At 42.4% G+C, this 288358-nt stretch overlaps 1 protein-coding gene across 4 annotated transcripts; it reads left to right on the top strand.

The window, feature by feature from the left end:
• The first annotated feature begins 142374 nt into the window (after positions 1-142374).
• LOC124605623 lies at positions 142375-276802 on the top strand. Of its 4 annotated transcripts, none has more exons than XM_047137435.1 (6): positions 142375-142528; positions 216978-217111; positions 244016-244235; positions 250976-251157; positions 269727-269775; positions 276296-276802. In XM_047137435.1, the coding sequence occupies exons 1-6, from the start codon at positions 142438-142440 to the stop codon at positions 276556-276558; spliced, it is 939 nt and encodes a 312-aa protein (XP_046993391.1). In that variant the 5' UTR covers positions 142375-142437; the 3' UTR covers positions 276559-276802. The 4 variants fall into 4 exon arrangements, with proteins under 4 accessions (XP_046993391.1, XP_046993390.1, XP_046993393.1 ...); XM_047137434.1 differs by having other exon boundaries at positions 269727-269898; positions 276296-276800; XM_047137437.1 differs by lacking the exon at positions 269727-269775 and having other exon boundaries at positions 276296-276425.
• Positions 276803-288358: the final 11556 nt, after the last annotated feature.

Here is a 288358-nt window from a genome sequence, read left to right as displayed (position 1 = left end):
ATAATTTTTTCATAACGTGGGGCCACAGTCATAATATATTTCTTTAAAGTCAGTGCAGCCATTAGACTGTTTTTTATTTGCAGTGTTACATTTACACGATCATGATTTCGGCTTTACAATGCCATTATTAAGTGTTTCAATGTTATACAGTGCCTAAGATGGCATATTGTCGTATTTAATGAACAACTGAAGGACACATCATGGAAAATTACTGGTGGAAAGCACGGAAGCAGGGTGTCGAGCAATACCTGAAAAAATCCAAACCTTTCAGAATGATTGGTGTGGATATTCTTGGATCCTCTGCACATATACGTGCAGGGAACTGATACATTTTGACTATAATTGATAACTTTTCACGGTATTTATCTATGACTGCTATGCCAAATCAGAAAGTGGAGACAGTAGCTCAGATAATGGATAACCACTTGGTCTTCAAGTTTGGAACACCAGCAATTATGCTTGCTGATCAGGGTACTAATTTTATGTCTGAGCTAATGAAACAGTTAGGTCGACTTTTACGGATACGGAAGTTCCGGATTGGTGTGTTGTATCTGCAACCAAATAGGTGGAGACAGTGCGTAGGTAGAACCAAAAGGACACTTTTATTATGTGAATTGTCACTACAGTGACTCAGATGCTCCAAAATCATATGTGACAGTAGCTAATAACTCAAACATCCATCAGAATACAGGGTTATCAATGTGTGAGGTTGCTTATGGACAGAAGATACCTTACTCTTTTGAACATTGTAGAACACCCCCCACCTACATGAAGCTGTGTCAGCTGTACGTAATTTTGTTAAAAGATTGAGGGACATGTGGTACCAGGTTCAGAAAGTAAATACAAAAATTATAGAGTGGTAAGATGGCGCACAAAAAGTGAAGGCCAAGCTGCTCATGTACCACATCTGACAGAGGGTAATGTTGTCCAACCCCTAGCTCCGAAAAGAATGACAAAGACATTCATTACATATTACTAGGTGGCTAGTTTGAAAGGGGGGAGGGGAGCTGTAGAGAAGGAAGATAAGACCTGGAGAAATGAACGACTTACCCCACACTTACTCCAACTTACCTGCATGCCTAAGATCACGAGGTAGGTCATTTACAGTATGTACAGTGATGATAGTAGAAACTTCCCGTTTTTAGTTTGGTGTAGTAGGAAACATCAATATTATGTAGTGCAATATATTGACTATTCTGTGAAGTATGTACCTGTCGTAGTAACAGTGGTTTGTGTAGAAGTACTTTTATTTCTAAAACAGTCTTTTAAAGGAAAGTAGGTTGACAATGAGGTGCCTGGCTGTAACTGTAGATTAGCACTTACAAGCAAAGGGGCAGCAGAGACTGCCTGAGAAAGGAGTAACGCCAGACAGGAAGACCCACACACTACTTTCCACCTTGGAATTGCTTCAATAGCTGGACCAAGCGAGTCACAGTATATACTATAAAATTGATACATGAAGTGCCAGGCTCGTGCGAGCCCAGCCTGTTCCACATGGAGAACCCCATGTATGAGTGTCCCAGGAAGTGGTTATGAGATTATCTGAATACTTCTTGGCTCTTCTCGGTGGCACACCTGATAATTATCACCTGCATATGCTGTGAACAGGGACGTTTAAGTAACTCGCAAGGTCAGAGCTTCAAGGACAAGGTCTAATAATCAGTGGCATCCATTGTGACATATCTGGTCCCCCTCTTCGGCTACCTGCCGCTATTCTATATGCACATTAGTAAACACCACCTATTCAGTATACTACCTACCTGACCTTCCTCTGGGAATTCTCCCTAGAGGAAACCTTGTAATGGATCTGGGTTGAAATATGGCATCCCGGCTATTACAACCTGATACACCCAAACACTACCCAGAGCCATCCACTATCACTCCCTCAAGTGCAGAGTCTCATAGATCCTATCCCTACCGACTTTCAGCCTGCAGGCCAATACCAGTAGTGTTGGTCCCCATAATTCAAGTGTTGAAAGTTGCAAGTGAACTCGTGTAAATAGTGTAAGCCAAAGAACTCTGTAGACTATGTCTGAAAAGAGGCTGACTAGTTTCAGGTTCAACAACAGCAAAGAATTGGGAGGACCAAATTCTTCTAAGAGGGAAAGAGTGTAACAATATGAGTCAAAGCAAGGGCTCTTCGCTAAAATCATACTAGACCAGTAGTGTTGACCCCCACGAGGAAATAGTTTAATTGCTGAAACGTTGCAAGTGCACATGTGAACTCCTGTAAATAGTGTGGGCCAAAGAACTCTGTAGACTGTATCTGAAAAGAAGCTGACTAGTTTAATGGTTCAACCACAGTAAAGAATTGGGAAGACCAAATTCTTCTAAGAGGGAAAAAGTATAAAAATCTAAGGCAAGGCAAGGGCTCTTTGCTACAATAATATGACTTTTCAAACCTGCTATCACAACATTACTCTACATGGCCTGCCTAGGACCTGCAGCAGTACAGTCTGGTCAAAGACCAACGAAGCTATCGTAACATGGGATGCAGCAGCAGTATTGTGACAAGTGAGCACGTGACACCTGTAGTGACCAATCAACAAGAACACTGCTCTGATGCATATAAATACTAGCTGCCCTATGGGCTGTGTATCTAATTGGTGAGTCATTGAATCTTGATCCAGTGTAACATGGGCTTCTGACATGGGGCTGCCATTACACACCCATCATCCTGACAGGACTCTCAAGCCACAGCACCAGTGGGTCAACGGTCAAACTGAGGTTCTCCCAGCCACCGAAGTACTGGGCATCTGCCAACACTAGATGAAGTTAGTCATATGTCAACAGAAGGGTTCACACTCCAGATGTCTATTCTTTCGTCACCCACCACAACTGGGCAGGTCCTCCAGTCACTTTGCCACCAGAGAAGCCTGGTGACTATGACACAGTGCAGACACCACTGGCCTGGAATGCACCTGATGTGCACATGAATATACAGTAGCAAACTATTTGGACATAAATAAAGGATGCACCAGTTGTCTGGGGTGGAGTCTTTCACTAGATCAAAATGTCCTCGGTCCCGGGTTCGAACCTTATCGATGCTTAACTATTGAACACAAATAATCAGAAATGGTAGCCGAAGACTTCCGGCACAAGGAGTCACCCTCATTCTGCAACGACCATGTCAAAGAGGGCGGAGGCGAGGGCAGAGTTGAGAGGACTCTCTTGCCCTTGGGCTGGGAAACTGCCCCAAAAAGGCGGAAGAATTAGCAATGATCAACCGTATGAGGGTGCAGAAGGCAGTGGAAATCAATGCACAAAAGACATGTCATGTGTATCCACAGGACATGCGACCTATAACTGAAAAAGTGTCATGATGATCTCTCCATTGACTAAAGCTTCTGGACTAGAGCCCTATTCAGATCTCTGGGAAAGGACTGCGAAGGAGGAGGTGCTCATGAGAAAAAGATCGAATAACGGAAGGAAAGCGTTCTACGAGTTGGGGGCGAGGAATGTCAGAAACTTAAACGCGGTAGGGAAGCTAGAAAATCTGAAAAGGGAAATGCATAGGCTCAATCTAGGTATAATGAGGGCCAGTGAAGTAAAATGGAAAGAAGACACGGATTTCTGGTCAAATGAATATAGGGTAATATCAACAGCAGCAAAAAATGGTATAATGGGAGTAAAATTCGTTATGAATAGGAAGGTACGGCAGAGAGTGAGTTATGAGAACAGTTCAGTAATAGGCTTATTCTCATCAGAATCGACAGCAAGCCAACGCCGACAATAACAGTTCAGATACACATGTCGACGTCGCAAACTGAAGATGAAGGGTCAGACAAAGTACATCAGGATACTGAATGAGTAATTCAGTACCTAAAGAGAGATGAAAACCTAATACTCATGGGACATTGGAATGCGGTTGTATGAGTGAAAGAAAGGGTTACGGACTTGGTAGTAGGAATGAGAAAGGGGGAAGACTAACTGAGGTCTGCAATGGATTTAAGATAATAATAGCAATTACTATTTTCAAGAATCACAAGAGGAGGAGGTAGGAGGGCCGGGAGATACAGGAAGATTTCAGTTAGATTTCGTCATGGTCAGGCATATATTCCGAAATTAGATAGTGGACTGTAAGGTGTACCCAGGAGCAGGTATTCGCTCAGATCATAATTCAGTAATAATGAAGAGTAGGCTGAAGTTTAAGGCCGGCCGAAGTGGCCGTGCGGTTAAAGGCGCTGCAGTCTGGAACCGCAAGACCGCTACGGTCGCAGGTTCGAATCCTGCCTCGGGCATGGATGTTTGTGATGTCCTTAGGTTAGTTAGGTTTAACTAGTTCTAAGTTCTAGGGGACTAATGACCTCAGCAGTTGAGTCCCATAGTGCTCAGAGCCATTTTGAAGTTTAAGAGAGGAAAAACAATGTGCAAAGAAGTGGGGTACGGAAATACTGAGGAATGAAGAGATATGCTTGAAGTTCCCTGAGGCTATAGATGTGTGATAATGAATAGCTCAGTGGGCGTTTCAGTTGAAGAGGAATGAACGTCTCTAAAATGGGCAATCACTGAAGCTAAAAAGAAAAGCATAGGTACAAGGAAGGTAACTGCGAAGAACCATGCACAACAGAAAAAAAATACTTCAGATCATTGATGGAAGAAAGAAGTACAGAAATGTTCAGGAAAGTTCAGAAATACAAAGGAATAAAGAATGAAATAAATAAGAAGTGCAGAGAAGCTAAGGCGAAATGGCCTCTTGAAAAATGTGAAGAAATAAAAAAGGAAATGATTGTCAGAAGGACTGACTCAGTATATCGGAAAGTCAAAAACAACCTTCGGTGAAATTAAAAGTAAGGGCTCAAACATTAAGAGGATAATGGGAATTTCAGTGTTAAATGCAGTGTAGAGGAGGGAGAGGATAGTTGGAAAGAGTACATTGAAGGTTTCTATGACGGGAGGGCTTAGCTGATGAGGTAATAGAAGAAACCGGAGTCGAAAGGGAGGAGATAGATGATCCAGTATTAGAGTCAGAATTTAAAAGAGCTTGCCGTACTTAAGATCAAATAAAGCAGAATGGATAGCTAACATTCCATCTGAATTTCTAGAATAATTGGGGGAAATGTCAACAAAACTACCATTCATGTAAATGTTTGAATGTTGAGATGATGACATACCGTCTGAATTTCGGAAAAACTTCATCCACACGATTCAGAAGATAGCAAGAGCCGGCAAGGGCGAGAATTATCGCTCAATCAGCTTAACAGGTCATGCATTAAAGATGCTGACAAGAATAATGTACAGAAGAATGGAAAATATAATTGAGGATATGTTAGATGACGATCAGTTTGGATTTGGGAAAGATAAAGGCATCAGTGAGACAGTTCTGACGTTGCCGTGATAATGGAAGCAAGACTAAAGAAAAATCAAGACACGTTCATAGGATGACCTGGAAAAAGCGTACGGAAATCTAAAACGGTGCAAAATGTTCGAAGTTCTGAGAAAAATAGAGGTAAACTATAGGGAAAGGCAGGCAATATATAATATGTACAAGAACCAACAGGCATCAACAAGACTAGAAGACCAAGAACGAAGTGCTCGGATGTATGTATGTAATATAAGCATGTAGTCTTTCGCCCCTACTGTTCAATCGATACATCGAAGAAGCGATGACGGAAAAAAAGAAAGTTTCACGAGTGTAATTAAAATTCAGTGTCAAAGGATATCAGTGATAGGATACGCTGATGACATTGCTATTCTCAGTGAAAGTGAAGAAGAATTACAGGATATACTGAATGGAATGAACAGTCTAATCAGTACAGAATATGGATTTAGAGTAAAATGAAGAAAGAGGAAAGCAATGGAAAGTAGCAGAAATGAGAACAGCGAGAAACTTAACATCAGAATTGGGTATCACGAAGTCAGGGTATTCTGATAGCAAGGCAAGAAAATAACTCATGACGGACGGAGGAAGGAGCACACAAAAATTAGACTAGCACAAGGAAAAAGGCATTTCCGGCCAAGAGAAGTCTATTAGTATCAAACATAGGCCTTATTTTGAAGATCAAATTTCTGAGACTATACGTTTGGAACACATCATTTTATGGTAGTGAAACATGGATTGTTGGAAAACCGGAACAGAGGAGAATCGAAGCGTTTAAGATGTGACGCTACAGAAGAATGAAAGGAAAGTGAACTCATAAGATATGGATATTCTTCGCAGAGTCGCCGAAGGAAGGAACATATGGAAAACAATGACAAAAAGACGGGACATGATGATACGACACGTGTTAAGACGTCAGGGAATAAGTTCCATGGTACTAGAGGGAGCTGTAAAGGGTAAAAACTGTGGAGGAACACTGAGATTGAGTTTGGAATACATCCAACAAATAACTGAGGACGTATGTTGCAAGTGCTGATCTAAGATGAAAAGGTTGGCACATAAGAGTAATTCGAGAAGGGCCGCGACAGACCACAGAAGACTGATATCTTAAAAAAAAAAAAAAAATCAACTGTTTTCGAGCTACCTGTGACTTATCCTGCCCATACAATTCCACCAGAGAACACCCACACCGCGAAAATGTGAATGGTATCGCAATCAGCAACTTACTTTGTGCAAAGGACTAAGAAAATACAAATTCCAGTTTCCTAGTAATATCACCAGTATCCTTTTATCAAAAAATGGAACTATTTATTCTTGCAAATATCGTTATCTGCCCATATGAGTATTTGTTTCCATGAGGTAATGCTGTATCATAGCTTGGACTGTGTGTCACAAATCTTAGTGCCAGTGAACGTTTCTGGAGGATTTTCACAAACAGGATCAAATCATGGTACGTGCAGTTGGGGAACAGCCTGGTTAAAGAGCGATATTATACCTTTAGGGATGAACTTGACGGGATAGGTGTATCAGTATCACAAACAAGTGTGAGTTTTGTGGAGATGCTACAGCACCAAGACCAGTCCCACATTAACATTGCTTCCAGGTGTACATGGCAGACGATCCCGGGTTCGAGTCCCGGTCGGGGCGCATATTTTCAGCTGTCCCCAACGAGGTACATCAACAACACATGTAGGCAGCTGAGGGTTTCAATTAATTATCATTTAAGAGTTACGTTTGATTGTAGCAGATTTCTCTTGACCAGGAACGCCGTTTTTGCCAGTGTTAATGTGCTTTTCTACGTCCTTGTTCCGTCCATCATTGGTTATTTTGCTGCCTAGGTCTACTTCGTGACCACCAATTTTGATGTTGACTTTCTCGCTCTTCTGCGCCTTTCTACCTTTGTCTTTTCTCTGTTTTCTCTCAACCCATATTCTATACGCATTAGACTGTCCATACAATTAGTGGCCTAAGTAATGCAGAATTAGTGCTATGCTATTCACGAGGGACGTTCAGTTAGTAGTGCAATACATTATTTTCATAGGCCAATTCCGGTTGCAAAAATACAGTGTTTGTTATGGGACATGCGGAATATTCCCCCTCCAGCACCTGAAGTTCCGATAGGTGGCGGCGCTATACGTAGCCTTTAAAATGGCGGCTCTAACGGAGGTGCGTTCCAAAAAGAGAGCTGCCATTGAATTTCTTTTGGCGGAAAACCAAAGCATCGCAGATATTCATATGCACTTACACAGTGTCTACGGAAACCTGGCAGTAAACGTGGATAAGTATTCATTCACTTGATAGAGAGCTTTGTATACAGCGGGTGAAGTGCTGATTGACTGGTAATCACAAGGCGAGTATAAGTTTCCCTACATAGTGGTAGAGCGGAATTTGCAAATTGGTGTACTTTTGCAGCTAAATCGTTTTCCTGAATTATGTTTTATTATGACCTGTTACCAGTCACTGTGTTCTTATTATGTACCTACATAATCTCTTAAGCATCAGATGTATTAGGAGTTATGTAATACGGTGCTGGCTACATAGTATGTACATCAACTGCCGATAAAATAATATGAAATAAACCTCATTCCGTACGTTATGCGCCGGCTGATGTTAGATGCCTGAGAATTCAAGGAATATCTCCTGACTCTTAACATAACAGACTTCTATCACGATTGACGAATGTTACCGATCATGTGTTCTGGAGAAACATCAGTTGGCCGCCGCGTCGAGTGAAGCGTGCAAATTGCATAGGATCAAATTTAATTTTTTTTACCTCGTAAGAAACGCTTTTGAGTGCTGATACAAAGTCCCCACGAACTTCCTTCAACTTTATTTTAATATGTGACGCAGTTCACCGTATCAATTTCTACGAAATAGTAACATTGTCAACTTGAGGCGGCTATAGAAAAAGACTACAAGTTGTGTCTCCTTTAAATTCTGAACAAGACCGCAACAAGTATCTCTGATACCAACAGCTATTTCCCTTCAAAAAAATTTCCCACTATTTCGTAAAAATCGATTCCCCCCCCGACACACACACACACACACACACACACAAAAGAAGGATACAGAATCGAAATTTTCAGGCATTTCTATTGACTCTTCCTTTCAATGCAACTCCTAAGAGTTACAACTCCCTGTTAAAAAGCTCTATTAAACACTACCGGTTAGTGTCTGCCAAAAGGTAAAATTGTAGAAACGTGACAGCGATCTGGAAGACAACTGAATCATATCATTAACTCAGAAATACAGTTTCATTTCAAATATTGGTAGTAATTCCCCAGCCTATTACGTAAGTGTATTTTTAGTTTCTTCTTGTCAGTATTAATGTGTTATTGTCAAATATGTTTAGGTGACGGTAGGGTAACAAAAAAGTGGTTTATGTTAGCAACTCCACGTTATGGTTTTGTCAGGCTGTACTCTTGTCATGGATGCACTCAAAAATTTGTAACAAGCGGTATATTAAACTGGAAAGTCTTACCGACCTCGTTGGAAAGCATTAACACCAGAAGGACAGTACCGGTCAATCTGACAGGTGAGCGTTGTTTAACATTTAATAAACAGTCTACGTTTTAATTTATAGGCCTTGCATTTCACGACTTTTACTGTGCTTTGGTGGTTTAGACAGAAGTCTATTACAAAAACTGAACAAATTACAAACATTTTTACCTCAAAGGACCGCAGCCGGTCACTCTGACCAGTGAGATATTTTTTTACGTTTCATGTATAAAGTGCAACAATGGATTTTTCTTCAGCTTACTTTCCTTTATTTTATTGTTGTGATCTCAGAGTGGACATACTTAAGTATGTTTTCGTTTAGATGAAGAATTACTGAATTATGTGAACAGTGTACCAGAGGAAGATTCTGAAGGAGAAGGTATTTTTGAATGTGATGAGCTGGATGATAAAGATGACAAAAATTATGAAGGTGACACGGAATATCAGCCCCATGAAACAGAACAAGGCGAATCACCAGAGTCAGTAGATGAATATTCAGAATAGGTACGACGACATGCCAATGACCCAGTTCTTACATATTCGATTCCAGTGGCACCACAAATTTCTACTCGCACCCGAGGAAAAAAAAAAAAAAAAAACCGGAAAAAATCGCATCCATCTTGGATGTGCAGAGACTCAGTCGACGGAACAGTGAGGACTCTAATTGCATCAGGGTACGCACCTGGAAGATTAGCGCGTCATATCGTGTTGGCAGAAACTTCTGTACCAACGTGTAACGCTAAGAAACTTATAGTCGCAGGCAGTTGCTTGAGCGTACGGTGAGAGTTTATAGACAGAACAATCTTTACAGAAATTAGAGCCCGAGAACTTATCTAGGATGACATATGGGTACTTTATATTGCCCAGTTAGAAGCTGCCATAGCTTTAATGTATGCACGTGGAGTGTATGGATGAAAGAATTTCCCTCTGAAATTTCTGTGATCTCAAGTGTGGGAGCCGGCACTATGGTATTTTTAAGATTTGTTGACAAGCATACTCGTGATGGAAGACTGATAGCTTCGCTGCAGCCACAACTGTTGTGACCCAGGGTTGGCAGGAAAGAACTAACGATCAAGTATGAAGACACTTTATTTATCTATATCGCCTTCTTGGCATACACTAATTTCCAAACGCAAGAACAACAAGAAGCACAATAATTCTTGTGGTGGCAAAAGCCAGATAAGAATACAAGATAATGAAAAGAAATAATAACGAAAATACTACTCAACACAATTACAAAGTGGCGTTACACCCAGCAAAATACAACTTTCTACTGAAGGCTACAGCGAGTGTCTAATAGGCTTGAGCCAGCGTAGGTATTGGCCGGAGCTGTCAATGGTGTAGATACACACTGCCAGTCTGCTGGCGTGCTTATAACACCGATTCGGTGAAGTGCTACACGGAGTCACATTAGTTCCAATTGGTTGATCTCTATCACATGGCTTTTCACGAACTAGTGCCGTGTTTATGCGGAAAGTCTGTTGATGTGATTCTTGAGTTTCTCCCGGCGTATTTGATAATCAAAATATCCACGGGTGTACTGCCGGTCTACAGTGTCCAACGGGCACAATATTTCGGCGATCATACATGGCGCCATCATCAGGTGAACTGACGGACTGAGCTCCTGTGAACGTGCCGGCACGGAGATCCGTACGCTATGGCTGCTCAGGAGGAACTGAGTTCGGGCGCGGCGGCGGCCGATTTAAATACCCTCCGCCCGCGGCGCGCTCACTCCGCCGTCCGCGCCCCGCGCCACGGTCGCGCGGTGGAACAGATTGCGACGGCGTCTGAGGTGACGTCGATGTGATGGCTCTGTCCGCCGTGGTCGTCACAACTACACGTTTGCTCGATTTACTCTTGATTAACCCAATCGCTGGTTCCCAAGCCTTACTAAGATTATAGCCACAGTCATGGTTTATGAGGTCGTCATTGGTGCGAATTTCGATGGCCTCTCTAACAACGCTGTCTCAGTATCTCGACGTCTGTACCAGAATCCTCGTGCGTTCATACTCCATAGCATGATTTTCCGACAAACAATGTTCAGCGACCGCTACTTGCTCGGATACATCAGTCGAGTGTGCCTCTGGTGTTCACGGCATCTATCCTCGACGGTACGCATCGTCTGACCAATATACGACTTGCCACATTGACACGGAATCTGGTACACGCCGACCTTTCTCAAACCGAGGTCATCTTTGGCGCTCCCCACCAGTGCACGAGTTTTATTCGGAGGACAAAACACAGTTCCGACCCGGTGTTTCTTCAAAATGCGGGCGATTTTCCCCGTGAGTGCGCCTGTATATGGAATAAACGCAGTGCCTACCTCCTCCCTCGTGATTTCATCCATCTCCACAGGTTGTGCTGTAGTGGTTGGGCGGAGAGCACGTTGAATCTGCCACTCTGAGTACCCGTTTTTTCGAAATACAGTTCTCAGATGTTCCAATTCCTGGGGTAGACTCTCTGCGTCAGAGATAGTGCGCGCCCTATGTACTAGAGTTTTAAGTACCCCATTCCTCTGTGAAGGGTGGTGGCAGCTGTCTGCGTGCAAATACAGATCAGTGTGCACCATGTGGCCAGATTACGAACGTGTCGTCCACGTAACGGAAAAAGCAAGTAGGTTTCCATTCGGATGACGACAGGGCTTCCTCCTCGAAGTTCTCCATGTACAAATTCGCTACCACCGGTGAGAGTGGGCTACCCATGGCGACTCCCTCCGTTTGTTCGTAGTATTCTCCATTAAAAAGAAAATACGTGGAAGTCAAGACATGCCTAAAAAGTTCAGTGGTCTTCTCGTCAAACTTCTGACTAATCAATTCTAGTGACTCTCGCAGGGATACCCTCGTGAACAAGGAAACGACGTCAAAACTCACCATGATATCTGACTCATCCAACCTGAAGCTATCAAGGCGTTTAACAAAATCCACGGAATTACGGATGTGATGAAGGCATTTACCCACATAAGGACCGTAGTAGACCGTCAGTACATCCGTGGAAATTTTGAAGTCTGTTGATGTTTACATCCTCTGGCGATATTTTGATCTGAGCTCTTGAAGGGAGGTCGGCAGCCCACCTTGCTTGTCTGTTGTGCGGGACCTCTAATTGATAAGGGGCCGCTACGACAACACTAATGTGGAATTCATTTGTACCTAATTGTATCCAGAACTATAAACCAGGTGCATCTATAACTGTACATGAGCAGCTCTACATGCAAAGCTCGGTGCCACGTTATACAATACATGAGTAATAAACCAGGCAAATTTGGCTCTAAGTTCTGGCTTGCAGCAGAGCCAGTGGTAGATATATGATGAATCGATTTTCTTACGTGGCTAAACAAAGTGAAAGAGCCACTAACACACCTGTTGCAGAGTGTGCTGTTACACATCTCATGCAACCTTACACTTCAGAAGGAAGAAATATAACATGACAATTTCTTCACAGCCATACATCTTGCAGAGCAGCTGGAGTGGGAGAACACAACCATTGTGGGTACACTCAAGAAAACCCGAAGAGAAGTTCCGCTATCAGCGAAGTCTGCTGGTGGATCTTTGTATGATAATATTTTATACAAATCTGGTAACACAACAACTGCTTCCTATCAGGGGAAGACCAAGAAAAATGTTCTTCTGCTGAGCACAATGTAGCAATCATTTGCAGTGGACAAACACACACAGAAGAAACTCCCTGAAACTGTGAGCTTTTACAATTCCACCAAGTTTGGAGCTGATGTTTTGGACCAGATGTCTCGTCTGTACACTGCCAAGTTTGGTTGCCATAGATGGCCTGTGAGCATGTTTTTCAGTGTCCTAGACCTTTGTGGAATCGACGACTGGATCCTTTACAGAGAGACAACAGGAGAGAAGTTAGCTGGCGAGTGTTTCATTTCAAATTGGGAGAACTCTCCTCTGTGCACGTACAGTCAAGGAAAGTACTTGTTCATACATTTACTGTGACCACTGAAATACGTATGGTACCGGTAAGGAAGACGTGCCAGATAGGAGTATGTGAAAGTTCGAACAAAACCAAAAATCTGTGTGTGCAGTGCAAGAAATTCATATCTGGTACATTTGATGGAAGTGTTCAATAAATATGTGCATAGTTTTTTGACAAAGATGGTTGCTTTGATTGAAAAGATGTTATAGAGAAAAAGAAAGTTATTTAATTTTTATTTCTAGAGCAATTTTTGTCCATTGTTCTTTATTTTTCGTACTAAACATATATTTATGACCTGTTTGGGGTTTTGACAGAGCACAAGTCAAACAGATAAAACATATTATTGTTTAATTAAATGTTCATTTGCATTTGTAAGTATAGTTTAAATTGCTTTTGTATTTACAATGCATTCCCTGCTTTGACTTTTTTATTTAGTTAAATATACTTTCTATAGAAATTTTTAAGCATAACGCATTTGTACGATAAGCATAGTACACTACTGGCCTATAAAGACACCGTACTGTAGTAGCTTAAGAAGTAAAACTGCAAACAAAGAAGAAAAACTTCACAGGTCAAAATGATCGATAGCGGTCCTTCTAGGTAGTTCGCTAATGCCGGTCGTCCAAGTGTTAAGCAAACTGGAACTGAATCTGATTGTGCTATATTCGCCGTCTGTGTCGAATGTCCTTAGAAACTTTAACAAGGTACTAGTCTGAAAAGAACAAAATGGTTGAGAACGAAAAGACGGACAGCTACTTTTGTTGTTCTGTTTTATCTTTCTTGCGCTGGCATCAAATATCCCGTTTCAGTGGAAGCTACAGAGCGATTTGATTTCTGTGAATTCTTGCTGTCCTTGACTTGCACTAGCCTGCGTTGTAGGTGTTTAAACAGAAGACTGAGCTCCACTCACACGAGGATAAACAGCTCACTGGCGAACAATTTGCTCTTCTGTCGATGTCGGTACCCGTCTTGGCGCCGTAATCGAGGGCCTTACTCTGTCTGCCACGGGAATTTATGTCGGCAGAGTCAGCGTTACGCTTCGTTATAATTTTAAGTATTTCCAATATTTATTCTTGCGCTTATAAAAGACACATTTACTGTGCACTATAATTCATAATTTTAGTTTAGAATTGTGAGCAAGTGGCATTGCCAGACAATCCACACAACTTTCCCATTGTTGCGTTCTTCAGCACTGCAGTTTTTCGTTAGAAGAATCTTTATAGCGAACAAATGAACTACATGGCACAGCAGCCAGTGTACTTCAAGTGTTTATCTGAAACTATTTTGATCAGAATATAACATCTGTTGATAACTGCACTATCCGATCAAATGTATCCGGACTCGCTGTGTAATAATCATCTTCTGTTGCAATTCTACTTATGTCCGTGCGTGGAATTCCGCCTTATGGACGACACGTTTTCGGATTTGTTTTACCCAGACATATTTCAGCACTTTTTGTGCTATCTTCAGTGGGTTATTTTATTTTCTTACTTACATGGAGCTATTGGATATTTACGTTGGTTGTTGACTGGCGGCGAAAACTCTGCCCATGTTTGAACATTCGTAGAAAGGGCAATGTCAGACGACCGTAAGTTACAGAAATCAGCGTATTCATCTCGCCAAAACATATGGGAAAACACTACAACATCAAAGCCATGACAAGTTGTAGACAGTGTAGTAGATTAGCTACCAACACAAATACCCAATAGCTTCATGTAAGTAAGAAAATAAAGGAACCCACTGAAGATAGGACAACAAGTGCTGAAACATGTCTGGGTAAAACGAAACTGAAAAGGTGTCTTGCATAAGGTGGAATTCCGCGTCCTACCCTGTGTAATGAGGAATTGACCACAAGGTGTCACGAGATGTGGACCTACCAGTATAAAAGGAGGCTGGAAGTATAGTGTTGTGGGCAGAGAACAAAAAAATGGCTCTGAGCACTATTGGACTTAACAACTGTGATCATCAGTCCCCTAGAACTTAGAACTACTTAAATCTAAGTAACCTACGAACATCACACACATCCATGCCCGAGGCAGGATTCGAACCTGCGACCGTAGCGGTCACGCGGTTCCAGACTGAAGCGCCTACAACCGCTCGGCCACACCGCCCGGCTAAAGCAGTAACAGCAGAATTGTTCGGTTAGGAGAACTCAGTGACTTCGAACATAGATTAGTTATTAGCTGTCACCTGAGTAGCAGATACTTCAAGGATAATTCAGCCCTTCTAAAGCTGCACAATTTACTATATTATTTTATTGGTTAGTCAGTTACACATATTCATTATGTGTGCTTTTATTTTAATTATTGGTTTTAGTTTGTTTAGCTTAGTTCCTCATTTCCTTTTATCTTTACTCTCCTGAAAATCTGGAAAATATAAATGTTTCGTTTTAAATACCATAGGAGAGCAAGAGATGTATTCCGCAGCGGCGAACTCTAGGAAATTCCTCATCGTTATCCGATGCACCTGAAATCTCTAAAACCTTTATTCGCTACGCATATCGTTCGGCACATCTGTGTGCTATGTTGTTTGATGGGTCTGGATTATAAGTGTAACAACTTAGTTTATTAAAATTTATTTATTTTATTAAAGTTTATTTACTCGGAGATAATCTCTCGACGAATTCTGACGGTGGAAAATGCAGGTTCGCACTATCGTTCCAAACTTCAGCTCCGAACGATCTACGTCTCGTAATATCTGTACCGTGATAGTTAACTAATTTCGGTATGGAGGTATACGCACCTTGAATACTTGAAGTTAGTTACTGGATTTTATTTTGTATAAAAAACAATTTGAACATTTACTAAACTACTGGCTATTAAAATTGCTACACCAAGAAGAAATGCAGATGATAAACGGGTATTCATTGGTCAAATATATTATACTAGAACTGACATGTGATTACATTTTCACGCAATTTGGGTGCATAGATCCTGAGAAATCAGTACCCAGAACAACCACCTCTGGCCGTAATAACGGCCTTGATACGCCTGGGCATTGAGTCAAACAGAGCTTGGATGGCGTATACAGGTACAGCTGCCCACGCGGCTTCAACACGATACCATAGTTCATCAGGAGTAGTGACTGCCGTATTTTGACGAGCCAGTTGCTCGGCCACCATTGACCAGACATTTTCAATTGGTGAGAGATCTGGAGAATGTGCTGACCAGGGCAGCAGTGGAACATTTTCTGTATCCAGAAAGGCCCGTACAGGACCTGCAACATGCGGTCGTGCATTATCCTGCTGAAATGTAGGGTTTCGCAGGGATCGAATGAAGGGTAGAGCCGTTAAAGCCACGCTGATAAGACGCGAACTGTTCGTGCAGATGGTTGTTGTCTTGCAAACGTCCCCATCTGTTGACTCAGGGATCGAGACGGGGCTGCACGATCCGTTACAGCCATGCGGATAAGATGCCTGTCATCTCGACTGCTAGTGATACGAGGCCGTTGGGATCCAGCAGGGCGTTCCGTATTACCCTCCTGAACCCACCGATTTCATATTCTGCTAACAGTCATTGGATCTCGACCAACGCGAGCAGCAATGTCGCGATACGATAAACCGCAATCGCGATAGGCTACAATCCGACCTTTATCAAAGTCGGAAAGGAGATGGTACGCATTTCTCCTCCTTACACGAGGCATCACACCAACGTTTCACCAGGCAACGCCGGTCAACTGCTGTTTGTGTATGAGAAATCGGTTGGAAACTTTCCTCATGTCAGCACGTTGTAGGTGCCGCCACCGGCGCCAACCTTGTGTAAATGCTCTGAAAAGCTGATCAATTGCATATCACCTCATCTTCTTCCTGTCGGTTAAATTTCGCATCTGTAGCATGTCATCTTCGTGGTGTAGCAATTTTAATGGCCAGTAGTGTATATACCGTGATGATGTCTCACAGCAATACAATCTCTCTCCTCCTCTCACACGTCCGACCTCTCTATTTCCTTCACAAAGAGACTATATAACAAATCTTTGGTTTGGTAAGCCACAGAGATGCGTTCGTAGCACGGAACGTCCGATCCTCGCAATCGGTATATGCCGTTCACCACAATATCAATTCATCGCACCCAAATTACAGTTTTGCTTACATTGTTACACCATACCAAGTCGACTGTTGGTGATGTGGCTGGCAATCACGCTAGTTCGAAAGTGCTACCAGCCGTCCAGTTAGCACTATGAACGTGTGTACGAGTGTAGGGAGTTAAGAAAACGGGTGTACAATGCCGAGCAGCGACCCACACTTTTGTGTAGTCACTGCTAAGCGACACTTGCGATGATGTAAAGAGCAACGCCACTGGACGGTGGATAACTGTAAACGAGTGATTTGGGGTGATGTGTCATACTATACATGTGGTAATCCGACGGAAAGGTTTGGGCTCGGCTAAGGCCTGGAGAACCTTACCTGCCATCATGTGTAGTGCTAATAGTGAACTAGGGAGGACGTGGTGTTACACTATGGGGCTCGCTTTTTTTGTGTAGTCTCCCTATTGCGCTTAAGAAAACGTTAAATACGAAGGAAATGAACATATTTTAAAGCGTTATGCAGTGCTTACAGTAGAGGAACAGTTCGGAGACGATGACTGAATCAGCATGACAGTACACCCTCTCAAAGCAGCATTCGCGAGACAGTGGTTTGTGGACAATAACATTCCTGAAATGGACTGCTCTGCCCAGAGTCCCGACCTGAACCCAATGGAACATCTTTGGAATGATTTAGAACGTCGAATTCGTACCAGACCTCAGGGTCCAACATCACTATCTTCTCTGGTTTCAGCTCTCGAGGAAGAATGGGCTGTCATTCCTCCACAGACATGCAGACACCTCACTGAAAGTGGCCCCACAGGTGTTCGGATATTTTTGGTCAGATAGTGTATATCTCAGCGCACACGTCGTTTATACAGTATGAATCACCTGAAGCTTGCATCCCGAACATTTTTGAAATCGGAGGCGCCATTTGCACAGAAATTTAGCACCGGAGGAGGTACGAAGGCAGCACTGGAGGAAGTGGCTGACTCGGTCAGTGCCCTACAAGTTTTACAAGAAATACTTCCAGCTTTACAGCAGGTCCAAAACCAAGGCATGGAGAGGTTTTTTGCTGCATACCTGGACACGACGGGACAAGGAGGGATGACACAGCTCACAAAACAGCCAAATAACCTTGTGCAAATGGAGTATTTAGGCGTGCCGTCGCGCATCATCCCATTATCTCATTGTATTACAGAAGAGCCATGAGTCAGTGAAACAACGTATGGTTGGAAGTGACAAACAACAAACTGTCGTCAATGAAATCGACAACCTAGACATGGCACGCATCATACCAACCATACTGATGGAATAAAGTGATGCTCACCAGGAGCTATACTGTCCATTAACGTACAGTTTGCTTCCCTGGCAAGATACACCAATATGTGAAGCTTGTAGTATACCACTTTCAATTCAGCATATTTAAACTACATGAGTTTTATGTGGTGACATTAGAGCAAGCATCAGTTTGGCTGGAGGCTGTTCTCTATTCTCAGCTGACAATAAGAACAGTGTAACACATCTTCTGTGAAATGACAGGCCTAGTCCCTAAAGTGTTTGGGAGAGGAGTCCAGTGAGTTCTGGATGAATAGCTCGAACAGGCAGTTTAGCATTTTTATATACAAATTTTAAAAGTCATAGTTTAGTGTATCATAAGGGCGCTTTTTTTACAATTGATGGGTGGATTTCAATACGTTATAAAAAGCTTAGCTTGTGGAGGTAGACTATGTAACCCCTCCATGACATTTGCGTGCAATGACCCAGAAAAGACGTCAGTCACTGTGCTTTTGAGCGCCCCAAATCCAACATCATCGTCACCAGAAATGAAGTGTATGCATTGGTCTGCAGTTACAGCACACATAGACAATGTAATAATCACTACTACGTATATTTCTTTTAGAAAGTCACATTTTCGCAATGGAACAATGGCTACTGAAATCAACAAAATGAAACTGGCATAAATTAGAATTTCAATAGTGCTTTTTTATTTTTTTAGTACAAATAGCCCACAAGCAATCGCAGTTTGAAAACTGTAAATAGCGGCAGTTGTCTGCGCCATGTGTCAGCACTAAATTAAGGGAAAAAGTGAAGTAACAAATGTTCTTGAATACAAAACAGAGAATTGTTTTCAAAGGTGGTTTTAAAATTGCTGACTGCCAGTGCTCAACACAAACATGCAGTTTGCCATGCAGGTATTGATGCACACTTCCTAGCACTGCATCAGAAATATCCCACTTACAACTAGTTTCAGATCGTGAGTTCTCCATAATGATCCTTCTTCTTTTGTATAAAGGTATCAATTACCAAAAAAGATAGCTCTTCATCATACCATAGTTCACTGAAAGTAGAATTATACTTTCGACGCATCAACTCTTTGTGTCATCATTGTCATCATAATCTTCTGCGCGGGTTATGCTTTGTCTGTTACGTCTACCTATAGTCGATGTCCTTCCACCTGGTTTTGGGTCACCCTGTGTTACTCATACGGGTGTTCATCGACGCGCAAGTCGCCGAAGTGGCGTCAAGTCGAAAGACTTGTACCCGGCGAACGGTCTACCCGACGGGAGGCCCTCGTCACACGATTAAAAAAAAAAAAAAAATGGGGGTGCTATGGCGATGGGAATATAGAGCCTCTCGCACTCAAATGTCAAGGACAACTGCCAGTTGTGTACGCAGCCTAGCTGACCACGCTCTGACGGAGTACTGGTTATAAAACAATAACATCTGGTGCAGATTAAACGCTGGACCACCCATCAATGCAATCGCAGGTCCAAAGTTTGGTTCTAGGAAATCTCACAGTTTGCCACAGATTCTCCTTCCCCCAAATACAATTTCCATTAACCCTCACTTGCTACAGATACCCATGTTTTAATAATAATAACAATAAAAAATATAAAATATTTTAATATAGTTACTAGTGCGAGAAGCGTTAAGTATCTGCGGCCCGACGACTTGACTTTTTTAGCGGGTCACGAATAAAATGTAGAGAACAATTTTAAGTAGGTGAATTATCATTACTTTCGTAAACTTACGCGATACAAGCAGCGCACGGCAGGAATGTTGTGTAGAGACTTCGTGTTACGTGTTCCATATAGAATTGGCGTTTGGAGTGGCATTTCTTGGTAATGATGGGAGCGCATCGTGACGTAAGTAGTACGTTTAATGACAATGAGTGCTAGTCATAGGTGTATGTGTGAGTGTGAGTGAGTGATTCAATATATATCGGAGACTGACTGAAGTGACGCAGATAAAAGTAAACACACATCATGTACTTACGTAGGTCGTGCTACAGTAAATATCTTGAGATAATTAGTACACACTTCATGCATTGTTCAAACTCATTGCGGCAATCCTTCGTCGTGGACTCTTTATGGGAGACTTCTTCGTGACGCCACGTAAAGACTCTTATCCATACCTACGAGATTTTTTTGCTGTGCATTTGCTCTCAGACGATTACAGAGAAACTATTGGTTAAAAATATTTGATTATTTCAAATTGTCTCACATAAATAAAAATGATGAGATACTGCCGATTGGTCGAAGACTTTGCGATGAACTAAGAGTGTGAATTGTGATTGCAAATGTGAGGGAAGCAGAAATTGGCATTCGAAATGCGTCTCTCAACGATCTGTAGAAGTATTTCGAAAGCTTCTTTACTCACCCGCAAGAAATTTCTGAATCTCATTCAAAAAGACCGTGCGCCTGATCTTTAAAAGCCCTAAATCTCTTTCTAGGCAGTGGAGAGATTCGTATTTGAAAGTGTGCGAACAACTAATAATATATTTTACCGCACCACACAGAGAACCGTGTTCGCATCCATGGTTGACGTAAGGAAAGCAGACAACAGAGAGTTGAGTCATATGCTGCACTGCTGTAAAACATTCTTTATATAAACGAAGCAAAGCTGCAGCGCAGGCTGCATTTTACTTTATGTAAAAATATTGGAAACCACAGGTTTTTGATTCCATGTTTTTTTTTTCTCTATGCAGTTCTGAAACGGTTGCGATCAGTTCGATGTCACTTAGGTGACTTGCATGTCCCTAAGCAGTTTTACAGACTTGAAAAGGAGAACTACAGTGCAACGTGGAATCCGAGCTACATTTCGTTTATAGCGAATCATCATATCATTGAGAGGTGCATGCTAGGTTAAAAAGGCAGAGTGGAAAGAAATGACCCAATCATGATTCGACCCTACAACCTTTCGTTTCCTAGCCAGACACTTTAATTTTTTTTTCTTATGGAGAAGGGCGTGCTGTTCGAGGGCTTGTATCTCTTTCTCAGCTTTTGTGTTTTAAAAAAAATGGCTCTCAGCACTATGGGACTTAACTTTTAAGGTCATCAGTCCCTTAGAACTTAGAACTACTTAAACCTAACTAACCTAAGGACATCACCCACATCCATGCCGGAGGGCAGGGTTCGAACCTGCGACCATAGCGGTCGCGCGGTTCCAGATTGTAGCTCCTAGAACCGCTCGGTCACCCCGGCCGGCTGTTGTGTTTTACATTTTATTTTTAATTACATTTATTTTGCATGCAATTCAGTACACATTTCATTTTGATAATACAACTGAGTCTTTAATTTTGATATTACAATTTGTATTAATCATTCTGATATTGTTACATTGAGATTGTTCTTTTTAATAAGCTATGCGTTTTCTATAATCATAGTAAAATAATAGTACTTAATGATCGTGTTGATTCTAATGTGATATACATTTTCTTTAATTCAAATGTAATAACGTCACGCAATACATAAAATGTTAGTGTGGACACGAGGGAGAGCGATAGAAGCGGAGTAGGTTGGGGTAACCTTATGCTTAGTTGATGGTGAGTGATACAGATTGAAGTTATTGAAGTGTAGAGTCTTAATTGCAGTTTACAATTTCTGTTTCCAATGTGCGGTTTCTTGGAGCTAGTTGTAGCTCCTTGAGAGGTTCACGGTCGTGTGTTGATTATGGTGGTGGTGGTGGTGGTGGTGGTGGTGGTGTGTGTGTGTGTGTGTGTGTGTGTGTGTGTGTGTGTGTGTGTTTCAATTATCTGCTCTCTCGTCTGGATGAGGTGGAGTTGTGGAGTTAGCTGTGGGTGGTTCCTAGGTCTGGGTAAATTTTGGCAGTGTTGTGGGCTGTTGTACTGGAAGGGGCGATGTATTTGAATTTTGGTTTTCGTTGGTTTCTATGGTTGGTGTAGCTTTAATTCTAGACGACCACACCAAATGCTAATTTCAGTACACTTTCTGCATTCTCATGATACTGCATGCACTTTTCGGTAGAGTGCAGTGGTGTCATTTTCACACCTTAACTTTGATTCATCATAATTCAGACAGTTTGTTTCAAATATATGTAAATTATAAGCAAAAACTTTCCTCAAGAATCTGTGTCTATTAGTCAAAACCAGAACAAAATTCCTACAGCAGTTCTTGAAATTAGCCTGCACATACAGACGGAAGGGAGGAGTCAACTTAATTTTATATGTGTAGAGAGATGATCATTTGTGTAGACCATTGCTTAGTACATCGCTTCAACGAAAGAAATATATAGGTCGAAAAGCCTTCATCCGAGAAACTGTAATTTACATATGCCATGTAGCTAAGTGGAGCTAACAGGTGACAGCTTGGAGCCCCACCACCAGACTTACCTGCAATGGGATGGTCCCCCATTCAGGTATATGTCAAGTTTGATAGTACAATTATACTATGTAATTATGATTATGTAGTCAAAACCATCCCTGTAGCTCAATGGCCGGTACGGTGGCTCAGCGTGTTCGGTCAGAGGGTCTTCTGTCATCTCTAATAAGAAAGCTCAGACAGTGATGGAATCAACGATGAACTTGAAGGGGTGTCATGTGACGTCCGCCCAGACCAAAGACCGAGAACATTGACAATCAAAATGAAATAAAAATAAAATAAAAGATTAGTGTCGCTGCCTTCATGTGGAGGTCTGCAACTGGATCCGCTAAGCCCGTGAAGTCAAATGAGAAACCGTTTGAATGAAGACGCAGTATTATCAGTAGAATTCATCCAGTGGCAACAATGGCTGGAGAGATTTTCTGTTGCAGTCGGCTCGTCGGATCCGGCCTAAAGCCTCATCCGTGTGACATTTACTTTTCACTTTGACGTAATCGCGTCAGTGGAATAGGACAAGAGTATTTCACACTTCTGGGGAAGTAGCAACTGAAATCGCTCTCATCTACGCTCATACCTACAGACAGAGGGGCCGAGAGATATTCGCCCTGCGGCAAGGCGCAAGCAGTGCGCGCAGAGGTCATCCGACGTAGCTGCTCTTCCTCGCGGCGAGTTCTGATCCGGCCTGCTGGTTTACCTCTGGCGGGTAACGGCGACATATGTAGACATCCGTAAATACACAGGGTTTGTTGGCGCCCTAAAGCCGTTCGCGCGTCCTAAATCTGTCCGCAACGGCATAAATACACCTAACTGGAAATCAAATTAAACATGCGAACCCGGCCGATAACTCTCCGGCGCGCGATCTGTCTGTTTCCCCGGCGCGCCGCGGGGCTCTGTAAACTACTCGCAGACAACGCCCTCGCGCCGGCCGCAGCTGCGGAGCCCAGGGGCACTCCACACACACACACACACACACACACACACACACACACAAACCACAGGCGCGGCTTGTCGTCTGCACGCGATGATTCGCTTGGCTGGCGTAAGACAAACTGCACACGAATCTACTCGATTACGAATCCGAAAGCAGCCAGTGAAAGTGGAGTGCAGCATCCGTTGAATGGAATGAACAGTCTGACGAGCACGCACTATGGATTTAGAGAAAATGTCAACTGATGCAAAATCTCGGAAATCCTGAGAAAAACAGGCGTGAGCTTTATCAAAAGACAGGTAATAAACAGGAAGTGACGGGTGTAAGTGCAGATGTTTCTATTGGTGAGAGATGACCCCAGTGTAATTAATAACAGTACCTCAGTATTTATGTCATTTGCAGAGTAATAGTTATAGCTACTACAAGTCGTATGTTTTTAGGTTGGTCAGTACTTCCAAGTACATGTGGCAGGAGTAAGGCATTACTGTTTAGTTTGCACTGGGTAGCAGGTCAGGTACTGGAATGTAGACGCAAGAACGCAAAACGGTTAATCTATTCTGACCGGTGCAGTCCGTTCAGTGATGAATTTCCGACAGTGCAGAAAACATCAGGTGGTAAATTATGTGACGTTTTTGCGGGAAGACTGTTAGAAGCAGAGAAGAAACAACCAACATACTGATGTGTGTACATATTAAGGTACCGCATACAGAAATATTTACACTTATACCCGTTACACCGTGTACTATTATGTATGAAAATGAAGAGGAATAACAATAGCAACGGAAGATCAACTCCGAAGTGCTCGGATTGAAAACTCTGTAAGATACGGGTGTACTGTTGAGTAGTATGTACATCGGAGAAGTAATGGCGCAAATAAAATAAAGGTTGAAGGATGTGATTAAAATTCAGGGTGGAAGAATATAAGTGATATGATATCCTGATGACATTGTTATCTGCGGTGAAATGAAACGAGTGCACAGTGCGCATTGAGAGTAAATCGAGGAAAGAGGAAAGTAATAAGGAGTACCAGAAATGAGACTAGCAATAAATTACACATCAAAATTTATGACCGACCACGAAGTAGACGTAGTTAAGCAATTCTGCTAGCTTGGAAGCTGTGGTATCGATAGCTACGATGCCACGGCGTAGGTGCAAGTTCTTAGGTTGGCACTACGACTACGACACCGACGACAGCGCCCTCTAGCCGGCGCTGTGCAGCTCTACGAGTGTCGCTCCAGATTCAGCCTATTTGATTCCGAGCCGACGACCAAGCAACTTAGCTTCTACTTCATAAGGGCTAGTAGCCATTACAGACTTGGTTACTTCAGTGATAGTTTGTCAAACTACTAGTAGCTGTTAGCGTTGATACCTGTACGGCTTTGCATCTACGTGTTAATCTCAGCCAAATGTGCCGGTTTTAGCTTAAATTGTGCGTGGAATCCAGCTCTCTCCGTTGTCAAAAAGAGAGAGACAGAATTAATATGCTTCACCCTTCAGTAATTTTCACCATCGATAACTTTTGACGTCGGGACCTTTGGTTGTATTGGCGCTAGTGTTTACTCTGAGTGTGTGTGTGTGTGTGTGTGTGTGTGTGTGTGTGTGTGAGAGAGAGAGAGAGAGAGAGAGAGAGAGAGAGAGAGAGAGAGAGAGAGAGAGAGATCTTTCCAGGATTGTTCTGAAAACAGACGTTGTAAATTCCGTTGCACCGCGCTTTCTTGTTGCAGTTTTGACTTACGACTGACAGGGCGGTCACCTGTCGAAAAATCGGCGGTTGTCGACGACGTTACCCGTCTACATTCTCGCAAGTTATTTGAAAATTTAACTGGGTTTAAATCATTTCTGTGACTCGTTGTGCCTCTCGCCAGTAAATAAGGCTGTTGCATATCTTTGTGTATCCAGTACTGTGTAACGAGCATTCCACGAGACTCAAGGTAACGTTTCGTTACTGCCGGAGACATCTCGTTACTCACGTTTTGTTCCCCGCCCGTCTCGGACCAAGTCGGAAACTTTGATATTCCTCCAATTCGTTATCCTCTGCTGACTCGGAGTAACGGAAACGTTTCATTACTCTCGCGTGCCTTTTTTCCCCGCAAGTCTACACTAGGTACTTTTCGTATTCCTTCAATTTCTTATTCGTGCCGAGCAAGTCATAACTGAAAAGGAGTACCGAATGAATTTTGTCACGTGCCACGTTTTCTTTCCCGCATTTAGTTCGTGTCCGACTCGACCGAGGCCGGCATTGTACATAATCCTCCAATTAATTCGTTCCACGCGCTAAGTCTTCCGCCGTCCGGCAAATCACTTGCTCTTTCGACAACCCCCGGCGTTACACGTGGTTGTTAACAGGGCCACGACAAGTGGTTCCAAAACAGCTGCTGCCGCCACGCAACAGGAGGTCGCCTTACTGCAGAATATTGCCTGGTCTGGCTACGTACATCTTATCTACATCCATATTCAGCAAGCCACCTGATGGTGTGTGGCGGAGGGTACTTTGAGTACCTCTGTCGGTTCTCCCTTCTATTCCAGTCTCGTATTGTTCGTGGAAAGAAAGACAGTCGGTATGCGTCTGTGTGGGATATAATCTCTCTGATTTTATCCTCATGGTCTCTTCGCGAGATATACGTAGGAGGGAGCAATATACTGCTTGACTCCTCGGTGAAGGTATGTTCTCGAAACTTCAACAAAAGCCCGTACCGAGCTACTGAACGTCTCTCCTGCAGAGTCTTCCACTGGAGGAAGATTACTTTCAAATGGCTCTGAGCACTATGCTACTTAACTTCTGAGGTCATCAGTCGCCTAGAACTTAGAACTAATTAAACCTAACTAACCTAAGGACATCACATACATCCATGCCCGAGGCAGGATTCGAACCTGCGACCGTAGCGGTCGCTTGGCTCCAGACTGCAGCGCCTAGAACCGCACGGCCACTCCGGCCGGCTTCGCGATTACTAATGATCATGTAACGAAGCGCGCCGCTCTGTTTTGGATCTTCTCTATCTCTTCCATCAACTCTATCTGGTACGGATCCCATACTGGTGAGCAATATTCAAGCAGTGGGCGAACAAGTGTACTGTAACCAACTTCCTTTGTTTTCGGATTCCATTTCCTTAGGATTCTTCCACTGAATCTCAGTCTGGCATCTGCTTTATCAACTTTGTATAATCATTCCATTTTAAATCACTCCTAATGCCCACTACCAGATAATTTATGGAATTAACTGCTTCCAGTTGCTGACCTGCTGTATTGTAGCTAAATGATAAAGGATCTTTCTTACTATGTATTCGCAGCACATTACACTTGTCTACATTGAGATTCAATTGCCATTGCCTGCATCATGCGTCAATTCGTTGCAGATCCTCCTGCATTTCAGTACAATTTTCCATTGTTACAACCTCTCGATATACCACAGCATAATCCTCAAAAAGCCTCTGTGAACTTCCGATGTTATCCACAAGGTCTTGTATGTATATTGTGAATAGCAACGGTCCTACGACACTCCCCCCCTGCGGCACACCTGACATCACTCTTACTTCGGAAGACTTGTCCCCATTGAGAATGACATGCTGCGTTCTGTTATCTAGGAACTCGTCAATCGTGATGACTGGGTGTTGTGTGATGTCCTTAGGTTAGTTAGGTTTAGGTAGTTCTAAGTTCTATGGGACTGATGACCATAGATGTTAAGTCCCATAGTGCTCAGAGCCATTTTGAACTCTTCAATCCAATCACACAATTGGTCTGATAGTCTATATGCTCTTACTTTGTTTATTAAACGACTGTGGGGAACTGTATCGAACGCCTTGCGGAAGTCAAGAAACACGGCATCTACATGGGAACCCGTGCCTATGGCCCTCTGAGTCTCGTGGACGAATAGCGCGAGCAGGGTTTCACACGATCGTCTTTTTCGAAACCCATGCTGATTCCTACAGAGTAGATTTCTAGACTCCAGAAAAGTCATTATACTCGAACATAATACGTGTTCCAAAATTCTACAACTGATCGACGTTAGAGATACAGGTCTGTAGTTGTGCACATCTGTTCCACGTCCCTTCTTGAAAACGGGGATGACCTGTGCCCTTTTCCAATCCTTTGGAACGCTACGCTCTTCTAGAGACCTACGGTACACCGCTGCATGAAGGGGGGCAAGTTTCTTCTCGTACTCTATGTAAAATCGAAGTGGTATCCCATCACATCCAGCGGCCTTTCCTCTTTTGAGCAGTTTTAATTGTTTTTCTATCCCTCTGTCATCTATTTCGATATCTACCATTTTGTCATCTGTGCGACAATCTAGAGAAGGAACTCCAGTGCAGTCTTCCTCTGTGAAACAGTTTTGGAAAAAGACATTTAGTATTTCGGCCTTTAGTCTGTCATCCTCCGTTTCAGTACCATTTTGGTCTCCGTTTCAGTACCATTTTGGTCATAGAGTGTCTGGACGTTTTGTTTTGATCCACCTACCGCTTTGACATAAGACCAAAATTTCTTATGATTTTCTGCCAAGTCAGTACATAGAACTTTACTTTCGTATTCAACGTAAGGCAACGGAATGGCGATTCAGTTGGGAATTGTTTTTATATGACGAGTTCAACTTTTGCATCTTCATCTGTTACCAATAACGTATTTTCATTTTTATATCAAAGAGAAAAATACGTTCCGAAAAAGAGATCCAATTCAAATGACACTTTGAGGGGCAAAGTTGTACCCACAACTACAAAAAAGTATTTACGTGTAATAGCTACATTAAGAATGATATTATGAAACAAAGGCAACAGTAATGATAACGTTAATGTCAATGATAATGTCATGACGGGTGATGTGATCACATGACAGCAAGGTCTTAGGTATTCGTACTATGGTTTTCATACGAGCGTGTATATAATTCACATTGTATTAAAACTTGAACTACAAATAAAAAGGTAAATAAGCCAATAAAATATGCGCACACACACACACACACACACACACACACACACACACACACACCATTTTCATAGAAAAAGTTACAGTAAAAAGGGAAAAAGCAGGGGAAAGAACTGTAATAACATGGCAGATATCTGCAGCTGGCCGATCGCTGCAATAAAAGGGATGATCCAGCCACTCTGCAATATGTACACTAAAATATCCACCTGAAAGCTTTGGTCGGATTCCAGACACTTCACCTAAAGTAAAAGGACAGACCTCTACCCATATTTGCTTCTGCAAGTTTGACCATAAATTCTAGTCAAGGCTGCATGCCTCGCTGTTGTAATTGATCAAGAACGGCAACTGTGCAGTGTCGTCAGTACGTTGCAAGTGTCAATTGTAGTGAGGACAGTGTTATGTGAACTGAGTTCATTATCTCGGGACTAAGTGGATTCGAACTGGGTAAACTGTTGGTGCTTGTATGGTGGATGCTTCAGCAACTAAGGTAGCCGAAGTGTTTGGTGTTTCAATAGGCACCGTATCGAAGGCTTATAACGTCTACAGGAAAAGGGAAAAACGTTATCCAAGTAACAACGCGGACGATAGTTTGTGTTGAGTGCTCGTGACAGACGGTAGTTGAAGAGGATTGATGAGAGAAATAAGTGGGCGACAGCTGAAAAGTCACTCCTAACGCGGCTGGTCCCGGCGGAGGTTCGAGTCCTCCCTCGGGCATGGGTGTGTGTGTTTGTCCTTAGGATAATTTAGGTTAAATAGTGTGTAGGCTTAGGGACTGATGACCTTAGCAGTTAAGTCCCATAAGATTTCACACACATTTGAATATTTTTGAACACTCCTAACGGTTTCAGCACCAAAACAGCACGAAGGAAGCTCAACAAGTAGGGAAACGCAGAGAGACCTGGAATTCCAAAACAACTCATCACTCACCAAATACTCGTAACTGTGAAAAGTGCTGCCAAAAGAAAGTTGTTTTGTCAGATGAGCCTTTTTTCACACTACCTGCAATTACTGGCTGAGTTTACGTCCCAAGAGTGAAACACGGCTGGGATTCGGTAACGATTTGGGTAGCCATATCGTGGTATCCCATGGTTGCTGTGCAAGGTCGCATTACTGCTGAAGGATTATGTGACCATTTTAGCTGATCAGGTCCATCCCATAATATATAGTTTGTTCCCAACGGTGATACTGTGTTTCAAGACGAAATGGCCCCGTTCACAGAGCTCGTATCCTCCAGGACTCGTTTTGTGAACACCATGATGAATTGCCACATCTCTCCTGATCGCCACAGTCATGAGATCTAAATATTACTGTGCCTTTGTGATCTGCTTTGGAGAGAAGAGTGACTGACCGCTATCCACCTCCATCATTGTTACCTGAACTTGCTACTATTTTGCAAGAAGAATGGTTTAAGATTCTCTTGAAAACCATACAGGATCCGTGTTTATCTATTCCAAGACAACTGTAAGTTGTTTTGAATCCCAAACGTTAAAAAAAAAAAAAGAAAAAAAAGTTCAAATGGCTCTGAGCACTATGGGACTTCACTTCTGAGGTCATCAGTCCCCTAGAACTTAGAACTACTTAAACCTACCTAACCTAAGGACATCACCAACATATATGCCTGAGGCAGTATACGAACCTGCGACCGTAGCGGTCGCGCTGTTCCAGACTGTAGCGCCTAGAACCGCTCGGCCACTTCGGCCGGCCCCAACCGTTTTCCTAGACCCGTAATAGGCATGATAATGTCCTGTGTTTTAGATGTTTCCATATTTTTCTCCACGTCCTGTATGTTATGTTTGCTAATTTTGCACTGTCTTAAAATACATGCACGAGAACGAAAACCTACGACGCGCAGTATACTGTGAGGTCGTTTATCACATTTGTTCGTAATCTTTTATTCGGATCGTACATACTGAAATGTATTACCAGGCGGTTATAATTAAACTTTGGTACTTGAGCCAGTGCAGACGGAAAACTATTTATCGTATGGGTACCCAACTTTATAGGAATGATGTTCAGACTGTGCGCTGCGAGATTTGTGTTGTTAGTAGTGTGTCATGACTTGCCGTTGGGCGCCGGTTCTGGTGCGGCGACATAGGGTTGAAACACAACCATCAACGCACATTATAGTTGCACACACAGTCAATAGAAGTACGAACAAGGTGAGCAGGGCTTCACTCGTAAAGCTGCTATGAGCAGTGCTGCTGCTCTTCGCGAGTATCGAGGCTTTAAAGGAATACAGAGGTTCTCTTTTCGCACAACGGTTGAAGAACATGATTCGTAATTTCTAATTAACTCGCGATCTTGGAATTGCTTCTGGGAGAGGCCGACGGCCAATTGCGATCTTCCAGCCGTGCCCGAGCTACCTCACGTCTGCCGAACATTCCGTGGTCCACTTGAGACGTTTTGGGCAGTAGTGGAGCGCTCTTTAGTGTAGTCCCAGGCTGTCGTGGATACAGATGATCGTCACATTGAGCAACGTCTGTAACTTGGAACGTAAATCCGTGTTACGGCGCAGATCGGGCTCCACGTTGTTTCTCTCTCTTTCCAAAGGCTAAGGAAGCCATCTGTAGGCCCTGTCCGAAGCCACCGGAAGCAGCTGCCATTGCCTACGAAGCGTTCCTGAACAGTCTCGGTTAGGAAGCAAATCGTCACATCTTTAGTAAGGATGCACTGTTACATACAAAGCGAAGGAGGGTAACTCCGAAAAGATGCGACGGTGTGTTTTAGAAATAATTACTTTCACATAAGTGTCCTGCAGGCGGCTGTTCAAAGAATTAGGCATACTAACTTCTACTTCTCAGTATATTTATTCTTTAATGGATTTGTTTTTATATAATACACCTCTTATTCGAAACACTAATAAACTGGCCGAGTGCGAGTACGATTCGCGTACTGGGGGTTCCGCACAAAGTACGAGGATTGACTGAAAAGTAATGCCTCTGCCTTCGCAACTCTTTCAACAGTTGGTAGCATCGGTATGCCGCAGGTACTGGCTTAAACCGTAGCCTCTTCTTTACTAGTGTTACTTAAACATCAATAAACCATCGATTAATCGATAGCATCTGCACTATCGTCACTATCGGTTGTCTGGTTTAACTATCGGTAGTTATATCGTATATGACGTAATTCTTCTTTAATAGACTTGAAAAATTGTCCGTGGCGTGTGGAGTGCAGAGGGAAAATAGATTGCATGGTGGTATTTAGTCAATGTAGAATATTGTGGCGCCTCAGCCAGTCTATACTGTTTGTAAACGTATGTAGTTAACAGACTGGCCTCTGGGGGGTGGAGGGGGGGGGGGTGGGGGGGGGATGTGTGAGCGTGAATTTTCTTATTTGTCTTCCAGTGATGACAAACCATGATGACAAACCACTGTCGTGCGCATTTCGTACCGGTCAGATGCTTATGGTAAAAATTACACAAGTAAATAACGGGATTCATGAATGTGCATTATGCAGATGGTCACCTTTAAATGTGTGAACATACTTTCTTGTAGCAAGGAATAAAAATGCAAATAAGACTGTTGTAATACAACGGAGTTAGTAGAGGAAAAAATGACATTTCGAGGATTTGTTAAGGGTTTGTGATTGTACTGCATAATGCATTTTAAAATAATATGATTATTATCGTTATTAAGTAAACGCACCCGCTATTGTCCTCTTCTGTCGACTTCTTCCGAGACGGCTTCAGAAAACTTGTTCATCGTTGGCAGAAATTTATCCAACCGGCTGGTGATTATGTGCAAAAGTGAATACTGGTAATTAAAGATCACATTCTAAGGATTATTTCTGTGTTTGATTTATTAAAATATTCCCATCCAAACTCAATTAACGAAGATGGAGGCATTACTTTTCATTTAGCCCTCCTATATACACAATTCATCCTTTCCGGGAAACGGGAATCTCGACCATCGTTGCCTGTTATCGAAAGAAACGTGGAGGTGTACAAAGAATTAAGATCTAATGCCAAAAGAATATGCAAGAAAAAGCAATGGCTGATATCAAAGCTTAAAGAGATAAAAGAAATTATATGATGCCATGGGAAAGATGAGAAAAAGTTTCCAACTCAAACAAAATGCATGCAAAAACGGAAACGGTGAGATAATAAGAGATAAACAAGAAACATTGCAGAGGTAAGCAGTATACTTTGAAGATATGCTCAACAAAAACTCAGATCAGGCTCCGAGAGGTACACAGGAACATGAAGAGAACACAGAGGCAAGAGACCCTGAAAGGGATGATGCACAAAATCCAACAATGCTGAAAGTGGAAACAGTTTCAATAAACTAAAAAATAACCGTGCACCTCGCGAAGATGGGATCGCTGAGCTTATAAAATCAGGAGGGGCAACCTGCAAGAATGAAATATTTAAACTAATAAAGAACATATGGGTAAATGAAAGCAAGCCGGAAGAGTAGATTACTGGAATAATATGCCTAAGATCTAAGATAGGAGAAAAGCTCAACTGTGAAAACTATAGAGGCATAACCCTACTAAATACAGTATATAAGACGTTCTCTGGAGTGCTGAACGAAAGAATAAAGAAGTGCGCGTGGAAGATACTCCGAGAATACCAATGTGGATTCCGGCCAAACAGAGGTACATCTGACCAGTTGGTTGTTAGACAAATAATGGAACAATTTTATGAATATGATATAGATCTCCATTTCCTGTTCGTTGACTTTAAACAAGCTTTCGATAGTATTTATAGACCAGCATTGTGTTGGGCATCTGTGATAAACTGAGAAAGTTAATCGAGCTAACAATGAAGGGTACAAAAGTAAAAGTGAATAACAGAATGATCAGGCAGTTTGACTTTGAGGATGGAGTGAAACAGGGTGATGGCCTATCTGCAGTCCTGTTTAAAAGGTAAGTAGTTAAGAGCAATAATTATGAAGTCCAACCAGATATGCGCATTTGCAGATGATATTGCCATCGTGACAAGGCTTAAAGAAATATATGGACAAATGGATACAGAAGCAACAAGAATTGGATTTTCTGTAAATGAAAGCAGGACAGAATATACGGTTATGCTCCATTCTGAAGCTAGAAGAACACCGCAGGACCTGAAGATCTTTGATAAATGCTTCAAAGCTGTTTGATGCTTACATTATTGTGTGTCCTCCTAACCAATGATAATGGTATGAGACAGTGTATCGGAGGAAGGATACAAGCAGGAAACAAAGCCTGTTATGTAAACCTAAAAATACTCAAGAATTCTCTAATTACAAGAGCAACTAAATCGAGAGTATACTGTTCCCTTGTGCGACCTGTTGCTGCGTATGGATCAGAAACGTGGACAGTGACAGAAGCAGACAATAATAGCCTAAGGGAATTTGAAAGGAAAATCTAACAAAAAATCTAAGCGCCCTTGAGAGAGGCAGAAGGTTGGAGAGTGAGATACAACCGTGAAATACAAGAACGTATACAAGAGAAAGATATAGTGAAATTTATCAAATCTCAAAGAATACGTTGGTTAGGACATATAGAGAGTATGACGGAAGACAGGATGCCCAAACGAATAATGATGCCAGACTGTATTCCACCAGAAGGAAGGGCAGACCAACAGCTAGATGGATGGACAATGTGCTGGCTGACCTTGCCAAGATGGGGATCCGTGGATGGAAGAAAAAAGCTGAGAACAGGGAGATATGGAGGAAGATGTTGAGGAAGCCAGGGCCCACCAAGGGCTGTAATGTCGAATAAGAAGTTCTACTTCTCAATATATTTATTCTTTAATAACATTGTTTTTAAATAATATGCCCCTTATTCGAAAAACTAAAAAAAACTGTCCACCTGCGAGTAAGACTCGCGTACTGAGAGTTCCGTACAAAGTATATACACAATACATCGATTCCGGGAATCGGGAATCTCGACCATCGTTGCCTGTTATCGAAACTGATACTGGTAAGGTATCAGTCCGCGGGATTTCAAGATTTTCGACGATGTTTTGATTTCAGTAACATAAATATGACGAAGTCATGCAGGAGGTAGGCGACTATTCTTACAATAACCAGTAGTTCAGGCTGACTAGGTCACAATGGTAAAAGTCAAAAGCAGGCAAGAAATTACACTATTGCTCATATGACGTGTTTCGGAATTTGTCCATCGTGATATGTACGGGAGCGATTACTGCACGTAAATATGGCATTTCAAGTTGTATGTGAAACAAACTTTCGCAGACTATCGTTCCTGGCTATATGATGATGGATAAATTCCGAAATGCGTCATATGAGCAATAAAGTCATTCCTTGCCTGAATTTTGACTTTTACCATTACGACCCAGTGAACCTGAGAACTGGACTTTTGATTGTTTTAATTACAAGTTTGACATCGGATAACAAATGATGTAATATGAATACAATTTTAGGATTTTCTTCCTTTACTTGTACTCTGAAATCTTCCTTCTCGGCAAATTTCATAATTCTAGGTCAGTGGGAAATACACTATATGTTTTGATGAGTGAGTTTGCGAGTATAAAAATATGTGACATAAATGGCCCTACCTTTTGATTGCATTGACTTAGAAGCTAACGTTTATTATATCGCCAAGGGGTCTTAGACCTTAGTATGTGACTTAAATTTCCGCTTAAGTCTACCCTTTCCTGAGAAAAAGGGATCTCACAGACGGACAGACGGACGGACGGACAGACAAACAGTCTGATAACAATTGTCAATTTTTTTTTTGTTTGATATAATTACAAATTTACAGTTTTCGGATTTTCTCTTTGCACTATGAAACTTTGCTTCTCGAAAAATTTCATGATTTTAGGCCAATGGGAAGTACCCCACAGGTTTTAATGAGTGAGTTTGCGAGTATCAAAATACGTTACCTAAACGGCCGTATCTTTTGTCTGCATTGAGATAGAAGCTTACAGTTATTACACCGCCAAGGGCCTAGAGACCTTAGTGGATGAGGTAAATTTTAACCTGATACGTGTACCCATTTAGTGGTCAGTGCGAAAAAACTGTTCGAGCGTCGTACCTGAGGACAAGAAACCTCTGGTGACTCCAAAGGGGTTGATGGCACAGGTACAGCCGTGAAAAGTATACGGCTTTCGATATTGGAAAAAGTTTGTCAGAACATTTTCAGATATAATGCTACTGAAATATTCTGATGTCAGTCTCCATCTGAGAAACAATACCGCCAAGCTGCAGTTACTAATGCATAATCAGTTCTCTTCGCCAAGGCTTACCATTATACTGAAATATGCCTAATGCCCAATCAAGATATTTAGAGAATCGCCCGTGACAATTTGAAATCCTGCTGAATTTTGTTTCATATTGTCTTGTCCTTCGTGTATATTACGTGAAGGAATTTCGTTTATTTATGTGCATAATGTAAAAAAAAAGTTTTGTTCCAAACATTTCTTTACAGATTGTTACTGAAATTATTTTATATTATAATAATGAGTTGTATAAACAAAACGCACTATGTGAAAATGTAAGCTAAAAAACAAAAGATTATGAATATAAGCGTAAAATAACTAAAACATAAAACAAATATAAGTAAAATAAATAATTAGAATAGTAATGAATGATTAGATAGGTATGTTGGAAATACTCAGACGGCACATTGTGTACCGCTGATTTTTTACCAATGGTATTTGAGGGTCCGGCTTTATTACACAGGGATATATGTGGCTTGAAAGGTTCTTTAATTTATATTTCAACAAATGTTTTCATTTTTCACAATTAATTAATTTGGCAAATTATTGGGAAAAATTTCAAATTATTGATTACAAAGTTTTTCAAGATCATTAATTACATATCAACTTTTATAGAAAAAAACATTTTTTACAGATCATCGTTTCGAAGATATTTCCTCTAAACCTCAAATACCAAATTACCTTTCGGGGCGTCTTTTACCCATTAAAAGTGTTTCAGGGCACAAACGAAAAGATACGTAGTACACTTGCACCCTAGGCTTTCCCGGCGTAATAGGTCTTGAAAGTCTCTTCGGGTTTGCTGCCGAATACTAAAATCAACTCGATTCAATACTTCGGCGATCCAATTGTTCGCCATCTTTAGGACAACGCTGCTTCTGCTGCTGAGTCCCGCTGAGAACAGGTTAGTGTTCATCACGAACGTGGTTTTGCAGCCAGTGCAAGGTTTACAAATGCGGAGTTGGCAGATGCCCATTTGATGTATGGATTAGCACGGGTCAATAGCCGTGGCGCGGTACGTTTGTATCGAGACAGATTTCCAGAACGAAGGTGTCCCGACAGGAAGACGTTCGAAGCAATTGATCTGCGTCTTAGGGAGCACGGAACATTCCAGCCTATGACTCGCGACTGGGGAAGATCTAGAACGACGAGGACACCTGCAATGGACGAGGCAATTCTTCGTGCAGTTGACGATAACCCTAATGTCAGCGTCAGAGAAGTTGCTGCTGTACAAGGCAACGTTGACCACGTCACTGTATGGAGAGTGCTACGGGAGAATCAGTTGTTTCCGTACCATGTACAGCGTGTGCAGGCACTATCAGTAGCTGATTGGCCTCCACGGGTACACTTCTGCGAATGGTTCATCCAAAAATGTGTCAATCCTCGTTTCAGTGCAAATGTTCTCTTTACGGATGAGGCTTCATTCCAACGTGATCAAATTGTAAATTTTCACAATCAACACTTTGTGGGCTGACGAGACTCCGCACGCAATTGTGCAATCACGTCATCAACACAGATTTTCTGTGAACGTTTGGGCAGGCATTGTTGGTGATGTCTTGATTGGGCCCCATGTTCTTCCACCTACGCTCTATGGAGCACGTTATCATATTTTCATACGGGATACTCTACCCGTGCTGCTAGAACATGCGTCTTTACAAGGACGACACAACATGTGGTTCATGCACGATGGAGCTCCTGCACATTTCAGTCGAAGTGTTCGTACGCTTCTCAATAACAGATTCGGTGACCGATGGATTGGTAGAGGCGGACCAATTTCATGGCCTCCACGCTCTCCTGACCTCAACCCTCTTGACTTTCATTTATGGAGGCATTTGAAAGCTCTTGTCTACGCAACCCTGGTACCAAATGTAGAGACTCTTCGTGCTCGTATTGTGGACGGCTGTGATACAATACGCCATTCTCCAGGGCTGCATCAGCGCATCAGGGATTCCATGCGACGGAGGGTGGATGCATGTATCCTCGCTAACGGAAGGCATTTTGAACATTTTCTGTAACAAAGTGTTTGAAGTCACGCTGGTACGTTCTGTTGCTGTGTGTTTCCATTCCATGATTAATGTGATTTGAAGAGAAGTAATAAAATGAGCTCTAACATGGAAAGCAAGCGTTTCTGGACACATGTTCACATAAGATATTTTCTTTCTTTGGTGTGAGGAATGTTTCCTGAATGTTTGGCGGTACCTTTTTGTAACACCCTGTATATTAGACGAGTATGCAGGACACAACAGATGTTTTGTTTCATAGTGACCCAAAACGACACCACTATTCGGCTCTGTGAAAGACGATTTGGGTCTTAGGAAACCTGGTATATACAAAATTCCGTGTCAATGTGGGAAGGCTTACATTGGCCTTTTGATTCGCACAGTTCGTGACAGGTGCGTGGAATATCGCCGTCATACGAGGCTACAACAGCCGGAAAAGTCGGCGGTAGCAGAACATTGCTTAAACGAGGGACACGGTATGAAATTTGACGAAATTGTGATAGTTGCCAACACTTCCGGTTTTTGGAACAGTGTTTATAAAGAGAGAATTGAAATTGGGTTGGCGGATAACGTCATTAATAGAGACAATGCATTGTAAACGGCGCATGCGCCGCCCATCACAGTTGCTGCCCTCCAAGACTGGCCAGGTGGCGCCACCCTTAGTAGAAAACCGGCGGCAACGATGTATCGCACTCACAGACGATTTTCGAACACTCGGGCTGGCCGCAACGAATAACGTTCTGTTTTGATGCGGGATAGTACAGGGTTGCACGTCCTGCTGAGAGGAAACCCATTGTCTCTATTAATGACGTTATCCGCCAACCCAGTTTCAATTGTCTCTTTATAAACACTCTTCCAAAAACCGGAAGTGTTGGCAACTATCACAGTTTCGTCAAATTTCATACCGTGTCCCTCTTTTAAGCAATGTTCTGCTACCGCCGACTTTTCCGGCTGTTGTAGCCTCGTATGACGGCGATGTTCCGCGCACCTGTCACGAACTGTGCGAATCAAAAGGCCGATGTAAGCCTTCCCACACTGACACGGAATTTTGTATATACCAGGCTACCTAAGCCCCAAATCGTCTTTCACAGAGCCGAGTAGTGTAGTCGTTGTATCTGTTGTGTCCTGCATACTCGTCTAATATAGGAGGCCTAGGAAACCTGCTTTCTCGAATCGCTAGACAACAATTCAGGCAAATCGTATTAATGACGTTTATTACAGAAAGATAAGAGACAATAATTAACTTCGGAAATTTACAATGGTGTGTCGCAAGCAATTTGCGATAGTCAAATAACAAGTCTCTTCAGTGTATACAACTAATACAAGTGAAACAGTATAGTTCATAAGTCGCTACTGTAGAGCTCGTAGATCGTCTAGACTTCAATTGGGCTGCGGCCAGGCGGAGCGGCGCTTATGTTCTCTACGCCTAGAGGCCGCTGCTGACTCGGTGTCGTCCTAGAGGAGTGGGTCAGCGTACTATTGACTGACGTCGTCTCACAGCCCTCTCTGCTCTAACGTCCTTGAACGACGTTCCGGCACTTAACATTACGCCAAAAAGCTATCAACATATTCAAAGTTTTTTGGAAAGCCACGACCTGATAAGTATGAATCCATGAAACAAAGTAGAAACCCAAAGAAATCCCTCACGAGAAAGTTTCCTGTAAATGCATCTATCACTAGCACAAGTTGCAAAACACATGATGACGGAACGACTAAAACTGTTTGCCGATGGTAACTTCAAAGAATATACTGGGAAGTTATAATAGAATTTTTTCTATTTAACACATTATGACACAGAAACTAATTACCGTTTGAGTACCAAACTTGTTAGCATTAATGTCCGGAGTATGGGGTGCATTATTTCCATGCGTCACAGCGGCACCATCGATTTCCAACTATGGCCAGCAGGTGTGATCAGTCATCGTGATTCATAGTTTCACACACCTGACCAGTCGCAGTGCACTTGCTGACGTGTCAACATGAGCTTGGACAAAAGGAGCAGGGCATTATTGGTGAAACTCTATTACCAAAACAGTAATGCTGCAGCTCCACTTCGAGAATATCACCAGCTGAAAGGATTACGGTAGGGTCCTCTTTCTCCACCTGTTGTGTGGAGCATGATGAAGTTCGAATCAACTGGTGAACTGGGCGTCGCTTCGGGAAGAGGCCAGCGACCGGTTACACCACAGATGGATGATGAAATCGCTGTTGCTAAGGCAGACAAAGCTGTGCGCAATTCCCTATCGTCAGGCAGTGCGCGTGCTGTGTCACGACAATTGAACATTCCGTGGTCTACTATCCAGAATATGCTTCGAACCAGTCTCAAATGGTATCCGTAGAAGACCCATTACGTACAACAGCTTGCACCACAGGACGTGTTGACTTCGCTCCCCACTTTCTCGCAAGGATGACCCTAGACCTTCCACTTGACAGACCAAGCTCATTTTTCTCTGACGGATGAGGTGAACACACAGAATTGGCGAGTGTGGAGGTCTTCACCTCGAGTCAGTGTGCATGCAGTTCCTCTGTAAGTTGTGGCTTCACGGCAACATTCATCATTTGCCCATTCTTTTTTGAGCGGGCTGGCGCTCAGGGACCAAAGACGTGCAATGTGACTGGCCACCGTTACATGGTTCAAATGGCTCTGAGCACTATGCGACTTAACTTCTGAGGTCATCAGTCGCCTAGAACTTAGAACTAATTAAACCTAACTAACCTAAGGACATCACACACATCCATGCCCGAGGCGGGATTCGAACCTGCGACCGTAGCGGTCACGCGGTTCCAGACTGAAGCGCCTAGAACCGAACGGCCACACCGGCCGGCGCCACCGTTACTGCGATATGCTTCGTCAGCATGTCACACCCGCCCTACAGTAGAGAAACGCATTGAATTCAATGGTTTTCATGGAAGATGGAGCCCCACTGCACCTATCTCGTGTTCACCCGCTTCCTCGAAACACATTTGGAAACGATCGAATTAGCCGCTGATCGTTTTCAAATGTTTGGTCGGCACGATTACTTGACCTCTCTCTGTGTGATTTCTGCTCGCAGGGCTACCTGAAGGACGGTGTTTACCAGGGGAACATTCACACATGTGCTGATGAGAAGCGCAGCATATCAAGAGAGGTAGCCAGCATACCTACGGGCATGCTTCGTTCTGCTGTGCAGAATGCGATCCTGCGCTTTCAGACTCTTTTGGACTTTGCAGGGCACCATATCGAGTCCTTTTTGTAGCAGTAATAGTACCGATATGTAATGGTATGATCTACATAGCAGAACATTAAAAGTGTTTTAACTGAATTCAAAATGGCTCTGAGCAGTATGGGACTTAACATCTGAGGTCATCAGTCCCCTAGAAATGAGAACTACTTAAACCTAACTAACCTAAGGACATCACACACATCCATGCCCGAGGCAGGATTCGAACCTGCGACCGTAGCGATCGCGCAGTTCCTGACTGAAGTGCCTAGAACCTTAACTGAATTGATTCTGTATTATTTCTCTTCCCCATATCCTTGACATCAATGCTACTAGGTTTAGTACTTGTACAGTAATTAGTTTCCATGTTATAACGTGTTAAATAGGGAAAATTTAATTACGACCACCCGGTAAGATACACTCCTGGAAATGGAAAAAAGAACACATTGACACCGGTGTGTCAGACCCACCATACTTGCTCCAGACACTGCGAGAGGGCTGTACAAGCAATGATCACACGCACGGCACAGCGGACACACCAGGAACCGCGGTGTTGGCCGTCGAATGGCGCTAGCTGCGCAGCATTTGTGCACCGCCGCCGTCAGTGTCAGCCAGTTTGCCGTGGCATACGGAGCTCCATCGCAGTCTTTAACACTGGTAGCATGCCGCGACAGCGTGGACGTGAACCGTATGTGCAGTTGACGGACTTTGAGCGAGGGCGTATAGTGGGCATGCGGGAGGCCGGGTGGACGTACCGCCGAATTGCTCAACACGTGGGGCGTGAGGCCTCCACAGTACATCGATGTTGTCGCCAGTGGTCGGCGGAAGGTGCACGTGCCCGTCGACCTGGGACCGGACCGCAGCGACGCACGGATGCACGCCAAGACCGTAGGATCCTACGCAGTGCCGTAGGGGACCGCACCGCCACTTCCCAGCAAATTAGGGACACTGTTGCTCCTGGGGTATCGGCGAGGACCATTCGCAACCGTCTCCATGAAGCTGGGCTACGGTCCCGCACACCGTTAGGCCGTCTTCCGCTCACGCCCCAACATCGTGCAGCAAGCCTCCAGTGGTGTCGCGACAGGCGTGAATGGAGGGACGAATGGAGACGTGTCGTCTTCAGCGATGAGAGTCGCTTCTGCCTTGGTGCCAATGATGGTCGTATGCGTGTTTGGCGCCGTGCAGGTGAGCGCCACAATCAGGACTGCATACGACCGAGGCACACAGGGCCAACACCCGGCTTCATGGTGTGGGGAGCGATCTCCTACACTGGCCGTACACCACTGGTGATCGTCGAGGGGACACTGAATAGTGCACGGTACATCCAAACCGTCATCGAACCCATCGTTCTACCATTCCTAGACCGGCAAGGGAACTTGCTGTTCCAACAGGACAATGCACGTCCGCATGTATCCCGTGCCACCCAACGTGCTCTAGAAGGTGTAAGTCAACTACCCTGGCCAGCAAGATCTCCGGATCTGTCCCCCATTGAGCATGTTTGGGACTGGATGAAGCGTCGTCTCACGCGGTCTGCACGTCCAGCACGAACGCTGGTCCAACTGAGGCGCCAGGTGGAAATGGCATGGCAAGCCGTTCCACAGGACTACATCCAGCATCTCTACGATCATATCCATGGGAGAATAGCAGCCTGCATTGCTGCGAAAGATTAATATACACTGTACTAGTGCCGACATTGTGCATGCTCTGTTGCCTGTGTCTATGTGCCTGTGGTTCTGTCAGTGTGATCATGTGATGTATCTGACCCCAGGAATGTCTCAATAAAGTTTCCCCTTCCTGGGACAATGAATTCACGGTGTTCTTATTTCAATTTCCAGGCGTGTAGAAGCTGAAAATTACTTGTGTCCTAAGAAAGCCGATTTGCTTGGAATGTATCAGACTTTCATAAAGTTCAGCTGTGTGGAAAGTAGAATACAGTGGTGTGATCGTAGTGTTACAGATACGCGAGAAAGCTAGAAAGTTTTTCGGTGTTCTCTGGCGCTGAATTAGTCTATTGGTCTCTGGAGTACGTCACAAATTCTCTTGTTGATTCGTGATGTCAGCTTAGACTTTCAGATAGCGGAAGAATTGGTAACCGTTTGCATGAAACAGAAACTGGAAGTGACACTTTCATGGAAGTGCAAAAAATTTTACGATACTATAACCTCCAATGGAATCAGCTCCGAGATGTCACAGTTTGTGGAGAAAGAAACGGCTGGAGTGAGGAACTGTCTGGTGAGTCAGGTCAGGTTTGAGTCGCAAGATTTGCATATTTCGGATGCTCCCTTGAAACATTGCATCATACGTCAGCAAGCACCTTGCGGGAAAGACTCAGATATTACTTGTGTATTCGGGGGTTCGCACTCAGTCACCGTCAGCTCTAAGCTTTTCTTGAAGAAATTGATTCTGAGTTCTGTGACTTGCCTTATCACTTAGCAGTAAGATTGCTTAGCCGCGATAAAGACGAGTTTGGCTCTTACAAGCTCTAAAACGAAATAGATATTTTTCTCACGAAAAAAGATAGAACTGATCCACAGCTGTCATGACTTTCCTCGATATCAAAGATGTCATTTTTGGTCGACATCACATCCCATATGAATGAACTGACCTTGAAACTTCAGGAAGAGGATAACCTCGTCTGTGATCTCTACAGAATGATCAAAGGATTTCGAAGAAAGCTGTCATTGTTTGAAGCACAATTGGAAGGAGAAAACTTCTCATTTTCGATATTTCAAAGAGTTTTTGTGCTACAATACCTGAAGATGTTAATCTTGATTTTCCGAAAAAAAAATTCATGACTTAAAGAAGCATTTTTTGGAGAGAATTTGAAATGTTGACGGAACTGAGAGTGATGTTCTTCTTTTCCAGAATCTATTTAATTGTAACGTTGATGATGTGCCAATTCGGCTGTTAGACCTCACTTAGAGAGGGAAGTGCAGAGAAGGAGAACTTCTCGAATTTTACCGCTGCTTTTGTGACAATGAGTTTCCGAAACCGAAGAAATTTGCCACTGGTATGGCATGAATGTTACGCCTGCGAGAAAAAATTCTCCCAAAATTAAGTTCGTGAAGCCAGCAATTTGAGCGAGATTGACTGACGAACATTTGAAAGTAATTCTCTTGATCCGATGCAGCAATGAAAAGTCAAACATTGATGATGTCTTGAAAGGCAACGCCAGTTTCACAAATCTCATTAATGCCTCTTGCAGCTTAGTTTGTCAGATTCGGACACGTGGCTATTTTAAGCTAACGTCGCATTCTTTAAAGGCTTCTTTAGTAAATAAATGTGTTTGTTGCCATTTTTTGCATTGCATACCACTCACCCATGAGTAACACGGATTTTTGAGCCTAGTTTTTCATATTTTTCCCAGAACTTTGGTTCTGCCTTGCAAGTATTGAACGGAATGATGATATGGCCCGTGCTCATTAGTTTGTCAGTTATTCGGCCCGCTGTGAAAAAAGTTTGCTGACCTTTATGCTAAGACATGGAATAACTTTCATGGCACTCGGCGGAATTGGAGAAGGTGAAAAATGGATATATCCAACGAGTATTTCGGATGTTGAGTGCAAGGCTACTCTGAGATGAGGTTTGCACAGGAGAGGAATTTGCTGCGTGCCGCATCAAACCAATCATTAGACTGATGACAGAAAAATTACAGTCATCCAACTCTTACAAGTTAATTCGTGTTAAATATTGAGGATATTAAAGGGCATCAGATACTGATGACGGCGCCGAGTGTTGCATCACCTACTAAAGATCTCTCAGACTCGGCCGCACACCTGTCGATTCTATATAAATAAATGAAAATGTGACATGAACACATGGGTGTACCTGAACAGCCAAAGAATGACAATTTTTTCTGCTTGAAACAACATTTATTCAAATAATGGGATTGCAAGATATACTGCAACACACGCATTCTTAGTTTTTCAGAATCATGCACCTTGCCACAGGGGCACGCCCGGGTTCCCGGGTTCGTTTCCCGGCGGGGTCAGGGATTTTCTCTGCCTCGTGATGACTGGGTGCTGTGTGATGTCCTTAGGTTAGTTAGGTTTAAGTAGTTCTAAGTTCCAGGGGACTGATGACCTTAGATGTTAAGTCCCATAGTGCTCAGAGCCATTTTTTTGAAAACGGCCAAGTCGAAAATATTATTAAAAATAAAGGCTATAGAAAATGAATAACATTATTTCTTTAAAACGTGTACCGTTTAAAATTAAATGAAATACCAATTCCTTTGTGGGTGCAACATTTTTCGACAGCTTTTACAGAGTAACCGCCGCTAGCGACGTTCCAGAAGCGTTATCTTCTCAAACAGATATCAGTTATTATACTCAGGGGATCACACTTCTCAATGGTCTGAAACACATGCATAAAAGCAATTGCAATAAATGTCTTAAAATAGAATAAGCAGTTAAAACATTTTACACTCTAAAATAAAGGAACACTTTGCAAAAAGACATTGAAACATTTTCGGGGAGCTGTAACAGATCTTATTTCAGAGGGCTCTCATTCAACAAAAATTTCAAATTAAATAAACAAAATTTGCCCAAATGCGAGAGGTAAAAAGAAAAAAAACCTCAAAAGCACCTAGAGTGAAATGAATCACAGGTTTGCCAAAATCTCTCTAAAAAGATACTGCTAATCTAACCAGGAGCAAAACTAACAAATATTTTACCTTTTTAAAACAAAATATTTTTAAGAAATTAGCAAGAATAAAGAATCCTGATACATAAAATTTTTAAAACCCTTCACCAATAACAATCAAAACGTGCAATCAAAATGCTTAACGGTACTCAGCCAAAATCAAGTACTGAAGAGATCGGTGAACTGTGACAACATACGGATCTCTAACGTTCCGTAACACCATCAAAGTATTAAACAAAGTTAATCAGTGGGGTGCATTAATAGCGGAAGCAGGTCGAGTTTTGCATAGTAAACTGTAAAGTTCGCCGTTTAGTGGTTTGCTTTCTTCCTTCTTTTCACACTACGAAAATCCGCAAGCAATACGGCCGGATTCGGCCAATTTAGCAAATGACGCATGCGTTACTTGGTGCGCCTGTTGACCTTCAGATAATCCAGACAGCACACTCAACAGTGCGTAAACAGCTCGTTATCTCGACGGAAAACTAACTGGCCCATCAAGCGTAACACTTTTACAGCAATGCCCGATTTAGACGCAAGACGTAACTTAAAACTCCACTATACTTCCGAGTGACACCACCAACATACAATGTAAATGATGTCATCGAGCTTCCTTCCAAGTTATCACTGTGCCTACAATGTGGCATCAACTCCACATGCGAACAGCTCGCCCGCTGTCCCACAAGACACTTAACACTTTCATTCGCTGGGGGTGACAAGAGCTGGTCAGCGTACGGCGCTTAGTAGCTTCATAGCACGCATGACTCCGCTGCCGCCTAGCGAGATGCCGAAGTAAGCGTTGGCTAGGATATCGTTTAAATATCTGTGCGTAACGTTGCAAAGCGATATGAAATGGACTGATCATGTGAGGATTGTGGTAGGGAAGAGAAATGGTCGACTCCGTTTTATTGGGAGAATTTTGAGAAAGTATGGTTCATCTATAAAGGAGACCGCATAAGACGCTAGTGCGATCTATTCTTGTGAGAAAATATAGAGATCCGGCATCTGAAGCTGACTGCAGAACGATTCTACTGCCACCAACTTACATTTTGCGTAAGAACTATAGGTATAAGATACAAGAAATTAGCGCTCATAGCCGGCCGCGGTGGTCTAGCGGTTCTAGGCCCCCAGTCCGGAACCGCACGACTGCTACGGTCGCAGCTTCGAATCCTTTCTCGGGCATGGATGTGTGTGATGGCCTTAGGTTAGTTACGTTTGAGTAGTTCTAAGTTCTAGGGGACTGATGACCACAGATGTTAAGTTCCATAGTGCTCAGAGCCATTTGAAGCATTTTTTAGCGCTCATACGGAGGCCTATGGATAGTTGTTTTTCCGTGACCTTTCTGATGCTGAGAAATGAGAAGGAGCGATCTGTCTTACTTGGTAAAAACTTTCTAATGCCAAGATCGCACAAATATTTCTTTGTTTACAAACAACTTGTTTCGACAGAGTTTGCTGTCATCTTCAGGTCTGGAACATAGTGCATATACAGTACATGGAATATATCTCATATCATGAACACGACGTAATATTTGAAATAAAAGTTTTAGTTAGGCATTACAAGGAACGGAAATGTAACTGTACATTTACACACCTTCAAAAGTTTATGTTTTAAAATTTATTCATTTTGAGTTGGACCTAACGCGAAGTTGTCATGTAGATAAAATGTAGTACAACATAAAGATTGGTGATGAATAAAAAAATTAAAATCAAGAAGCACCTTGTGCACATGGCCATGTCCGGGTGCCTGCACGTCTGTCGCGTTTGTGGCATGCACCCTTCAGAAAAACACCGAAGTAAACTGTACCAGATTAAATACCTAAACTTACCTATCACGCAAGCAGTAATGACAAAGTGTGAAGGGGATTGTGAGAATTAAGAAAATGTTTCAGTTACATGCATAGTACAGTTTTCTAATTATTACTATGATTAAAATCCACTCGCAAAAGAAAGTAATTTTAAATCAAAAGAGGGATAATTTACGCTCTGATCTACTGGTGAGGATTTAAGAGCCATTTAGTGGCTGTAACACATTGCATACGTGTTATCTTTGGAATACTACCTTCCAGTCGTACCACATACGCCGTCTAAGATGGATCTCCAGTGATTAGAACAAGTTCAGCTAACGTTAATAGATGTAGTATGTGTATTTCATTTTATACTGTGTTTTTGTGACTTAAGAAATAGCTGTGAGAGCCAAGTATATGGGCATGAGCATGTACATAAGGTGCTACTTGATTTTAAATATTGTATTTATAACAATCCTTTACATTAACGTGCTACATTTTATCTACATGAGAACTTGGCGTAAAGTCCAACTCAAAATGAAGACATTTTATAACATCAATTTTTAAAGGTATATACATGTACAGTTCCATTTCCGTTTCTCGTAATGCCTAACAAAAATTTTTGTTTCAAATTTAACGCCAAAATCATGATATGAGATATATCCCAAATATATGTGCTATGTTAGAGAACTGAATATAACGGCAAAGTCTGTCGAAACAGGATGTTTGTAAATAAAGAAATATTGATGCGATCTTTGCCTTAGAAAGTTTTTACCAGGTCACTTTTCCCTCGATCTATTTGCATATGGAACAGGAAAGGATATGACAAATAGTGCTACAGGGCGCTCTCCGCCACGCACCGTACAGTGGCGTGCAGAGTAGATAGCAGACCAGCTCACAGTTACCCCCATCAGCCACAGTGCAGATTATCTTCCTGTATCGCGAAAGTGTTACATCATGAAGTACCAGTCCAATATTTACGAAACTTGAAGATATTCATCACACAATGGATATTAAATTTCATTCCATTTGGAAGTGATCACCACCACCACCACCACCACCAGTACGACGCGTGACCCCACAGGTATCAATACACTCTTGTATTCGTTGTGAGATGGAAGCAAACAACCTCTGATTATCATCTTCATGAATTTCTTGGCATGCCTGAAACACATGTTGTGTCAGTTCATGAAGACTGTTGCCTGGAGGCTAATATGAAAGTATACATCTTCCCATCTCTTCCCAGATTTCTTATAACTGCCGTCTCGTTACTATACAAGTTGTAAATAGCCTTTCGCGCCCTGAATTTAACCTTGCTACCTTAAGAATTCCAGTCACAGGTAGATGCCGTGTTTCTTGACTTCCGCAAGACGTTCGATACAGTTCCCCACAGTAGTTTAATGAACAAAGTAAGAGCATATGGACCATCAGACCAATTGTGTGATTGGATTGAAGAGTTCCTAGATAAAAGAACGCAGCATGTCATTCTCAATGGAGAGAAGTCTTCCGAAGTAAGAGTGATTTCAGGTGTGCCGCAGGGGAGTGTCGTAGGACCGTTGCTATTCACAATATACATAAATGACCTTGTGGATAACATCGGAAGTTCACTGAGGCTTTTTGTGGATGATGGTGGTATATCGAGAGGTTGTAACATTGGAAAATTGTACTGAAATGCAGGGGGATCTGCGGCGAACTGACGCATGGTGCAGGGAATGGCAATTGAATCTCAATGTAGACAAGTGTAATGTGCTGCGAACACATAGAAAAATAGATCCCTTATCATTTAGCTACAATATAGCAGGTCAGCAACTGGAAGCAGTTACTTCCATAAATTATCTGGGAGTACGGATTAGGAGTGATTTAAAATGGAATGATCATATAAAGTTAATCGTTGGTAAAGCAGATGCCAGACTGAGATCCGTTGGAAGAATCCTAAGGAAATGCAATCCGAAAACAAAGGAAGTAGGCTACAGTACGCTTGTTCGGCCACTGCTTGAATATTGCTCAGCAGTGTGGGATCCGTACCAGATAGGATTGATAGAAGAGATAGAGAAGATTCAACGGAGAGCAGCGCGCTTCGTTACAGGATCAGTTAGTAATCGCGAAAGCGTTACGGAGATGACAGATAAACTCCAGTGGAAGACTCTGCAGGAGAGACGCTCAGTAGCTCGGTACGGGCTTTTGTTGAAGTTTCGAGAACATACCTTCACCGAAGAGTCAAGGAGTATATTGCTCCCTCCTACGTATATCTCGCGAAGAGACCATGAGGATAAAATCAGAGAGATGAGAGCCCTGTAAGCATACCGACAATCCTTCTTTCCACGAACAATACGAGACTGGAATAGAAGAGAGAACCGATAGAGGTACTCAAGGTACCCTCCGCCACACACCGTCAGGTATGGATGTAGATATCATAGTATTCCAGTCCACATTCTCAAAATCAGGGGACCGGGCAGACCACTGAAGGTTCCGCTCATTTCTCGAGAAGTCTTTTAGTGTGAACCGCAGTCTAGGGTCTTCTATTATTCTGCTGGAATATGCCACTTAGTACTCTGATCATGAAGCAACAGGGTATTCCATTCCTCCCAAATACAGGTTGGTTAAAATTAAAGATACAGTTTCACAATAATCATAACCACTGTTCGGAATAACGTCAGTTTGGACACAATATTATCGAAGAAGAGGGAAACGTTATGGAAACAAAAAAATTAACGAAAATTTTACCACTAGATGGCGTTGCAAGCGGGAGGATATGCAAAATGAAAGACACGGCCGCTCCTCACTTTGCGTCTCAGTTTCCGTTGGCGTGAGTGACTCAATCCAGAATCGCGCGCTGCTGATAAAGCTACACTGAAGCGTCAAAGAAACTGGTTTAGGCATGCTTATTCTAATACAGAGATATGTGAACAAGCAGAATACGGCGCTGCGGTCGGCAACGCCTATGTATCTGGAGTAGCTGTTAGATCCGTTATTGCTGCTACAATGGCAGGTTACCAAGATTTAGATGAGTTTGGACTGGTGTTATAGTCGGTGCGCGAGCGATGCGACACAGCATATCCGATTTTCCCGTACGACCATTTCACGAGTGCTCAGTGAAAATCAGGACTCCGGTAAAACACCAAATCTCCAACATCACTGAGGCCGGAAAAAGATCCTGCAAGAACGGGATCAACGACGACTGAAGAGAATCATTCAGCGTGACAGAAGTGCAGCCCTCCCACAGATTACTACAGATTTCTATGCTGGGCCACAACAAGTGTTAACATGCGAACTATTCAACGTAACATCATCGATATGGGCTTTTGGAGCCGAAGGGCCACTGGCGTACCCTTGATGCTTTACGCTTCGCCTCGGCCCGTCAACACAGACATTGGGCTGTTGATGACTGGAAACATGTTGCCTGGTCGGACGAGTCTCGTTTCAAATTGTATCGATTGGATTGGCGTGTATGGGTATGGAGACAACCTCATGAATCCACAGACCATGGATGTCAGCAGGGAACTTTTCAAGCTGGTGGAGGCTCTGTAATGGTGTAGGGCGTATGCAGTTGGATTTATACTGAATCGCTGATACGTCTAGAGACGACTCTGACGGGTGACACGCACGTAAGCATCCGGTCTGATCACCTGCATACATTCGTGTCCATTGTGCATTTAGAAGGTCTTGGGCAATTCCAACAAGACAACGTGACACCCCACATGCCCAAAATTGCTACACAGTGGCTCCAGGAAGACTCTTCTGAGTTTAAACACTTCCGCTGGCTACCAGGCTCCCCAGACATGAACATTATTGACCATATCTGTGATGATGCCTTTTAATGTGTTGTTCAGAATAGATCTCCACCTCCTCGTACTCGTTACGGATTTGTGGACAGCCTGCAGGATTTATGTTGTCAGTTTCCTCCAGAGCTATTTCAGATATTAGTCGAATTCAATCCACGTCGAGTTGCGGCACTTCTGCGTGCTCGCAGGGGCCCTATACGATATTTTCTTTGGCTCTTCAGTGTATTTTCAATAACGAAGACTGTGCTCCAGTAGCCCTGCAGAAGTTCCGAACATTCAAGGGTATGAAATAAAGCGTTGGTCCGATGTCTCGTAGCGTCAGAGAAAACGGTTATGAAATTCGAGAAGACGGTTTCTATTGGAGCACAATGTGGCAGAGGGAGGAAAACAGCTAATCCGACATCAGGGGAATGTGTAGCCACAGGACTGCAGGAGGTGTCGAGCAAACACACAGTGCACGGGGAATTCCTCGAATCTTGAAGTGCCTGTCGCATGGTGCATAAAATTCTACGAAACACCATACATCGCCATCCATACAAAATCAACCACGTTCAGCAGCTGCTTCTTGCTGACCTGCCATCAAAGCAGACGTTCTATCTGGAATTTCTTGTTCGCATGGAAGTTGACGGACGAAGCTCAGTTACATTTCTAAGGATTTATCAATAATCAGAGTTGCAGAATATGGGCAACGGAAAATCCGCAGCACATCAACCTGTAACACTTCATTCTGCAAAGATAACTCGTGTGAGTTGATGGCATCGTTTATCGTAGGTCCGTATTTTTTCGAGGAGGTGAGTTCTGCGAAATTTTTATCCGAACCGTCACAGGTAAACACTATGTCTTTGGACACCAACGTCATTCCAACCCTTCAACAGCGTGGGTGTGTGGGTAGGATCATTATTATGCAAGATCATGGTCCTCCACAGGTTGTACAGCCAGTGCAGCGCCTACTGCAGTCATTTCGGAAATGGCTAGAATTACAAACCGGCATTTCTCTGCAGTCTCGCCGTCCAGATTACCTGATCTTAATCCGTGTGACGAACGTAGCTGAATTAAAGGCACGCATTGAGGAACGCGTCCTGAAAGTGACCCCTGAGACACTACAATCTCTTGTGGCACATGCTGCTTCTCGTTTTTAACTCGTGGTAGAAAAAGGTGCAGAGCACATTGAACATGTCTTGCTCCAGTCACACAACAGAAACCGATGTTTTGCGCTTTTTATGCGGGTTTTCGTCCCAGGACTGAGACCGATGGCTTTTTGCCTTTTACACGGAAAATTAAAAATCAATGTCGTTTTGCTTTTTATGCTGTTTTTGGTCTCAGGATAATAAAAAACCGCTTTTTGCTCTGACAAGGGGAGGCCGCCAATTGTGAAATTCAGATTCGATTAATACTGCGCATAATAAAGGCTCATGGCCAGAGGTGTAATGTGGCAAAGCACCAAGATGCACTTCTCAGCCGTTGTCGAGAAAATCGACAGTTAAAAGAAACCGTTGCGGTGACATACTCTCTACGATTAACAGTTTTCTACAGCGTCGTGGCGCAGCGGTAAGCGCCTTTTAGTGGCATAATTTCTGTAACTCTTTTGGTTTACATAAGATTTCCCCCTTCTTCGACAATATTCTGTTCAAATTTGACGTAATTCTGAGCAGCAGTTTTGTTTTTACAGCGTTTTGAAACTTGACCTTTAAACGCTCGCGAGTTCAGGGTGAGTCTAATTAGACTCCCATCAGTAAGTCCTGTTGTCACATCCAACAGCTTCTATCGCCATGATTCCAGAACTTGGAAGGTATGGATCTCAAGAATCGCTGTTCACCAGGTCATCGAAGGACAATTAGCATCGATCTAACAGCCACAAAGAGAATTGAGGCTCTATGCTAAACACCACAGAATGTCAATCAGTGTTGCGGATGATTCTAGCCCGATTCAATTCAGGTCTCTGTCTTCTGTGATATGGTGTGAGTAGTATTCCATAGATGAGGACTCGAGATCCCAGCACAGGTTCCAATAGTCTGTTCCCGACAGTTCGCGGAGACACTCCGCCGTTAACTGTCCATATGTCAGGTATTATCACCCGTCTGTTCGTCAGAGCCTCTCGATCAGTCCTACGATCTTCCGCTGCTTGTCCACCTGGAAGCACCCGTGCCTACTCTTCATGCCACACACTGTTTTGTCAGTCCATCTCGCTGCCAGTTCTGCAGTCATAGCACTGCATACAACTGTGCGATCTGTCGGTATGATCTTCCATGCCGTTACTTCGACCTCTCTCAGTGTCCAAAAGATAGCGATAAGCAGGACATACAGATCGTGTGAGCATGCTGTGCTGATACCTTCACCTGAAAAGTGCCACTGAGACACACCTATGACTTAACACTTTCCGTTTCCATCACTGTACAAGGATCGATCAAAAAGTTACCGTTCGGAGATAGTGCACTCCAAAATTGTCATACCAGTCAGGCAAAATGCCATGTGCAATGAATCAATCAACCTACTGAGGCACCAGGTTGAAGATACCCGTTTGGCAAAACACCGTGTATTTCTGCGTGAAGAAGTCCGTACTACTTGCTGCATATCCTAGTCTGACAGGATTCGTCGATCCTTCAAGGTCTTTAAGGGACCGAATGCATGAGAATTACATACACTATGTGAACAAAAGTATCCGAAAACATGCGTTTTTCATATTAGGTGCATTGTGCTGCCACCTACTGCCATGCACCCCATATCAGAGACCTCAGAAGTCAGACATCATTAGAGAGCAAATGGGGCGCTCCGCGGAACTCACGGACTTCGGACGTGGTCAGGTGATTGGGTGTCACTTGTGTCATACGGCTGTACGCGAGATTTCCACTCTCCTAAACATCTCTAGGGCCACTGTTTCCGATGTGATAGTCAAGTGGAAACGTGATGGGACACGTACAGCACAAAATCGTACAGGCTGACCTCGTCTGTTGACTGACAGACGGCAGACAGTTGAAAAGGGTCGTAAAGTGTAAAAACGATGCCTCGTTTGGTGTAAGCAGCGTAAACATTGGACGAATGAACAGTGGAAAAAAGTTGTGTGGAGTGACAAATCACGGTACACAAAGTGGCGACCCGATGGCAGGATGTGGATATGGCGAATGCCCGGTGAATGTCGTCTGCCAGCGTGTGTGTTGTCAACAGTAAAATTCGGAGGCGGTGCTGTTGCGGTGTAGTCGTGTTTTTGATGGAGGGGGCTTGCACCCTTTGTTGTTTTACTTGGCACTATCACAGCACAGGCCTACATTGATGTTTTAAGCACCGCTGTGTAAGAGCAATTCGGGGATGGCGATTGCATCTTTCAACACGATCGAGCACCTGTTCATAATGCACGGCCTGTGGCGGTTACACGGCAATAACATCCCTGTAATAGACTGGCCTGCACAGAGTCCTGACCTGAACATGTCTCCTCAGTGCAGCACTCCGTGAAGAATCGACTGCCGTTGACCTGATTGAACGTATGCCTGAAAGAGTGGAAGCTCTCGTCAAGGCTAAGGGTAGGCCAACACCATATTGAATTCCAGCATTACCGATGAAGAGCGTCACGAACTTCTAAGTCATTTTCAGCTAGGTGTCCAGATAATTTTGATCACATAGTGTAAGAGGGCGGGGGTGGGGGAAATCAGGACTATAGGGCGGGTGCTCGAGTGTCTCGCACTCGATAATTTTTTTTGTTTATGTTACTTACAGTCTTGGACAATATTTTGAATGATGCTGCCGCCATTTGGTTCTAATAACTTTTATTGTTATACAATCCAGATTTCGCCCTTACGCCATTTTCAAATACAAAAACTTATTCATATGTCAAAAGATGACAGGCTGCTATAAAATGTAAGTCCTTGTCAGAAAAAACATATCTGGTCTTATAGTACAGATCCACATTAGTAAAAGTGAAAACATATCTAAAATTTCTAAATAAGTTACAGGCTTTAATTTCTGCACCCTACAGCACAGCTGTTATATGAAACGGCTAACCAATATATAGGTATGGGCCACACTATTGTTCCGAGCCGGGTAGTTGAATGGTTAGCGCATTGGACTCACATTCGGGAGTACAACGGTTCAAACTGGCGTCCGGTCATCATGACTTTGGTATTCCGTGATTTTCCAAAATCGTTAAAGGCAAATACCGGAATACACTAACCCCCCCCCCCCCCCACCCTGACACACACTACCATGTCTGGATAACAGCGCAGCTGTTATGTGAAACTGCTAACCAATAAACAATTATGCAACACGTTATTGTGGCTGAACAACAGATACGATAGTGTGGCGCATATCTGTTTATTGGTTAGCAGTGATTGATAACAGCTGTGCTGTAGGGTGCAGAAATGAAGGTCTACAATTTATTTTAGATCTGGTTTATGAACAAATATGCTTTTCTGACAAGGACTTATGTTTTATATCAGTTTGATGTCTTTTGACATATTTAAGTATTTGTACTTTAAAATGGCCTAAAGACAAAATCTGGGTTGTATAACAATAAAATAAATATTATTAGAATCAGATGATGGCAGCATCATTCAAAAAAATCTCCCACTTGAGTTCTGTAACGGAACGGACAAGCTTTCCTATACACACTTCATTCTCCGATGGAGTGCTACCAGTGTTTGTCCTTCGGCAGCCAAGGAAATAAAAGCAACACGTTGGTCCCGTTTGAACGCATTTCGAAATAACGTTGACATAATTCACGTTTCCGCATTTACCGTACATTCGTCGGAAAGACACGAATGCTACACTAATCCCTTACCACATGTCGGTGCTTATATACCGACATGAGCGTCGCACTACTTTGCATATACGTTGCAGCAACGCACTCAAACGGAAACTTTTGCCTCGCCACTTATATTTTCTTTTGTGCCCTTGTATTCTCTACAGATTATTGTTCCTTAATTACTAACAGAAAAAACTTAAATCTACAGAAAATCGCCCTTTAAGTATATTTATTTATTTATTTATTTCATTAACAGTATATAGTAACCCACCGCCTTGAAATGTAAGGTGGGTCGGATGCTTCTGAATCTAACAGCAAAGACTTCTCATTGTTACAATCTTATTGATATACAGTTGTTAATGCTTTTTTAAAATAATATAAAGAACATAATATATTTAAGTATAACCAGAGAATACAGAAAGTGAAAGATTTTTTGCTGATTGTCAGTAATGGCACATCTCACTAATAAATATTAGAATTTTACGTGCGACATACGGTGATCAAAACTGCTACTGTTTTAAAATTTTGTGATGCAATGGAAATTATTTAGGCGTGTTGGTAGAGAAATGATAAAAAGATTACAAAACCAGGAGTGCCATCAAAAATTGAGGGAGAAATTAGCTGTAAGTAATATGTAAAACGAGTGCAGTAATTCCGAAAAAGCAACAAAGTAGCGTTAGATAGTTACAGGATTTACTAGCTCTAAGACAACGGTAGTGGCGTTACTACTGCAGCTGAGCGGCCGGTGTAGATGGCTAACATGTAGAATACCCAGGATCGATTCCCGCTACTGCCAGTGATTTTTTCCCTAGGTTGGGAGTGCACGCAGCATCGTGATGCCAACTGAGGAACTACTTGACCGAGTAGTAGCGGCCTCACGGCCTGGAAAATATGCAAAACGGCCGGGAGAGTGGTGTGCTGACCACTTGCACCTCCATACTGCCTCTGCATGACGCCACAAGACTGAGGATGACACGGCGGCCGGCAGACGTACCTTAGACGTTCACGGCGTGGTGAGGAGCTCTTTTTTTTAGTGGCACTTCCAGTTAAAATTGCTGTAAACTTCCAGCTACATACGTTGCATAACAGGCAGTGCACAAAGGGTGTTCGTTCTCATAGTTCTTTTCATTTGCCGGCCGGTGTAGCCGAGCGGTTCTAGGCGCTTCAGTCTGGAACCGCGCGACCGCTACGGTCGCAGGTTCGAATCCTGCCTCGGGCATGGGTGTGTGTGATGTCCTTAGGTTAGTTAGGTTTAAGTAGTTCTAAGTCTAGGGGACTTATGACCTCAGATGTTAAGTCCCATAGTGCTCAGAGCCATTTGAACCATTTTTGCGTAGTATGTGGTCTCTCAACATCTACATCTGTACCTTACAAACCACTGTTAAGAGCAAGCCAAAGGGTACTTTCCACTGTACCAAGTAATAGGTTCAAAGAAAACTTAACTCTTATATCAAACACGTACCAACTCAAACAATTGTAGCTGGTGGTGACTTCAATTTACCTTCGATATATTGACGTAAATGCATGTTTAACTACGGAGGTACACATTAAACATCATCCAAAATTGTGTTACACGCATTCTCTGACAATTATTTGGAGCAATTAGTTCATGAGCCCACTCGAATAGCAAACGGTTGTAAAAACACACTTAACCTTTTAGCAACAAATAATACTGAGCTAATAACGGCCACCCAAATGGATAAATGGATTAGTGAACTCAGGTTTGTCGTAGCGAGACTGAATATCGTAACTTCAAAATCCTTCAAAAATAATAGAAAAATATATTTTGCAGATAAAAATTCGCTTGACGTCATCCTAAAGGACAATCTCCACTCCGTCCAAATCGACAATGTAAATGTAGACGGACGTGGATTGAATTCAAACAAATTGATAGATTTATACTACGACGGAGCTGATCCTCCATGGTACACGAAATAGCTCAGAACACTGTTGCAGAAGCAACAAAAAAAGCATACCAAATTTAAGCGACAGCAATATCCCCAAGACTGGACATCTTTTACAGAAGCTCGAAATTTGACGCGAACTTTGTCTCGATTCTTGGCAGAAAATCCAAAGAGATTATCTCGTATGTAAAGTATGCTAGCGGCAAGACACAACGCCGTCTCTGCGCTATAGCAACGGAAATACACTCCTGGAAATTGAAATAAGAACACCGTGAATTCATTGTCCCAGGAAGGGGAAACTTTATTGACACATTCCTGGGGTCAGATACATCACATGATCACACTGACAGAACCACAGGCACATAGACACAGGCAACAGAGCATGCACAATGTCGGCACTAGTACAGTGTATATCCACCTTTCGCAGCAATGCAGGCTGCTATTCTCCCATGGAGACGATCGTAGAGATGCTGGAAGTAGTCCTGTGGAACGGCTTGCCATGCCATTTCCACCTGGCGCCTCAGTTGGACCAGCGTTCGTGCTGGACGTGCAGACCGCGTGAGACGACGCTTCATCCAGTCCCAAACATGCTCAATGGGAGACAGATCCGGAGATCTTGCTGGCCAGGGTAGTTGACTTATACCTTCTAGAGCACGTTGGGTGGCACGGGATACATGCGGACGTGCATTGTCCTGTTGGAACAGCAAGTTCCCTTGCCGGTCTAGGAATGGTAGAACGATGGGTTCGATGACGGTTTGGATGTACCGTGCACTATTCAGTGTCCCCTCGACGATCACCAGTGGTGTACGGCCAGTGTAGGAGATCACTCCCCACACCATGATGCCGGGTGTTGGCCCTGTGTGCCTCGGTCGTATGCAGTCCTGATTGTGGCGCTCACCTGCACGGCGCCAAACACGCATACGACCATCATTGGCACCAAGGCAGAAGCGCCATTCGTCCCTCCATTCACGCCTGTCGCGACACCACTGGAGGCTGGCTGCACGATGTTGGGGCGTGAGCGGAAGACGGCCTAACGGTGTGCGGGACCGTAGCCCAGCTTCATGGAGATGGTTGCGAATGGTCCTCGCCGATACCCCAGGAGCAACAGTGTCCCTAATTTGCTGGGAAGTGGCGGTGCGGTCCCCTACGGCACTGCGTAGGATCCTACGGTCTTGGCGTGCATCCGTGCGTCGCTGCGGTCCGGTCCCAGGTCGACGGGCACGTGCACCTTCCGCCGACCACTGGCGACAACATCGATGTACTGTGGAGACCTCACGCCCCACGTGTTGAGCAATTCGGCGGTACGTCCACCCGGCCTCCCGCATGCCCACTATACGCCCTCGCTCAAAGTCCGTCAACTGCACATACGGTTCACGTCCACGCTGTCGCGGCATGCTACCAGTGTTAAAGACTGCGATGGAGCTCCGTATGCCACGGCAAACTGGCTGACGCTGACGGCGGCGGTGCACAAATGCTGCGCAGCTAGCGCCATTCGACGGCCAACACCGCGGTTCCTGGTGTGTCCGCTGTGCCGTGCGTGTGATCATTGCTTGTACAGCCCTCTCGCAGTGTCCGGAGCAAGTATGGTGGGTCTGACACACCGGTGTCAATGTGTTCTTTTTTCCATTTCCAGGAGTGTACTATCGATGACAGTGCTGCTAAAGCCTTCCGAAATTCCTTCACCAAAGAAGACTAAATGAATATTTCAGAATTCTAATCAAGAAGAGCTACCAGCATGAGTTAACATTGAAATAGATATCCTCGTAGTAGTGAAGCAACTTAATTCACTTAATAAAAGCGAGTCTTCCAGTCCAGACTGTAACGAGTTAGGTTCCTTCCAGACTATGCTGATGCAGTACCTCTACACTTATAAAACACGACTGCTCGCTCGACGAATGACCCGTACCCAAAGACTCCAAAGTCACGTAGCTCACACCAGTATCCAGGAAATGCGATAGGAGTAATCCACTAAATTACAGGGCCATAGCATTAACGTCGATATGCAACTGAGTTTTGAAGCATATAGTGTGTTCGAACATTATGCATTACTTCGAAGAGAACGGTCTATTGACATGTAGTCAACACGAATTTAGAAAACATCGTTCTTGTGAAATACAACTAGCTCTTTGACCACTATCGACAATGGATTTCAGATTGATTCTGAATTTCCAGAAGGCTTTCAACACCGTTCGTCACAAACGGCTTGTAATGTAATCAAATTGCGTGCTTATGGGATATGACCTCAGATATGCGACTAGATTCGTATTTCCTGTCAGAGACGTCACAGTTCGTAGTAATTGACGGAAAGTCATCGATTAAAACAGAAGCGATTTCTGGCGTACCCCAAGGCAGTGTTGTTCCTTATCTGCATGAATGATTTAGGAGACATTCTGAGCAGCCGTCTTAGGTTGTCTGCAGGTGATGATATCGTTTACCGTCTAGTTCAGTCATTTAGAAGATCAAAGCCAATTGCAAAACGATTTACATAAGATATCTGTATCGTGCAAAAATTGGCAATTGGCCCTAAATAATGAAAAACGTGAGGTCATACATATGACTTCTAAGAGAAATCCTTTAAATTTCGGTTGCACAATAAAGCAATCAAATCTCAAGGCCGTAACTTCAACTAAATACCTAGGAATTACGATAATGATTAACTTAAATTGGAAAGAACACATAGAAAACGTTGTGGGGGGACGGCGAACCAAAGACTGCGTTTTATTGGCAGAACGCTTAGAAGATGCAACAGATATACTAGACTGCATTCACTACGCTTGTCCGTGTTCTTTTGGAGTACTGCTGCGCAGTGTGGTAGCCTTGCCATATTGGATTCACTGAGTACATCGAGAAAGTTCAAAGAAGGGCAGCACGTTTTGTGTTATCGAGAAGTAGGGGAGAGAGTATCACGGACATGATACAGGATTTTGGGTTGACAAAAACGGCGTTTCTCGTTGCGGCGGGATCTTCCCACGAAATTTCTATCATCAAATTGCTCCTTCAAATGCGGAAATATTTCGTTGACACCGAGCTACGGGGGGAGAAACGATCATAATAATAAAAACAAGAGAAATTAGAGCCCGCTCGGAAAGATTTAAGTGTTCGTTTTTTCTAACCGAATTATTATGAAGAGGGTTTTGTGAATCCCTCTTCCAGGCATTTAATTTGTGAATTGCAGAGTAGCCATGTAGACGTAGGGTATCTTCTCGTCCCATTTACATTGGGTACCTCTATGCACACTGGGATTAGTTTAATCCTGTCTTCGATGTCTCTACAGGAGCCAAACGCAGGAGACTAGTATATCCGTAGATTCCTCACTTTATACTTTTTTTTTTTTTAAGTTTGCAGAATAGTTCGCTTCTAGCTTCGAACAGCTGCCAGTTCAGTTTTTCTTGAATTTATTTTACGCATTCCCGCGGATCAAACCATCATGTGACATTTCGTGCTGCTCTTCTTTTGTATACCTTCTGTATCCTAGTGAGTCCTATTTGATACGGGTCAAACGTACTTGAGTAATATTCTGGCACGAGTCGCACGTGTATTCTGCAAGTAATCTTTGAAGGCTAACTTCATTTTCCCATTATCCTACCAATGAAACTAAGTCTGCCGTTTGATTTATCTACGTTTGAGCTTTTTTAATCGTTACATTTAATACGAGTACAAATTGTTACATCGACGTAGTTTTTTGCGTTGACGGAATACAGTTGAAACTCATTGGCTTTGTAGTTACAGGTTTCATTGCAATTGCGTTGTGTGATGCACACAATTTTACATTTCTGAAGAATTAAAGCAAGTTGCAAATCTTTCTATCACTTTGAAATCTTATCAAGATCTGACTTGGTATTTGCGCAGCTTTTCTTTTTCAAAAAGTGCTGCATTATAGGTAACTGAATCATGTGCCAAATATCTTAGGTTACTATTAATATTGTTTGTCAGGTCATTAATATACAACATGAACAACAAAGGTCCCAACACAGCTCTGTGGGAAAGTACTTCTAGCTCGGTTGATGACTCCATCCAAGATAACATGATGGGTACTCCCTACCAACAAATCCGTTCACAAATTTTGGTGCGGTACTCAACCAAATGTTTTCCTGGTGTCAAAAAAATGGAGCATCCACACCGGTGTCGTGGTCCATACCTTTCAGAAGGTCACTCGAGGTAAGAACGAGTTTAGTTTCGGATGACCGACATTTTCGTAATTCATGTCGCTTTTGACAATGTTGACTGGAATACTCTCTTTCAAATTCTAAAGGTGGCTGGGGTAAAATACAGGGAGCGAAAGGCTATTTACAATTTGTACAGAAACCAGATGGCAGTTATAAGAGTCGAGGGACATGAAAGGGAAGCAGTGCTTGGGAAGGGAGTAAGACAGGGTTGTAGCCTCTCCCCGATGTTGTTCAATCTGTATATTGAGCAAGCAGTAAAGGAAACAAAAGAAAAATTCGGAGTAGGTATTAAAATTCATGGAGAAGAAATAAAAACTTTGAGGTTCGCCGATGACATTGTAATTCTGTCAGAGACAGCAAAGGACTTGGAAGAGCAGTTGAATGGAATGGACAGTATCTTGAAAGGAGGATATAAGATGAACATCAACAAAAGCAAAACAAGGATAATGGAATGTAGTCTAATTAAGTCGGGTGATGCTGAGGGAATTAGATTAGGAAATGAGGCACTTAAAGTAGTGAAGGAGTTTTGCTATTTGGGGAGCAAAATAACTGATGATGGTCGAAGTAGAGAGGATATAAAATGTAGACTGGCAATGGCAAGGAAAGCGTTTCTGAAGAAGAGAAATTTGTTAACATCCAGTATTGATTTAAGTGTCAGGAAGTCATTTCTGAAAGTATTCGTATGGAGTGTAGCCATGTATGGAAGTGAAACATGGACGATAAATAGTTTGGACAAGAAGAGAATAGGAGCTTTCGAAATGTGGTGCTACAGAAGAATGTTGAAGATTAGATGGGTAGATCATGTAACTAATGAGGAAGTATTGAATAGGATTGGGGAGAAGAGAAGTTTGTGGCACAACTTGACCAGAAGAAGGGATCGGTTGGTAGGGCATGTTCTGAGGCATCAAGGGATCACCAATTTAGTATTGGAGGGCAGCGTGGAGGGTAAAAATCGTAGAGGGAGACCACGAGATGAATACACTAAGCAGATTCAGAAGGATGTAGGTTGCAGTAGGTACTGGGAGATGAAAAAGCTTGCACAGGATAGAGTAGCATGGAGAGCTGCATCAAACCAGTCTCAGGACTGAAGACCACAACAACACAACATGTCGCTGGCCTTTTAGTTCGAGATACTCCATTAAATTTGGGCTCATAATGAGAACAGACGGATGACACTGATATTAGACGGCAATTTTGCGGATCAGTTCTCTCACCATTCTTGCAGACGGGTGTAAGCTGTGCTTTCTTCCAACTAATGCGCGCATTTTCGCTCTAGGGAACTGTGGTATTTATGCTAAAACTGAGACGCAAATTCTGTATAGCATCTGACATATTACAGCGTGCCCTGGGTCAGTGTTCAGTTTTATCGATTTCAGTTATTTCTCGATGCCGCTGAACCAATATGTGTATCACTCATCTTTGCAGTGATGCGAAAATTGAAGCGGGGAAGTAATCCCGAGGGCAAACAAGGGTGAGACGATCTATCTACGTATATTTTCGGGGTCGCGGTCGTAAAGATAACACAGTAGGTGGTGACACTGATGGAGTCAGTACGCAGCTGCTTTGTCAGTTTCGCTTGTCAGTACGGAGAGCGCTTCGCAATTATCACAACATGGAAATGAATAGCGTATGCCTGTGAATCTGCCAAATGGCGATAGATCTCATTACATCGTTAGTAAGAATTGCAGTACAAACTTCTAATTCCAAAGCACGGACTTTCAGTTAGAATCTATTTCGATTGTGGCACATCATGTGGACGTGTTACATGCTTTACTCTTAAGATGTTTAGGCGTCAATAGAAACTAGCAAACTCAGCGGTAAGAAATTTTCGGGCTGACCACGTTATGTTGATAGCAGTTCGTAATTATTATTTTCCATTCACTGCACATGAACGCTGGAACACTTGTCTAGAACAGGCCACAGTCTAAGATCGCCCTAGATTGGACACGAGGTTTAAAAACAATGAAGTTAGCGTTGGATTACATCATTAGGTGGGAGAATCTGAGGGATGCATTTAGATGTCCTCGATAAAATATACTACTTTACTTGTGAACATTGTCACATCTCACGCTGAACGGCTGTTGTAGGTTCGGATCAGATATTACATTCAGATGACTGTGGTGTGATCAGTTCTTGTAGATAGCTATGCTTTGTTTATGTTGTTGATAATGAAGAGAGAATGGATCATGGGAGCCTGGTGCCACGTCTTAGCTGACACCTCTTGAACAAGAGGACTAATGTATAGATCCCTTAGGTTGAATCTTTGGAAATCATGCGATAACCAACCAGTGTAAACAGTATTTTAGAGCAATTTTCAGATTAAATATCTACTCGTATAATGCAGCGTTTAGTGTTTATTATTTATTTGTATACCATTTTACTATACAATGTGTTCTTACTGAAATGGCGTGATTTAAAACAACGAAGAAATTAAAATCATTAAGGTACTCTATCAAACACGATTTATGACTTTTTTTTAAAAAAAAAAAGGAAGTTGAGACTGATGTGAATCCAAAAGAGTTTTTCTATTTTGAAATATCGTATAGTTACCTATAAACAAACATTTTTTACGCAAATGAAATGTAAGAATAGGAACGTATTAAGCAAACAAATTTTTAATCTTTATGTAATTCAAATATACCGAAGCCCAAAGAAATTGGTATGGGCATGCGTATTCAAATACAGAGAGATGTAAACAAGCAGAATACGAAGCTGCGGTCGGCAGCGCTTATATAAAGGAGTGCCTGACGCAATTGTTAGGTCAGTTGCTACTGCTAAAATGGCAGGTTAACAAGATTTAAGTGAGTTTCAACGTGGTTTTACAGTCGGCGCACAAGTGATGTGACACAGCGTAGCGATGAAGTGGGGATTTTCCCGCACGACCATTTCACGAGTGTATCGTGAATATCAGGAATTCGGTAAAACAAGAAATCTCCGACATCGCTGCGGCCGGAAAAAGATCCCGCAAGAACGGGACCAAAGACGACTGAAGAGAATCGTTCAACGTGACATAAGTGCAACCCTTCCTCAAATTGCTGCAGATTTCAATGCTGGGCCACCAAGTGTCAGCATGCAAACCATTCTACGAAACATCATAAATGTGGGCCTTAGGAGCCGAAGGGCCACTTGTTTACCCTTAATGACTACACGACAACGCTTTACGCCTCGTGTGGGCTCGTCAACACTGACATTGGACTGTTGATGACTGTAAACATGTTGCCTGGTCGGACGAGTCTCGTTTTAAATTCTATCGAGCGGATGGACGCGTACGGGTGTGGAGACAATATCATGAATTCATAGACCCTGCATGTCAGCAGGGGACTGTTTAAGTTGGTGGAGGGTCTGTAATGGTGTGGGGCATGCGGAGGTGGAGTGATGTGGGACCCCTGATACATCTAGATACGACTCTGACAGGTGACACGTACGTAAGCATTCTGTCTGATCACCTGCCTTCATTCATGTCCATTGTGCATCCGGAAAGACTTAGGCAATTCCAGCAGAACCATGCGACACTCCACACATCCAGGATTGCTACAGAGCGACTCCAGCAACACTATGCTGAGTAAACACTTCCATTGGCCACCAAACTCCCCCGGCATGAACGTTATTTAGCGTATGTGATGTGCTTTGCATCATGCTGTTCAGAATAGATCTCCATTCCCTCATACCCTTACGGATTTATGGGCAGCCCTGTAGGATTCATGGTGTCAAGTTCATCCAGCACTACAGACAGTTGAATCCATTTCACGACGTGCTGCGCCGCTTCTGCGTGCTCGCGGGGGCCTACACGATATTAGACAGGTGTACTAGTTTCTTTGGCCCTTCAGTGTACAGTGCTTTTCCAAAACACCAGAGTGAAAAAAATAAATATTCGTATTGGGTAACAGGTCTGCTGCTATATGTCATACTAATAAAGTTATTCACATCAGTTTCGTGACTTGTCTGAGTATCAAATTAAATACTGAGCGAAGCCAAAACATTGATCCTCTAACGTGTAGGTTCGAAGCCTATTTTTGATCAAGTTCGGTTTTTAAGATGTCCTTTTTCAACAGCTGTCTGTTATAAAATGACAGGTATATTCTTGGAGCGGTCTCGATATTAGGCAAGCACGGTTGACAATTTATGGGTCCTGTTTTGCATAAAATGAGGTATCGAAGAAGCCAATTTTTCAAGAAATTAAACTCTCGTCAAATTGCCAACATTCCGTTAAACATTCTTTTAAAAGTCTATGCGGTTTTTGCAACTAAAGTGCCGTGCATTGGACCAGGTACCACTGGGTTGAAGCGAACGAGCACACGGTACGTTTACGTCTGGCACCTCTAAGACTGCGCTTAGAAGCGGCCCTGTCACATAGCAATAAGGCAACAGCTAAGCTTAATAACCCATCAGAGGTACGCCAGTGAAATAAAGAAGTTCTCCGTTTGGAATGACTTTGCTACTATTACTGCCAATTCAAGAAACTATTCAATTCTGTCTCGGCACAACTCTGTACACCTCGGCTTCGCTCGGCCCTTCTCGGAAATACCTGGTAATGCACGACATTTCATTTAGCACTGGAGTGCGGCATTTTTCCGCCGTCACGACTTCCTTTAGTTCGACAGATTCATATTGTCGGCGCTGTTTATCCTTCGTTATTTGTCCATGTTATAAAGGAAGTTCACAGGTCCAGTGGCTGTTTGCACAGAAAGCAGTCTAGCGATCTTACTTGACAAGCCTTTGAAACTGAATGGCAGTCACAGAAGAGAAGGATGAGAATTCTTAATATCTATTATGCAGTCGCATAATAGACAGGTAACACAAATTTGCTCATGAGAGATGTTGTATAATCATGCAGAAAGTATTTCAAGATATAGTTTACGTTGAAAGAACAAAAGATTAGAAAGGCTGACAAACAAATGAAATGTCATTGGACGACCCGGGATAAGGAAAGAACTAAACGGGCGTGGGAAAGGTGCAGGCCATTTATCCAAGTTATTTGTTACTTCAAAAAAGTCCAACAATCTTTTTTTGCACAAATACCAAAAACACTGATAAAATACAAATGATTCAGGCAGTTACTCCAAAATTTCTTCGATTGAACTAGTAGACGATTAGATAATGGAAACGAATAAAATACACCGAATTAGGAAGGACTAGGAAGCAAGTAGCACAATCAGATAGAACTCAAACATGCAGTTAGTGCTGGGAAAACAATGACAGCAATGATGCTAAAGACACAGTTCTAACATTTGTCTGGCCAAAGGGGGTGCTTCAATTTAATGAATATAACCTACAAGAAGTGTGGTAACACAAAATTACACCAGTTTGGTATCAACACAAATATCCAATATTTAACAAATCAGAGAAGCCACTTGGGCATAATCAAGATACTGACGTGGGAAAGTAATAAAATACAAATCGAGCATTTCACCAATATTAAAACTACTAAGTTAAAACCAAACTTCAAACAGGGAAAACATGGAAGGGGCAGGTACGGCAGGCCAGGTCTGGATAAGATGGTCTAGAATAACTGGCAATATTGAATAAATTAACGCCCAACTACTACGAGACAAAATCAACTTTCGAGGGATGTCGTAGCAAACCAAGAAGAGGCTACGGTGAGACGTGAAGCAGCGCGCCGCCCGCGCGCACATACCCAACCGACATGGACAGACTACGTCCGACGAAAAGGAGGGTAACAAAACACCCGTGGACAGCTCGGAAAGCCGAGAGCAGACAAGCAAACATATAATTCGTGAATAATAATCGTAGAAAATGGTCAGACCAAGACAAGAAACTCATTGTGAGCGTGGCCCGAGCCCCAACCAGAACTTACGTATTACAACAAGAAAATTACGATAAGAATTACTAAAAGTATTACCCAGTTAATCTCGTAATAGAATATAACAAGTTAATGTAACAACCAAGAATTAAGAGAGTGTTCAAACACATTGATCTAAGTGACTTAAGAGGTAACAAGCAAATTTTGAAGGCTAACAAACAACTGCAACAGTAATTATATACAAAAACAATGAATATTAATTTTCTTGAAAGAGGCAAAATCTCACCACATTTGTGAAACTTAATTATCCAAATGAGCCAAGATTCAGTGGGCTGCTTGGGTTTGCTTACCACGACCGTCGGCAGTTTTATAGTCGCTACATCAGTCAGTAGAAGTAAGATTCAGTCTTGACCTCAGTATTCATTAACGCACGTGGCAGCCTAGAACATATGATAATTAATTTGAGGCCCGAATGGCACGATAAGCAGAAACTGGACAAATTGTAATGAAAAGAAAAACACACAAATATGCCACTCATTATTTCAAACAGAAGCACCAAAAGGGAAATTTAACACTTGAGGAAGAGTGATGGAGAACCACAAGCAATCCAGTGTAGCGGGAGCAACTTTAACACTGGATCACATGTCTCAATCAAGTAAAAGAGTACCTTACGCCCAAAGGGCAGCACAGACAGCACCAGAAAATGAACAGCACTCCAACACCCACATCGAGTACTATGCCTTCTTAATCCAGAGTAAACCGGCTGCATCGAAATTAGGCCCAACACAACTCTACCGACCACCGGACGCTTAGACAATCGTGCGCGTCTAAGCTCTGTGAACAGCTCACCATATAGTTTTTTTTTCCTTTATTGAGTTTCGATTCTTCCCGAAGGGGGGGGGGGGCAGATATCCAGGCGGGACTGGCATAACAGAGGATGGGATGGATTAAGCTCACCATACGTCACATGTGCTTCTTATCATGACTGCGGCCGACTGCCTGTCCATGTGGTCAACAAGCCATTCCAAGGAACTACAACCAAAGAAAGACTCAACATGTGACAGAAGCACCAGCTAGCGACTAGACAGAAACAGATCGCGCCAGTAGGCAAAGATGTAAAATATGAAATGAGCTGACATGGCTCAACAATTCGTGCAGGATTCACTATTCTGTATGTCATGAGACATTTTGTGCTAAATTTCCAGGCATGTAGTACCTGCTGAAATTGATGGTACATATAGTAAATTTTCTGATCTGGTACACATTATTAAATTGTCAGGTTTAACATTTTCTGCTGTACTACAAAGTACATTGCTTAAGTCAAAAGGGGTGCGTGCAACTATTTTTCGATTTAAAACCCGCTATTGTTGATTTTATGAAGGAAAAAGAATAACAAAAACGAAAATTAGAACAACCCGAGCGGACTGCAAACCATGTACTGCCTACAGTAAGTCGTTGCAAGGTGACAACAACTTGTTTTCCAGTTGATAGGGATGTATTTCAAAAGACAATCGCGTTGTTGAAGGAACAAATACCGACAAAGAACAATGACCCTTTCCCTAAGCTCACTGGCATTAAAGAAAGGACGAATTCTGAAAAGAATTCATTGTGGCATTAAAAGGATTATCTGAATAATTTTCTAAACGTTTTGCGAACACCGTCAGTACTACATCTGTTTCGAGTCTATTGGCCGTTTCAGTTGAAAACACCCCTGTGCGTATGCAGATGGGAAAGGTCGATCCGCCGTGTAATTCTCGTTTTAAAGGCATATCCTTCTGTGTTAAAACTGTCCAGAAGTTCCACGTTGATTTCCTCGGGAAATTTTCCACTTCTGCATAAGGAGATCGCAGTATCTCGATGTGCATAAGTGCATGAAAGGCTTTTTTCGATTACGAAACTAAATGAATCACAGTTACGTGGAGAGACAAAAATCTACGAAATTGCCTGCATCTGTCGGTATACCAACATCTTGTACCAGACAAAAATTTTATTATGTCTTCAGCACGCCAAAATTAGTTACATAATAACCAGACAAATATTTTGTGATCTATGTTGATGAGAAATATGAAATCAAGCTGCATGCAAACCATTCACTTTTCCTTGCTTAAGTTCAAATGGTTCAAATGGCTCTGAGCACTATGGGACTCAACTGCTGTGGTCATAAGTCCCCTAGAACTTAGAACTACTTAAACCTAACTAACCTAAGGATATCACACATATCCATGCCCGAAGCAGGATTCGAACCTGCGACCGTAGCGGGGACGCGGTTCCAGACTGAAGCGCCTTCAACCGCACGGCCACACAGGCCGGCTAGAAATAGTCTGAAAACCTTGTAAGGGTGTTGGAGGGTAGTTTTTGCTGTGAAGTAACTGTACAGAAAAAATTCGATACGCTGCACTGCTTCCGAGGTAATTAGCACTAAAGCTAACCAAACAGAGACCGTGTCGCCAAACACCTTCTTCGTTTGGTTCACTGAAACTGAATAAGAGAGCAGCACAAACATTGGACGTGGGACGCTACTAAGGATCGAACCCGAGCCAAAGTCTGAGCAGCCTTGTGCGCTATCATTTACTCTATGAGATCCACTGACACTAATAGTATCTGGCAGACCGCTTGAATTTGCACGTGCAAAAGCCTGATTCGCCAACTTCAATGCTAATGAACTCGGAAACGGCACAACCTATCTTGAAACACCCTTACAAGCTTTTCAGATTGTTTCTCAAGACCCTGTATAAATGCAGACCGTTGGGTTTCTCTCTCTACCCGAAATAGACAACGTAGTGTGGTAACACGGGAAATGTGAAGCTAGGTAATACGGGAAATGTGAAGCTAGGCGATAGATCTCAGCACACGTCAAGAGAGCTGTACACATGTTGGACTCTTGGCCGTCCTTGATTTAAAATGTCCCGAACGGTAAGTTACTCAATATCAAATTTTTTTTTTTCAATGCAAGATTTCTATGTCAAGTGAACGTGCCTGACAAATGGCTAAGGAGATAAAATATCTTATGCAATAAAATGAGATTTTTTTAACCGAATACTAATTTCTAAATCGATTGAGAAATGTTACGGAACTAAAGGGGAATCATACGAAATTAAAAAGTTGACTCTTTAGTTTTTCGGTTGTTGTTGTTGTTGTTGTGGTCTTCAGTCCTGAGACTGGTTTGATGCAGCTCTCCATGCTACTCTATCCTGTGCAAGCTTCTTCATCTCCCAGTATCTACTGCAACCTACATCCTTCTGAATTTGCGTAGTGTATTGATCTCTTGGTCTCCCTCTACGATTTTTACCCTCCACGCTGCCCTCCAATGCTAAATTTGTGATCCCTTGATGCCTCAAAACATGTCCTACCAACCGATCCCTTCTTCTAGTCAAGTTGTGCCACAAACTTCTCTTCTCCCCAATCCCATTCAATACCTCCTCACTAGTTACGTGATCTACCCACCTTATCTTCAGCATTCTTCTGTAGCACCACATTTCGAAAGCTTCTATTCTCTTCTTGTCCAAACTGGTTATCGTCCATGTTTCACTTCCATACATGGCTACACTCCATACAAATACTTTCAGAAACGACTTCCTGACACTTAAATCTATACTCGATGTTAACAAATTTCTCTTCCTTGCCATTGCCAGTCTACATTTTATATCCTCTCCTTCGACCATCATCAGTTATTTTACTCCCTAAATAGCAAATCTCCTTTACTACTTTAAGTGTCTCATTTCCTAATCTAATCCCCTCAGCATCACCCGATTTAATTTGACTACATTCCATATCCTCGTTTTGCTTTTGTTGATGTTCATCTTATATCCTCCTTTCAAGACACTGTCCATTCCGTTCAACTGCTCTTTTTTTCAATGGTTCAATGGCTAGCCGCTCACAAGCTGACATTTCAGTTTTTCGCGACAACGAGGTAAACCGCCGCTTGATTTCGCGTTTTCATTTTTCTGACTGAATTGGAGTTTACACTGATCTTTCAGTTCACATGATGGAAGACGTTTTCGGGCCCCCGTGTACAACATCTTTCTCATGTCGTAATCACTTACTGTTGATACTCATAATGCAAATAGCTACTCATTTTGGCTATTCTTTGTTGGTGATTCGACTTTCACAAACATTTGCATCTTGGAACCAATTGCTGTGTTTAGCCTTTCGTTCAGAATTTGGTTTTAGAGGTTGTAATAGTAGAACTAATCGCATTATTTTGTCTAAAGAGTAGACACGAACTATATCAGTGGTTCCCAATCTTTCTGAGACCATTACCCTCAAATGTAACCAAATTTTACGTAGCGTCTTACTAAATTTTAGAATTAAAAAGAAATTTCTATTAATACTTTTTTTAAATTACAAAAGATAAATGATATTTTGTTTTTGTAAGTGTTTTATTATTGTCCAGCTAGCTACTGAGTCAATTGGTACTGGTTGTTTCTAAAAACGTCTCTGTGTAGAATAATGAATCAATTTCTCAGTGCATCGTGAGTGATACCTGCAACTCCTTATTAGAAAAGAGAGCTAACTATCGACGTTGAGAATAGAAACTCTTTACAAAACATGCCTCCTCTGTAACACTCCTCTCCTAGGGAATCTTACGTCATCCATATCCTGTGGATCCTCATTTAATATCAACTAAGTGAAAATGTGTGCACTATACTTATTGTTTGTAAATGACTTGAGTGTTGGACTCTCTGCTTCTTAGCTGGTAGAAATTGTAAGACTTCAGGATGCCAATGCTTTATGTCTGACCACTGCAAATAATAATTGTTGTAATAGTAATGTGTAGCCCCTAAAGCTGTATAGTAACCATTACAGTATTACTGTTGTGCTGTAAATTAGTTCGTTTATCTGTTGAGAAGTGAATAATGAAATATTTTATGGCTCAATATGGGAACTACATACAAATCGGGAAAGTCAGTTTCATGAGATATTTAAACAAAAAGTATCTCCCACTTCCGTGTGGATTGCTTATGTCAAATTCCAAACTGTAATACCATCTCCTGACGAGTTGTGGCTTTACGATCCTTAAACTTTCAACAACAACCATGTAACAGGTGTTACGGCAACTAATAAAGTGTCTGTCTTGATTCGACCACTCGGTACTTGCGACCACCATACGATCACCAATATCAGTACCCATGTAGTTGTGTTACCTATTGCCCGCTACCTTGAACTTCCACCGTCGGAGGGTGGTATGGGACTTCAAGTCCCTTCGTCACCGGTGACGCTGTACTTCAACCTACAAAAAAACAGTGTAGCAGCAGACGTCCTGACCACCATTGTAACAGTACGTGTCTGGTACTCGTCGGAGAACAGCGTTGGAGTAGCGAGGCGACATCAGATTTTGTGAGTTCTCTGTCGTTCGTCGTCGTCAAATTCAACCCCAATACCGAGGGCTAGGTGCGTGGTTTCTCCTCCATGACGACGCCTCAGCCCACAAAACGAAGATCGTGCGCGAGCTTTTGGCCCCAGCGAACAGCTCGCGGTCCTGGATCACCCGCCGTATTCGCCGGATTTGGCTCCAGTCGACTTCTGGTTGTTCGTCAAATTGAAGTTGGCAATGAAAGCTCACCATCACAACACAGTTAAGGACATCCAAGAAAATTGTACTGCAGTATTAAATGCAATTTCAAAAAAGGGACTGCAGTGACCGTTTCAAAACACCTTTAAAACCATTTCAACTGTGTTTTGATTCGGGGGAGAACGTTTTGAATAAGTACAGTGATTTTGTGGACGTAGCCCATGCCTTTTATTTTCTATAGCCACAGTCCTAACGGAACTGTGGCTCACTGTGTGTGTGACGTATAAGTCTCAATTTTACTCTGATAGATACACTGTACAAATTACGAAGCACGTGTGTAGTGGGTTGCACATGTGAGGAAGACGATGTCCTTACGTTTGTTTCACAAGCTTTAATCTCCACCAAATTGTGTCAAGCTTTAATGCTAGTATTTGAAAAAAATGTAGTTAATGGTAACTTATGTAGTCAGTATAGCTGTTTCATGAAACAGTGAAAGTAGTAATGATCTTTTAAAAATAATTTAGTTTTGTGACGGAAAAGCAATCGAACCCTATTCTTTTTACTCCTCAGAAAAGTTTCGTCCCCCTTAGGTTGGGAACAACTGAACTAGATGGTATTAATGATGGAAGCTGAAGAAATGAATTAAAATTTGTGCCAGATCTATAGAGGGTGTTACTTCATATACTGTACTCCCATTCTGTGTCAGGCAGTTTTCCTTTTGGTGCAATGTTTGGTTCTCTGAACATTCGAGTGTGTCTATGAGGGAATGTTGATAAATCCCTGGTTTTCCTATTTAAAACTGAAGTAGATTAATTCTGGTGTTTTGGCTTTAAACCTTGTTCGTTACGTTATATGTGACAGCAATTGCGTAGCAGTAACATTGGTTTTTATTTATCCGTGCAAGTGTGAACCGTCACAAGAAAATAGAGAATTCACAGTGAAAGAGGCACGCTGTGATTAAGTATATTTTTTAAAAAGGAAACATGACCAAACATTTTTGTGATGATATATCCGGTACATTTGGTCGTAACTACCTTTCCTGCTGCACCATCAAGAATTGGGTTGCTGCGTGGATGCAGACCATTCCATGATCCTGGATTTTCGGAGGATAAATGCTAAAAAGATGTGGAGACCGATGGCATATATCCAGATTATTTGTGGGGCATGATATTCATGATAGTTTGGTCATGAGCCAAATCGGTTCCCAAATATCTCAACGCAGGCCAAAAGCGTTAGACCCCTTTCGTCGTTCTTGCAACAGGAAGGTGATGTATTGCTCGCCCACACACTGCCCTTGAAACTCAACGTGCTTTGAAAGACGTGCGGCAGCTTCCCTGACCAGAACGATCTCCGGACTTGGCTCCAGTCGAGCACGTGTGGTATATGATGAGCATGTGTGGGATATGATGGGACGAGAAGGGACTCGTGCGACTCGTCAATTATCAACTCTTACGGAACTTCGTGAACAGGTCGAGCAGGCTTGCATAACGTATCTCAGAACAGTATTCGACATCTTTATGATACACTGGATGGCAGAATCAGCGCCTGCATCGCCGCACGTGGAGGCTACACCACGAAATAATCTGGGCGTTTCAGCATGGGTCGACACATGAAACTTCAGAACCGCTTATGATATTTATCTGAAAATAGCATCATTTCATGTAAATAGGTTTTTAATCTTGAGGTTACTAGTTCGAAGGTCATTCGTTGCAATTTTTTGTGCTCTTAAGTTCCGTAATGATTACAAATGGAAATATTAAGTTAACAAAAAATCATTTAATCTTATTTGCAACATTAAGTATATTAAATCCCTAGTCAATTGATGTTCTGATATTGTATACAGTGGACAAAAAGTACCCTCATTGATCTTAGATTGCATCCGTTGCTACTGACGATCAGTATGGCACTCGTGTTAGAGTAGCATCATCCTTCTTTACCAAAATGGTTTACAGAGGCTACACCTGCGGATAGGGCGAACAGGTAAGCGAACATGGATAGGGAGAGGCAACAGGGAGCCAGGTAGAGAAAGATGGGAGAAGGTGTGTTGTGCACGTAGTATCGGTATGCTTTTCAGGGCTACAGCAGATGGTCAAGGCTAAGTAGTGAAGGGGAAGGAGATGGTTGGTGAGAGAAGGTGGAGGATGAGGTGGACAGAGAATGAAGGGAGGAAGAGATGAACAGAGAGAAGAGGGAAGAGTGTGAACAGAGATTTGGGGGGCGAATAAAATGGACACATAGAGGACTTGGACGGAAATAGATGGGAGGAGAAGTTGGACAGAGAGTGTTGAGGAAGAGGACACAGATGTAGAGAGGGGGCAGAGGAGATTATCAGAGAGAGGGAGGGGAGAGGATGAGATACACACAAAGGAGGGGGAGGAGGAGCAGACGCAGGAGGCATGTGGAAAGTCGTTGGCAGGTGGAAAAGGAAGAGGGGTGATGAAAAGGGGGCCATGGTGAAGGGGAGAGGAGATGTACGCAGTTTTTTATCAACGTGTACGAAAGGGAAACCACAGGGAAAAGGCTAGTAATACAATTCCCGCAAGAAAAGCACATGAATAAGCTACGTAAATCGCTACACGCTGAGATACAGTACTACGTATATGGAAAACTAATTCTAGTGTGCCTGTGTGGCAATTCGAGAGTTCCTCCAGGAAAGACCTTTGACATGTTCATGAGTTTAAGTTTACACAAGTTCACCCTACCCCATTCCTTACACGAATCAGAGTGCTTGCTATGTCCTGTGGTGGTGCCCCAGCAGAATTCAAACACTGACTGTATACCTGTCAGTTGTTTGTGGGGTACTGTCTCGTATTCAAAGGACTATTTCTGAAACATAGCTGTTCATCAGGGTTATTTTTAGCCATTCATCGATACATATCGTAATTTCTGTTTTTCCACTTTCTTTTGGGTATCCCAGACTACTTACGTCCCTGCTAAAGATAACAGCAGAGTTTAAGGGGCGAAATGCGATTTCCCAGAAAGGTGAAAGGAATCCCACTGAAAGACCACGTGATGAATGAAAGAGTCATTGCCCCGAAAGCGTATAACAGAAGGCATTTCAAGAAAATTCGTCGTATTATGTTCCTGGCGGTTCCTCTCCTAATGCTAACAGTTCGGCTTGCTTAATTTGTTTAAGTTTGAAAATACTAAGGGTGTCTTTATATACTCTGATTATGTCTCTAGCATCAGATGACTAAACGTTACACACAGGCGTATGCCTTAGACCACAGTTTAGTATTCATGTAACAAAAATCACTCAGGATTTAAATGCCGGCAATGAAAGATTGCAAGAAAACGCAGTAGCGGCACATATAGTATCTGGCATGGAACACTTTTCGATGCAAACGTTTATTGTCACAAGATGAACAGATAACCAGTAATTTAAAATTTTTTAGACCGAAGATAGATGTAAACCTCTCTTGGACTATCGCAATTATGATCTTGCGCAGAAAATAAATACTGGTATCTTCAATATAAGGATAACCTCCACAGCTTCTAACACAGAAACTAAAGAACGTTATCTGCCATCACGTGCAGTGTCAGCAGAGAAAGTGGTGTTACGATATGGGGGTGCTTCTCGTGGTTAGTGTGTCGTCTCCTTTATTGTGCTTAAACAACGCTAAATGCGGAAGGATTTAAACACATTTTACAGCTGCTTGATAGGTTCCCGGAAATTACGCCGGATAATATTGTAAAAACCGCACAATATTTCACATAATTCCCTGGAACCTATCAAGCAGATGCAGCGCCGGGAAAGCCTCAAACAGCACACATTTTACAGCATTATGTAGTGCGTTCAGTAGAGTAACATTTCGGAGACCATCATTATATCAACGTAACAGAACAGGGACCACTTTCATAAAACAGCATCTGAAAGGCAATAGTTTGTGGACAATAATATCCTAGAAATGGACTAGACTGCCCAGAGTCCCGAACTGAACGCAACGGAACACCTTTGAGATGAGTTGTAGCCTTGGCTTCGGTCCAGATCCCAGCGTTCTCCGGTTTCGGATCTTCTGGAATAATGGGCATCAATTTGTCCACATGTATCCGGACACCTCGGTGAAAGTGTCTCCAACAGAAGTCAAGTCGTCATAGAGGCAGAAGTTGGACACATCTATTAATGTCCAGTAAAGGATGTCCAAACACTTTTGAACAGATGCAGGGTGGTCAGAAACAGTCTGGAAAGCTTGTAGGGGTGATGCAGGACAGATTGTGCTCAGAAATAGTTGTTTAGAGAAAAATTAGATACGTTGCGCTATTTCCGGGTTAATTAGCATTGAATTTAGCCAATTAGGCAGTTGCGCTCACAGATTCAAGTGACCCGCCAGAGACGGTGACGCCAATTAGTGTTCATTTGGTTTGCTAAAACAGAACAAGAGAGCGATACAAAAATTGGACGTGAGACGGTAATAAAGCTGAGCAGTCTCGTGCAGCAATCATGTACGGTTCGAGAACGACTGACACTAATTGTATGTGGCGGGGCGCTTGAAACTGCGCGCGCAGCTGCCTGATTCGCTAACTTCAGTGGTAATTTACTCGAAAACTAGACAACATATCGAATTTTTTTCCTAACGATTTTCCTCAGCACAGCCTTCCTTGTAACATCCTTGAAAGCTATTTAGACTGCTTCTAACCACCCCGTATATACGAAGGGAGCGCGGTACTGTCAGTCTTTCCGCCTCGTTCCGAAGACGGCTGAACGTTTGACAGCCGAAGTATTAGCAGTAAACAAATTTTAGTTTTGGCTGTATTCCCATAACTTTGTGGATCAAATAATACGCCGTGTGGCTCAAAGATTCACGTCAAAACTGGATTTAACTAGCTACTGCAAAATAAAGCTTCGATGCGTTCTTGGTGTGAGCCTTCGCTTGCGGTATCAGAAACCGTTACAACAGCAGTCGACAGACTGAAGAGGATAACGCCCGAGAGACTGAGGAGCAGCGACGTCCGCTTAACGACTCCCGTGGCCTTGTCACTTTGGAACTCTGCTTTTCGGCGACTCAAAGCTATCGTCGTATCTGCCGAGGCGCCACGTTCCCCAGAAGTGCCCACTCTCTGTCTGATATCACGACACACACAGGGCGAGAAACTGCGAAAAGCAGCGGCTCAACGTTATGTCTACACGTCTGCTTTTCGGCGATGCATACGGGCAGGCAAAGGCACGTTTCGGAGCACGCACTACACGACACGATACTCAGAGAAGATAACAGAATGCTTCTTCACCATTTTTACCTTATCTATAGAGGCGATTCTTGACAGGTAGACAACTCACCAAGTAAAAGCTTTATAGCTGCAGCTTTGATCCTGCGTCCACTATAGCACTGTAATGTTAGTAGGAAAACCAAATAACGACTTAATACAGCGACAGTGGTATCCTTAAGGAGTCTGTCGCCATAGACTTGGATAGGGTGGCGCGTGTGCAAAACAGGGGATAGGAACCCACAATGAATGCGAGTGAAGTGGGAGTGTAAGGTAGTGAAAGTGACCATTGATGTTAGAATGCGTATAGCGCAGGAAGATTACACTGGTCAACACTCATTTTCTTGCCAAGGATATTTGAGTGGCTTTAGGATGGGTTAGTGGTGCTGAGGACGAATATAGCAACTATTTATGCAGTTTGGCTCTAGTTTTTGAGATAATGCATGATTTATTCAAAAAATTAGAAAAAATTGCTAATACTGAACTCGAGCGCTACAAACTACAATGAAAAAAGAAAATAATCTTTATAAATAGCTTCTATGAAAACCTGATAGGCATTTGTCCACGTATAAAACATAATTGAAAAGTTTCTCTATATGTATATCATTTTCCGTCCATGACGAACCGCTTCCTGTACGCTTTCCTTTTATAGGTCTCTTCAGAACAGTCACGTTGCAGATTCCAGCAATAATCTGCCATCATATGCCTGTCCCATCTTCCTTTATATCTTTCCTCTATTCCTTTCATATCTTGATGGAACCGCTCTCCTTGTTCCTCACTGAAATCACCTAGATTATGAGGAAATCGATCCAAGTGGCTGTGAAGGAAGTGCAATTTTATGCTCATGTTAGCTCCTAAGTTTTGAAAGTTAGTGAGCATGTTTTTGACCAGTTCCTCGTAATTGGGAGCTTTATGATTGCCCAAAAAACATTTTACAACAGCGACAAAACTGTTCCAGGCCGATGCTTCAGTGACAGTCATGACACTTGTAAAATTGGTATCGTTGATGAGCCTGCGAATTTGAGGACCATCAAATATTCCTGCCTTAAGTTTTTCACGACTGAGTCCAGGGAACGTATTGCAGATGTATGTGAAGCAATTACCATTTCTGTCTAAAGCTTTGGTGAATTGCTTCATTAGTCCTAACTTAATATGTAATGGTGGAAGAACAATCTTGTCCCTACTAACCAGAGGTTCATTAATGATGTTTGCTTCACCAACAGCCATATGTTCCCTTGGAGGCCATGTTTTCTGCTTCCAATGTTCGTGCTTTGCCCTACTATCCCACATGCAGATAAAACATGGGTGCTTTGTGTATCCACTTTGTTGTCCAAGCAAGAAGTTCACCATTTTCAAATCAACACAAATCAACCACTGGTGCTGCATATACTGAATTTTCTGCAGAACCATCTTGATGTTAGCATATGCTTCACAAAGTTTTGTTGAGTGGGCAATTGGAATAGATGCGTAACGATTGCCATTGTGTAGGAGAACACATTTTAAACTTCTAGTGGAACTGTCTATGAAGAAACGCCAGTCCTCTGGTCAATATTCCGGCAGCCCCAATTCAAGTAAAAGTCCAGGTATATTGCTGCAATACACTATAACCTCTTCTTGGTTGAAGTATGGAAGAAGGTTTTCTTCTCTCGTCCGGTAAGCTGTTATTTTAACACTTGGATGAAGACAGTTCTTTTCCTTAAGCCTGGATGCTAAGAGTTCTGATGCTTGCTTTGAAAGATTGAGTTCTCGTATCAAGTCACTGAGCTCCTTCTGGTCGAACTGCTGGGGTTGTGTCTCACGTCCTTCGTATTCCGAACCACTACTTGTACATTCCTCGCCGTGCACATCGTCATCTGATGATGTTAGCGTGGGTAATGTTGTGAAGGTTGGTACAGGAACATCGTTGCTGTGCACCACCGGTCTTCTTGCTGACTCCAAATCGGAATATTCCCACTTTCGTTTTTGAACCTATTAAAACCTTTCACATTAACAATGCAAAAATAGCAATCATCTGTATGGTTCTTCTGCTCTCGCCATACCATAGGCACTCCGAAGTTTAAGCTTTTCCTTTTTCGTTTTGTCCACTGCCGTAAGCACTCCACACAGCATTTACAAATTTTATGGGGTGCCCACGCCTTGTCTTGATCTCCAAGTTTAATTCCGAAATATGCCAGATACGCTTCCTTCACAAAAGGAGTGATATTCTTCCTGTTCTTTTGAAGAACGTATTCACCACAAATGTAGCAGAACTCATCTGGATGGTTCACGCAAAGACGGCGTGAAGAACTCATGTTTTCCTAAAACAAAATTGCACAAATACTACATATTATGCAGAACTTTCTTTTATTTGCATGTCAATCACATCCAACAAACATCATTAATTGTTTTGTGTGAAATGAATACTCACCTCTTATTTGCTACGTCACGATGAAAAGGTTGTATCTCCTTGAAGCTGCACTGCACATGTGTGTGACTTTCGACCATCACCGTTTTTCTTGTTTACACTGAACGCTACCTATCGGCTGTTGCGGGGATTACCTCGGCCAACAAATGAATGTCGAGTACCGCCGAATTCAAATCTGCACAACCCTCAATATCTTCAACACACGCACCGCACAACAGGACTGAACACATGCTGACAGTGTGATGTTTGCATGATGTAATCCTCAACCACACAGATGCACTCCCTGAGCACAATTGTTTAATAAAGATAGTACAATATCGCTAGTTAAAAAACAGGTAGCAAATACATTACACCATATATGAACCCTGCAGTCGATATTATCCACATGAAACTCTCATTTCCACAAATAACCTATATCTCAAAAACCAGAGCCAATTTGGAAAAAGTACAAATATACTCGGAATGAGTATCATAACAATATCCCATTTTCGTTCAAACTTCCCTGGCAACGAAAAAAAAATTTTATTTTGTAGAGCTGTGTTATGGATTGACGTCCCGTCGACAACGTGGTCATTACAGATGGAGCGCAAGCTCGGATTAGAGAAGACTCGAGAAGGAACTCAGCACTGTCATTTTCAACGGAACCATTATGGTTCTTGCCTTAACCGATTTAGGCAACACGGAAAACCAAAATTTGGATAACCGGAAGAACATTTGAAACGTCGTTCTCCGAGACACAAGTAGCGTGTGGAGATCAGAAATGAATTCAGCATGCTCTCTATAAACTATCCAGTGAGTCCTATAACGTAATCTCCGAACTCGCCGTCTCCATAAGTTCGGAGACCCGTTGAACGATTCTCTTCGGTCCTCGTTGGTCCCGTTCTTGCAGTATCTTTTACTGATAGCAGCGACGTCGGAGATCTGATGTTTTACCGGATTCCTGGTGTTCACGGTACACTCGTGAAACGGTCGTACGGGAAAATCTCCACTTCATCGCTCGTGCGCCGACTATTATACAACGTTCAAACTCACTTAAATCTTGATAACCTGCCATTGTAGCCGATCTAACAAGTGCGCCAGACACTTGCTGTCGAATATAGGCGTTGCCGATCGCGGCGCCGTGTTCTACCTGTTTACATATCTCTATATTTGAATACGCATGCCTATACCAGTTTCTTTGGCGCTTCAGTGTATAACCTTCGAAATTGTGTCTGTATTGGGGTTCGTTCCAAGCAGAGAACTGTCATTGAGTTTCTTTTGGCGGAAAAACAAAGCATTGTGCATATTCATAGGCGCTTGCAGAATGCCTACGGAGACCTGGCAGTAAGCCGGCCGTGGTGGCCGAGCGGTTCTAGGCGCTACAGTCTGGAACCGCGCGACCGCTACGATCACAGGTTCGAATCCTGCCTCGGGTATGGATGTGTGTGATGTCCTTAGGTTAGCTAGGTTTAAGCAGTTCTAAGTTCCAGGGGACTGATGACCTCAGAAGTTAAGTCCCATAGTGCTCAGAGCCATTTGAACCACTTTTTAGACCTGGCAGTAAACAAAAGCATAGTGAGTCGGGCGAGGCATCTGTCATCATAGGAACAATGTCGCACAAACCTGTCCGATCTCCCACATACCGACCAGCTGCACACAGCTGTGGCTCCTGCAGTGTGGGAATGTGCAGACACACTCATTCGAGGTGATCAACGGATAACGGTTGAACACCTCGCTGTACAACTGTGTATGATGAGATAATTGATGCAATAAGACGTTGTCTCAGAAGTCAACCATTAGAGTGGAACCATGTTGACATACAAGCCTTCCCAATAAGCTGGAGTAAGGCCGACCCATTGAGCGGAGATTATGTTGAAAAATAGGGTTTTGTAACCGAAAGAATGGGGAATAATATGGTGCAACGGAATCCGGTTTAAAACTTACCTGTTTTCACAAAAAGTAGTGGTAACGTCGGTTCCCGTCAGACCACCGGATGGGTGACGATCCGGGTCCGCCGAGCGCGTGGTGCACGCAGCCCTTGTGAGATCAATAAAGGGGCTACTTGATTGAAAGGTGACCACGAAAACTGACAACGGCCGGGAGGGCGGTGTGCTGACCAAGTGTCCCTCCATATCCGTATCCAGTGATGCATATCACCTGAGGATATCATGGCTGTCGGTCGATACTGCTGGGCCTTCAGAGGCCTGCGCGTACGGAGTTTTCCACAAATGTATTGCATTACTTATTGAACGCCCTTCGCTCGTTAATGATCCAGTGGATAACGTCGGAAACACTATGACCCTCTTCGCCAACAGTGTTGTTGCCAGTAGAGTGCACCGAAATGCGGAAAGATCGGCGGAGGATCGATGAACGGTGCAGGAATTAGTCGTTGACCCTGAACATAAAAAATGTAAATCTCTCTCTCTCGTCATCGATCTTCTGACTGCTTTGAGGCGGCCCACCAAGAAATCCTCTTTCGTGTAAACCTCACTATTTCTGAGTAGAATTTGCACCTTACGTCCTCAATTATTTGTTGGGCATATTGCCCTACAACTTTTATTCTCTTCAGCTTCTTCCGATACCAGAGAAGTTATTCCCTGATGTCTTGACACTTCTCGTAGCATGGTGTGTCTGCTACTTGTCAGTAATTTGCGTCTATTTCATTCTGCGGAGAACCTCCTCATTTCTTGTCTACCAGGCCATATGATTTTCAAAATTCTTCGGTAGCACCACATGCCATTTCTTTTTCCATCTCTCCACAGTTTTCCTGCAGCCATTTCGCCTTGACTTCCATGCACTTCGATTCTCTTCTGTTCCATCTATATATATAATCAATGGTTCGCTACCGTAGTGTGCTGATCTCCAAACGTACATTATCAGAAAATTCTTCCTCAAATTAAGAGCACCGTTTGATGTTAGTAGACTTCTTGTTACTAGGGATGCCCTCTTTGTCTGTGTATTAGTCTGTTTTTATGTCTTCTTTGCTTCATTCGCCACCTGATATTTTCCTTCAAAGCCAATTGAATTCCTCAACTTGGTCTACTTCGTGATTACGAATTCTTATAAGTTTATCGCTAATCCCGTTCCTGTTACTCTTCATTACTTTCGTCTTGCTTCGGTTTACTCTCAATCCATACTCTGAATCCATGACACTGTTCATTCCGTTCAGCAGGTCGTGTAACTCTTCTATGTCCACAGTGAGGACAGCAGTGTTATCAGCGAATTTTGTCATCGATATCCTTTCATCCTGAATTTTAATTACACTCGTGAATCCTTCTTTTATTTCCATCATTGCTTCTTCGTTGTATAGAGTCAAAATTAGGGCCGAGGTATTGCATTCTTTTTAATCGGAGCACTTCTCTTTGTGCTCCATTCGTATTGTTCGTCCTTTGTTCTTGTACATATTGTGTATCATCCGTCTTTCCGTATAGCTTAGTCTTATTTTTCTAAGAAGTTTGAGCATCTTTCTCACTTTACGTTGTCGGGCGCTTTTTTATAAGTCGACAAGTAATATTAACGTGTCTAAATTTTTCTTAAGTGTTTCAGTCATTCTGAAATGCACGTATTTCTTTTTAGAAACGAATGCATGAGCTGTTAACCCGATTGTGTGGTAGTTCTGCACTTACCTGCCCTTGCGATCTTCGAGATTGTGTGTGTAATATTTTTCCGAAATTCTGATGGTATGTCACCTGTCTCATAAATTCTACATACCAATTTGAATAGTTCTTAGGTTCTCGCTTACCACAATGATTTTAGAAATTCCTAAAGATGTTGTCTGTCCCTTCTGCCCTGTCAGTTCGTAAGTCTTCCAAATCTCTATTAAACTACGACTCTAATAATGGGTCACCGTGTCTTCCGTATCGACTTCCATTGCTTCTTCTATCACATCATCAGGGCAGTTCCTCCCCCTCGAAGAGGCTTCCGCCGAACTGACCTGTCCTCTGCGTTCATCAGTGGAATTTCCATTACGCTTGTAATGTTGACGCCATTGCTTTTAATGTCATAGAAGGCTATTTTGACCTTTCTGTACGATTTATTTTTCGATCTCTTCACAGTTTTCCTGCAGCCATTTCGCCTTGACTTCCATGCGCTTCCCTTTCATTTTAAGTGACTTATATTTCTGTGTTTCTGACTTTCTCTGAGCATTTCGTACTTCTTTGTTTCTTCGGTCAGTTTACGTATTAGTTCTGTTACCCAAGATTTCTTCGCTGTTTCCGATTACGCTATTGGTGATAAATAACTTAAAACAGTAATAACAGCACAATGCTGAAGAGTGACCTCTTCAAGTGACATGAAGTGGGATGATCACATAAAAGTAACCGTAGAAAAATCAGATGGCGGACTGAGATTCTTTGGAAAAATTTAAAAGAGATGCAATGTATCCAGGAAAGAATTGGCTTACAAGACACTTACGAGACCGATTCTTGAGTGTTGTTGATGACCAAGGCGCTTACTAGCTTGGAAGAAGAAGACAGAGAATATCCAAGAAAGAAAGACACGTTTCGTCATGGGATAGTTTAGTCACTGCAAGGGCATTACGGAGATGTTTAACGCCATTAGCAGACGACACAAGAGAGGCACTGTGCAGTATGGGACTATTTGCTAATGAAAGTCCGAATGAGTGTGGGGAATACATTACATCCTCTCACATACGTCTCGCGAAATGACCTCAGCGAGAAAATGGGAGAGGTTTACCGACCATCATTCTCCCCAAGCGCCATTCACGAATGGATCAGAGAAGGGGGTAAGATGATGATGATGGTTGGTTTGTGGGGCGCTAAACTGCGCGTTTATCAGCGCCCGCACAAATTCCCAAACTTTACTCAGTCCAATCTCGGCACTTTCATGAATGTTGATAAAATGAGGAGGACAACACAAACACCTAGTCATCTCGAGGCAGGTGAAAATCCCTGACCCCGCCGGGAAGCGAGAACACGACGGCGAGACCACGAGCTGCGGACAAGGGGGTAAGAGACGATGGTACGAGAAGTACCTTCCGTTACACGTAGTAAGGCGTCTTGCGAGGTACAGACGTAGATGTAGGTGTAGAGCAGCAAGATGGCGATTAGTATACGCCAGCAGACACTACACTGAAGAGTAGCTGGTCGCGCACCGTTGCAAACAGTAAATATTCAGTACAGCTCGAATCTCAGAGCAGAGAGAAGCCCAGCAGCGGCGGCAGCTTATCTTTTGTACACGGATTGTGTACGTAATTTAATTTACTGGTATTCTTGCGCGCTTATGAGTAGCGGTGAACAGTAGCTGTTTATTTAGCTGTTTTTAGTAGTGCTATTTATCTTACTGTAAGAGTTTGCGTATTTCTCGATCGCTTGTGCTGAGTGAATTCAACTTCTTAGGTTGGTATTACATTACCTTTGGTTCATAGAAAAATTAATTAAAGATGGATAGGGGCTGCCTGTCCGAAGTACATAGGATATATAATGTAGACCTGCAATGACAAGAAAAGCATTTCTGAAGAAGAGAGATTTGGTAACATCGAATATAAATTTAAGTGTTTGGAAGTCTTTTCTGAAGGTATTCATCTGGAGTGTAGCCATGTATGAAAGTGAAACAGGGACGATAAACAATTTAGACAAAAAGAGAATAGAAGCTTTAGAAATGTGTTGCTACAGAAGAGTGTTGCAGATTAAAGTCTGGGAGACGAGTCTTTAGTATTGACAGCTCGGCAGCGTCTTTCCGTTGCCTAGCGACCGCAGGCAGGCAGCCAATGACGGCCTGACTTTGAGCGGGTAGCAAGGGCCACGTTGCCGCTCTGAAACCCGGTCGCGCGCGCCTATGAAACTTACCAGTGTCTCGCGTGCAGGCGGTACGGTCGTTCGTCGTTCGTCTGAAGTTGAATTCGCAGTTTATTTCGTTTTTGTTGTTTTTAGTGTTTCTTTGTTTATGTTTCGTTGTAAACAATGTCTAGTGCGGCGGGTAGTACCAGCCCAACACAAGAAGTGAAACGGAGGAAGAAAAGTGTGTTACACACCCAGGCCCGTGAATTCGTGTGCTCTGTGAGGGATTACTTTGAGAAAGAAAAGGACAAAGATGGGCCCTTAATTCCTATTGTTCAGGTTGTGAAGAGAACTGCAGCAGCATTGAAAATAAGTAAGAACACTGTTGTAAAGATAGCGAAAGAACAGTATAGTGTAGATTGTGACGAGAGTGGCACAACAAAGCTGCACACACCAGGAAAGAAGCGACCGAGAAATAAGCAGGTGACAGCTTTGGACGATTTTCAGGAAGACGCTATTCGTCGTCATATATACAGCTATTATAAGAGAAGGGAACATCCAACTCTATCTAAATTACTGGTGTCGCTTCAGAAAGACGATCTTTTTAAAGGGAGCAAATTTTCATTGCGTACAGTGTTGAAAGACATAGGCTTCAGCTATTCACTGTTTAACGGACGCAAAATATTAATGGAAATGACAGATGTAGTTGCATGGCGGTGCAGATTTCTGCGCAGGATCATGGGTGTGGAATTCGAAAGTATAGTGTGGTTAGATGAAACTTGGGTCAATGCCAGCCATTCTTTACGTAGAGGCTGGAATGATGGAACGCCCGAGGGGACAATGGCAGTGCCTGTTGGCAAAGGAGGGCGTATTATTGTCTTACATGCAGGAACATCGAAAGGTTTTGTGCCAAACTGCTTGAAAATGTTTCGGTCAAAAAAGACGGGAGATTACCATGAAGAAATGAACAGTGTAGTATTTCAAGAATGGTTCGAGACATCGCTTATGACGAATCTGACAAGTCCATCAGTGATTGTTATGGACAATGCGCCTTATCATTCCGTTCACCACGATAAGGCACCAACCTTGGCAACAAAAAAAGACGATATCATTCAGTGGTTGAAACGGCGAAAAGTAGATTTCAGAGAAGATTTAAGGAAGGCGGAACTGCTCGAAATTGTGGCACAAAAGAAACCCCAATTTCCAACATATGTAATTGACGAGATTGCTAAAAGGCACGGGCATGAAATCTTTCGGCTTCCTCCATACCACTGTTACTTCAATGCAATTGAAGGAGTGTGGGCGCAGATAAAAAATTACATTACTGCAAACAATAAAAAATTCACGATCTCTGAAGTGGAAACTCTCATTCCAGCAGCTATCTATAAAGTGACAAGCGAGACGTGGGCTAAAATTGTAAACAGCACTGCAAGTGCCATCAGAGAGGCGGCCAAAACCGAAGGGGTTGTGGAAGAATGCATCGAAAATTTAATTATACATCTGGGAGAGAGCAGTGATAGTTCGAGTAGTGCTGAGGAAGACAATGTCAAATCAGATTCTGACAGTGATGTGAGTGGTGTTTTTCCATTACAGTAACTACAACGTATTCAGGAATGTAAGGAGGGAGTTTGCTATCGATCTACAACCAGATCATCACATTGTGAGTACTTTCTTCAGATTATAACTCTTAATACACTGACCAATTATTCTGTAGCTTGTAGTAGAACAAATTAATAATGCTAATACTTAACAATGGAAACCAAAACTGCTAATGTTCAACAACTTGCGAAAATAGTTTTCATTTCAGTTGTGAAGTTTAACAAATAACTTTATTATGTTTCAGCATCTTAGATACTTGTACTAAATAGCTCTTATCAGTTTTCGAGTTAATATATTTCAAGCATCAACTTTAAATAAATTCACGCGTACCAATACGACTTGTATTTTGTCTCGCTTTTATTTCTGCTGCTAGAGAATGCGTGTAGCAGACAGGGCGCCGCGTGCTGTGAGCCACGTTCGGCAACAGCGCCGTCTGCCCGCCGGAACTGTCAGTACCAATCACTCGTCTCACGGACTATAGGTGGGTAGACCACGTAACTAATGAGGAGGTACTAAATAGAATCGAAGAGACAAGAAATTTAAGGCGCAACTTGACCAAAAGAAGAGTCAATTGATAGGACACATTCTGAGGCATCAAGGTATCACCCACTTTACAGTTTTGAACATAGCTGTCTTTCAGCAACCGTACATAAGTTTCAACGGAGAAATGATACAGCCAACCGGTTGCAAATAATTTTTTAACACGTTGACATTGATTTAGACATCTCTAAGGATGTCTTAATCAGAATGAAATTTTAACAACCCTATAAAATAATACATAGAGAAATAAGTTTGACAGAAACATTAACAAAGATGAAAAATGTCGTAACGTAGAAAGGTTACTTACGTAAAGTTACAATGCGAGAAGGCAATAGTCAAAGTTACAAATTAAATTATGTAATAATTTTCCAGCCTTTGCCCTGTAATGAACAACTTCAGACTGCGAAAACAGGATACAAGTTTATTATATTAAAAAAAAAATTCAAAGGACGGCAGCTAAATGTATTTTTGAAATCATAAAGTACCCAAGTAAATGAAGTACAAGTAAGAGCCATCTTTTAGGCTTTACACAAATGCCCATTACGTAAAGAACAGAATATTGTAGAATATTTACACAAAGAGCTGCAAAGTCTAAAATGTGTATGAAGGGAACTTTAGTAGTATATATCTATATGAGATTTGAAGAGAAAGATGTGTCGGAACTAGAGGCAGGAAAACATAGTAAAAAATAAAGGGATCAAAATTCCGCGTGTAGTGGAATGATGTCATTGAAAAAATTTTTTTACGCCATTGTAGCTGTTTTTTGAGGATGAGGCTATCTTTCTTAGAATGTAGTATTGCAGGGGACTGTGTGGGGTAAAAAAAACGTGGAGATGAATACAGTAAGCAGGTTAAAAAGAATGAATGTTGCAGTAAATGCTCGGAGATGAAAAGGCTCGCACAGGATAGAGTAGTATGGAAAGATGCATCAAGCCAAGCTTCGGACTGAAGATCACAACAACAGCAGCAGGGACTGCATCTGCCGTGTACAGAGCCAGGGGGAACATTACACTGTCTGTGAACAGCTGGAAACTGTGTTGGCCATGGTCGACAGGTTTCAGGCTGTTACCCTGGGCTGCGGTGGCGTCGGGGCGTCTTGAGACAATTGGTTTGGCACCTCTGGAGCCTAAATCGTCGCCTGAGACCCCTGATGACGCTGTTCCTTCCGATTTGCACGTCCTGGCTAGTCGACTGGCGAACAGTGGCAGTGTCGCGAATCTCTGGGCAGAAGACGAAATTGTGTACCCGTGACACGGCTGTCTCCTCGCGTCTTAGAAACAGGTCTGAGGTATTGCCTATTGCTGAAAATACATCTGAGCCTGCGTGAGGTGCCTGGCCTGTTGGAACTGTGCCGGATTTTCCTGAGAGGTGCGGACATGTGCAGAGAGTAGGTTTGCGTGTCACTGGGAGCTCCAGTGTTACGCGAAATGTTGGAGCCCCTCAGGGAAATAGTGGGCAGGTGGGGAAAGAAGGCCAGTGCTGACTCTGTGTGATTGGGGGAGGTGGGGGGGGGGGGGGGGGGTCTGGTCGGGCCTGTGGAGTAGGCTCTGCTGTCAGTGACTGAGCGCAGCAAGCGCTCCCGACTGCAAATCATGGCTCATGCAGGCACGAACGACGCCTGCCACCTGGGTTCAGAGGCCACCCTTGGTTGCTATAGGTGTTTGATTTGGTGGAGACAGCGTCATCTCTCCTGGGGTGGAAGCTATTGTGCAGCGCCATTCCCAGAACCGATCATGCTCCTCTGATGTAGAGCCGAGTAGAAAGGGCTCATGCGACTCTGAGACGATCTCGGATGTGGATTTCTCGACGTTCGCTATCAGTTACAGAATTGTACGAACCCCCCCCCCCCCCCCTCCCATCCTTAATAGGTCAGGAGCACCTATGGTAAGATCCTGGAATTAGTCTTGCTTATAAACGGTACCGATGCGCACGTAGTACCGGGGACGGAAAGCTTGCTGAACTGTGTCAACATCAACGAAATTCTAAATTCTGACTGGAATGTATATCACAAATATAGGTTGAACGCTGGTGGTCGAGACGTCTTTATAGCCATAATAGATACGATAATAGCCGGCCGGAGTGGCCGTGGGGTTCTAGGCGCTACAGTCTGGAGCCGAGCGACCGCTACGGTCGCAGGTTCGAATCCTGCCTCTGGCATAGATGTGTGTGATGCCCTTAGGTTAGTTAGGTTTAATTAGTTCTAAGTTCTAGGCGACTGATGACCTCAGAAGTTAAGTGGCATAGTGCTCAGACCCATTTGAACCATTTAGGTACGATAATATCTAATGAGATTAATACAGATTCCGAATTATGGATGGGAAAAAGCGATGCCGTTATTTTAGACCTAATGGGTATTTTTCGGTATTTATTTTATCACGGTTGTAACAGTGTCTTTAATTTTCTACTAATAACCGAGTAACCCCCCCCCCCCCCCCTCCAATGAACCATGGACCAAGCCGTTGGTGGGGAGGCTTGCGTTCCCTAGCGATACAGATAGCCGTACAGTAGGCGCAACCACAACGGAGGGGTATCTGTTGAGAGGCCAGACAAACGTGTGGTTCCTGAAGAGGGGCAGCAGCCTTTTCAGTAGTCGCAGGGGCAACAGTCTGGCTGATTGACTGATCTGGCCTTGTAACACTAACCAAAACGGCCTTGCTGTGCTGGTACTAAGAACGGCTGAAAACAAGAGGAAACTACAGCCGTAATTTTTCCCGAAGGCATGCAGCTTTACTGTATGGTTAAATGATGACGGGTAAAATATTCCGGAGGTAAAATAGTCCCCCATTCGGATCTCTGGGCGGGGACTACTCAAGAGGACGTCGTTATCAGGAGGAAGAAAACTGGCGTTCTACGGATCGGAGTGTGGAATGTCAGATCCCTTAATCGGGCAGGTAGGTTAGAAAATTTAAAAAGGAGAGTGGATCGGTTAAAGTTAGATATAATGGAAATTAGTGATGTTCGGTGGCGGGAGGAACAAAACTTATGGTCAGATTAATACATGGTTATAAATACAAAATCAGATAGGGGTAATGCTGGAGTAGGTTTAATAATGAATAAAAAAAGAGGAGTTCTGGTAAGCAACTACAATCAGCATAGTGAACGCATTATTGGGGCCAAGATAGACACGAAGCCCACGCCTACCATAGTAGAACGAGTTTATATGCAAACTAGCTCTGCAGATGACGAAGAAATTGATGAAATGTATGATGAGATAAAAGAAATTATTCAGATAGTGAAGGGAGACGAAAATTTAATAGTCATGGGTGACTGGAATTCGATAGTAGGAAAAGGAAGAGAAGGAAACGTAGTAGGTGAATGTGGAATGGGGTAAGAAATGAAAGAGGAAGCCGCCTGGTAGAATTTTGCACAGAGCATAAATTAATCATAGCTAACACGTGGTTCAAGAATCATGAAAGAAGGTTGTATTCATGGAAGAGACCAGGAGATACTAGAAGGTTTCAGATAGATTATATAATGGTAAGACAGAGATTTGGGAACCAGGTTTTAAACTGTAAGACATTTCCAGGGGCAGATGTGGACTCTGACCACAATCTATTGGTTATGAACTGTAGATAAAAAATGAAGAAACTACAAGAAGCTGGGAATTTAAGGAGATGGGACCTGGATAAACTGACAGAACCAAAGGTTATAGAGAGTTTCGGGGAGAACATAATGGAACGATTGACAGGAATGGGGGAAAGAAAATCAGTAGGAAAAGGATGGGTAGCTTTGAGGGATGAAATAGTGAAGGCAGCAGAGGCTCAAGTAGGTAAAAAGATGAGAGCTAGTAGAAATCCTTGGGTAACAGAAGAAATATTGAATTTAATTGATGAAAGGAGAAAATATAAAAATACAGTAAATGAAGCAGGCAAAAAGGATCGACAGGAAGTGCAAAATGGCCAAGCAGGAATGGCTAGAGGACAAATGTAAGGATGTAGAGGAATACCTCACTAGGGGTAAGATATATACTACTTACAGGAAAATTAAAGAGACCTTTGGAGAAAAGAGATACACTTGTATGAATATCAAGAGCTCAGATGGAAACCCAGTTCTAAGCAAAGAAGGGAAAGCAGAAAGGTGGAAGGAGTATATGTGGGGTCTATACAAGGGCGACGAACTTGAGGACAGTATTATGGAAATGGAAGAGGATGTAGATGAAGATGAAATGGGAGATATGAGACGGCGTGAAGAGTTTGACAGAGCACTGAAAGACCTAAGTCGAAACAAGGCCCCGGGAGTAGACAACATTACATTAGGGCTACTGACAGCCTTGGGAGAGTCAGCCCTGACAAAACTATACCATGAGACAGGAGAAATACCTTCAGACTTCAAGAAGAATATAATAATTCGAATCTCAAAGAAAGCAAGTGTTGACAGATGTGAAAATTACCAAACTATCAGTTTAATAAGTCACAGTTGCAAAATACTAACACGAATTCTTTACATACGAATGGAAAAACTGGTAGAAGTCGAACTCGGGGATCTAAGGCGCTCCAGTCATGGCCTGTGTGGCTGGTCCCAGCGGAGGTTCGAGTCCTCCCTCGGGCATGGGTGTGTGTGTTCGTCATTAGGATAATTTAGGTTAAGTAGTGTGTAAGCTTAGGGACTGAAGACCTTAGCAGTTAAGTCCCATAAGATTTCACACACATTTGAGCATTCTGAACTCGGGGAAGATCAGTTTGGATTCCGTAGAAATGCTGGAACACGTGAGGCAATACTGACCATACGACTTATCTTCGAAAATAGATTAAGGAAAGGCAAACCTACGTTTCTTGCATTTGCAGACTTAGAGAAAGCTTTTGACAATGTTGACTGGAATACTCTCTTTCAAATTCTGAATGTGCAGGGATAAAATACAGGGAGCGAAAGGCTATTTGCAATTTGTGCAGAAACCAAATGGCGGTTATAAGAGTCGAGGGACATGAAACGGAAGCAGTGGTTGGGAAGGGAGTGTGACAGGGCTCTAGCCTATCCCCGATGTTATTCAATCTGTATATTTAGCAAGTAAGGGAAACAAAGAAAAATTCGGAGTAGGTATTAAAATCCATGGAGAAGAAATAAAAACTTTGAGGTTCGCCGATGAGATTGTAATTCTGTCAGAGACAGCAAAGGACTTGGAAGAGCAGCTGAACGGAATGGACAGTGTCTTGAAAGGAGGATATAAGATGAACATAACAAAAGCAAAACGAGGATAATGGAATGTAGTCGAATTAAGTCGGGTGATGCTGAGGGAATTAGATTAGGAAATGAGACAATAGATGAGTTTTGCTATTTGGGGAGCTAAATAACTGATGATGGTCGAAGTAGAGAGGATATAAAATGTAGACTGCCAATGGTAAGGAAAGCGTTTCTGAAGAAGAGAAATTTTTTAATATCGAGTATAGTTTTAAGTGTCAGGAAGTCGTTTTTGAAAACATTTGTATGGAGTGTAGCCATGTATGGAAGTGAAACATGGACGATAAATAGTTTGGACAAGAAGAGAATAGAAGCTTTCGCAATGTGGTGCTATACGAGGTGCATTCAAGGTCTAAGGCCTCCGACTTTTTTTTCTAATTAACTACTCATCCGAAATCGATGAAACTGACGTTACTTTCGACGTAATCGCCCTGCAGACGTACACATTTTTCACAACGCTGACGCCATGATTCCATGGCAGCAGCGAAGGCTTCTTTAGGAGTCTGTTTTGACCAGTGGAAAATCGCTGAGGCAATAGCAGCACGGCTGGTGAATGTGCGGCCACGCAGAGTGTCTTTCATTGTTGGAAAAAGCCAAAAGTCACTAGGAGCCAGGTCAGGTGAGTAGGGAGCATGAGGAATCACTTCAAAGTTGTTATCACGAAGAAACTGTTGCGTAACGTTAGCTCGATATGAGGGTGCGTTGTCTTGGTGAAACAGCACATGCGCAGCCCTTCCCGGACTTTTTGATGCAGTGCACGAAGGAATTTGTTCTTCAAAACATTTTCGTAGGGTGCACCTGTTACCGTAGTGCCCTTTGGAGCGCAATGGGTAAGGATTACGCCCTCGCTGTCCCAGAACACCATCATTTTTTCAGCACTGGCTGTTACCCGAAATTTTTTTGGTGGCGGTGAATCTGTGTGCTTCCATTGAGCTGACTGGCGCTTTGTTTCTGGATTGGAAAATGGCATCCACGTCTCATCCATTGTCACAACCGACGAAAAGAAAGTCCCATTCATGCTGTCGTTGCATGTCAACATTGCTTGGCAACATGCCACACGGGCAGCCATGTGGTCGTCCGTCAGCATTCGTGGCACCCACCTGGATGACACTTTTCGCATTTTCAGGTCGTCATGCAGGATTGTGTGCACAGAACCCACAGAATTGTCAACTCTGGAGGCGATCTGTTCAACAGTCATTCGGCGATCCCCCAAAACAATTCTATCCACTTTCTCGATCATGTCGTCAGACCAGCTTGTGCGAGCCCGAGGTTGTTTCGGTTTGTTGTCACACGATGTTCTGCCTTCATTAAACTGTCGCACCCATGTCTCCTTCAACTGTCGATGAATTTCAGTTGGTTTCACACCACGCAAATTCAGAAAACGAATGATTGCACACTGTTCAAGTAAGGAAAACGTCGCCATTTTAAGTATTTAAAACAGTTCTCATTCTCGCCGCTGGCGGTAAAATTCCATCTGCCGTACGGTGCTGCCATCTCTGGGACGTATTGACAATGAACGCGGCCTCATTTTAAAACAATGCGCATGTTTCTATCTCTTTCCAGCCGGAGAAAAAAAAATCAGAGGCCTTAGAACTTGAATGCACCTCGTAGAAGAATACTGAAGATTAGATGGGTAGATCACATAACTAATGAGGAAATATTGAACAGAATTGGGGAGAAGAGAAATTTGTGGCACAACTTGAGTAGAAGAAGGAACCGGTTGGTAGGACATGTTCTGAGGCATCAAGGGATCACCAATTTAGTACTGGAGGGCGGCGTGGAGGGTAAAAATCGTAGAGGGAGACCAAGAGATGAGTACACTAAGCAGATTCAGATGGATGTAGGTTGCAGTAGGTACTGGGAGATGAAGAAGCTTGCACAGGATAGAGTAGCATGGTGAGCTGTATCAAACCAGTCTCTGGACTGAAGACAACAACAGCAACCGAGTGAAACACCGATACATTTTGTGGTAGGCTCCCATGGCTCCAAACTGCTGAGATCATCGGTGCCAAGGCTTACACAGTACTTAATCTAAGTTAAACTAACAAGCTCTTAGGACAACACACACACACACACCCGTGCCCGAGGGAGGACTCGAACCTCCGACATGGGTAGCCGCACGAAGAGTGGCAAGGCGCCTCAGACCGCCACGTCAATTAGTCATTGCAGCCGTGCTAAAATTATTAATTTTTAAATAAATCTTCTTCTAAAAAAGGAGTAATTTTTACTCATAACATTTGTATTGGTATGAAATACTGCGTTATTATAGAAAATAGAAAAAGTGATAGTGTAATTTTAATAACAATGCCGACAGAAAAGAGTCGAGCCCCTAAGCTACGCGTGTACGTGCAGTGTGCACGACTTGTTCACTCCTGGAGCGTACTGTAGTTTCGGTTATCGTGACGCTTCTGGAGACCGAAAATCGCCTCTGTAGCAACCAACATGCGTTTCGAAAACAACGGTCGTGTTCGTCCACGAGACATGGAAGGCGGAAGATACCGGCACCCAGTAGATGCAGTTTCCATGACTTCCGTAAGGCATTCGATACAGTTCCACTCTGCACTGCCGCCCAATGAGCCATTGTGTCACTGGGTTGAAGAGTTTCTAGCAGACAGAATACAGCATATCATGCTCATCAGAAAAGTAAAAGTGACCTCTTACTACGTACCTGAAGGGATTGTTATAGGTCCATTACTTTTCACAATATGTATGAATGACAAAGGAGACAACATCGGAAGTTCCATGAGGCATTTTCTGGGTGAGGCTGTTACATACAGTGAAGTCTCAACGCTACGAAATTGTAACGAAATACAGGAAGAACTGCGTAGGATCGGTCCTTGGTGCAGTGAGTGGCAATTGACCCTCGACATAAACTAATGTAACGTATTGTGAATACATAGGCAGAACAATCACTGGAAACATTTACTTCCATAAAATAACGAAGTGTGTGTGTGTGTGTGTGTGTGTGTGTGTGTGTGTGTGTGTGTGTGTTTGTGTGTGTGTGTGTGTGTGTGTGTGTGTACGGAGGTTTGAAGTAACACGACCACATAAAACTAATAGTAGGATAGGCAGATACCAGACCGAGATTCATTGGAGAATCCCCAGGAAAAGTAGAATGCAACAAAGGAGGTAGCTTAGAAAACCATCGTTCGGCCAGTACTCCAGTATTGCTTGTTAGTATGGGGTCCACACCAGGTAAGATTGATTGAAAAAATAGATAAGATCGGAAGGAGAGTAGCGTGTTTCGTTAAGGCTCATTTAGTAAGCACGAAAGCATCACAGACATGATCAACCAACTCAAATGGCAGACACTGTAAGAGAGGCGATTTGCATCACGGTTTGGTTTACTGTTCAAGTATCGAGAGCGTATGTTTCTAGAAGAGTCGACACATATATTTCCTCCTACGTATATCTAGAGAAAACGCCATAAAGATAAAATTAGAGAGATTACAGCCCACATGGAGGTTTACCGGCAATCGTTCTTCCCGCGAACCACTGACGACTGGTACCGGAAAGAGGGGAAGTTAAAGTGGTACACAAAATACCTGCCGTCATACTCCGCAAGGCAGCGTGCGGAATATATAAGTAAATGTTGCATAAAAACCAAGCTAAATAATATTTTAATGTGAGATCAAAGATTTGTTTCTCAAAATGATTGATATTAAGTTGAGTCAGTTTTTATGGCAGCAATCTAAATATTTCTTTTTTAATTCACCATAACAGAAATAATTTTTATCATGTATTTCATTCTCACGTCACGAATTTTGTATTATTAGAGGTTTCGACTTATCGCCAAGTCATCATCAGGTGATTCCATTTGTCTGACCTGAGACCAAAATACGAGTACAAATTTTTTTTACAAGCTGGTCATTATGTGCTCCTCAGCAGGCATTATCCTAGTCTGTGCAAGTAATTATAGATCTCAGTGTAATGCCAAATCGAAAATGAAAAGGACGGGAAAATATTTCGCGTTCTTTTGCCATCTCAGCGGATGATGTGCGCTCGCACCATATTACTCAGGTCTATGCGCACTTTTGTGTTATAATTTTCGTAATTTCTGCCTCTAGTCACTGTGTCACGGACAAAGAAAGCCATATAATGTGTTGCTATCTGACCGTTTTGCAAACAATAATAACGATACTCACTGCCAAAGCGCTTACATCGTTTTTAGATGTATCTCCTTCATAGTCAGCTCCTTGTTTTAAGTGTAGTTTTGTTCCTTCTACCTTATAATGGTACCACCAAACGTTCACAGTTACATAACGACGCCGGAAGAGCTTCAGATTACGCTTCAGCTATTCCAAACACGATTTCGAAACGTAGCCCTTCAAATGTGTTTAGCATGGAATCAATAAATGCAACAGCTTCGCGCATCCGGTTTCTTCATATGCGCTGCTTCATTCGGGATGCTATATTGTCGTTAGTATGATATGCCTCTCATCTCAATGGTCTGTGGAACCTTAGCGCGACGGTCTTCTATCGCAATTATATAAATTTTACCGACAACTTCTTGAAATGAGATTTCAGTCGGGAGTCCGGAAAGTACCAAATATGAAGTCTTTGTATGTCCGTGTTGAAATCACTTATCCAATAATAAACGAACTCCCGTGGACGTGTGAAGTATGCATGCACTTTCCTGAACTCTGTGTTTGAGCCGAAGTGTATTATTTATGTTTGTCACGAAATACGGGACAGCCACACTGCCAGCAGACATCTGTGGATAGCATCACTATGAAAATCTGAACAAACTATTTATATGAATCTTCTTTAGACAACCGCATCGTATACGAACAACCTCATGGATTTTCCGGAGTTATACACTAAAACATTTATATGCAAAGTGAACCATAACATCATCAACAAAATTTCACAATTCTTCAGAATCCCTTCTGAGTATTTTGGTGTAAGGGACCCACAATCTTCGGCGGCTTGTTTCAGAGTAATAATCTATGATTTATTCGGTTTCGGTTTGTTACCGCAGCCCACCTTTTTTTGTGAAAATACCTTCACGACAGTGAAAAAACCTGTATGCTATAATCAAAGCACAAAACACACATCAAGGGATAAAGCAACAACCCTCAGACGAAACAGGCAATCTTTTGTGTCAGTGTCTTATGTCGGTTTACAGTACAGCACGTAATAACTGCAGAGCTGTTCCATTACAAGTATTGTTCAAAATGTCGACCATCATGATCAGTGCAGGACGCACCATCGACTGTCTTACATGCTCAAAAATTCCAGGAGAATGGCGTACTATCTCCGCGTCTGTGATAACCCAACAACTAGATCCTTGCGAGTATCAACCGTAGTGTCGTAAACTAGACTTTCACTTGCCCCAAGAAGAACAAGTTCATTAGTGTCATGTCTGCTGACCCGAACTGGCCATGGAACAGGATCTCCAAGACCAATCCATTGGCGTCCAAACTGTACTTCAGTGTGGTTCCTGGCATCGATTGCAGCTCTTGTCAACAGCAGGTACCGTGAACAAATGGAAAAACAGTCGACACCTGCAGTATTTGACACTCCAGTGCAATATAAACACACAGCTAACTGAATCAAGAAATAAGACGAAATGCAGTAACTCTGTAATGAGCCGCTGGAGACCGTGGGTCCCTCATACCAAAATACTCGATGGTATTCCTGTATAACCTCTGGAAGTTTGTCGATGGAGTTCTAGTTCGCCCTGTATATTATAAACAGTGTGAATCGAATGACACTTCCCTGCGATTCTCCAGAAATCACCTTTACATCTGTAGATTTTGTTCCGTTTGCCTCGTCTTTCGCTTTCCTGCAAATATACTGTAGTTGTACATCTACATCAGTACTCCGCAAGCCACCTGGCGGTGTGTGAAGGGTACTTCTGGTGCCAATAACTGATCCTGGCGCGTGGGGAGAATGACTGTCGGGAAACCTATGTATTAGCTCTAATTTCTCGAATTTTCTCGTTGTCGTCATTTCGCGAGACGTATGTTGGACGAAGTAAATATGTTGTTCGACTCTCGAAATCTCAATAGTACCTGTCCGTGCTGCATAACGTCTCTTTTGTAGAATCTGCAACTGGAGCTTGTTGAGCATCTCTGTAACGCACTCGCGTCGACTAAACGATCCCGTGTCGAAACTCGCCGCACTTCGTTGGATTTTCACGCTCTCTCTACTGTCAGTCCTAACTGGTAAAAGCCCCAGATTTATAAAACATATTCAAGAATCAATCGAACAAGTGCCTTGTCACTTCTTTAGTGGATGAATTACATTTCCTTAAGATTCTTCCTCTGAATCTCAGTTTGGCGTCTACTTTTTCTACTATTTATTGTATCTGGTCACCCACTAACCTCTTCATCTCAGAGTAGCACTTGCAACCTACGTCCTCAATTATTTGCTTGACGTATTCCAATCTCTGTCTTCCTCTACAGTTTTTGCCCTCTACATCTCCCTCTAGTCCCATGGAAGTCATTCCCTCATGTCTTAGCAGATGTCCTATCATCCTGTCCCTTCTCCTTATCAGTGTTTTCTACATATTCCTTTCCTCTCCGATTCTGCATAGAACGTCCTCATTCCTTACCTTATCAGTCCACCTAATTTTCAACATTCGTCTATAGCACCACATCTCAAATGCTTCGATTCTCTTCTGTTCCGGTTTTCCCACAGCCAATGTTTCACTACCATACAATGCTGTACTCCAGACGTACATCCTCAGAAATTTCTTCCTCAAATTAAGGCCAGTATTTGATATTAGTAGACTTCTCTTGGCCAGAAATGCCTTTTTTGCCATAGCGAGTCTGCTTTTGATGTCCTCCTTGCTCCGTCCGTCATTGGTTATTTTACTGTCTAGGTAGCAGAATTCCTTAACTTCATTGACTTCGTGACCATCAATCCTGATGTTAAGTTTCTCGTTGTTCTCATTTCTACTACTTCTCATTACCTTCGTCTTTCTCCGATTTACTCTCAAACCATACTGTGTACTCATTAGACTGTTCATCCCGTTCAGCAGATCATTTAATTCTTCTTCACTTTCACTCAGGATAGCAATGTCATCAGTGAATCGTATCATTTCACCTTGTATTTTAATTCCACTCCTGAACCTTTCTTTTATTTCCATCACTGCTTCCTCGATGTACAGATTGAAGAGTAGGGGCGAAAGGCTACAGCCTTGTCTTACACGCTTCTTAATACGAGCACTTCGTTCTTCATCGTCCACTCTTATTATTCCCACTTGGTTGTTGTACATATTGTATATGACCCGTCTCTCCCTATAGCTTACCCCTACTTTTTTCAGAATCTCGAACAGCTTGCACCATTTTATATTGTCGAACGCTTTTTCCAGGTCGACAAATCCTATGAAAGTGTCTTTATTTTTCTTTAGCCTTGCTTCCATTATTAGCCGTAACGTCAGAATTGCCTCTCTCGTCCCTTTACTTTTCCTAAAGCCAAACTGATCGTCACCTAGCGCATTCTCCATTTTCTTTTCCACTCTTCTGTATATTATTCTTGTAAGCAGCTTCGATGCATGAGCTGTTAAGCTGATTGTGCGATAATTCTCGCACTTGTCAGCTCTTGCCGTCATCGGAATTGTGTGGATGATGCTTTTCCGAAAGTCAGATGGAATATCGCCAGACTCATATATTCTACACACCAACGTGAATAGTCGTTTTGTTGCCACTTCCCCCAATGATTTTAGAAATTCTGATGGAATGTTATCTATCCCTTCTGCGTTATTTGACCGTAAGTCCTCCAAAGCTCTTTTAAATTCCGATTCTTATACTGGATCCCCTATCTCATCTAAATCGACGCCTGTTTCTTCTTCTATCACAATCAGACAAATCTTCACCCTCATAGAGGCTTTCAATGTATTCTTTCCATCTATCTGCTCTCTCCTCTGCATTTAACAGTGGAATTCCCGTTGCACTCTTAATGTTACCACCGTTGCTTTTATTGCCACCAAAGGTTGTTTTGAGTTTCCTGTATGCTGAGTCTGTCCTTCCGACAATCATATCTTTTTCGATGTCTTCACATTTTTCCTGCTACCATTTCGTCTTAGCTTCCCTGCACTTCCTATTTATTTCATTCCTCGGCGACTTGTATTTCTGTATTCCTGATTTTCCCGGAACATGTTTGTACTTCCTCCTTTCATCAATCAACTGAAGTATTTCTTCTGTTACCCATGGTTTCTTCGCAGCTACCTTCTTTGTACCTATGTTTTCCTTCCCAACTTCTGTGATGGCCCTTTTTAGACATGTCCATTCCTCTTCAATTGTACTGCGTACTGAGCTATTCCTTATTGCTGTATTTATAGCGTTAGAGAACTTCAAACATATCTCGCCATTCCTTAGTACTTCTGTATCCCACTTCTTTGCGTATTGATTCTTCCTGACTAATGTCTTGAACTTCAGCCTACTCTTCATCACTACTATATTGTGATCTGAGTCTATATCTGCTCCTGATTACGCCTCACAATCCAGTATCTGATTTCGGAATCTCTGTCTGACCATGATGTAATCTACTTGAAATCTTCCCGTATCTCCCGGCCTTTTCCAAGTATACCTCCTCCTCTTGTGATTCTTGAACAGGGTATTCGCTATTACTAGCTGAAACTTGCTTTAACCCTTAGTCTTTCTCCTGTTTCATTCCAAGCCCATATTCTCCTGTAACCTTTTCTTCTACTCCTTCCCCTACAACTGCATTCCAGTCGCCCATGACTATTAGATTTTCGTCCCACTTTACTTACTGCATTACCCTTTCAATATCCTCATACACTTTCTCCATCTGTTCATCTTCAGCTTGCGACGTCAGCATGTATACCTGAACTATCGTTGTCGGTGTTGGTCTGCTGTCGATTCTGATTAGAACAACCCGGTCACTGAACTGTTCACAGTATCACACCCTCTGCCCTACCTTCCTATTCATAACGAATCCTACATCTGTTATACCAATTTCTGCTGCTGTTGATATTACCCGATACTCATCTGACCAGAAATCCTGGTCTTTACTTCACTGACCCCTACTATATCTAGATTGAGCCTTTGCATTTCCCTTTTCAGATTTTCTAGTTTCCCTACCACGTTCAAGCTTCTGACATTCCACGCCCCGACTCGTAGAACGTTATCCTTTCGTAGATTATTCAATCTTTTTCTCATGGTAACCTCCCTCTTGGCATCCCTTTTCAGATTTTCTTGTTTCCCTACCACGTTCAAGCTTCTGACATTCCACGCCCCGACTCGTAGAACGTTATCCTTTCGTTGATTATTCAATCTTTTTCTCATGGTAACCTCCCCCTTGGCAGTCCCCTCCCGGAGATCCGAAAGGGGGACTATTCCGGAATCTTTTGCCAATGGAGAGATCATCATGACACTTCTTCAATTACAGGCCACATGTCCTGTGGATACACGTTACGTGTCTTTAATGCAGTGGTTTCCATTACCTTCTGCATCCTCATGTCGTTGATCATTGCTGTTCTTCCGCCTTTAGGGGCAATTTCCCACCCCTAGGACAAGAGAGTGCCCTAACCTCTATCCGCTCCTCCGCCCGTTTTGACAAGGCCGTTGGCAGAATGAGGGTGACTTCTTATGCCGGAAGTCTTCGGCCGCCAATGCTGATTATTTATCAAAATTTAGGCAGTGGTGGGGATCGAACCCGGGACCGAAGACGTTTTGATTATAAGTCGAAGACGCTATCTCTAGACCACGGGTTAAGGTCGTACGGATACATATTCCTAGATATTTTAGAGTGTTTACTGTTTCCAGTAATTTACTGTCAATAGTGTAGTTGCAAAGTAGTAAATTATTTTTCCTATGTACTCATACACGCAGTATGTTACATTTACTTACGTTCAGTGTCAACTATTAGTCTGTGCACAATTCATTAATCCTCCATGGGTCCTTCTTCAAATCGTTTTTTCTGGCGTTGCTAGCTTCGTACAGACAAGCGCATCATCTGCGAACAGCATTAAAAAGGTGGCGACGCATTCCAATAGGTCACTTACGTACTAATAGGTCACTTACATACACTGCAAACAGTAACATTCCTATCACACTTCCTAGGGGTACCCTCGAAATTACCTTTTGTTCTATTAAGGCCGACGCATTAAGTTCATGTTCAAAAATGGCTGTGAGCACTATGCGACTTAACTGCTGAGGTCATCAGTCACCTAGAACTTAGAACTAATTAATCCTAACTAACCTAAGGACATCACACACATCCATGCCCTAGGCAGGATTCGAACCTGCAACCGTAGCGGTCGCTCGGTTCCAGACTGTTGCGCCTAGAACCGCACGGCCACTCCGGTCGGCAGTTCATGTTCCATGGAGCTCTTGAATCCAGTCGTTAACGTGGTCTGATACTCGGCAAGCTCGTATTTTTGTCACTAAATGCAGTGCGGAACAGTGTCACATGCCTTCGTGAGGTCGAGGACGACGCCATCAACAAGAGCGTCGATGAGTACTGCGCTGTGGATCTCGTGGAGGAGGAGACCGGGCTGAGTTTCACAAGACTTTTGTTTGCGGAATCCATGTTGATTTTTATAGACTTTCATTATCCAAAAACGCCATAATTAATTTGGATAAAACCCACAATTCTAATACAGATCGACATCCACGATGTACTGCTATAACTATGTGCATCTGGCCTGCGGCCTTTCTTAAAAACGGGAATGACCTGTGCTTTTCTCCAGTCGCTAGGTACCGTTCGTTGCTCCAGAGCAGTACGATAAACTGGTGCTAGAAGGATAGGGAGTAAGTTATTTCGCATAATATTTGTAAATAGTTGTAGGTATGCAAAAACAGACATAATGTCTGATGGAAAACCGCAATCAGTGGTTATACAGTGTTAATTATTATTCGTCTTGATTGCAAAAGCCGGCCGGAGTGGCCGTGCGGTTCTGGGCACTACAGTCTGGAGCCGAGCGACCGCTAAGGTCGCAGGTTCGAATCCTGCCTCGGGCATGGATGTGTGTGATGTCCTTAGGTTAATTAGATTTAATTAGTTCTAAGTTCTAGGGGACTGATGACCGCAGACGTTAAGTCGCATAGTGCTCAGAGCCACTTGAACCATTTTTTTATTGCAAAAATGTTTATTCACATGACCGGTTTCAGTTCCTCTAGAACCATCTTCAGATCTGCAGTTTCGGTTACAGGAGTAACCCGTCCACACACAACAACCTTCACATTACGTGACGCAGCATGTGAAGGTTGTTGTGTGATGACAGGTTACCCCTGTAACCGAAATTGCAGATCTGAAGATGGTTCTAGAGGAACTGAAACCCGTCATGTGAATAAACATTTTTGCAATCAAGACGGAATATAATTAACATTGTTGTAGGTATCTCATTTGGTCCTGATGCCTCTCCACTACTATAAGACTGTAGCTGATTTTCTATTTCGCGATCGTTTATCTCAGTTTTTGTCATTTCGAAGTTCGTACGATGATTGAAAGGACCGTGAAAAGGCTGTGCTACGTTCTTTCGCGATGAAACAGCTTTGGAAGACCGAGTTCAGTATTTCAGCCTTCTCTCTATTTTCCGGTTCGGTGCCATTATGCTCACTGAGTGTCTGAACAGATGATTTCGCTCCGCTTACTGATTTTACGTAAGAAGAAAATCTCTTAGGATTTTAGTCAGATCGGCTGTCAAAAGTTCGCTTTTAAAGCCATTGAAGGCGCCTCTCATTTCTCTGCTTAACGCTCATTTTTGCTTCGTTCGACTTTTGTTTGCCAGCTAGGTTTTGACTTCCCTTGAACCTTTGATGAAGCACTCTTTGTTGTGGCAGCTTCCTAACACGGCTAAAAAACCGCAGTGGATCTTCCCCATCGCATAAAACCTTGCTGAAATATGCTTGTGTAAGGCGTCGTGAACGACGCTTTTGAATTTTTTCAATTTGTCCCCTACATCTTCGTCCCCTTCGTTGCTCAGTCCAGGCCCCCACGTTTGATACAGTGTAACTATAGCAGCTCACGATTTAGTCCCCCTTCCTCCTATAAAGATAGCTGCTTCTGTGATTCTTGAGCGTCGGCCCTCCAAGCACGAAAACTCTGACGTTCACAGTCAACTGAAAAACCCTTAGCTATGTGATAAGGATTGCGTTTTGGTTCATCACGAGCTGCACCTGACACAGGATTGAGTTTGCACATTGACTAGTAGGAGGTCATAACTCACATACCTTTCTGACTAGTAGAAGGTCACAATTCATATACCTTTCTCAGCTGGGCTAAGTGTAAGCAACATAAGTTTTAAAGTGTCATATCGATAATAGACAAATTTAAATACCGTTGTGCATTACACTTCTATCCTTGTAAGAAGAAGAAAACTGGAACACAAAAGGACAGTCTCTGTAAATTACCATCAAACCCTCTACATAGGCTTTACACTGAGGTGACAAAAGTAATGAGGTACCTCCTAATATAGTGTCATACCTTCTTTTGTCCGGCGTAGTGTAGCAGCTCGACGTGGTATGGACTGAACAGGTCGTTGGAAGTATCCTCCAGAAATATTGAGCTATGCTGCCTCTGTATCAGTCCATAATCGCGAAAGCGTTGACGGTACACGATTTTGTGCACGAGCTGTCCTCTCGATTGTGCCCCATAAATGTTCGATGGGACTCATGTCGAGCGATCTGGTTAGTCAAATCATGCGCTCGACTTGTCCAGAATGTTCTTCAAACCAACCGCGAACAATTCCACGTTCAAAATCTGTTAATTCCTGCCATGCGGAAATAATCACGTCAGAAACCTTTTCACGTGAAACACCTGAGTACAAATGACATCTCCGCTAATGGACTGCCCTTTTATACCTTGTGTACATGATACTGCCGCCATCCGTATGTGCACATATCACTATCCCATGACTTTCGTCACCTCAGTGCAGATATTAACAGAATGTGCTGAAATCTACAACGCAACAGGACAAGCTTCCCTTTTGGGCTCTGTTTCACAGGGTAGAAACGTCGCATTCTGTGAAACACTTCACACAAATCGTCGTCTTGCTTGTGTGTAACATTCCTCAAAGTACGAGGTGATGTCCGAATGTTGGTGAAATTTTTATTTTGCCCGCTAGTGATTCCGAGGAGACGGAGAAGCTGGCAGGTGTCTCCCCACACATGCCTCAGTGTGGTAACTGGCCGCTACCTGAGAGGTTTGGTTAGTTGTAGATGAGCCTCTTTCCATTTCGTGATTCAGAGAGTTTCTGGTTTTGCAATGCCTGACCTGAAGGAGCACGATGTACAAAGTTACGTTTTAAACTTGAGGAATCCGATGCAGAAGACCAGCAAATGTTGAGGCAAGCTCTTGGAGACAAGGTCAGATACAGACTCACGACTGGATAAGAGTTTCAAAAGCGGGTCAACATCGAATGATGATGACGAACATTCCAATCGGCCGTCACCTGGAATCAATAAAGAAAATGTTTAGAAAGTAGGGACTGTAGACGCAACAACCAAAACGTTTGCATCACCTTGAGAAGAATTGAACATGTGAAGGACTGCATGGAAGCTTGTGCAACGACTGTTTCAAGACGATAAGAAGCAACATGGAAGTCTGCAGGGCAATGACACAACTGCTTCTAGACGAGCGATTCCCAGTCTGGGGTAATTAACACCCTAGGAGATAAAATCTATATTGTTCAGGAGTTAAAACAAAAATATTGAATTATGTTTAGGTCGCGAAACTAAATTATTTTAAAAGACCATTACTATTACTACTATTTCATAAGACCATAATATTGATTATAAACGTACCCAATAATTTTTTAATTAATGCGTGACACATTGTTGTGGAGGTTACAGCTTGTGATACGAATGTATTCCTCACAAAGTCCACCCACTACACACATACTTAGTGCCGTGCGTCTACGACAGTACAACTGAGACACACACGTCGCATGTGTTTAAATACACTAGCGAAAAAAAATGACACAAAAAATAGCTAATGTAGAGTAATGAAATTTCTGTAATACATTTGTCTAGGTAACATATTTAAGTGATTAATATTGCAAGATCACAGGTTAATGTAAGTGCCAGATAAGGTACAGAAAATATGAAATGCTAATCAAAATATCCACGGGTATGCTGCAGGTCTATAGTGTCCAACGGGCACAATATTTCGGCGATCATACATGTCGCCATCATCAGGTGAACTGACGGACTGAGCTCCTGTGAACGTGGCGGCACGGAGATCCGTACGCTATGGCTGCTCAGAGGGAACTGGGTTCGGTCGCTTTTTTTTTTTTTTTTTTTTTTTTTTTTTTTTTTTTTTTTTTTTTTTTTTTGCACTTTTCATTCTCTGCCCAGAGGGGGCAGAGCGGGCTGTTTTAGGGCTTGCTATTTGCCCTTTTCAGCCATGGGTTTGTACATTTTATTTTTAAACAATTTTTACATTTGTCTTGCTACATAGTGCAAGTTTCCTTTTGGTCTTTAACAATTACAATGATTTTTATATATGTTAACATTTACTTTGGGATTTTAACAATTTCAGTGATATTTTAGCAGTTTTAGTGATATTTTAACGAATACAATGAGATTTGGACAACTACAATAATATTTTAGCAATTTCAGTGGTATTTTAACAATTTGGTTAATATTATATTACAGTTTCGTTTTTCATCAGTTTATTTTACAATTCATTTATTCTTATTCGTTAATAGTTTATAATTAGAAATATCTTATAATATAGGCAATACCTTATTCTACTGTACATATGCATTTGTTTTGTATTTATTATTTAGTGTAGAGCGAGGGAGGGGGAGTAGAGGGAGTTGGGTTAGGTGTATTTTGGTGGTTCTTTTTGGGCCATGTTCGTTTGTGTTTGGTGGTGTTTGCGTTTTATGCTTGGGTCCTTTCGTCTAGGTGTGGGGGGATGGTGGTGTTTGCTGTTAGTGGTGCTAGGATTGGGGCGAGATCGGGGTACATCTTAGCTGTGTTGTGGGCGATTGTGTGGGTGGGTGTTGCGTATTTGTATTTGGGTTTCCTTTTTGTTCTGTGGTTCACTGTGATTAGGTCCTCCATGTCCGGTCTTTTGTTTAGGATATGGTTTCCGTATCTGGCTCTCATTTTGGCTAATCTGGTTTGTAGGGGTTCGATTCTGGTTGTCTCGTATACTTCATTGCTTGGTGTCTGATACGGCAGCCTTGCGATGCTTCGTATTAGTCTGCGTTCTGTGCTGTACAGTCTTTTTGCAATCGGTGCATGTATGCCTCCCAGGGGGGCTGCCGCATACTCTAGAACTGGACGAATGAAGGTTTTGTAGGTATGGAGTGCCGTTTGGGTGTTGCAGCCATTGAAGCGTCCTTGCACTTGTCGTATTAGGTTTTGTCTGAGTCGGGTTTTGTTAAGGAGGTACGTCAGGTGGGTTTTGCAGTTGAGATGTTTGTCAAGGTATACTCCGAGGTATCTAGCTGTGTCATTTAGTTGTAGGGGGCTGTTCCAAAGGGTTAGTCGGATGTCATGTTCGTTCTGTTGTTTCTTTTTTGTTAAGTGTCTGTGTCTGAAGAGGACTGTCTGTGTCTTTGTTGGGTTAGGTCGTATCCTCCATTTTGCCATCCAGGTTTCTAGGCGGTGGAGGTATGTGGTCGTTTTTCGTTGCAGTGTCGTTGTGCGTAGTTCCGTACACCAGTAAGCTGTGTCGTCTGCATATAGTCCCATTTCTTCGTGGGGAGTCGTTACGGTAGGTATGTCAGCAGTGTATAGTGTGTACAGTAGTGGGGACAATATGCCACCTTGGGGGACGCCAGCTTGTGGGGTGAAGGCTTCTGATACCTGATTTGCGACGTGAACCCTGCAGGTCCGGTTGGTGATATAGGATTGGATAATCCTGACTACTTTAGTTGGGATGCCGATACTGATTAGTTTGAACAGCAGGCCCTGGTGCCATAGTTTGTCGAAGGCCCGTTCTATGTCCAGGAACACTGCGAGTGTGCAGTGTCCCTGGTTGAACCCTTTGGTGATGCTGTCTGTCAGTTTAAGGAGGGGGTCATTGGTCGAATGGTTGTGTCTGAATCCTGCTTGTGTAAGGGGGAGTAGGTTTTTCGTCTCGACATAAGTCCTTAGGCGGTCCGTTACTATTCTTTCGTATGTTTTCCCTATCACGTCCAGTAGGGATATAGGTCTGTATGATTTTGGGTCTGTCCTAGGTTTGTCAGGTTTAGGTATCATGATAGTCTTGCTTGTCTTCCAGTTTGTTGGTATTGTCTCATTGTGTAGGCAGTAATTGAAGATAAGGGATAGGAGGGGAATTATGACGTGGAGGGGGGCTTTTTGTAGGTGGATACGTCTAATTTCATTCTGTCCGGGGGCGGAGTTGCGTCCTGAGAAGATTGCGTTTTTTATTTCCATGTCTGTGATGTCTTTGGTGAGGGCCTGCTGTTCTTCGGTTTCGGTTGTTGGGGCATTTATCAGGGTTCCTAGTTGTATGTCTACATGTCGTCTGAATATGTCATCAAATCTGTTGTCGGTCGGGAATGAGTATACGTCTTGCAGTGTTTGTTTAAAGGCTGTTGCTTGCTCGAGGGGGTCTGTTGAAGGTTCATTGTTTACTGTCAGGGTGTTGGCGTGTGTCTGGCGTTGCCCTGTGAGAGTTTTGAAGCTCTTCCAGAACTTGCCCCCACTCCTGTAGTCCAGTTTGCTGCATGTGTCGTCCCATTGTCGTTGTCTGTGTTGAGATATTAGTCTTTTAATTCTGGCGTTTATTCTGTTCCATTGTCTTTTTAGGTCTGGATTGTCGTCTCGTCTCATCTGTCTCTGTAGTCGTTTTTTCTGTCGTATTAGTTGTAGTGCTGCTTCTGGGATGGTGGGTTTCCAATTTTCTACTACTTTGGTGGGGATTGCTTCCTGGATCGCTTTCGTGATAGCCGTTTCAAGTTTGTTGGTGACCAGATGTAAGTCGTCTTCGTCAGTGATTGTTATGGGAATGGATAGCTCACGATTGATAGTGTCCTGGTATTTTCCCCAGTCTGCTCTATTGTACTGGCTTATTGTTCTTCTGTGGGGATGGGGTGGAGGGGGGAGGTTGGCGGATGTGGAAAAGAGGATGGGTAGGTGGTCGCTGGTAATGGAGTCTCCGATTCGGGGTAGGTGGAGTGAGTTGTGGGGAACCAGCGATCTGGTTAATCAAGAGTAAATCGAGCAAACGTATAGTTGTGACGACCACGGCGGACAGAGCCATCACACCGACGTCATCTCAGACGCCGTCGCAATCTGTTCCACCGCGCGACCGTGGCGCGGGGCGCGGACGGCGGAGGGAGCGCGCCGCGGGCGGAGGGTATTTAAATCGGCCGCCGCCGCGACCGAACCCAGTTCCCTCTGAGCAGCCATAGCGTACGGATCTCCTTGCCGGCACGTTCACAGGAGCTCAGTCCGTCAGTTCACCTGATGATGGCGACATGTATGATCGCCGAAATATTGTGCCCGTTGGACACTATAGACCGGCAGCATACCCGTGGATATTTTGATTATCAAATACGCCGGGAGAAACTCAAGAATCACATATGAAATGCTGGTACATTAATAATCGGTATGTTGAATGCGAATGTGTATGCGTAGTGTTTTAGAGGTGCCGGATGTCAGGAGTTCCATGGCTGTTGCATTTGGTCGATCAATACAGAAACGGTTAATGCTGTTTGTGGATGACGCTGGACTTGTCGTCCAATAATGTCATGTATGTCCTCATTGGAGATAGATTTGGTTATAGAGGACACCAATGCAACAAGTCTACACTCTGTAGAGGATGTTGAGTTACAACAGTGGCATGTGGGCGAGCGTTATCCTGTTGGAAAACACCCCCTGGAATGCTGTTCATGAGTGGCAGCGCAACAGGTCGAATCACCAGACTGACGTACTAATTTGCAGTCAGAATGCGTGGGATAAACACGAGAGTGTTCCTGCTGTTATTTGAAATAGCACTCCAGACCATAACTCCAGGTGTAGGTCCAGTGGGTCTTGGACGCAGACAGGTTGGTTGGAGGCCATCAACTGGCCTCCTGATAGCCAACACACGGCCGTCACTGGCACCGAGCCAGAACCAACTGTCATCGAAAAGCACAACAGACCTCCACCCTCCCCTCCAATGAGTGCTCGCTTGACACCACTGAAGTGGCAAAGGTGGAGCTTTGGTATAAGTCGAATGCACGCTACAGGGCGCCTGGCTTGGAGCTGTCCTTGAAGTAACTGATTTGTAAGTGTGGACCACGTGGCCAGCCGGAGCCCAGTCTTCTTGGAACCGTACACTCATGTGTCCACCGCTGCCAGAAATCATGTACAGTGGCTACATTCCTACCAAGTCTTTCTCCAACGTCGCAGAAGAAACAACCAGCGTATCTGAGCCCTATTACACGCCCTCGTTCAAACTCAGTCAGATGTTGATAATGAATTCTTTGTCGCCTTAAAGACATTCTTGACTAACAAAAACCTACCACGTCCAATTTAAAAGGTAACTGAAGCTCACGACCGTTGCAGCATGTATTTGAAGCAAACCTGATTTGCAGCCTCGTAGTGGTCTACTAGCGTTATTCTTGCAACCGGCGTGAAATTTGAATAGACATCTTTCAGATGTAGAAACACGTCTGCCAACTTTCGTTTATGTCGCATAACTCCTTCTTGGTGTTGTGATTCTTTTCCGTCAGTGTATGTCACGAAAGTGCCTTGTCCATATTGCAGATAGTTCGCGCTGTAGAACCTGAATTACTTCATAATTTGATTAGAAATAAAATGATTTATAACCAGTCGTCCAAAACAGCTCGACAAAAGTAACACTAATTCTTTGTTGATCGTTTTCCGGTAACGTGTATTGACAGGATTGTTCATAAAGAGCTCATCTCGCCTCATCTCACGTTCAGCCAAAAGTTCCATCACGATATTCTAATGCGTTTTAAGGAAGACATGAGAAGGAAACTCGTGGTTTTACGATGATGGGGGCTGTGGATTTCTTTCTGCATGAAGGCAGTCGAGCTTCCGTGGAAATGAGTTAAAGTTTTGCCTCTTGTCTCGTTGACGTCGCCTCCTTCTTGTCAAGAAATATTCGGTTAGGCTCTACTCTCTGCTGGTGCTAAGACTTAGGAAGCAGAGAAGTTCATGTAGATCGTGATCCGGCGTATTTATAGTTAGTAAATAAAAACTGCTATGCAATCATCTTGTCTATTTGAAGGACGATAACTGCTTTTTGCCGGCCGCTGTGGACGAGCGGTTCTAGGCGCTTCAGTCTGAAACCGCGCGACTGCTACGGTCGCCGGTTCGAATCCTGCCTCGGGCATGGATGTGTGTGATGTCCTTAGGTTAGTTTGGTTTAAGTAGTTCTATGTTCTAGGGGATTGATGACCTCAGATGTTTAGTCCCATAGTGCTCAGAGCCATTTGAACCATTTTTAACTGCTTTTTCACTGTGTAAATATGCTGCCTAGCGCTAGGACATACAAACGCACACGTCTACAACAACCAGCCTATGACAGAGCGGTATGTTACTCTCTAGGAATGTTCTTTTGTTTGACAAAAAAATGTAAGCGACAAATTCTTAATCATACGCTATCTGATCAAAAGCATCCGAACACCCCGACGTAATGCGGAACTGACCACTGGATGTCACGAGAAGCGGACCCGCTATTGCACGAGTAAAAAGGGGCGTGTAGTGTAGTAGTGTCAGTGGAGAAACAGCAGCAGCAGAATGGGTTCGACTGGAGAGCTCAGTGATCTCTAACGTGAGCTGGACATTGGACGGCATCTGAGTAACGAATCTATCAAGGACATTTCAACCCTTCTAAAGTTGCAAAGTCAATTGTTGGGGACTTGACTGTGAGGTGGGAACGCGAAGGAACAACTACTGTTAAACAAAGACCAGGCTGAGGCAGTAGAGCATTGCGGACGGTCTGAAATGGTTCCATTCGCATTATTTCGTTAAGTTTCCTGTTCAAGTGTATCATATAGTCTCAAACGAAAGGATCCACTTCAAAGGCGGCAAGAAAGAGGGTACCCCGTTGTTGTCTTTTGCAACTAAAATGGTTGTAAATACTGATTGTTTTTACTTTAAATAAAAACAGGTTAGCATTTGTAGCTTGAATAAAAATTAAATTCAGGCCAGACTGCTCACTCTGGTCAACGGTGTGTTTGGTTACGAATGACCGTGTACACAGTTAATGTTCATACTCAAGAGATTATTTTGTAAAAAATTAATCGGACTTCGAATTAACATGCTGGCTCGACTTTTTAATAATAAAATAATTAACGATTGAGATCATATTGCGCTTGGTCGTTGCATCAGGAAGCAAGTCACTTCCAGCTTAATTTAAATGGCTAGAAATTACTTGCATTATGTGATTAAAACAAGAGGGCTGAGAGGTGCGAAACATAATGGTTTAGTTATTATTGAAAAAAAAAAAAAAGATTCAATGAGGACTCACCCGACAGTGCCGCTGCCAGCGCCGGCCGTGTGGCCGAGCGGTTCTAGGTGCTTCAGTCTGGAACTGCGCTACCGCTACGGTCGCAGGATCTAATTCTGCCTCGGGCATGGATGTGTGTGATATCCTTAGGTTAGTTAGGTTTAAGTAGTTCTAAGTCTAGGGGACTGATGACCTCAGATGTTAAGTCCCATAGTGCTCAGAGCCATTTGAACCGCTGCCGCAAGAGAAGAAGGAAATAATCTAATGTCGCTTTTTTCATATATAAAGTAATTACAACTTCGAAGAATAAAGATTAGCATTATGTAAGAGATTTATAGATGTTAATTACCCGAATACTTACCTTATTGGGGGACTGATGACCATAGATGTTAAGTCCCATAGTGCTCAGAGCCATTTTGAACTTACCTTATTCATACATAAAGATAAAAGAAATAATTTATCTCTGTTCATTCAATGTAGTTGACAGTCGTTCTTCCCGCGAACCATACGCGACTGGAACAGGAAAGGGAGGTAATGACAGTGGCACGTAAAGTGCCCTCCGCCACACACCGTTGGGTGGCTTGCGGAGTATAAATGTAGATGTAGATGTAGAATTCCGCAAATATTTTTACTGAAATAACATTAGGAATCATTACATACAAATCCATAAGCAGGAAAACCACTTCACGTTATTATTATTATTCTTTCTTTCTTTCCTCAGACGTTATGTCTGGTCAAAAATGGAAAGTGACGCGGACCTTGATCAAGCGTGACTTCCTTTTAACTGTACGGTATATGTTATATTGCATTTAGGAACTTTCGGGTAATTGAACATGTATCAATAATTACGGATTTCTATAGTTGTATATATAAGTTTGGATGTAGCTGTAGTGCATTGATGTACTGGTGGATATTGTGTGGTATGACTCCTGTAGTTGATAGTATAATTGGCATAATGTCAACTTTATCCTGATGCCACATGTCATTGACTTCCTCAGCCAGTTGGGTATATTTTTCAATTTTTTCTCCTGTTTTCTTCTGTATATTTGTTGTATTGGGTATGGATATTACAATTAGTTGTGTTAATTTCTTCTTTTTATTGGTGAGTATGATGTCAGGTTTGTTATGTGGTGTTGTTTAATCTGTTATAATGCTTCTGTTCCAGTATAATTTGTATTCATCACTCTCCAGTACATTTTGTGATGCATACTTGTATGTGGGAACGTGTTGTTTTATAAGTTTATGTTGTAAGGCAAGTTGTTGATGTATTATTTTTGCTACATTGTCATGTCTTCTGGGGTGTTCTGTATTTGCTAGTATTGTACATCCGCTTGTGATGTGATCTACTGTTTCTATTTGTTGTTTGCAAAGTCTGCATTTATCTGTTGTGGTATTATTATTATTTCAAGATTTTAAACATGGCTGCAACAGCAACTGTTGAAATTCTTCACGATAAAGGATGACAGCCAAAAACAGTTGCAGGATAAAAATTTATGTATGTATTCATGGATTTTAATATGCGTGAGTGCCTGGCACATACAAGTGCCCTCTCTCGGCGAAACCATCTGCCTTAGTGCTTTCACACTCTTGTCTCGATAGTTCATAGGCAAAGTAATGGTGCTGAACTGTTCGCTTTGACCCTGTGCCTATAGTCATGTTGTAGAAATGCAGAAGATGTCTTAATTATTGACGACGCTTTTGGCACAATTGTTTTATTAATCTCCATTGCATGACGTAATTTTAGTAAGTAACTAAAGATTTTATGCCTGTATTACTTTGGTAATTTCACTATTACTTAAGCTTTTGTGTTTCTCACTTCCGAGCCCTCCCCCTACTGCTGAGGACATCATCCGTTTCACCACCATTGTGCTCCAAAACATCCACCCCTTCCAGCGCTCCCACACTCTTTCCCAAATCGCCCTCGCTGCCCGCTCCATCTTCCATCTTACCACCTATGCCACTTACTCCCACAACCAGGCCCACTTCACCTTCACCCCCCTCACCACCCTCGTCTAACTCTCCACTCCCATGGTACAACAACCGTACCGTATCCTGTACCACAACATTCGCTCCCTGCCCACCCACAAACTCCTCTTCCTCCACACCCTACGTCAGCACCGCGTGGATGCCTTCGTCCTCAATGAAACCTTCCTTCAGCCCCGTATCTCCGTCTCCACTGCCCCTTACAACCTACATCGCACCGATAACCCGTACCCTCTGGCGCGTGGCGGAGTTGCTATAGGCCACCTCAAGCACCTCCCAGTCCTGCCCCAACCTCTCCTTAACAATCCTGCCGAGCATCTCACCCTCAGCCTCTTCTTCCCCGCCCTTACCATCACCTGTGCCACCATTTATGTCCGCCCTCGCACCCCCATCCCGTACGATTTCCTGGCCCACATTGACCGCACCTTCTCCACCTACGTGATTGCCGCCGACCTCAATATCCACAGCCGTGATCCTGCCGACCTCCGGCGGTGGCATCAGTTTTTCACCACTCTCCAGGGAGACCTGGTTCCCCTGCCCCAGCACTCCCGGCCCGAATCGAACACCACTCCTGATGTAGTCCTTGCCTCTCCCAACCTTCTTGGGCGCATCACCGCGGATGTCCTTGACCTCATTGGCAGTGACCATGCTCCTGTCCTCCTCACTATCTCTAACGGTCGCCATCCCCGCCACACTCCTCGCCCTGACGTCCCTCCTAAACTTGTCCATGATTACTCCCGTGCCAACTGGGATGCCTACCGGGATTCCATTCACACCCAGGTTGACAGCCACGACCTTACCCTCCAGTCTCCTGATGACATCTCTCGCACTGCTGCCTTCCTGCACCAGACCTTGTCTGACGCCGTCGCCACCCATATCCCCACCAAAGCCATCCACCCTCACCGCCCTGCCCTGCCTCCACAGGCCGTCCTTCTCCTTCGGGAGTCCCGCCGCCTCTACCGCTCTTTTCTCCGCACTCGTGACCGGGATACACTTACCCGCCACCGGCAATTACAGCGACACATCCGCAACCTGCTTGTTGCGAAGAAACGCCGAGCCTGGCGCCAGGCATGTACACACCTCAACACCACGCTCCCCATCAACTCTTCCAAGTATTGGTCTGCTTTCCACCGCCTTACTGGGAACCGCCCCACCCCCCAGTACCCTCTCCTCCTTAATGACCATCCCTTTCCTGACAACCTCAGTAAGGCCAACCACTTTGCCTCCCACCTCTCTGATGTTTTTTCCATCCCAGATGATCCCCACTTTGATTATTCCCTCTTCCCTGATGTCGTGGACCGTACGGACACCTCTGTTCCTCCCCTTGCTCCTAGCTTCCAGTACTTGGGCCACACCCCACCATCTGCACTTAACACTCCCATCACTACACAGGACATCAGCCTCACACTCCGCACTAAACGCAACACTGCTCCCGGCCACGACTGTGTTACCTACCGCCACCTCAAACACTGCCCTCCCTCCTTCCTTTCCCTCCTTGCCGCCCTCTACAATGTCATCCTTGCCACTGGCTTCTATCCCGACCTGTGGAAAACCTCCCGTATCCTGATGTTCTCCAAACCCAATAAGCCTCCATCTGATGCCTCTTCCTATCGTCCTATCTGTCTCACGTCGGTGTTCAGCAAGCTCTTGGAATCCATCCTTTCCTGGTGCATCCATCTCCACCTCCACCAAAACCACCTCCTCCCAAACACCCAATGTGGCTTTCGACCTTCCTTCTCTGCTGATGACCAACTCCTCCGCCTCACTCATCTCCTCTCCCTCCAGCTTAACTCCCGTCGCTCCGCCATTTTTGTCTCACTTGACCTTGAAAAGGCCTACAACCGTGTCTGGCATCCCGGTCTCCTGTTTAAACTCCAAACCTACGCCCTTCCTATCAACTACATCCGTCTGGTGGACTCCTTCCTCTCCCGCCGCCCCTCATACGTTACCATCCATCATGCCAATTCCCGCACCTTCTACCCCTCTGCCGGTGTGCCCCAGGGCTCTGTCCTCTCCCCTCTCCTCTACCTCCTGTACACGGCCGATATGCCCCAACCCCCCCCTCCAGTGCACCTCTTGCAATATGCTGATGACACCGCATTCCTCGCCCTCGCTCCTACCCTCCAACGGTCCCAACGCCTTCTCCAGAATCACCTTGACCTTTTTTCTGCATGGTGTAACCAATGGCTCCTGCAACTAAATCCTTCCAAGACCCAGGCAATCATCGTAGGTCGTACCACTCGCTCCTTCCGGCTCCTGGATTTCTCCCTTACTGTCTGCGCACGTCCTGTCCGTCTCACCCCCACCCTCACCTACCTTGGCCTCACCATTGACCGTCACCTCACCTGGATCCCTCATCTCCGATCCATCCAATCCAAAGCCCACAACCGCCTCCGCCTCCTCAAACTCCTCTCTGGCCGGACATGGGGGTTGCACCCCTCCACCATCCTCCACACCTACAAATCCTTAATCCGTCCCATCCTCTGTTATGCCAGTCCTGCCTGGATATCTGCCCCCCCCAAATTCTATCAGTCCCTCCAGATCCTTGAGCGTCATGCACTCCGCCTCGCCTTCCGTATCCGCCTCCCATCCCCCACGCGGATCCTCTATGATCTCATTCCTTTCCCCCATCTGCTCCTCTTCCTCGAACATATCCGCATCCTCTACACCTCCCGCCGTCTTGAACCCCCTCACCCCCTGGTTGCTCCTCTCCTCTCCCATCCTCGCCCCCTGCCACGTCTTCACCGTTGTGTCCCCCCTACCCTCCATCTCTACACCCTCCGTCTCCTTTCCCAAGGTGGCTTCCGTCAGCTCCCCCTCCCGGATGATGCCCTCTCTCCCTCCATTTATCCTTCCTATCAACTCTGATCCTCCCTCCCCCTCCTTTCCTCTGTCCTTTCCCTGGGCTCCCTCTTCCCCCCCCCCTTTCTGTCCTGTTTCCTCCCCACTACGGCTCTCCCTACCTCCCTTCTCTCCCCCAGTCCTTTTGTATTCCCCTCCTCTACCTACCCCCCTCCATGTCGCGTCTGCCCCCTACCCCTCTTATGGGTCCTCATCCTCCATCAGCTCCTTTCCCGGTTCCCCCCCCCCTTCGCTTTCACTCTCCTTTCCCCCCTTTTGTTTTCCCATCTCCTGTCCAGTTTCCCCCACCTGCTCTCGACTGTGGTGTCACCTTTGCCGACTTTTTCGTGCTGTGTTCTAGTGCCTATTCAGTGTTGTGTTGCGAACAGACACCATGCTGTCGCTGGGTGTGAATTTTATATACTTTGCGAACGGAATCCAGACTGTCGCCGTGTTTTTTTAACTGTCTGTTGTTTTCCCTGTCTGCTCCGTATGTATTTTTATTCGCTTCATCATCCCTCTGTTGCTTGTTTTAATTTCCCCATTTTCTTTTCACCTTGTTACTCACTAAGTCCCCGATTTTATCGCCTGTTTTTGATTATTATTTATTCTCCTGCTCTTTGTCAGAAAATCTGTAGGCTGCAGAGCGGCGTCCTAAGCTGCTGCCAGCCCGCCCCCCTTTGGGGGGAATTGAAATTCAATAAAGAAAAAAAAAAAAAAAAAATCACTTCCGGTGCTAAGGCTTTTCTAATGAAAGTGTCTTCCTGTTCAGGATTTTTTACTTCTGATGAAGGTATATTTATATGTACCGAAACCTTGGTCAAGAATTTTAATAAATTTTTATCCTGCAACTGTTTTTGGCTGTCATCCTTTATCGTGAAAAATTATTATTATTATTATTATTATTATTATTATTATTACTACTATGACTATTCACTCAAGCACAAGAGCTCACCTTTGCGCTTCTTTCAAGTGGCTGTAAAATTTCGCATTAAATCGGCAGAAGGAATCACTCTTGAGGTCCAAAGTGCTATCAGCAGCCTATCTAGCGCCATGGATGTGCGTGTGGAGTTAAAAAGAACGCCGTACAACGGTGAAGCAGCTCTTCATAAACCAAACACTCCTATAGTCGTTCCTAAGCGACGCTTGAGGTGCTGTAAAGAGCGACGCTGCAGGGAAGTGGAAGAAACGAATGATTTGGGATGATCAGTGAAGCTGTACCCTGTGGCAGTCCGGCAGAAGGGTTTTGGTTTGGCAAATTCCTGGAGGTCACCTTTGCCATGAGTCTGAACGCCAACTTTGCTCCTGACCTCATGGTCCAACATCACTACCTTTTCTGTCTTAGGCCGTCGAGGAAGAATGGGCTGCATTCCTCGACAGACATTCAGGTACCTCACTGAAGTCTAAGCCGTGCTGAACGTAAAGGATGAACACATCCCTTATTAATGTCCGCTAATAGCCTTCCGGTTACTTTTATTCAGATAGTGTATAATATTATTATCGCAGCTAAAGGCTATTCCACGAATGTGTTGCTTAGCGTCACTGGATAAACGTTTATTAGCTGAAAAGGTTCGTCACCAGGGAAGGACGCATGCGACTCACAGTATTCAGAAATTTTTGACTTTTAATACTGTGACATTTCCTTCATTTAAGTCTCCCTGCCTGACACGCCATGGTCGATGTATATAGAGAAAACTATACACTGGCGTTTAGTCTCCGACTGCGGAACACATCTTCGGGGGTAAAATGCCGTTTTGTCTCCCGAACTCAGAGCCAACGTCAGGGAATAGTTTTCTTTATATATCGACCACGGCCTCTCAGCCCGGAAGCCTCAGCTGACGTAAACACCGACTGTGAAAGGAAAGGGGTGACGTATTCTCTCTCCCCAGGTGACTATCTTTAAAGCGATTTTGCAGAATAAGAATTAGGTAAGACGTAATCTTACACATTGTAAAATAAACTTTGTAATACGTGCCTAGATGGACGAAGCGACGATAGTAATAACGTTGAACACGTTGTCGTCTCATTGTCCCTATTGTGGGAATCCAAGTAATGTTGCGAGCTTTGGACGGTGTACACAAAATAGTTCAAAAGGCTCTAAGCACTATGGGACTTCATCTGAGGTCATCAGTCCCCTAGACTTAGAACTACTTAAACCTAACTAACCTTAGGACATCACACACATCCATGCCCGAGGCACGATTCGAAACTGCGACCATAGCAGCAGCGCGGTTCCAGACTGTAGCGCCTAGAACTGCTCGGTCACAACGGCCGGCTTGCAAACAATGTGGCTTATGGAGGTTTGGATCTTTCCAGGCAGCGTACACCGATACTAAAGTGTTCAAGGCGACCGCTCGCGATAAGCGGGAAATCAGTTTTCGAGTCCCAGGCCGGCACGATAGATAGTTTATCTATACCTAATACAGCTAATGTCAAAGAATTCGCAATCAGCGAATGAATTTATTAGTAATAATTTTAATTAACATGTTTCGTGAACTGTGTATTTCGAGACGTTGATCATGGTTCCGAGATACAGGAAATGTACGTCATAGGCGAATTCAGGATCGACAAGGGAAACCACTCCATAACACAGATTTACAGCTTTAAATGCAGGACTTAAACTAGCGATAAAGCAGAACTTAGAGCTGGCTCAGGAATTGTAATTTCCAATCAAATCGTATATCGCTTCAGACCAGTCGATCTGCATCCCAGACCCCAGTAGTCTGCGATTCGAGCGCTGGTAACACACTGGACTCGCCCACTCAGACACTGGTCCAAGTGTTGTTTTTCATTTTCAAATAACGTACTTCATGAAAGAGTGTATTTATGGACGAGTCTTTTCGTTGCAGATGAAAACTACTTATTTTACAACTGACGAGAGTCACAGGATACATTTCGTTAAGCGAGGGAAATTTAAAAGAACTGGTCGTTGACTCCGAAGGGGTTCGTCTTAAATTAAAGCTCTGAATGTTTGACGGAGCATAAACTCTCAAGTTGCTTTTATGCTTGAGAACGTGAGGCCAGACGGACTCATCGTCAGGATTCCGGTTGACCGAGTGTGACCACCACAAAGGAGGATCGTCGTATTGTGCACCAAGCACATCGGCAACCCCTTCACATCTGTGGCTGCCATACGACAACTGGTAATGGACTCCCTCTAACTTTTTGTGTCATCCCACACCATTGGTCGGAGACTAACAGCAGTTGGAGTCGGGAATAGCTGCTCCAGGTGTAGGCTGTCGTTAATACCACAACTCAAACAGCAGTGTCTGGAGTGGTGATGTGATCGGGAAGTGTGCCCTGCTGATGAAAGGCGTTAAATTGTGTTCAGCAATGAATCGTGTTCCTGCACTAGCCAGGATACCTACCATCATTGGTGAGTATGGTGTCCCTTCCAATGTTTTGGAGAGGCACAGCTGTGTTACGGCTGGTGTCAGGGGGGTGGGGAGCTGCCGGGTCTGACTTCGGCATTGTTGGCGGCAGTGACTGAGGGAACTATGTCGCCACAACGATGTCACGGATATCATTGTTGCCTCTCATGCTGCCACTTTTCAACAGTACGATGGTGTTTCATACATGACATGTGTCTCTATGAAACATCTGCTTGTTGTTTAAGTTCTTCCGTTGCTGGCGAGATCCTAAAATCTGCTCCCATTTGAACATGTATGGGACCAGTCCGGAAGTGAAACACATTCTAGCGCCAGCAACCATAATGTCAAGGACCTGTTACAATTGTGGCCTAGCTTACCTCAGGAGAGGATACAATTGCTTTATGGCACACTTCCCAAAGTCATGTTGATAAATGGGCTCATACTGCCAAGTTCTTTGTAAATTTGACTCGATTTTATTATCACTCCAACAACATCACATATCCTTTCCTTCCATGGAGTTTCATTTCGTTTCCTCTTTCGATTCTGGGTGCTTCACGTTTTTGTGAGGCAATGAACGTGTGTTAACATGCCTATTTGAAGGTTTCACCACTTGAACAACCTGTGGAAGAAGAAGCAGTCACCTATATCTGATATTATTTATTATAGGTAGGCTTCTGAATGATTCTTTCGCTCTGCGGCGTAGTGTGAACTTTTTTTTTAATTTTTCAGACAGATTAAAACTGTGTACTAAACAAGAATTCTCACGGGGAACGTCACCTGCCGCGCGTAATGCTTTTAGCTACTGACCTCTTCAGGCAAGATTTCAGCGCGCCCTCACAGTTTCAATTCTGCTTTCTAAACGTCTCCTACATATCTTACTGACGAAAGGCCGTGAGTCCTAGCTGGGTAGCTCAGCCATTATTTTTGTTATAGGAGCATTGCCTGCGAAACACAAGGTTACTGGTTTAAGTCCCCCTAGACACAAAGTTTTAATCTGTCAGTAAGTTTCCGATTGTTCTATTGCAAAGACGTGACATTTCTGTATGACATAATCCACATACTCATATTTTATTTAATAAAATTGCAGCCAAATAGCCATATATAGTTACTTTGCTTAACATTTTACATTGTTGCATATTCATTTATAGATTTCATTCTTTTACTCCACAGTTCTATGTGATATCGTTCACAGACTTCGTTACATAGTTCACACACACATGTTGTGTTTGGGTCGTGATAATTTTTGTTTTTGCAATTAGATGATGAAAGCTGTGAATAGATAATCTACTTACGACATGTCGCAGTTCGAAGTTAGGTGCTGTCCATGAGCGGTTCGTCATTGCTTCGGTGCCATAGAACACCGGTCATACTTTTTCTCGTTTGTCCTCCATGATCTTCAGTTGATTTCTGGAAGCCTTGGTGTGTGGCGTCATATATCGCAGTTTGACGTCTTCAGTTAGGAATGTCTCTCTCGCTAGCAGGTACACTAGTCTAGATTTTGTTGTCTTTGAAAGACCTAGTGCCCATTTTAGATAAGTCGATTTTAGCTTTTCTAGTGTTTCCAGATTTTTTTCTGTCAGTTGGCTCCATATAACCTCTATCCCGTAGTCCAGGATTGGCGAGATTTTTGCGTTGAATAATTTCACGGCCGTTTCTAAATTGAGTAGGCGGATGTTTTTGATGTCCTGTATTGCTATTATTGCTTGGGATGCACGTTCTATTGTACTTTTGTGAAGCATTTGGTTGTTGGTTGCAATGTCACCCCTAGGTATTTAGTCTGATGAGATTTTTAATTTTTTGTCCTCTGATGTTGATCCGCATTCTTGGGTATTTTGCATCCTTTTCTGAAAATCACCATTTCGGTCTTTGTTATGTTTATGTGTAGTTTGTGTTCACTGCAGTTATCTATTTTCTCAATGATTTACTGCAGCTTCTTTATATCTGTTGATCCTACGGCTATGTCGTCAGCGTATGCATATATGTATACATATTCATTTTCTCCAATTCGCAGTACCTCTTCATTGGCAAGAATGTACATCAAAGGGCTCATTGGGTCACCCTGTAAGACTCCGTTCGATTGCAAAATGAGGTTCGAAAAAGAGAGGTTGTCTGATATTGTGATCAAGTCGTATTCGAGGATATTTCTTGACTATTATTCAAATGGCTCTGAGCACTATGGGACTTAACTTCTGCGGTCATCATTCCCCTAGAACTTAGAACTACTTAAACCTAACTAACCTAAGGACATCACACACATCCATGGCCGAGGCAGGATTCGAACCTGCGACCGTAGCGTCGCGCGGTTCCAGACTGAAGCGCCTAGAAACGCTCGGCCACTCCGACCGCCTTGATTATTCTTGCCCATACGCTATCTTCTTCCATTGTGTTTTCCAGTTTTCGGACTATGTGATCTCTTTCCAGTAGGTCAAAGGCTGTGGTGAAGTCTATGAACACTGTGTAGAACATTTGTTTCTTTTGTAGCGCTTCGTTGATGTTGTTTAGAAGAAGTCTGACTGCCTTTATTTAAGTGTTAATCTTCCAGATCTGAAGCCCATTTGTGGTTCTGGGAGGTGACTGCCCACACAGGTTTTGATTGTTTGTCTAATTAACTTTGAAAACATCTTGAACTGAGAATTTTTAGAGCTATGCCTCTGTACTTGTTTGTGACCGTTGGGTCTCCTATACCTTCGTAGAGAACTTTTATTATCGAGTGTCTCCATTGGGTCGGAATTCTTCCGAATTCTAGGCATTTGTTGAATAGTTTGATCCACGCGTGTTGGAGAGCCTCTTTCGCATCTTGTATATTTTCATTATACGTATATATGTATTATCGGGTCCTGCTGCTTTCTTGATCTTCAGTGTTTTCATTACTTCTTTTACATCTTCTTCATTTAGAGGTTCCCATACATGGTCTTTTTCCTTTGTTATTGTTTCTCTTTTTTTCGAGGTGTTTGGATTCCTCGTTTTTTCAGTATCTTACTTAAGTGGTCTTCAAAATGGCTCTGAGCACTATGGGACTCAACTGCTGAGGTCATTAGTCCCCTAGAACTTAGAACTAGTTAAACCTAACTAACCTAAGGACATCACAAACATCCATGCCCGAGGCAGGATTCGAACCTGCGACCGTAGCGGTCTTGCGGTTCCAGACTGCAGCGCCTTTAACCGCACGGCCACATCGGCCGGCTTAAGTGGTCTTCCAATTCCTTCATGTCTATATTTGGTGTATGAACCGGTCTTGTTGGTCTTGCTGCTACGTATGGGTCTTTCGCTGCTTCATCCGCTTCTCTTTTTCTATGTCTTCTTTTTTCTTCTCTTCTATTAGTTTTTTGCAGATTTTCCTCTCTTCTGCGTATAGTTTGCATGTTTCCTCACCGTGCTGGTTTCTTAATCTGTGGAGCGTTCTTAGAGAAGGGTTTCTTTTCCTATAGCATTCAGCATCGAAGCATATTTTTGCCGTCCTTGTTTTTGGTTTTGTTTGTATCACTAAATTTTTAGGAGGTCTTTTATTTTGTCTGTTGCTTTTTCAAGGTCTCCTTCCTCTATTAAAGTTTCTATTTGTGTTATTTGTTCTTGATGGTTTCTTATAAGAATATAATTGGTCATCCACATACTTATAACAACATATCAAGAAAAGAACAGAGCCTTGGTCAGCGAGAGCTCAACAAAGGTGGCAGTATTCGAACTGTACAGCCGTATTCAGTATGCAAATTAATGAATTGTTGGCGTAATAGCAGTTCCAGTAGTTACTTGTTTTTTGTTGAATTAGTGATCTTATTTTCCAAGCTGCAGAAGCTGGAGAAGCAAACTGTGACCGTACAAATAAAAAACTGCATCGTCATTGATTGCTTTGTGAGAACTTCTGATAACCAAATCAAACCGTCCAGAGCGGAAATAGAACGCTTATCTACTGATAAGAGTCAAATACATTAGCGGTGTTTCAAGTACGAAGCATTGAAGGCGTGTGCTAATTTCGAAAACTGTAGTTTGTGAAGGGTGTCCACCATTGGACAGATGTTTACTTCGCGACCAACGCTCTCGGAGAAATCTTGACGTCATTGGCGACTGTTTATCAATTTGACCAGAATCTGTTTACCGACGCAACTGCCAGACGTTAAGTAACCGATTGACAGAAAAACAATCCTTTCCGAAACAGATACGCTCGCTAGGTCTTCATCAAAAGTCGAAGTGTGAACAAACAATAGTTTCATCACATTGGAACGTAACGGCGCCCGCCCCACATCTTCGGCCTGCAACAACTTCTTACGTTGCAGCACATAACTTCTTAAAATAAAAACGGGGAAGGAGCTATGTTGGGCTTTCTCATTATGTTGTATTGTAATAAGTATAGCAAGTTTGCTGATTAAGACTTTTATGGCATGCTAAATGTTGCTGATGCTCCCTGGCGAAACTTCTGGTGGTATCACGGAAATTTCAGAAACTTCCGATATATCACCTGATAGCACTTTTCGGGCGAGGATTGAGGGAAGGTACCCGTGGTCTAGGGGTAGCGTCTGTGATTCGTAATCAAAACGTCTACGGTCCCGGGTTCGATCCCCACCACTGCCTAAATTTTGATAAATAATCAGCATTGGCGGCCGAAGACTTCCGGCATAAGAAGTCACCCTCATTCTGCCAACGGCCTTGTCAAAAAGGGCGGAGGAGCGGATAGAGGTTCAGGGCACTCTCTTGTCTGCTAGGGGTGGGAAATTGCCCCTAAGGTGGAAGAATCAGCAATGATCAACGACATGAGGATGCAGAAGGCAATGGAAACCACTGCATTAAAGACACGCAACGTGTATCCACAGGACATGTGGCCTGTAATTGAAGAAGTGTCATGATGATCTCTCCATTGGCAAAAGATTCCGGAATAGTCCCCCTTTCGGATCTCCGGGAGGGGACTGCCAAGGGGGAGGTTACCATGAGAAAAAGATTGAATAATCAACGAAAGGATAACGTTCTACGAGTCGGGGCGTGGAATGTCAGAAGCTTGAACGTGGTAGGGAAACTAGAAAATCTGAAAAGGGAAATGCAAAGAAATGGCTCAGAGCACTATGGGATTCAACTGCTGTGGTCATCAGTCCCCTAGAACTTAGAACTATTAAACCTAACTAACCTAAGGACATCACACACATCCATGCCCGAGGCAGGATTCGAACCTGCGACCGTAGCAGTAGCGCGGCTCCGGACTGGACCGCCTAGAACCGCACGACCACCGCGGCCGGCGGAAATGCAAAGGCTCAATCCATATATAGTAAGGGTCAGTGAAGTGAAGTGGATGGAAGACAAGGATTTCTGGTCAGATGAGTATCGGGTAATATCAACAGCAGCAGAAAATGGTATAACAGGCGTAGGATTCGTTATGAATAGGAAGGTAGGGCAGAGGGTGTGTTACTGTGAACAGTTCAGTGACCGGGTTGTTCTAATCAGAATCGACAGCAGACCAACACCGACAGCGGTAGTTCAGGTATACATGCCGACGTCGCAAGCTGAAGATGAACAGATAGAGAAAGTTTATGAGGATATTGAAAGGGTAATGCAGTATGTAAAGGGGGACGAAAATCTAATAGTCATGAGCGACTGGAATGCAGTTGTAGGGGAAGGAGTAGAAGAAAAGGTTACAGGATAATATGGGCTTGGGACAAGGAATGAAAGAGGAGAAAGACTAATTGAGTTCTGTAACAAGTTTCAGCTAGTAATAGCGAATACCCTGTTCAAGAATCGCAAGAGGAAGAGGTATATTTGGAAAAGGCCGGGAGATGCGGGAAGATTTCAATTAGATTACATCATGGTCAGACAGAGATTCCGAAATCAGATACTGGATTGTAAGGCGTACCCAGGAGCAGATATAGACTCAGATCACAATATAATAGTGATGAAGAGTAGGCTGAAGTTCAAGACATTAGTCAGGAAGTGGGATACGCAAAGAAGTGGGATACAGAAGTACTAAGGAATGACGAGATACGTTTCAAGTTCTCTAACGCTATAGATACAGCAATAAGGAATAGCGCAGTAGGCAGTACAGTTGAAGAGGAATGGACATCTCTAAAAAGGACCAATACAGAAGTTGGGACGGAAAACATAGGTACAAAGAAGGTAACTGCGAAGAAACCATGGGTAACAGAAGAAATACTTCAGTTGATTGATGAAAGGAGGAAGTACAAACATGTTCCGGGAAAATCAGGAATACAGAAATACAAGACGCTGAGGAATGAAATAAATAGGAAGTGCAGGGAAGCTAAGACGAAATGGCTGCAGGAAAAATGTGAAGACATCGAAAACGATATGATTGTCGGAAGAACAGACTCAGCATACAGGAAAGTCAAAACAACCTTTGGTGACATTAAAAGCAACGGTGGTAACATTAAGAGTGCAACGGGAATTCCACTGTTAAATGCAGAGGAGAGAGCAGATAGGTGGAAAGAATACATTGAAAGCCTCTATGAGGGTGAAGATTTCTCTGATGTGATAGAAGAAGAAGCAGGAGTCGATTTAGAAGAGATAGGGGATCCAGTATTAGAATCGGAATTTAAAAGAGCTTTGGAGGACTTACGGTCAAATAACGCAGAAGGGATAGATAACATTCCATCAGAATTTCTAAAATAATTGGGGGAAGTGGCAACAAAACGACTATTTACGTTGGTGTGTAGAATATATGAGTCTGGCGATATTCCATCTGACTTTCGGACAAGCATCATCCACACAATTCCGAAGACGGCAAGAGCTGACAAGTGCGAGAATTATCGCACAATCAGCTTAACAGCTCATGCATCGAAGCTGCTTACAAGAATAATATACAGAAGAATGGAAAAGAAAATTGAGAATGCGCTAGGTGACGATCAGTTTGGCTTTAGGAAAAGTAAAGGGACGAGAGAGGCAATTCTGACGTTACGGCTAATAATGGAAGCAAGGCTAAAGAAAAATCAAGACACTTTCATAGGATTTGTCGACCTGGAAAAAGCGTTCGACAATATAAAATGGTGCAAGCTGTTCGAGATTCTGAAAAAAGTAGGGGTAAGCTATAGGGAGAGACGGGTCATATACAATATGTCCAACAACCAAGAGGGAATAATAAGAGTGGACGATGAAGAACGAAGTGCTCGTATTAAGAAGCGTGTAAGACAAGGCTGTAGCCTTTCGCCCCTACTCTTCAATCTGTACATCGAGGAAGCAATGATGGAAATAAAAGAAAGGTTCAGGAGTGGAATTAAAATACAAGGTGAAAGGATATCAATGATACGATTCGCTGATGACATTGCTATTCTGAGTGAAATTGAAGAAGAATTAAATGATCTGCTGAACAGTCTAATGAATACACAGTATGGTTTGAGAGTAAATCGGAGAAAGACGAAGGTAATGAGAAGTAGTAGAAATGAGAACAGCGAGAAACTTAACATTAGGATTGATGGTCACGAAGTCAATGAAGTTAAGGAATTCTGCTACCTAGACAGTAAAATATCCAATGACGGACGGAGCAAGGAGGACATCAAAAGCAGACTCGCTATGGCAAAAAAGGCATTTTTGGCCAAGAGAAGTCTACTAATATCAAATACCGGCCTTAATTTGAGGAAGAAATTTCTGAGGATGTACGTCTGGAGTACAGCATTGTATGGTAGTGAAACATTGGCTGTGGGAAAACCGGAACAGAAGAGAATCGAAGCATTTGAGATGTGGTGCTATAGACGAATGTTGAAAATTAGGTGGACTGATAAGGTAAGGAATGAGGACGTTCTATGCGGAATCGGAGAGGAAAGGAATATGTAGAAAACACTGATAAGTAGAAGGGACAGGATGATAGGACATCTGCTAAGACATGAGGGAATGACTTCCATGGTACTAGAGGGAGCTGTAAAGGGCAAAAACTGTAGAGGAAGACAGAGATTGGAATACGTCAAGCAAATAATTGAGGACGTAGGTTGCAAGTGCTACTCAGTAGACTGATGAGGAAAAATGAAAACTGCCTGGAGGATAAATGTTCTAGGCATCACAATAGGCTAGCGGAAAAACCGAAATAAGTGGTGATATCCAGGAACATCATAGGAAATTTAAATAACTGCCACATTTCAAAATCCGAAAATCAGGACGGAAAAAAAGGCTCCTTTGAATGCCTTTCCTGAATCGAATGAAAGATATGTCTATTGCAGTTTCCCTGTGATCCCCTATTAGCTAGCGCTATGCATAATTTGCAGAATTTAAGTGTTAATAACCGTTTTCTTTTGTACTGTTTCTAAGGAAGAGAGAAGAGAGTCGAAACAGAGTGAATTCGAAGCTAGGGTGATCACACAGGGAAGAACTTCGATGAGATGGAAGAAACATCGTGAGAAGACGTTGCCTCATAAGACGTACTCATGAACTGATGTTGCTGATAATTTAAGCACACAGTGTAAAGAGGGCATATCCGTTGCGTCACGTTTTCCACTACTGTGACGCCTCAGTATACTGACCCAAGCCTTATGGGCTTTCGTAATATGTGCGTTAAAGTCATTGGTAACTAATGTTTAATAATCAAATCGGGCACAAAATTTGTCTCTTCCCGGAGCCATCACGCTTATACTGTCGAAGACAGGCAGCATAGCAACGTATTCATGCAGCCTCGTGAAAGCCGTTGCTGTCATTTTAGAAGACGGGACTGCTCACAGCACTCGTCATGGGGATGTAGAAATACGGGCAACACTTGGACATAGATAATGTTGGAATAGACATCGTGGTTAATGTTGACAGTAACTTGAATGAGCAAGCCTAATTTACGGTACGCAAAAAGAAAAAGTAAAACTTAACAGAACCACTTCCGGCCTGAACTACACCCTCCACAAACTGCGAATGAAACGCATCGTTGAACCGTCGGTGCACCGGAGATCGGTACGCTATGGCTGCTCAGAGCAGAGCAGAGCAGCCATAGCGTACGGATCTCCGTGCCGGCACGTTCACAGGAGCTCAGTCCGTCAGTTCACCTGATGATGGCGACATGTATCATCTCCGAAATATTGTGCCCGTTGGACACTATAGACCGGCAGCACACCCGTGGATATTTTGATTATCGAATACGCCGGGAGAAACTCAAGAATCACAATATTTTTATTACACAAAAAAAGTTGATTGGACATCGTGACAAGTAATTTATACTACAAGGTTCGACTTTTAGAGAATGCAAATCTGCTTATTGTAATGGCTCATGGATGGCGCCTAAATCGACACGCCACCAAAGCAGTCTCTTCCCAACGCAATTACAAATTGAAACAGAGATAAAGTCTGGACATATCATTAGTAACACGATCTCTGTTGGACTACTATAAAATAAACACTTAATTGCATCTGAATACTACTATTATTATTTGTACTAGCTTATGTAATAAGAAAAGGTATCCTTACATGAAGGACAGAAGGAGAAAAACTGAACTTTTTAAACTGAATAACGATAACACATCAGGGAGTCTGAATGGACAGTGATACATGATACAATTGGATCTTTCACTTAGCACATCAAATTAATTTATTGCTGTGCTATGTAACTGGATGACTTAAAGTGATGAAATGTTGTAATACTACTATGCTCATGTGAGATTAGTATAATAAAATACGCTAGTTTTAAGAATTCGTGTAAAGGTATTCTTCAATGATTGGAACATTGGTGTAGGAGATGAAGACAGAAAATTCAGCACCTCACTCTTTAACTTGAGATGTGCTGATGGATTTAGCTATGTACCACGTTGGTCGTCAATGAAACGTAATGATTTTAGTTACGTAGGCTCCACGCTGGACGCCAACGGAATGGGCTCCCTGTAAATGGATCAATAAGCATACACGTTGTGAACTTTTAAACAACTGCTAATTGTGTTCAAATTAAGTGCTTTGAGTCAAATAAGCTGCAACAGCATCAGTAAATTCATCGTCCATGAAATGAAAATGGATGCATTCAAGCATGATCAAAGATACATGGCGGTCATACACACTGGCAATTCGCTGGCTCGTGTTCGATACCCGCTGCTACCATAATTTTATTTCATTTTATTTTATTCCTCGCAATATTAAACGATTAATTACAAAATTTATATGTATTTAAACAGTTCAGTTTATATATTTAAAATTGATATATTCAGTTTAGTTAATATTACTACTACCACCTTGTAAGTCAAAAGGCTTTAGGCCACTATATTGTAGCATATCGGCAAAATTTTGCACGAGCCACCACTGGAAGAATCTCAAGGAAATGTAACTCCTCCACAAGAAAAGTGGCTTACAAAACACTTGTTCCAGCGATTCTTGAATGTTGCGACCCTTACTAGGTTGGATTTATAGAAATAACAGACAAGATCCAATTAAGAAGGGCGCGCTTTGTCAAGGGATAGCCTAGTTGGCGCGCGATAGCTACGTAGCTGTTCAACAAATTCCAGTGGAAAACGCTACAAAAGAGGCATTGTGCCTTATTGAGTGCCTTCCGTCACATGCCGTAAGGTGGCCAAAGTGCATATTACTGGGGTTAGAGAAAAGAATTGGACCGCTACCGCTGCGCTTGTTTAGCGCATTCTTCCTCGTCCGTCGGCTTGTTTGCATCTCTCTCAGCGCCCCGGATACAGACCGTTCCGCCATTCCGCGCTGTCCGCGGCTCTTAATGTAGTCAGTCCGAGGTCACAATTTCCATTCTTCACTTCCACATCCTGCAACGGGGTGCCGAAATATTCTCTCATCACGTCACATCGTCACTTCGTCCCCATCTCTCGTCAGGCGCCTTTCAACTAAAGGCCATCCGTCCGGATTTCCTCTTCCGATTGGCGAAGCGACATTTCACGTCGTCAAGGAGTGATTCCGTATTTTATTACTATCTATTGCGTTGCTGGCATTTGGCTGCAGCTTCTGCCTGTGGTGGAATTCGATAGCGGTTTCCGTTGCTTTCGAGCCGTTTTCCACCAGCGCACAGAGATTTCCAACAGCCCGTTCTGCCTTCTAGGAAACGCGAGTACGAGTACCGAAGCTCGCTACGATGCCGAATCTACAGCTTGAGCAATGTAAAACGTATGGGCTCTTCGGAGAACGCATTCCTGGTGACTCTGCCGCCACTGGGCGGAGCGAAGTGATGGCTTCGTAAGGGAGCTCCCCTTGGTCGGTGAGTCATCATGTTATGAAAAGCTTGAGCATGTATACTAGTTTAGTCTCGGCTTCATACTTGTACCCTTTCTAGGTGATCTCTACAAACTCTGTTATATTTTCCATAAAATGCTTATATAGTCGTGATGATTGTGGAATAACTGAATACCCATGTGTGCGACAAGTTTCTGTACTAACGTTAACATTTGAAGTCTGTGTGAGGATGGTTTCTGCTATGGCTTTTCTTTAGAAACATTAGTAGCTTAAAACTACGTTAACGAGTTGTTGCTGTTGTGGTCTTCAGTCCTGAGACTGGTTTGGTGCAGCTCTCAATGCTACTCTATCCTGTGCAAGTTTCTTCATCTCCCAGTACCTACTGCAGTCTAAATCCTTTTGAATCTGCTTAGTGTATTCATCTCTTGGTCTCCCTCTCCGATCTTTACCCTCCACGCTGCCCTCGAATACTGAATTGGTAATCCCTTGATGCCTCAGAACATGTCCTACCAACTGATCCCTTCTTCTTGTCAAGTTGTGCCACAAATTTCTCTTCTCCCCAATTCTGTTCAATATCTCCTCATTAGTTATGTGATCTACCCATCTAATCTTCAGCATTCTTCTGTAGCACCACATTTCGAAAGCTTCTATTCTCTTCTTGTCCAAACTATTTATCGTTCATGTTTCACTTCCATACATGGCTACACTCCATACAAATACTTTCAGAAACGACTTCCTGACGCTTAAATCTATACTCGATGTTAACAAATTTCTCTTCTGCAGAAACGCTTTCCTTGCCATTGCCAGTCTACATTTTATATCCTCTCTACTTCGACCATCATCAGCTATTTTGCTCCACAGATAGCAAAACTCCTTTACTGCTTTAAGTGTCTCATTTCCTAATGCAATTCCTTCAGCATCACCCGACTTAATTTCACTACATTCCATTATCCTTATTTTGCTTTTTTTGATGTTCATCTTATCTCCTCCTTTCAAGATACTGTCCATTCCGTTCAACTGCTCTTCCAAGTTCTTTGCTCTCTCTGACAGAATTACAATATCATCGGCGAACCTTAAAGTTTTATTTCTGCTCCATGGATTTTAATACCTACTCCGAATTTTTCTTCTGTTTCCTTTACTGCTTGCTCAATATAAAGATTGAATAACATCGGGGAGGGGCTACACCCCTGTCTCACTACCTTCCCAAGAACTGCTTATCTTTCATGTCCCTCGACTCTTATAACTGCCATCTGGTTTCTGTACAAATTGTAAGTAGCCTTTCGCTCCCTGTATTTCATCCCTTCCACCTTCAGAATTTGAAAGAGAGTATTCCAGTCAACATTGTCAAAAGCTTTCTCTAAGTCTACAAATGCTAGAAACGTAGGTTTGCCTATAGCTTCTAGGGTCAGTATTGCCTCACGTGTTCCGATATTTCTACGGAATCCAAACTGGTCTTCCCCGAGGTCGGCTTCTACTAGTTTTTCCATTCGTCTGTAAAGAATTTGCGTTAGTATTTTGCAGCCGTGACTTATTAAACTGATAGTTCGGTAATTTTCACATCTGTGAACACCAGCTTTCTTTGGGATTGGAATTATTATATTCTTCTTGAAGTCTGAGGGTATTTCGCCTGTCTCATACATTTTGCTCATCAGATAGAGTTTTGTCAGGACTGGCTCTCCCAAGGCTGTCAGTAGTTCTAATGCAATGTTGTCTACTCCCGGGGCCTTGTTTCGACAATTTTTTGTTAAATAGGTGTCTGCTGAACGTACAGCGTCTGGCATGAGACGTAGTACTTACAAGTAACTTCTTTATTCTCAATACTTTTCCACTTTAAGTGCACTTTACCACAAAAATGATTCCATACACAAAAGGAAACATGCAGAATAAACCAGTTTCTTGATTATAAATCTTTCACGGGTGACTAAATAACTTCATTAAATATACATAAGGATGCATATTGTAATCTGTACCAGTGCAAAAAACTTAACATATGCTTTATTTGGACATATTTTGGCTCTAAATTTTGGCGCGTTCTATAAGAAGTTCTGCATTTTATGTACTGACTTCACAAAATTCAACAACATGACTGTGCCTCGAACCACTTGCTGGTGTTTTCAAATATTGTCCCATTCTGTAAGACTGATCTGCAGCATCAGTTTGCGAACTTCGTGTAGGCCGTTGTTCATGTGTCTCGGAATTCTCTGCCATCCCTGTACATATATTCTATCAAGGATTTTGTTGTTGACAATACTGACTCATTCAAAAGAAACTGCAACATTCATTCAGTGAACGATAGACGGAAAAACAACATGCTCTTGGACAATACTTGCGTAAGCACTGTTCAGAAATGTGTGCAGTATCCGGCAGGTTTTATTTTCAGCAGGCTGCCTGTTGAACTGATAAATCCGAAGTATTCAAATCCAAATTGAAAAATTTCCTTAAGGCGCACACCTTTTATTACACGTAGGATGTCGTCGCAGTAGTCTTTAACTTTTATCTGCAATGTATTATTCATTCTCCGAGTCTCTCGCAATTATTTTCGTGTTTTATTAATTCTTTAATTCTTTTGTTTATAAATTTTCTGATCTTAATTTGGAAACTGTGTACTGCCTCCTTCCATGAGCAAGTAGCTCTGGCTCGGATGGTCCCACGGAATCTCAAATAAATAAATAAATAAATATGAATGCCTATTACTATGAGTAGTTGTTGTCTTCAGTCCGAAGAGTGGTTTGCATAACTACGGCAATCTATATTTAATTTATCCTCCTTACTGTATTCACTTCCTCGTCTCCCTCTACAATTTTTACCCCTTACACTTCCTTCCTTTACCACACTGACGATATCTTTGTGCCTCAGGATTTGTCCTATCAATCGATTCCGTCTTTTATTCAAGTTACGTCATAAATTTATTTTTTCCTCGATTCGATTCAGTGTGTCCTCATCTGCTATTCGATGTACCCATCAATTCTTCAGTATTCTTCTATTGCACCACATTTCACATTTTTTTCTTGTTGTCTCAGTCGCTTATCGTCCACGTTTCACTTTAATACACGTCTTAACTCCACAGAAATGCCTTCAGAAAAGGCTTCCCAGCAGTTAAATTTATAGCCGGCCGCGGTGGGCGAGCGGTTCTAGGCGCTTCAGTCCAGACTGCTACGGGCGCAGGTTCGAATCCTGCCTGGGGCATGGATGTGTGTGATGTCCTTAGGTTAGTTAGGTTTAAGTAGTTCTAAGTTCTAGGGGACTGATGACCTCAGATGTCGAGTCCCATTGTACTCAGAGCCATTTTTGAGTTAAATTTATATACTATGTTAACAAATGTATCTTTTCTAGAAATGCTTCTCTTGCTATCGGCGGCCTGCGTTTTATATCCTCCCGACTTCGGCACCATCAGTTACTTTGCTGCCCTAAAAAGAAACTCATCTACTACTTAGTTTCTCATTTCCTAATCTAATTTCCTCAGCATCGCCTGATTTACATCTACTATCAAGACCATTGTTTTACTTTTATTGGTGTTTGTCTTACAGTCTTTTGTCGAGATACTGTCCATTTCGTTCAACTGCTCTTCTGTGTCCTCAGCCGTCTCTGTCAGTATTTCAATGTCATCGGCAAACTGCAAAGTTTGTATTTCTTCCGCAAGAACTTTAATTCCCTTTGCAAATTTCGTATTGGTTTCTTACCCAGCTTGTTCAATATAGACGTTGAATAACTCTGCTATAGGCTACAACCCTGTGTCATTTCCTCTTCAGCTATGGCTTCCCTTGCATGCTCTTCGACTATTACGTGATCGAGTCACATCAAATTGACCACCGCCTACGTTCGACGTCAACATACAATAACCAATCACACATGGCAAGTGGTAACACCAGCAGTGGATGGTATATAAATCCTGGTTCATACACCTACGCTAGCTGCTGTTCATCAGCAACGAGGGCTGGAATTTGAACGTCAGTACCCCAGCTGGACGACCACTGAGTGGCGACATCTGGCCTTTTCAGATGAATCACGTTTTATGCTCCACCGAACACATGATCGATCCTTGGCGTATACGGCGTTTAACGTCTGAAAACAGACCCCTTGTAACAATCGTCGGAAGGGTTCAGGCCAGCCGCGCGGGAGTAGCCGAGCGGTCTCAGGCGCTGCAGTCATGGACTGTGCGGCTGGTCCCGGCGGAGGTTCGAGTCCTGCCTCGGGCACGGGTGTGTGTGTTTTTTACGATAATTTAGGTTAAGTAGTGTGTAAGCTTAGGGACTGATGACCTTAGCAGTTAAGTCCCATTAGATTACACACACATTTGAACTTTTTTTTTTTTTTTTGTTCAGGCCGCAGGAGGGAGGATTATGGTCTGGGGAAAGATTTCATGGCATTTTTCTGGGTGATCTCGTCATTCTGGAAGGCACAAAGGATCGACACAAGTATGCATCTATCGTTCGGGACCAAATGGTTCAAATGGCTCTAAGCCCCATGGGACTTAAGATCTGAGGTCATCAGTCCCCTAGACTCAGAACTACTTAAACCTAACTAACCTATGGACATCACACACATCCATGCCCAAGGCAGGATTCGAACCTGCGGCCGTAGCAGCCGCGTGGTTCCGGACTGAAGCGCCTAGAACCGCTCGGCCACAGCGGCCGGCCGTCGGGGACCATGTCCGCTGCTACATGCAGTTTGTTTTCCCTCGGAATGACGTCATCTACCAGCAAGACAATGCAAGTTGCCACACAGCTCGCACTCTACATGCGTGTTTCGAAGAGCACCAGGATGAATGTACCGAATTCCCGTGGCCACCAAACACCCCGGCTTTAAGCCCAACTGAGAATCTGTGGGACCACCTCGATCGGGCTTTTAGCGACATGGATGCTCAGCCAAGAAACCCTGCGCAACTGGCCATGGAACTGGAGTCGGCATGACTCCACGTTCTGGTCGGTACCTTCCAGAGCCTTACTGACACTCCTCCTGCAAGTCTCGCAGCGTTCCGCGCTGCAAAAGATGATTATCCAGGCTTTTGACGGGTGGTCACATTAATGTGACTGGACAGTGTGTAACTGCAGTCTGGTTTTTGTACAGGTTGTAGTAACTCTTCGGTTCCTGTATTTTTATCCCTGTTTCCTTCAAAATTTCAAAAAGTGTGATCGAGTATCTGACTCTAGCAGGCATTTTCTTCCCGGTTAGAACATGGTTAAATGAGGCAGAGTAAATGTGTTCGAAGCAGCAATCGCAACCGCGAATACAGGGTGTCCTAGGAGGAACGGTCGATATTAATGGATTTAAAAGGCACCAAAATTCGGACCAAAAAAGTCTAGTGATCATGTGTTCTAAAATGCATCCCTTAAGGGTCCACTCGCGTCAGCTATTTTTAAGATTTTTTCCTTGAAAAGTTAATGAAGCAATGAACGTAAATCTTTATATACATTATAATTAATTGAAATCCTAATCCGCCGACAGGTGTTGTTGATATGCCTCGATGGGGACAGCTCAAAATGAGTGCCCCAACCGGGACTCGAACCCACGATCTCCTGCTTACATGGCAGACACTCTATCATTTTTTTTTTTAAATCTCATTTTGTTCGCTTTTGTTCGTTGCATCTGCTCGGGGTGGACGTCGTAAGACACCCGTTTATGTTCGTTGTTGACCTATTAACTCAGTTTTTTGTTACAGAGGGCACGTAACTCTCTGACTGAACACGCTGAGCTACCGTGCCGGCATCCATCTGAGCCAACGAGGACACATATGAATAGCGAGACTGCAGGGACATATCACTTGCACGCCCCCCTCCCCCCCCCCCCCCTCCCCCCGCGAAACCCAAATTCTCAACTGTCCACAATCTACATATGTGATGTACCTAATAGATATTTGCCCATCCACTCATTACCCCGTCAAGGTATATTAACAACACCTGTCGGCAAATGAGGGTTTCAATTAATCATCATTTATTCTAGAGAAGCTGCACGCTCATTAATGGTAGCTGTTCTTTCGAGTGCAGTTACTATCTTCATATATTTTTATACATTATTTAATGATTCTTGGACAACATTTTCTGATTGGTTAAAGAAATTCAGTCATCATGAAGCCTTCCCTTACGAGGAATTAAATTTGCTCTTTCCAAATCTGGTGTGTCCATGACGAAAATTCTGAAGTCTGCATATCTTATCTGAAATCAAAAGAACAAACAATTTTCTTAGTAGATAGGATATTGCTCACGGAGTCGTGGCATTTTTTTTCTTTCAAATTTGACAAAATAATAAAATGGTGAACGTTTGAAATAAACATGTAGTTTTGTCGAATATTGCTGGTCACTTTTTTGCAATAACTAATGAATAAATTAAAATTAAAAGAGAGCATATTACTCCTTGTGGAAATGCCCGAGGAGTAGCTCAGACAAATTTCACCAAGATATCTCTATTAATGTACCTCAGTCAATTCTATCAGCTTGAAATACACTGTATCTAGTCTGGTCTAGTAACATGGGCTCTAGAGCGCATACCTTCAGAGCTGTGAGCGCTTGTTCACTTGGAAAGATGAGTATCACGCTAGCGAAAGTGAACAAGGGCTCATAGCTCTCAAGGCATGCATTTTAGTTTACTAGTCTTTTTTGCTTCGGACGATCGTTCCTGCCATATTCTTCAGACTTCATTGCGATGTGGTCTGCAACTGCGACGAATCTTTTGAGTGATTGAGCGATGACTTCAGCGACCATTCTCTTTACTTGATGCGCTATTGTACAATTTGGACTAATTTCAAGTATCTAGAATGGATGCATTAGTACCACTTTTGATTTTAACATAGGAACAAGTCATATCTTAAGGTATACTAGACGCATTATAACTGACTTTATGGAAGAGCCTTTGATGATACATTATGCTGTTACGTCCTTGCTCCTATTACAATGCGTCTAGTACACCTTGAGATATGACTTGTTCCTATGTTAAAATCAAAAGTGATACTAACGCTTCCAATGTGTAATGTTTCCGCTTTAGACACCTAAAAATGGCTTAAGGCCGAAATTGTACAATCGTACATCAAATAAAGAGAATGGCAGCTGACGGCATCACGAAATCATTCAAAAATTCATCGCAGCTATCGAGCATCGCAACGAAGACTGAAGAATACGACAGGAACGGTTATGCGACTCAAAGAGGGTTAGCGAACAAGGGCTCTACACTGCATGTCTTGAAAGATGTGAGCATTTTTTCATTTTTACTGCTGTGGGACATATTTCTCCTACTAAAGAAAAGTGCTCGTAGTTTCGAAGGGACGCATTTTAGAGCATATGTTTGCTAGCTGAGAACAGATACCGTGTACTTCAAGCTGACGGAATGGATTCCGGGCAAACTAATAGAGACATCCTTGTGAAATTTGGCTGAATTACTCCTCGGGCATGCCTGCAAGGAGTAACAGGCAAAGTTTGTTATTTCAATTTATTCATTAGTTACTTCATTAAAGGGTGAGTAAAAACAAACGACAAAACTAAAGCTTTGTTTCAAACATCCGACATTTTATTATTTTGTCAAGTTACAGAAAAATGTGCCATTACCTCCGTGCGCAACGTCCAATACAGGGTGTAAATAAAGTCCGGGAACACTTTCAATTATTTATTGCGCAATAACTAAACACTGTACAGATGTCATACATACTGCATTTTGATGAGGAACTTTGAAAGTATTTTTACCAACATTGGAGCCATTTCGAGATCAGAGGATGCACGACACAGCGATTTCTATGGACTCCTTTTGAATGTCTCCATATTCACTTCACTCACACTGGGACATCAGCTTCTCTTTGCCGGGTACAAGCAGCCCGTCGTAACGAATTTGTTGTGCCAGTGGTAAATGGCCTTCCTTGTTGGTAGCTCCTTACCGTACCTGGTTCTAAACATCCGTTGAACTGCTGTTCAAAGGGTTCAAATGACTCTGAGCACTATGGGACTTAACTTCTGAGGTCATGAGTCCCCTAGAACTTAGAACTATTTAAACCTAACTAAACTAAGGACATCACACACTCCCATGTCCGAGGCAGGATTCGAACCTGCGACCGTAGCGGTCGCGCGGTTCCAGACAGATGCGCCTAGAACCGCTCGGCCACACCGGCCGGCTGAACAGCTGTAGCACACTTGTTTTTGTCGAACTCCAACACACAGAGCCGGCCGCGGTGGCTGAGCGGTTCTAGGCGCTTTAGTCCGGAACCGCGCGACTGCTACGGTTGCAGGTTCGAATCCTGCCTCGGGCATGGATGTGTGTGATGTCCTTAAGTTAGTTAGGTTTAAGTAGTTCTAAGTTCTAGGGGACTGATGACCTCCGATGTTAAGTCCCATAGTGCTCAGAGCCATTTTTGAACCAACACACAGAAAGCTCGCACCGCACCTGAACTGGCCATGTTTGCGACTAGCGCTATCGGCAAATTAGCAAACGACGCTGTGGTGGTATACATGAAAAAAGAAAAAAAAAGAAAAAAACTTTCGGGGTTTCTCTTCAAAATGACGTATGTATGATATCTGTACAGTGTCTGTTTCTTGTGCACCAAATCATTGAAAGTGTTCCCGGACTTAATGTACACCCTGTATATTAAGAAAATTGTTTGTTGTTTGATTTCAGACAAGATTTGCAGACTGTAGTGCTCGCTTCATTGACACACTTCATTTTGGGCAGAGCAAATTTAACTTCACGAATGGTTGGGAGGGAGGTCCTTAATGATTGAATTTCTTTAAAAAATCTGAAAATATTGTCCAAGAATCAATAAATATTGTGCAAAAGATTTGTGTCGACTGCTTAGTTATGATCTATAAAAAAATCGTAAAAATATCTTATTGTATAGGCTGACTGAGGAAGCTGAACCCTTGAAGGTATGCATTTTAGAGCTCACGATTACTAGACTGTTTTGCTTCGCGTGTTCGTTCCTGTCATATCCCCGAATGTTGACCATTCCTCCTCGGATACGTGTGTAAAATCGGTCCGCTGCCGTCAGCGTCGAAGTTACACTTGAACGCCATCCACTGTTATTCAGGGACCTTTCTGGGAACGCCCACCGTATCTTTGTTTCTGTTGCAGAGCTGAAGGTTGGTCGGCGGCGACATCCGGCCCCACGTGCGAGCGCGCGGGTGCTTTATCTGCCAGCGCCGCGCATCGGTTTCGAGAAGTGCGTATCAGCCGAAGGAGCCGGCCGCGGCGGGCGCGCGAGATAAGGTTTCGCCCAGTGCGCAGGCGCGATAAGCGCGGCGGCCCGGCGCGGCACGCGGCGGCCGCAGTCAAGTCCAGCGGCCTGCCAGGGCAGCACGGCTCAGCTCAGAGGGCGCTCCCCACAGCGTCGCGCCGCGCAGGATGCGCCTGCTGCCGGCGCCCGTCCTCGCGCTCGCGGCCGCGACCGCCTGCCTCTGCTGCTGCGTCTCTTCGCCTTCCGCCGTTCTGCCAGGTGGGTCTCCGCCGAGGACACCTCCTTGAGCCTTCAGTTGCAACACAGGACGAGACGATGCTGTGGGAAGACATTGCGAACGGGATTCAGATCCTCACCCGATGATTAGAACGGAGCACGAAGTACGTAATACACTCGGATTACAAAAGTCACGGGATACCTCCTAATATCGTGTCGGACCTCCTTTTGCTTGGCGTAGTACAGCACCTCTACTTGGCATGGACTCAAGTCGTTGGAAGTCCAATGCAGAAATACTGACCGTGCTGCCTCGATAGCCGTCCGTAATTGAGAAAGTGTCGAGGGTGCAGGATTTTGTGCATGAACTGAGCTGCCAATTATGTCCCATAAATGTGCGATGGGATTCATCTTGGGTGATCTGGGTGGCCAGTTCATTCGCTCGAATTGTCCAGAACGTTTTTTAAACCAATCGTAAACAACTCCGGTCCGTGAATGACATCGTTTATTTGGGGACACGTAGTCCATGAATGGCTGCAAATGGTCTTGGCTGGTTCAAATGGCTCTGAGCACTATGGGACTCAACATCTGAGGTCATCAGTCCCCTAGAACTACTTAAACCTAACTAACCTACGGACATCACACACATCCATGCCCGAGGCAGGATTCGAACCTTCGGCCGTAGTGGTCGCGCGGTTCCAGACTGAAGCGCCTAGAACTGTTCGGCCACACCGGCCGGCAAATGATCTTCAAGCAGCATTCATTCCAGTGGATAATTGGTTCAGTTGAACCAGGTAACCCAGTCCATTCTGTGGTGTCACCGCCAGACACCACAGTTCCTAGGTGGTAGCCTTTAAATCGGCCGCTTTCCGTTAGTATACGTCGGACCCGCGTGTCACCACTATCAGTGATTGCAGACCGAGCGCCGCCACACGGCAGGTCTAGTCTAGAGAGACTCCCTAGCACTCGCCCCAGTTGTACAGCCGACTTTGCTAGCGATGGTTCACTGTCTACATACGCTCTCATTTGCAGAATTGACAGTTTAGCATAGCCTTCAGCTATGTCATTTGCTACGACCTAGCAAGGCGCCATATTCAGTTACTATAATCTGAACAGATAATATTGTGAATCATGTACCGTCAAGAGCGACGTTCATCACTAATGGATTAAAGTTATGTATGAAACTAATTACGTTCGTTTTCTGAATTCTCATTCCTTGTCATGTTCCAGACCTCACGTCAGTATAGTTCTTCCCTCCTCACGCCAGCCTGCGTGAGCTAAACGCGTGCATTTCGGCCTCCTCTAGTAACACGGTGTTGGCTCTTCTGCCAACACTACACATTCCATGTTAACACAGCCCACAACATGATGGAGCCATAACTAGCTTGCACAATACCTTGTTGACATCCTGCGTCCGAGGCTCCGTGGGGTCAGCGCCATACTCGAAACCTTCCATTAGTTCTTATCAACTGAAATCGGAACTCATCTGGCCAGGCCATGGTTTTCCAGTCGTCTAGGACGCGAACCATATGGTCACAAGCCCAGAAGAGGCGCTGGAAGCAGTGCTGTTTTTCTGGGGGAACGCTGGGGGATGCGTACCCCTAAACTTTTTCGTCGACAAAGTAATTTTTTTACGATGCTGAGAACTTGGAAGTGTGCCAAAAATTTATTTCACGGATGTAAATTTTTTATTTCAGTTTTTCGTGTTGGTAATTGCAATACGAACAATACCAGTGCAGTTTTTGTTGGGATAATCGATGTCATTGACTGTTTCAAGCATTTCGAAGCTGCGGCAACCGTTCTCGACAACTGAGTCGCTGGTAGCCAGTTCGACAAGTATGTAGTGCCCTCGGCCGCTAATAGTGGGCGATGGTAGTGCTAAACGGATATGCGTACGCTCAAATCGCATGCTTCATTTGAAGTGATGTAAGCTGAAGCGTTCGCTTTTGTATGTGTGTTTCTCGGTATCGCCTGCTTCATTTGAGCTGTATTAAATTCAACTGAAGAGTCCGATTTTTTTTTTTTTTTTTTTTTAGATCGACATGTTGTTGACGTCATGGCTAAAAGCAGACGGGTGGTATCCCATTCTTCAGTTATAACTAATGTTCGCTGCATTATATCCCATGTCGGAGTACCCTCAAACATTTTTTAGAAAAAAAAACACTGGCTGGAAGCGATGCGATGTCGTGCTCTTAGCAAATGCACTCGCGTCGGTCCTCTGCTTCCACAGCCCATTAACGCCAAATTTCGCCTCCCCCCCCCCCTGTCGTAACAGATACATTCGTCGTACGACCCAGATTGATTTCTGCTGTTCTCTCCCGCAGTGTTGCTTGTCTGTTAGCACTGACAACTCTCATCAGACGCCACTGCCCATGGTCATTAAGTGAAGGCCGTTGGTCACTGCGTTTTCCGTGGTGAGAGGTAATGACTGAATTTTGGTATTCTCACCACTCTCTTGACACTGTGGATCTCGGAATACTGAATTCTCTGACGATTTCCGAAGTGGAGTGTCCTCTCCTGCATCTAGCTCCAACTACTGTTCCGCGTCAAAATCCGTCGCGCAGCCATAACCACGTTGGAAATCTTTTCACGTGAGTCACCTGAATGCAAATGACAGTTCCGTCATTGCACCGCCATTTTATACTTTGTGTACGCGATACTACGGCCATCTGTACATGTGCACATAGCTATCCCTTGACATTTGTCATCTGAGTGTTTACCCCATCACTGTGCAGCAAGGGATATTTGTCTCTGGGGAGGTATAATTTGTAAAAGGCCAACAGACATACACGATCAAATTTTAGTTGGATGGCAACTCTATGCATTACACCTGAAGATCTTTTTGTAAAGCTATCGCATAAATACAAAAATTTTGATTATTTTGTCGAAAATTCAGAAATCGATTTTAAAATTCTTGCGACAGATCTATGGCTGCGTATTTAATCCCGTCCTTAGGACTGTGCTTCACTTTATCACAACTTTACATAATCGGAATGTGGTGGTTTTTTTTTTTCTTTTTTTTACCGACCGTGGGATAAATGTTCACTGGGCCGCACTGATTCTTGTTTTGCGTTGCGGGTTGGGCAACTCTGGTCTATGCAGTGACCTTATCCATGGAGCGGACGTTTGTCATTATTCCGAATAGAGTTTCGCAGAAGTTATATTCACTTTAATAAAACACAAGTTTTTTACTTCGCTGGTAGTCCTGAAGTTGGATTCTTAGACAGGCTTGATAACATCTGCAATTATATTTCGTAAGAAGAACATCCACTGGTCCTATCACTTTGAAACTGTGATGAACCACAAACTACAAATTAAATATATAGCGGCGCTTTTACATGTTTGTATTTTAACTCTTCAAACATCGGAATAACAAAATATGACTTCATTCGCATCCCTGAGCTATCAGTTCCAACTGCAATGTCTACTTTCTAGCGCATTACAAACAGCATTTGCCTCCATCACTTCTCAACACACTGCCAAGTGTGTACAGGCAAAGTACAAAGATAACATTTGAAGCAGACAGGTTACATCATTGTCAAAGAGATGAACTGATAAACATTTAGCAAGGCTTGATAGCCTTAAATTCACATACCCTTAACCAAACTTTAAAAATTCTCGTTATATATAAATAATTACTAACGAAACAATAAATTTGAGTGTGTATAGTTTTCTACAAACCTTGCATTCATATAATGAATAAGTTTCGCATTTGATTACATCACAACCTACACCGATGAATACTGTTTCTAGATCCAGTTTTCGGAAGTCAGGGCTTAGCGACTTGTGGTTTAAAAAAGTCGGCGGGACAAGGACCTAAAAGGACATAAAATAAAAGTGCATATTTCCAGTCAGTGTATAAGCATCTCCTTACAATGGGTTGTGAACAACGTTGGTATATCGGTACAACTGTATTCAAAGGTACTGTTATGTTCATCAAACGTTCCAACATTATGCTAGCAATAAAGAATTCCCGTTACGCTTCAGAAAAACTCAGTAAGGTATTTAAATATTAATAATCATCTTTTAACATGCATAATCAACAGTTAGGCTAAGCGCGCATGGGAGTTTTCCTCCCTGCCAAACATCGCTCTTTTACGGTGACTTTGAGTGTCCGTTCAGTTCACTGGAAAGCTTAAGCGGGGCGAGTCGTGACACCCCTAAAAATCGAGTCATCCCACGGAAAGCGGGGCACGTGACAAATTCCCGAGGAATCATTTTCGGGCGACAGTATCGCCTTGATATTTTTCACAAATTTCTGGCCCGTGATTCTCAAACGTAACAGGGGCATGTTGGATGTGGAACTTGCTGAATGATTATCGTATAGCATTGTTGACTGAGGGGCTCAAAGAGGTAGGTTCAGCCGCATAATTGAGAAACAATATTTTTCTTTGTGCAGATTGGCACACAGTACGTTGCGAAATGTTAGAGTTGTGTGTATCTGGTGAGTTGGTGACAGTAATGGGTGTGTCTAGAGTGGTTCCATGTTTCTGTTGTGCGATGATGAGACGAGGGAGAGGATGAAACCCGACGTTGGCCCATGGCCTGCTTCTCTCGAATAGCATCAAAAGTGCCGACAGGTTTAACGTCACCGTTCGACGGACATATCACCATGTACAGCCCTCACTTCATAACGTAGACATGACACGAAGTCTGTTAATCAGGAAATTTACGTCACCTCCCCCCCCCCCCCCCCCCCCCCCAACCCTGTCAGGATTACTTTCGAGTCGAGCGCCACCGCACAGGTGGCAAGTTGGCAACCTCAACTGCTGAGGCGGATTGTGGGACACGTTGACACGTTGCGTCAAGACTAGACATTTACTGGCTGATTGTGACGAGTAGAAAAGTTTGTCGAAATATTTCACCAAGACGATATTGTTGCTCGGCAGCACTGACGTTACCAAAAGAATGCAGTTGCTCGGCTGCATAGACGTCCGCAAAAGTGCACAACTAGGGGACACTTGGCTCCACGTGGAATCTAAGGTTTATGTCTTACAGAATTCTCACACATTTCTAGATGTGGTTGTACTAAACCGCTGATCTAGCATTGCTGACTGGGGCGGGAAATATTGTGTCTTTGGCAATCACTGTGTAAATTAGGTTTATTTGGTTGTCAGGCTGTTCACGGAAAATTGCGCCTTCTGGACGCGGGCGCGGTTTCGACACTCTCCTGTAGTGAAGGAGGGTGTGGAAATTTATAGAACACTGCCAAAATAAGAGTCCATCTGATCCAGCGTATCGCAGTCAGTGCTGACCCGACAAAAATGGTTTTTAACTCGAATTGCCCTGTCCCCTCTACATACTCAAAGAAGGCGTTCCTCTTAGGCATACTGACAGTAAATATTTTTGTCATCCGAAACCTCGCTCTCCGTTGATTTCACTACTATATTGGGGTGTACGTCACATTAAGAACTCCACGGATACTTACGTCGTTTAGACGGACTGCATTTGAATGATTGATATTTCAGTATTGATGTGGTCTCTCTTATCATTCGCTTTCCCCTGATTCGCACTGTTTATTCAGCATAGTTTGGTGCTGAATTAACTAACCTAATTCTACAAGGGTTGCCCTCACATACTTCTTATTCAGTTATTAGTGCTGCGAACAGACGGATGGAGTTGCTATAAGGAGCTCTTTGTCATCAACTGCCAATCTGATTATAGAAGACTCTTTACTTAAAACGTCCTGTCTGATATGCCGTGGTCAATGTATAAAACTCTCCCCTGACGTTTCGTCTCCGTCAGGGGAGAGTTCTATACATCGACCACGGCCTATCAACCCGGAAGTTTTAAGTGAAGACAATACCGGCCGCGAAAAACTACATTATAGAGGACTACCTGAGTATTTATTCCAGTCTTCCAATAGTCTATCTCCTCATGTCCCTCTCTCTGTCCACTACCGCCTCACCCCTCTCTGTCTCTGTTATCTTCCCCCCCTCCCCAAATCACTCCGTGCATCTCCTCTCCCCCCTAATTCTGTCCATCTCCTCCTCTCACCTCTGTCTGTCCAGCTCTTCCTCTCTGTTCTCCTCCCCGCTCTCTGTCATTCTCCTCCTTTCCCTCTCTGTTCATCTCCCCCCCCCCCCCCCCCACAGATACACTTTTATATAGATCCCCACTCCAATGGGCGGTTGGTGGTTCTCACCCTACAATTTATCCTTCCAGACAGTAAGTAATATGGGGTGCATATTTGGTTGGAATCTATCCAGGAGTTTCGTGGGAAGTTTTTACTTTCGGGCGCACCGACGTCCGCACATTCCACATGAATTTCATGTATATTTAACATATTTCTCACATGTACACATATTTCACCTGTATTTCTAGCGAATTTCGCCCTGCAGTTTTGTTTTCACGCAGCTAAGTGTTTATGACGTCACAAATGCTGAACTATGTGTCGTGCAATGATATTATTTTGCCGATACATTCAGTTGTATATATGGTTACTTTCTGCGAAATATTTCGAGTAGACTAGATAGGAAATGAAGTAATAAATTAAAACGTCACGCCCGATGCGGCAATTTTACTGCACGAGCACCGAAAATGTAACAAGCGATAAACATTTTCCTTTCATCATTTTGTGGACTGTCAGCCAAAAATAGTTTAACAAGGGTTTGAAATGAAGTGTTAAGTCCCTGACTGCTCTCATTCTCAACTACTGGGTTAATACATTCACGGTACTGGCGCGTCGTGAGCTACGTTTGTTTTTTCCTCCCAACTCAAACCTTATGGAAGGTAGTTGGTTCTTACTCTCACAGTGGTTCTTTCCAGGCAGTAAGTAATATGTGTACCATGTGCAGCAGAAATCGATGCAGTGGTTTAGGAGGCGAGTTGGAACATACATACACAGTGGATACAGGGATACTTTTGCGCTCGGGGCACGTCTGCGGAGAACACTATTTTCTCGGGAAACGTTCTACCGAGAATGGAAGATCAGTACAGCCATCTGCTGCTGGCTCTCACAAACTTCACGGCACTAGTTGAGTGAACCGTGAAGAGCGTATTGGTGTTTTCGTGCAAGATAAATAGAGAAGCTCCAAGGGAACACCTGTTTTAGAACTGAAAATAGATAAACACATGTTCGTTTGCAGGCGAGTATCCTACTTTAGAAGGTACATTTGTATAATTTAAAACCTTGAAAGTTACTACTGTGCTTTCGAAACTAATTCAAACATGGCGACGGGGCACATATACGCACGTGTTGTGACACGTTTACGCACTGTCTTGCGTTGGCGGCGTCCTAACTGATACCCCCCCCCCCCCCCCCCCATCGAGGAAACCGCAAGGCAACAGCAGTTGGTAACGCAGTCAGAAATGAAGGCACAGCAGAATGAAAGGTAGAAATACATAAGAAAGTTATTTGAAGGTAATGAATCTCAAAGAGAAAGAACGATGCTTTGAGAACAAGAACTGATAAGGACAACATATACACTATGTGATCAAAAGTATACAGACACCCCCAACGTCATATGTTTTTCATATTAGGTGCATTGTGCTGCCACTTACTGCCAGGTACTCCATATCAGAGACCTCAGTAGTCATTAGACATCGTGAGAGCGCAGAATGAGGCGCTCCGCGGAACTCACGGACTTCGAACGTGGTCAGGTGATTGGGTGTCACTTGTATCATACGTCTGTACCCGAGATTTCCACACTCCTAAACATCCCTAGGTCCACTGTTTCCGATTTGATAGTGAAGTGGAAAGTTGAAGGGACACGCGTACAGGCCGACCTCGTATGTTGACTGACAGACACCGCCGACAGTTGAAGAAGTTTGTAATGTGTAATAGGCAGATATCTATCCAGACCATCACACAGGAATTCCAAACTGCATCGGGATCCACTGCAAGTTCTATGACACTTAGGCGGGAGGTGAGAAAACTTGGATTTCATGGTCGAGCGGCTGCTCATAAGCCACACATCACGCCGTTAAATGCCAAACGACGCTTCGCTTGGTGTAAGGAGAGTAAACATTGGACGATTGAACAGTGGAAAAACGTTGTGTTGAGTGACGAATAACGATACACAATGTGACGATCTGGTGGCAGGGTGTGGTTATGGCGGATGCCCGGTGAACGTCATCTGGAGGCGGTAGTGTTAAGGCCTACATTGATGTTTTAAGCACCTCCTTGATTCCCACTATTGAAGAGCAATTCGGCGACGTCGATAATATCTTTCAACACGATCGAGCACCTGTTAATAATGCACGGCCTGTGGCGGAGTGATTACTCGGCAATAACATCTCTGTAATGAACTGGATTACACAGAGTCCTGACCTGAATCCTATAGAACACCTTCCGGATGTTTTGGAACGCCGACTTTGTGCCAGGCTGACATAGATACCTCTCCTCAGTGCAGCATTCCGTGAAGAATGGGCTGCCATTCCCCAAGAAACGTTTGAGCACCTGATTGAACGCATGCCTGCGAGAGTGGAAGCTGTCATCCTGCGAGAGTGGAAGCTGTCATCAAGGCTAAGGGTGAGCCAACACTATATTGAATTCCAGCATTACCGATGGAGAGCGCCACGAACTTGTAAGTCATCTTCACTCAGGTGTCCGGATACTTTGGATCACGTAGTTTATCAGTGTTTCATATCAGTGTTCTGCCAAAAGGCAGATTTTTCTACCAACCTCTTCAGGTCCGCGCAATTTCCAATTTACACTATGTCGTCTATCATCTTGTATCTTTTCCTTCTTTTCAATCTCCTCTCACATACTGGTCTTTCCAAAGCATCTATTAGGAAGCACTCACGTCTCAACGAATGTTCTTCCCAATTCTTGTTCCTTTCTCTTACAACTAGCAGCAGTCTTGTGAAGAGAATGGAAATGGTCTTCTTATTTACTGCTTGAAGCTATACAACCAGTCTAAAAGAAACAGAAAATTGGTCCTGTGTCTTTGGTGTAAAAGGTGGCCTAACAACGATTGTGCCACAGAAAACACATTTATTGTGGCCTTAAGTTACAACACGGACAGTGACGATGAATAATTCGTCCATAACATTCAGATTTCTATACAGGTCCTACACACATCAAAAAAAGTTTTGCGTCACCCCGGTTCCCAGAACTCCTGAAGACAGACGTTGCCTCTGAATATTGTATCACAGACAAAGTCCCTTTAACTGTTCAGAGATGTCACTAAACCCGCCCAAAGATGTAAATAACCATGCATGAGCAGCGCCTATTAGACGGAGGGCATCCAACAGCCGATCAGTTCCAGTCATTCCACCAGGAAGGAGGTACACGGCACGTGTTGGCTGTAGTTCAACCACGCCTAGATGGTCAATACCGCTGTTCGATCGCGTCCGCATTGTTACTTTGTGCCAGGAAGGGCTCTCAACAAGGGATGTGTACAGGCGTCTCTCAGTGAATCAAAGCGATGTTGTTCGGACATGGAGAGGTACAGACAGACAGGAACTGTAGATGACATGCCTTTCTCAGGCCGCCCAATGGCTACTGCTGCAGTGGATGACCGCTACCTAGGGATTATGGCCCGAATGAACCCTGACAGCAACACCACCATGTCGAATATGCTTTCGTGCAGCCACAGGACATCGTGTTACGACTCCAGCTATACGCAATAGGCTGTATGATGTGCAACTTCACTCCCGCCGCCCATGGCGAGGTCCATCTTTACAATCACATCATGCAGTGCCGTACAGATGGGCCCAACAACATGCCGAGAGGACCGCTCAGGATTGGCATCACGTTCTTTTCACCGATGTGTGTCGCATATGCGTTCAACCAGACAATCGTCGGAGACGTGTTTGGAGGCAACCCGGTGAGGCTGAACGCCTTAGACACACTGTCCAGCGAGTGCAGCAAGGTGGAGGTTCCCTGCTGTTTTGGGGTGGCACTGTGTGGGGCTGGCGTACGCCTCTGGTGGTCATGGAAGGTGCCTTAACGGCTGTAGGATACGTGAATGCCATCCTCCGACCGATAGTGCAACCATATCGGCAGCATATTGCCGAGGCATTCGTCTTCGTGGACGACAATTCGTGCCCCCATCGCGCACATCTTGTGAATGACTTCCTTCAGGATAACGACATCGCTCAACGAGAGTGGCCAGCATGTTCTGCAGACATGAACCCTACCGAACATGCCTGGGATAGATTGAAAAAGGCTGTTTATGGACGACGTGATCCACCAACCGCTCTGAGCGATCTACGCCGAATCGCCGTTGAGGAGTGGGACAAGCTGGACCAACAGTGCCTTGATGAACTTGTGGATAGTATGCCACGACGAATATAGGCATGCATCAATGCAAGAGGCCGTGCTACTGGGCATTAGAGGTACCGGTGTTTGCAGCAATCTGGACCAGCGCCTCTGAAGTTCTCGCTTTATGGTGGTACAACATGCAATGTGTGGTTTTCATGAGCAATAAAAAGGGCGGAAATGATATTTATGTTGATCTCTATTCCAGGTTTTCTGATGTGTATGTGGAAGCTCGGAAAAAAAAAGTTTACTGCCGCTAAAATATTTGTATTTTACCATGCTAATTGGTGTAAGTAAGTCTGCAATTTTATTTACTCCCAATAAAACATTTTCAAAATTTTAGTAGTGTGTTCTGTTTACTCATTTTTGTGTTCTATGATATGCATAAATGAGACCCCGTAAGCGCGTAAACTTGCCCCATACACAGGCTACATTTAGACCCTCGACTTGTGCCTATATAAACTTATTTTGCGCTTTTAAATGTAATGTTGAGTTAAAAGTACGCATACCAAGTTATACTTCAGTAATCATATTATAGGACTAAATAATTTTAAATAGGATGATTCTAACGAAAATAATTTAAAAATACCGAAATGGAACCAGTGTCAGTGTGCCTCGGTGTCCCCTATATTTTTATAATACGGAGTTCGCGAAACGTGTCCTAGAGATGACGACGTTGAAAGTTGCATGCGTTTTTAAATTTTCTTGTGGAGATTTGCTTCGATACGGCTCGTCACGGATTCCTCTCATGTGCCATCCTCTTCTCCTCGTCGTCATCTAACAAATACTCAATTTTTTTCTTTTTCATTCTTCAGTATATTATTCTTGTCAGCAACTTGTATGCATGAGCCGTTCATCGACGAAAGATTCCCCTATATTTTTATAATGCGAAGTTCGCGAAACGTGTCCTAGAGATGACGACGTTGAAAGTTGCATGCGTTTTTAAATTTTCTTGTGGAGATTTGCTTCGATACGGCTCGTCACGGATTCCTCTCATGTGCCATCCTCTTCTCCTCGTCGTCATCTAACAAATACTCAATTTTTTTCTTTTTCATTCTTCAGTATATTATTCTTGTCAGCAACTTGTATGCATGAGCCGTTCATCGACGAAAGATTCCCCTATATTTTTATAATACGAAGTTCGCGAAACGTGTCCTAGAGATGACGACGTTGAAAGTTGCATGCGTTTTTAAATTTTCTTGTGGAGATTTGCTTCGATACGGCTCGTCACGGATTCCTCTCATGTGCCATCCTCTTCTCCTCGTCGTCATCTAACAAATACTCAATTTTTTTCTTTTTCATTCTTCAGTATATTATTCTTGTCAGCAACTTGTATGCATGAGCCGTTCATCGACGAAAGATTCCCCTATATTTTTATAATACGAAGTTCGCGAAACGTGTCCTAGAGATGACGACGTTGAAAGTTGCATGCGTTTTTAAATTTTCTTGTGGAGATTTGCTTCGATACGGCTCGTCACGGATTCCTCTCATGTGCCATCCTCTTCTCCTCGTCGTCATCTAACAAATACTCAATTTTTTTCTTTTTCATTCTTCAGTATATTATTCTTGTCAGCAACTTGTATGCATGAGCCGTTCATCGACGAAAGATTCCCCTATATTTTTATAATACGAAGTTCGCGAAACGTGTCCTAGAGATGACGACGTTGAAAGTTGCATGCGTTTTTAAATTTTCTTGTGGAGATTTGCTTCGATACGGCTCGTCACGGATTCCTCTCATGTGCCATCCTCTTCTCCTCGTCGTCATCTAACAAATACTCAATTTTTTTCTTTTTCATTCTTCAGTATATTATTCTTGTCAGCAACTTGTATGCATGAGCCGTTCATCGACGAAAGATGGTGGTACAAAAAGTTTAGGAAAATATTGAAAGCCACTTAGGATGAAATAAATAGAAAGTAAGGGAATCCGCGGCGGAAAGGTTGCAGGATAAATGTGAGGAAATCGAAAAAGATATGGTCGTCGGAAGGGCTGATGTAGCATATAGCAAACTCAAAACAACTTTCGATGAAATTAAAAGCAAAGGTATCAGCATTAAGAATGCTTTAGGAATCCCGCTGTTAAGTGCAGGCGAGAGACGGGATAGATGGAAACAGTACATTGAGGGGAGAGGTCTTGTCTGTCTTGTTGATCGTGCGGCGGTTCTCGCACTTCACCTGCTGTTGCTATATTCAGGATTGTGTGGATGATACTGTTCTGAAATTTATGTTATATCTTTAATCTAGGCTCACAGATTACACACGTAACTTGATAGTCGCTTGATTGCCGCGTCCTCCAAAGATTTTACAAATTCCGAGGGAATGTTATCTATCTCTTCTGCCTTATTTGATCTAAGTCTGCCAAAGCTCTTTCAAATTCTGACTCTAATACTGATCCCTTCTCTCTTCAGTTGCGACTCCAATTTGTTGTATCATCAGACAATTACCTTCCCCTCGCAAAAGCCTTTCCATCTACCCGTTCTCTTCTCTGCGTATAACAGTGGAATGCCCATCGCACTACCTATTTTTCCTGCAGCCTTTTTTCACCGTGACTTCCCTAACTTCCTATTTATTTCATCCTAAGTGACTTATATGTCTACCCTCTATATTCCTAAAGATTTTTGTACTTCCTCTTTTCGTCGATCATTTAAAGTACTGTTTTATTACCCAAGGTTTCTTCGTAGTTAGCTCCTTTATACCTATGTTTGTCTGTTCGACATCTAGGATTGCCCTGTTTAGAAATGTCCATTCCTCTTCAACTACTGCGGTATTCATTATGGCAGCATCTACATCTTCAGAGAACTTCGAGGGTATCTCTTGATTCCTCAGAACCTTTCATCTTGATCCTTCCGGACGAGTGTCTTAAACTTCAGCCTGCCTTTTATCATTAAAAATTGTTAGCTGAGTCTATATCTGCTCCTGGGAATGCCTTACAATCCAATATCTGAATGCGGAGTCTCTGTCTGACCATGATGTTAGTTTAGCTGGAATTTTCCCGTATCTGTGAGCCTTTTCCAAATATACCTCTCTCTCTTCTGGTTTTTCAACAATGAATTAGCTGGTAATAGCTGACATTCGTTGCAAAACACAACTGATATTTCTACTCTCTCATTCCTGCGAATGATCCTGTATCATCCAGTACCTGTGCCTTCCATTCCTTCCCCCTCCACCGCTTTCCAGCCCCCCCCCCCCCCCGATGTTTATTACACTACTGGCCATTAATATTGCTACACCACGAAGATGACGTGCTACAGACGCGAATTTAACCGACAGGAAGAAGATGCTGTAATTTGCAAACACCTACAACGTGCTGACATGGGGAAATTTTCCACTTGATTTCTCATACACAAACAGCAGTTGACCGGCGTTGCCTGGTGAAACGTTGTTGTGATGCCTCGTGTAAGGAGGAGAAATGCGTACCATCATGTTTCCGACTTTGATAAAGGTCGGATTGTAGCCTACCGCGATTGTGGTTTATCGAATCGCAACATTGCTGCTCGTGTTGGTCGAGATCCAATGACTGTTACGAGAATATGGAATCGGTGGGTTCAGGAGGGTAATACGGAATGCCGTGTTGGATCCCAATGGCCTCGTATCACTAGCAGTCGGGATGACAGGCATCTTATCCGCATGGCTGTAACGGATTATGCAGCCACGTTACAAGACAACAACGATCTGCACGAACAGCTAGACGACGTTTGCAGCAGCATGGACTATCAGCTCGGAGACCATGGCTGCGGTTACCCTTGACGCTGCATCACAGACAGGAGCTCCTACGATGGTATACTCAACCACGAACCTGGGTGCACGAATTGCAAAACGTAATTTTTTCGGATTAATCCAGGTCTGTTTACAGCATCATTATGGTCGCATCCGTGTTTGGCGACATCGCGGTGAACGCACATTGGAAGCGTGTATTTGTCATCGACATACTGGCGTATCACCCGGCGTGATGGTATGGCGTGCCATTGGTTATACGTCTCTGTCACCTCTAGTTCGCATTGACGGCACTTTGAACAGTGGACGTTACATTTCAGATGTGTTACGACCCGTGGCTCTACCATTCATTCGATCCCTCTGAAACCCTACATTTCAGCAGGATAATGCACGACCGCATGTTACAGGTCCTGTACGGGCCTTTCTGGATACAGAAAATGTTCGACTGCTGCCCTGGCCAGCATGTTCTCCAGATCTCTCACCAATTGAAAACGTCTGGTCAATGGTGGCCGAGCAACTGGCTCGTCTCAATACGCCAGTCACTACTCTTGATAAACTGTGGTATCATGTTGAAGCTGCATGGGCAGCTGTACTTGTACACGCCATCCAAGCTCTGTTTGACTCTATGCCCAGGCGTATCAAGGCCGTTATCCGTTATTACGGACAGAGGTGGTTGTTCTGGGTACTGATTTCTTAGGATCTATGCACCCAAATTGCGTGAAAATGTAATTACATGTCAGTTCTAGTATAATATATTTGTCCAATGAATACCCGTTTATCGTCTGCATTTCTTCTTGGTGTAGCAATTTTAATGGCCCGTAGTGTACATTGTCGCCGGCCGGAGTGGCCGAGCGGTTAAAGGCGCAACAGTCTGGAACCGCACGACCGCTACGTTCGCAGGTTCGAATCCTGCCTCGGGCATGGATGTGTGTGATGTCCTTAGGTTAGTTAGGTTTAAGTAGTTCTAAGTTCTACGGGACTTATGACCACAGCAGTTGAGTCCCATAGTGCTCAGAGCCATTTGAACCATTTTTTGGACATTGTCATCTTCTTTTACACACTGAATTGTCCGTAATCTCTTCATATATTTCCTCTCTCTCTCTCTCTCTCTCTCTCTCTCTCTCTCTGTCCATCTTCTGCTTCTGGCATCGGCATGTATATCTGAACAACCTTGTCGACTGTCGACTTTGGTTTGCTGTCGGTTCTAATGAGAGCAACCGTATCGCTGTACTGTCCTAAGTAACTCTCTGTCCTACCTCCCTACTGATGACGAATCCAACTACCATTACATATGCTGTTGTTCTTACCTTATATTCATCTGATGAGAATTATTTGTGTTTTTTTCCACTTCACTTCAGTGACCCTCACAATATCTAGATGGAGCGTTTGCATTTCCCTTTTCAGATTTCCTATTTCCCCTACCACACTCAAACTTCTCACATTCCACGCCCCGACTCGCAGAACTCTATCCTTTAGTTGGGTATTCACTCTTTTTGTCATGATCACCTGCCGTTGACAGACCCCTCCCGGAGATCTGAATAGGAAACAAATCCGGAATCAAGAATGAGATTTTCACTCTGCAGCGGAGTGTGCGTTGATATGAAACTTCCTGGCAGATTAAAACTGTGTGCCGGACCGAGACTCGAACTCGGGACCTTTGCATTTCGCGGGAAAGTGTTCTACCATCTGAGCTACCCAAGCAAGACTCACGCCCCGTCCTCACAGCTGTACTTCTGCCAGAACCTCGTTTCCTACCTTCCAAAGTTTACAGAAGCTCTCCTGCGAACCTTTCAGAACTGGAGCATTGGAACGGCCCAACGAATCGGATTTTTTCCTTAACAGTTATTTCTCAGCGCAGCCCAACCTGCAACACACACAAACTTTTCAAGCTGGTTCTCACCACCCTGTAGATCTGTGGCTTAATGCAAGGACAACTAAGGTCAGTTTTCACGAAAGTGAGATACATTGTGCAGTCGTCTAAGAAATTTACAGTTTTATATGACCAAAGTCTAGCTTTAAAGTCAACGAGAGAACATGGCTTCCGGAAAACCAATGTTGTATAATAAAAAAGTCGTTCACACAACAATAACCAGTGCGTACATTGATGAAGAACCTTCATGGTTTTTACTGCCAGAACAGCCAGCTTCAACTTTGGCTAATGTAACTGTAGATACGATATGAAAAATAAATTACACTTGAAACAAAAAATAACTTAACCAATAAACATCTCCTTATCAGAACGGAGCTTCCTTTTATTCAATGCAACAGCTTTCCATAAACTGTCACCGTAAACGCTCTGTTTAACTGTGTTGTCTGTACCCAACAAGCACAAATCCGTTCAGTGCTATATTTGGAATGAAGCTATTGCTGGCCACGGAGAGTATGAAGTAGCTTCATGTATTCGCAAGCACTGCTATCATTATCTGAAGAAGTCGTTGAGGTCAATACGTTTAGCGACTCCTGCAGTGGCCAGAACAGGAATATTAATTTCTCTGTAATGCTTATGAATATATTTCATGAAGAAAAACACTGTAGTAATAAGGTGTATGCTATTAATCATAACTCTCTTGAACCTTGAGGCTGATTCCATTCACACAGCTATCGAAAAAGTAAAAAATAAAATAAAATAAAGTAAAAATTAATACAACTGCAAAGATTGATACGCCGTGAGACAGGGCTAATTTGATCAGATTAGTTGCTAGAAAACTCGAGCAAAACGGTTTTGTTAATTTCAGTGAACTTATTAATCGAAGTTACGCTCACAGAAACGTTTTGAGAGTAAACTGTAGATAAAATGGTTGCAACATGGGCGCAAATCACTTGGAAACGTATACTATAAATTTTCCTTGAGTCCGCAAGAGGAGATTCGGATGTTAAATCTAACAATAAGAGGCAAGCATCCCGTGAATCATGACTTGCAACCCATTTACACGACACCTAAACGATTATCTGCACAAAAGGTCAAAGTCCTACAGTTATTTATGCACTTTGTTCGTCCGCGGAGTAGATCTACTAATGGACCGCCCTGGAGACAATAGAGAACTTACGAAAGTTATGCTGAATAAAGGTACATCGGGAAAATTAAGTTTCATTTGAGTTTTAAAGAGTTGTTTTATCTCTCCCTCGTATCGAATGACACACACAGTGACGATTTCATACGGAAAATATCTTCAATTACTATAACATGCAGCATTGCTTAACATTGTTTCTCTTTGAATCAACGTACAGGATAAGAATAAAGTTCAGAACACGCACAAATTTTAATGATACAAGTATCTGATTCTGTTGTATAGCCTAAAGCATCATAAGTAGGCATATTTCATGATTAAGAAATGTCATAAAATTTTTAGAACTTTTATACATCTCAAATAATAGCATTTCTAACCATGCTAATGATAGTATCAAATATTAAACTGCAGAATAAAAGTATTAACAGTACCAATGGCTTTGAATCTTGTCTCTAAATTTCAGTTCTCGAGTCCCACATCCATATACACGGCGACCCAAAAGCCCCTTAACATTTAAAAATGCACTAATTTACGGAATAATGTAGGCAGAGAGGTTGTATTCAAACAAAAAACGAGTGCAAAAGCTGGCCCACAGGGATAGTAACACGTCAGTGAAGCCGCACGGGAATCATGTATAGAATGAGCTGCAGTGAGAAAGAGAGTCAGATCGACCCTAGCTTCTATGCAGGATGGCGCTCCATCTCGTATTGCTACACGTGTGAAATATTTCTTGCACACATCTTTTCGTGAGGATCGCATGCTGAGCCGCCACGTCCGTCTTGCTTGGCCTTTCGGGTTCCCAGACCCAAATTGATGTGATTATTGGCTGTGGCACTACTTGAAGTCGCAAGTCTACCACAATCGTCCGGGAATGCTAAAGTCAACACTCGACGGCAATATTTTTCACTATACCTACCTCGATGTGCTGTATAGTGCTGCTGTTCACAACTTGTCCCTCGACTACAGGTATCTTTTATGACTGACGACCGACATGTTGAGTATTTGTTTTGAGGAACACCGTCTTTACTAGAAATCAGTTGTTACGCTATTATTGCTTTTGTATTCACATGAAGCGCCATCTTTTGATCGTATCGCGCACTTTGCTTCAATAAAATCCCATGTCATGTCAAACGTATGTGTCAATTTTTATCTCTCTAATCTACATTATTCCGTGAAATACGAACAGTTTGATGTAGGACACTTTGGTCTATCAAGTCGGGAAACTACCTCAAACTGGCCCACAAAAACCATCTAAGCTACAGCACATGAGCCTCGCGCGAGGTTTTCAGTATTCTCACCCCGTCTTTGCACAGACCATTAGTCCTAGAGAAAAAATTAATACTACCTTTTCTTGTAGGAAATTTGATGTACTCTAATTTTGTTTTGGAATAAGTTCTTGCTACAGGAAACGTACAAAACTGACCTTCCCTTGTTCCACCACCGCCACACTCATACCCCACCGGTCAGGATTTTTAGTATGTTGTTACGTATTAATTTTGCATCTCCGCGAATTACTTCCCGTATTCGACCTTTTTTGGTCTTCACTGACTGGGCTAACACACCACCGGGTAAGTTGTGCAATTAAAAGCTGTAAAATTGACGTTTATGCAAATTTTTCTTCACAGCATTGTTATTTTAACTGCACCAAGTTAACAACTAAACCGTTTTATTTGTCTGGGTCTTCTTAGTACGAAACTACAGTGCTTTTAAAGATTAAATATACATCGAATTGTAATTGTAATTAGTTTTTTTCATAACGTTTACAAAAGTCTTCTTTCTCTCATTAACCTCACTCTTGTAGCTCTACTGTATAGCCGAATGACGATGGCACCTCTTGGGTAAAATATTCCGGAGGTAAAATAGTCTCCGATTAGGATCTTTGGGCAGGGCCTTGTCAGGAAAATGTCGTAATCAGGAGAAACAAAGCTGACATTCTACGGGTCAGAGCGTGTAGCGTTAGAACCCTTAATAGTTCAGGTAGGTTAGAATATTTAAAAAGGGAAGTTAGATATAATAGCAATTAGCGAATTCGGTGGCAGGAACAAGACCTCACATCAGGTGAGTACAGAGTTATAAATACGAAATTTAATAGGGGTGATACAGTAGTAGGCCTAATAATGAATAAGAAAATAGGAATGCACAGAATAGTGAATCCATTATCGTACTCAAGATAAACACGAAGCCAACACGCAACACTGCAGTACAAGATAATATGCCAATTAGCTCCATAAGTGATGGACAGATTGAACAAATGTGTCATGATGTAAAAAAATTATTCGTTTAGTTCAGAGATGAAAATTTAATGGTAATGGGGCTGAAATCCGATAACAGGAAAAATGAGAGAAGGGAAAATAGTATGTGAATATTGATTGGGGAAAGGAACGATAGAGGAACACGCCTGGTAGAATTTTGCAGAGAGGATAATTTGCCGGCCGCGGTGGTCTCGCGGTTAAGGCGCTCAGTCCGGAACCGCGCGACTGCTACGGTCGCAGGTTCGAATCCTGTCTCGGGCATGGATGTGTGTGGTGTCCTTAGGTTAGTTAGGTTTAAGTAGTTCTAAGTTCTAGGGGACTAATGACCACAGAAGTTAAGTCCCATAGTGCTCAGAGCCATTTGAGGATAATTTAATCAACGCTAACACATCGGTGAAGAATCATGAAGGAAGGTTGTATGCGTGGAAGAGACCTGGAGACATCGGAAGATTACAGATTGATTTTACAGGGTGTCCCAGAAATATTTCTCTGATTACAAACATGGGTAAGACAGGGTTTTGCGCGCGCGTTCTCACCCACCCACCCACTCGCGCGCGCGCACACACACACACACACACACACACACACACACACACATTAAATAAATTTCGTTGTTCGGAGGATATCACGGACATCATCTGAACATGGTCCTTGACATAAACCCAAAGGAAGAATTCCAGTGGTGTTATGTCCGGTGACCGCGAAGTAGTACTAACCGTACGACTTCTTAGAAGACAATGACAATGTTGACTGGAAGACACTCTTTGAAATTCTGAAAGTAGCAGCGGTAAAATGCAGGGAGCGGAAGACTGTTTACAACTTGTACAGAAACCAGACGGCAGTTATAAGAGTAGTAGGGAAGTAGGGCATTAGAAGGAAGTGAGTCGGATAGTAGTCTATCCTCGGTGTTATTCAATCAATCCACTGAGCAAGCAGTAAAGAAAATTAAAGAAAAATTTGGAGAAGGAATTAAAGTTCAGAGAGAAGAAATAAAAACTTTGAGGTTTGTCGATGTTATTCATTGTTAATTCTCTCCGAGAAAGCAAAGGACTTTAAAGAACAGTTGGAATGAAATAAACAGTGTCTTGAAACAAGGATATAAGATGGACATCACCGAAAGCAAAACATGAGTAATGGAATGTAGTCGAATTAATCAGGTTCAAAAATGGCTCTGAGCACTATGCGACTTAACTTCTGAGGTCATCAGTCGCCTAGAACTTAGAACTAATTAAACCTAACTAACCTAAGGACATCGCACACATCCATGCCCGAGGCAGGATTCGAACCTGCGACCGTAGCGGTCGCTCGGTTCCAGACTGTAGCGCCTAGAACCGCACGGCCACTCCGGCCGGCTAATTAATCAGGCTGTGCTGAGGAAACGTGGCACTAAAAGTACCAGATGTGTTTTGACATTTGGGCTGTAAAATAACTGGTAATGGCCGAAGTAGAGGATGTGAAATATAGACTGAACATGGCAAGAAAATCGTCTTTGAAGAAGAGAAAATTTTTTTTTAACATCGAATATAGATTTCAGTATGAAGAAGTGTTTTCTGAAAATATTTGCCTGGAGTGTAGCCTAGCATGGGAGGGGAGTGAAATGTGTACGATAAACAGTTCAGACAAGAAGAGAATAGAAGCTTTGAAATGTGATGCTATATAAGAATGCAGAAGATTATATCGGTAGATTGCGTAACTAATGAGGAAATACTGAATAGATATGGGGAAAAAAAGAAATTTGTGGCACAGGTTGACTATAGGAAGGGATCGGCTGAGGCATTAAAGGATCACAAATTTAGTGTTGGAGGGAAGTGTGAGGGGTAATCATGTAGAAGGAGAACAAGAGATTAATACAGTAAGAAGGTTCAAAACGATGTAGGTGGCAGTATTTACTCGGAGAGAAAGAGGCTTGCACAGGATAGAGAAGCTTGGGGCACTGCATCAGTGTTCGGACTGAGGACCACGACAGCAACGAAATTTCCAACTAAGGGGTGGTAATACCCTTGTTAATGAAGGCCAAAAATTGTCGAATATCGGAAATAATTTGTGCTGTCATATGCTTTTGTATGGCGTTAGTGCCATGAACAACATACTAAAAATTCTGACGGTGGAAAGTGAGAGTTAGGATGGGGGTTAGTTTGTTTTTCTTGAATAATTCAAAAACCGCGGCCTATAGCTAAAACTTGTCTCAGTATAAAATTAAACTACATTAAATATCATACAAGAATCTTCCTATTCATTATTTCTCGGAGACTAATAATTTTCGCGAAGAGAGCGATAGATTATTGTAAATCTCAAGCGATTTGCATGCGTTGTAGCTTAACTGGGGTTGTTATTTTGAAGACTTTCTATGCTATTACTCAGCCTATTCAAAGATGTGTAGCTGTGTATAAAAGTTAGTTTCATTTGTAATGTAATTTCCTAGTGTTAATTATTGCCGGCTGGAGTGGCCGAGCGGTTAAAGGCGCAACAGTCTGGAACCGCACGACCCCTACGGTCGCAGGTTCGAATCCTGCCTCGGGCATGGCTGTGTGTGATGTCCTTAGGTTAGTTAAGTTTAAGTAGTTCTAAGTTCTGGGGGACTTATGACCACAGCAGTTGAGTCCCATAGTGCTCAGAGCCATTTTTTGTTAATTATTATTGTAAAGCTTAGTACCATTTAAGAATATTTTTCACCAGACGCATTTCGCTTTTATTTACAAAGCACCTTTGGTGATCAATCTGGAAATGCGGTAAGCATAATGTTCCTACATTTTACTATCGATAGCTTAAAAACAGTTCTTCCTTATAAACTTGGCATACAATTAAGTTACAGCGTTTTCTCCTCTTGTTTATTTGTTCTGAATCCAGTGCTAGATGTTGGTGGAAGTTGGGAAAAAAAAGAAAAAAATCCTGCTTGGACTTTCACCTGTCGTGATTCTTTGGATTTTACTAACCGCTTTGTTTGCTTGCTTTCGCGTGGTTTGCACTTAATCACTGGCTCAAACCCAAACAACATTGACAGAAAAGACAATGAAATTTAAATACATAGACATTAGAAAAGCTATATACACTTAGGGGTAGAATGAAGAAATTTTGAGAATACAGGAGCAACAAGTACGCTAAAGCTAACTAATGGTTCTATTTGCTTTGTTGCTTGTTTGATTTCTTAAGAATTATTCAAAGTTTGTAAAATAAGGTAATATAATACAAATCAAAACAGGAACCAGCTCAAGTAAAATGCCACAAATACATCAAGTATTTACAGGAGCATAGCTATTTCACCTCCTCTTTAATATACATGTTGTAAACAATAACTGTCAAGAACATATCACAGTGGTGTAGAGGAAGTCGAGACGAAAAATTTAATACGGGACACCTGTCATTTATCAAGTCGAGAAATTACCTTAATCTGGACTACAATAATTAACACTAGGAAATTACATTACAAATGAAACTAACTTTTATACACAGCACACATCTTTGAATAGGCTGAGTAATAGCATAGAAAGTCTACAAAATAACAACCCTTGAGAGAAGCTCGCAATTTAACCATATCTACATCCTAATTGTTTGAATACAACTACGTAAAAGTATAATGCTGGTAACTCTTAAACTGCAAATATAAAATTAAAAATATACAACATATAACTGTTTGTGAAAGAAAACCACCTGAAAGTGAAAACTATTTAAAACTAACTTAGCTACTTTTGTAGATTAGTTAGACGTTCTCTAGAAGCGACACACACGACGGCCCTCTGTATGGACACCTACTGAGATAATTTTGGTTAATCTGCTGACTTGTTAGGTCTTGTTGTGGGTAAGTTTATTGCCATCGTGTAACAGACGGATGATGTAGTGGCGGTATATGCGCAAAGCAGGAGCCTAGAAATATTATGACACTTTGATTGCAACGAAAACCTGAATAATGGGACCAGATAGCTCCCTCTAATGATATCAAGGAGAAGAGAATGATTCGTATTCGCGCGATCGAGGTACAATAAAATTCTTAAGAAATGTATAGTTCTTCCTGCTTTTGTTCAGACGGAGATACTGTAATTTTAAACTCTTGATACTAAGTTTGCTTATGCTATGAACATTATTTGCTTCTCAACAGAAGAAAGATACATCTTTTAGATAACTGTAACAGTACAGTGGCCTGCTCGTTTCATTCTCCAGTGATTCTCATCCAGTCATTGTTACTTAAAAGCGAAGGTGACTCTTTGACAGTCTGTACCGGAACCTTTATTAATTAACATTCTACAGACGTCAAGGTCGCCAATTTTGTAGAACACCTCATCGCCTTTATTCGAATTCAGCATTAGTATTCACAGACACGTGTTACGCAGGTGCTAGGAAACTACAATGACCACTGGACGCTGTACAGCATACGAGCAAAGCGTTCTGATACGCGCGAATAACTTTACTTGGAAGCAGCTGAGATGGGCGCAGCTAAGCAGTAGGCAGACGTATTAGTGTTTCGTTCCAATAAAATGCATGCGCAAAGGAGTCTGGGATCAGTGTTTCACCCGATCATTTCAGGATCATTTTTCAAAGCGGATGTAAATTTGATATTGTCAAGACACAACAAAAGACACAGCCGGTCACACTATTCCCCACGCTGTACGCTGTAACAACGAAGACTTCATCACGACAGTCTTAAAAACACTTCCTAATGTGTGACCGAGATATGTTGGCCACATGGAATAGACTCTTTGTACCGGTTATTGTACCATTTTAATTGTCTTCATCCGAACATCAAATTCACGATGGAAATTGAAAAGGAGGGAAAGTTACCTCTTTTGGAGTACTAGTTTATAGAAAAGAAGACGGAACTCTTGGACACAATGTTTACAGGAAACCGACTCATACCGACAGGTATTTACATGCTACCAGTTGCCATCCACCTTTTCAACGTACGGGAGTCCTTCGGACCTTGGTTAAACGAGCATATGCTGTCTCGGATGCAAAGAATTTAGCACAGGAGCTGTTCACAGGCTATACGGACCGACAAATTCGACGTGCTTTTGAGTTTGGACCTCTACCAGAACCTTCTGAAGACACCTTTAGGTCGGTGGCTTTTCTTCCGTATGCTGGGAAAGTGTCCGCGAAGATAGGTAGATTTTTGAAGAAATATGAGATCAGATGTGTTTTTCGTCCGCCAGCTAAGATTCGATCACTTCTTGGCTCTGTTAAAGATGATTTACGTTTGAGGAAGTCTGGCGTTTACAAAGTACCGTGTGAGTGCTGGAAAATTTACATTGGCCAAATTATTCGTACCGTCAACGACAGGTGTATTTAACATCATCGCCATACGCGATTATTACAACAAGATAAATCTGTTGTGTCTGAGCATTGCCTTACAGAGGGACACAGGATGCTATACAATGAGACGCAAGTAGTTGCCTATGCTTCGCGGTACTGGGATTGTGTTTTAAAAGAATCTGTCGAAATCAGACTAGCAGACAATATCATTAATCGTGATAATGGATACCCGCTAAGTAAAACGTGGAATCCTGTTTTATCAGATACGAAGAAACAACGGAATCTCAATCGGCCGTCTATTTGTAACGATATATAGTTTTCAACAGTATTCGCCACCGGAGGTGCTGCATCTCTTTTTGCGCCAGGGGGCAGAAGGAATGATTGAGCGCGTGCGCACTGTATCTAGCGCATGCGCTGTTGTACTTCCGATGCATATAAAGGTGCTGTCAATTGCGAGTGGAATCAGTTATGGGCGAGAGCAGAGGAGCTTTTCTCACCTGATGATGGCGGCCAGGCGGACCGCTGAAATATTGTGCTCAGATGACAGTTTGATCCGGCTGAAAACCCGACAAGAATTTGAATTCCTAATGTGTTTGTCTTCTTTCTTAGTACACTCTTAAGACAAAAAAAAGATGAACCATAAAGGAATTATCCGACTGGAACGGAAATCAGTAGATGGGATCTACATGTACAAGCAGATGATTAGAATTTCAGAAAAACTGAATGATGTATTCAAGAGAAAGAGCTCCACAAAGTGAGCAAATCAATAACGCGTTGTTTTACCTCTGGTCCATATGCAAACAGTTATTCGGCTTGGCATTGATTGTTAGGCTGTAGGATGTCCTCCTGAGGGAAATCGTGCCAAATTCTGCCCAAATGGCGCGTTAGATAGTCAAAATCACGAGACCAATTCGAGTGCCCTTCCCACAATGCTCCAAACGGTCTGAATTGTGGAGAGATCCAGCGACTATATTGGCCTAGGTAGGGTTCGTCAAGCACGAAGAAAAGCACTAGAAACACTCGCCGTGTGCGCGCGGGCATAATCTCGCCAAATGCACGCCCAGGATGGCTTGCCATGAAGGGCAACAAAACGAGGCATAGAATTTCGTCGACGTACAGCTATTCTGTTAGGATTCCGCGTATGACAACCAAAGGGGCCCTGCTCTGAAAACAAATGGCATCCCGAACATTATTCCTGGCTGTCGGGCCCACCACTGTCTGGAGGCGTCTCCAGACACGTCTTCGGTCTGGGATCCCGTAGACTAGAATTGTCTTCAGTGGAGTCTCGTTCCATGATGCTACTCCAGGTGGGTGTAAAATGAATGTGCGCAACGGAGAACAATAAACGCTAAAAAGAAGATTTGGCCCTGCCTGACTACTCCCTGAAGCAGATCTTAGGAGCTCTTAATTCTATAAATTACAATCTAAACATAAATGAATAATGAAGGCAACTAATCCTACGAAATGATAAACGTTGTTCCTGCTTGTATATTTATTTTAGATTAAAAAGACCCTTATATTATAAAGTTTACATTCCCTAAGTAAAATTACTAATCAGTTGCCCAACTCTTCCCTTTATTATGACTGCGCGACATAAAATCAATAACGCGAAATGATTGACATCATCAGCGTACCAAACACTAGAAGACATTACTTTCAAACATGATCTACACTGGTGTGGAACCTCAGTGGAAATAGACTAACGTGATCAGAGCTGTTTAGCTTTTATAGCCCTAATAAGCCGAAGCAATTTGCGATATCACATTAAGTACAGTGTCCGGTGCGTCGAAGTGATGATTCTCGTACTCGTCTGCGACGACGGAAGAACTCCAGCCACAAATAAAAACTCTGTCAAACACTAGGACGGCAGAAGGCGGTCCTCTGACTAATATATTCTAATACTGTCTTCTCCTCTCTATGTTCTATATACGAGAAACGCGAACTCCCAACCACAAGGACGGAGTTCAGATAACATCTCAACGTAAGTATAGGCAGAAGAAGTGCTCTCAATCACTGAACGCTGCGTACTCGACGACGACTTCCAGCCGGCCGGTGTGGCCGAGCGGTTCTAAGCGTTACAGTTTGGAACCGCGCGACCGCTACGGTCGCAGGTTGGAATCCTGCCTCGGGCATGGATGTGTGTGATCTCCTTAGGTTAGTTAGGTTTAAGTAGTTCTAAGTTCTAGGAAATGATGACCTCAGATATTAAGTCCCATAGTGCTCAGAGCCATTTTTTTTTACGACTTCCAACCCGGAGGGGAAGTCCAGAATCGTATAAGTGCACAACAGCACAGTGCCTAACCGTTCTAACTATAAAATCTCGTGAGAGGAAAGACAGCAAGTTTGTCCGTACCAACAAGAAGCTGATACTGAGCGAGCGTCACACACGGGAGCTCAAAACGGAAGACCACCTCTCCCCAGCGCTGGCTTCCCAGCAAGGCTTGGCTCTCCACCCTCATAATTCCGAAAACGAATTATATTCCCGAAACCACGGAATATTCCCCCTCACTACAGATTCTTTCGAACACCGACCAACCATATTTTAGTCTTTTGCCGTCCAGCGCGAAAAGTTTGCGAGGAAAACCCTACACTCGTACAATGGTATGCTTCTGAGTAAAAATCCTTAGAAATAACCCAGTCTGCGTGGTTTCCGAGGTGCCGCTTCTTCGTTCTTCTCACCTGCGTCCAAGATTTTCAGTGTTTCCGAAGTATAATCCTTCAGGTTCGTCTACAACACCGGCCGCTCGCAACTCTATTGTGCTCCAGTGCTTAGGTGTTACGACGTCCGTCTTGCTATTTCCTGTGTTTAAGCAGGGTGTGTGGGCCTTCCACCCAGGGCTTCAGCTCCGTCAGCCGTTTCATCTCCACTGGCGTCCCAACCTCTACAAGTATAGGCTATCATTCATTATGCCGTTTTTATAATAAAGACACTCCGTCACCTTTCATACAATAAGCGTTAACAATTATTTACGAGACGTACGTGACAATGTCAGTCTCCTTCATATATTCATATATACGATGTACAACCTATCACATGACACCTGATTGTGTTTGTAGATCACAGCAAAGTATGTGGATGAGTGCTTGTAAAGTGCGATGTTATAGCCACCTTACATCGTTTTGAACTGAGCTCCGGTGACCAGTGAAGACATGTCTGGAGTTGCCCTGGACAGCGGTGTGTTACCAATCTGACTGTCACCCCCCCCCCCCCCCCATATGGTCCGACAAACAGAAGTGATTGTCTGGGGTGCTATTGCTTTTTACAGCAGGACCTCTTTGAGTGTCACCTGCGGCGCCCTTCCAGCACAGCGGTACGTCGACGATATTCTAAGCCCGTTTGGTTGCCTTTCATGGCAAGCTATCCTGGGCTTACATTTCCGCAAGACAATGCCCACCTACAAACGGCGAGAGTTTCTACTGTTTCTTGTGGTGCTTGACAAACCCACCTTGGCCTGGCGTGCAAGGTCGCCAGATCTCTCCCCAGATGAGAACGTTTGGAACATTGTGGGCAGGGTCCTCCAACCAGCTCGGGTTTCTGACGATCTAACAATCCAATTGGACAGGATTTGACATGATGTGCCTCAACAGGACATCCGACAACTCTGTCAATAAATACCATTCCGAATAACTGCTTGCATATGGACCAGAGGTGGATTAGACCATTACTGAATTTTTCAATTTGTGAAGCTGTTTCTCTTGAATAAGCTATCCACTTTTTCTAAAACTGTAATAATTTGTTTGTCTCTACATGTACATCACATCTACCCATTTATTTCCATTTCTGATAATTGCTTCGTGGTGCGTTGTTTTCTTTGTCTTGGAGTGTATTATCAGCGGTCGCGCGGTTCCAGACTGAAGCGCCAAGAACCGCTCGGCCACCCCCGCCGGCACCGACGGAAAATTCAGTTAATGGTATATATGTGTGTTAAATGACTATTTCAGTTGTACATGATTATCCAAAAAGATGGAGCAGTTCAAACATTTCTCTCAAATTGCAAAGGTTAGAAACACAACTCCTACTTTCCTGGATAGGGTCAAACAGTAGTTCATTTCTTGCCTCGCATGAATCAATTAGTCTCTAGTTTTCGATCTCACAGCTTCAACAATTTGATGCCATAGATCTTGAAGAGTAACATGCATGGTTGGAACAAAAACACGGTCTTTTATGTACGCTATAGGTATACGTCGTAGGGAGTAAGGGCCGGGACGCAGCCCACGACGAAACTGATCTTCTGCCACTCGCCTTGCAATACATATTGAAACAGTGGTGCAAGGATAACTTAGGACTTGGTTGGTGTAGTGTGGCGTCCGCTGTCTTGCATGAATATGAAGTTATATAAATCGCTTCGAAACTGGGGAAAATAGTCAGTCTCTAGCATCTCTAGATAAGATAATCCTGTGGCAATGTTTCAATGAAAGATAAGGGACCATGAATTTTGTTTTCATAAATGGCACAGAACTAGAACATTTGGTGAGTCTCCTTCACATTGAATAACCTGCATAGAAATTTCAATCAGCCAAAATATAATATTATGGTGATTAATTTTAGCAGAAACGTGAGAAGTGGAATCATCCGAAAAGAAATATTTGTTAAGAAAAATTTTCATCATCTATGTCCTCTAGAATTGGTGTACGAAATGCCTATGTTTTGGTGTGATCATACGAACTCAATGCTTGCAATAACTGCAGTTTGTATGGATACTGATGGACGTATGGATACTGATGTAGACTGTGTTTCAGAACTCCCGTACCTTTGATTAAAGGATTTTAAGTTCACTGCTTGGTCGAGTTGTGGATTTCCTTGGTTTCCTTTCGTAAGTTGCACGGATACTCTCGACATTTACATTCGATGTGCCTGGATGACCGCTGCTCTTCCATTTTCAGATACAGCCACTCTCCACGAATTTTCGAAGCGACTCACAAATATGCTTTCGACGAGGTGGCTCTTTGTAGGATTGCCGAAACGCACATTGCGCATTAACAATGGACGCACCAACAAAATGATCGTTCTTGCAGTGTCGCCATTTTTTCTACAAATAAGCATTGCGGCTTTGAATTGAAAGTCTATGCGGACTGTTGTAAAGCTTCAACTACTCTCAGTCCAGTAGTGTTGGAGCTCTGTTTCTACCTTTTGTGTTTTTTTGAGAGGCAAATTCTTGAAATCTACCCAAGTCAGGTTACTCTTTCTGTATACTGGAGCAGAGATCTTGGTTCTTTCATTCTTTCAATCACATGACCATTCCTTACTCTATGAACCTGTGTAGTTATCTCATTTCTTCTCCAGTCAGATTTAAAGGTTTCTGTCCAAATTTCTCAATCATAAATGACCACACGCTGAATGAAATATTTTGTGAACCTCTTTCTCATACTCTTTTTTATGAATATTTGCTTTATACATGTTATCCTGTCCCTTGAGTACTGTTATTACCTCCGTCGGTTGCATATCTTCTTCATTTTCTTTTAAAATCTCTTGATTTTTTTGAAATTTTAGTACTTTCTCTCACACCCTACCTATATTCTGCCAGTAGTGTTCAAAGTATCTTTCAAAAGTGTGTCACGATAAAGATAAAAACAGAGCGGAGCTATCTAACAATTTGTATTACACCTCTTTTAACAATTAATAGCAATTTATCTGTTTCTTTCTCATACTGTTTCGCCACTGTTCTCCGTCATACTTGCTAGATGCAGTTCCTCATTAGTTCCAGTCCTTCCAGTCTATTTTTGTTTCTTTCAGTACATTTTTAGATTTTTCAGTAGCCTATCTTATTCGAGCAGAGCGTTTTCCAAACCATGAAACATACATCATCCTATTGACTTCCATCGGTAATCTCACACATCCAATGGCGTCTCATCTTCCTGACTTCTCCTGAATCCAAACTTATCCTCTGACATGTGTTGCCTATTTCCCCCAATGTTATACGATCAGTGGTTGGTAGTGTGAGATATAAGGCTAATAGTTTTGGAGTCTTTTGTTCTCCTCTGCCTTTTGTTACTCTCGTGTGGGGCCATGAATATTCCAAGTGAATCCTCTCGACGTTCCTCCTATGCTGTATATTTTGTTTACAGTAATTTTAGTCTCTGAACTACACCTTCTCAAACTTCCTTCAACACCTCATTTGGGATCCTGTCACTGTTCATAGTCGCCGCGTGGTTTGAGGCGCCATGTCACTAATTGCGCGGTTCCCCACGCCGGAGGTTCGAGTCCTCCCTCGGGCATGGGTGTGTGTGTTGTCCCTACCGTAAGTTAGTTTAAATAGTGTGTAAGTCTAGGGACCGATAACCTCGGCAGTTTAGTACGTTAGGATTTCACACACACACACACACACACACACACACACACACACACACACACACACATTGTTCATAGTCTTTGCTTTCCTGGTAGTTGCTGTGGTTTCCTAAAGTTCTCCCTTGAATTCACTGCACTGATTAAAATAATTTTGAAAGTCTTATAGTTGAAACTGCCTGCCAAATTAAAACTGTGTGCCGGACCTGGACTCTAACCTGGGACTTGAGCCTCTCGCGGGCAAGTGTTCTGCCAATTGCGCTATCCGAGCGCGATTCACGACCCGCCCTCACAACTCTACTTCCACCAGCACCTCATCTCCTAACTTCGAACTTTCATCGAAGTTCTCCTGCATACAATACAGGAAGGAGGGTAGGAGATGAGATACTGGCGGAAGTAAAGCACTGAGGACGGGTTGTAAGTCGTGCTTGCATAGTTCAGTCGGTAGGCAACTTGCCCATGAAAGGCAAAGTTCCCAGGTTCGAGCTTTAATCGCCTAGGTAGTTTCAAATCAGCGCACGCTCCGCCGCAGAGTGAAAATTCATTTTGGAGTCATATAGTTCTTTAGTATAATAAGCCTTTTCTTAGCTTACCTATCTGAAGTCTCTATATAATTGATTTACTTCTATTTTCTCTTTGCAAATTTCTGTCCTCCGTACAGATTTATTTAATCTTCGCCTATGCTTCCTATTACTCTGTGTTTACATTTTGCTCCTATCTAGTATTCACGCTCTTTAGTATCCTTCTCATTTCATTGTTCAGTTTATTCTATTGTTTCCCTCCAGTATTTGCATTTAGAATCTTACATTTCTTCCTATGATTCTTTGTTTTCAGTTATGCCTTGTCTGATCCATTTCGTCCCATGGCAAGATTTTCCACTCTTCTTAACATCTTCTCTATGTCTAGCATGAATCCTGTAACTGGTGAACTACATTTCCTTCTGATTCTTCCATTGACTCTCAGCCTGGCATCTGCTTTTGCTACAGCTAATTTCACCTGGACAGTCCACTTTAGGTAGCTCCACACGGTGTATCCTCAATTATTTTGCGGTTGTTTCTGAAGTTTGAAAAATTCTTTAAGAAAAAACTTATACATGTCAAATGTCAAGATGGAGAAAATATGTATGGAGGAAAAATCAATTATGCAGACACGCAAGGTAGCCATTGAAGGGTAATTACAGACCCAGAAACTATAAAAAAAATGACTGATTATGTAGAAGAGCTAGATGGCATTAATTGTAATAGAAACAGCACGGTCAAGTAATCCTAGAGCTTTGCAGTGGGGCTCGCTGATATTTTCGTACTGCTGTACTCTTTTAATCGCAGTCCACTACTACATAAAACTAATACACCAAGTGTTGAGTGACTACGCCCGATATAACCCAGTGGTACTTGAAGCTATCACAGATTAAGAAACGGCCTTCGTTCGTAATTTAGAATGCTGCACGCATTTTATGCTTCAATATCATTTATCCCGATAATTGTATGAAAATAAAGGAACGAAATTAGAATTAAGCCCCCGTTAACGACGGGGTCATTGCAGTTGGAGCATTAGCTCGGTCTTTAAAGGACGGGGAAATAAATCGGTCGCGTCTTTTGAAAGAAACTAAGCCGGCATTGGCCGCAAGTAATTAGTCAAATCATGAAAACTGTCAGGATGACATTTGAAACCCGCTCCTTTCGCGTACAGGCCCAGTGGGTTAACTACTGCACGTCCTCACTGCGACGACGCTTCCCGGTAGCATTTCATCTTGAGGTACCTTATTATCTCTTACTGTTGAGGAGCCCACGTCATGGAGACACGCACGCCAACACTTCATTGAAGCCTTATGTTTCTACACTATGGATCAGTCATGTTATATTGCGAGTTGTTGCCTCCCCCGATAGGAAAAACGTAATATAATGTCGACATCCATTGCCTTTTTTATCTTTTGTACCGTGAGAAAAGTTTGTTTGTCTGGAACAACGAAGACGGACTGGCAGGTGCAGCAGTCAGCGAGACCTCGTAACATTCCTACTGTGGTATAAAGTTTCGTCCCTCCATTCTGATGCGGATCTACATCTACATACATACTCCATAAGCCATTGCAGTATGCGTGGCGGAGGATACCTGTTGTCTTTACTAGTCATTTCGTTTCTAGTTCCGGTCGTAAATGAAGCAAGGAAAAAATTACTTTCTATATACCTCCGCACGAGCCATAACTTCTTTTATCATCGTGGTCCTTACGAAAATTTACGTTGGTGGCAGTAGATTCGTCCTGCAGCCACCTTCAAAGGCCAGGTCTCTAAATTTTCGCAATTGTGTTCCTCAAAAAGAGCGCAGCCTTCCTCCCAGGAATTCTCATTTGAATTCGTGAAGCATCTCCACAATATTTGTTCGAACCGGTAACAAATGTAGCAGCCCGTCTTGAATTGCTTCGATGTCTTCCTTTAATCTGATCTGACGGGGACCACAAATACTCCAGCAGTACTCAAGAACGAGTCGCACTAGAGTTCTATACGCGGTCTCCTTTAAGGTAAGTACACACTTGCATACAAAACGAGCGACTGTCTACAGACATTGTAGAGGGACTGTCTACAAAGATGTAGCTAGAAAATGTTATAGGCAGTGTAGATATTTTGTGTCGTGTACGCACTTGACTGCCTTTTTCCTCGAAATTTGCCAATATAGCGAACCTTCTTGGAATTAGTAGCTTGTGCAGTGATAATAATGGACAAAAAGCAGACGGTGGTTGAAACGGGAACTGTTTGTGGAGCGGGCCTCGTTTCGGCTATAATTTACTTTCGGCATTGAAAGTAGAAGACAGCATTTTTTTTCACCGTCACTCACTGATACATAATATTTTTTGGCCAGCTCTTCGATAACCAAGTTATTCTTGTTGCGATGTTTGTCTTCTGAACGAGCTCTATGGCCTGCACAGATTTTATTTGTTTCTCTTTAATGGAATTTTTATGTTGTTCACAATTTGCAACATCTAAACATTTGACGCTAATTAAGGCCTTAGAAGCATGGTCTTTTCCGAATGCACTTCTGACAGAAAAGCGATCCTGGTAGTTGGAGTTTCACACCTTAACACATTCCTTTAGAAGTCAAGCACCGATTTTCATGGATACAGCCTTAAATCTGCTTTAATATAACGAAGTATTTTCAAAAATTTTCATCCCCTCTTCCCCTTAAGGGGTTGAATTTCCAAAAAAACGCTGAAACACGATTTTTTTTCATTTCTAACAGACAATCCATATACAGATTTTCAGATATTTTCCAAACCGCTTTCGTAATGGAATATTTTCATAAAAACTTTCATCTCCTATTTTATCCCCTTAGAGGATGAATTTCCAGAAACAGTAAAACACGATTTTTTTAATTTGTACCGAGAGTCAAATATCAAATTTCATAGTGTAACTTTAAAAATGTTTCAGTAATTTTTAATAACTTACTTCAACTATTTCACCCCCCCCCCCCTCCAGAAGGGGTTTAATTTCCAAAACGCTGGAACACGTATGTCGCATATCTTAATTTCTGACCAAGACAGCAAATATCAGTTTTTGTTGTTTTAGCTTCAAAATTTCCTTAATAGCAACATATTTTCAAAAAACCTTTCATCTGTTATGTCACCCCCTTAGGGATAGAATTCAAAAAAATCCCTTCATAATCGACATCTACAGTGTAATATCAACACGCTTTCCAAATTTGTGGTTTCTATAAGTTGTCGTCCGGGTTGAGCGGTGGAGTTACTCAGTGAGGACGTTTTCCTTTGTAACTGTAGTGATTACTAACTTCCCACTAGCACGATGCCACATGAAAATCTTGTCAGGTACAACACTTTCTCCATTGTACATATCGTGATACGTGGTGTTTAACAATAAGAAAATAAATAAATAAAATGTTGCAAAGCGTTTTCCACGGCGCAGTGACGGTAAATGGAGGGCATGGCTACCAACATGTCCACACTACGAAGTGTGGCGCAATATTGTCTAGGAACTGTCGAATGTCTCCCAGTTCAGATGGGAGTCAAAAGTCCCGCGCTTTTGTTGCAAAAGCGTGCTACAGACAAGAAATTTCTCTCAATTGCCGTGTACAATCGACTGTCTATAGGCACTGTCTAGACATAAAAATCGCTCGCCTTAGGATACTAGTGTGTACAAGGCCTTACAGATGAACGACACTTCCCTAAAATTCTCCCGATAAATCGAAGTCGACCATTCACCTTCCCTGCTACAATCCTTACATGTTTGTTCCATTTCATTTCACTTTGCAGCGGTACGCCTCGATGTTTAATCGATGTGACTGTACCAAGGAGCACACCCTACTAATGACTAGTATGTATAACATTACGGGATTGTTTTCCTACTCATCGGCATTAACTTATATTTTTCTACATTTATAGCTAGCTGCCATTTATCACACCAAGTAGAAATTTTGTCTGTCAGCTTGTATCCTACTACAGTCACTCGACGAGACACTTTCCCTTACACCACAGAATCATCAATAAACAGCCGCAGATTGTTGCTCACCCTGTCCGCTGGATCATTTATGTATTTGGAGAATAACAGGAATCGTATCACACTTCCCTGGGGCATTCCTGTCGATATCCTCGTCTCTGATGAACATTCGTCGTCGAGGACAACGTAATGGGTTCTGTTGTACTTAAGAATTCTTTCAGTCACTCACATATCTTTGAACATATTCCGTATGCTCTTATCTTCGTTAACAGTCTGCAACGGGCCACCGTTTCAGACACTTTTCGGGAATCAAGTATTGCTTCCTCTAAACATACGTCTCGAACATTGCTCACGACGGCAAAAATTAGAGAAATTCAGATATACACTACTGCTTGTGAAAATTGCAGCACCCAGAAGGAACGGTCTGAATCACTCTAGTCAGCAGACGTGTAGAGCCATGCAACCATAATAAATGATTAAGACTGCAGAGAGGTGGTGTACACGTAGGCCCACAGGGTCCTCTATTGTATTACTGGACAGGTCGATATTGCACCACGTCGAGTCGGTGCTGAGCCCTCAAATTAAGTGGAAACCTGCAAGACAGTATCGGTATGTCTTGTCGACGTCAAAAGACGCAATATCAGGCTGAAATTGAGTTCGAACAGAAAGTAGTGATAGAACTCCAGAGAACTGGTTTGTCTTACCGCGACATTGCGGATCGTGCGTAACACGCTGCTACGACATAGATGCGTGTGTGAAACCAATGGATAAAAGAGCGTCGTCAACAGCGACGAGCAGCTACTGGAGCACACAATGTGATCGCAGTGCGGGATGACCGCCATCTTGTTTGCATGGCCGTAACCTACAGAACAGCTTCGCCCACAGTGTTAGCTCGACGGTGCAGCACTGCAACGTGTATAAGCGTGTCTACGTCGACGGTTCGATGCTGCCTGCTGAAGGCTGGGCTGGTGACACATGCACCGTTGCGTCTGCTTCCATTCATCAAAACCCACCAACGCCTCACGCTAAATGGGCACATGAACGCTGTGAATGGAATGTGAGTAGCAAAATCTTGTGTTTTCGGATGAGTGCCGCTTCAACTTGTCCCACACTGATGGCCGTGCCCGTGTTAGACGCTACCGTGGTGAAAGCAGCCGGGCATACAGCACTGTTGAGGATCGTGTAGCTGACAAACGCCAGGTGTGAAGGTACTGTGTCCCATTGCCTATAACATGTGATCTCGTCTCGTATGCTCCATCAGGCAGGTTTTAGAGGCCTGGGCAATAACACAATGACCTGCTTCATGTGGTGACGAATGTGCTAGCCTGACTCGAAGAACAGAGGGTACCACCAGTTCCCTGCCCTGCAAGTTCGACTGACATGCTGTCCAACGAACATGTCTGCGGTGAGGCCAGTCGGCAGCATGTTCATTCTGGTCCTCCTGCAACCGTCGTCGATGCTTTACGGACGCACCTACAAACCGCATAGCAATCTGTTCCCCAGCAGCTTGTGGGGATCCTGTTTGATTCCCCGTTGCGACGTGTAGAGATTCTCACTGCTTTACGGAGGACTTCAGGCCGTACCGAATTATCACGATCAAAGTGCGTGTACAGTTTCTGTAATTCTGACCATTTATGTGGACTGAATTTTGTTATAATCACGTCTTATTCTTGGGGTCGCGATTTTCGCAAACAGTATTGAAGATACCGACATTCAAAAAAATGTTCAAATGTCTATGAAATCTTATGGGACTTAATTGTTAAGGTCCCTAAGCTTACACACTATTTAATCTAAATCATCCTAAGGACACACACACACACACACACACACACACACACACACACACACACACACACACACACACACACACACACACGCCCGAGGGAGGACTCGAACCTCCGCCGTACAGACATTCGTTCTTCCTGAGTACCGTCCGCGGAAGAAACAAGAAATGAGGGAATATGCTCTGGCACACACACTGCATGATTACTTGCGAACTAGGAATACAGGGGAAGAGGCCGTAGTGGCCGTGGTTAGCATTCGTCACGGTTTTCAATGTATCAGGCTGATGCCATGCTTTGCAAGGCCACTGGGTATCAGCTGTAACCTTGGCTGGTGCAGATGACGGCAGTCCCTCACTATCTTAAGGAAGTTGATGTCATGGTCGCAGTATACCCCAGATTTCATAAAGCGACAAGAGTATGATCCAGCGAGATGTTGCAATGAATATACAAGCTTTCTACGGAATACATCACATACGAGATGTGTTCAAGAAATAACGGAATTTTTATTTTTATCTATTTACTTATTTTTTGAAAGAATTTTATTTGTCTAGGTTGATGTTTTCCTCTCCGAAATAGTCCCAGTTAGGTATTACATGCTTATACCAAAGCCTTCTGGGGCATGGATGTGTGTGATGTCCTTAGGTTAGTTAGGTTTAAGTAGTTCTAAGTCCTAGGGGACTGATGACCTCAGATGTTAAGTCCCATAGTGCTCAGAGCCATTTATACCAAAGCTTTGTCCCATTCAGGGAACACTTTTGAATCTCGCTTGTTTGGGATAGATTTTAGATCTTCTTGCGATCCATTTTTAATCTCATTTGTGCTTGTAAAACGACTGTTGGTTGTTTAATTTGGGGGGAAGGGACCAAACAGCGAGGTCATCGGTTAGGGAAGGAAGAGGAAGGAAGTCGGCTGTGCCCTTTCAAAGGTACCATCCCGGCATTTGCCTGAAGCGATTTAGGGAAATCATGGAAAACCCAAATCAGGATGGCCGTACGCGGAATTGAACCGTCTTCCTCCCGAATGTGAGTCCAGTGTGCTAACCACAGCGCCACCTCGCTCGGTAAAACGACTGCCCTTTAACGTTTTCTTTATTCTTGGGAACAGACTAAAGTCACATGGAAACGCATCTGGCAAATTTGATTACTGGGCAATCATTATGGTTCTTGGCCAAAAATTCAGTACTAATGAAGTGTGAGCTAGTGCAATATCGCGATGCGCTGGCGATAGATTGTTTCGGATTATACCGGGCAGCTTTCTTTTCTTCAGATTGCTTCAAGCAATCAGCATTTAACTTGTAACCGATACTGTTTATTGATCGACGTTGTGACAAGAACTCATGGTCCAGTATCAGGTTAAAATCGAAAAGAACAGTGAGTATAATCTTCACATTTGATCGCACTTACCGAGATTTTCAGCCTTAACGATCCAGAGTGCTTCCATTGCGGACGACGTAACCGTAATTTCTACGGCTTATCAGGAAACCCGTGCTTCATAATCTGTTATAGCAAGCTGCAGTAGTTCTGCGTCGTTGTTCACTTCATCTAAAGACTGCCGAGCAACTTGATTTTTGCGCTGCTTTGTTCGAAATTTAACAGTTTTGAAATAACATTTGTTGTCGAGTATTTCATGCCCAAACCATCCGAAAAAATTACAATGTACGAACCAATTAATATCACATTATCATCAGTGACTTTTCTGATTGTTAACCACCGATCATTTAGAATCATTTCCTTCACTATTTTCATGCTTGTGTTTCCCACTAAAAGGAATATTAAAATTTCTAAAACTTTCTGCGATTTGTAAACATTTGAAAGTTTTATGCCTTTACTCAGATGCAACTTTCCAGCTTTATAAGAGCGACATTTCTAAAGAGACTAGTATTCAGTGTGAGTGTTATGTTTTTTAACTTCTTATCTGTATAACTTTTGAAAAGACACTTTTAACTTGGATTTCAAAGAAATCTCTAGACTTTAATGTGACTGTATACGTAATATAGTTTTACTCTCACTAGTCGCAATGTGTAACCATTACTTGGATTGCATATAAAACTACTGTATTCTAAGTAGCAACGTGCGTTATTACGTACCCTGTAGGCAATCCTCTTGGACAAAACGCATCTTAGCTATCACATGTGAATAATCTCAATATTTTGATCTCTAACAGTTAAAGACATTTAAACAGCTACTGAACTAAATAACATCAGAATGTGAATATAATCTAAATAGACGATGTTCAGTTCTTTCCCTAATAAACAATTTGGGTTCCTTGTGAGCAAATGGACAAACTGGTTGTCTTGCAGCTGCCTACTAGTAATAAATCACGCTGCTTGCTATTACTTAATTAATCTTGCCATGTGATATGCAAGATCTTGCACCACGTGAAGTTAACAATCGGATCTCGCAGACTCCAATGCGGTCTTCTGGATAGCAAGTGGGATGTGGATAATTAATGTCAAATAATTTGCAAGCCAAGTGCACTTTAGGTTTATGTTCTAATCATCGAAATTAAAAGGTATCAACAAGACTAAATTACTGGTCATTGCTACTATAATTTGAACATCCAAAATAAAATTCTTCTAATTAATACTTTGGGATAAACTTCAAACATACATAGAATTTAACTCTTCAAACAATGGGAAAAAAATGGAAATGAACGTATGGCATTGTTGGCCGGGAGGCCCCATTCGGGGGAGTTCGGCCGCCGTATTGTAAGTCCTTTTAGGTGACGCCACATCGGCGACTTGTGTGTCAGTGATGATGAAGGACACACAACATCCCGTCCCCTGCCGGGAATCGAACCCGGGCCCCCTGCGTTGTAGGCGGTAACGCTACTGCTACACTACCGAGGCGGACTCTTCAAACAATATTTACATCCAACATTAGAAAATGAAATGTGGTAAAGAGTGATGTGTTCCTTTCCTGAGTTCATGCATTTCCAAGATAATGAAACATTAATAATAATAATGTCGTGTGACGAGGGCTTCCCGTCGGATAGAGCGCTGGCCTGGAGCAAGTCTTTCGATGTGACGCCACTTCGGCGACTTGCGCGTCGATGGAGATGAAATGATGATGATTAGGATAACACAACACCCAGTCCCTGAGCGGAGAATCGAAGCCGGGCCCTTAGGATTGACAGTCTGTCGCGCTGACCACTCAGCTACCGGGGGCGGACAATGAAACGTAGGTACTATAATAATCAAACAGTGTGAGGTACGAAAATTTACGAACCCATACTGAAAATGTTCCCCATACGCAACGTCCAACTATCTACTAAGCTAGCGCCCACAGCAAATTACCTTCTTAGCATCTTCCAAATTTCAGCAACAGGCCTCATTATCAATACACAACGCTGCTTCCAACGAAACTCAAAAACCGAGCCTCTTTCTCCCTCTCTCTCTCTCTCTCTCTCTCTCTCTCTCTCTCTCTCTCTCACACACACACACACACTGAATACTTGACCACAGCCTAAACTTTGGAATCCAGAGAACCTCTTTCATACATGTATTCAGGAAATCTATTCTCTGTGAACAACATCGCATACAAAACTGCCGCCTCTCATACAGTATATTTACATGGGGCTCCCAAAAACGGATTTCCTAACCCGATTCAACAGTACCGGTACTGTTTCTAGTTGGTTCTGCGAACACTCCAAAATCGAATCTGCAAAGCCGTTTCTAGCCACCAGTTTTCCACTTCCATAATCAATTTTCGCTCTCATGTAAACGCACAATCGTCTTTGTAACGTGCTTCGATTGTCATGTTACATCTTGTTTTCAAAATTTTCGAGTAGTGTGGACGCAGTGACCCACTGTGCAGTGAAGGAGAAGCAGAAATATTAGTCTGAGCGTGAAACTGTTTACCTTTATTTAAATGAAGAAAAATAGCGATTGTGCTGACTAAATTAGAAACTGGAACTGCTGTTTTCGAGACGCTGTATTTAACTGAGCTAGCAAATCCGATTCAGACCGTAACATCTAAACACGACACTGAAAAACAGTTTCCGAAATTCGGTTTTCGTCTTTCGGAGGGTGTGTCGCATGTAGACATACTGATTCTTTCTGTAACAGCTTTTCACATTAACTGAATTTTCCATCGGTACTTGGCAGAACAGGGTAGGAAACACTCGTAATGTTCTGCAAAATTATATTTGTATCGTTATGAACCGGCTTTCGGCTTCCTAACCCGTCTTCATGTGACAACACCACCACTCGAAGAAGGCGTAGGAAGACGAAACCTTATTCGTGCTGATACAAATATAATTTTGCCAAACATTAGGGAGTGTTAGGACTGTGTTAGGACTGTTCTGGTAGCCAGATTTAATACAAATTGCCTGTTACATTTTTACACAAAACTAGTGACCAGCCCAGGCTCCGTATGGATAACACTAAGTATCTATGCCGGAACGACTTGTCTGGCATACTGATAATTTTCTCTACGGATCACTGCGCGGAGTTGTGATTAAAATTCAAAGAACAACGTTAGGTAATAGAGCGTGACTTTCGTATCATTTAAACGATCTAAGCCGCGCAAGCCAGGAAAGTTCTCAGGAGGCGCGAATGTTATCTGTTCCATATTTATTTTGCGTTTGGACTAATATCCCGTGGCAATTACGGGTTCTACGATGTACCGCACCACGTGATTCGCACGAGTTCAGCGTAGTTTCAGTCACTTCCAGGTCGTCCGACTAAGCAACAGAAAAGTACGCCCTCCCGACCACAACGGAGTGTTTTTGCATTTTGTTCGACATTGTTCGTTGTTTTTGATCGTAGCGGACGTCACATGACATCCGTTAAAGTTCGTTGTTGATCCCTTCACTCAGTTTTTTTTATAACAGAGACCAGCCCACTCTCTGACCGAACATGCTGAGCTACCGTGCCGGTACGGAGTTCAGCACGAGGTACGGCCTTTTGCCGGCTACCTGATTCCAACATCAGTCCAGCGCGAGCTATATTACCTGTGTGACCTCTTCCAGAATTACTCTTCACATCCCTTAAACTTTAATTCAGTACAAAAGAATCTGTTCTTGTCAGCTTCGTATCTGGTACTTGCTGCATCGCCGGTCGTTTAGGAAGTCAGCGGTATCCCACGCTAGGCTTCCGGTAGCACTAGTTCGCGCCGGCATGACGCTGCAGTCGGACGACCTTACTCCTATATCGTGGATGATTCCAAGGAGTCCTACAATTAACCGCTGTATGGCAATGTCAGTGTTTTCACAGTAGTGGTGCACTTTAAATCATCATAGTTCAGCCGATTTGCACGAAATATTACACGGTCTAGTCACATTAATGTGACCACCGCCTATGATCGACATCGACATTAATAAACAGCTGCAGGCAGCACTAGCAGTGGAGGAAATATTAAGCGTGTCGGGGAGGACTCGGACAAGAGTTCAGTCATGGTCGTAATGCTGAACCGGAGCGATTTATTTGGCGTCCAAAAGGCATGACCAGTGGCTTTCGGGCCAAGGGTGGATGCATTCCAAACGGAGAAATTTGTAAACTGATCACGTGCCACCCTGTTAAGCTACACGCAAGCGCTAAAGAAACTGGTATATGCATGCGTATTCAAATACAGAGATTGTAACCATGCAGAATACGGCGCTGTCGTCGGCAATGCCTATATAAGACAACAACTGTCTGGCGAAGTTGTTAGCTCGATTACTGCGGCTACAATGGCAGGTTATCAAGATTTAAGTGAGGTTGTGCGTGGTGTTATAGTCGGCGAGCGAGCTTTGGGACACAGCATCTCCGAGGTAGCGATGAAGGGATTTTCCCGTACGACCATTTCAAGAGGGTACTGTGAATATCAGGAATCTGGTAAAACATCAAATCTCCAGTGTCGCTGCGCCGGAAAAAGATCCTGCAAGTTCGGGACCAACTACGACTGAGGAGAATCATCCATCGTGACACGAGTGCAACACTTCTGCAAATTGCTGCAGATTTCCTTGCTGGGCCATCAAGTGTCAGCGCGCGAACCATTCAACGAAACACCATCGAAATGGGCTTTCGGAGCCGAAGATCCGCTCATGTACCTTGATGACTGCACGACACAAAGCTTTATACTTCGCCTGGGCCCGTCAACACCGACACTGGACTGTTGATGACTGGAAACATGTTCCGTGGTCGGACGAGTCACCTTTCAAATTGTATCGAGCGGATGAACAGTACGGTTATGGAGACAGCCTCATGAATTCATGGACCCTACATATCAGCAGGGGACTGTTCAAGCTGATGGAGGCTCTGTAATGGTGTGGGGCGTGTGCAGTTAGAGTGATATGGGATCCCTGACACGTCTAGATACGACTGTGACAAGTGACACGTAAGTATCGCGTCTGATCACCTGCCTCCATTCATGTCCATTGTGCATTACGACGGACTTGGGCTATTCCAGCAGGACAAAGCGACACGCCAAACGTCCAGAATTGCTATAGAGTGGCCCCAGGAACACTTTTCTGAGTGTAAACATTTCCTCTGGCCACCAAACCCCCCAGACATGAACATTATTGAGCATATCTGGGATGCCTTCGCCAGCCACGGTGGCCGAGCGGTTCTAGACGCTTCAGTCCGGAACCGGGCGACTGCTACGGTCGCAGGTTCGAATCCTGCCTCGGGCACGGTTATCTGTGATGTCCTTAGGTTAGTTACGTTTAAGTAGTTCAAAGTTCTAGGGGACTGATGACCTCAGATGTTAAGTCCCATAGTGCTCAGAGCCATTTCAACCTTTTTTTTTTTTTTTTTTTTTTTTGGGATGCCTTGCAACGTGCTGTTCAGAAGAGATCTCCACCCCGTCTTACTCTTACGGATTTATGGACAGCTCAGCAGGTTTCATGGTGTCAGTTCTCTGCAGTGTTACCTCAGACTTTAGGCGAGTCAGTGCCACGCTATATTACGGCACTTCAGCGTGGTCTCGGTGACCCTACACGATATTAGGCAGGTGTAACAGTTTATTTGGCTCTTCACTGTATACCACCCATGGCAAAACGGTGCCGTCTGAAACCAGTGCCCAGGTAAATGCGGTGCACTATGAGCCGTAGGTGATTGGGGTGAAGAACGGTTGTGGAGACGTATACTGGCGAATAAATGTAAAATTGTTAGTAACTGACCGTCCAGGTGAACCAAGGGGATACAGACAGTGTCTCCTCAACGAGCCTTCAGTGAAAGTTGTTGGGTTTGGGATTCCACAGCAGGCAACTGGTTCATACACCGGTGCTGTCTGCGAAAGAAGGCTGGAATTGGCACGCCACTACCGCAACTGGACGTCGACTGACTGAAAACAGGCGGCCTTTTAAAGCGAATCACGTTTTCAGCTCCATCTGACGCTCCAACTGTCATATAGCCTTTGGCGTGAACGGCGCGAAACGTATGAAAGCAAACACCCTGCACGAATCGTTGGAAGGGCCCAGGCCGAAGGAGGGAGGCTTAGGTTTGGGGAATGTTTTCCTGGTGTCTCCCTGGGTGATCTCGTCATTCTGGAAGGCACAGTGGATCAACACAAGTATTCATCTGTCCTTAGGGACCCACCATATACGCAGTTTCCAGAATGAGATTTTCACCCTGCAGCGGAGTGTGCGCTGATATGAAACTTCCTGGCAGATTAAAACTTTGTGCCGCACCGAGACTCGAACTCGGGACCTCTGTCTTTCGCGGGCAAGTGCTCTACCAAGTCCCGAGTTCGAGTCTCGGTCCGGCACACAGTTTTAATCTGCCGGGAACTTTCAGATATGCAGTTTGTTCCTTCCTCGGCATCTACCAGCAGGACAATACAAAGGAGCCACACCGCTCGCAGTTACGTCCGTGGTTCGAAGAGCACCAGCATGAGTTTACAGTACTCCCCAGGCCACCAAACGCCTGGGATTTAAACCCAGTCGAGAATCTGTGGGACCATCTGGATCAGTCTGTTCGCGCCACGGAACCTTTGAACCGAGAAACTTAGAGCTGCTGGCCATGACACTGAAGTCGGCATGGCTCCACATCCCTGTCGATACCTTCCAGAGCTTCATTGAATCTCTACCTTCACATCTCGCAGCGGCCCGTGCTGAAAAAGGTGGTTATTTAAACTTCTAACAGGTGTGCCGATTAATTTTATTGGACAGTATAAAAATACCTATCTGGTAGTGAAAACCATATCAAAATCCGTACAATAGTTCCTGCGTTTAGCCTGACCATAAAGACAGGAACTGCATGTACAGACAAGGAGATAAACAGTCGCCGATGCTACCAAAACACATGTAACTTTTTTGACAGCTGACAACAGACTGACTATCCAATGTGGCTAACACCGTACAGATGCCTTTCAGACATGTTAACCAACATAACAACAAAAAATCGCGTGAATTGGACTTATACGGGCACGAGGGATTTCAAAATTCTCGTTGCTTTTTGAAGACACCTTCTAGAGTTTCCTCCACGACCTTCCTTTTGACGAGGCATTTCGCTTCACGAATATTTATGAGATGTTGTCGCTTGTCACCTGGGCTCCTAAGAGCGTACACCGAGCAGTCGTTAAGGCAGTGGATTCACATTCCTGCTCCATCTTTCAAGACTGTTTTTCCGTTGTTTATCTAAATCAAGTAAGGCAAAGATGATTACTTTGAAAGGGACACGGCCGTTTCCTTCTCCACTGTCAGCTTGCTCTCCTCTCTAATGTCATTAACGTCCAAAATACATTAACTCCTATTGTTCTTTTCGTGCTTTGGTGCCCACAACAACGACTAATCGATGAGAAGCATTGCTTATTCTCCATAAGGGCCGCGCGGGGTAGCCGTACGGTCTGGGGCGTCTTGTCACGGTCCGCGCGGCTACCTCCGTCGGAGGTTCGAGTTCTCCCTCGGGAATGGGTGTGTGTGTTGTCCTTAGCGTAAGTTAAAGTTAGATTAAGTAGCGCGTAAGGTTGGGGACCGATAACCTTAGCAGTTTGGTCCCATAAGATCTTACCACAGATTTCCAATTTCTCCATAAGGTCGTGTTGATTGTTTGGCTTTTGGCCTGCACACCATACAGCCATCTCTCAGTGTTTTGGTGAATTATTTTGATGAAGGAGAGTTTTAGTGGTTTGTGGTTGATGACAAAAAAAAATGGCTCTGAGCACTATGGGACTTAACTTCTGTAGTCATCAGTCCCCTAGAACTTAGAACTACTTAAACCTAACTAACCTAAGGACATCACACACACCCATGCCCGAGGCAGGATTCGAACCTGCGACCGTAGCAGTCGCGCGGTTTCGGACTGAGCGCCTAGAACCGCGAGACCACCGCGGCCGGCGGGTTGATGACATCTGAGTAGTTGTTTTCTGTATACAACCAACATGCGAGGAAAATGATGGAAACTTAGGATCGCACGAAGTTAAACTTAATGTCGAAGAAAATAAGGTTTATATCTCTTAATGTTACTCCATCACATTTACAGTAAGGATTTTTTCGTACATTTATTCTGTGAAGATGGCTGGAGAATGATCCGTGATTATACCTCATGCGGATTATAGAAATTAAAAATTTTTATTCGCTTTAGTCTCTGGAACCAGGGCTTCCAGTGAATTTTCCATTGTATTTGTCCATAATTTGTGCCTTTACTGCATTTCGATAATTGATATTCGTTTTCCCATTAGCGTGTTGGTTATCTTCATATATGATGACGGTAGTTCGATGTTTTTAAATGAGCCGATTTAAGTGACGGTTCTCTCCAAAACGTCGACAATTACGTAATACGTAATGTTGGTGTTCCTTGATCCACATAAATTTAACCTTCTTCCCGAGACTTTCGATTGCCTTGGTAGCTTCAATGACGCCCATTACCATTGGGTTGCTATTCCTGAGAATGTCTGGGATCTGTGTGTTTGGAGTAGGGTAGCTGTTATTGCTGAAACAACCAGTTTTTCGTTACACCGGTTCTTTTCGTCTCCAGTTTAACCTGACTGTTAAAACCACTCAAAATAACCCGTTTCTGAAATACCCATTTTCGATTTTTTTCTTGCTATTACTTCCAGCAATAACAGTTGACTTCGAACGAAGACTGGAAAATTCTGATGCAGGTAAGGAGTATGGGGTCACTATCGATATGGGGTTGAGGCTGCGGCAGAAATCGGTCTCATTTTCTCCAGCAAAGATGAAAGGGATGGGCGGGGGGACAGTGAGAACGATGGATCACAAGTTGATGACTTGCTTCATCACTTTTGAATGGCATCTGTTTTTCACCCTGCGGAAACCACAAAATTAATGGTCTGGTTACTGTCCCTAGTTTATAGCACGTTCATAAAATTATAGGTACACCAATAAAATTTATCCTCTCTTCTTAGGAATGTGTAAATGTTTCCTCCTTATATTATGTCACAGGTTTGTTGTGTTTCCTTCCGTTTTTAATCTTCTAAGGAAGTGGAACATTGTGCTTCATTGCTACACCACTGTGTAAAATACTTCCAAATAAGAAATGGTAACATTCTGCAATACAACTGATGTCCAAGGATGACAGCGAGTAACTACCCGTAGACAGGAGACAGATCTTGGATATTGCAAGTAAATGCCTACCTTCTAATAGCCCACACCAGACAGCAAAAGGTACACTATTGTCTCTGAAATGCTGTACCGATTCTTAATCAATTTTGTTTGCTGTTTCTTACTGTAGGCGTTGTTATTCAGATAGTACTGATAGCGCTTCCCAGTTTCTAGAACAGCTCAGTATTTCAAAGCAATGAAAATTTTACAAATAACCGTTACTCTTTTTTAAAAACTGTTTTGTTTAAAATCCAAAAATTTGTGCGGTGGTGCTATGACAAATTGTTATGCCAGTTTACTAGTAAAGAAATAAAAAAAACCTGTTACAATCGAGACCAAACAGGTACCGAAATACACCGGTTATTCAGAATTAAAATACCGGTTTCGGTTTTAACCGGCCAGTTTTTCCCATCTCTAATTTGGAGCTAGCTCCTACAATCCGTCAAAATAAAAATATTTTTTTGGTGGGAGGTTCTGCATGCAACGAAAAATGGTTCAAATGGCTCTGAGCACTATGGGACTCAACATCTTAGGTCATAAGTCCCCTAGAACTTAGAACTACTTAAACCTAACTAACCTAAGGACATCACACACACCCATGCCCGAGGCAGGATTCGAACCTGCGACCGTAGCAGTCCCGCGGTTCCGGACTGCAGCGCCAGAACCGCTAGACCACCGCAGCCGGCTGCAACGAAAAAGCTGTAAGTGCAGTTGTGGCGTCGGTAGAAAATCTAGAACTCTCACTAGCAAGCGAAATCAGTTATTTGCAACCCGTACTTGGACACTGGAACGCTCAACCCACTCTGCCATTACCTGTGGTTTTGGCCCAGTCAGTACTTCATATATCTGGAATTACTCCGATAGATTATCAGCAATGCTGTTTTTGCTCATTGCTATGCACCGACGAATGTTTTTGTTGCAAAGTAGAACCTCGGCTGCTGTAGTTATTTCGTGGTAATTGTAATCGGATTTAGGATATGGCTACGAAGCCTCTCGCGACAGAGTAATTTAAAAAGCTCTCAGTTGACCTTTTTTTTGTCGCGGACTGGGACAAAATCTCAAGCTTTCGATAAGTACCTCCATCATCGTCGTTAAGGCATGGGCTGGGTCTGACCGCCGTGTAACTCTCAAGGCTCCCAGTTGTATGCTCTCAAGATGACATCACCGAGATGAATTCTGAGGCGGCGCCCTGTACGTCCATAGATTACGCTTGTAGCGCCACTACTCGCACCAGTTGGTAAACTATTATGAAGTCTTCTACGATTTTTGTGTCAAGCGCACCCTTGTGTGCATTGTACAGTGTATATCTTGTGTCCGTATTGAAGTTGCACACTTCTACGGCTTCCTTAATCACAGCCTCTCAGTAGTTTGAAACGTGTGCCAGAATTCTCGTCTGTTCAAACACTGTCTTGGGTTTTTGACTAGACTGTGCTCTACCACTGCTGATGTTTGGAAATTTATGTACTCAAGGTGACGTTTTCAGCAAAGTGGTCGACAAGTGTGCTTATAGGTTGCCCCATGTAACTGTTGCCACACTAGCAATGAATATTAAAAGTCGTAACATTTCTTTCATATTCCAATGTGGCCAGAAAAGAGGTTTGATTCCTTGTCTGTTTAACAGTCTACGTATAATAATTGTTGTTGCACAGAAAAGTAGCAGCCGCGATATGTGTTTGTTCTCCTCCCTTGGTTGAGCGGCATCGCGTCTTGGTTTCCTCGACAGAGATGAACTAATATCACAGGCTAAATACCAGTTCGTTCTTAACACTGTGATCAGGTGATTAACTTCTGAGTTGAAGTAGGCTTTGTCTAAAATAGTCCTTGTTCCCTGCATTAGGGCGTTAGCTCTGTTTTGAGTTTTACGATGAAAGCTATACCCAGTGAGATATAGACCCGTATCGACAGTGTCCTATACAAAGAGCGGCCGACTTGACCATCTAATTTCCATTCGACCACCATACCTAAGAAAGGCCACTTCCATTCCTCGATCACCGGATATTACGTAAATTTCCGTTACATTTACGAAGCTGTTCCATAATTCTGGTTTTCACGCAGAGTTTATTCTGCACCCATAAGACAATCCTTCGAGTTTCTGTCTTAGAATGGTTTATTTTTATTCTTGACCTCGTTACTCCGGGTGCGTGGCCGAGGTCGCTAACGAACGCTAGTGCGATTATGTGATACCACTGATCAGCATATTGTGCCGCAGAATCCTGCGTTAAATTACAAACCTCTTCGTAATGTCCCATGGAGTGACGCACGAGGTGCTGTTGATGATCCGTCCTTCATATGGTGGCGTTAAGCTGGGCAGTCTGCTGTGTGTAATTCTAAAAGAATAGACTATGTAAGAAGATCAGGTTTCACACTCTCTGTTTCCTTAACTCCAGGTGCCTAGCTCCTATTAAAAATAAGAATTGAAGACCAAGAACTAAGTAGTCGAACTAGAAAGGATGTAAGACAGGGATGTTGACTTCGGCCCCTTGCTGGTCAATTGATACATCGAAGAAACAATGACGGAAGGGTTCGTAAGTGCGATTAAAATTCTGAGTAAAGAAAATCAATTTAAGATTCACTGATGAGACTGATATCGTCAGTGGAAGTGAAAAAGAATTGCAGGATCTATTGAATGGAATGAACAATTTGATGACTGGACAATATAGACTGCGAATCAACCGTAAAAAGACAAAAGTTATGAGAGGTGGCAGAAATGAGGACAGCGAGAAACTTAATATCAAAATTGATAATCACGAAGTAGACGAAGCAAAGAAATTCTGCTACCTTTCATACAAGATTACGGACGTCGATGTATGGAGGCTATGAAACGTCGACTATCACAGGCTAACAGAGCATTCTGCGCCAAAAGAAGTCTACTTGTATTAACCACAGGTCTTCACCTGAGGAAGAAATTTCTGAGAATGTTCGTTTGGAGCACAGAATCGTACGGAAGTGGGAGCATCACAGAAGACCAGTAACGATTTGAGATGTGGCGCTATGGAAGCATGTTGGGTATTACGTGGAGTTACGAAGCAACAAATGTGGGGATCCTCGTCAGAATCTGTTAGTTAATTAGTTTCATGTTCAATGGACTATTTGTACGGTTAATCGTAATGATGTGGAACGAGTCATTTTACATTCACATTACAAATTCATATGTAAGTATAGGTACATGTTGATCATTTACAAGCATTTTTAAATACAGATTTACGTTAGTAGTTTCTGTCCGCCAGATTTTACACGTTATAAAAATAGAAATTCTCGTACGAAATAGAAGACGTTGTGAAGGAGAAACTTTTTCACTTTGTTTTCTAACTTATCTTTGCAGTGTGTCAGACTTTTATGCAATTGATCTAAAATTTTAATGACGGCTCTGTGTACCCTCTCTTTGCTGAAGTCATCCTTAATATGGCGTACTGATTGTCATTTTTTCTTACTGTCTTGCACGAGGGCGTGCTGAAAGGTAAAGCCCCCGAAGTTTTTAAGAGAAAACTCTTAAAGCTTTTTAAATAAAACAAACGTTATTGTCACGCTATATATTTTTATGTCTACATATTTGCAGCCCTCTCCCTTTAGAGGACTCCGAATTCTAGCTTGTAACATGGTGGTGTGTAAAGTAACTGTCGGTACGTGAGAAACAGCGAGCTGTAATCGAGTTTCGAATTTGAAGAGTTCGTCCACACATGGAGCACCCTCTCTGTCAGCGTAATAATGTCGGAACACACGCGAATGCTGCGACATCTGCAACAATCTGACACCCTGGGTACACGGCCATCGATCATCCCCCATACTAGGCCCAATCCAATTTTCATCTGTTTCTAAAACTTAACGAACACCTTCGATGACTTCACTTTATTAGTAATCAAGCGGTGCAAACAGAGATGCGGTTGTGGCTCCGTCAACGAAGTCAAACATTCTACAGTCACGCAGTCAAGAAACTGGTTTCTCGTCAAGTGAAACGTGTTCGTCGCCAGGATGATTATATTGAGAAACAAATATGTAGACATGAAGAATAAAGATGTACAATGTCTATAACGTAGTTTTGTTCAAAATGCTTAAAGAATTTTCATATAAAAAATTCGAATCATTACTTTTCAGCATCCCCTCGTAATTATAAACATTGTAATTCCCTTTGAAGTTAATGAGGAAGTAAATAGACTATGAAGCAGTAGTCAAAATGCCTTTGAACAGACGTCTACAAGATGATCGTGGATGAGCACCACATATTATTCTTGCACCACGTTTTTGAGTAATGAAGAGTTCCGTTCTGAAGGATCAGTTAACCTAGAACATTATTCCACATGACATTTTGGAACGAAAATACGCAAAATATGTTACTTTTTGATTTGTCTCTCCCCAGATTTGTAGTGATTCGAAGTGAAAGTGTGGCCGAACTAATTTGTTTTGGGAGTTCCAAAAAGTGTTTTGCCCACCTTAAATTCTCATCAGTCTTGACACCTAAAAATTTTGCGCCTGTTGCTGTATGTAAGCTTTCATTTATTACAATACTAGTGTCATCCGTAAAAAGAACTGATTCTATTTGTTATACATTAGATGGAGGGTCGTTTACATATACACATATACAGATGGCGATAGTATTGCGTACACAAGGTATAAAAGGGCAGCGCGTTGGCGGAACTGGCATTTGCACTCAGGTAATTCATGTGAAAAGATTTCCGACATGACTGTGGCGGCACGACGGGAATTAACAGACACTGAGCTGGGAATGGTAGTTTGAGCTAGACGCATGGACCTTCCATTTCGGAAATCGTTGGGGAATTCAATTCAATATTCCGAGATCCACAGTGTCAAGAGTGTGATGGGAATACTAAATTTCAGGCATTACCTCTCACCACGGACAACGCAGTGACCGACGGCCTTCACTTAACGACCAACAGCAGCGACGTCTGCGTAGGGCTGTCAGTGCTAACAGACAAGCAACACTGCGTGAAATAACAGCAGAAATCCATATGGGACGTACGACGAACGTATCCGTTAGGACAGTGCGGCGAAATGTGGCGTTAATGGGCTATGGCAACAGTCGACTGCAGCGCCTATACTGGGCTCGTAACCATATCGGTTGGGCCGTCGACGACTGGAAAACCGTAATCTGGTCAGACGGACCCCGATTTCACTGGTAAGAGTTGGTCGAGTTCGAATGTGACGCAGACCGCACGTACCCATGGAGCCAATTTTTCAACAAGGCACTGTTTTCTCCATGATTGTGCGCACTGTCTTTACACGGAATGGGCTGGGTCCTCTGTTCCAACTGAACCGATCATTGACCGGAAATGGTTATGTTCGGCTACTTGGAGATCATTCGCATCCATTCATGGACCTCATGTTGCCAAACAACGATGATATTTTTATGGATGACAATGAGGCATGTTACCGAGACAATTGTCTGTCACATCCATGCCAAGTGACGACTGAGCTACGGGGGGGAAAAAATAAGCTCTCGAAACTATTATGGATGAGTAAGTCATCTTCCTTGGAGTTAACTGTATGCTTTCCAGCCAACAAATTTACTGAGAGGACACCTAAAAATATTGCTGTTGACGCGTTTATGACATTTCACTGGCAACTTAAACGTTCAGACCAAGCACCAGCTAACTGTAGCAAGTCGTCCATTTCAGTTCCAGCGGCAGACAAACGTGAGATAACAGGGTTCCAGTATGCTGCGTCATCAGTCGAACAGTAAGTTTGCAACCTCGTTGCTACCGTCCAAGATAGCAACTCTGTATCTTAGTACCCCTTTATCGGCGCCGTTACGCCGTAGCTTCTATGGGATCCGTTCGCGCTCACAGCTGCTCGAGTTCTGAAGTGGCGTTATCGGAATGCTCTTAGTCTCCGATGAGTGCTTCTTGTATGCGAGCTCGCAGTTCCGACGACTGTCTGTTGATACGCCAGCGGACATCGACCGTTCGGCGAAGCTGATGTACCAGAGTATTCCGGCGACGATAAAACCCAGTAGAAAAACTACGCGACGAGCGCCAACAAGCAAAAACAAGATGCGGATCATGTCACCAGCTGTCTGAACACCAGGCGCCACGGCCTTTAGTTCCCGGAGCCGGGGATGAAGTACACTCATTGGGCCCCCGATGGTAATATAACGGAGAAAGATGCGCGCTGCCCGCTGGGATCTCATTAGCGCTGACAGGCGACACTCTGAAGTAAATTCATCCCGAGCACCACAAACAGATTACTGTACTAAGTCTGGATTGCAACTATCATTGCGTGAATAAGAGGCCAGGGTGAAAAGTTCTCGGTCTGGCGGTGAAAGTGTGACTTTAGTAAAAATAATTTCTGTACCTTCTGTATTGTTTTTATGGGATCCAAGGCCCTCCCAAGAGAAAGACTGGTCAAGTGCGAGTAGGACTGCGCTCTGAGGGTTCCATACAAAATTAATTATGAGTTTAGACAGTTGATCCATCCCAGTAGTAGCGCGGTGTAGGCGCGTGGTCCAAGGCGCCTAGTCACGGTTCGCGCGGCTCCCTCCATCGAAGGTTCGAATCCTCCCTCAGGCACGCGCGCGCGTGCGTGTGTGTGTATGCGTGTGTGTGTGTTTTTTTGTTGTCCTTAGCGAAAGTTAGTTCATGTAGTGTGTAAGCCTAGGAACCGATGACCTCAGCAGTTTGGTCCCATAGGAACTTAACACCACCATCCCAGGAACCGAGAATCTCGAAAATTTTTGGTTCCACTCGATATCGATAAGGGCAAGATATTGGTCACCGGGAATACCAAGACTTTTTCGAGAATGCTTTAATTTTAGGATTGATGTTTTTGTGTAATTTCGCATTTTATATTGTCATTTATCATTTATTTTATTAATTTTGAGGTTATAGTAACATGTCACTGTTGTAATTAGCAACACCAGTTATTTCCTCCTGTATATGTACTGTAAAACCCTGCCAAATTTCTTGATTCTAGGTCGATGGGAAGCACTCTATAGTTTGTGCTGAGTGAGTTTGCGAGTATCAAAATATGTGACATAATCGGCCGTTTCTTTTGGTTGCATTAATTTAGAAGCTTAACTTTTTTATACCACAGTTAGATACATCTGTCCATTCCTGAGAGAATGGGTTCTTAACAGTCGGACGGACGGACGGACAGACAAGCGGACAACAAAATGATCCGTTAAGGCTTCCGTTTTTCAGATTGAGATACGTAACCCTATAAATCCACTTCTTTCGACATAGCGACTTTTTTCAGTCATTACAGGTAATGGATTAAAACCCTGAAATGATTCAGGATGCCGGCCGGGGTGGTCGAGCGGTTCTAGGCGCTACAATCTGGAACCACGCGACCGCTACGGTCGCAGGTTCGAATCCTGTCTCGGGCATGGGTGTGTGTGATGTCTTTAGGTTAGTTAGGTTTAAGTAGTTCTAAGTTCGAGGGGACTGATGACTTCAGAAGTTAAGTCCCATAGTGCTCAGAGCCATTTGAACCATTTGATTCAGGATGGTCTGTAAAATGCCCCTTCACGGCCTGTAAAATGCCCCTTCACGGCTGTTTTAATCGATTTATTGACCTCAAAACGTTGCTTTCGATGTTGAAACAGGTGCAAGTCAGAGGATGTCAAATCTTTTGAATATGGTGGATGTTGCAGCAGTTCATACATCAAATCCTCGAGTTTTACCGATGTGAAAGCACTTTTGTGAACACGTACGTCATCTTGGTATTTTTTCTTATAGACTCGAAGTCTCTTATCACCCGGGTTGTCTACAACTACATCCACTCTCCGCAAGCCACCTTAAAAGTTGTCACTGGTGGCAAAAATAAGTTCAAGGTGATTATGAATAAAACTTTCGCCACTTGAGAGGTTTCTCATGAAAAACTGGTGGTTGTAGGGCAATGAAACTTTGTGGAGACATTTGTAAGGACATGCGGAAGAGAACTATCGAACAAGCCATTGAAAGAAACACATTTTAATTTCCACGTGAGAGGGTAACAGTTGTTAATTGCGTACAATGCTTACCTTCCAAGTTACAAACGCACCTCAGTGTGACGACCATCTGCATCCACGACAGCCTGGAATCGCACTAGAGATTGCTCTACTGCTGCTCGAAACAACGTGGACAGTGGAATGTTCAGTTGTCGAGACACAGCTCGTGCACTGCTTGAAGATCGCACATCTCAGCAGTGGCAGCAGTAATAATATGTGGTGCAGTTAGCCGTCGTCCTCTTCCAGGAGCAATTCCCGATTAGCCAGTTAATTCGGACTTCCGAATCGTGTTCTTCAATCTCGGTGCGGAAAGACAACCTCTCCGTATTCCTTTAATGCGTCGATACTCGCGAAGAGCAGCATCATTATTACTGTTGTTTTGATAAAACAGCTCTATGAGTTAAGCCTTCTCACATTGTCCAGACCCGTGTTAACCGTCCACAACTGTAACGCACACCCATTCCAGTGTTTCAAACCTATATCGCCGTACCAATGCCGGCGCCTAGCGACAAGTCATGACACAAATAGCACTAACAAGGCAAACCCTGCAGTACACAATCCGAACACATTCCTTTAAAGTTGGAGAGCCATACGGTAAATAGTTTTCCGTATACACTGACCTAAGTAGCGAAAGTTTAATTATAACCCCCGTAAAATAAGTGTAGTGTAAAATGTTAATTAACGCACCTAAGTTAACGCAGTTAAGAAACTGTGTATCCAGGACACTAGCTCGCCGTTTGGAATACTCTGCAGCGCCACGTTATTACCAGTCGAGAGGTTTAACCTTACTTTCTTGTGTAGATAAAAATTCACTTGTGCTGCAAAATTATGATGTAGTTATAATCAAGTTCTTTACGGACACGGCTTTGAAACAAAATGTGTTCTTTTCTGCTTTACGATGAACACTATTGTGACAGACATGGTGATTCTTTAATTGGTTCAAATGGCTCTGAGCACTATGGGATTTAACATCTGAGGTCATCACTCCCCAAGAACTTAGAATTATTTAAACCTAACCAACCTAAGGACATCACACACATCCATGTCCGACGCAGGATTCGAACCTGCGACCGTAGCGGTCGCGCGGTTCCAGACTGCAGCGCATAGAACCTCTCGGCCACAATGGCCGCCTCTTTAATTGGTTTTCAAATGATCATCCCGTCATCATCCGCATCTACATATGTACACATCTCGATGAAAACGCGTGCTATTAAATGTCAACATGAAAGCAGGAAGACTGCTTCCGTAACAGTGAGAGGGCTACAAACGCCAGAGCTGTTCTACTTTCCTCCTTCACAAATGGCCCATTTCCTACGCTCGGTAATCAGTGTCAACAATATTTTTATATTTCAGATGAACAAACGCGGCACTCCCACGAGTTCTTGCTCTTTTTTAGCATTAGAGCCTTCGTGAGATCACTTTTCCAGTTCTCAGTACTTTGTTCCTCCTTTCTCAATAACCACTAGTCTAAGGCGCTGCAGTCATGGACTGTGCGGCTGGTCCCGGCGGAGGTTCGAGTCCTCGCTCGGGCATGTGTGTGTGTGTTTGTCCTTAGAATAATTCAGGTTAAGTAGTGTGTAAGCTTAGGGACTGATGACCGTAGCAGTTAAGTCCCATAAGATTTCACACACATTTGAACATCTTTTGAAGCACTATTCATCCATGCTTCCACTACCCCTCTGTCTCATTTCCGCAGACCCGCAGACCAGTTTACGACAGTTTTCTTTTGCTTCCTGGTACTCTTACACTTTTAAATGTTTTGTTTCTAGAAACGTCCCCTGTGGCCGGCCCTTGTGGCCGAGCGGTTCTAGGCGCTTCAGTCTGGAAACGCGTGACCGCCACGGTCGCAGGTTCGAATCTTGCCTCGGGCATGGATGTGTGTGATGTCCTTAGGTTAGTTAGGTTTAAGAAGTTCTAAGTTCTAGGGGACTGATGACCTCAGAAGTCAAGTCCCATAGTGCTCAGAGCCATTTGAACCATTTTTCGTCCCCTTGTGTCACATATTGCTATTCTCTACGTCATTTCGTATCTTTCTTCACTCTTGAGTCTTAGTTGTTCGCAACATTTTTTTTCCTAAATAAAGCATGTAGTCTATCCTTCTAGTGTAAAGGTCGTGTGACTAAGGCCTCTCGTTGGGTATACCGTTCGCCGGGTGCAAGTCTTTCGATTTGACGCCACTTCGGCGATTTGGGCCTCGATGGGGATGAAATCTCCGACCCAGCTGGTAATCGAACCCGGGCGCTTAGTATTGACATTCTGTCGCGCTGACCACTAAGCTACCGGGGGCGGACTATCCTTCTACTGAACATTGTGGGATAATTTTACGCTAGTCACCGCTGTGTGCCATTATTGCTGTTCGTCACATATAGTGCAACCCGTTCCTCGTGCTGCTTTACTTGTTACCAAATTTACTGATGATTACCGATTACACGTGTTTCTAGCCGCGATCGCCGACACATGCTAGTGCAACGGCGCTCGATTTAGCGGTAGCCTATTCGAATATTGATGGTGAAGGGAATTTTCGTAACCAGGTGTGAACAGCATGGTGAGGGGAAATGGCAGCGTACAATTTTTCAGCTCCAGATCATTCACCAACGTTCTGTATTACATACCAAATACCTCCACGGAGCTTCATAGGATGAGGACATATGACATAATTGGTAGTGATCCGTCTGTAGGATCGAGACCTGAGTTTGGCGCTGCTCTCCTCCCCCATTACTATTAGTCGAGAGCCGTAGGCTCTGTGCAGACACGCCTCCCCGTTCTTTTCACTCCTTAACAACATAATTACAAACTTTTTTGCGGAGGATGGCGGAAACACTTCTGTCTTTTGACTTGTTTCATGAGGCCAACTTCTTCAAATCAGAACAGAATTTACCTCCAACGTCCTCAATAACTGTTAGATATATTCCTGTCTCTGTCTTGTCCTGCAGTTTTTACAGCTCCCTCTAGTGCAATGGAACCTATTCCGTGGTGTTTTAACGTACGCCGTCCGTCCAAAAATATCCGAGATTAATTTTATTTCTGGCTTATAAGCGACATCAGTGCAGTAACTATCGTGACAGCTTGAACTAATCGTTATTTATAAAAGGCAATGTCTGTCTGTCTGACTGACTCCACATCGCCCCGTCCAAACCGCTAAGGATAGAAACTTGAAATCTGGGGGAAGTGTGGATCTTATTACTGTAGGCGTCGTTTAAGAAGGGATTTTTCGAAATACCAACCCTAAGAGGGTTTTTAAAAAAAATGTCGCTATTAAGGCAATTTTGGAGGTAGAACTACGAAAAGTGGCATTTGGTTTCTCAGTCAGAAGATAAAAAATACATCTTTCAGCATCTATGGAAATTCAAACACTAAGGGGGTAACAGTGGGTGAAAGTTTTTTTTTAAATAACTACTAAAGAAGTAATAAACTATTTTAACGCTACATTTATGACACTTGGTATTTGACTTCTCGGTTAGAAATAAAAACCTACGTGTTTTAGTGTTTCTGAAAATTCAACACCTAAGGGAGAGCAATATGGGGTTGAAAATTTTTAAGAAAATATTTTATTGCATTAAAAAAATTTTAAAGTTAAATTAATGAAAACTGGTATTTCACTTCTAGATTCGATATAAGGAAATTAGACACAAAGAAATATTTATTACGGAATAAAAGCTGCTGTGGAAATATCTCCAAAAGAACGCAAAAGGCATGATTAACAACAACTCCAGACTCCAGCTACCAGAATCGCTTTTTGGTCAGAAGTACATTCGGAAAAGACCATGCTTATGTGGTCTTAAGTAGCCTAAAAAGCTTAGAAGATAATTTGTGAACATAAAAATTATATTTAATATAAGCAATAAAAAATCCCTGCAGGCCATACAGTCTACGCGAGCGATGCAGCGGGCGCTAAGCCGGTTACTGATGTACTTTCGACCAGTCAGTTGGGAGCAGGCAGTGTTAAATGGGAACGTGCGGTCGCAGAGTCTCCGTTATTGTGTAGCGTTGCTGCCTCTAGATCACGATGTCTCGGATTCGATTCCCGGCCGGTTTGGGAATTTTCTTTGCCCAGGGTCTGGGTCTTTGCGTTGTCCTCATCATTTCATCATCATCATTCGTGACAATGCCTAGATTGGATTGTGTAAAACTTGGACTGTGTAAAAATTGGGACTTTGTACGGGCGCTGATGACCGCTTAGTTGACCGCCTCACAAACCAACAACAACAACATCATCATCATCATCATCATCATCATCATCATCACCACCGTTATTGTGATGACGGAGCAACTTCTCTAAACCAACTGTTCAAGACATTTTCCCAAATACACTATTGGCCATTAAAATTGCTACACCACGAAGATGATGTGCTACAGACGCGAAATTTAACCGACAGGAAGAAGATGCTGTGATATGCATATGATTAGCTTTTCAGAGCATTCACACAAGGTTGGCGCCGGGGGCGACACCTACAACGTACTGACATGAGGAAAGTTTCCAACCGATTTCTCATGCACAAACAGCAGTTCACCGGCGTTGCCTGGTGAAACTTTGTTGTGATCCCTCGTGTGAGGAGGAGAAATGCGAACCATCACGTTTCCGACTTTGATAAAGGTCGGATTGTAGCCTATCGCGATTGCGGTTTATCGTATCGCAACATTTGTTGCTCGCGTTGGTCGAGATCCAATGACTGTTAGCAGAATATGGAATCGGTGGGTACAGGAGGGTAATACGGAACGCCGTGTTGGATCCCAACGGCCTCGTATCACTAGCAGTCAAGATGACAGGCATCTTATCCGCATGGCTGTAATGGATCGTGCAGCCACGTCTCCATCCCTGAGTCAACAGATGGGGACGTTTGCAAGACAACAACCATCTGCACGAACAGTTCGACGACGTTTGCAGCAGCATGGACTATCAGCTCGGAGAGCATGGCTGCTGTTACCCTTGACGCTGTATCTCAGACAGGAGCGCTTGAGATGGTGTACTCAACGACGAACCTGGGTGCACGAATGGCAAAAGGTCATTTTTTCGGATGAATCCAGGTTCTGTTTACAGCATCATGATGGTCGCATCCGTGTTTGGCGACATCGCGGTGAACGCACATAGGAAGCGTGTATTCGTCATCGACATACTGGCGTATCACCCGGCGTGATGGTATGGGGTGCCATTGGTTACACGTCTTGGTCACCTCTTGTTCGCATTGACGGCACTTTGAACAGTGGACGTTACATTTTAGATGTGTTACGACCCGTGGCTCTATCCTTCATTCGATCCCTGCAAAAACCCTACATTTCAGCAGGATAATGCACGACCGCATGTTGCAGGTCCTGTACGGGCATTTATGGATACAGAAAATGTTCGACTGCTGTCCTGGCCAGTACATTCTCCAGATCTCTCACCAATTGGAAACGTCTGGTCAATGGTGGCCGAGCAGTTGGCTCGTCACAATACGCCAGTCACTACTCTTGATGAACTGTGGTATCGTGTTGAAGCTGCATGTACACGCCATCCAAGCTATGTTTGATTCAATGCCCAGGCGTATCAAGGCCGTTATTACTGCCAGAGGTGGTTATTCTGGGTACTGATTTCTCAGGATCTATGCACTCAAATTGCGTGAAAATGTAATTACATGTCAGTTCTAGTATAATATCTTTTTCCAATGAATATCCGTTTATCATCTGCATTTCTTCCTGGTGTAGCAATTTTAATGGCCAGTAGTGTATTTTGAAGAAGAGAAAAGCGTTTGCGAACTTTGTCCCGCACACCTTCGCATCCGAACAAAAACAACGATGCATGAATCCATCAGAAGTCACCGGACTTTTAGTGTCACCTGTACGAGCCTACTACAAAATGACAGAGTTTTTGTACTTTCAACATTGCAGCCCAGTCAGCCTCGATTGCGGTAATGAAACCAACCTTTACCTAGGTTTCAGCTCAAATAATTGAGCCTTCTTCAGAAGATATACCTGAAACTATAATTTGTCTATGCCGGCCGGTGTGGGCGAGCGGTTCTAGGCGCTTCAGTCTGGAACCGCGCTTCTGCTACGGTCGCACGTTCGAATCCTGCCTCGGGCATGGATGTGTGTGATGTCCTTAGGTTAGTTAGGTTTAAGTAGTTCTAAGTTCTAGGCGACAGATGACCTCAGATGTTAAGTCCCATAGTGCTCAGAACCATTTGAACCATATAATTTATCTAAGAGGGCATGGTCTAGAAATAAAAGTAAAACAGCCTAGATGGGCGTAGTCACATTTTAAAAATGTGGTACATACTTACTAAGTCAACACCAAGACTTGACTTAAGCTCTGGCGTGCGCCTCGTCTCCATGGATGCCGTGCGGTGGGCCTCGGGAGCTCACATGAATCCAAGTAGGACTAGATAACGCGCTGCAAATCAACATGGCGGGGAACATTGCGCATGTCTGAGACCATGACTGCCAAAGACAAAAGACCGACGCAGTTATATCTTAAAACAAATAACTTATAGGAAGGTTGAGACTCTTAAACATAAAGCCTCTGCACCAGGTTATGACTAACATGTAAAAAACTATTAATGGATTTATGTAAGTTCGAACACACTACCCCGACTTACACGATTAGAAATATCGGCCCGTTCACAACGAATGCTGCATAACGCGCCCATCGTTATTAATGAAAGATGACATAGGACATAAAACAGCGAAACTGTAGTATGTAAACGCCATAATGCAATAGTCTCGGTTAACCTGTACACAGATGGTCGAGTGGGTGTTTTTATTAGTTGATGTACATATACTTCTCATTGCTGACACGCGCTGAATGAAGAATATTATCAAGATTAATTTTTATCTTATTACTAAAAATAACGCGTGAGGGAACGAGCAGCGCCACTTCATCGCCATGTAATAGCAGATGACCAGCATAGGTCAAATTATGTTTTACGTGTAAAATATATGGTAATTGCGTGAACGGACGTGCAACGCCCTTTCATCGCCCTTATACTCTATCAACCGACAGAGGTCAATTTCACTACGCTCTACAAAAGAGAATTATCGCCTCTTATATTAAAGGCTATTGTTAAATAGATATGATATGATAAAACGTGCTTGACCCGAAAAAGACACATAGGAAAATTTTATGGACACTTGACATGGGAAAAGGGCATGTTCTTCACAGGGAAGAATAAAAAGAAATAAAAGACAGCTACTAATATGCCCATGTGCATGCCATAAATGGACAAGGATGAAGTCGTCTCTGAATTGCAGCTACAAGTAAATGTAAAGGGAATTAAATCCCAAAAGCTTGAGACGGACCAGCTAAACTTCATCTTGTCACCTGAGGCTCCATTTCGCCCCTTACGGGCTGGTAACCACTTCTATGAATATGACTATTGTCTATGGTATAGATGCTGGCATCTTAATTCTTTAAAAACCATGTGTGCCACATTATGTAAGCACCATATGTGGAAAGACCACCTGATGGGAATAATATACCAAAATGTCACGTGCTCAAATGCATCCATGCTAGCCGATACCTTAAGGGATGTCTAAAATAAAGTACATCAAAAACCAACCATCTGTGTCACACCGCCACAGAAGTACTGCTCGGCTCCTGCCAACCAATCATTAACTGGTCATGATATTCTAAATAATGGCATAAAACATTCAAAAAAGTTCTTGTTTTTTAACTGAAGTTGATCATTAAGGAGGTTATCCTTATCAAAAAAAAAAAAAAAAAAAAAAAAAAAAAAAGCACTCCGTTATCAGGCCACGAGTGGCCCACCGGGACCATCCGACCGCCGTGTAATCCTCAGTGGAGGATGCGGTTAGGAGGGGCGTGGGGTCAGCAAACCGCTCCTTGGTCGTTATGATGGTATTCTTGACCGAAGCCGCTACTGTTTGGTCGAGTAGCTCCTCATTTGGCATCACGAGGCTGAGTGCACCCCGAAAAATGGCAACAGCGCATGGCGGCCTGGATGGTCATCCATCCAAGTGCCGACCACGCCCGCTTAACGTCAGTGATTTCACGGGAACCGGTGTATCCACTGCGGCAAGGCCGTTGCCACTTATCAAATACGCAGAAGATTCATTAACTCATCTATTTCATTTTCCGACATTTTCTTATATTGATGCAAGTTACCTTCTAAAATCCAGAGGGTTTGGTCCACCGGAACATTGGTGTATAGACTTGTTATATTGAAAGACACGAACTTGGCGTTTTTAGAGCACGTTACGTGTTCCAACCGATGTGCTAACTCCGTAGAATTTTTAACGGATTAATTCTTTGCAAACACAAAATTATCTTTTACTTTCTGATGCAGAAATCTAACTAACTTGTGGTAGGCACTCCCGGTACTATCTACTATCGGGCGGATCGGATGATTACATTTGTGAATCTTAAACTGACCTCTCATCTTAGGTGCTTTGGGATTCATATTGATAAGCTCGCGTGAGCTCCCGAGGCCCACCGCACGGCGTAGAGGTTGTATAGGCTCGGTCAGCTGTGGCCGAGTGGTTCTAGGGGCTTCAGTCCGGAACCGCGCTGCTGCCTATGGTCGTAGGTTCGAATCCTGCCTCGGGCATGGATGTGTGTGATGTCCATCGGTTAGTTAGGTTTAAATAGTTCTAAGTCTAGGGGACTGCTGACCTCAGATGTTAAGTCCCATAGTGCTTAGAGCCATTTGAACCAATTTAGACTTGGTCAAACAGGGAGTGGCGAGTGCGCATGGGCAGGGCCCGTAGCTCCTCGCGGCCACAGCGTCAGACATGTCATTTTAATTTATTACTACTTTACTGTCGACTCTACTCGCAACGCAGTTCGCAGACAGTATATACATATACTTGTGAATGTACCTGCAAAATTATATCATTGTACTGGTATGGCACATAGCTGAGGAGATACTTCACAGACATTTAGATGTGTAAAAAATTAGCTTTGACAGTTATACATTGTCTATTTGTCTTGCGGCAAATGCCCAGAGAAAATTCGTGTAGAACCGTTTTTGAGAACGAGAGCACTTAGTGACTTTCAACAAATGTTACATGTAATTTAAAACGTTTGCGAAACTTTTTCTTGCTGACATCACTCACGAAATGATGAAAGGAGAAAGAGTTTATCGCCAACTACATTTTCGTTCTTTATCAGTCAGACATCAGCTTTAGGCATTACATTTTAATTTTTTAGTTATTTACTACCGAATCTATTCCCAACAGCCGCCTGGTCTCCGGCGCCTTGTCACGGTCCGTGCGGCTGTCCCCTTTTGGTGAAAGAGATGTTTTAAAGCTCTTCGTTACTTTTGGCTGGAGGGGGGGGGGGGGGGGGGGTGACTTGACAATTTAATGTTACAATAACATAATTAACTTTTATTAGTAAAACAGAATAATAAAAACACAATTCATACAATATTTTTAGTTACTGTACAGAATAAAACTTTTTTTTCAACCAGACAGATTTTGTTTCTTATTCTCCTAGATACAAAACAGGTTTCTACATGTCCTTATTCACACTAGGACTTGATATTTATAGAAATATTTGGATTCTGATGAATAGATATTATAAAAATATCATTACCCGCTCTTGATATATCGAAAAAGGTATCAATATTTTTCTTTTTAATTCTTGGTCTTATTCTGAAGAAACACTTACTACTTCTATCAATCTCACAAATTCTAGAAACACAACCCTAATTTTCAGTCGGTCAAAACACAAGTCAGATTATAGTATACCTTAAAACCGAACTTTTGGTTGATGAAATGGGCCTGCAGATTTGCTTAACATGTACTTAAATTAAAACAACATTATTTAGATTGATACTTACAAATAAAGTTTGAAGTAAGTAAATTCAGTGCCACAGCTGATGTTTTTAATTGTTGTTGTTGTTGTGGTCTTCAGTCCTGAGACTGGTTTGATGCAGCTCTCCATGCTACTCTATCCTGTGCAAGCTTCTTCATCTCCCAGTACCTACTGCAACCTACATCCTTCTGAATCTGCTTAGTGTATTCATCTCTTGGTCTCCCTCTACGATTTTTACCTTCCACACTGCCCTCCAGTACCAAATTGGTGATCCCTTTATGCCTCAGAACATGTCCTACCAACCGATCCCTTCTTCTAGGCAAGTTGTGCCACAAACTCCTCTTCTCCCCAATTCTATTCAATACCTCCTCATTAGTTATGTGATCTACCCATTTAATCTTCAGCATTCTTCTGTAGCACCACATTTCGAAAGCTTCTATTCTCTTCTTGTCTAAACTATTTATCGTCCATGTTTCACTTCCATACATGGCTACACTCCATACAAATACTTTCAGAAACGACTTCCAGACACTTAAATCAACACTCGATGTTAACAAATTTCTCTTCTTCAGAAACGCTTTCCTTGCCATTGCCAGTCTACATTTTATATCCTCTGTACTTTGACCATCATCAGTTATTTTACTTCCCAAATAGCAAAACTCCTTTACTACTTTAAGTGTCCCATTTTCTAATCTAATTTCATCAGCATCACCTGATTTAATTTGACTACATTCCATTATCCTCGTTTTGCTTTTGTTGATGTTCATCTTATACCCTCCTTTCAAGATACTGTCCATTCCGTTCAACTGCTCTTCCAAGTCCTTTGCTGTCTCTGACAGAATTATAATGTCATCGGCAAACCTCAAAGTTTTTATTTCTTCTCCATGGATTTTAATACCTACTCTGAACTTTTCTTTTGTTTCCTTTACTGCTTGCTCAATATACAGATTGAATAGCATCGGGGAGAGGCTACAACCCTGTCTCACTCCCTTCCCAACCACTGCTTCCCTTTCATGCCCCTCAACTCTTACAACTGCCACCTGGTTTCTGTACAAATTGTAAATAGCCTTTCGCTCGCTGTATTTTACCCCTGCCACCTTCAGAATTTGAGAGTATTCCAGTCAACACTGTCAAAAGCTTTCTCTAAGTCCACAAATGCTAGAAACGTAGGTTTGCCTTTCCTTAATCTTTCTTCTAAGATAAGTCGTAGTTTCAGTATTGCCTCACGTGTTCCAACATTACTATGGAATCCAAACTGATCTTCACCAAGGCCAGCTTCTACCAGTTTTTCCATTCATCTGTAAAGAATTCGCGTAAGTATTTTGCAGCTATGAGTTATTAAACTGATAGCTCGGTAATTTTCACATCTGTCAACACCTGCTTTCTTTGGGATTGGAATTACTACATTCTTCTTGAAGTCTGAGGGAATTTTGCCTGTCTCATACATCTTACTCACCAGATGGTAGAGTTTTGTTAGGCCTGGCTCTCCCAAGACTGTCAGTAGTTCTAATGGAATGTTGTCTACTCCGGGGGCCTTGTTTTGACTTAGGTCTTTCAGTGCTCTGTCAAACTCTTCACGCAGTATCATATCTCCCATTTCATCTTCATCTACCTCATCTTCCATTTCCATAATATTGTCCTCAAGAACATTGCCCCTGTGTAGACCCTCTATATACTCCTTCCACCTTTCTGCTTTCCCTTCTTTGCTTAGAACTGGGTTTCCATATGAGCTCTTGATATTCATACAAGTGGTTCTCTTTTCTCCAAAGGTCTCTTTAATTTTCCTGTAGGCAGTATCTATCTTACCCCTCGTGAGATAAGCCTCTACATCCTTACATTTGTCCTCTAGCCATCCCTGCTTAGCCATTTTGCACTTCCTGTCGATCTCATTTTTGAGACGTTTGTATTCCTTTTTGCCTACTTCACTTACTGCATTTTTGTATTTTCTCCTTTCATCAAGTAAATTCAGTATTTCTTCTGTTACCCAAGGATTTCACCTAGACCTCGTCTTTTTACATACTTCATCCTCTGCTGCCTTCACTATTTCATTCCTCAAAGCTACCCATTCTTCTTCTACTGTATTTCTTTCCCCCATTCCTGTCAGTTGTTCCCTTATGCTCTCCCTGAAACTCTGTACAACCTCTGGTTCTTTCAGTTTATCCAGGTCCCATCTCCTTAAATTCCCACCTTTTTGCAGTTTCTTCAGTATTAATCTACAGTTCATAACCAATAGATTGTGGTCAGAATACCACATCTGCCCCTGGAAATGTCTTACAATTTAAAATCTGGTTCCTAAATCTCTGTCTTACCATTATATAATCTATCTGAAACCTTTTAGAATCTCCAGGGTTCTTCCATGTATACAACCTTCTTTCATGATTCTTGAACCAAGTGTTAGCTATGATTAAGTTATGCTCTGTGCAAAATTCTACCAGGCGGCTTCCTCTTTCATTTCTTAGCCCCAATCCATATTCACCTACTACGTTTCCTTCTCTTCCTTTTCCTACTGTCGAATTCCAGTCACCCATGACTATTAAATTATCAACTCCCTTGACTACCTGAATAATTTCTTTTATCTCATCATACATTTCCTTAATTTCTTCATCATATGCAGAGCTAGTTGGCATATAAACTTGTACTACTGTAGTAGGCGTGGGCTTCGTGTCTATCTTGGCCACAATAATGCGTTCACTATGCTGTTAGTAGTAGCTTACCTGCACTCCTATTTTCCTATTCATTATTAAACCTACTCCTGCATTACCCCTATTCGATTTTGTATTTATAACCCTATATTCACCTGACCAAATTTCTTGTTCCTCCTGCCACCAAACTTCACTAATTCCCACTATATCTAACTTTAACCTATCCATTTCCCTTTTTAAATTTTCTAACCTACCTGCCCGATTAAGGGATCTGACATTTAAGGAACAAAAAACCAACTGACAGTGTCACTAACTTTGAAAGTCACAATTTCCCTGTTTGAATGGTTTTGTACTAATCTAGCCAAACAAATCTTCAAATGATTTTTCTCATCTGTCGTCCACCCAGTAGTGTAGAACTGTTTTTGAAGTTCTTCCTTTATGCATCACATATTTTTTGGTATACTGTGTCATACATAGATTGTAATGCCTAGAATTTTGTGACTTTTCAGAGTTCTTAGTTTTCATGCTGTTTTAATATTGGAATCATTACTTAGTAACTTTCTTGCTTGAAATTTCATGGAAGATTAAAACTGTATGCCAGACTGAGACTCAAACTTGTGACCATAGCCTTTGTGGGCAAATGTCCTGCCAACTGGGCTACCCAAGCAGGATTTATGACCCGTGCTCACTGTAATGTCTAGAATTTTGGGACATTTTTTAAAATTCTTAGTTTTCGTGCTGCTTCATTCTCTATAATTTAGGTTTGACATTTAGAAATCGATACAGGTAAAAATCTAAGTCTGTCTACTTCTTTTCCATGTTCCCCACTCCTCCCACCTCACCCTGTTCCCCCACTTGAACCTGAGCCCACTGACAGGTTGTATATTTCTATAGTGCAGACAAATGTAAGTAATTTTGGATGAACCAAAGGATTAGTTGATTTGGGGTGTGCAAAATTAATGTGTCTTGTATAATGTACAAATCCATACAAAAAAAAAGAGGAAGTACTGGGAAAGGTGGCAATGTGGAAGGAATTAGGCACAAGTCTGAATAAACACAAATTGATTTATTCCATATGCTTATAAGCAAATAAATCATTGGTTAATATGTACAAGCACATATATATTGTGTATAGTTCAATTGATATATAAATACTTGCACTAACTTCCAGAGCTGACAGTTCTATGGCAGTTATTCCATTAAGAGACTAGTCAGTGTATTAGTGATTATTTGGTATCATTCTGGCAGATCATTTATTAAACTTCTCAGGTTTCACTTTTTTTCTTTTCCAGATTTTGGCTAGACAATTAGTGGTGCACAACAACAGTTAGTCAATATTTTCACTGAAACGGGCTTTTATAATGTTCTAAATGCTGCAATATACATAAAAATAACTGAAGAAATAATCTTCACAGCACCACAGTTCATCTAAAGATGGTATAATTCACCATAGTCTTCTACTTCACTATTAACATGAATTATGCACTCTCTTCGATTCCAACAATTTACCATGGCCAGTACTGATGCTGCAATGGTCTTAGCCATTGAAAAACAGTGTTAAACTCCAATATACAGTGCTCGCAAAATTTGTAGCAGTGGTAGATTCATTTACATAGTAGCTTATTTTAGCCTTTCTTGGGAGAGCTGACTCATGTAGTGGGATATGCTTCAGAACTAAAGTTATTGTGATTATCCATAATCTTGAAGAAAACTTAAGAGAGGTAAGGCACAGGGAATATAGGCAGAAAAATATGTACTGTGCAGAAATTCTTAGCAGCACTGTTGTCATCACATAATTGGGCTACACCTGAAAAGAAGCATGCAGAAACACATTTTACAAAGTGTTCCATGTGAATACATGCACTGTTTTGCACATAGATTAGTTGGTAGTACACTACCCATAAATATAAAGTAGTTGACTGTTGTAAATACTTAATAAGTTTCTGGTAGTATACAGTGTACAAAGAAAATTTGCTTTATTTAATGCAAACGCCACTTGTGAAATACTCTCCTTCCAGCACTTCTATCATTTTGTAGTGGCTATAATTTATGAATGAACATGTTAGTTTATCCCATTCATTGTCAATATTCATATCCATTATAGACTGAGTGCTGGATGCTGGACGCCAAGCTCTTTTTAGGTTGAAATATTTATCCCTGTTTATTTGTTTTTTTGATATCTTTGTTTCAGCTGACTACTTAATTATGCTGTTCGAGAAACTTACAATACTGGATCCATCATATTTCATTTCTTGGCTGCGTGTAAGGTATTGCTTGGTTATTTTAGTCAGGTGTATAAATGGTGCACTTTGAATCTCTGTTTGACTACTCTGATAGTTCGCACCAAGTAAGGAGAATCACATTTGCATGGACTGTGATAATCACTTGGCTTTCAATAACCAGGGTTGTCTTTAAAACTGCAAAGAAGACTTTGCATCTTAATTGAAGGAATGAAAGATGAAACCAATGTTTTTACATTAGTAAGTGGATGACACATTTGTGGTGTGTCTGCATGGAGCAAACAAACCATAATGAGTTCCTGGAACATTTGAACTCTATACCTCACAATATAAAATTGAGGATGGAACCTTTCCTTGACATGTTATTTAAGAGAAAAATGGTCAAATCCCTGTGTTGCAGTATGTATACACAGCCTGACAAAAAAGATGAAACACCCAGATGACATCCTCAGATGTTAGTGTATCTCTATACACATACACACAACATTGATGGGTATATAAATGATTAGAATTACAATTACAGGCTACCAAACTGTATTTGTGTTGTTTGTGTTTAATGTTATTATAAGGCTTGCTAAGGCCCAGAAAGGGCACGAATATTGTCAAATCTTGAGCGATCACTGTGAAATATGCAAAGGAGTCACTTACTGATTTGAGATAGTGTTAGTAACACCTGACACAGATTGAAAGGGGCATCATTGCAATTCTCCATTTGGCTGGCTGGTCAAGTCACACAATACCTAGATTTTTTGAGAAATTTTAATGTGACAGTAGCCAGATGTTGGACTACATGGGAACATGGGCATAGGCACACTCGTCATCAAGGTTCCAGTTGACAGCTTCTGACTGCAACAACAGAGAATCACTATATTGTGCACCAAGCACATTGTAACCCATTCACATCTCTGGCTGCCCTCCAAGACCTAGTAATAAACACCAAGCAAATTCTTCTGTGTCGTCCCACATCATGGGTTGGAGGCTAGCAGCAGCTGGTCTGGGGAATTACCATCTTATGCGCAGGCTGCCGTTAACACTGCAACGCAAACGGCTGTGTTTGGAGAGGTTCATTGATAAGGAAGTATGGACTGCTGATAAATGGCATCAAATTGTGTTGAGTGATGAATTGTGTCTGAACACTATCGCAAGTCACAGGTGACCATGGCACCAACCTGGGAAGACATCCCATTCTTCTGCTGTTTTGGAGAGGCACTGCAGTGTTACTCCTAATGACATGGTATAGGAGCCATGGGGTTTGACTCCAGGTCACAGTGGTAGTGACTGATGCAACTCTGATGGCACAACAGTATGTCACAGACATCCTGCATCCTCATGTGTTACTACTCATGTAGCACTATTGTGAAGCCATTTTTCAACAGTACAATGCTCTTCCACACATGACACTTGTTTATGTAAATTGTGAGCATGATGTTGAGTTAGTCCCATGGCCAACAAGATTACTAGGTGTATCCCCTATAGAACATGTACTGGACCAGCTTGAATATCAGCTCCATCCCAGAGCCAGTATCTTGGACATCAGAAACCAGTTACAACAGTTGTTGGCCAGCCTGCCTCCTGAGAGAATACAATGGCTTTCTGATGCCCATCCCTAGCAAACCAGTGCATGAATCTAGGTCAGAGGAAGTGCAACATAGTAGTGATAAGTAGGCTCATACTGCCTAGTTCTTTATAAATTTGACTTGACTTTGTAATCACTGAAATAACATCACATGTCCTCTGAACCCGTGAAGTTTCATTTTTTTTTCCTTCTCCCCTTATGAGTGCTTCATTTTTTCTGTAATACGGTGTAAAAAAACCTATGCTCACTGACATCATTGGCCACATCTTAAGTTATCGCTATCCATCACAAATAAATTCGATGCTAAAGACCATAGTCCATAGAGCTTGAACACTTTTAGGCAAGGGGAGCCTCACTGAAGAATTACAACACCTCTGAATAATGTCCAGAAGGAATGGGTACTCTGATCGTCATACTGGATGGGTATTGCAATCAAAAATCATGAACACCTGAGAAAGAGGTGGAGACATAGACAGAGGAAGAGAACCCAAGAATCTTTATCCACCTTATGCTGGCCCAATTTCCGGAAAGATTACTAGACTCCTACAGAAACATGGCATCAAGTGCATCTCACAACCATCAACTAAGACAAAAAGTCCTCTTTGTAATGTTAAATATGATCTAGATCTCCAAAAGTTATAGGTATTGCTTGTCTTATGTGGGGCAGACTATCAGAAATGTCAAAGAGAGATGCAAGGAACTTCAGCAACACAACTGACTAAAACAGCCAAGAAAATCAGCTATCCCTGCACACTGCCTCAAATATAATAATGAAATAAAATATGATGAGACCAGTTTTATGCTCTGAATGCTAAATTTCTTGAATAGCACAGTGAAGGCGTGTATCAAAAGAAGGATGTCAGGAGACCTAATAAATAGGGCTAGAGGTTTCAATTTACACAAGGGCTTGGGGTGTGGCACGCAATTTGTTAAGATCTCATTGGCTATCACAGCCACCAGAGCTGGGAAGCAGTGACAGAATTTGGATGTCTTAGAATGTGATTGTGTGCTCTGAAGAACAAAAGAACATCAAAGGGCGTAAGGGGTTCAGGAATTGAACTCAGCAGTCAATAATGGTGCAAGATCAACAATAGTTCAGTCTAATTGGGAATCCAGGCAGTGAGCACACATAACAGCAAATATCACAGTGCATGAAGAAGATGATAGGATTTATCATAGAAATATTGTGGTCGTGATAACCCACAAGAGAGTATTTTGGTTTACTGCATGTTATAAGTTTGATTAAATTGGAAGACAATAAAATAAATACAATAAGACTAAGCAATTTATACGGTAGACAGTAGTTTTAGCAGATCATGGAGAAGTAACTGTTATCAGCATGTGATGCATTTGAAAACACAACAGACTCATTTTTACTAAACTGGAAGGTGATGCACAGTTGTCCATGTACCTCATAGTGCAACACAATGCCTTGGAAAAGGCTCTGCATTGCAGACCATATCAAAATCAACACACTGATGGGACAAAACAAGAGACAAAGTGATGTTGTGAATATTGTTCATGTTAATCAAAGTGTCATCTCCAGACCGTGGAAAAAGTTCCAGAAAATGCATTCAGTAGCTGATTGACATTGTGAAGGCTGTCCATGCAAAACTACGGTAACTCAGGACTGGTATGTAATGATATCGGCATGGTGACACTCTACAAAGAGAGCAAATACTCTGTGCCACAAACTTCGAGAAGCCACAGCGGTTACTGTGAGTACCCAAACTGTGCGCAACAGACTTCAGGGGTTTGTACAGCTGAAGACCTCTCAAGACCCCCACCTCTCTGTCAGCATCACAAGAGTGTTTGTGTAAGATGGGCTAGAGCACATGAACATTGGATACAAGACCATGGGACCAAATTGCTGTTCACAAACAAAGCTTGAATAGGCTTGCATGCTGATGACAATGCTTTACACATGTGGAAGCTAAGGAGGGAATGCAATCATCCCTCAATGACTGTGGAACATCACCAAGAATCCAGTGGCTTGATCATATTCTGCGCAGGTATCATATATGGCCACTGCACACCACTTGGTCCAATTGAAGGGAACATGACTGCTGCATTGTATGCAAACAACTTTCTCTGAGCCATAGGGAATGGTTTTGCAGAGTATGTAGGGGAGGGGTTCATTCTATAGAATAACACCTGACCTCATAGTGCAAGCACAATGTGTTGGTGTCTGATAGGACATGGGATCTGAAGAATTGATTGGTCAGCTTGCTTAACAGGTATGAATTGTGCAGAAAAAGCATGGAGCTTTCTCAAAAGAGCAATTTCTAGTCATCAACATCCTGCATTAATGATTGAAGCTCTCAGGAATCCTCCATTGAGAAGTGGGACAATATTGCTCAAGAGGCCTGCAATGAGTTGCTAATGAGCAAGCCCCATTACCTTCAAGAGTGCCTGAGAGTTTGTGGAGGACCTAAACATTATTGAACAGTGCTTTGAACAAACCATTTTATGTTTTTTGATGTTGTGGGACATTGAAACGTTTTTATTTTTTCAAATAAAATGTTGTGGGACATTGAAATGTTTATATTTTTTCAAATAATGTTGTTGATGTCGTAATTGGTTCATAGAGAACATATAGTGTAGTTTTCCTTTGTGTAATATTCTGTATTATCAAAAAATACAGTATAAGATGCCTATCTCATTTCAAGATATGAGAACCGCTTTTCTTAGTGGCAAACATTGTCCTGACTTTCAGTATAGCAAGTAATGAATGTCAAGTGATATCATTATTTCTTAAGTACCTGAAAGAAAATTTGTACAATGTCATAGAGACACTGTTGTTTCTGAAATAAAACTAGGAGTGAATGACAGAAACAGAAATTCTGACACCTTTATATAATGTGAAAAACAGTGTTACTCTACAGTTTTGGATCCACTGGTAATATGATTATTTATTCTTTAATGTATAGAGTCGCAGATGCATCCTAAATTTGAGCGGAAGATGGCGAAAGTGGGTGATACTGTAGAGCTGAAATGCCATCCACATTGGAAAAATGGTCTTAGTAGTGGATTCAAGAAGCACAAAGCTACGTGGATATTCCAGGTAAATGGGAAAAAATTATGTTGACTATATAAAATAAAACTTTATTTCTTTAGATCTGCCAGTAACTGAAATCAATGCATGGAAAGAATTAAGCAACAACTCATACATCAAGTAGCAGATAGGCATGCAAAAAAGTAACTGAACATAGTACCTTGGCTTTTGACCATGTGTATTTGTCTGTGTGCACATACTGGGTGATCAAAAAGTCAGTATAAATTTGAAAACTTAATAAACCACGGAATAATGTAGATAGAGAGGTACAAATTGACACACATGCTTGGAATGACATGGGGTTTTATTAGAACCAAAAAAATACAAAAGTTCAAAAATGTGTGACAGATGGCACTGGACAGCAAAATGTCAGTGACTGCACATGACAATCGTGAATAAAAGGAGCTGTAATGAGAGAGAGAATCAGATGCACCAGCAGTCACAGCATGTTGAAATTACCTGAAAAGGCGCTTTTAGTGAAGCTGTGTTATCAGAAAGGGGAATGTGCTAGTTAAGCGTTACGATCCTATCGCCATAGGAAGGGGATTTGAATGGGTAAAGGTCCGTTGACAAAAGCAGCTGTGGCAAGAATGATTTCGAAGTTCAAACCCACGGGTTGTTTCGACGATAGACCCCATAGTGGCCGACCGAGCACAAGGCGTAATGCTGCTGAGACAGTTCAGGAAGAAATGGAGACTGTAGCGGGTTCGTCTATGCACGGGGAAGTCAGTGCTCGTGCAGTCACACATTGCACCGGCATTCCGTACACTACTATTTTGTTGGCACTTAGGCGTACCCTCTGATGCTATCCGTACAAAATCCATCGGCATCATGAACTGTTACCTGGTGATATAGTGAAGCGGAGGGCATTTGTGGTGTGGGAGTTTCAAAAGATGGCGGAAGATGACGACTGGTTGAGCAATGTGTTGTGGACCGATGATGCTCATTTCACACTCCGAGGATCTGTCAACACCCACAACTGCAGAATTTGGGCTACCGAAAATCGTAGAACTGTCTTGGAAGCTCCATTGCATGACAAGAGAGTCATGGTATGGGTTGGATTTACCACATCTACTGTCATCGGGCCTTTTTTCTTCGAGGAAATGCTTGATTCTGGTTTTGTAACTGGTACCGTGATGGGTGAGAGGTACGCCGATATGTTACAGAAGCGCATCATTCCCAGCCTGATTGTTAAACACCTGCTGGAATGTACGATGTTTATGCAGGATGGCGCTCTGCCCCATATTACTAGATGCTTGAAAGATCTCTTGCGCACGTCGTTTGGTGATGATCGTGTGCTCTGCCACCACTTTCGTCATGCTTGGCGTCCCAGGTCCCCAGACCTCAGTCCATGCGATTATTGGCTTTGGGGTTACCTGAAGTCACAAGTGTATCGTGATCGACCAACATCTCTAGGGATGCTGGAAGACAACATCCGACACCAATGCCTCACCATAACTCCGGACATGCTTTACAGTGCTGTTTACAACATTATTCCTCAACTACAGCTATTGTTGAGGAATGATGGTGGACATATTGAGCATTTCCTGTAAAGAACATCATCTTTGCTTTGTCTTACTTTGTTATGCTAATTATTGCTATTCTGATCAGATGAAGTGCCATCTGTCGGCCATTTCTTGAACTTTTGTATTTTTTTGGTTCTAATAAAAACCCCATGTCATTCCAAGCATGTGTGTCAGTTTGTACCTCTCTATCTACATTATTCCGTGATTTATTCAGTTTTTAAATTTATACTGACTTTTTGATCAACCAGTACATCTGAAATGAATGTTAGTTAGTATCTTCTCTTGCAGATCTTCTCCTGCATTAATTACTTATGTGGATGTTTTATGTAATGGTTGGCTGAAACGTCCCTTATAGGCTCAGCTACCAAAATTATAATGGTTCTATGCTAGACTGTCTTACCATCATCTAAATAGGTAGGTGTTGTAGACAGCTTTCAAGCTGCATGAAGCATCATCCACAGCTATATAGACATAATGATAATAACTCCATATGGTTCAATGGCCTGGTGCAGATCTTTTGATTGGAAACTATTTAGTCAACTTGCATGTCCCTAATGTACCTCAGCAGTCCTATTGTCGAAAAGAGATATACCGTTAAACATTACTATTGTTACATGATTTTTTATAGTATGGCTTAGCAGTATTTTTAATTTATACACATTAGGATTGTACCACCTAGCTATTTTTTTAATGTTCTTTATACACTACTGGCCATTAAAATTGCTACATCATGAAGATGACGTGCTACAGACGTGAAATTTAACTGACAGGAAGAAGATGCTGTGATATGCGAATGATTAGCTTTTCAGAGCATTCACACAAGGTTGGCACCGGTGGCCACACCTACAACGTGCTGACATGAGGAAAGTTTCCAACCGATTTCTCATAGACAAACAGCAGTTGACCGGCATTGCCTGGTGAATCGTCGTTGTAATGCCTCGTGTAAGGAGGAGAAATGCATACCATCATGTTTCCGACTTTGATAAAGGTCGATTGTAGGCTATCACGATTGCAGTTTGTCGTATCACAACAGTGCTGCTTGTGTTGGTCGAGATCCAATGACTGTTAGCAGAATATGGAATCAGTGGGTTCAGGAGGGTAATACGGAACACTGTGCTGGATCCCAATGGCCTCGTATCACTAGCAGTCGAGATGACAGGCATCTTATCCGCATGGCTGTAACAGATCGTGCAGCCACATCTCGATCCCTCAGTCAACAGATGAGGACATTTGCAAGACAACAACCAACTGCATGAACCGTTTGACAACGTTTGCAGCAGCATGGACTATCAGCTCGGAGACCATGGCTGTGGTTACCCTTGACGCTGCATCACAGACAGGAGCACCTGCGATGGTGTACTCAACAACAGACCTGGGTGCACAAATTGCAAAACGTCATTTTTTCGGATGAATTCAGGTTCTGTTTACAGCATCATGATGGTCGCATCCATGTTTGGCAACATTGCAGTGAACGCACATTGGAAGCGTGTATTCGTCATCGCCATACTGGCGTATCACCCAGCGTGATGGTATGGGGTGCCATTGGTTACACGTCTCGGTCACCTCTTGTTTGCATTGACGGCACTTTGAATAGTGGACGTTACATTTCAGATGTGTTACGACCCGTGGCTCTACCCTTCATTCAAACCCTGCGAAACCCTACATTTCAGCAGGATAATGCACAATCACATGTTGCAGGTCCTGTACGGGCCTTTTTGGATACAGAAAATGTTTGACTGCTGCCCGGTACAACAAAAAGACTGTCGGAAAGTTATCTTTTGCTCAACAAGAATTTCATAAAAAATAGACAACATGACCACACTCTCTGGCAGCTGGAGCCAGACTGCGAGCAGCAGTGCATTATGGAAGAGGCAAGGGGGTAAGGAGGAGGCTGCGTTGGGGAGTTGGAATGATAGTAGGGTAGGGGTAGGGGATGGTGAGGTGCTGCTGGGAGCATGCAAGTACTAGGTGGAGACTAGGGCAGCTAGGTGCAGTTGGGAGATAACACCGAGGGTGGGCAAAAGAAGAAGGGGGTAGCAGAAAAGGAGAGAAGTAAAAGGACTTGGTGCATTCGTGGAATACAGGACTGTGTAGTGCTGCAGTGGGAACAGGGAATGGGCTAGATGGGTAAGGACAATGACTAACTAAGGTTGAGGACGGGAGATTTACAGCAACATAGGATATATTGCAGGGAGAGTTACCACCTGCGCAATTCAGAAAAGCTGGTGTTGGTGGGAAGGATCCAGATGGCACAGGCTGTGAAGCAGTCATTGAAATGAGGAACGTTGTGTTGGGCGGTTTGCTTGGCAACAGGGTGATCCAGCTGTTTCTTCGCCACAGTTTCTTGGTGGCCATTCATGCAGACAGACAGCTTATTGGTTGTTATTCCCATGTAGAATGCAGCACAGGGTTGCAGCTTAGCTTGTAGATCACATGACTGGTTTTACAGGTAGCGCTGCCATTGATGGGATAGGTGATGTTTGTGACCGGATTGGAGAAAATGGTGGTGGGAGAATATATGGGACAGGTCCTGCATCTATGTCTATTACAGGGATATAAGCCATGAGGCAAGGGGCTGGGATCAGATGTTGTGTAGCTATGGCTGAGGCTGTTATGTAGGTTTGATGGGCAGAGGAATGCCACTGTGGGAGGGGTGGGAAGGATAGTGGGTAGGACATTTCTCATTTCAGGGCATGACAAGAGGTAGGAGAGACACTGACAGAGAATGTAAGTCAGTTACTCCAGTCCTGGGTGGTACTGAGTCATAAGGGGAGTGCTCCTCCATGGCTGGACAGAGAGTGTTTTGTGGAAGTTAGGTGACTGGAAAGATAAGGCATGGGAGATCTGTTTTTGTTCAAGGTTGGGGGGGATTACGATCTGTAAAAGCTTCAGTGAGACCGACCCTTGGTATATTTCAAGAGGGACCACTCGTCACTACAGATGTGATGGCCACAGGTAGCTAGGCAGTGTGGAAGAGATTCTTGATATGGAATGGCTGTCAGCTGTCGAAGTGGAGGTATTACTGGTGGTTGGTAGGTGTGATATGGGCAGAGGTATTAATATAGCCATCTTTAAGGTGGAAGTCAATATGAGGAAGGTTGCTTGATGGGTTGAGTCGGACATGTGTAACAAATGGGGAAGAAGGTGTTGAGGTTGTGGAGGAATGCGGATAGAGTATCTTCACCCTTGATCAAGATCACGAAGACGTCATCAATGAATCTGGACCAGAAGATGGGTTTGGGATTCTGGGTTTTCAGGAAGGATTCCTCTAGATGGTCCATGAATAGATGAGCATAGGATAGTGCTACGCAGGTGCCCATAGCTGTACCCTAGGACAATGTTGGTGAGGGCTAAGGATTGGTGGAATCTGAACAGATGGAAGTCACTGTGGAAGGAAGGGTGCCAGCCAGAGATGGGTAAGGTCATTTGGGGGGATTCCATGAGCCAAGTAACAATGCAAGAACAGTATGTGGGACTGGATTATGGCTAGGGCTTTTAATATTCTGTTCATCTCACATTTAAGTAATGAGATTAACAGATCAATCATGCACTCCTTGAAGTATTTTTTGGGTGAACAGTATACAGACATTTCAATCACTTTGCAAATAGGGACCTGGATAGGAGAAGCATCAGATTTCTTTCCACATTTAAATGTTTACTATCTGTCACTCTGGTTTTAAGGGACATTGTCCTTTAACTAATATAGCTACACTACCAACTTTCTTCATGTGAGACCTATAGCAACCAGTTTTGGGTGTATAGCCAGCCATCTGAGATATATAAGATGTAGTCCTCTTTCTTAAGCCAGTGTTCATTCGGACACAGTATTTCACATTGTATTTTGTCCAACAATATTACAATTCAGAGAGTTTTTCTTAGAGCCTGTAAGTGCAAAGAATGAAAAATTTCGGATAGATCAATTATGGTTTGATGAGATAGATCACAACTCACGACATAGAGGAGGCATCGAGTGACATACAGGCACAGTGAAAAAGAGTGCTAGATGTTATTCAACTATCAGTCTAAGCCCTTCATCAGATGTAGACAGCAAAACTCACACACATTCACACAAACATGACTCACACACACATGACCATTATCGTCTCTGGGTACTAAGGCATGACTGTGATTGTGTCTGAGATTTTTCTAGGGTGGGTAAGGAGGTGTGTGATAGTAGGGGGTGGGATAGCAAGGGTTCTGGCTGTGAGAATACTCAGTGATGTCTAGGGGCAGGATAGTGGGCTGCTAGGTGCAGCATCAGGAGGGTAGATGTGGGGGGCAGGATGTGGGGGGGAGGAGGGGGGGGAAGGTTAGGAATCGTGAGAGAGCGCACTCAGCCTTAACACTTAATCTGAAAAGTATTGGCAGTTTCATTATTAACAACAGTTTAATATTATTGTTCATTAATTTAATTCTTGCAGTTTATTTACTGTTTCACTAGGCACTTCATTTTCTACTATTTGTTTTGCAGACTTTTAGATACAAACTATGGATTGCATGACTGCTATTATTTATGAAAAGTTTAATTATTTTTTCATAATCTGTGTTCACTGCACCAATTTCTTGCTTCACCTGAGGCTGCTGCAATAAATCATAGTGATGTAGGGCTGTTTAGTGGAGCAACAGTATGGTGTGTCAAGTGCCTCAAACTAACATTTTGTTTTTGATAATATCATTTGAATGATCAACTGACATAATGTTGACATACAAAGTACTTACAAAATTCCATTTCCAAAATAGAAGTTGCTATGTTGTTCTACATTCTTCTTTTATTTGTCATTAAAGTGTAATTGTCGAGTTTCAATGAAATGGTTAAAACGTGTTGGAATGGAACAGTATGCACATTTGAAAAGGGCAACATATGGAAATGTTACATCAGTTTTGATGTATCTTCACTCCAGAAGTCCAGTATAAAAAGCCACAGTCATCACATTATCAAAGGATGCAACATGAACATCAACTTTGTAACCAGACCTTTGCAAAGCATGGGTTAACATAGATCTGTATGTCAATGCAGAAAAATGGTTACTGGTCACAGAGTGAAGCTGGATGATGAAATGCAGTCATGTAACATTACCTGTACTTTGTCAGTTTACTAGTACACAAAATCAACAAGATATCTGGAATAGAATTTGTACCATCTAAAAACAAATGTACTTCAAGAGATTGGCAGTATTTGATTGTCTTCAGTGGCGCTGTCTTTAACATGGTACCTTGTTGGGAAAAAGTCTTTGTTGTGATTACAGTTCTTCAATAAGATTGCAGTCTTTGTGTCCTGACCAAGAATGCAAAGTAATAGACATCTGTCACCAACATTTTCACCAACAACTGAATATAAAAAAGCTTTTTCATATGCTCTCTAGTAATTTTTCATTTTTACTCACTTCAATATGAACATTCTGTGGAGACACTGCTGCCAGTTTCACTGTAACCTGTGGAACAATGTCCCATATATTTCCTGCAAACAACTGTAAAGCTTAAATAAAAAATTGTTTTGATCACAAAGGTTTTTTGAACAAGATCACCAATTTTGGCAATGCAATACCCATCTTCATAAGCTGTATTTGGCTGCATTGCAACAAGTTATCATTATGAGAAATACACAAAACTGTATTTGGCTGCATTGCAACAAGTTACCATTATGAGAAATAACACAAGTTTATGATTTGTTGCAATGCAGCAGGATGAGAGATTCTGAAGATGGCTACTGCATAGCCAAAATCGGTAATAATGTTAAAAAAAATTGTGATTAAGACAATTACATTAAAAATTATGTAATACATATGATTACCCATGAGATGATTATTTTATGTCAAATTTTACTAAGTGTAATGTTTGTTTGCTAATACACCATTCCTAGGCACAGTCACATTTGTTTGCGGCCCTATGAACAGATTGTACACTAGCAGCTGTTGGTTTTCCCTCGGTGTGACAGTGTTGATGAAGACCATAGTTCATAGAAAAATGGGCTCTGATCATTAGCACACATACCTTATGTTTTCATTTTTAATGCACATGTCCACATCTGCCACAAATGTTTCTGCTGCCTGTGTAATAATATGGTCTTTTTCAATGTCTTTGCAAGCCATGACCACAGTGATATGCCTGGATGAAATGTTCTAGTCTTCTTTGAATGCACAAAATCCAAAGAAGCTTTAAAACTGTCCAGAGAAACTGTGCTAACAAACTCCAGAATCCATACTGGAATATGTCAACACCGGATTATGGATGCATTGTGCTTAGGGACTCTTTTTAAAACTTTCATTTTCAGATTTTGTGTCCCTTGAAGTAATCTTGTCTTTTATGCATCTCACAATCTGAAATTACCTTGAATTGAGTTTTTGAAAGAATTCAGCTGTACTGATTTATTAATTTCTTATAATAATTGTAACCACAGTTATAGTAACCCACATAAATATTGTCCAATATTCTCATCAGTACTCCATACCACATTAGTTCACTTTATTTTTGGGGGTGAAGGTATATTTTCACCCTGACTTGTAGTTCCTTCAGTTGCTGGATATATTTCAGGTATGTTGAAACTCCCGTACTCATGTGCTGGTTACTTTGTCAGACTCACTCAAACAGCTCATCATTCACACTAATCACACCCAGTGAGTAAACTTGATGTACCTTGTCACACAGGAGCTCAAATACGTGCACAGGATTAGTTTGCTTTTGCCTACTTATGTCTGAAATTTTTATGTACACCTCTTTACCAAGGCTAGTATCTGCACACATATGACAGGTAAAACACTCATAATTAATAAAATATTCTGGGATATTATGCCGTGGTCTAAGGGATTTAACTTCAAAACCCAACATTTTGTCCCCATCTGCGGACATTTTCAACAGGAACTTCCTGGCTGATTAAAACTGTGTGCCCGACCGAGACTCGAACTCGGGACCTTTGCCTTTCGCGGGCAAGTGCTCTACCAACTGAGCTACTGAAGCACGACTCACGCCCGGTACTCACAGCTGTACTTCTGCCAGTACCTCGTCTCCTACCTTCCAAACTTTACAGAAGCTCTCCTGCGAACCTAGCAGAACTAGCACTCCTGAAAGAAAGGATATTGCGGAGACATGGCTTAGCCACAGCCTGGGGGATGTTTCCAGAATGAGATTTTCACTCTGCAGTGGAGTGTGCGCTGATATGAAACTTCCTGGCAGATTAAAACTGTGTGCCCGACTGAGACTCGAACTCGGGACCTTTGCCTTTCGCGGGCAAGTGCTCTACCAACTGAGCAACCGAAGCACGACTCACGCGCGGTACTCACTGCTTTACTTTTGCCAGTACCTCGTCTCCTACCTTCCTTCCGGTCGGACACACAGTTTTAATCTGCCAGGAAGTTTCATATCAGCGCACACTCCGCTGCAGAGGGAAAATCTCATTCTGCAAACATCCCCCAGGCTGTGGCTAAGCCATGTCTCCGCAATATCCTTTCTTTCAGGAGTGCTAGTTCTGCTAGGTTCGCAGGAGAGCTTCTGTAAAGTTTGGAAGGTAGGAGACGAGGTACTGGCAGAAGTAAAGCTGTGAGCACCGGGCGTGAGTCGTGCTTCAGTAGCTCAGTTGGTAGAGCACTTGCCCGCGAAAGGCAAAGGTCCCGAGTTCGAGTCTCGGTCGGGCACACAGTTTTAATCTGCCAGGAAGTTTCATATCAGCGCAAACTCCACTGCAGAGTGAAAATCTCCTTCTGGAAACATCCCCCAGGCTGTGGCTAAGCCATGTCTCCGCAATATCCTTTCTTTCAGGAGTGCTAGTTCTGCTAGGTTCGCAGGAGAGCTTCTGTAAAGTTTGGAAGGTAGGAGACGAGGTACTGGCAGAAGTAAAGCTGTGAGTACCGGGCGTGAGTCGTGCTTCGGTAGCTCAGTTGGTAGAGCACTTGCCCGCGAAAGGTAAAGGTCCCGAGTTCGAGTCTCGGTCGGGCACACAGTTTTAATCTGCCAGGAAGTTTCATATCAGCGCACACTCCGCTGCAGAGTGAAAATCTCATTCTGGAATTTTCAACAGGGTTTGCAGCTTTATTGAATGTCCAATTCACACTCTGGCTTGCTACTGACTACAGCAAAATTCTGCTTCCTCAAGCTTCCACACAGTGGCGTGATGTCACGTTTAGAATATGCAAGTGCAACTGGCTGTTGTCAAAAGCCATTGTCCGCTGTTACTACAGAAGACTGGTACACATCTTCTTCAGTACCAGAATCCAAATTTCATTCAATTTCACGCCCTCCTCCTTCCTATTAAAATTCCTAGGGTATTCCACAATCTCTATGGCCACTCTGTACAGCCTTTCATGGTATCCGTTTGTGGCTGCCAGTACTTGGGTCCTATCAAAATGAATGTGGTGGTCTCCTGACTGTAAAGCATGTTCCACAACAGCTGATCTGTCAGTCTCCCCTCTTCTGAAAGTGCCCTTACACTCTTCAAGTCATTTTTTGACAGTTGTTTTTGTAGTACCCACGTACACCTGCCCACAACTACACAGAATCCTATAAATTCCAGCTTTTTCCAACAGTTGGCGAGCATCCTTGACTGATTTTAAATGATCTTGTATCTTCCGTATGGGTGTGTAAATTACTGTGATGCTCCACTTTCTCAAGATTTTTCCTATGCAGTCAGTCACATCCTTAATGAATGGCAGGAAAACTTTTGATTTCACTGGCACTTGAGCATCACTATGATTTCTATGCAGTGGTCTTAACGCTCTTTTCACCTCTTTCTTGAGCACTGCAGTGGTGAGATGTTTTATTTCTGCATCAAGCAGCTCTTGTTCACAGATTTTCTTTGCTCTGTCCGCCAATGTTTTTATAATACCTCACTTTTTTTGTGGGTGGTGGTTCGAATCCCAGTGTAGGCAATGGTGTGTGGGTGTGGGTTTTTGGTAAACTGTGTGGCACAAGCTACCATCTTTTTTCTTGAAAACCAGTACATCAAGACAATTTAATCTTTGGATTGATCCTGTTCAGATGTTTATGAAAACGATCCAGTTCCTCCCTGCCATGCCACCACAATGTATATGTCATCTGCAGATAAGGATGAAACGTCGGCTTTTGAAATGAAATCTCTTAGACCACAGCACAATAGCCCGGAATATTTTATTAATGGTGACAATTCCGGCTGTGAAAGTTTACATTTTACAGGTAAAACACTGTATTTTAAGTGTGTTTCTAGTTGGCTTTAACGATTTGAGATTGTGCATTTCCGTTTCTCATCCTTTTTGTGGACTATTCATTTTCCTATGCTTATAATGATCCAATAAGTTTTATAGTTCAGCCCAGAATCTATATCTACATCTACATCAATACTCCGCAAGCCACCTGATGGCGTGTGGCGGAGAGTACCCTGAGTACATCTATCAGTTCTCCCTTCTATTCCAGTCTCATATTGTTTGTGGAAAGAAAGATTGTCGGTATGCCTTTGTGTGGGCTCTAATCTCTCTGATTTTATCCTCATGGTCTCTTCGCGAGATATACTGCTTGACTCCTCGGTGAAGGTATGTTCTCGAAACTACAACAAAAGCCCTTACTGAGCTACTGAGTGTCTCTCTTGCAGAGTCTTCCACTGAAGTTTATCTATCATCTCCGTAACGCTTTCGCAATTACTAAATGATCTTGTCACAAAGCACACTGCTCTCTGTTGGATCTTCTCTATCTCTTCTATCAACCCAATCTGGTACAGATCCCACACCGGTGAGCAGTATTCAAGCAGTGGGCGAACAAGTGTACTGTAACCTGCTTCCTTTGTGTCCGGACTGCATTTCCCTAAGATTCTTCCAATGAATCTCAGTCTGGCATCTGCTTTACCGACGTTTAATTTTATATGGTCATTCCATTTTAAATCACTCCTAATGCCTACTCCCAGATAATTTATGGAATCAACTGCTTCTGGTTGCTGACCTGCTATATAGTAGCTAACTGATGAAGGATCTTTCTTTCTGTGTATTCACAACACTTTACACTAGTCTACATTGAGATTCAATTGCCATTCCCTGCACCATGCGTCAATTCGTTGCAGATCCTCCTGCATTTCAGTACAATTTTCCATTGTTAAACCTCTTGGTATACTACAGCATCATCCGCAAAAAGCCTCAGTGAACTTCCGATGTTATCCACAAGGGCATTTATATATATTGTGAATAGCAACAGTCCTACGACCCTCCCCTGTGGCACACCTGAAATCACTCTTACTTTGGAAGACTTCTCTCCATTGAGAATGACATGCTGTGTTCTGTTATCTAGGAACTCTTCAATCCAATCACACAATTGGTGTGATAGTCCATATGCTCTTACTTTGTTCATTGAATGACTGTGGGGAACTGCTGATTCCTACAGAGTAGATTTCTAGTCTCCAGAAAAGTCGTTATACACAAACATATTACGTGTTCCAACATTCTACAACTTACCGACGTTAGAGATATAGGTCTATAGTTCTGCACACCTGTTCAACGTCCGTTCTTGAAAACAGAGATGACCTGTGCCCTTTTCCAATCTTTTGGAACTTCTACGCTCTTCTAGAGACCTACAGTACACCGCTGCAAGAAGGGGGGCAAGTTCCTTCTCATACTCTGTGTCAAACCGAACTGGTATCCCATCAGGTCCAGGCCTTTCCCCTTTTGAGCGATTTTAATTGTTGTTCTATCCCTGTGTCATCTATTTCGATATCTACCATTTTGTCATCTGTGCAACAATCAAGAGAAGGAACTACAGTGCAGTGTTCCTCTGTGAAACAGCTTTGGAAAAAGAATAAGTAAATTGTGTTTTGTGTTTGTAGACTGCATTCATTTTCTAATTTAGATAATTTGGCATTAAGTATATCTTGTGGATTTCTTGGCTAAGTAATCCTAAATTTCTAAAAACAAAGATGATGTGACTTACCAAACGAAGGGTCTCTCCAAATATATTCCTTCATTGTGATTGCACCTGTTGTATGGCTGTCTGTACTGTAGAAGCATGCAAGGTGCTTCACCTCTTAAGTCCATGATTTCTATGTTTGTATGTGTATGGGAGGGAAGATGGTATTGTATGATAAAACAGACACCAACTAGAGAGTGCTATGCAGCAGGATACCGTGTTTTGGAAGTATATACACTCTTGTGTATATCCATCTGTTGTTATTAGCCAATCTGAAGTTTGTCATACCAACACAAAATGTTTGGTAGTGTTGCACAAAAACTGGTACATGACATGTTGTTTTTCAGGATCCCATCTCTTTGATTAAATAGTTGTTGCCATTAATAGAGCAAGTGTTGGTAACAATAGGAGGCTGTCTGTTAAGTTTTTGAGTGTTGGAACTCAAAGGGTTTAAAACTATTAGCTACGGAAAATGCTGTTGGAGCTAACTTGGGTTCTGACCAGGTTGTTATGGAAACTGGAAGCAGAGGGAGCTGGAAGGAAATATATAAAATAGTGTGGCATTATTTCAGAGAAATCATAGCTCTTAGAAAAGTTAGTTAACACATGGACTCTTTTGTCATTTTCTTTCCAAAGCTAGCTGAGGGTGCATATGGTGTCTGTCTGTGAACTAGACTGTTGAGGTAACTACAGGCCATGAAAGAAGAGATTAGACAGGTAGTGTATTCTTACAAGGACTCAGCATCTAAGCAGATACATTGCAACAAGTGGTAAGGGTGTGGGGGAGGAACATATCACAAGGAAAGCATGGTAATTGTCAAAGTCTATATGTGCTATTTCTTGTTTTCCTTTAAATGTGCTACGGCTATGCAGTAGGACTCCACTGAGAAGTTTATAATGTGATAATGGTATCAGTCTGACCCCTTTTTCTTGCCTGTGGCAATAGATGTGAAAGTGTGCTGTTTTATTTATTTATTGCGTGATGACAGAAGAAATACTAGATAACTATTACAACAAATAAATACATTTCTACATAGATATGCTCAATCTCAAGTTCATAATTGGTTCTGCCACTTCATATCTCACATATTTCTTGACTATTTTTGAAAGAAGTGTGGCTACGTAAATGAACAAGTGTGTTATTACTATCATTATTTTCAAACTCTTTCTGATACCTCTCATTAAAAAAATGACAGTTTTCCATTAAAGAAAACCATACTTCCTTCAATTACTTTGTAGGTAAAAAGATCAAAGAACACTAACCTCACACTGACATACTTGCCCCTTTGTGTGGTACCATGTGTTGAAATTTTCTTTTGCCGCCTCCACCTAGTTGAAGAAAGAAAATTAAGAATGTCCACATCATGTGGACACACTTTGTAGGGATATGAAATGGAATGATCACATAGTCTCAAGCTGGTATAATACTGGGAAAGTGCAATCAGTCTACAAAAGAGATTGCTTACAAATCACTCATGGGACCCATACCAAATAGGACTATCAGGGGATATTGAACATACAAAGAGGAGGACAGCATGAATGGTCACAGGTTTGTTTAATTTGTGGGAGAATGTCGCAGAGATACTGAAGGAACTGAACTACTCCTGATGACAGATGTAAACTATACTGAGAAAGTCTATTAACAAAGTTTCAAGAACCAGCTTTAAATGATTACTGTAGGAGTACACTATGACCCCTATCTATCGCTCGCATAGGGATCATGAGGATAAGATCAGCATAATTACTGCATGCACAGAGGCATTTAAACAAGCATTCTTCCCATGCTCCATATGTGAATGGAACAGGAAGAAACCCTGATGACTGGTATGAGACGAAACCTCTGCCATGCACCTTAGGGTGGTTTTTCAGAGTGTAGATATAGATGTGGATATAGACATGTAGTACATTATGTGTACTGAAAGTAAAACTGTACCATGATATTTTCTTAAGGCACAACAAATATTAGCTCTGTTTCTAAAGCACACATTCAGAATACTGTCTTGGACTGTGCATATTAAAAGTTTGTGAAACCTGGAATGGGATGGGTGTATTCTGCATACCCTTAACTTCACTGAGAGTTGACAGTATTGAATAAACATCTTCTCAAAATCCAGGAGGATGTATCTGTTCTTTTCCATGTGTTCATGGTCCACGGTTAGCAGTTTTTTCCCCATGGGTAAACTTCACTGTTTCACAGTCTGTCACTTATAGACTAATGAGTGTTCATGTATGGCTCTAAGAGTTTCATTTAACCTGCGGGATTGTGATATCTTTCTTCATGTATTCTGTCACTCAAGCATTAATTTCTGACCTAAGGCAGACGTGGTAACTGTATGTTACCACATCTGATACACTGGTGCCTCAGTGGGAGTGAACATAAGAAGATGTGGGATGCCAGCTCATGTTGTTATGGTCCAACTTGCCCAGTTTACAAGAAAGAAAAGAAGATCCTAGAGTACAAGTCACTGAATCATCTATCTTATGCTTAGGCTCACCAAAAATATGACCTAGTCCAACCAGCAATGATTTTTTCTACTTCTGCCTCTGGTACATCATTTTCCTTTCCTACCTCTTCCTTACCCCAGCCCCATCCACCTCCCATCTCCCCGTCTCCTGTGGTTCCTATGCCCTCCCCTCCATGTGCTGCTCCCGCTCCCTGGCCAAAGAAGTGCTGTTTCAACCCCCACCAAACTGAATCCTCTAATGAACCCTTCACTGAATGGGAATTCTTGCAGGCTCTTTCCTCTTTACATGACACAACTCAGGCCCGGATTCCATCCACAACCAGATGATCCAACACTTGAACGTTACTCACAGGCAGCATCTCCTCAGGGTCTTCAATCACATGTGGCTCACTGATGACTTCCACTCGCAATGGTGAGACAGCATAGTCATCCCTGTCCTTAATCCCGGAAAAAACCCAATATCTCTTGACAGCTACCACCTGATTAGCCTTACCAGCTTACTTTGTAAACCACTCAAGAGTATGGTTAGCTTATAATTATATTGGGTACTTGAATCTCAGGGGCCTTTTGTCCCCATATCAGCATGACTTCCAGGAAGGGTGATCTACAACTGACCATTTATTCAGATTGGAAACAGCAGTCCAACAGGTTTTTACTAACGTCCAGCACCTTTTTGTGGCCTTCTTTGACCTACATAAGGCATATGACATGGCTTGGTGCCATCACATTTTAGTTACACCCATGACTGGGCTTTCATGGCCCCCTTCCAATTTTTATCCATGAGTTTTTACCCCACCCACTCTTCCGGGCTCAAGTTGGCACCTCTCTCAGCATCCCTTGGATCCAGGAGAATGGTATCCCACAGGGTACTGTGTTAGTGTCACACTTTTCCTCATTGCTGGCAACGGGCTTGTCACCTCTGTTGGGCCTCTGGTTACTACAGCATCGTATGTTGACAATATTTGCATCTGGTGCAGCTCTCACTCAGTAGCATCTGCTGAATGCCAACTCCAAGGCATCATCTGATGGACTTCTGCATGGGTCCTCTTCCATGGTTTCCAGTTTTCTCCCTCCAGAATGTGGCTTATGCATTTTTGCCATCGATCTATTGTACACCCTGATCCAGAACTTTATTTAGGCAACCAGCGCCCAGATGTTGTAGCACAGTCCCATTTCTTGGACCTTATTTATGATAAAAAGCTGATGTGGCTGTCTCATATTTGCTACCTGAAGACCACCTGCATATGGAAACTTAATGCTCTCTGTCTCATGGCCCACACATCTTAGGGTGCAGACTGTGCTACTCTTCTTCATCTTTACTGTGCGCTGTGTGCTGTCAGGTTTATGGCTCAGCAGCCCCTTCCTCTCTCAAACTACTTCATCCTGTTCATCAATCTGATGTGTGTCTGGCTATCAGTGTCTTCCGCACTAGTCCCGTTGACAGCCTTCTCGCAGAAGCTGAGATTCCCCTTCTATAAATATGATGGAGCCAACTCTTGGTTTCTTATGCGATCAGCATTTAATGATTCCCTGACCATCCCACGTGACCTGTTTCTTTTTGCAAACGAGGGATGCCTCCCTCCTGATACCCGACCTCAGGGTGGGATTGCCAGTTGGAGTGCATATTACTTCCCTTCCTTGGGATCTCCTCCACTCACTGGAAACCCACTTATTTCCTCCCACACCCCCTCCTCCTTTGATGGTGCCTTGACCACAGATTAGGACTGACCTATTTCACAGTTCTAAGGTCTCTGTCACCCCTGTGATATTCTGGCATCTTGTACATTCCATTCTTGAAGAGTTCACTGATTGTTCTAAAACAATAGATAAGGTGGGACACACTTTTACATCTCCTGCTCACATGGGACACCATTTACTGCTGGGATCATGTAGTGTTTTCATAACAGAGCTGTTAGCCATTAACAGGGCACTGCATTTTTTTACTCAGGCCTCCCTCCACAGTGTTTCAATATGTACCGACTCAGTGAGCAGCTTGCAGGCTGTAGACCCATGCTACTCTCTCAACCCTTGGCCATGCCGCCTGCTCTGTTGCCTTCCTCTAGGTCCCAAGTCATGTGGGCATCCCAGGGAATGAACTGTCAGACTGACGGCATCCCTTGTATTGGTAGACTGTCCTCTTCTTTTGGCCATTCAAACTAAGTATAGCCTTCCAGATTCCTTGTCTTTAATATTAGCAGATGATTAATGGATGGTTGAACTGGTCCTCAGTTTCCTACATGAAAGTAGTTTTTAATTTCAGTTATAAGATTTTGCTTTACTTCTGGAGCAGGGGCAGGGTGGTTGTGGTTGGGGCATCTCTTCACATTTTCTATGTCTGGAACCCATGACTACTCTTTTATCCCTCTTGTTTTTCAGTTTATAGATTTTGCCTACTCTTTATATGCCTTCTATTGAGTGTGTTTTAACTTCCTCCTTTTATAGTTTGACCCCTCTGACAGGATCTGCCCACTTTTAGTGGACCCTCTACCTTAATGCAAGTAACTTTTGAATTCTGCGACTGATGACGTCATGTTCAGCCCTTGACAACCCCCCTGTCCTCCCTCAATCATTCAAGGACGTTACTGCCATTAGCCATGTGTGCGGCAATCTTGCAACTCTTTCTAACTAATTGTTTATCAATGTGTGTGTGTCAACGACACCTTCCTTCAATTGCAAGTGGATACAAGTGTGGCAAAAACACTTCTGAACTCTTAACACTTATGTGCAACTCAATTTGCCTTGACTGTCTGCTGCTTCATGCTATTTTGTCAGTTATAACTGGCAACAAATTCCTATTATTGGACAGTTTATGGCAGACATGACATAAAAGGTGGTGGTGCACCTATTGATGGTCCTTTTGGTGGATGGTGCCTGTTTGGAAAATTTGTCTGCTTTCACAGCATTTGGATTCATGTTCACTGATTTGATAATTTAATGGCTGACTTCATACTTTATCGAGAACTGGATGACCTCTGCAGGGGATGTTCTGTGCTTTTTGCACAGTGGCTAGACAGGGCCACAGATTACACAGACTGTATCACCCTCAAACTCACGGTGTGATCTTGTTTCTTTTGAGTTGGGCCTGTGCTGCTGGCATTTAGTGATTAAGTGAAAGAAGAACAATATAGGATGATAGCATTAGTTGTCATCGAATCCTTATCATCCAGCCAATGACCTGTGGTTGCTTCTGTTTCAGACATTGCAGGGTGGTGGTCTCAAGTGTAATTTGGGTAAGTTGTATTTCTTTCAGCCTTCTGTTGAATACCTGTGGCATGTCATTTCCCATCAAGGGGTACAGCTGAGCAATGGTCATACTGCGGCTATTGAGGTACTCTCTTGTCCTGTTAATGTGAAGGAGCTCTAGACTTCTTAGGCAAAGTTATGTACTATCATAAGTTCCTCCTGCATGCAGCTACAGTGGCACATCCTCTCAACCAATGCACAAGAAAGGCACATTGTTTTTCTAGATGCCTGACTGTCAAAAAGTGTTCTGAAAATTGAAAGATGATCTGAATTCCACCATGTTCCTGACTAGATATAAACCTGGTTACCAGCTTGTAATGGCTCTGGATGCATCTCAATATGGCATGGTGGCATGGAGGGTCCATGCTGTCTCAGTGTAACACAGATGGTTCAGAGCAGCCCATTGCTTTTCCTCAAAAATGCTTAATGTAGCACAAAAGAGTTGTTCTCAAATACAGGAGGAGACCTTCACTTTTATTTATTCTCTCAGGAAGCTTCACATGTTTCTATATAGTGTCAAGTTTCACATACTTACTGATCACACACTATTAGTTTCTCTCTGTAATACCATGGCACAACTGTCACATAAGATGGGCCCTGTTTGTCAGTTGTTGTCATTCCAAGATTCACTTCTGCCACACGGCTTGGCCCTCTAATGCCAACATATTCTGATTAGACCTGACCCTGGCTTCCATCAGGATGAAGGACTTTGTTTCTAGCTTGATGAGGAAGCTAGAAAGACATTGGATTTGTTCCCCATTATGAGTCCTGCAGTGCCCATGCTGTCAATTCCAGTCCTGGTTTCCTTCAGTATATTCAGTAGCGTTGGCCAGATCAGCTTTCAGCTAGAGCTTTGTGTCCCAGCCACAATTACTTTGTATTGTGCCGTAGGTTAACTCTTGTTGGTGGCATCATTTTGCTGTCTACTGAATGCACTGTGGAAACAGTGGTCATTCCAGCATCTATCCAGTGAGACATTCTTCGCCTCCTGCAATGCGGCAATTGGGTGGGTGTTAAGAATGAAGATGCTGGCTCACCAACTTGTTTACTGCCCCAAGATTGATTGTGAGAATCAACATTTAATTGTTCTGGTTCTAAGTGTGCAGGAAACCAGGCCACTCCACAGCAATATTACTCTCTATGACCAGAGCATTCACAGCCATGAGAGCATGTCTACTCAGATTTTGTGGGCCCTTCTTGGACACTTATTGGTTGGTAGTCATAGAAGCGTATTGTCAGTTTCCATACATCGCAAACTGCTGCCCTATGACAGCAGAATATGATGTGGGTCCTCCCCTGTATTTTTGCCATTAAGGCTTCTCTACATCCCGGAGATGGACAACAACACATTGTTTACCTCATAGACTTTTCAAGATTTTTGTGCATAACATGGTATCCATTGTGTCAGGGTGCTCTCCTTTCGCCCTCAGTCAAACGGGCAGGCAATACACCTCATAAGGACTTTCAAGATGCAAATAAGTAAATATATCAGCACCGCTCCAGAGGAAGAACAACTCCAACACATTCTCAGCTCTTACAAGGCCACAGCAGTCAATGAGAGGCATAACTGCTGCACAGGCATCAGACACATACAGTCCTGAACCTCCTGGTTCCTGCCCTGCACCTTCCTTGGGCTTCTCTGTCACTGAGATGCACGCCAGGTACCCCCATCTAGATTTTCACTTTTAGTCACAGTGAGTGCTGCACCAGGCAGTCATTCACAGCCAGCACGGTTAGACAATCCTCACACTGCAGGTGAAGAATGGCTGGCGACTCAGTGCTGAAACCAAGTCCACCCAAGGGTGAGAAACCAGCCTCTGCAATCCCTGCACTAAACTCCCAGGCCTTCCTCCCTCCAGCGGTCCAGGTCCAGCCCTTGTCTCCATTCTTGGAGACCTCTTCTCTGTTTGTCTCTACCTCCTCCACCAGGCACAATCTTGCCTACTTCACCTCCTCCAACATTTTTTCGAGCCCTCTGCACCAGCATCGTGGGCTGGGCATAGACGAGCTTCAGCAACAATCAGTGGCATTGAATGGTTCACAGGTGCTGTACCAACCAGCACCATGGTGGCAGTGAATATAACAAGATACAAGGTGCTGGCTATCATGTTATGATTCAACCTGCCCATGCCAGCACCTGGTGGCATGAGCCCAGCCTTCAGGCAGCAATAAAATAGCAACAGCAGCATCACATCTAGCTCTGCGCACGCAGCCAAGAGACTGCACCACTTCACGATTCAGACTATCAACGTATCTATTATAATTACAAAGCAGAGGGTTCTCTTCTTCATTCTGTTATGGTTTATCTGTGTGCTAACTTGGCTCTATTTTTGTCATATTTGTTAATTGTTTGGCATCAGCATAGCTATGTACATTGATTTCATATTGAAAATATAAACTATGAACTGGTTATTCTAGACATACTTATTTGTGTTTATTACTACAGCAGGCACTTTGCAGATCCATATAAACTGTGCCACTCTCCTCTCTACAGTACATGTCAACAAATGTGCAGCTAAGAGCATCATCAAACTAATCAAACATTTGGAGATTAATCTTGGCCTCAGTGCAAAGAACCCTGTAAATTATGAGAATGTTGCAATCCTGAGACCTAATGAATATTGCTAGCTATACTTTTTTACTGCTTCTGCAAATCTTCAGACAGAACTTGGGAATGTTTTGGATACCATGTAGTGGACACTGTTGCTGCTGATATGAGTAGTGATCCACAGCTCACTCCACCCTATGTTCTCGATTACTCTTAAGAAGTGATCACTCACCCAAAAAATTACTCCTTCTAGAATACATACTGAGAACACACTAAATAAACTTTACTATCACAATATTATTTTCCTAAGAAGCTCAATCATCCACTGATCAATTGAGCTATAGTATTTATAAATAACAGTTAACTTCTTTGTCTTCTTTAGCTGTCTGATTCTCAATGATGACAGAGTTACAGTTTGAATAAGAAAGCAACATGTCTCACTGGCATAAATTTATTTTAAATATGGACCTATCTGACTGACTTGTAAAGGTAGCAATTGTTTCTGAAGAAGAACCTCGTGAAATTAAGTTCCATAACGCATTTTCAACAAACTGATGCTTACCTGGCTCTCTGACACTGACAAAGTATGTAGGAGTGAATTCTAAATGCAACATGACACATAACTCTTGACAAAACTAAAACAATGACAATAGCTCCTTCCCATGTCTAAGATTTAAATGACAGGGATCTATCTTTATTTAGTTCTGTTAAAAGAAGACAGTCCTTACCTTTATGTATCATAATTCCAAGTACCGTACTTCTGATAAGGCACATTTAAAGTAGAAAAACTATTTAGCTTTATACAGTTGTAAGTAATATGTTAAGAGGGCTTTCTGTGACTATCAGCTGAAGATGTTCAGGAACCTTGAGGATTAACTTTTGCTTTTCATTTGTGTCTGCTCCAGCAATATCCATTTTGGGTCTGACTAAATACACGATACTCTTTTGCCTCAAAGAGATTTCTTCTTATTTTGAATGGGCCAGCTAAGGTCCACAATATTCAACTTTTCAGCCTGGAGAGGGACTTGATGTTTCCCCAATAAACCCTCATTCTCTGGCTGTTTTTCTCCCTTCTCTCCTTTGTCCAAAGGCCACCAGTCTGTTTATGGGGTGATCTGTCCTGAAACCTTATTTCTTTTAGTATCCTCCTGAGAAGTGCTTGGTTTCTAATGTCATTTTCAGTTATTTTCAGTTCCTGGAGGTCTTTCTTGACTTCTATCATTCGTGGTGTCAGGGTCTTCCTGCTCTTCCTGTAGTTGAGAAGTCGGTTGGTTAGTCTTGTTTGGTCCATCCTTGTGATATGTCCATAGAAAGTGAGACGTCTCTTCCTGGCTACATCTGTGATTTTCCCAGTATGATTGTGCAGTGCCTGGTTTGATTGTCTTCTGTACTCACCATCTGTTTTGACCGGTCCCAGAATTTTTCTCAACATATTCCTCTCCTGAATCTCTAGTTTATCTGTCAAGCCTTTCCTGTTCAGATTCAAGCATTCTGCGACATATAAGACTTCAGGGAAGATAACTGTTTGGTAGTGTTTTAGTTTGGAATTGCGAGATAGGCATTTCTTATTATAGATGTTCTTGGTTAATCGATATGCTAATTGTAACTTATTAATCTGAGTTGCTAGTGCTGTTCCTTCTGATAGATTAGGTTCCAACCATTCTCCTAGAGACTTGAATCTGTCAGCTTTCTCAATTTGACCTTGTTTCAACTGTAGTTCACTGAGAGTAACACTGATGTTGGTGAGGTATTTTGTCTTTTCTAGTGACAATTGAAGTCGTACCTTGGCAGCCTGGAGTTTGAGCATATAGAGCTGCTTTACTGCTACTTTCACTGAGCTTGCTGTAAGTGCCAGATCATCTGCAAAAGCTACACAGTCTACTACACTACTGGCCATTAAAATTGCTACACCATGAAGATGATGTGCTACAGACACGAAATTTAACCAACAGGAAGAAGATGCTGTGATACGGAAATGATTAGCTTTCCATAGCATTCACACAAGGTTGGCGCTGGTGGCGACACCTACAACATGCTAAGATGAAGAAAGTTTCCAACCAATTTCTCATACACAATCAGCAGTTGACCGGCATTGCCTGGTGAAACGTTGTTGTGATGCCTCGTGTAAGGAGGAGAAATGCGTACCATCACGTTTCCGTCTTTGATAAAGGTCAGATTGTAGCCTATCAAGATTGCGGTTTATTGTATCACGACATTGCTGCTCGCGTTGGTCGAGATCCAATGACTGTTAGCAGAGTATGGAATTGGTGGGTTCAGGAGGGTAATATGGAATGCCGTGCTGGATCCCAACAGCCTCTTATCGCTAGCAGTCGAGATGAGAGGTATCTTATCCGCATGGCTGTAATGGATCATGCAGCCATGTCTCGATCCCTGAGTCAACAGATGGGGACATTTGCAAGACAACAACCATCTGCATGAACAGTTCAAAGACATTTGCAGCAGCATGGACAATCAGCTCGGAGATCATGACTGCAGTTACCCTTGACACTACAACACAGACAGGAGTGCCTGCGATGGTGTACTCAACGACGAACATGGGTGCATGAATGGCATAACATCATTTTTTCGGTTGAATCCAGGTTCTGTTTACAGCATCATGATGGCCGTATCCGTGTTTGGCAACATCGAGGTGAACGCACATTGGAAGTGTGTATTCGTCATCGCCATACTGGCGTATCACCCGGCGTGATGGTATGGGGTGCCATTGGTTACACGTCTTGGTCACCTCTTGTTTGCATTGACTGCACTTTTAACAATGGACGTTACATTTCAGATGTGCTATGACCTGTGGCTCTACCCTTCATTCGATCCCTGCGAAACCTTACATTTCAGCAGGATAATGCACAACCGCATGTTGTAGGTCCTGTACGGGCCTTTCTGGATACAGAAAATATTTGACTGCTGCCCTGGCCAGAACATTCTACAGATCTTTCACCAACTGAAAACGTCTGGTCAATGGTGGCCGAGCAACTGGCTTGTCACAATACGCCAGTCATTACTCTTGATGAACTGTGGTATCGTGTTGAAGCTGCATGGGCAGCTGTACCTGTACACGCCATCCAAGCTCTGTTTGACTCAATGCTCAGGCTATCAAAGCGATTATTACAGCCAGAGGTGGTTGTTCTGGGTACTGATTTCTCAGGATCTATGCACCCAAATTGCGTGAAAATGTAATCACAGATCAGTTTTAGTATAATATATTTGTCCAATGAATACCCGTTTATCATCTGCATTTCTTCTTGGTGCAGCAATTTTAATGGCCAATAGTGTACTAGTCCCTTCCATTTGTGTCCCAGATAAATACTGCTCAGTATATTTTGTGCTTCCATTTCTTTTTGCCACTCTCTGATAACCTTGTCCAGTGCACAGTTGAAGAGAAGAGGTGAAAGACCATCTCCCTGTCTATCTCCTTTCTTTATCTCAAAGCTTTCTGAAAGTGTTCCCCTTAACTTTACTCATGATCTAGTGTTACTCAGGGTGTTTTGGATAAGGCTGTGGATTTTCTGGTCCGGGCCCATTTCCTGCAAAATTCTTGTAAATGTATGTCTGTCAATTGAATCGTATGCTTTCGTGAAGTCAACAAAAGTAACTACGAGGGCCGTTCAGAAAGTAACCTCCGGTTGATTTAAAAAAATACACCAAGTTAAATAAAAATATTTTAATATATACATCTTACAACTACATCTTTGCTCTATTTTTCTACATAGTCTCCATAGCGATTGAGGCACTTATCGTATCTCTTCACAAGCTCTGAAATTCCTTCTGCATAAAAATCACCCGCTTGTGCCTGGAGCCAGCCTGTGACCGCATCTTTGAGCTCTTCGTCGTCATCAAACCGCTGTGACCCGAGCCATTTCTTCAAATGCATGAAGAGGTGATAATCACTTGGCGCCAGGTCTGGGCTGTAAGGTGGATGGTTGATAACGTCCCACTTGCAGGACTCAAGAAGGGCCGTTGTTCTGCGAGCAGAGAGATGACGGGCGTTATCGTGCAAAAAAACGATACCGGAAGTCAGCATACCACGGCGTTTGTTCTGTATAGCCCGTCGTAACTTTTTTATTGTTTCACAGTACACGTCTTGATTAATGGTCGTACCACGTTCCATGAATTCAACCAACAACACCCCTTTGGCATCCCAAAACACTGTTGCCATCAGTTTTCTGGCAGAAAAATCTTGCGAGGCTTTTCTTGGTTTGGTAGGCGAATTTGAATGTGCCCACATCTTTGATTGTTCTTTTGTCTCAGGGTTCACGTACTTAATCCAGGTTTCGTCACCGGTCACGATTCTGTTTAACAATGGTTCTCCTTCGTCTTCATAACGTGACAGAAAGTCTAATGCAGAGGCCATTCTTTGAGTTTTGTGGTGGTCGGTAAGAATTTTGGGCACCCATCGTGCACAGAACTTACGGTAACCCAATCTTGCTGTCACTATCTCGTACAAGAGAGTCTTAGAAATCTGTGGAAAACCAGTAGACTACTCCGACATTGAGAAACGTCGATTTTCACGAACTTTTGCATCAACTGTCTGAACAAGTTCGTCAGTCACCAATGATGGTCTACCACTCCTCTCTTCATCATGAACGTTTTCTCGTCCACTTTTAAATAAACGTACCCATTCACGGACAACTCCTTCACTCATAACTCTTGGTCCGTACACGGCACAAAGCTCACGATGAATAGCTGCTGCAGAATATCCTTTGGCTGTAAAAAACCTTATGACAGCACACACTTCACATTTGGCGGGGTTTTCTATTGCAGCACACATTTCAAACTGCCACAAAAACTAAACTAGCGCAGGTACGACGTTCACTCGACCATGGCTTGATGCCGACTGACCTGTTGAGTGTGTGAACGCACAGATGGCGTCGCTACTCCCCCCACAACCCGCACTGTGACCAATCGGAGGTTACTTTCTGAACCGCCCTCGTACATACTGTTTATTCACTAGTTTAATTTGACTTAATACTGACTTCAAGTTAAGGATCTGTTCAGCACAAGAACATCCTTTTCTAAAACCACCCTGATAATCTCCAAGTTCTGAGTCCAATTGAAGTTCGGCTCTGTTCAGTAATGCCTTAGATAATATCTTACAGGTGACTGGTATCAACGAGATCCCTCTATAATTGCTGATGTCAGACAGGTCACCCTTCTTGTTTAAGGGGTGGATCAGAGCAGATGTCTGGTCATCTGGTAACTTCTCAGTATCCCAAATGTTCTGTAGGATGTCAGTCACCTTGCTGATTGCTTTGTCTCCAGCTTGCTTCCACAGCTCTGCAACTATAGTGTCTTCTCCTGGTGCTTTGTTATTCTTCAGGGACTGAATGATGTTTTACACTTCTTCTTCTGTTGGAGGGTGAGAGTTTGGTTGTCTGGGACTGTCTTGATAGATAAAGGCAGTGTTAGGGGACTCACAGTTGAGAAGATTCTCAAAATATTTGGCCAATATGCGGCATTTGTCTTTGTCATTATAGGCTATGCTTCCATCTGGTCCTCTGAAGTGTAAGCTGGGTGGGACATAGCTTCTAAGATTTCGCTTGAAAGTGTGGTAAAAGTTTCTAGTGGTATTCTTCTTGAAATCTTCATATAATTGAGTCAGTTGGTTCTGAGTGTACTGACGTTTAACCTGCATGATGGTTTTTGCATTTAGCCGGCACTGTTTTATGAACTTCTAAGTATTTGTTTCAGACTTCTGTGCACTCCATCTTAGTCAAGCTGCCTGTCTCTTTGCGATTGCTTGGTCACAGGTACTTGTCCACCACTCATGTTTCCTCTGTTTCCTTAGTGGGGTGACTTCTGTTGCGGCTTTTGGCTTTTACTAATTTGTCCCTTACCTGGTCCCAGTTGATGCATTCATGATCTAGTGTTTGCATTCTCTCTGTATGCATATTGCAGGTTTTCAGTTTTTCCAAGTCAGACTTGGTAAGTTTGGGAATTTGAGGCTTTCTTGTATTCCTAGGTAGAAATCAGAACTTTGTTTTTGAGAGGTAGTGGTATGAGTCCAAGCTCGCCCCTCTTAGCACTCTCACATTCTGGACTTATCTACAGGACTTTCTTGAAATGGCCACATGGTCTATTTGAAACTCTGTTGGGAGTTATTGGGTGAAGTCCCTGTCTTCTGTTTTCTTGGTAGATGCTTAAAGGCCGTTGATTTCAGAGATTTATAATTTTTTTCTTTAGTATTTTGAAATATTCTATTGACTAAGATAAGAATTATTGTTTGTGCCTTTATGTCTAAATTTAATGTTCCTTTTCTTTCCAGGAGTGTGGTGAGAGATATGGCCAGTACCCATGCCCACAGCATATTGAGGAAGGGGACATTAATAAACCTCTACACCTTTGTGGAAAGAAATTGTGCCATGGCAATCTGTTAATGAATAATGTCTCAGTAGCAAACAGTGGGATGTACCAGTGTGTTTATCCTTATGGAAACAAAACTGCTGACAGAAAAACAATTGTTTCATATATTTTGGAAGTTGTTGGTATGTACTGGATCAGAAAGTATTTACAAAGTTAATATATAGAAACATGAACATGTATAAAAGCACTTTAACTAATGTGAAATCCAGTTTTTTTATTCTATACTTACAATAAACAATGAATAACAATAAACTCACTCTTTAATCTGCAAAGTGAACAATACTAGAGCAATATTTAAAGCAAACAGAAATGTATTTGTCGCATATTCATGTGGTTACATTCCTTTTTCAAGATATGGAGAGAGAAGAGAACACTTCCATGTCATGCTTGAGAAACAGAAACAGAGAAAATTATGGGAGTCATAGCAAAAACTGGTGTGGGAGTGGGGTTAGGGTGAGGAGGAGTATACACACACCATAGGCAATTGGTCAGTTCTAGAAGAGTAGCTTCAAGCACTGAGATAAAATAAAACAAAAATTAGGACAGTTAATTTGTCACTGAACCCTCTGTCAGGCACTTTATTGTGAATAGCAGAGTAATCACCTAGATGTATCTGTAGAGCTCCTGTGCAGAGATATTTGTTTAATAAGAGCACACACAATACATAAGATACATCATTGTACTTCAAATAACAATGCAAAAAGATGGCATGGACAGTGAATAGTGACTAGATGTGTACATTAGGAAAATAGTGAAATTGTATTCGACTCACTGAAAGAAGTAGGTAACTGTTACAGTAGCTGTGGAATTAGAGAAGTGAATGCTTTTCTAACAAGGAAATGATAACCAAAGTCACAGAGACATAGCCAATAATAATATCTGAATAGAAGGACCCTTTCCATTCAATAAGTCTGATGTACTCTAATTCATAAGAATGGTGCTTTCATTGTGAGTAACAAGCACAGATAAGGTGATTATCGTCATTAGAATGGCCTCAAAATCTCATTACAAATATTTTGCTATGCCTTTGAGATCCACAAATGTCATAAAATGTCATACCTGACTTAAAATATGTTTAATTTTCTTATAATATAATATGAATAGGTAAAAAGTCTACTCACCAAGTGGCAGCACGAGAAAACACATATAAAAGATACGAAAATGCACAATCTTTCATAATCAGTGAGTGGCTCCTACTTCTGGCAGAAGGGTTGAAGGGAAAGGAAGACAGATGAGGGAAAAGGACTGGTAAGATTTAGGAAATGGGGAGAGCTGCAGAAAAGTCGCCCAGAATCCCAGATCAGGAGAGATATATTGAATGGATGAGAAGAAACTACCAATATACTTAGCTTGATGACAATCATATTTTATTGTATATCAAATCCCTAGGTTTAGAGAATTTTGCTGTATGTTTTCTTACTATTATTATTTGTGTACTGTTTCATCACTTATTTCATCATACGAATTACATGTTACAAAATTTGTCCTAAGTGCCAGGAGAGAGAAAATATATGAATTTGAGAAAACACAGTACCAGATACACTAGACATACATTCACACTATATTACAATGAGTTATGAAATGTAGCCTATACATACTACTTAGTTTTATCACAATTGTGCCACTGTATTTACCAAAACCATAAATGAACTGACAAACACATTCCAAATGGTGTTGGCCTTTTGAGGTAGGGTAGTGATGTTATGAAGTTCACTGAAGCCTTGCTAGTTATCTTCCCCCTGTCAACAAACGGTGAGTCAGTACTTCCTCACCACATTGTTAAAATAACAGAGCATTGAACCAAGAAAAGTAGATCAAGGAAATTAGTAGGGGCTCTGCTGGATATGTGAAATAAAATATCAGTTTTTATGAAGTAATAAATACTAAATCTCAAAGTCACTAGTCCAGGTAAAAAATGATGGAGAAAGGTTACCAAACAGTGACTAATTATTTGACTAGCAGAACAGCAAGAAAGAAATGATGCTGAATGATTGCTGGTACTTGCTAATGACCTGCCCTTAGCAAAAAAATTGTTCAGATGGCTCTAAGCACTATGAGACTTAACATCTGAGGTCATCAGTCCCCTAAACTTAGAACTACTTAAACCTAACTAATCTAAGGACATCACACACATCCACGCCTGAGGCAGGATTCAAACCTGCGACCGTAACAGCTGCGTAGTTCCGGACTGAAGCACCTAGAACCGCTCAGCAACTGTGGCCAGCTGAATTCCCTTAGCTGCAAGTAAAGATGGATACAACATTGTTCTTAGCTCATTGGACAAATTATACAAAACAGCATAATAATTTGCCAACTATGTTGAACTGTATCTCTTGAATATGTATAAACTTTACAGTTACAAAATCGGAAACATAACTGAGCTTACTGTTATAACAACTGCTATTATTCTATATCTTGAGGTGTTAATCCCTGAATGGTAGTGTACCAAACTCTATGTGAATGAAATAGGAGGAGAAACAAATTACGCCTGGGAAACAAGCACTTGCTTACTGCTATATCTATAAAAACATAAAACAGATCTGTTACAGTATCATTAACGGCTCACCACATAAATTACAGTGATGTCACTGTCTTCTTTGCATTTGACAGATTTATGAACCACACCAAAAGAAGTGATGCCAGTAGCTATATTAATTATCTTCTGGGTCTGAGACTGAGGAAGCAAAAAATTATATCTGAATAGAACAAAAACGTGTTTTAAAAACAGAGATAAAACAGAATTACAGTTAAAGTTGTATTAGGATGAACTATAACATTATGCTTAACAGTGTTTTGTTCCACTTTTAGAGCACAATACAGCAGCAATTCTATATAACATGGATTTGATGAACCCTTAGTAGGTTGTTGGAGATGTGGCACCAGGTGTCTATACACAGTTCATACAGTTCCTGTAAATTGTGGGCCACTGGTTTGTGGTCTAGGAGTTGGTACCCAATGACATCCAAATGTATTCTATCAGCTTCAGATAAGACAAATTTGGTGTCCAAGACATCAATTTGTGTTCAGTATCATTCTCCTCAAAGCACTGTTGCATGATTCTGACCTCCTAACATGGATAGTTATCCTTCTGGAAGATGCCATCACTGTCGGTAGAGACATCAGTCATGAAGAGACTTAGGTGGTCTGCAAAAATATTCCCGTAGATCACAACTGTCATGGAGCCTTTGATTACTACCACAGGTCCCACAGAAGCCCAGGTGAGTGTTCCCAATAGCACAAGGTTGTCCCAATTGGCTTGTAATGATGAGGAGCACATTTCAAGCAGCTGTTTGCCTGGATAAGAGCATATACAGGCATGATCACTCTAGTATAACAAAATGGTGGTTCACCCGACCAGGTGACATATTTCTATTGACCCATGGTCCAATCTCAATGATCATGTTCCAACTGCAGCTGTTACTTATGATGTTGTTGGGTCAAAATGGGAACACACATAGGGTCATTTGCTGTGGAGCTCGATGTTCAACAGTGTGCTCTGAAACACTTGCACCTGAACTAGATTGTACTCTGTCATTAGATATACCATCAATTGCTACCTTTATTACTTTACAGAACAGCATGCTTCTGACATCCACCTCCTGTGAATAGGCATAGGTGACCCTTACTTGTGGTTTCCCTGTTTTACAGCCACTTTCCATAGATTCCCATGACAGTAGCATGAAACCAGCCAATCAGCTTCTCTATTTCCAAAATGCTCATTCCCAGGATGTCGGCCATAACAAGGTTCCCTTTGTCAGTGTTGCTTATGCCAGTGGATATCCTGATTTGTGGCCCATCTTATCACTAGAATGCTTTCCAATTTGTCTCCCCTCTGCTTACATACTTCTTGTAACTATTTCATGAGCTGTTAACACTGCCAGGTAGCATTTATTCTCATGGTAGACAGGTCATAATGTCTGGCTCATCAATGTACACTGCAATTTTGGCAGCCTCATTAGCTCATAATAAAGGTAGGTTGACCATTGTAAGAGCTCTTTCCAAACATTAGATAAAGACAGCAAATAAAGAGGCTCAGTCTCAACACATATGACACAACTACAAGAAGATAAACTGTTCATAAAGGATCATACGTGACAATGCTTCTTGAACCGCATCAGAGAACAGTGTTAAGTATAGCACCCATTAAGAAAATACATTGAAATAATAAGTGAAAACATGACAGAAACAGGCACTTCATGAGTCCTGTTGTGATTTATCTGCTGTACAAGTGCTTAATAGGATTACAGATGTAATATTCAGAAAAATCAAAGAGACACACAAGTGGGATTATAGCACCTGAGTCAACAAGGAATTTGAAACTGGTTTTAGCAACTACCAGAGACAGCTGATATTGCTGCAACATCAATAGAATCGACTGATGCTCAACAGGAGTGTTGATGGGTGTGATCTAGTACAGACTAAGAATAAAAGGGAATGGAATACATTCCTTGCATGAGATAGGCATATTAGGTTTGCACAGCTCAAAAATGTTCAAATGTGTTTGAAATCTTATGGGATTTAACTGCTAAGGTCATCAGTCCCTAAGCTTACACACTACTTAACCCAAATTATCCTAAGGACAAACACACACACCCATGCCTGAGGGAGGATTTGAACCTCAGCCGGGACCAGCAGCACAGTCCATGACTGCAGTGCCTTAGACCGCTCGGCTAATCCCACGCGGCGTTTGTACAGCTAACATAGTAAAAATGTAAATGTTAAGTGGCATCATTGGCTGGATATCCAACAGGGTGTGGTCATCTGCTGTCAGAAAGGATGTTCTTCCTCCACAAAAATGGCCCTTTTGTTGTGGATGTGTAGGAGATGTGTTGTATGTGGAGTGTTGATGAGTGTAATAGGTGCATGTATAGTGTAGTGTTGTGTTTGTGTTGTTTATTTTTGATGATGATGATGGTAGAAGGGAGAGGGAGAAATCTGGTGCCAACACATAGCCTCTTGAATAGCACCAAGGGGACTGCTGACCTTAATGTCCTGATCCAGTGGATGGCTCCAACAGTGTCATTTGCCGTCTCTTCATGAAAATTTGCGGAGAGGCTTGGAATTAAATCCAGAAAGCTGATGGAAAGACTGGTGGTCAGGAACTTTACATCACCACCTCTCCCCCTAGCCCCACCCCCGCCCCCTTGCTAGCCAAATACTTGCATTGAAAATTTCATCCACAACCAGTTTTGGAACTAGATTACCTCAGAGTTGAGTGCTACCACACAGAAGCATGTTAGCAATTGCAGGCTATGGATGCAGGTAGCTAATATAGAAGTAACTAGTAACATCTTGGAAGTTACTGATGCAACTCAAGAAATAGTAATTAACATTATTGCTTTTTTATTTTTCCCCTTTCTCCAGCAATTCTTCCTCTGATAGTGGAAAGAAATTAGAAACTCTTTAAAGAATGTGAGTGTAACGAAGTAATCGGCAATTACTGTAAAAGTATTTGGGGAATTGTTTTTATGCATATTTTATATGTTGAAAGGGAGGGAGGGGCATAACTTTCTTGTGTTCATGTATATTTATAGGTCGGGCATGGAAGGGGAAGGGATGTGGACAAATTCAAGGCTGGAAGAATAAGAGTAATTGAAGGAGAAATTTTGATGGTCATTCAAGCTTTCCACAATGAAAATGTTTCTTTCTCTACAATGTATCTGGAGACAAAAAGAACACTAGAGTGCTCAGAACACTAGGTGCAAAATAAAGTGTAGGTAGTAACGGAATGAAAGAGATGCAGTTGGAAATCAAACAATGGAAAATCCAGGATGGAATGTAACAATATTATGAAAAGGAAAGTTGCCACTCACCAAATAGCAGAGATGCTAAGTCACAGATAGGCACAATGAAAAGACTGTCACAAATTAGCTTTCAGCCAGTATGACCTTCATCAAAAATAGATGCCAGCCACAGGTACGCGTGCATGCCAACACACACACACACACACACACACACACACACACACGCACACGAAACTCACACACAGATGACTGCAGTCTGGCTTCAGTTGTCAGAGACTGCAGTCATGAGTTGCATTTGCGTGTGTGTGTGTGGGGGGGGGGGGGGGGGCATTTATTTTTGACAAAGGCCATACTGGCCAAAAGCTAATTTGTGACAGTCTTTTTGCTGTGCCTATCTGCGACTCAACATCTCCACTGTATGGAGAGATGCAGTTAGGCTATTTTTATTCTATCAACTTAGTATTCTTAAATATAATCATCAGTAAAATACTCACTTTTGCTAGGCCATGGGTGATCCCTTATCTTCTTAAACTGAGGTGGATGTTATGTTTATATTTATTTGGATGTTGACAGGATACCATTTCCCATAAGGAAAGAAGGTATGAAGACAATTAAAGTGATGGAAACTGCTTATGGTCTTGTACAATCCATTTTTCCTGGTTACTAATTTTTCAGGTTCTTCTGGAATACACTGCATTTACATTTTTATATGTGTATTTAACATTTATCTCACAAACTAATTAGTATAGGATTTATTACTTGTATTTAATGAAAAATATAAGTAAAATTATCCAACTTTCAGGCAATATTGTACATTAATGAGCAATTAGACTGATAATAACAATGAGAAATATAGTAACCAAAGTTTATTAGTTTATTTCAGCATGCTTCATCACTTTTCCACATACTACATATTTATCACAAAAAATAACCATAACAAACTACAACATATTGCAAAAACATAATCTCATATCAGACCACAGTGTGGCATAGTTGTATGATTTACTTTCATTGAAGTGTTGTGTTTCTCATTGTGGACTCCTTTATAAAACGATCAATGAAAACTTTTCTATAATGTTACGCAACAATGTCAGTGAAAATTTCGGTTATTATTTCAGAAACTGCAGAATGTCCACAAATTTTGGAGGTGTTTCCAGAGAATGTAACAGTTCTGGAAGGCTCACAAATTATTTTCAGTTGCAAAGCACTAAGTAATGTTTTTGCACAGTTCCATTGGGTCCGGAAATATGACAGCAGCTCAGCTTCACAAACTATACGCTATGGAGACAATATATATGAAGTATGTATTTCCAGCATTAATTATGTCATTTTTGTTGATGCCCATTTTGTGTGTATACTACATGGAAAATATTGAATTCGAATGAGTTTTATTTACAGGCGTTATGTGACATTTCAGCAAAAAGCACTTCCTGCGGAAACGTCAAATTAAAAGTTCCTCTTCTTTCACACCCTTCCAAAAATAGACTAATATCATTCATCATTAACCATGTCTCCTGTAAACTAGCGGAAGTTTCTAGTTAAGCACATCCCTTTGGTTTACTGTAACAGTAACAGGGCAACCTAGTACAGTGGTTAGGCAGTAGATTTATATTTCACAGGGACTCAAGTGCATTGCGAATTGTAGAAGTTTAGGACTCCATTGTTTTGCTAGATAACATACTGTAAGGCAAATACAAGGAGGGTTCCTCTGGACAGGCCATAACAGGTTTTCTGTCACTTTTCTTGACCAATCTGAACTTTTGCTGAATATTTGGATTGTTATTATTTGTCACCCTGAAGGGAAGTGTTACTCAAACATTGAGGAGAACCAGTCATGTGGTTCATTGTTCAAGTTTCTCAGTACAGAGAAAGAAAGTTAATGGCCAAGAGCAAGAGGAAGTATCCATAGAGGATTTATCTTTATTGAGGCTATATTAATTGAAATTGTCTCAAAGGTATCATCCTTCATTATAGTGACTGCCAGAGATTAACTAATTTTTTCCAGATTTTTGTGGCACATAACCACAGTTTTTTAGAAGGCATTAGGTAATGCATTAATTTAAGAAATTGTAGTGATACCCTGTTTTCTGTAATACATTTAAATGGCCAAGGGTAATATCAGCAGTGGTGTCACTATGATTTTACTGGTCTAAAGAAGGCTGTTCCAATGCTGCCTCGTGGGGTGCGGGTACTGGTACCTCATCAAATCGCTCATGAGCAGGCACAGTTTAGGTAGACTGACTGCCAGGTGGTCCTGTTACATGTGTTCTGCACATGTTCTAGCCCTCCTGTCTGTGAGCTCCTAGCATAGAACAATCATATACCCTACAACTTGGTTGCCTGACTGCACATGCACCATCTTACTACTCACCCCTGCCCGTTGTGCAAGTGCACACCTGGCAGCCCACTGGTGGGTATGCTAGCTGGAATAGCCTAGTCTAAAAAAAAAAAAAGGAATATGAGACTGATGTTTATAACTGTTCAAGCTGCAAATGAATAAATAATTACCTGCTGCCTATACAGGCCTTGTCTCATATGAATGCGATGCGCCAATGCCATGGTGGCTGACAGCATCATTCATGGGCTTCTGTCATAGAGTATTGTCTCCTGAAACTCTCTATACAGTTTCCAATGTTTGTGGTATAGTATACAAGACAAATAAAGACAGGGTCAAAATCACAAAGGCAAATGTTGATTTATGCAGGAGCCATTGCAATCTACTCTGCTGAAGGATGCGACAATCAGTCACATTACATGAATAATGGCTGACATTCTGAGAGGACAGGAACCTTTTCTTACCTTTTAGTTCTTCAACTAGTATCATACTGTTTTTTTAATAGGCTATGTTGTTTCATATGTATAATTTCTGATGATTTTCAGGTTCTGTGACTGTTTGTGTGCTGGGATATTTATAGAATTTACCACGTGACATATTGGATTACCTTACATGTGTGAATCCAAAGGCACCACACCTAAGAGCACAGCAAAAGATACATAAAGAAGGTAATCCGATACATCCCTTGGTAAACTATATAAACAGTGCGGCATAGAACCTGTCACAGAAACTGAATAACATGGAAAAATTATACATATAAAACAACATAGTCTATAAAAAAAAAAAAAACAGCATGATACTAGCTGAAGAACTAAAAGGTAAAAGTCTCCTAAATTGGTAAGCTCTTATCACTTGACATTACCAACCTTTACTCAAACTCAACCATACAAGAAGCTGTAGCAGTGATCCAAAAGAACCTTATGAAACCTAAGAAACTTGCACACACAGAGATCATTGAATTTATGGAACTTCCCCAGCTAATTCTAAGTTACAAATACTTCACCCTTAATGGCAACATTTACAACCAACGACACGGCCTAGCATTGGGATCATGTATATCAGCTACCAAAGCTGAGACACACATAAATCACTTGGAACAAAAGCTATTTAGCAGCCAAGAACCCGGACTAAAGAAAATCGAGTTTTATATGAGATATCTAGAGGACACACTACTGTTAGTGGAAAGGGATGCCAAAGACAGATATTCTACACTACTGCCCATTGAAATTGCTACACCAAGAAGAATGCAGATGATAAACGGGTATTCATTGGACAAATATATTATACTAGAACTGACGTGTGATTATATTTTCATGCAATTTGGGTGGATAGGTCCTAAGAAATCAGTACACAGAACAACCGCCTCTGTCCATAATAACAACCTTGACACGCCTCGGCATTGAGTCAAACAGAGCATGGATGCTGTGTACAGGTACAGCTGCCTACGCAGCTTCAACACGATACTACAGTTTATCAACAGTAGTGACTGGTGTATTGTGACGAGCCAGTTGCTCGGCCACCATTGACTAGACGTTTTCAGTTGGTGAGAGATCTGGAGAATGTGCTGGCCAGGGCAGCAGTCAAACATTTTCTGTATCCAGAAAGGCCCGTACAGGACCTGCAACATGTGGTCGTGCATTATCCTGCTGAAATGTAGGGTTTCACAGGGATTGAATGAAGGGTAGAGCCACGGGTCGTAACACATCTGAAATGTAACATCCACTGTTGAAAGTGCCGTCAATGCGAACAAGAGGTGACCGAGACGTGTAACCAATGGCACCTCATACTATCACACCGGGTGATACGCCAGTACGGCGATGACGAATACATGCTTCCAATGTGTGTTCACCGTGATGTCGCCAAATGTGGATGCGACCATCATGATGCTGTAAACAGAACCTAGATTCATCCGAAAAAATTACGTATTGCCATTCGTGCACCCAGGTTCGTTGTTGAGTACACCATCGCAGGCGCTCCTGTATGTGATGTAGCGTCAAGGGTAACCGCAGCCATGGCTTCCGAGCTGATAGTCCATGCTGCTGCAAACGCCATCGATCTGTTCGTGCAGATGGTTGTTGTCTTGCAAACGTCCCCATCTGTTGACTCAGGGATCGAGATGTGGCTGCATAATCCGTTACAGCCATGCGGATAAGATGCCTGTCATCCTGACTGCTAGTGATACGAGGCCATTGGGATCCAGCACGGCATTCTGTATTACCCTCCTGAACCCACCGATTCCATATTCTGCTAACAGTCATTGGATCTCGACCAACGCGGGCAGCAATGTCGCGATACGATAAACCGCAATTGCCCTAGGCTACAATCCGACCATTATCAAAGTTAGAAACATGACGGTACGCATTTCTCCTCCTTACATGTGGTATCACAACAACGTTTCACCAGGAAATGCCAGTCAACTGCTGTTTGTGAATGAGAAATCGGTTGGAAACTTTCTTCATCTTAGCACGTTGTAGGTGCCAACACCGGCTCCAACCTTGTGTGAATGCTCTGAAAAGCTGAAAAGCTAATCATTTGCACATCACAGCATCTTCTTCCTGTCGGTTAAATTTCACGTCTTTAGCACATCATCTTCCTGGTGTAACAATTTTAATGGCCAGTAGTGTAAATTGCTTCCGTAATCTACATGAGACAATGACATTTACAGTGGAACATGAACAAGACCTATGTATCAACTACCTGGTCTTAAATATTAAAGAAACAACACACATTCAAAATTTATAAGGAAAATACAATGACCAACACCACAATTCCTGGAACCTCATGTCAACCTGGACATCCATAAGCAGGCAACTAAAATACCTTTGAACCAAGAAGAAATGCAACAAGAAATAAACATAGTGAAACAGATTGCAGTTGCCAATGATTATACTGCTCCCATGGTTGACACAGTCCTAGACAAAGTAAAGAAAGACCCAAACAGAAAATGCACCACTGAGAAAAAAGACAAAAACAAATGTATATATATCATCCCATACGTTTGCAGTATATTACAGCAGTATATTACAGAAGCTTGCAAATATTTTCAAAACACAAAGTTGGGGTTTCTACATCAAATAAACCACAACAAAACTAATAAATAATGTAAAGCGTAATCATGACTGAAACCAGACTCTGGAATATACAAAATAACATGCCAGGAATGTTGTATGTTCTGCCTAGGACAAACGGGCCAAAATTTCAGTGCCAGGTACACAGAGCACTTTAAAGCCTACACAAAATATCAGCAACAGCCACACACATACATAATACAGGACACCTATTTGAAAAACTAGGATAAAATTTTAAAGTATTCCACTGATTAAATAATGTGCATGAAATGGATTTGTTAGAGGAACCAGAAATACCTTCACATTACAGAAAATATGTAGACAAAATCTCTAATGAAAAACTTGAAAGTGAATCAGTGATTTTCTTCAGATGCTTTGAGAATATGCTTAAATAAAAACAGACAATGTAAACTGCAGGTAGGAATATCAGCAATGTAGGAAAAGATAAATTGCTACTTACCGGCAAGAAGATACGTTAAGATGCAATCGGGCAATGATGAGTGTTTCTCATTTGTTGATGGAGGCCGTGGTCGAAAGTTATGTAAGAGACTTTTAATTGCACCTGTCTGCAGCTTAACATGTCTCCTTTATGGTAAGTAGCAATCTGTCTTTTCCTTCATTGCTGCTTAAATAAAAACAGTAACTTATAGAAATAAGCACCATTGAAAAACAGATAAATGCAAGTTATATGTATATTGATATGATAAATACCCTTTGTACAAAAGCGTATCATGCTCTGTGGAGGACTTGTAACATTATATCTGTCAACTGAAACTAGAACATCTTTGTAACTGTTGGCTTATGTAAGGTATTCTCGATATATACTGCGCACTGAAAGTGGTGTGTGGTGTTTAACATAAGTGAAACTGCACAAACAGATCATGAGAAAACTGTAAGTACTAAAAATTGTGTACTTTTTATATATTTCAGTAAAGTCAACAAACCGAAGTAGAACCTCACACCTCGAAAACATTTTGTAAAAATGGCATATTACAAAGAGAAAACACACCTGAAAATGAGAATCATTTCCTGAAACGTGTGGTGTAACATGTGAATAAAAGAAATTCTTGATTGGTAGCAGAAACGTTATTTATAAACAAACCCATGTTTTCAGTGGCAGACCTTCACAAAACCATTTATAATGGACATAATCAGATTACTACGTCTTCTGCTGACTCCACCAGGGATTTGTACAGCACATTCTTCAGATGGACCCATAGGAATAAGTTGAATGATTTGAGGTCAGGTGACAGAAGTAGCCATGTTACAGGGCCACCTCGACCAACCCAGCAGTCCCAAAATATTGGTCCAATCTGGGTTCTGGAAGCTTGACTGAACTATGTGAATGCCCTATTGTGCTGGAAAAACATATATTGATGGACTCCAGTAATTCCGGCCTCACTTCCCGGATGAATGTTGTATTGCTGTCATCTGTGACTTGAGGGGGAAGCATTTAGCGGTCAATCAGGTAATCGTGGCCCATGATAGCCCATACATTGATGTTGAACTTTTCCTGATTATCTTAGTTGTAGGTGGCATGGGGGTTCGTCTTCACCCACACATGGCCATTGTGAGTGTTGAATGGACTCTCATTGGTGAAGGAAGCCTCAAGATGAAATGAATGCCTTCTGTTCTCATGCAGCATTTGCCAAAGTGCCGAATGGGAGCTTTATGTTGCATGTGCCACAGTGTGGGTGTTCGAGGATGGGTCTGTGTTGAACCTCTCTAGTATGTCCTCTGCAAATTGTAGCATGCGTATGCTTCACATGTGGTCTCTGTCATGTTGAAGCCCTGTGAAACTGCCCATTTCACCCACACGCTGAAGGACGGGCACAAATGTAGAGTGCAGCAGGAGACCCCTAATGGGATATTGTTGGGTAATGCTGCCTGCCCATTACCTTTCACCATGTCGTACGTGAAACGTGTCACACTGCTCAGTGGGGGTAAATGTCTCTATGTTGGGGCACACCAGCATGTGTCAAACTACAACTGAGCACTATGTTTCTATTGGATGTGTTGATTCTGACTCGTTCCACATCATTACGAAATATCGTATTCATGATCCATGGAACTAGTATTAATCTAATCTAATCTAATCTAATTCCACTATGTCACTACCACTGTCACTGCATTGATGTTGGTTTGTCAGGCCATGTTCTGTGAACAGACTCATGCCTGCTGCTTGAGGGAAGGCCTTGTGGTAGGCACTGGCTCTTATAACTTCAATACTCTGTAGCATCATTGGATGACATTTTTGGACATGGCTTCCTATCCACATTTTGTTCCTGAAGACATCTACTACATTCCATCAAAGTTGGTCAGTGTAATTCTGAAACATCCTATATATGCCTCAAAATTAAAATGAAAAACCTAAGCAACTGAAAATTTATGATGAAACTAGGTGAATGATTTTTTATTTACAATTTAATCATGTGACTTGCAATGAAGTATTCATCTTTCTTCAGGTATATGTCACTTTAATAGTATCAGCTTTAAAATACAGAGAAATCAACAGTGATGTTAATAAATAATTAACTAGCACTACCCTACTTATTTGATCACACCCTCATTCCTTTCATTCATTTTGTTTACATTTCTGAATTGTGACAAAAAAATATTCAAAGCAAAGGGATCTCTGGCACCAGCTACGGGTTACAAACTATGCCCTTTGATACAATGAACTAAGTATGTTAAAATGGCAAAACAATATTCCACAAACCTCATTCATTCTACGGTACAATGTTGTGTGCTCAAGCATTAGGTGGCTGCAGTGGGGTGGAGGAAATGACAAACAACTGGTGTGCATGAAAGTTTAGAAGCCCTACTTTCATGAAGGATTAACAGCGTATTATGGGAAATATGGCCCAAATTTTTGCAAGGGATCAATTGCTGGGGTTCAAATCTAGCAAGTGTGCTTTTTCTCCTTAAAATATAAGGTCAACTTTGCGATGTGTCCTTCTATGTGTGAATTTTTCTGCTGGAATTGTTCTAGTTTTGAGGTTTTGCAGCATTACTCAGCTGTTTTTAATGTTAATAGTATTATTATTCCATTAATAAACAGGTTGTCTTATTCAGTTACATTAAAATGAAAATAACACTAGTAATGTGGCCTTCATTTTCCACAGAGGAACTCTCCTGCCCTAATTAACACATTATGTTTTACTGTGCATTTGTTTTGGCAGTTTCCTGTGACATATAACACAGCCTGATTTTGTAGTCCACATTTGTAAAGTGTAGATTAATCAGTGACAGTTTTCCATTGCCTGTTAAAGCAAAAGAACAAAGAGTACAATCAGTGATGGTGAGCAAGCATATTAATCATTTATTTACACATTGTGTTCCATAAATCCTATTGTGAAGGACAACCTAAAGTTTGTGATAAAAGACAACATTACATTAACATTTAGAAGAACCCATGACAGATTATTTTTGTAAAGTATACTTACAACCAGTGATAATCTACTCACATTGTTGAATATGGGGATTACATCTACATTACTATATGTAATGCACTAGAAATTAAGTTTTTATGTAGATTAGTAGCAAAGCAGGAAACAGTACTGTGAGGAGGAGGAGGAGGAGGAGGAGGAAGAAGAAGAAGAAGAAGAAGAAGAAGAAAAGAAAATCCTGCTATTTTTATCTAGTACTTCATATAGTACTTGATATCAGTGAAACTGTTTAACATTGGAAATTAGTTTTAGGTTAAATTTACATCCCCAACACAAATAATCTTATGTAAATCAATGAAAATAATCAATTTTTTACTTCTCATCCTGACCAGTAAGCCTCCCTTACTCTGGATTCTGGGTGATTTTTCTGAACTCTACTCCTTTTCCTATATCTCACCATTCCCTTTCCATCACCCTCTCCCTTCCACTTCAACCCTTCTACCAGAATGAGCCACTGGGTCCGAAAGCTTGGAAACTCTAATATTTTTTCTACGTGTGTTCTCCTGCCACCTTTTAGTGAGTAAATATTCTTATATGTTATGTGCTAACAAGATACTCTTTCGCTTACATCTGGGGATTTCTGATATCCTTTCTAATGTCTGCTGGTAAACTACATTTGTGAAACTCACTTTTCTATCTAAATTCACTCTTACTGTCAACCAAAAATATACTACCTGGTAAAGCACTCACAAGATATGCTCAAACATCAAGTAACTTTATAAATATACAAATACCAATGCAACTTCATATATGTTCACAAAATCAGTGGGTATGTAAATGATCAGTGGACCACCGCGATGCTTTAGTGTTGTTCATGTTTAGTATTGTTACTTGGCCTGGTAGGATATATAGTGGGAGGAAACAGTGTCAGATGTTAAATGATCACTGTGAAGGACATGTAGATGCTGCATATTTGTGTCAGACAGCGTTAATCACACCTGACAGAGTTTGAAAGGGGCCTTTGTCCAGCTCTTGAAATCGTGCAATATCCATCTGTGGGGCATTTGGATGTGCCACACACCTGCTGTTGCACTGTATGGGAATGTGAGGGCAGGCATACTCATCGTAATGTTTCCAGCTGACTACATCTGACCACGACAAGGGAGGATCACCATACTGTGCACCAAGCGCATTGTAACCCCTTCACATGTGTTCCACCTGAGAACAAGTAACCAACAGCCAAACTTGGGAATTTCTGTCCCATGCATAAACTGTCATTAACACCACAACACAAATAACTGCATTTGGACTGGTGTTATTACAATGAGTATGGATTGCTGATGAATTATGTCACATTGTTTTCAGCAATGAATTGTGATTTGCACTACTTTGTATAACAATCAGTGGTGGGTGATGGTGACCTGTGGAGAGGCCCCATTCTTTCAAATGTTTTGGAGAGGCACAACCATGTTACCCTTGGCATCATGATGCGGGGAACTATTGGGTATGACTACAGGTCATGTCTGGTAGTGATTGAGGGACCTCTGATAGCACTATGGCACATCACAGACATCCCATGTCCTGATGTGTTATTCCTCATGTGATAGTACATGGTGTCATTTTTCAAAGAGCAGTGCTCATCCACACATAGCACATGAGTCTACGAACACACTGTGTGATATTGAAGCATTCCTGTGGCCAGTCAAGTCACCAGATCTGTCCCCAGTAGAACAAGTTTCGGATTAGTTTCGATGTCAACTCCATTCTAGTGCTAGTACCTCGGATATCAAGGACGGTTACAACAATTGTGGGCCAGCTAGCCTCAAGAGAGGAAACAATGGCCTTATGACAACCCTCCCAACCAAATTAGTGCGTGCATCCAGGCCAGAGGAGGTGTATTGTCATACTGATAATACGCAGCCCTTAAAAACTATCCCTTCAATAAAGGCATTAAAATATACAACAGCCTGCCATCAGAAATGAAAAACAGTAAATCCCTGACTGTATTTGATAAAAAATTAAAATCATTCCTACTTGATCATTGTTTCTACAGTGCAAATGAATTTCTGCTGCACATGGGTGGAAAGAAGCATGAAACAAATTGCAGCAAAGAATTTTGTAAAGAGTAAAACATTAATGCAAGTATGTGCAAAAAACTTGCATCTATATCATCTGCTACTAAGCACATTAAGTGCAGAAAGAATATCCAACCAGGTACTGTTATGTATATGTGTGAGAGGAATACAGCACTAAAATACAAATGTGTAACTGAGTATGTAATTCGTGTGTTCATAACTTCTCAGAAAATATGTTTCTAAACTCATGTTTGTGTAAACTTTCGGCATATTACTTCATGCCAGCAAATTATCGTAATGTCCAACATCAAATGTATGTTCGTGCATCACCATGTGCATGTCATATACAGTATTGATTCAGAGGACAATAAATAAATAAATAACATAACATACCCTCTGAACCCACGAAGTTTTGTTTCATTCTCTCCTCCGCTGCTAGGTACTTCACTTCTTGTGTCAGGTAGTGAACTATAAGAGTGTAACTGTGCTATCACATAAGAATACCAATGTCTCTGAAGAGGTTTCTGCATCAGTTATCAACTTCACATAATATTCTTATTGCATATTTTTGTAAAATGATTTCCTATTTGGCCTTAACTGTATTGTCCCAAAAGATAATGTCAGACAATACTATCAGATGAAAGTAGCATATAGTAGTTAGCATGTAGGTTAACACAGTGAGAAATATTTCTCAGAACAAAGTAGAAAATTACTGAGATTTTTAGTTAATGTATTGATATGCTGGTTCTTCCTCTGTCAGTTATCTGTCTGGAGGTCTAGGGATTTCACAAAGGGGGTTTTATTTAGTGTGCTGCAGCTACCTGTAACTCGTTTTTGTTCTTTTTGGAACTGTGTTGGAACCCAAAGTCAATTTAACTGTGCACTGTCAGTACAATGGGTGTAACATATTGATAGCAGATAGTTCAATTCTCAACAGCAATTCATTTTACATATTTTCTAACAGAATACAATGACTTACAGGCAGCATAAATATACATTAATGGCTACATTCTAAATGAAACCATATGTATAATATTTCTTGGTGTTCACATAAATATTTAGGAGTAATGCAGCTCATCAAAGGATTTATTCTGGAAGTAGTGAAGTTTTATTCTCTTTTGTATGTGCCACTTGACAGCTGAAGACCTTTGCTGTTCCACGGAGGGTCTCCTTTACTGGTAAATATTTACATTTTGCCAGAATTTTCATATACATTTCTTATCAGTCCTTAAGTTCAGCACACTTTGTGCTCACAATTAGAAGTATTTCCTCTCACTGCCTTGATCTGCAGAAAAAATTAACATTTGTCACACTTCCACTCTCCATTTTTCCATATAGCTGTTGTCAGGTGCTGTATTAACATTTCTATACATAATAATCATAATGTTGGGTAAAATAACTGAACATCTTAAGGTTTTTTTGTTTGTTTTTGTTTAAGGATGCAAAAACAACTGAGGTCTTATGTGACTACGTCATAACCTTCGAACATCAAGAAGTAAACGAAGTTAAAAGTGATTATACATTATGGGATGGATGGTGTGCAGCACACAGACACTCTGAAGGGCACTGAGAGAATTAGAGTGTATGACACAATTAAAAAGCCTATGTCACTGGATATACTGACTGGCCTGATAGAGGGCAAAGAGCTCTGCTGTAAAAATCAAGCAGTGTTCTGGGAGTCAATACTGAAAAAGTTGGTGCCAATGACAAAGGCCCACCCAACACCATGGTCAGTCATAGATCCAGCAATGTACATGAAGGTGCTATTGCTAAGCTGTGTGCTAAGGTCGAGAAACTTACAGTGATAGATCAAATCTGGAGTAGTGTCCTTGAGAAGTGAATGAAGTCCAAGATGAACATGGGCTGCCACATGAAGTCAAGGCAGAGGAAGGTTCACATCCATCATGATGCGACACTACTGAAGAGGATCTCCAAGTTGGGGAAGGAGAAGGCTGTTTCCCTTTGTTTGATTTCTTAGAGCCTTTAATGTTGGGAGACAAAGACTGACATTTCCTAGCTGGAGGGACATAACAGTACTTCACGGGAGTATTCCTTTTGTCCTTTTTGGACTGCCAGTTGTGTTGCAGGTGATTTTGCCATGGGTAACAAAGATTTTGTGGCTTGTTGTGCAGCTGCAAGAGAGTAGTTAGGGATGCTACCATGATACTGGGTGATTTTACAACTGCAGTACTTAACTGGAGATTCAAGTCTGTGTGGCCATGACCTTCATGGGGCGAGGCATAGTAAGAACAGTACTATAAGTCTGTATAGTAAAATGAAGGGCTTTCAAATGGTCAACAATTATTGATTGACAGGGTAGGGTACTTTTTCCATCACCTGGATCTGCTGGATGGCCTGCTCTTCCAGATACATAGGACACTCTCAGGGTGAGGCTGCTTGGTCCTCATTACAACTGATACAGTGGGGAGTACCTGCTAGGTGTCAGACAGATGGACATTCCATGAAATGAAATTCAGGAGCACACAGGGAGGAAGAAGAAACAGAGAGACCTCAAATGCCAAAGCCTTCATGAGCATCTCTACCACAAGTAACACATTTGGACATTTTTTGACATGAAATGTGAGTGTAGTTATAACATTGACACTAGTAAAAATGAATCATGTTTTGAATGTACAGTCAGACTGTGATGACTTCATAGCCTGCCTTTATCTCTGATGGAAGCACTACTTGATCAAATGTGAGGAAAAAAAAAGTGCATGTAGCCACCAAGTTTGCATTAATCTTTTTCATTCCCTGATGGACTGCAGTGACACCCTGATCAGAGAAATAATTTTGAATTTCTCCATTGGGCAGACCATCAAGCAGCTGAGTGTAAATAACATCATGCAAAGAATTTAGCTTGTGATGGGCCTTGTCATGAACAGATTAGCCATGGTGGAAAAAGGATGTAAACAGTTGTTGGGCTTGGAAATCACAATTGATCTCCTGAAGCTAAGTCCTATTCTGTAAGCAAGAGGAGGATTTCACAGGGCCTGTAATTGCATCAATGCCTTTCTGAATAATAAACAGATTAATCATAGGGAAGGACTAACATTCGTCATTAGTACGTGATACCATGACAGACCAAGGTGCAGCTGGGAGGGGCTTTGAATCTTGAATGTCATTTACATTTAGTAGATTTAAACTGAGATGGTGACTGGCTCACTGTGAAAAAATCCCCCTGATTGCAGTGTCTACAGTAGCATGTTCCTTCCAACTGGCCCCCCTCAGAGGAGGGCTCACCCACCTTACATGATTGTTCATTTTCAGATCACCCCGGGAGGGGGGGGGGGGGGGGGGGTGACATCTTAAGGACACCTCTTCAAAGATCATGAAATGTCTAGACTCACTTTCATGTACATTTACAATTAAATGGTATTTGAGGTAATTATGAACAGCAACTTCAGCTTAACTGTGACATACGCAACAGTACAAATTGTAAAAATAATTTCCATGTATACTCTGGATCCTTGCTTAGATAGACAATTGCTTTTGCTGAAATTTTGAATACATTGCACATAGCTCTCTCAGCTATTGGTGACTGTGCTCGAAAACTGTTCTTCCAGACTGACTGCAGGAGAACATGTGAGTAAATTATTATAAGGTTGAAAAACTGGACTGCTCCAAGGATGACATCTAGGGTTACTGAGACTGCTCTTCTGATAAATTTGAAGAGCAAGTGTTCCATTGAACATGTGTATGGAGACCTTCAGGAGTCATTTAACAGAGTGAAGCAATCACTCATATGTCTGACTGATATGTAACCAGGACCGGTTTAAGGCCCAAGCAACGCAATCCACCATTTGGGGCACCAAGCTGAGAGGGGTGCCAGAGGTGCCCCACCTGTAAGATTTTAATACAAGATGTATCACAATTAGTAGAAGTCATTTGGGCTCCAAGCTGAGTGCACGATCTGTATATGGTGTGTATCACAATTAGTAGCAAAAACTGACATGAGTGAAAATGTACGAGGGGAGAAGGAGGTACAGGAGGTGCCAAATGATAAGTTGCTTGTGGAAAAATGTTCTTGGACTGGCCATAGTGGTAACACTAAATCTTTGTGGCAAAAGGTTACTTGCATGACTGATTTCCATTTACATGTGTTAACTGCCCAATCCCTGAAATTTTCAATAAATTCATGAGGTCCTTTTATAGTACATGAACTTCTCAATCAAGACATAAGGAATTAAACAAGGAAGATGAGCATTTCATACCATTAGACAACTTGAAACATTTAAAGAAATGTCTACAGGTATGCTATGCATAACAGATAGTTATTTGGAAATTACACAAACTGGACAGATACACCTAGATGCATACAAGATAATGTCACATAAGTGAAGGCACAGGGAGTGACAACATACACACAAAGTAGAATAGAGTTCTAGGACATAAGACTTCAGTGAATCCTGCAAGAAACAGCTCTTTGAGTGTTGTATTTCAGTAATAGACATGGAGACATACAATGCAGCAGTTCTGACAGTCAGTTGGCCCCAACAGAAAATGTTTTCAACTTCATTAAGCATTTAGAGATGGATAAGCTTATTGGAATAACTGGTAAGTAATTGCATCAGTGTTGGTTTAATCTTGCATAGTTCTGAGTAAGGGTACCTAGAATTACTGATGGCCAGCTTTGGATTCATGTCCACAACAGCCAAATGGCAGCAATCTGCATTAAGTAATGTTTTCTCTTCCTAGTGCAAGATTTTTTGATCCTGGCTTGTCCTTTCCCATCAGAGGCATGGTCACACCTGAAAGCAGCCATGTCACATACAAACTCTGCTGCAGTTTCTGCACAGCATTTTATGCGGAGATGACCACAAAGCAGCTGTCTACCAGAATGAGTGGCTACTGCCAAACAGTGGCCAAGAAGAGAGTAGACCACATCCTAATGAGCACAACATGCTTGAGTTCAATGGCTGCTTCACAGCCCATTCCATATGGATCCTTTCCTGCATCACTTGCTTTTCTGCATTACACAGATGGGAGCTATCTGTGCAACACATCCTTCACTCTCATAATCCTCCTGGCCTTAATCTATGCTAACCCATTGCACCCACACCCTCTACCAAACAATCTCCACTTCCTCTGTCTAGTCACACCCTCCTAATCCATGCCTCCATGTCACTCGTTGTGTGCTGCATCAACTCACTGGCCCTGATGCCCATTTGTTGCATTCCTAGCCCTAGAAACTGCTACCTTTCCCTCTGCATACCCTTAACCCAATTATTGAAAAAGGGTGCAAGATTTCATTGGTCTGAAGATTGTGAATCAGCATTTCAAACCCTTAAAGATAAGTTAACACACAGTCCAGTGTTAGCCTACCCAGATTATAATAAAGAATTTATTTTATCCTCTGACACAAATGGTCATTCAGTAGGAGTTGTTTTGAGTCAGAATATTAATGGCACGGAACACCCCATAGCCTACGCTTCGAGACAACTAACAATGGCAGAAATAAATTACTCCACAACAGAGAAAGAATTGTTAATTGTTATTTATGGCATCAAATACTTTAAATGCAACTTGTATGGTAGGAAATTCAAGGTTATTACAGACCATGCAGCTTTAAAATGGTTGCTTGGGTTAAAGGATCCATCTAGTCGTCTCACCCGTTGGGCCCTATGTCTTTCCAAAATGGATTTCGAAGTTATCCATAAACCAGGCAAAAAACGCACGAATGCAGATTGTCTAAGTCGGAAAATAGCACTTTTGGAAGCAACAGGCCGAGATACTGAGGACTGGAGAAAGGCTCAAGATGAGGATACAGAATGCAAAAAATACACAACTCAAAAACAATTTTGCCTTGAAGATGGTGTATTGTGCCGTAAAACAAAACTTGGACCGCGAATTGTTGTTCCCCAACACCTTAGACAAGAAATAATGGCAGAGTCCCACGATCATATCCTTGCAGGAGACGGTGGACAGCAGACAACCGAAAGACACGTAGCAGAGAGATTTTGGTGGCAAACCAGAAAGCAGGATGTTGCGCAGTACGTTCGTAATTGCATTGCGTGCGCACAACGAGCTGAACTTTCTCGTTCAAAAATACCCTTACAGAGGCTCCCCGAGGCTTCATGTCCATTTCAGATCTGTGGACTGGATCTCTACGGGCCATATCATAAAACACTTGCTGGTAATAAGTATGTTCTTACAATTATAGATCACTTTTCACGCTATCTAGCTATGGTGAGTAACTGTTGAGTGGTACTTAAGTAAATAAATTAGTGAAATCAAAGTGAAGTAGAAATTGGAATATAAATGAAAAACTTGGTTTAGTTTAGAGAGTTACATACTGGCAAACAGTGGGCAGAACAGCAGAACAGAAGAGACAATGACCGTGAAGTCAGCGAGTTCCACATAAGTGGGCGCTGTCGATTCAGCGGTCAGGGCATCGCCCGACCAGCTCACGTGTTTCTCAGTTGTCGCATGTGAGCAAAGGCCCTCGCCTACATTCCAAGAGCCAATGACCGATGTTAAGAAGATTCTTCGAGAAGCTTTTCAATGTGACGGAAGAGGCAATGACTGGCTCACATGTTTCTCAGTCGTCACATGCGATCAAAGGCCCTCGCCTACATTCCAAGAGCCAATGACCGATGTTAAGAAGATTCTTCGAGAAGCTCCTCAATGTGACAGAAGAGGCAATGACCGTGAAGTCGTTCACCTCCAGTAAACTGAAGTGAATAAATATGTGAGACGCAGTGGGCCCGACAGACGAGAGATGAGAGATGAAGGAAGAAGAGAAGAGTAGCAGTAGTTTTCAGTCAGTTTCGGTGCTGAAGACCGTCATGCAAGAAGAGACTACATCATGCACAGACGCACCAAGTCCGCCGCTGTAATGGAATAGCAAGCAGCAGCCTCGGCGCCAGAAGACAGAAGTTAAAAGGTATTTGAAGTCTGATTTTTACGTACCCGGGCGACTCGTGAGGATGGGAAGGAGGCGGCCTCACATCAGCAGTCACCTGTGAGCTGGGATGAAGACCTGACAGCCGAAGACTGGCAAGCAGGAGTCCGTGGTTCGAGTCCGTGACACTGGCCTTCCCCTGCCGCGCCGCTCCGCTGGCCGACGCACAACACACGCGGCCACTTAGAGAAGAGAAACACTGGGATGCCACATCCAAGGTATCACCATCCGATGCACAACTTCGCTTGCAATAATTAAACGGGCCATCTCACGCTGCGTGTCTCCAGTCAGCTGGGCGAGACATCGACACGAGATACACACCGCTACGCGTAATCAGACGCCGCCGCCGCTGCTGCAGCAGAATGCTACGCAAACGACACAGCTGCCGTTCTCCGAACCAGAACATCCAGTAAGATACAGTTGTACGAAACTTTCAATAAAAGTTATCTTATGTAAAAATGCTGTTTCATTCTACCTCATACCCGAGCCAAGGAAGAACCCACCCTGCCCACATGTTGTTAAGAAAGAAAAATTGATTAATTTAATATTTTCACCCTGACAGAATGCTTTAGAATGCTCATCCTGAAAATTGACTTGCATCAAAAGAGAAAACCCAGTTACATTTAGTAGCAGAAGTGCTACATTTAGTATCACAACTGTTACACATTTGAAGAAGATTTTTGGGGAGTAACTAAATTTCTCATGTATTGTATTTCCTGTGTAATCTTGTTCCCAGTTTTCATTCTGTAAACTGTACTTGAACAGTGCCACTGAGTCAGCACTTATAATTCTGTGAAATTTTAATTTTCTCTCTTGAGTTGAAAATGTTTGATGAGTATATGTTTTATTGTTATCATTTTAACTATATGGTCAGATAACCCATTCATTATGGATCTCATGTGTGTGTCATGAAAAAAAGTTCGATTTAGAAATAAAGTATCAGCTGCTGTTGCAATACATCCTTTTCTGCTGTTGCACTACATCCTGTTCTTACTGGGAATGTTACTGTGGGCATCAAACCAAAGCTGGACATCTGTAATTCAAGGCACCCTCAATCAGAACTACCTGAGATGAAATCAATACTGAAACCTGTACATACAGTTATTTTCAGTTACTTATGCTAATTGTTATTAGTACCCTGTCTGATTGCTTTACAAAGTTCAAAACATTTATTTTCCAAACTAGTGCTCAATCAGAATTGCGGTCTCATATGTTTACAAGTCTGTTACTGAATTACAGGATTCTTTGGACTGTTCAGCACAATTTTAATTATGCCTGTAGCCTGGGAATTTATTCGTTTTTTTTGTGGTTTTAGAGGATTTGGTTCATATGGGTATACCACATTTTTAGGGAATCCAGAAGCACAATCATGTTGAAGGTCTATGAAACTACATCTTCTTCAGTTTCACTTGCTTCCACATTCATCTCATTCCTGTTTCTTTTCAGTTATTTCACAGTTCTATGAAGGAAGGTGACAGCTTTTCAAATGTCTCTTTTTCTCTATTCCAGTTGAAAATGTATTCTGACAATTCCTAGATTTTCCTTTATTTTGGTCTGTCTGATTTATGCTGACATCTGTTTAAAAGAACTGAATTCTTGTGTTCTTTTATTGGGTTCAACTGCCCTACATGGATGACCATGCTGTTGCAATTACAGTTATGACTGCTTGAAGTTTATTCTTTTTCCCTTACATTTCTACAACCTTTGTGAGCGAATAATTTAAGACAAGATTCCCCTCTCTTTGTAATGCTAGATGTTCCATCATCCTGCTTCAGAGTTCTTGCTATGGACTATGGAATGTACACACTTTATAGATATTGTAGGGCAACCCACTGAGAGGGACATCAACTTCTCAAACTTTAACCCTCCAGAACTGTCTTAAATCTCAAAGGTGCTTGCCGTTAGCACTCCCAGAATCATATATTCCTTAAGGGATGTTTGGAACATAGTGAGCTTTCCTCTGAATGTGTTGTAATAGAGAAATCATTGGAAGATATTATTCTTGCCTGCATAGATATATTCATTACTGATATTAAGCTTCGAAAGTTTCTTGCAAGTGTAACTGTTCACAAAAATCTTATCTCTCTATCAATTTCAGGCACTTAACTCCAGTGGACAATTAGCTATATCAGAAGATACTTACATTGGTAAGCTCAATCTTCCTGCTGCTCAACAAAAGGATTCTCGTGATTATGCTTGTGTGGTAACTAACTCAAGAGGTTTTGTCTATAGAGAAGTTCATTTGACAGTGCTACCAAGGACTTCTAATAGTATGTTATATTTTATATCTATAAAAAATTTATTTTTACAATGACTTTATCTAACGAATAAAATTCTAACATCTACTATGATGACATTCATCTCAAGATAGCTTTACTCTGTTGCAGAGACAAAGTAAATTCACATAATCTGAAATATTGTATTTAGTAATAATGGGTCCCATTGGCATGTCATGGCGTGCTCCACATTTGGAAAAACAGCAATTAATGTATCTGGCTAAACAGAACAATTAATTCACTTAGTTTAGATACTGTATCCAAAGACCTGCCCTGATACCTGAGTGTGTTAAAGCACATGCTTCCAGCTCACAGGGAGGCATGTTGGCTCCAGATCAGCTCAGCCTCAATGATTAATGATAGGAACTGGTGTGCCAGCTAGTCTGTGTGTGGTTTTCAGACAGTTTTCCACATTCACTTCAATAAATACAGGCTGGTTCCCAGGTTCTGCCTCAGTTACATGATGTGCAAACTGAAAAACAATGTCATATTTGACTACCTGCTTAACACCAGATGCTGAAAGAAGGAGTACACAGATCCCTCTTAAGAAGGGGTTGGGGGTGCAGGGTGCTGGCAGTGGATTTGCCATTGGGAATGGTGGCCCCAGCATAATAATAGCCTGTATACAGGTTTTGTTCTCTGTGAAACTGGAGCATACTATCATTGGCTGGATATAGGGCACTGGAATGGATGGACGGATAAGTGGATGGACTGCTTTCCAAGGACGCCTGGTGAATGTTTGTCTGAATAGAGCATTATCATACTGGTGATGGTAAGCCTGTAACACAGGCTGTTCTGTAAACTGACTATGCCAGCCATTTCCTTGAAAGGCTATAAGTTTAATCTGAAATGCAAATCATGATATAATTTATATTTTTCATTTGAACTAATCAGTGAAACAGATTGAAATAGTTCGAATTGACTAAAATATAAGGGATTGAATTGGGGCTTGAATCATGAATTTTGTTTTAGAAATATCATGATTAATCAAATGAATCACAAGGTACAATTACAAGGCACAATGACATAAATGACAGACAAGGTAAGAGTACATTCTGTTAGCATAGTAATGTAGAAGTATATTTGAATAAACTTCATTTCATGCACAATGATTTCTGCATCTAAATATTCTGGTAGAATCTTGGATTACTTCATCTGTCAGGTGAATGGTGACATTCATTTTTTGCACATCTAACTATCACATAAAAGATGCTGTATTAGTATTAGAGGCAAACAAACATTGACAAGAAATTAATGTTGTATGTATCTTGTCTACAAACAGAAGTGTAAATTATTTTCATCTATATCTGAGTCTGTGCTCCACAAGCCACCTGAATGGTGTGTGGCAGAGTGTACTTGTGGCTACACTACATCCTTCTCCTCCAACCCCCCCCCCCCCCCCCCCCAAATCCCCCCAAAATCCCTGTTCTACTTGTGAATGATTTCTGTGAAGAATTATTGTCAGTAAACCTCTGTAACCTCTTATTGTGGTAATTTCATGAAATATATGTCTGAGAAAGCAATATGTTAACCAACTTGTTTGGAATGAACTGTCTCTACAATTTGTATCTTGTTGCTCTTGCTAAGAAAATTATTTTCTTAATATTCTTGTATACATTTAGTCGTTAATGCTATAACAGGCTCATGATTAATAATATACTCCTCCATGTTAATTGTTCAGAAAACTTTAGTTGTGATGAGGTCTAACACTAAGACACCCTCAAAGTTGGTTCTGCAACTATCAGCTCAAAGTAATTTCTGACATTGCATCCAGTACAATCTCTCCTAAATTGAATTATATGGACCCAGTTTTAATAACATTACTCTCTCATTCTATAACGGGTAAGTTTTATTTTTCTCCCATTACAATAGCATCAACAAAAAACTTATTCTCAATATTGTATGAGGTTTCTATGAAGTGTTCTGCAACTGCAACTCTTGAGACAGAGGTTTATGAAAGTAACTTTGGTGCTTAAATTCATTCATATTTCAGATTTAGAATCGGTAATGGCCTAACTAGATACTATAGAATTTTTTGCAGAAATAAACACACTTCCACCATACAAGGAAAGTTAATGCAGTGGATTTCTCACACAGAAATCATATTTGGGTATTGGTTTTTTGGGAGAAGAATATATTATACCTTGTGTTTAAGAATAAGAAATGTGTACCAACACATTTCAGAATTTGACAGCAGCAGAATTGCAGCCTATGTAGACTGTGGTTTATCGATTTGCAGTATTGCTGCTCAGTTTGATGAGGATCCCAAGACTTGTGCTAGGGGTTCAGTGAGCCATAATCAACACAGTGCAGGATTCAGTGGCACTGCACAACTAGCGCCCGCAAGGACAGACTTATTGTTCACTAGGTTGTGCGGGATCTTAGAGCCAGGTCACATACCTTGAGGCATGAAATGTACTTGTTTCCAGCAAGACAAGTATCCACATGGACAGGGAGACTATGTCTGTATTGCCAGCATAATGAGCATTGTTGTAGCTTCCCTTGAAATAGCAGCAAAGAGAGGTGCACTGCCTCTAGATCTTGTGATGAATGGCTGCTAGCTCTAAATGTAGAAACATGTAAGTTATTGCAGATGAGTAGGAAAAACAAACTCATAATATTCAAATACAGCATTAATAGTGTGCTGCTTGACATAGTCAAATCATTTAAATATCTGGTCTTAATGTTGCAGAGTGATATGAAATGAAAAGCGTAAGGATTCTAGAAGGGAAGCAAATGGTTGACTTTGGTTCAGTGTGATTCATCTGTAAAGGAGGCTGCATGTTGGATACTAGTGCAGGTCTATTCTTCAGTATTGCTTGAGTGTTCAGGATCAGCACCAGGTTGGTTAAAGGAAGACATTAAATAAATTAAGAGATGAGATGCTAGAATTGTTAGTGGTAGATTCTAAGAACATGCAAGTATTACAGAGATGCTTTGGGAACTCAAATGAGAATCCCTGGAGGGAAGCCGACATAATTTTTGAAGAATGCTTTTCGGAAAATTTAGAGAACTGGCATTTGAAGGTGACTGGAGAACAATTCTACTGCAGCCAATGTAGGTTTTGTGTAATAACCATAAAGATAAGATAAGATAGGGCTCATATGGAGGCATATAGGCAATCATTTCTCCCTTGCTCTAATTGCAAGTGGAACAGGAAAGGAAATGATGGGTAGTAATTCAGGGTTCCCTCCACCACACGTGGTACAATGGCTTGTGGAGTATGTAGATGTAGATGTAGACTGTGGTGGACTCAGTCCCAACATTGAACAGAGAAGTGGCATCACCTAATCTTTTCAGAGGAATCCCATTTCTGCATACAGAATCATGATGGACTTTCCTGTGTTTGGTAGCTCTGATGCAAACAAACAATACTTGATTGCATTTCTTATTCTCATAAGGGCTGAGAACCTTGTGTGATGATATGGAATTGCATTGTGTACACTACATGGTTCCCATGGCTGGTATTTTGGACAGTAGCCATTATATGTTTATCTATCTTCAAGGTCTCCTTGACATTATCTTTAAACAAGACAGCATAAGGCTGCATGTTGTACGGTCCTGTCATCTCCTCTCTAAGGGTGTTTGATGGATACCCTGGCCAGTATGTTCTCCAGATCTCTCATACAGTGAAAATATCAGGTTGTGGGTTGTCAAGAGACTGGCATTCCACCACTCACCAGTCACTATGACTGATGATCTGTAGCATAGAGTTGAAGCAGCAGTGATTTACCCACATCTATCACCCAAGGTCAATTTGATGCAATATCCAGCTGGATTAAAGCCATAGTTGCGGCCAGAAATAGTAATTGTATTTACTACATTTTGCACCCTTTATAAACCAAAATCCCTTGTAAATTTAATCAAGTACTCTTCCGTCCATACTGTATACACACATTAAGTAAAATTTTGTTATTTGGTAACATTTCTGGTGCTGCAATTTTAGTGGTTAGCAGTATATAATCCAGTCCAAATTTAGGTTTTCATTATTGTTTCCTTTTGGTTTCAGTTAACTTTCTTCCTAATAATACGTGGACAGTATCACCTTGAACTAGCAATACTAACTGTGGGATCTCAAAATAGACTTCCTGCAGTTTACTGATATCACCTTACAAATTTTTCTCTTTACAGTGTATAAAGATGAATATTCTCCTCTGAGAAAAATGTGGCTGATCCATCTTCAAATTTGGCAACTGATTCATCTTTGACAATACACAAGAATTCCTCTAACCTAAAAAGGTCCCCATGTGCGCACCACACATACTCTGCTATGCAAGTAGTAACTTCCTTGGTGTTGTCCACACCTGATCTGTTGAGGGGGCCTCTAATATTCTCCATCCAGTAGAAAAGGTCAAGAAATTAGTATCACAGAATTGTCTGAACCAAGCTTCTGGTTTAGAACTTCCATTAGGTTCAAAAACTGAGTAATGTGCAATGTTAGTTTCCTTCAATAGCCCAGCCAACTGTCTAAAGGAACTTTCCAACAGGCAGTTCTCAACAATCTGTAAATAATTAAAAAAGAGACATATTAAAATACCCAAAATCTGTTACATTAATAGTTTGTATTATGTTTCAATAATTTTGATCTTCACTCATCATATGGTCAACACACATTATCAAAATAACAGTGGAGGACAGTTTGTTGTAAACAGAAGAGTAGCCAGCACACAAGAGCACACTTATCAACCATGATGGTTCCATAATGCAATTCAGTTTGCTGACATCAGATCAATGATAATGATTGTCCATTGAACAGCAGATGGTTCAAATGGCTCTGAGCACTATGGGACTCAACATCTTACGTCATAAGTCCCCTAGAACTTAGAACTACTTAAACCTAACTAACCTAAGAACATCACACACACCCATGCCCAAGGCAGGATTCGAACCTGCGACCGTAGCAGTCCTGCGGTTCCGGACTGCAACGCCAGAACCACAAGGCCACCGCGGCCGGCTATTGAACAGCAGAAAATTGGCTTTGGACGAGTGTTGGAAATCCATGAAATAATTAAACACCATAAAGCCATAACCATCTCGTCATAGCTACAAAGGATCCAAGTCTATTTATGAGTTCATTACAGTCTTCAGCCAGGTGAGCCAAGTGAAGACAACATCGCGGACCCATACGATGTCTACATATGTGGTTGGACTGTGAAGAGTTGCATTGTGTGGTTTCTGACTGTTTATTATTCAGTGGCCTTGAAAATGAGCCAAAGTGCAACACTGACCCATAGGACTACACAAATAATTTACTTTTACTAAACAACGTGCTGGAAATATTTCTTTCTTTGAATTTAGCAAGGCTGTGGTGCCCACCCAGAAGAAATCAGTCTATCGTATTGTTGCTCATTTATCCAGTACTACAATCCATGATAATCAACAATGACCCTTGTCAGCAACAATTGTTTCCCGCAGTAGATGACTCTGGCAGTGGCAGTCTTCCCTGAGTTAAGGTACTCACAGTAGTTCCTTGACATAGTAGCACATGAGAAGCACAGTGCCTGTATGAGACAGTGGGTCCCATGTGTCTGGCACCGATAAGCTGGTCACAATCAAATGCTTCAATGGTATGTATTGCCTTTGTAAACACACAGGTATGCAATGGTATATAATAAAGCTTGAGCCACATCAGCTGATGATGAAATGTCACAGCTGCAGTTCATGCTGACCAACATACTCCCAATACTCATGGATGTTACCAATTATGCACATTTGCACTGGAATACACCCCCAACAAGCATAAATGCAAATTGAAACTTAAAATGAGCTACAGAATTGGGCTTTTAAAAGTAATAAAACACATTCTCACTTCAACTGAAAATTAACCATATGTCCGTTCTAAAACCGGAAGTACCCTCCAAACAGCAAACAGTTTTTGCAGTGTAAGTTGAGATTCTGACACTTCAAGAAACCCACAGCTTTGAAGAAAAGGTCTTACACATAAGAGAGTTCCATAACTTTTATGACTGATCTGATTGTGTATATCACATAGACATTAGTATAGCTTGATATAAAAGATATCCTTCAAATTATAAATGTCTATACTAATTGAACAATGGAATAAAGACGAAGACCTGAAATGTAACACTAGACAAACAACTTCTTGTAAACTGAAAATAAGAGTGAAAATTTGTTTGAATCGATTGTAGATGATTTTTGGAGGGTTTTGACCTCCTGATTACACAGTTAATGCCAACATGACCAATGGACAAAATTACAGGGCTGCAGCACTGAACAGAATGTGAACAGTCATAGTAATCAGTATATGAAGACCTCATAAATAAGCTTTTCACATAAAGTTGTTAGGAAAAATAGAACTTGTCAAATGTAAACCTTAAGGTTCAGCAGTTATTATATGACTAACTTTATTAAATACTGATGTTTCTTTCAGATCCTGTTCTTGGGCAAGGAGTTGATGGGTCTGTCCATCTTCTCTTTCTGATTCCTGTAATCATGGTTCTTGTGCCAACAGCTGCATGGTTCATGTGCATATATTGGAGGCGAAGGAAAAAAAATGAAATAAGTGAACAAATAGTAACAAATTCAGTGGCAGTGCAACAAAACTGCAAACATAACAACAACAGGAGCACTATTAAATATCATATAGTTAATCCTCCTGTTGATTTTGAAGGCAATAAGAGCATTACCAACTAAGCTATAAAATAGCTTCAGCATTTCACCAGCATAATTTTGCATGAAAAAAGGCAGATTCCTTGTGATAATATTCCTAAATGTCACTGTATACCCAGAAGCTGCCTAAAACTTTTACTTTATATAGTGACATTGGACTTATGCTTGTTGTGTTCATTATTTATGTAAAAAGTGAATTTTGTAAATATTTTGAAAACTTCTTTGAGAAGTTTGTCTGAGCTGTGATCCCATTAATCTAGTATTTAATAAATTATTTTACTACAGAATGTTATTGTTTTCTTTTATGTATAGGTGTTACAGAGTTTGAAACAATGGAAAATCTAAGATTGAATAACACCAGTAGAGAAAGTTAAGCTGCTACTCACCACATAGAGTAAGTGTTGGATGGCAGACAGGCACACTGAAAAATACTGTTAGATATATTCAGCTGTTGGACTTAACCTTTCACTAGACAAAGACACTCACACAATTTCACACACGCACAGCTCACACACACAGCCACTGTCATCTCCAGGCACTAAGGCCTGACTGCAACTACATCTGAGATGGCAGGATTTTGCTGGGATAGGTAGTAGGGGCTAGAGATGAGGCATAGGATGGAGAGGGTGAAGGATAGGAGGGTATGGATGGAGGATGATGCTAGTACTGCCTGTAGGCATGTGCAGTGATCTGGTGGGGTTGGTGCAGCAATGCGAGGTTTTGCTGTAATGGCAAAAGGGGGAGAAGAGAGAAGTAGAGAAGGGGAAGGACTATGCAGGTTCACTCAGAGTACAGAAGGCATATGTGAGGATTGAGCAGGAGTAGGAAAGACAGTAGACAGGAGATGGAGGACATGGACTAGCAAAGGTTGAGGCCAAAGGTGTTACATGACCAAAAGATATGTTTTGGGGGGGATTTCTCACCTGCGCACTTGAGAAAAGGTGCTACTGGTGGGAATAATCCTCATGGCACAGGGTGTAAAACAGTTATCAAATTTAAGAACATCATGTTAGGTGGCATGCTCAGCCCATAGATGATGGTGGCCGTGCATGTGTGTGAGTTTCTGTATCTGATAGCTGAACAGACCTAATAGTCTTTCTAATTGTGCCTGTCTTCCACTCAACACCTCTTCTATGTGACAAATAGCAATCTAACCTTTTCAACATAATAGATGGAAACATTCCACGTGGGAAAAATTATATATAAAATATATATAAATTATATATATAAATTATATATAAAACACCTCATCTTTGTTTTTATATATAATCTAACCTTTTCTATTGTTTTATAAAGTAAATCATTTAAGAATACATTTTATTTTAATAAAAGAAAGCTGAAAGAAGTGCCACACCAACAATTGGTTGTTCTTCACTTTTCAGCAAAAATTCTAGTTTTCTGAGTGATGTCTGATAGGAACAATATTCCTGATACCCATTTTATCACAGAGTGCATACTTTATCAATTTATATCCGGCAAAATAAGACATTGCACTGTTACTAATAGTGCTGGTACCAGTAATCTTCAGTCTATGAATCTATACAATGAAATAATTTGTAGGTGGTGTGTCAAATAAAGTACCAATATTCTTAATTTTTTTCAATTTATTGGGATTTTTAACTTCTTGCTTTACTTCAGATGGGTGCCAGTCAAACACCTTTGCACCAAAATACAGAACTTCACTTTGAATTTTAGATTAGAAAGCTAGGTCAGCATGAAATTTACTTGTTTGTCTTGTCTTGTGGTGCATAGATCACAGTTCAGGGGAAACTGAATTTTATTATTAAAAACAAATACCATTAAAGAAGAAGTGCACTGAGGTAGGAAATAAGAGATAGAAATCCAGGGAGTTTGAAGATGCCTCTGCAAAATTGTTGCTATCCACTTAATAAAGCATTCTTATTGCAGGTACCTGATGAATGAATACCAGGATCATTAAAAAACTGATTTTAATGGAAACTACAGCAGATTCACCAGTACAGTAACACAGTTAAAAGTAGTAGTATTTCAGCTACATCCCGCTGTTTCCCACATATTCACCACCATCTTTGCTAATGGTGAATAATAGCCAGCATGCTGAACTCATAAAGACTTGAGCCAACTGAGGCTAGCCACTGTCTTACAGCTTTGACAATAGCTTATGAGCTTGGAAAATATTTGTCACCTGAAGGTGCTACATCAGGTTCTGTTCTGTATGGTGGATATGGTGGGACAGTCCAGCCAAAATCTGGCAGTGAGTTCCATATCTTGACTATGGAAGTTTAGGCTTCCAGCCTAGTTAGAGTTGTCTTCCACCATTCTGAACTGACTATTGCTTTAAGCTTCAAGACATTTAAAAGAATCACCAAAGACCATGAAGCGTGTTTCTCAGCCAGTAGCAGTCACCCAGTCACAACCTGCCACCCCAGCACTGGAGGTAGCTGCCACAGCTGCTGCTGTCCCAAGACAGAACACAAATGAGCTCAAATCACTCTTGCAGTCACTGAACCAATTTATGCATCAACTTACAATCCTTGTCAACACACTCATGGCAGTCCCCTAGGCCAGTGCTGCAAGAAACTAGATGCACCATGAATAACAGCTATGTACATGGTTTAACAATCTATACATTTAATCTCTGGCCACAGCAAGGAAAATTTTGTAAGCTCCTACAGTAAAGGAAACCTTCCTTAACCCAGGGTCAATGTAATTCCTACTTTACTGACAGGTTAACAACAAGAGGCAGCACATCAGTCTACATCAAAACCAAACTGTGGCACCATCAACTCATACTGTCAGTGCTTGCCACACTGGAAGCCACAGGGTGGCTGCCAACACTACCACTGAAAAGATTTTCTTCATCACATTCTGTCGACAGCCAAAGGGACTGCTCCAGTACATGGGCTTCAACTCTCTGCTGTGTATGGGGGCGACTTTTCATTGCCAGTGATTTTAGTGCAAAGAACATGGAATGGAAGTCACCCCTTACCAGTTACAATGGGCTCAGCACACTGGAATGGTCCTGTAACCCTGTATCCTTTTGAACGCTCCATATCTTTCCAGACAACAGAGGCCTGTCAGATGTGTTCAATATCCTCCCCCTCCCTTCTTGAAGGGCATTGGGAAATTTACTACTGCTATGACAAGAAACATCCTGTTATATGACGTTGCCCCTGTGATCTTCCAAATGGATGTGACTAGAGCTATGCTACCTGCCAGCCATCCAAGTTGCCGTAGCATGAACAGTGAGTGCTACCAAACAGAAGTGATAGACCTACTGGACAATGCACCTGACCCAGGGGAAGAGGAGGCTGACATAGTGCTAGACTTCTTCAACTGCAGAATAGTTAAAGATACAGCCACTCTGAGGTCACCACAATGACCATGAGACTTCTCACACCAACTGCTGCCCCTCATACTAGTGACAACCACTGAGAAGAAATGGCTGTTCCATAAATGACAGCTCACTCGCCAACCAGACATGAAACACTGGGTTTACTGCATGAGGCAGGAGAATAAGACAGCTGTAGAGGAGCACAGGAACCAAGTTTGGGCAGACACTGTGTCCACCCTAAACTCTGGTAATGGCAGTACCTGGAGAATCACAAAAAGCTTCCTGTGCCACATTGCATTCCGTTGCTGCAGGTTGGCCATGACGTTATCTGTGAGCCAGATGGTAAGACAAGTGTACTACTAGCTGATGCATTCATAGAAAACTTCATGATGGTGGCCGATGTCATCAATGAGAAACACAGCTGCCAGACTGAAGAGCAACTGTCCACCTTTCTGGCTGCCAGGGTAGAAGAATATGACATACAGCCAAATCACAAAGGAAGAAATTGCATCTCAACTTCATTCTCTGAATGCCAGGAGAGCAGGAGGCAGTGACAGCATCAACAATCACCTGCTGAAGAACCTTCCACTGTGATTCCATCAGCCATTAGCTGATGCTTTCAATCAGATACTTTGGTCGGATGTCTACCCCTCTGCATGGAAACACGCGGAAGTGGTAACTATCCTGAAATCTGACAAGGAACCACACCAGGTAGCCAGGTACTGGCCTGTCGGCCTACTCCTGTCCCTCTCAGGGTTTCAAGAGACTGTACACTAGGAAGCTGATGTTACATGTCATGCAAGAGAGTATCATATGAGACAAATAGTCTGGGTTTTGGAGAGACCTCTCCACCTCTCCCTAGCGGTTGTGACTGGTGAAACCAGCGATGAGGGCACTGGTAACAAGGAAGTACCTTGGGGTAGTGCTCCTTGATGTCTACAGGGCTTTCGATCCTGTATGGCATAATGGCCTCACGTACAAACTCTTTGTGCACAGGATACTGACATCACACATGGTCCTCCTTCAGTCCTGCCTTGCTGAGAGGACCTTCTATGTGAGGGCAGATGATGGGTCATCCACTCAACACCGGATACATGAGTGGGTATCACATGGGTTTATACTTAGCACTTTGCTGTACTCCCTATACTCTGCTGTCACCACAGTTGGTGCATGTACGGTAGGCCCTTTGTGATGATTATACATTGCTGTTCACTTGCAGCATAAATGTCCAAACAATGAGATGCTACCTGCAAGTCAGGTATGATGCAATTGGAAAAGAAGCAATGAAGTGGCAACTAAGTTCAATGCAGCCAAGAGCCAAGCAGTAGCCTTCACCTGAAGGAATCTGCCACCAGATCTGACACTTGTCAACATCGTGGGAGGCTCCATTCCATGGACAAAGACTGCAAAATACTTCAGGGAGATCCTTGACGGAACGCTCATCTGGACCCCACATATATATAACATAGCAGAGCTCTGGCATCTCCACATCCTGTATCCCCTTCTTAATCCACAGCTGTTGCTGCCTCTGCGCCATGGCATTATGCTCTAACACTGGTCAGACCAGTGCTATAGCACTGAGTGAGGTGGTGCAGTGGTCAGCACACTGTACTCGCATTCAGGAGGATGACGGTTCAATCCCACGTCCAGCCATCCTGATTTAGATTTTCTGCGATTTCCCTAAATTGCCTCAGGCAAATGCGGGATGGTTCCTCTGAAAGGACACAGCCGACTTCCTTCCCCATCCTTCCCTAATCCTATGAGACCAATGACCTTGCAGTTTGGTTTCCTTCCCCCCAAATCAACCCAAACCCAGTGCTATAGTATGCAGCTGTGGTTTGAGAAAGAATGCTGATTCACACATCTCGACACTGCAGAGGGTGCAGAATTGAATGCTGAAAGCTATTGTGCCTCCTGATGCTGTATTTAACTCGGTGCTGCAAAAAGACATTGAAATTCTGCTTTTGTGGGACAGAATCTGGCAGTGTGCAAGTTCCTTCTACCCAAAGTAGGGTCAATCCCACAATCACCTTGTTACAGGCCTGGGCCACCAACAGTACTACAGGGTGACAACATGTTGGCCTGAAATGCAGCGAGAATAATTATCTCCACAGCAACCTCCACATCACCAGAGGTCAATCGTTCTGGGAGAATAATTTCTCTGTGGCAGCTTGACAAGCATCTCCACATTACCTGAGGCCAATCCAGGAAGTCAGGTAAACATAACACCACACCGAGAGGTTCAGTAGGAATAATATTGTAATATTTTACCTGGACATTTGCTAAGCAAGGAATGCTCGCCAGATAAGTGACTAGGTGGCTAATATAGAGAAGCAGTTATATGTTGATGGCCACCCATGATACTGAGCCTTGCCCAGATAATCTCACATACAGCTTGAATATCTATCTCAGTGGATTTGACTTCATTGTCTGCTAGGAAAAACACACCACTTCCATTTCTAGTATGACATCCCTTCAATATACACTCAGATTTATGCAAAAATCTCACTACTGTTAATTTCAGATTTTAACCAGCATTTTGTACCTAGTATTATATAAGCTCCACTTTATTTTTGGAGCATGTCCAACTTTGGGACATTTACAAAAATGCTTCAGCAGTAAATCATTAGGTTTTTAATAATCTTATCTATGAGGTGTCATTTCTTTGGGTCTTACACTAACTGCCACTGTCAGATAAACCATTTACTATTTTCCTTTACTTTGTGGAAATCACATAAAGGTAGTTGTAAATAAGAACAAGTTTCCTATATCTATGACCTTCAATCATCAGTGGACCTTAATGTGGGAAACAATCCAAAGCTGTAAATTGAAAACTCTAAAGTGTCCATGCACAGTATGATCAGATAGAAGCCTGCACAAATAATGAATCTTCAGAACTTTCTCCAGCTGCCCAATGACACTGAAGATAATCCCTGCTGCTACCTTCTGAAGTCCCAGTATTACCACAATCTTGTGTTTTCAGATCCAGCACTACAGCATAGCATCCAAGGACACAATATATGTTAAACTATAGATTGTAGGGCCTGTAGAAAATTTTCTTACACATAGTTACTCGTCATTTTCTTGCTTCTGTTTACACTAGTATGATATTATCGCTATAGAGGAATCTTGTCAATTTCAGTGATTTCCATGTGATGTTCTGATAAACATAGTGTGTCTACTGCTATTCCAATTGTCCTTCTAATTTCCTTTCTGATATTTAGAATTTCATCCTTTCTTCAATATACAAGTTTCCTTATTCATGATGGAATATATTGCATGACTTTTGTTTTAAGTCTACAGATTTGTATGTGTTACAGTATTTTGTTGTGCAAGCTATTGTTTCAACTACACTGGTGTGCAAAACTTAAGGATGAAAGTAACTTTCATGATATGTGTCATCGCCAACTGATATAGCTTGATGAAACTTGGATTATATACAGAAAGAACTGATACAGTATAGTACAGAAAGTGACTGAAAAAAATACACAATGAGATGAACATAAATGATATTTTTATTCAAAGACAATAATTAATTGAAGTCACCAAGATTCATGATGGTGCCCTGGACATCACAAAGGTAGGACATGTGATTACCAAGGATGACAGCTATGTGATGTGCTCCCATGCTCGTCATGAGGTTGATAAGGAGTTCTCATGTAGGGTTTCCATTCCACCACAAGCGCATCTGACAGCTGCTGGATGATCACTGGTGCATGTGGACATGTTGGGTACCATATGTCTTGCCAATGCATCTCAGACATGCTTGATTTGATTTAAGTCGGGGAAATGGAAACTGGTTGATTCACCAAATATCCTCTCATTCCAAAAGCTCCTCCATCTGCACTGTTCAATGCCGCTGTACACTGTCATGCATAAAAATGCACTCTTGAAAATACACACACAAGGAAGGAGAATAGTGTCACAATAAGACTGAGTAGCGAGTGTACCTTATTCAAAATTTTGGAGACCAGTACATCCCTGCAGCATTATACCTCCCTCACCATAACAGCTGGACCACCAAAATGATCATGTTTGACAATGTTCCTGGGTGCATTACATGTTCTCACTTATGACTTTATGAGGGTACATCCAGCATTGTTGAACACCTTACCAATCTTGAGACCAGCATGGCATAATAGGACACACTCCTTTAACATTACCTTTTTTTTTTTTTTAGAAATAACCGATACCATGTGTGCTATTGATTCTTGTATAGGTGAACAACATATCAGCTGTTTAACTGAATGAACTTCTTATGTTTTTGTATACAATGTGTTATGTTTTGGACAAAAATATCTAAAAAGAAATCAGTTTGTTAGGATTCTGTGCGTGCAGTTAAAATCACTCTTCTTTTAAAAATATTTGAAATTACGATATATCTGGCATACGCTACTTACACTACTGGCCATTAAAATTGCTACACCAAAAAGAAATGCAGATGATAAGCAGGTTTTCATTGGACAAATATATTATAGTAGAACTGACATGTGATTACATTTTCACACGATTTAGGTGCCTAGATCCTGAGAAATCAGTACCAAGAACCACCACCTCTGGAAGTAATAATGGCCTTGATACGCCTGGGCATTGAGTCAAACAGAGCTTGGATGGTGTGTACAGGTACAGCTGCCCATGCAGCTTCAACATGGTACCACAGTTCATCAAGAGTAGTGACTGGAGTATTGTGATGAGCCAGTTGCTCGGCCACCATTGGCCAGACGTTTTCAGTTGGTGAGAGATCTGGAGAATGTGCTGGCCAGGGCAGCAGTCGTATAGGACCTGCAACATACAGTCGTGCATTATCCTGCTGAAATGTAGGGTTTCACAGGGATTGAATGAAGGGTAGAGCCACGGATCATAACACATCTGAAATGTAATGTCCACTGTTCAAAGTGCCGTCAACGCGAACAAGAGTTGACCGAGACGTGTAACCAGTGGCACCCCATACCATCACGCCGGGTTATACGCCAGTATGGCAATGACGAATACATGCTTCTGATGTGCGTTCACCGCGATGTCGGCAAACACAGATGCGACCATCATGATGCTGTAAACAGAACCTGGATTCATCCGAAAAAATGACGTTTCGCCACTCGTGCACCCAGGTTCGTCGTTGAGTTCACCATTGCAGGTGCTCCTGCCTGTGATACAGCATCAAGGGTAACTGCAGCCATGGTCTCCGAGCTGATAGTTCATGCTGCTGTAAACGTCATGGAACTGTTCGTGCAGATGGTTGTTGTCTTGCAAACGTCCTCATCTGTTGACTCAGGGATCGAGGCGTGGCTGCATGATCCGTTACAGCCATTCGGATAAGATGCCTGTCATCTCGACTGCTAGTGATATGAGGCCATTGGGATCCAGCACGGGATTCTGTATTATCCCCCTGAACCCAATGATTCCATATTCTGCTAACAGTCATTGGATCTCGACCAACGTGAGTAGCAATGTCACGATACGATAAACTGCAATCGTGATAGGCTACAATCTGACCTTCATCAAAGTCTGAAACGTGATGGTATGCATTTCTCCTCCTTACACGAGGCATCACAACAACATTTCACCAGGCAACGCCGGTCAACTGCTGTTTGTGTATGAGAAATTGGTTGGAAACTTTCCTCATGTCAGCTCGTTGTAGGTGTCGCCACTGGTGCCAACCTTGTGTGAATGCTCTGAAAAGCTAATCATTTGCATATCACAGCATCTTCTTCCTGTTGGTTAAATTTCACATCTGTAGCACATAATCGTTGTGGTGTAGCAATTTTAATGGCCAGTAGTGTACAATTCCTATTATTAATTTCACAATCAGGCAATAATTATAAAATTTATTTCTGGACTCATTTACAAAATACTGTTATATTTTAGCAAAGATTCTTCTTTTGTCAAGAAAGTTTGTAAACTCTTTCGCTTTGTAGACTCTTTGGAAAATTGTTGAGTACCTCAGAATGTTAGGAGTAGTGGGATGGAGATAAACATATTTTTTTAATGATCGACACTAACAATGTAATTTGGAATATTAAGTGGAAATTGTAAAAACAGTGCGATGTTTAATAATGTGACAAAGAATATAATTCAAGAAATATATAGGCTAATCTTCATCAGTTATTAAGTCATCAGGAACCCACAACATTAAATCAAATTTTCAGCCACAAGAATGTACCCCTAGATGCAAGACTTGGAGCCAACAACAAGAGTAAATGAAGGTAAGTAAAAAGTTTTTCTTTTGTACATCTTACACCTCGCAAACCTTTCAAAATTCGTATGGAGGCAGAGAAATTTAATGATGATGTGTGGGAGATTAAGATTACAATAGGAGCACATAGTAGAGCATGCATCACCATCCATGGTGATCACACACCTCATTAAGAACCATATCTCATCTTTTGTAACGTCCAGGGACCATCATGAATCATGGTGACTTCATTGTGATTATTGTCTTTAAATAAAAATGTCATTCAGTTTGTTTCATTGTGTATTTCCTTTAGTTACATTCTGTCTATGTATGGTACATCTTTCATCAAGCTGTGTTACGTGGCAGAAGGAATTATATATACGTTGTACTCTGTCTTTCGCAATAAATTACACTAACAATGAGTTACTGAAAACAATAAAAATCACAGGCATAGGATTAATTATATCTTGGCCAGATGGGATGTTACTGACAGTATGACTATGGAAGTGCTCCCTTGCCTTAATCCAATCCATTTTTCTGAGTTTTCATAGTGATGTTTAGGTTTATACTACAGAAAATTTCTCATAATGGCATACTCCACTCCAAAGTGAAACTTTATTTTTAGAATTTACACCTCATTGGAGCTCTACAGTTTCAACCATATCCTTTCTTTTGATGCTGTAAGTGTGTAGAGGTATGCAGGGGAGCCCCTGTGGAGTCAGGAAAAGCAGGAAAGATATACTAACAAAGTCAGGCTTCAGGTGAGACTGCAGACATGTTCAAACAACTAAGAAAATTTTTGAGTGATTGACGAGCTATGAATAATGTTGAACCTTACAGAGTTTAGGAATGGGCTCTGTAAAGAGGAATTTTAATACATGGAAGTATTGTAACTGATGTGGTAACTGCCATCTACATGCATTATACGTTGTGTAATATGGACTTATGCAGGAGGGTCAAAAACAGCTGAAAAGCTTGTAAGGATGATGCAGGGTAGGTTGTGCTAAGAAATAACTGTTAAGAAAAAATTCAATATGTTGCATCATTTCTGAGTTGATTAACAATGAAGTTAGACAATTAGGCTTTTGCATGTTCAGATTCAAGCAGCCACCCATGGTACAATTAGTGTCAATTGTTCTTATAGCACAGATGATAGCACATGAAACTGCTCAGCCCTGGGCTCAGGTTTGATCCTTACTTCTGTCCAAAGTCCAATTTTTGTGTTGTTCTCTTGTTCAGCTTCAGAAAAACAAACAAAGAACACATTTGGTAACACTGTCTCTGGTGGTCCACTTGAATTTGTGTGTGCAATGGCATGACTGACTAACTTCAGTGCTAATTAATTCAGAAATGGTGCAACATATGAAATGTTTTCTTAGCAATTATTTCCTAACAAAAGCTATCCTGTAGCACCTTTACAAGCTTTCAGACTGTTTCTGATCACCCTGTATATGAAATTTCTAAATTACTTACCTCCATTATGACAATAGAACATCATGATCAAAGATTGTATTCAAAGAAGTGGAAACTGCTACATCTTGTATTGAGAACCATTTCTGTAATTGAAGTTAGTTATTTACATTTTCCACAGACCAAATTCATGACAAACTTTATAATGTGGATTGTCTCAGCATAAAAAGTACAGAACATTTATATACATATAAGTAAAAAATAATACTTATATGGATACATATAGCCATTTTACAGTTTTTTGATGACTAATTATCTCTACTCACTAATTTCTCTGTGGTATAGAAGGAGTTGTTAATGAGAAAGCTCTTTAATGTACATTTGGAAACCCTTTTGTTATTCATCAGGCATTTTATTTCCATGGGTGGACTGGCAAAGATTTTTATAACTGCATATTTCACCTCTTTCTGTGCCAAAGTTAGATACATTTAAGGTTAAAGCATATCATTTATCCTTCAAATATTGTACTTGTGAATGTCCTTGTTACTCTCAAATTTAGATGGAGGGTTAACGATAAATTTCGTAAGTGAAAACATGTACTGTTGAGCTGGAGTTAATATTCCCATTTGCTTAAAGAGATACCTGTGAGATCTATGTAACTGACCTCCACACATAGTTCTAATTACTGAGTGCCAGCCTTTTACTGCACAGCTGTCTTAGCAGTTTCATACACTCAAAAACCACTACGGCTATCTGCTAAGGCAGTGAGTTTCAGTCCTCACACAGTACTTCCATTCATGGCTGTTGATCTTACTGTGAAACAGAACACTTCACCACTACGGTCGCTGATTACCAATGCAGAACAATTGCTGACCCTGGTGAGGCTTCCACCAACCAAGTTTCAGCAGTCTTTGTCCAATCCTCATTGC

The sequence above is a fragment of the Schistocerca americana genome, chromosome 3 (genome assembly GCF_021461395.2).
Source record: "Schistocerca americana isolate TAMUIC-IGC-003095 chromosome 3, iqSchAmer2.1, whole genome shotgun sequence".
NCBI classification, from domain to species: domain Eukaryota; kingdom Metazoa; phylum Arthropoda; class Insecta; order Orthoptera; family Acrididae; genus Schistocerca; species Schistocerca americana.
Note: the sequence above shows the minus strand (reverse complement) of the source record. Positions and strands in the feature narration are given on the sequence as shown.

Excerpts from the sequence above, each read along its gene's own strand:
- LOC124605623 (XM_047137434.1), top strand. The coding sequence starts at position 142,438 with ATGCGCCTGCTGCCGGCGCCCGTCCTCGCGCTCGCGGCCGCGACCGCC. Across the intron at positions 251,158-269,726 it reads ATGGAGACAATATATATGAA|GCACTTAACTCCAGTGGACA; the intron begins GTATGTATTTCC and ends TATCAATTTCAG. Across the intron at positions 269,899-276,295 it reads GCTACCAAGGACTTCTAATA|ATCCTGTTCTTGGGCAAGGA; the intron begins GTATGTTATATT and ends TGTTTCTTTCAG.